The sequence below is a fragment of the Phyllostomus hastatus genome, unplaced genomic scaffold, assembly GCF_019186645.2.
Source record: "Phyllostomus hastatus isolate PE091 unplaced genomic scaffold, TTU_PhHast_1.1 phas_scaffold_443, whole genome shotgun sequence".
NCBI lineage: Eukaryota > Metazoa > Chordata > Mammalia > Chiroptera > Phyllostomidae > Phyllostomus > Phyllostomus hastatus.
The window spans coordinates 1,414,192-1,685,682 of NW_025334031.1; the positions used below are offsets into that span (position 1 = coordinate 1,414,192).

At 68.8% G+C, this 271,491-nt stretch overlaps 3 protein-coding genes across 9 annotated transcripts in view; 2 read left to right on the top strand and 1 right to left on the bottom strand.

Moving 5' to 3' along the window:
- The first annotated feature begins 6,014 nt into the window (after positions 1-6,014).
- Positions 6,015-216,852, top strand: KCNQ1 (potassium voltage-gated channel subfamily Q member 1). 4 transcript variants are annotated; one of them, XM_045821117.1, is made up of 16 exons: positions 6,015-6,439; positions 30,747-30,837; positions 53,328-53,454; positions 53,912-53,990; positions 54,289-54,385; positions 54,645-54,785; positions 60,862-60,972; positions 61,374-61,469; positions 62,027-62,149; positions 62,888-63,032; positions 99,082-99,202; positions 169,611-169,686; positions 170,116-170,210; positions 170,966-171,012; positions 171,820-171,881; positions 215,897-216,852. In XM_045821117.1, the coding sequence occupies exons 1-16, from the start codon at positions 6,105-6,107 to the stop codon at positions 216,122-216,124; spliced, it is 1,974 nt and encodes a 657-aa protein (XP_045677073.1). In that variant the 5' UTR covers positions 6,015-6,104; the 3' UTR covers positions 216,125-216,852. The 4 variants fall into 4 exon arrangements, with proteins under 4 accessions (XP_045677073.1, XP_045677076.1, XP_045677074.1 ...); XM_045821119.1 differs by lacking the exon at positions 6,015-6,439 and adding an exon at positions 7,360-7,391; XM_045821120.1 differs by lacking the exon at positions 99,082-99,202 and having other exon boundaries at positions 215,897-216,029.
- Positions 216,853-242,653: 25,801 nt separating this feature from the next.
- Positions 242,654-245,168, bottom strand: CDKN1C (cyclin dependent kinase inhibitor 1C). 2 transcript variants are annotated; one of them, XM_045821061.1, is made up of 4 exons: positions 244,912-245,168; positions 244,069-244,727; positions 243,455-243,586; positions 242,654-243,352 (listed from the first exon to the last, which is right to left on the bottom strand). In XM_045821061.1, exons 1-3 carry the CDS (start codon positions 245,130-245,132, stop codon positions 243,456-243,458), a joined length of 1,011 nt encoding a protein of 336 aa, XP_045677017.1. In that variant the 5' UTR covers positions 245,133-245,168; the 3' UTR covers positions 242,654-243,352; position 243,455. The 2 variants fall into 2 exon arrangements, with proteins under 2 accessions (XP_045677017.1, XP_045677016.1); XM_045821060.1 differs by having other exon boundaries at positions 243,455-243,604.
- Positions 245,169-256,172: 11,004 nt separating this feature from the next.
- SLC22A18 (solute carrier family 22 member 18) overlaps positions 256,173-271,491 on the top strand; it is a 21,155-nt gene continuing 5,836 nt past the window's right edge. Inside the window, exons 1-8 of one of the 3 annotated variants that reach the window (XM_045821056.1) lie at positions 256,173-256,284; positions 258,095-258,314; positions 261,283-261,380; positions 262,150-262,310; positions 262,545-262,677; positions 269,182-269,300; positions 270,388-270,495; positions 271,307-271,407. In XM_045821056.1, the coding sequence (XP_045677012.1) occupies positions 258,171-258,314; positions 261,283-261,380; positions 262,150-262,310; positions 262,545-262,677; positions 269,182-269,300; positions 270,388-270,495; positions 271,307-271,407 (864 nt within the window). In that variant the 5' untranslated portion in view covers positions 256,173-256,284; positions 258,095-258,170. The remainder of the gene's footprint in view (positions 256,285-258,094; positions 258,315-261,282; positions 261,381-262,149; positions 262,311-262,544; positions 262,678-269,181; positions 269,301-270,387; positions 270,496-271,306; positions 271,408-271,491) is intronic. The other 2 variants (XM_045821057.1, XM_045821059.1) reach the window with 2 other exon arrangements.

A 271,491-nucleotide genomic window follows, 5' to 3' on the forward strand; every position in this document is an offset into this window, starting at 1 on the left:
ACGGGGCCTGGATCCTGCGCCCAGCAGGTGGGGTCTAGGCCGTGACCTCCGGCCCCGGGAGCAGGGGCTGGGAAGGGGAGGGCCACAGGGTGGGTGGCAGCGAGGCCCCTGGCCCCTGGCCCCACGGGCAGTGCCTGCTATTGGCCACCCCTCTGCTCGATGCCCCTCCTTCCATCTACCTGGGAGGCAGCGGCGGCCCCACCACAGACGTGAGGACAGGGCCCGAGAGGCCCAGGGGTGCTGAGCTAGGACTTGAGCTCCCCCCCTCCTCCTCGCCCCCCACTCCAGGCACCTCGTCCCCAGAGCTGCTGGGAGCTCCAGGAAGGAGACCCGAGGGTGCCTGGTGGTCAAAGGGCAGGGTGCAAATAAGAAGCCCCCCTCCCCTGCTGGGCCAACTGGGGAGTCAGAGCAGAGTCAGCTTGGAGGGCGGGGAGGGTGGGGACCCCAGAGACCCCGGGGGCGGGGGGCTCCCCACACCTGCCCACCCACTGCTATGTGGCCCTCCCGGGTGCGCCAGCCGCCACCGCCTGGGTGGGGACCGCGCAGCAGCGACCGCCGTGAGTCTGGTCCCGACGTGACGTGGGGGGGAGGGCAGCACCGCCTCCCGGGCCCGTGGGGCAGGGGTAGTGCCGGCCTGAGCCTGGGGTCCCTGGAGCCCGGGGTGCCGCCGGTGCCCGCAGCTTCCAGTGCGCGGGCCAGCGTGTGTGTGTGTGTGTGTCCGTCCGTGTGTGCGGCACGCAGGCTCTCGCCCTGCAGGTGGGGCGGGAGCTCCCAGGTGTGGGTGTCAGGCCAGGGCCCCCCGCCCTCCCGGCCCTCAGCTGCCCCGCCGGCCCCTCCTCCTGGGCCCCGGGGAGGCGGAGAAGCCCACTCCTTCTCCCCGTGCGGGGACCGCAGCAGCGGAGGGGCGTTTCGGTTCCGACCCCACAGGCCCCGGCCCCGGGCCCGGTTCTCTGAGGCCCACTGCCCGGCCCCCGTGGCTCATCGCCCCTGGACAGGGTCACAGAGCCACCCCTCTGTGCCGGCACGGCGCTGGTGTCAGGCAAGGCGCAGACACCAGACGAAAATACATGCGTGAGAAGGAAAAAGAGGAAAAGGTTATGAAAATGGTGCGGAGAAAAATAAAGCAGGAGAGAACCAGTCACTGGGGGATTTTACTTTTAAGTGGGCTGGCCAAGGAACACCTTGCTGGGTGTCACCTACCTTGCCGGGAAGGTGACACTTGTGCAGATCTCTGGCAGGAGCACAGCCCCTACGTCCACCGTCCGCTCGCCTGCCCACCCTCATCCACGCACCCACCCACCCACCCACCCACCCCTCCGTCCCTTCACTGACCCGCCCTTCCATTCATCTCCCCGCCCAGCACCACCCACCCATCCATCCATCCTTCCATCGGTCCCTCCTTCTGTCTGTCCACCCCCCACCCCCTGCCCACCCCCACGTTCATCCTCCCACCCATCTCCCCATCTGTCCACGTGCCTATTTGTCCGTCCACCTAGTTGTCCACCTAGCCGTCCACTTACCCACCCGTCCCCGGGCACCCTGTCCCCATCCCGGTGGCCCCCCGAGCACCTACCCTGCCCCCCGGGCCTCCGTCCCTCTCTCTCTCTTGTCACCACTCGCCAGTCGCCAGCCTTCCCTGGGCTGCCGGGACCCCGGAGATGGAGGGGCAGCCTCCGCCCTCAGGGTGTCCGCAGGCTGGAGGGAGGGCGGCCGTGGCGCAGGCCCGGCGTGGCCGTGGGAGCGGCGGGCAGGGGCCCCGTGATGCCAGTGGCAGTGCCGCGTGGGTTCCCTCGGCCTGTATGTCTCGCGGACGAGATCACTGTCCCCCCGGGCAGGCCCTGCCCTCCGCTCCCCTGGTCCCCTGGCCCCCCCACGCCGCCACAGCCTGGGGAGCCTGGGAACTCAGTAGGCGCCCAATAAATACCGGCGGCTGGCTGAGTCACCCTGGCTGCCTCCTCCTCCCCCGCTCCTCCCGTTCGGCACCCAGCCTCCCCGCCAGCCTGTGGCCTGACCTGCTCCCCGGCCCCCCCAGATCCGCTCTGCCCGGCCCGGCTTCCAGCTCCAGGACGGGCCCGAGGGCAGCTCCAGAGGGCCGGCCCCGGCAGCCCCGGTGCTCAGATGGCAGCGAGGCCCTGGATGGGGGACTGCCCACTCTGGTCTCCAAAGACTGAGGATGGGCCACCTAGCCCAGGGGACCCATCCGCCACCCTCCCAGGCGTCGGGGACATGGCTCTCCATCAGGGAAAGGCCGCTAGTGTCTGAGAGGCCCGGACAGGCACTGCCTGGGTGTCTAGGGTGCGTGGCAGCCCGCTCCCTGGAAGGGCCAGCTGCAGGCCACCCGTGGAGAGCGGTGGCCGTCTCTCCGGCAGGGCACTCGTGAGGGTAGGGGAGGCCTTGGGTGTTGGTGACCAGGACGGGCACGTTGCCCCCCACCCCAGCGCCCCTCCCCAGCCCGTGCTGGGCAGGCCCGTGCCCCGAGGGCCCCGCCTGGCTCACGGAGCCCCCGACTCCACCGTCTCAGGCCACGCGGGGGGGGGGTTAAGGGTCAGGGAGCGTGTCTCAGGTGTGCCTTGGAGCGGGGGTTTCCCCAGAGAAGACAGCGGCTGCACGTCCCCTAGGCAGCTGGACCGGCCGGCGAGGTGAGTGCGTGTTGTCACCGCGGCCATAGCTGGTGCCCAGCAGAGATGTCACAAGGTGGGAGCTGACCCCGAATCCCACGCCTGACCTTCCGGCCCAGAGGGATGGCTCTTCGGGGCTCCTGAGCCCGGCCAGGCCCCAGGGGACTGTGATTCCCGGGCTGACCCTCCCGATGCCCACTTGGAAGGGGAGGGGACACTCAGTGCCGGTGGGAGGGGGCTGGAGGGGACCACGGGGGCTTGCGGCACCGGCCACAGTGCCCTTCCAGCAGCCCCCGACTTTTGTCCACCTCGGGCTTGATTCGGACAACTGAACTTGACCCCACGGGGCCTCTGGGAAGGGTTTTTCTGTCCGTGGGCGGGGCCCCTCGCCTCTCCAGGGACCTGGGAGGGCGGGAGCGTGAGACCAGCTCCACGCGGGAAGGGCGATGTCAGGTGACCCAACCTCAGACCAAAGAAAACGTGCAGAAGCCCGGCCTGCCGCCCCCCGGCACCGGAGCCCTGGGCTGCAAGGGTGAGTGGGTGCGTGGCCCTCCGGCCCTCCGGGCAGCTGGCCTCTGACCCCACGGAATGGGGGACGTGGTGGGCAGAGGGGAATTGGCAAAGCACCACCGAGGGAGGTGAGAGTAGTGTTCTAGAATGTTCTGAGGCCCAGAGATAGCCCGTGGGCCTGAGATGCCGGTGGGGGGTGGGGCTCAGGGAGATCCATCAGCATCCGTGTCCCAAAACCCGCACTGTGACGGGTGCCCCCAGAGTGATTTTGGGGCCCCTGGGCAGGCCCCAGGGAAGGGGCTCCAGGCTGGTGGGGCTTTTCCGAGTGGAGGGGGCCTGCAGGGCCGCCGGTGAGCCCGTGGGCTGCGGGAGGCCCACCGCCCACCAGTGAACGGGACTGGCCGTGTATCCTGCTCCCGTGGGCTGGCCTGCCGCCCCCCCCCAGCCCTCCCTCTCTCCCTCTCTCTCTATCTGGGACCTTACCTCTCTGAGCCTGGTCCAGCCCAGCCCACGTGACTGCACGTGGCCCCCCCACCTTCTCAGCCTGCCCATGGTCCCCAGGTCCCCCCGGGTCTCCCACCAGCTCCTCTGAGCTTGCAGGACCTTCCAAGCGACCCCCTCCCACCTCCCACCTGCTGCCGTGCCCCCTGAGTGGACGGAGCAGCTCCCACACAGCTCGGGCGGCCCCTCCTGAAGGCCCCCCACCCTGGCGCTGCTCGCTGGGGCGTTCGACTGCGTCCGCCACCAGCCCCCCCTGCAGCGGCCAAGGCAGAGGCGGGCCGGCGTGGTCTGCAGCCCGACTCCCGGCCCGGCCTGCAGACCACCGAGCCCGGTCTCGCAGACGGGGGGCCTCGGGGGGCCCCGTGACGGCGCACTTCCGCCACCGTCGGGGCGGGTGGCCGCGGTGTCCAGTCTGTCACTGACACACACAAACCTCGAGGAGTAAAACGCCTCACGTACAAACCACGGTCCGTTTCCCTCTCTCCTTGGGTCGGCTCCCGCGTGGGGACCAGCGCGCCGGGCCCGGGGGAAGGGAAGTGGCTTTGTTCACGCCGCCGGCCCGCCTCCCGCCCGTGGGGCCTGCGGTCTCGCGCGTCTGGTGAGCGGCGGTCACGGCATCCTTCCCTGGGCGTGTTTCTTGTTACGAGTGACGTCGGACGTTTCGTCGCGAGGACAGAGACCAGGATCCCCTGGCCTGTGAACGGGCCACATTGCTGGCCTTTTGCTTTTCCACAAAAGTACCATTTTTTTCTCGGTTTGAGATGCTCTTTATGTATCAGTGCTATGAATTCTTTAAAAAATATATTTTATTTATTTTTAGACAAAGAGGGAGAGAAACATCAATGTGTGGTTGCCTCTCGTGTGCCCCCTACTGGGGACCTGACCTATAACCCAGGCCTGTGCCCTGACTGGGAATCGAACCTGCCACCCTCTGGTTCACAGCCCGGTGCTCAGTCCACTGAGCCGTGTCAGCCAGGGCCAAGTGCTACGATTCTTTGCGACGGAACTTGGCTGGTTCCAGCCGTTGTCTCCGGATGTCAGAGCTCCGGGGAGGCCGCCCCGCTCCGGTGCCTGCTCGCGTGAGGGTCTGCCTGGCTGCGGGTCGCCATTTGGGTGCAAGTCCCCCCTGCACTTGAACTTGACTCGCGTGCGCGGTTCTCGAGCCGAACCAACCTCGGCGGCGGCCCCGCTCCTGCGCGGGCACGCTCCTCGGAAAGGGCGGCCGGGAGGAAAGCCGCAGTGTGCCCGTGCCCACCCTCACCGACGCACCTCCCGGCAAGCTCTTCTGGCCACGGCGGCCGAGCGTGCCCGGTGCCCGGTGCCCGGCACCGCTGTGGGCCCCTTCCCTCAGTCTCTGCACAAACGGACGGCACCTGCTGTGTCGGGGGCAGGAGGGGGGGCACATGCAGGGTGGGGGGCTGGGCTGCTCTGTCCACCGCCGAGAGCTGCCTGCCGGGTGGGGGTCAGTCAGCCCGGGGCGCGCAGGGAAGACCTGGGGAGTGTCCCCCAAAGTATGGGGCCCTGAAGCATCTGGAGGACACCCACGGGAGGCAGGCGGCTGCCCTGGGCCGGGAGGACAGCGCACCCTCTCCCCGCCCCTGGCCGCCGTGCAGACACCCGCCCAGGCAGCCAGGCCCACCCTACCCCGCGGTCAGTCCCCACCAGGCCCCCTGCGGTCCCCAGCAGGCCCGCATCCTCCACTCCCTCTGGGCCCCCACTGGGCGGTCCCCGAACTTCGATGGCCCCCTTTGTCCGCAGGGTCTGACAGCCCCTGTGGGCACCAGCCCCACCGCCGGCTCCGCCCCGAGGGAGCTCATCCGAGGACTGACGGGCTGTCCTGCCGCTGCCAAGAGGATCAGTCCGCGCGTGCGCCCCTCCTTCCCCCCTCCTCCCACCGCTGCTCCCAGAGACTAGCGGGGAGGTAAGGTGGGTGCCTGGGCCCTAAACTCCGCTCCTGCCCAGAGCTGCGCGGGTTCGCTATCACTGCACCTGGGCGCCCGCGCCCTCCTCCAGGGCTCAGCTGGGCGCCCTGCTGTGGGCAGAGCAGGTGGGCGTGGGGGCGGGCTCGTGACCGCAGGTGGGGCAGAGCGCGTGGGCGTGGGGGCCTGCACATGGGCACGGGCACAGATGGGACTGAACAGGTGGGGCGGAGCACCTGGGCGTGGGGGCGAGCACGAGGGTGGGGGTCGAGCAAGGGGGCGGGGGCGGGGCAAACAGGTGAATACAAAAGGGGCGGGACCCAGCAGACGAGCGCCGTTTGCCACCGGCTGGGGCGCCCCGGGCGCGCCGGTTGGCCGGGGGTGGGGCGTCTGGCTCGGGGCGGGGCGCACTGTCCCTGAGGACTGGCCCGGGGCCACCGCCCCCTCCTGGCCCCGCCCCCACGCCCGGGCTAGGCGGGCAGCGGCCTCCCGCGCTGCGCCCCGACGCCGGCGTTTGCTGCTGCTCCCGGCCAGCCCACGCGGGTCCTGCCTGGCCATGGCCACGGCCTCCTCCGCACCCCAGGCGGAGAGGAAGCGCTGGGGTTGGGGCCGCCTGCCGGGCGCGCGGAGGGGCAGCGCGGGCCTGGCCAAGAAGTCCCCTTTCTCGCTGGAGCTGGCGGAGGACCGCCCGGTTGCCGGCGCGTTCTATGTGCCCGCCGCGCAGCCCAACGCCGCCGACCTCGGCCCGCGGCCGCCCGTGAGCCTCGACCCGCGCGTCTCCATCTACAGCGCGCGCCGCCCGCTGCTCGCGCGCACCCACATCCAGGGTCGGGTCTACAACTTCCTCGAGCGCCCCACGGGCTGGAAGTGCTTCGTCTACCACTTCGCCGTGTGAGTACCGCTGCAGGCAAGGGCACTCTCAGAGGGGCTCCCTCCGCGGGGGCGCGGGGAGGGGCTCGTGCGGGAGCGCTGCGCCCCTGCCACCTGCTGCTGCCGGGACTGTGCCCCCGGCTGCGGGGCCCCTCAGACCAGCCGGCAGGGAAGGAAGGGTTAAGGGAGAAACAGAAACCACGCGGAGACTGTCCCTAGAAGTTCAGGGCCGGTTGGCTCTGACCGTGTGCGGGACACCCCCTGGCTGCGTGGGGCGCTCCCCGCTGGCCCTGTCCAGGCAGGTGTCTGCGTTGGGGGCGGGGGGGCAGCTGGAGAGAGGTGTTCGGCCTAGCGGCTGGCTGCACTCCTCCTGGAGGGACGGTGCAGGTGGTCGTCACCCTGGGCAGGGGTGTGTGCCCTGCGGGCACGCTCTTGGCCGTGGGGAGAGAGCTCCCCAGGGTCCACCGGCACCCTCAGCTCAGGAGTCTCCAGGAGGGGCGGGTCCCTGCATCAGCATCCCAGACTCTCCTGGTCCAGGCAGGCCCCGGGGAGGGGTCTCCCCACCCAGCGGGGGGCAAGCCTGCCCCGCGGGCGGCAGGCCAGGTGGCGGTCCCTGAGGGGCCGGCACGCGGTCGGGAGCACCACACCTGGGTGAGCTCATGGGACCTGGGACCAAGCGGCGGAGACTGGAGGGGCACGTGGAAGGTGGGGCAGGCCCCCGGCTTGCAGCCGTTGATCCGAGGAGGCCGTGCCCCGGGGGACGCGGCGCCCTATCGGCGGCACCTGGCCCCTGCTGTTACCAGGTGGCTCCAATTCCTCCCCGAGCGGCCGGCGTACCTGCGCAGGGCAGGGCGCTGTGCTGCTCGGGGACGGGGGCACAAGGAAGTGGCGTGCCTGCCTCCGCTGCTGTCCGTGGCCCTGTTTCCTGGCCGCCTGGCCAGCTGCCTCCTGGTCCGATGCCAGCCTCTGTCCTGTGAGCCTTCGCGTGGTTGTGCCCATGCTGGTCTCGGGGGCCGGGGGGGAGGGGGTGGGGGCGGCTGCCTCCCGGCTTCCTGCTGCCTCTGCTCCGGCCTGGGGCCGGGACAGACCTTGCTGGGGGGTGTCCAGAGCCCTAGTTTCTCCCACGGGGGTCCGGGGGGGGTGCCACGGGTCCCGGGCCCACCTGCTGAGGTGAGGCAGGGTGGGCACGGCGGCCTCTGTCTCTCACCCTTGGGCCGCTGGGTGTGCGTGCACTGGGGTGGCTGCCTTCTACGCCCAGGGGTGAGGGGGACAGCAAACACCGCCCCAAAGGCACGGACGGGCCTCCGTCTTGAAGCCTCTCCCCGCCCCTGCCCCTGCACTGCAGGGCGCTGCGCCGTGGGCGCTGCGCCGTGGCCGCCGCCGCAGTCTGTGGGAGTGGGTGCTGCCCGAGCTGCAGCCGGGGTGGCTCGGCGGCGGCTGTTCCTGTGCACGGACCTCGAGGGACCCCACTCGAGGCCAGTGCCCCGCCGTGCAGACTCCCAGCCAGGGCCAGGCTTGCGGGCGTGCCTCTGCACGTGGGCTCCCTCCTGGCCCTCGCCTGCTGCACCCCAAGCTCCCCGACAGACCCGGGACTGGGGGGGTCTCTGTCCCACTGCCTGGCCATCCCGTGGCCTGGGTACCAGCCTCCGGCGGAGGCGGGCGGTGTGGGCGGAGGGCTGCCAGTGGGTGCTGCAGTGCACCCCCCTCCGAGCTGGGGACTGCTGGGTGAGGGACCCCCAGATGCCCTGGGCTTGGGAACGCAGGCCAGCGGGCAGGCACGGCCTGCGTGCCGGGCGCAGGAAGAGGCTCGCCGCACCCAGAGGAAGTCTGCACGAGCGCGTGTTTTCTTCCTGGTTGTGATTGTTCGGCGCTCGGAAGCTCGCTGGGCAGACGCTGCCTCTGCCCAGCCTCTGTCCGCGGGGCTGGCGGGCCGGGCGGCTTCCCGGGGGTGGGGGCGGGGGTGGGGGCGGGAAGGGGATGCTCGCCAGGTGGCCGTGTTTCCGCTCCCTGGGCCCCGGGCGTGCTGGCCCCGGGGAGCGCATGCCTGCAGAGGTTCCCCATGTGGGGGTGGGCCCTGGCCCAGCAGGTGTCCCTCACCCGCCCCCTCCCCGACGTCTCCGGGCCGTCAGCCAGGCCTCACACGTGCTTTGGGGAGCAGGGATTGCGGGGTGCCCTGGGGCTGAGCCCCATGACCGGGGGTGGGTGGCAGCCTCAGGGCCTCAGCGTTCCAGGTGTCTTTCCGAGCTTCGCCCGAGACAGTGGCTGGGAAAGGGCTGGCTGTGTCCTTGGTGGGGGTGGGGCCACGTGCCACCTGGGCCCGGCGCAGCTGCCAGGTGGGACGGCCGGGCCTGGCCTTGAGGCCGCAGACGTGTGTGTGCGTGTGCGTGTGTGTGTGGGGGGGCGGGTTGGGGTGGGAGCCGAGGGCTGGGCGCCCTCTCCCCGGTGCAGGGCGTGAAGCCGGCCAGGATATCCTGTCCCCTCCCGCTCACCGGGGAGCCCCTGCCTCCGCCCGCGTGCGCCTGCCCTGCCCACCGGGGTCAGGACGTTGCCCACGGGTTTCCTGCCGCCTCGTGCCCTGTCCAGGCACTTTGTACCCCGATGGGGGGCGGAGGGTGCCGGGGGGGTGGTGCTGGGAGCACCACCACTGGGCCTCGGCCGGGTGAGTCCGGTGGGTCGCACTGGGGCGATGCCCGGACTGGAGTGGGGGCCTGGGTTTCCACGGCACCGCGCCCTGGCTGCTGGGCTGCCCGGGCCCCTCCCCCTCCCCTCACCCCGCTCCCGGGGTGACAGGTGCAGACTCTCCCAGCTGCTTCTCATCCCCGTCTCCAGACGCAGGGCCTGGACGTGCCCCGTCCTCCGTGACCCAGTGTCCTCCTGGGGCTCCCAGCGCCCCTTCCCGGCCAGCGTCCCCGGTGGTTAGGGGACGCTGCGCGACCCCGTGTGGCTGAGAAGAGGGTCCCGGGGTGAGTGGACGGGGCCAGGCTCTCAGGCCCGGTCCGGGAGCCGCCCGGCCCCGCCCTCCCGCCCCTGCCTCTCCCCGGAACCGGGAACCGGCGGGCACGGTGGCGGCAGCGGCACCTTCACAGCGGCGGCGTTAATCATTGACGGCGGGTGCTGGAAGCGGGCCCTGGCCGTTCCTCGGGCGGAGCCTGCCCACCTTTCCGAAAGTGGAGGCCGGGTCATGGCCACGTGCCCCGTGTGGAGGCTCCTGGTGCCCGGCGGGGCCGCCGGCTGCGGTGGGTGGGGTGGGCCCTGCAGACCCTTCGGGGAGCCGGCCGGGGGAGGGCGCGGAGCGCGAGGCAGGTCCGTGGCGGCCGGTAGGGAGGATGGTCAGTCTGTCTCCATCGTCCCCTTGAGACCACCGCCTGTCCCTCAGAGCCCGCTTCCCGGGGACGCTGCGGATTCCGCTCGGAGCTCGCCCCATGCAGCCCCCTGGACCCCGGTCTCGCCGTAGCTGTCCCTGCGGCGGTCCCTCCCGGACACTGCCCAGCCCCAGCCCGATGCTTCGGGACAGACCACCATCTGTGCGTCCAGCGCTGCCGCTTCCTCGCCTGGCTGCCACCGGGGACCGCAGGCGTCCTCTCATCCTGCGTCCTTGTGTCCTGCGTCCCTCGCTGCTGGGTCCCAGGCGAAGACGACCCAGGGTTTCCCAAACCAGGGGCTGAAGGCAGGCTGGCTGGATGGAGACCCCCCCCCACCCTCTGACCACTGCAGACTCCCCGGCCCTGGAGCCCTTCTGTGTGCGGAGACGCCCGGCCGCACGGGGTGGGCGGGGCCTCCTCCACCTCCAGGCTGAGCACAGCCAGCGCAGTGCGGAGCAGGAGCCCTGAGCGGGGGCGGGGGGCGGGTGTCGCTCCCTCCCGGAGGTGCCCCCGCCAACGCCGCTGGCAGAGGGGAGCCTTGGGCACCACGGGCTTTGGACCCCGGGTCCTGACGGATTGGACAGTTTGGTTTCCCGCTCCGCCCTCCTCCAGCTGGTCTCTCGTGGACATCCCCGCCGCCGCCCCCGAGCTCTGGGCTGGGGCATCTCCAAACGGGAGAGAACCTAGAGCCTGGGCCGTGGAAACCGCACGGCGGTCTCGGGACTGGTGGGGGCAAGCCGGAATGGGACAGGCAGCCCGTGTCGGCGGGAGGGTGCAGGACAGCGCGGTCAGAGACACAGGCGGCGTCTCAGGCCGCGGGGAAAAGAGACGGGCCGTGGGATGCGCAGCTGGGCGGCCCGGGGAAGGGGGGCAAGCCAGACCCGCCCCTCGCCTGCACCCCGGGCTGACTTCCAAGGGGGCTGGGAGCCCTCCGGGAAGGGTGGGACGCAGGAGCCAGGGTCCGTGGAGGAGGGGACACCCGTGGGGACCCTCCTGGGCCGAGGCGGGACGGCACCGAGCCCAGGCTGAGGGTGGGGCAGTCCTCATCCTCTCTCCCGGCTGCGCCGTGGTGCCTGGCCCCACTGCACTGCCAAGGAGGGGCCCTGCCCCCCATGGAGGGGAGTTCAGCGTCCATCCAGGTCCCAGCTGGCCGCACCACGGCGGTGCCTGGCCCCCAGAGGCGGGGCTCTGGCTGCTGTGGGGCAGGGGCAGGTGCTGCTAAAGGGCAGGTGGGTGGGTAGAAGGGTGGGCAGACGGACAGGTGGAGAAATGATGGGTGGGTGAGTGGATGGACGGAAGGACGGACGGATGGATGGAGTGACAGATGCCACCCTGTTCCCAGCAGCCACTGGGCTCCCTGCCCAGCTGTCCGCTGGGGGTCTGTCAGCGGTGGTGGCTCTGGACAGCCCTGCCACCTCTGCGGTTGGGGGGTCCGCTGGCCTGTGGTCCGTCCTGGTGACAGGGTCTGTCTGCATGTCCTGGGCCAGTGTAGCCAAAGCAGAGACGTAGGAGGTGGCTCAGCGTCTCGGTCCGGGCCGTCCAGAGAGCGAGGGAAGCCTCGTGGGTTCTGGACACAGGGGGTGTGGGAGGGTCAGTGTGCTGTGCCTGAGGCCACCGTGTCACAGCGCACGAGGCAGACAGGCCTCTGGACCCGAGCGGGGTGGCCGGAGGGGTCAGCATTGGGGCACCAGCAGCCTGCAGCTCCCCACCCCCCCAACCCCTACCACTGTCCTCGCTCTGAGCTTTGCTCCTGCCTGGGGGGCTCCCGGCCGAGGCCTCGGCCTCTGCAGCGTGCTGACCAGTGGCAGCTGTGATCGGGTGCCAGCCGTCTTGGCCCCACGGGCCCCCGGCGGGGCGGGGCGGGGGCGGCACCTGTGTACTCGGTGGTCCTGCGGACGCCTCCCGCTCTCCTGCGCACCTGGGTGTGGGGCGGGGAAGAGGAACGCTTCACTTCACTCTTGTGGGGCTCGTGACCCGGTGGGGTGGCTGCTCCTGGGGACCCCACCTGACCATCCAGCGGCCCGGGGCAGCTGGTGGGGCGGAGGGGAGGGTGGGCGTTGTGGGTGCAGACCAGCAGCCGCAGAGGCCGGCAGTGGGCTGGGCAGGAGGGTGGGCGGATGAGCGATGGACGGAGGGACAGATGGCCGTTTGCAGGCGCCGGAAGGAGACCCACCCTGGCTGGCAGGGGGTACTGGCGGGCTCTGTGGGGGCCGCTCGGCCCGGCCACCAGTCCAGGTTTCTGCAGAGGCTCTAAAGAGCCGTGGAGGGTCTCGGGGGCAGGGGTCCCACCCTGGTGGGAGCCTCTCAAGCTGCTGGGTGGGGCTGGGCGAGGGGCACAGGTGGGGGCAGAGGCAGGGGCCTTTCAGGGAGCTGGGGAGCAGGGTGAGCCCCGGGGGCCCTGGTGTATGTGCTGTCAGCAGGGAATCCCAGTTCCCTGTCTGTGTGCCCGCAGGTGGCCAGCTGACCTCCCCGTGTCCCTGGAGAGGCCCGTCTCTGCCTCACGGCATGGAGACAGAACAGGAGACGGGTGTGGGGGGCTCTGTAAGCCCCCACAGCCTGGGAAGCGGGGGCTGCCCCCTGCCACGGGTCTGCCCCAGGTCTGCCCCCTGAGTCAGAGGCCGGTCGGCTCAAGGTCCCGTGTGGACTTGGAGGAGGAGAGGCACCTCCCAGGCACCTCCCCGGGCAGTGCTGGAATGTTCTGGCTGCCCTTGGCACTGGGGGGATGGGCGGGGCTGGGGGCTGTGTGGCCCAGCTGGCCTGTGCCCCGGGCAGGCCCCTCCCCCTGAGCGCTCTTATCAAGGCCTCGCTGCTGAGCTCCGGCCGCCTCAAAGTCACGCTGCCCCGGGGGCGTCCACGGGCTTCTCCGAGGCTTCCGGGCTGGCCTGGGTGGCAGTTGGTCCCTCGGGGACTCTCTGGGAGCTCCAAGGGGGGCAGAGCAGGATCTGAAGCTGGGTTGGGGGGACTTGGGGCCTCCCCCCTTCCAGAGACCCCCTTCCTGAGACCCCCCCTCCTGAGACCCCCCTTCCTGAGACCCCCCCTTCCTGAGACGCCCCCCCGGCTTCCGTCGGCCTGGCAGGGCCCATCCCGTCTGCACGCCCCAGGGAGCCCGCGGCTGCCCGGGGACTCCCTCTGCTGGGGGTCCCAAAGCCCCCAGTGTCCCGACCCGGTCCGTCTCCGGCCATCTGGTTCCGACGGGGCCCCTACTCCTGGGGCCACTCGGAGTGAACCCAGCTCCATGCTCAGCAAGGGGCCCCTCCCTGGAGTGGGTTCGAGGAGCGGCTGCTGGGAGGCGATGCTGACGGTCTCCGTGGTCACCCCTGGGTGCGGGTTCTGGGTGGTAGTTTTTACACGTCTGCTTAATCTGAATTTTCTACCTTAAAAATATTGGTTGAAAATGATAGATGGGGTTTTTTATTAAATAAGTGATGAGATGACCCCAAGGCCACGTCCCCACTGCCCCCCACAACCCTGGGGTCCTGTGTAGCCACTCCCCATCCTGGGTGGACTGCCCGAGGGGACCAGGAGGGGAGCTTGCCCCCGGCCTGGGCCCTGGGCGGCCTGCGTCCTGTCCTTGGGGAGACTGGGGCTGTGCAGGTGGTCAGGGCCCCGGTGCGGGGCACCCCAGCTCTCCCAGGGGTCAGGCCCCTCCAGCCCACAGCAGGGCCCTGCTCACCGAGGTCTGGGGTCCCTGTGGGTGGGAGGGCAGTCGGGCTGACGCGGACAAGGTGGGGGTCTGGTCCGCCCTGAGGGGAAGAGCCAGCTCTGTGGGTGGAGGGCGGAGGGAGAAAGTTCCTCTCGTGGAACTGTGGGCCCGCTACCTTCCAAGGCCGCGGCCCTGCGGGAGGGGGTGTGTCCCCGGGAACCCCCTCCACCCTGACGCTGGGCTGGCAGCCAGGGCTGTGGCCCGCACCTGCGTGGCCCTCCTGGGAGCCTCCCTGCGGCCGGCAGCTGTTGGGGCAACAGGGCGATGGTGGCTGGGCGCCCAGCACGCGACTGCCGGTCCGGGGTCTGCCTGCAGAGACTCACCCCCGCTCCCCACCCCCCGGGCCGGGCAGCTCACTGAAGGGGGGGGGGCCAGACAGACACTCGCCCCACTGGTCAGGGCTGGCCTCGGACCTGGCACAGGGCGTCAGGGCTCCCTGATTGGCTCTGAGCAGCCCCCGCCCCGTGCCGGCCCCTCCCTCTGGTCCTGCCCTCATGGTGGGAGCTGGACGAGCTGCGTCTGGGGGGGCAGTGGCGGGGGCGGGGGGGCTGCTGGGAGCTGGGGCAGCCGCTCGGGGCAGCTCTGCCTGCAGGCGGCCTGTGCCGACCCCCTCCCAGACCCAGCGAGGGCCTCTGCTTCTGGCCTGACGTGCCCACGGTGGCCAGGCCGAGCCGGGGGTGCTGCCCGGGCACGTCTGAGGCCCGGCCCGCCCAGGTAGAAGAGGCCGGTGGGCGTGGTGCTTCTCGGGGAGCAGCCTGGCCGGGGGCGCCTGAGGAGGCTCTGGAGGGGATGGGCTTGGGCTCCCCACGGTCCCCCGGCAGACCCCGAAGGGTGAGACTGGCGTGCACCTTGGGCAGGCCTGCCCCGCAGCCCGAAGCTCCCTGTGTGGGTGGGGACAGCGTGCCCCGAGCCCCCACAGCCCCCAGGGAGGACGGCCCAGCCCCTCACCGCGGCACCTCCTGGGGGCGGGCAGGTCGCTGCCAGCCCGGCAGGCAGTGGCGGGAGCTGAGCCTTACCGGGCGGTTCTGGATTTGGGTGCTTCCTGGTGGCACCTGCCTGGCTCATAACTCGACCTGCCCTTCCCCAGGGAGCTGGAGGGGTGGCGGGTGGGGGGGCACTCCCTCCTGTCCTGGCCGGGAGCCACTCCCCAGGTCACCCCGGGGGATTCAGGAAAGTCCCTTGACTCTTCCTGAGGCCTCTCTGCCCAGGACGTGTGGCCGAGGATGGAACGATCCCACGGCCATGACACACCCTGCTGTGCCCCCACCCCTGGGGTGATTTCCAGCCATCGCCTGGGTGGACTGCCCGAGGGAGCTGAACACAGTTGGGGACCAGGAGGGGAGCTTGTCCCCAGACTGGGCCCTGGTTGGGCTTGGAGACTGGGGGCGGGGCTCTGCAGGGTGGGCGGGGCCGCTGCTGCACGAGAGGGCTGGACATGACCTTCCTTGTTCAGACTCGGACACGCTCCGGCTTCGCTGCCCTGTCCTACCGCTGGGGAAACTGAGGCCTAGATCAGCGAAAAGGTCTTGAAGAGGACAGGTGACGCCCTGGCCAAGGGGCAGCCTGGACACTCCAGGGCCACAGGCCCCGCCCCTACAGCCCCGCCCCCAGACCAAGCAGGCCCCGCCCCCAGACCAAGCAGGTCCCTGCTGTGCCGGCCCCTCCGCAGGAGGTGGGTTCACAGAGCAGAAGCGGGGAGGAACTGAGGTGCTGGGCGTTGTCCCTCCCGGTCGTGGGGCTGCTGTCCTCAGAGGGGCAAGGGACTGACGTGCCGCTGGCCGTGGGGGCTGCGGCTCCCCGCTCCCTCCACTGTCTTGGAAGAGAGTCGGGGCGGCACCCTCGCTGTCCCCATGCCTGCCAGGCCTCAGGGGCGCCCGCCTCTGCTGTCGGCCTCGCCCAGGGGAACGCACCCTTCCCAGCCCCTGCCACCCGCCGCTGACGACCACCCCCCGCCCCGGAGGCCGGGACACCCTTGGCAGAGTTGGCTGCTGGCAGTGCCCCGGCCCCGGGGTGCTGGCTGGTGTTGTCCGGAGGGGCCCTGCCTGCCCAGTAGAGGGGCGGGGGGCTGCACCCCAGGTGGCAGGCGGGCCTCATGGTGGCTCCACCCTTCAATGCTTCGGCCGTCCTCTCTGGGAACCAGGACCAGGCGGTTTTGGTGCGGAGCGCAGGGTGCCCTTCTGCGTGCGAGGCATCCCATGCCCTGAGCAGCGGGCAGCTCCCCGGCCTCAGCGCCCGCCGGGCACCAGCAGCACCCACTGCGTGTCCCCAGGGGCCGAGTGCGGGGCTCCAGGCCCCTGTTCGGGGAGCACGTGCTGGAGGGTGGAGGGGGACCGGGTGCCACCCAGCCTGTCCCTGCGGGTGGCCCTCCAGCTGCCTCGGGGGCTGCCGTCAGCGGGGGGCTCGGGCACTGAAAGAGGAAGTGGGGCCACCGAGGAGTTCTGGGCCCCGCGGGGGCAGCTGTGCCATCCCAGCACTGCGTCCAGCTCCAGGCCCGGGCCCCTGGGGTGTGCCTGGAGTCCTGGGCCGGCGGCAGTAGGGCCTGTGGGTCCGTGCTGAGGCCCAGGGGGGACCCCAGCCCTCGTTGCTCCTGCTCTGGGCCCACAGTCCTACGTGGACATGGGCCCGGCCCGGGTTAGCCTTGCCTTGCAGGCACGCCAGCCACCCGCCCGGGGGACTGGCCCGCACCCAGGAGTGCCCAGCAGCAAGGGGGGCCCTGCGGCCCTGCGGCCCTGCCGCCCTGCCCCACGACCCCATCTCTCACCCTGGCCCTTTGCACTCACACCAGCCCCGACCCCTCTGCCCTCCTGTGCCTGCTGCCGCCAGTCTGCAGGTCAAGGCCCCCTCCCAGGGAGCCCCCTGAGCTCCAGCAGTGTGGTCAGCAAGGCCCAAGGGTCCGAAGGTCCCCAGCCACCAGCTTGGGGCCGGCAGAGGTGGGGGCCCAGGCCTCCAGTCGCCAGCACCCAGTCCCTGCTCTGCTGCCTGTGATCACGCCCGTGGACCCCCCCACCCTCTCCCAGCACCTGCCCACCTGCAGGCCCCTCAGGGGCGCGGGAGCCCGAGGGGGACTCCCAGAAAGCGCAGGGGTGAGTGGGGCACTCCAGCCAGGCAGGAAGTGACCCGTGGTGGGGGGGGCCTTGCTGGGCGGGGCAGGAGCCTCCGCAGGGGGCAGTGGGTTTATCCCCCTGCGGCACCTTGGGGCCCGGCGGGAGGCGGGGTCTGGAGGAGGTCAGGACCGGCCTTGACCGTCTGCCCCACCCCCTGCCCCGGGTCAGTGGGGTGGGCGGGGGTGGGCTCTTCCCCTGGCCTGACAAGGCTCTTGCGGGGGGCTGGGGTGTGGCCTGGAGGGTCCCCTGATGAGCCACAGGAGGCAGATGAGTGTGACACGGGCGCTGGGGCCCTGCAGACAGCACGGGGGACGGCTGGTCTCGGTGCTGCAGGACGGAGCAGGGGTGCCTGCAGCTGGGCGCCCGCCCCCCAGGCACCAGGGCCCCCCAGGCACCAGGGCCCCCCACTCGCCGCTCAGAGGGAGTCCTGTACCAGCAGCCCCTCCTCTGAGAGGCCGTCCGCTCGCAGGGGCAGCGCCGTGTCCTCGGGTCCCTGTGCCTGCCCCCCCCCCCACCCGCCCGCCTGCCGCCCCCTCCTGCAGGCCACACCCCTCGCTGGCTGAGGGCTGCGGTCTGTCTGTCCGGGCTCTGGTCCTTCCTCATCGCTGCTGCTGCTGCTGCTGCTGCGCAGGGGGCCTCTCGCCGGCCGAGCCTGGTTGGTTGGTTGTGCTCATGCGCCCGGTGCCCCGTGGGTGCAGGGGGACTGTGCCTGCCTTGCCACCCCCCGCTCGTTTGAGGAGTGACTGGGATAGCTCCTGTGAGCATGGCGGCGTCCCGTCCTGTCCCCAGGGCACTGGGAGGACACCCTGACCTTCCTGGGGCCCCCACCGTATGGGGGGCTCGTAGCTGTGGGCCAACACTCAACCCCAGGACCCCCCCACTCACTGGGGCACCCAGGAGGGCAGGAAGAGAAGGGCTCTTGGGGGGGGGGGCGGGCAGCCAGCCAAGGCTTCTGTCTTTTGGGAGAAGAGATTCCTGACCCCCCCCCCCCCCCCCTGACCCCCCTCCAACCCCTCCCCCTGGCTGGGTGCCTGGGGGAGCACCTTCTAGGCAGAGTGAGGCCCAGGGGGTTCCCCACCCCGCTGGTCCCCGGGGGCTCCCACCCACGGGCCTGACTCACTGTGGTCAAACCTCCGGAAGGCTCAGCCTGCAGCCCAGGGCCGGCTGGCGGGGGGCGAGAGGAGCAGGGCGGGCCTGCTCGTCCTTCCTCGTTTGCAGCACTGAGCCGGCCCCTGGGTGGGACGCGCTGGTGGGGGCGGGGGTCCGCCTGGGAGCCTGGTGGGCCCCCCTACCCCCCCCCACACACACACACTGAGAGCTCTCCCGTGACCCTGCCTGTCAGAGACACCCCGCCCTACAGCCAGGCAAACCGGGCTCCAGCACCCGGGCCCCACAGTGGTGGGCAGGCAGTGGACCCTGGACGCTCGGCTGGCGCTCGGTGTGGACTCGCCCACGGGAGCCTCTCCGCCGGCCTGCAGCGGCCTCCTTCACAGACGGGAAACTGAGGCACGGCACAGGGTGCCCAGCTAGTGAGGGGTGGAGCCCAGTGGGTGCCCAGGCATCGGACTCGGACTGCCCCCCGTGTGTGTGTGTGTGTGTGTGTGTGTCTCTGTGCGGGGGTCTGCCTCGCCTCACACTCGGTTTACCGTTGTCAAACACACGCAACACGCAATGTGCCGTGTCACCGTCTCGGAGCGTGCTCGGAGCCCTTCCCGAGCGCCCGCGCCCCCCGGACAGGACGCCCCACACCCGCCCCGGGCGCCCAGGGTCCGCGCTCTGCCTCTGGAGTCTCCGGCCTGGGGTTCATGTCCGTGGGCCCTCCCAGCGTGGGGACCCTGACACAGGCTCCTTCCGGTGGCAGCTGGTGGCCGGTACCGCCTACCTGGCCCTGTTCTGAGGGTCCACTCACGGGTCCTGGGCCCCCGGCCGCTCCCGCGCTCTCGCCAGCTGCGCCGCTGTGAACACTCGGCCGGGCTTTTGTTTGGACACCTGCTTGTCCTCCCTGGTGTCCGCACCCGGGGGTGACTGTGGGCCAGGTGGCTGCCGGCCGGGGCGGCCCGGGCCCTCCCCACCGCGGCAGAGCCGTCACCTGCGGGCCGTCCCCAGCCGGTCCTAGTTTGGGTCACGCCTGCACCCCCGTCTGCCTGCCCCTGCCCCGCACCCACCTCCCTCAGGCCCTGGATGAAGTCCCTTCCGCCGGCCCTCCCGCCCACCCTAACCCTGTCCCGTGGCACCCAGGCTCTCCCAGGGCCCAGTCCTCCCTCCTCCACCTGGAGTGTGCCCCACTCGGTCTGCAATGGCAGCCGGGTCCCAGGCCCCAGTTCCCACCTGCGCTGAGCCACAGCCACCCTGTGGTTCCGTGGCCACAGGCCGCAGACCCACATGACCGGGACAGGGCAGCGAGCGCACACACCCACAGGCGCATCGGTGTGACCACACACGTGATGGAATCCAGGCCCCGTGGGCACCCCGACGGCCGTGTGTCTGGGGTGGACGGGGCTCCCCACCTGCGTGGCCGTGGCGGCAGTCACACGTGGAGAAGGGTGGCTGCCGTGTGTCCCTGCGCACGGTGGCTGCAGCCACATCCTCTCAAAACCTCCCCCCCGTGTGACGGACCGATTGCAAGCCAAGTGTCGCTGCCCAGGGACGAAGCCCACGGACGGACACCTGACCCCACCAGCACGGTCAGCGGTGAGACCCCCGGGGGCAGGGCGTCCCCGTGGTCCTGACGGAGACACAGGCCTGAGTGTCTCATGCAGGAGCAGCAGCGAAGGCCACGGGGAGGGCCACGCAGGCAGGGACCAGCCGAGTGCTTCAGGAGCGGCAAGGTCAGCGCCTGCCGGGGCGGCTCAGCGGGCTGGGGCATCGTCCCGGAACTGAAGGGTCACGCGGGTTCGGTCCCCGGTCCCGGCGGTTAGGGGAGGCAACCGATGGATGTTTCTCTCCCCCAAAAAGCAATGGGGGGAAACTGTCAAGGTCAACCAATGTAAAGGAAGTCTAAGGAGCAGCTCAGGCGGAAGGGACCGAGGCCGGGGAGGAGGGCGCAGGCGGGCTCCCCTCCGGGAAGGGCACGCCGCCGCCGCCGCGGCCGGGTCCGGGCTGTGTGCTGGGGGTTGGGGCGCCCTGTCCCGTCAGCGTGAAGGGTCCCCACTTTGACAGCTGCCCTGTGCTTGCGGAGAGAATGTCCTGGTGCCCGGGGAACTTGCGTGGGCGTGCTTGGCAGGAACAGGCACGCCGTCCCCGAGCTGCTGTGGGTGGGCGGGGGCGAGGGTGGGGGGTCAGGGAGGGTTGGGGGGGTGGGCCGGAGGGCGGTGGGAGTTCCTAGTGCTGCTCCTGCAGCTGTTCGGCTCGGCGGTGGCTGTCCAGCGCGCAACCCCCAGAAGGAGCGACCACAGCCACTTTCGCTTCCTCCCGGCCGCGGGCGTGGGCGCACAGTAGTGGGAGCTCCGGGCTGACGGAGAGCTGCTAAGGGGGGGGGGGCACGTGGCTCTTTGGCGCCGACTCTCTGGCCGGCACCTGTGTCCAGGAGGTTCCTCGTCCCGACCGTGAAACTCAGAAATGTCGGGCTCTGCCCCCGTGGCCCACTCACCCCTGCCCCCAGCCCCCACCATTCTGCTTCCTGTCGCCCAGCACGGCGTCCCCAGGGCTCAGCCCTGTGGCGGCGGTGGGCGGCAGGGCGGTCTCCCTTGCCAAGGCCGAGTGGCGGTCCGCGGTCTGCGTGCTCTCCGGTCACCCCCAGCTCGGCACCGGGGCTGCCGCCGCCTCCGGCTGCCGCGACTCACGCCCACGTGAGCACTGGGTGCGCACGCCTCTGCGGGACCCTGCGTTCGAGGCGGGGGTCTGCCCCCCGAAAGCCGAGTGGCCGGGGCCCGGGATCACGTGCCCCTCCAGCTCTGCCCCTCGGCCTCCGACCTCCTCTGCTGCGCAGGGTCTTCCGAGGCGCCTCCCAGGTCTCAGGGTTAAACCAAGACTTGGCGAGAGGTGCTGTGGACGTCTCCACAGGGTGGCCTTGCATCCGTGGGCTGCTCTGGGCGGCGCGACCCTCTCAGCAGGATCAGTGCTTCCAGAACGTTCCCAGTCACGCGTTGCGCCTTTGAAGTCTTCACCCAGGCGTGCCAGCTCTCAGCAGGTGCGTGCTTCCCCTCCGCGGTCGAGCTTCTGTAAGTGGGACGACTTTCTTCATTCCCTTCTGACGGTTTGTCGTGGGTGCACGGCAGCGATGTCCCACCCCGTGCGCCCTGGGGTGCGCCCACCCCGGTCACTCGCCTTCTGCGGCACCCCGAAAACGCACGTGTCTCTTCCAATCTGACAGAACAGGAGGAGGAGATTCCGGTGCATTCGCGCCGGACGGCCATGGGCTGCCGTCATTCTTCCGAGCCGAGGCTCGGAGGGGCCAGAGGCCAGCGCCCCCGACCGACGAGTCAGGAATTGCGTGTGTTAAAGCTTCTCGTGGCTCATCCGGTGAGAGCCGCTGGGTCAGGGAGGTGCAGCTGAGTTTGTTTGTTTTAACACGATTCTGTGTCCTGCGTCCTCACTGAGTTCATGCATTAACTCCGACAGCAGTTCGTGTTTGGAGGAGTCCGCAGGCCTTTGTACGTATCAGACCGTCTACAGGTGAAACCGTGGAACTTCTTCCCTTTTTACTGGGTGCCTTTCGTGTGTGTTTTCCCCGCCTGGCCGCTCTGGCAGAGCTGCCGGCTCTGCGTCGGGCGGCTGCGGGGAGAGCGGGCGTCCTGGCCTCCTGGCCTCCTTCCCGACCGCAGAGAAGCACCCTGCACCCGCTCCTCACCGTCGAGCGCGGCGGCGGCGGCTGTGGGCCGGCCACCTGTGGCCTCCAGCGGGTCGGCGCGTGTGCCCTCTGCACGCAGTTTGCTGAGCGTCTCTGCCGTGGGACGGCCGGAGTTTCCAGGGGCTCCCCGTGCATCTCTCGAGATCACCCTGGTTTCCACTTTTTATTTTCTTTCTTTCTTTTTTAATGCCTCTATTTAGCCTTCATTTTTTTTAAGGATTTTATTTATGTATTTTTAGAGAGGGAAGGGCGGGAGAAAGAGAGAGAGAGAAAAACATCAGTGTGCGGTTGCCTCCTGAGGACCTGGTCCACAACCCAGGCATGTGCCCTGACTGGGAATCGAACCTGTGACGCTTTGGTTCGCAGCCTGCGCTCCGTCCACTGAGCCACGCCAGCCAGGGCCTCCTTTCTCATTGGTCGCTGTATTCGAGTCCGGTCTCTTGTCGGGGAGTCTGCCCAAAAGCTGACCTGTTTTCTTCGTCTCCCACGACAACGGCCTTCAGTTTCACCGGTCTTTTCCGTTGTCGTTTCAGTCCCTGTCTGGTCGATGTCCGCTCTGATTACGTTTTCTTCTGCCCTTGAGCTCCGTGTGTCCCGCTGACGCGCACAGTCAGGCTGTTCACTCGAGGTGGTTCTTCCTTCTTGCGGGGGGTGTCTGTTCCTGTGAACGGCCCCCCCTCGGGCCCCTCTTGCTCTGTCTCGTAAGCGCCACTGTGTTGCGTTTTCATTTTCATTGGTTCCAAGGTATCTTTTAATTTCCCCTCCGATTTCTCCTCTGCCTGCTGGTGTCCGAGCCCCACGTCCGTGAATCTCTCAGTTTTCTCCTGGTGACCAACGGCCGGTTCTGTGCCCCCCGGGCGGCAAACGCGGCTGACACGGCGGCGTCCACCCTCCCACATCCGGGAAGACCTGTCTGGTGGCCTCACACGTGGTGCGCGCTGACCGCGTGGTGGACAGCTGCCCAATGCTCTCCTTCGGTGGCCGCGGGCGCGGACCAGCTTCTCCACCGCCCCTCCCGCCCCTCCCGCCCCTTCCGCGTGCCTGCCCAGCCACCGCCAGTCGGCCGTGTCCTGGGAGCTCGCTGCGTGTTCTGGACGGGGGGGCGGGGGGGCTGTTGTAAGTGCTCTCTCCCGTGCTGTGGGTCGCCTTTCCGAGTTGCTGATGCTGCACAGAAAGTTTTCATTATCTTCATGACTTCAAGTCCTTCTATTTTTAAATTTGCTGCCCCCGCTTTTGGTGTCTTTTCCCAAGAAATCGTCACCAAACCCAGTGCACGAAGCGCGCCCCATATCTCCTCCGTGAGGTCAGGGGCCAACGCCGCCCTCCTGCGTGGGGAAGCCCCCCCCCGTTCCCCGTGCCGTCGGTGGAAAAGCCCGAAAACGCTCCTTTGTCCTTGTTTTCTCCGCCGGCCGGTGGGCGGCTGGGCGGCCGGGAAGTGACTCCCCAGGGCGCCCGGGGATCACCCGCGTCCCCGCGGCCACCCCGAGCCGCACCGGGTGGCCGTGCCAGTCCGTTTACCGGCACACAGGTCGTTCCCGCGCGGGGGTGACAGTCAACGACGTCCCGGTGAATCACCTTGTGGCACGTTTGTTGTTTTCCTCTCGTGGTCTCCAGGGGGGATGCCTGGAAATGGAAGGGCTGGGCTGACGCGCAAGTGCGTAGGTAGTCTTGTGAGGGGTGACCAGGCTTCCTTCTGGGAAGCTTAACCGTATCCCCACCTCCCCGCCCCCCCCCCACCCAGCGAGGCGTGAGCCTGCCCACATTCCGCAGACCCTGCCCCCGCCCTAGTGGGCTTGGGGGGGAGGCACCTCCAGTCACAGAATTTATACCTCAAGAAAGCAAAGCTCCGTCTGGGGCACAGTTTGCAGAGGGGGGGCACGCAGTCCCGGGCAAGTGTGTGTAGACTTGACTGAGCAACCCAGGAAGGCTCCCTGGAGGGGGTGTCGTTCAGGGTGAAGAAGCAGTTTCCAAACCGGGGAACCACCTAGTCCACATTGGGGTGCTTGTGGGGCGGGGGAGGCTCTGGGGGAGCAGCTGCGTTTGTGAACGGGAGGGGCAGCCCACAGCACAGATTCGGAGACAGCAGCTCTCTGAAGGTCTGCCTCCGCTGCCTCCCGGAACAGTTCCAGTTCTCAGGGTCATAAAGAATACTTCAGGAGGGGCGGGGCCTCGCGGCACGCCCTTCCCCTTGGCGTCAGTCGGGGCTTCCTCTCCGGCTCCCGTCCGGCACCTCTGCTTCCAGGATGCCCTGTCCCCCGTCCAAGACCGGCGGGGGCTCCCTTGGCTGGGATGAGTGGCCGGCGTCTGGAAGGCCGGGCCGGGCCGCGTGGGGGGTGCAGCCCGGCCCGGGCAGGGGTCCATGTCACGGGCAGGGTGGTCCCCCAGGCCAGGGCCCGGGCCGGCCGCTCGGAGGAGGTGCCTGCTATTCTGGGCAGGATGACGCAGCGCCTGCGGGGTCCGAGACGGGGCCGTGCCGCTGCCGGGCGCGGGGTGTCGGTGGTGTTTCCGGCCCCTGCGTTTGCGCCGCGTCCTCGGCCGGTTCCCCTTTCCCTCCGCTTGTTTGTTCCCGCCTGGGCCGCCGCCGCAGGCCCTGGGCCAGGAGACCACGGCCCCGTGATCAGGGAGGGCTGGTGGGGGGGGGGGGTCAGGTGCAACTCGGGGTGGGCCCGCTGCGGACGCCCCTTCCATGTGGACGCCCCTTCCATGTGGACGCATCCCGCGTCCACTCCGGTTTCCTGGTGTTTGAAGTTCCTGGCGTTCTCCTCGGGCCGCTGTGGCTGATGGACGCAGGAGAGGGGTGTGGCTGGCCTCTGCAGGGGGTCTCCGGGGGCCCCGGCCGGGAGCTCGGTTGCGGACCGGCAGATCCCAGCCCGAAGCCCGTGCCGCTGGTCCTGGGAGGCCCGGAGCCCCGAGGTGCCTGCCTTCAGCCCGCAAGGCACCCCTGTGCTGGCCCTCCTGAGGCCTCGTCGCTGCTGACTCCTGGCACCCGGCCTGGCACCCGCTACTCCCCACCCCGCCCCTCTCCGTGACAGCCCCTCTCGGTGTCCCCGGCAGAGAGTGCGTCGGCGTTCTGGTTACTGTCCCCGCCCCCATGCCCGCCCGGTCCCCGGAGCTGAGCGTGGCTCCAGGCACGTGCTGTGGGCGGGGGTGAGCGGCAGGCCCTTGGGCCTGCAGACAGGGCAAGGCTTGTGCACTTTATTCTGAGCATCTGGGGTGCCCCGGGAGGGCTCCCTTGGGGTGCCGCTGGGCACCGACCGGCCCCCGTCTCTGAAACTCCCATGGGGCTAGAGTGACCTCGGCCGGCCCCCGGCGTCCCTCACAGCAGGCCTCTGGCTCGGCCGTGACCCGGCTCCTCCCGGGTCTGGGAACCGTCCCTTGGAGTTGGGCGGCTGGTGGCAGGTGACAGTGGGGTGTGTCCCCGCGTCCTTGCTTGGCCTGCGGCGCCGGGGGCCGGCGCAGAGCCCGGCGGCCACCCGGGAGCACGGAGGATGCAAGACCGAAATAAAGCTGCTGATTGCATCCGGCGTTGAGCAACCCCGAGCCTGGCCGTGACGGGAACCCTGAGGCCCGGCCGGCCAGCCCTCGGCACAATCAGCCACTTCCTCCCTGCGGGCCGGCGGCTCCCGGTTTGGGGAGAAGCCTGGGCTGAGCGTGGCCCTCGGCGGTTTCCGTGGGGAGCGGGGGCCCACAGGCGCCCAGACTGAGGGGCCCGGCGTGCAGGACCGCGGGAGCGCCCGGCCGCGCCGTCAGGGCGGGGCCCCGACCCCTGCGGCAGACCGGGGAGGAAGCGCCCAGGCCCGGCTGTTTGTCCCCCGCCGGCCGGACAGGGAGGAAGCGGCACTTCCTGGACACGCTGAGCCTTCAGAAGTGGTGGCTCGAGGGGGTGAGACAGCGTCTTGTCCCGGGTGACAAGGGACGCCCCGCTGTCGAGCGTCTGCCAGGCTCCTGGCGCCCGTCCCTCCGTCCACGCCGTCAGCACGAACCGGCCAGCCCGGCCTGGGGGCCCACCATGGGGCCACGGCTGTGGGGACCCTGCAGGCGCCTCCCGGGGCGGCGGGGGGCGCTGGAGGGGCCGTGCCGCCCCAGGCTGACTCTGGGGCCTGGTGTACGCATGTCCCTCCCCAGCCTCGGCCACCAGGCGTCGGTGGCACGGCCCCCACGGCTGAGCGGAGGCAGTGGTGGGTGGGAGCAGCAAGCTCGGGTCCCTGGGGTGCAGCGCCCGGGGCGTGGACCCCAACGTCCTGAGGGACTGGGCTGGGGCGCTGGCCTCCGGGGAGATGGGGGGTGGCTCCCAGCAGAGGACGTGTGGTCCCTGGTGGCTGGCCCTGGCCCGGGGTGGGGACAGCTGTGGGTGCAGCCTGGCTGGTCCCTTGAGGGTGTCAGCAGCAGAGGTCGAGTCCCCACAGTGGGGCAGCCAGGGGGTCCATGGCTGTCCCCATTCCCCACCCCCCATCCCTGCCCCTCCCCCTCATTCCATTATCTGGGGGCTTCCAGGGACACCCCGTGGCAGCCTCGGGCCCAGCTCTGCCCAAGGCTCTCTCTCTCACAGCCTTCATGGGGGTGCCGCTCGCCTGGGCCTGGGCCTGGGCCTGGGCCTGGGCCCGGGCCCCGGCCGCCCTGGGCCCCTGGGGCAGCCCCTCCGGCCCGGGGCTCCCGCCGAGTGCAGAGCCGACCACGGTGCCCCGGTGAAGGGCCCCGTGGAGGCAGCCACCTGAGGCCATGGGGGTCGGTGCCCCCACTCCCTGTGGACTGTCCCATTGTGGGGTGTCCTCTTGCCAGCAGAGGGCCTTCCTGCTGTGGCGGGGGCGGTGGAGGGGGGAGGCTCCGGGAAGAGGGGGCGCCCGCCTGCCACATCAAGGCCGGCCCTGCCCCTGGGCCTGCGGGTGTGTGCTTGGCGTCCAGCTGACGCGCGGTCGACCCCGGAGAGGCCCCCTTCCTGGCGGGCTCCTGAGCTGGGCTGGGGGGGGGCACCACCCTGAGCCCCTGTGGCCCTGGGACTGCCCCCTGCTCCCCTGTGGAGCGGCTGGGGCTGGGGCTGGCCCGGGGGAAGGACACAGGCCCATCTGGTGGCTGTCCCGGCCTCGGCGGCCCCGTCACTGACCATGGATGCTGCTGGGCACCCTGGGTGCGTCCTCCCGTCCCGGTGGGGACCCTGAGGCTCCAGGGGTCGCAGGGCAGCTCAGTCTCCAGGTGGGAGGTTTGGGGGGGGGGCGGTTCCTTCCGCGGAGGCTAAAGGACAGCAAGGGAGGCTTGGGCTAGACACGAGGAGGGGCTTTGTGGAGCAGGGTCTTCCCGGCACTGATGGGCTGTGCTGTCCCGGCTGTGGCGGTGCCGGGGTCACCGTCCTGCCTCCTCGTCCATCCCCCTTGCGCCTTCTCGGGCCCTGGGCGGGGTGGCCGGGTGCCCGCCGTGGCGTCCGGTCTTCCACGCCGCCCAGCGTGAGGGAGGGCAGGGCTCTCGGGCCCGGGTGGGGAAGCCCGCAGGGTCCCCCCCGACCCCCGCCTCTTGGGACCCCAGCCCTCGGGCAAGGCTGCCGGCAGCTCCACCTTCTCGCCCCCAGGGGGTGGGGGTGTCTTGGCCGTGCCAGCGCACCGGAGGCCGTGTCCATGTGGCCTGCGGCCCCCCCACCCCATCCCGGGCAGGATCCTCTCTCTGGACGGTGCCCTGTGTGCCCCGTGCGTCCCGAGGCCCCGAGGCCGACCGGGCCCCTGCCTGTGGGGTCACTTCAGCGGGTCCTCTGGCACCTTCTAAATATACCCTCGGAGGGCTCTTATCTCGGGGTGGCCCGCAGCCGGGCTCCGTGCCCACAGCTGCCCTTGAGGGGCGGGGCCGGCCCCGCCAGGAGGCCCTGCCTCTGCTGAGCACCCACCCCGGTGCCTGGGCCCCTCCTGGGCGCCCCGCTGCGCCGGCAGGCCTGCGAGTGCACACAGTGTGGCTGCAGTGACAGCCGAGACCCTGAGGGCTGGGGCTCCCTTGGCCTTCCTGCTTGAGCCTGCTTGGTACCCCCCAGCTGGGGCAGCCCCTGGGCTGCCCCTGGGCCCAAGTCTCCTGCCACCGTGGGAGGGGCCGGACTCGGCCCCCCGCTGACATCCGGTGCCAGGTGGCTCTGTGCGGTCACCCCCCCTCACTGAGCTTCCCTCTTTCTCCCGGACGAGGGCAGACCCACATCTCAGGGTCCTCTCGAGGACCGGAGGGCACAGGGAGCGGGCTCCTGGGCGTTTGTCCCCACCTGCCCGCCACACCGGGGCCTCTGACCTGCCAGGCCCTGGGGGTCCCTGGGGGGGCCGCCACGGGGGCCTGACGGGAGGGAAGATGTGGGTCCCTGCTCCGTGGGCGGGAGCCCTGGCCCTCGGAGGCCTGGGAGGCGCCGGAACCCTTCCCCACAGGCTGAGTGCAGTGCCAGGGACGGCCCCGGCAGGACCTGAGGCCACTCCTCGGGGAGACCAGTGTCACAGGGGTGCCCATGATGGGGGGACACTGAGCTACCGTCCCGGGCGGGGCGGGACTCTTCCAGGGTCACTCGTGTGCAGAGGGAAGCCCCCCCAGGTCTGGTCCGGGATGGAAACTCTCCGGAACCCACTGGGCCTGCGCCTCACCGGCCCTTGGCTCGTCCCCGCCGGCCCCGGCCTGGGCGGGGGGGGCGTCTTCCGGAGCCTGCGTTAAAGCACGCATACGTGTGGCGCTCACTTAGTTTCTTTACATTTTTAAAAAATTGTGGTAAGACACAGGAGACGTACAACTTCCCATCGTAACCACGTTAGGGGCGCGGCGGCGTTAGACACTCTCACGCTGTCGTGCGGTCGCTCCGCCGTCTCCAGAACTCTCCGTCCGTCTCCCCCCTTGATGCTTGCTCCCCACCCTTCGCCGGCCCCGGCCCCGCCGTCCACCGCCCACGGCTTGGCTCGGGCTCCTCCGGGGACTTCCTGTCAGTGGGTCACGCGGGGCGCGCCCCATATGACTGGCTGCTTTCGCTCGGCCGGGCGTCCTGGAGGTTCCTCTTTGGGGGCGTGCCCTCTCTCTCTCTCTGCACCAGCAGGGCGTCCCGTGCGCGCCTCCTTGTGTGCATTCAGTAGACGGGGTGCTGCTGGCGTCCCCTGAGGTGCCCCGGCGTGGCCTCTGAGTGCCCTGGGATTCCGGCTCACAGCGCCCGGGGAGCCCACGGCTGGGCGCTGAGGTCGCCCCGCATGGCCCCCTCGGCTTCGCGTGTGAAGTGCGGGGTTCCCAGCAGCGACGCCGTGTGTCCCTGGGACACGCCCCATGGGTGGGAGCGTCCCCCGCCTTTCCCGGGGGTCCCGCCTGGCCCCTGCCAGTCTGTGACGGGCACCAGTCGGGCCAGCGCCGGGCGGGAGGAGGCCGGTGACCCCGCGCTGCTGTCCCCTCTGAGCGCCGCCCTGGCAGGGCACCCCGGGGCCTTCACGCTCCGGGGCGCCCAGCTGCTGCGGGCGGCGCCCTGATGTCCGATAACCGGTGTCCCCGACGTCCCCGGGGCTGGCGCTCGCGGGCGCGGCTCCGGAGGTGGCTCGGCGGCCGGGCACAAGTGGGGCTTTGTTCTGCGGGCCAGAGCTGCCCTGGCCTTGGGGGGGGCCTGCTCCCGCGGCGCGTGCCTCCAGGAAGTCAGCCGGGCAGCCCGGGGCCCGGGGCGGGGGTCTCCGGGGGTCGGCTGGCCTCTTCTCCACGCCGGCCGGCCGTGTCCAGGAGATGGGTCTGATTCCTGCTTTCCCCCGGCCCCCGTCTCCCAGCTCTGGGGCGTCTGGGACAGCCTCATGCGGGAGCCCCTGGACCCCAGCTGGATGGAGGGCAGAGGCAGGAGGGGGTCAGGCGCCCCCCAGGTGTGAGCCCCCGAGGCAGGGGCCCTGTGTGGGCACCCATGGGGCTCCCGGGGGGCTCCCGGGCCCACCCAGCCCAGGCCGGGGCAGACAGAAGCACGCCTTGTTGTCCGGGCCTGTCTGGAACGGGCACTCGGAGTTTGAGCAGCTGAGCGACCGGGAGGTTCCCTGGCCCGCACCCCAGAGCCTCAAGGTCGCTGGGCCTGGGGGCAGCTCCTCCTCGGGCCTCCTGGGGCAGAGGTGTGCCCACGGGGCCGTCGGGGGCGGACTGCCCCCTGGGGTCTCAGGGGAGAGAGACACGGCCTGGCAGGGCGCGGGGCCACCATGGCGGTGCCCTTGTGCAGAGGCTGCAGCCCGTCCCTCCCCGCCGGCGCCCCGGAGGCCGGGACAGGGGACGGAGAAGCTGCCGCACATGGCCTCCCGGGGTGCACAGGGTTAGCCCGGGCAGCGGCACCCGCAGACCTGTCCCCAGCGAGCCCCTTCCTCGGGCCTCACTGTCCCGGGTGTGGGACGGGAAGGTTGGGGACGGGGCTGTGGGGCGTGGGGCGCGTCCCTGGGGTGGGACCAGCGTGTGGACAAGGTGACAGCCGCACGATGCCCCGGAGGCGGTCCCGTCCGAGAGTCCCCGAACCTGGGACTGGCGACCGTCCACGGCCAAGGGGGCCCCTCAGGGATGGGGTGCGAGGGGCCCGGATCCCAGAGGTCACCCTGGGCCGCCCCGTGGCCCTCGCTGTCGTCACAGGTGTGCTGAGGAGGAGAGTCAGAGTTCAGGGAAGGGACCGGCTGTGGGCCCTCCCTGTCCCCTCCTGCGGCCCGGTCCCCGGGCCCCGCCACAGCCCCGCGCCTGCCTCTGCGACAGGTCCCTTCCCTGGTGTGACCCTGGTGGCCTTGGAAGGGCAGGGCGTCGGCGGGGATGCCGTGGTGGCGGCTGGTCCCAGGGCGCGTCCTGTGACCCCACAAGGGATGGGCTCAGCCCCCAGCCAGGACACAAGGCACGGCTGGTCCCGGGCCTGGGGAGACCCAGGGCTCCCTCCCTCCCGCTGCGTCCGGCTGGCCATCACCCCCCAAGGAAGAGGCCATGGGTCGACCCACAAGTCTGGGTTGAGTCGGGGAAACTGAGGCAGGGGGCTGCTAGCCGACCCTGGCCCTGCTCTGTGTGGACGCCTCCCAGGCCCGCCGGCTCCCTGGAGGGGGGTCCTCAAGACACCCCCAGAGCTGGGCGGTCACTGCCCCCAAAGCTCAGAATTTTTGTCACCCCGGAAGGAGAGCCCCAGTACCCACGGGCCCCAGCGACCGCCACCAGTCTGCCGTGTGTCCCTGTGGCGTTTCCTGCCTGGACACGGCCCGTGGACAGAGCCCCACACCACGTGGCCCTCACACCGTGACTGACGGGCGGTCGGTGTGCTGGCATGGTCAGCCCCCTCCCACCGCGTGGACGGGCCCGGGGCATCAGCTGCTTGCTGGGCGGCAGAGCCAGGTTGGGGGGCCTGTAGGGGAGGGGCCGGCCGGCCACCGGGCTGACTGCATGTCTCCCTGTCTTGCAGCTTCCTCATCGTCCTGGTCTGCCTCATCTTCAGCGTGCTGTCCACCATCGAGCAGTATGTCGCCCTGGCCACGGGGACCCTCTTCTGGATGGTACGTACGAGTCGCCGCCCTGGGGCTCCGGCCTCCCGGGCGTGTGCTGTGGACGGCAGCGTGCTTCTCCCAGCTCCCCCGCCTGCCTGCCTGCCTGCCTGCCTGCCAACCCTGGCCAGCAGCCTCGGTTGTCTTGACCCCGCAGACTGGAGGTGGGAGGACCCCCCCCACGCCCAGCTCTGGGACTCGCCAGCATGTGACCATTGGACTGGGAGGCCTGGGGCAGAAGAGCAGCCTGAGGCTGGTGTTCTGGGAGGGCTGCCTGGAGGAGGAGGCCTCTGAGCTGGGCCAGAAAGGAAGGACAGGAGGATGTGGGCACGAGGAGCTGGGCCGTGGTCGGCAGGGACTTGCCCAAGGCTGCCCTTTGGCCCCAGGTCTGGGCGACCCTTGACCGGGACCGAGGCTGGCACACAGACCCTGCCGTGGTCCCAGCCCCGGGCCGCCCCCCCGACCCTCCACCCCCACCACCTGGGCGGCCCCGTCCGCTGCCCTGTGAGGCTCTCACCCTCATGTCCGGGTCCCCTGGCCCCCGAGGAGGGTGCAGGGGCATTGGCGAGAAATTGCCAGCGCCCGGCCTGGGCCCCTCATCTGGAAGCCCCTCCCTGCCCAGCCAGCTGTGAGCCCCTTGGACAGCGCCTGGGACTGCCCGGGGCCTCGGGCCAGCCTGGCTGAGCCAGGGGCCTGCCGCCAGGGCGGATCACGTCATGGGTCACGCCGAGCCAGGTGCCAGGAACACATGACCTCACGGAGGGGACCCGCCCCCACGTGGCCCTGGCTGCCAGGCCTCCCAGAAGGTGGGGTGTGGGGCTGGCCACACCCCCAGGTGGCCGCCTGAATGGTGGGGGCCAGCTGTGCCCATGTCTGTCTGGGGCGTGTGGCGTGTTCTCGTGTGTGGTTGTGTGGTTGTGCACCCCCCACCCCGACACCCCACCTGCCCACCTCCAGCCGGCTGGTGGCTGGGTGCCGGGCACGTCGGGGCTGCCTGGCCTGGTGGCCCGGTCAGCGGGGCTCTGTGTCCTGTGTGGCCCTGCGGCAGACCTGAGCCCCTCCCACAGGAGAAGGGGAGTCACCTTCATGCCCACCCTCCCGCGCTCCCGGAGCCCAGGTCAGGGCCAGTCTCTCCCTTGGGTGCTCGGAGGGGTTCGGCCGGCGTCTCCTGGCACCTGCACAGGTCCCTCTGGTGACCTCAGATCGCTGGTGGCACTTGGGACAGCCCCTCTTACACGTCCCCTGGTCTCCAGGCCACTCCTGGCCCCTGGCGTGAGGCCACCCTTTCACCATGAACCACGCGTCCAGGAGACAGTGCACCCACTTGGGGTCCCCTGTTCTGGGCCACTGGTCTGAGTGACCTCGTGGCCCAGGGCCGCCGGCTTCAATGATGAATGCGCCAAAACCCTTCTTACCTTCCGCGCGGTTCCGTGCCGCGCCCGGCTCCTCTTCTGGGGACGCCACGTCTCGCTGGCCGGCTCTTCCCGGGGGGGACGTCACACCCAACCGGTCGGGCTCCTGGAGGGGACATGGACAGTGTTGGACAAGTGGACGTGGGGAGGGGGGTGCCTGAGGGGTGGGGGGCCCTGTCCCCGGTTGAAGCACATCCGTCAGGCGGGGCCGGCGGCGGCCGAGGAGCTCACATCTGCCTGCCAGTGGCTGCGCGGTCACTCTCGGCTGCCGTCACACGCGGGGTCTCCTGCCTCTGTGCTCCCTGCCATTTGGTTTTTGGTGGCTGCCGGCTTCGGCCCTGGGCCGGCCTGCTCTCATCGTTGGCGGTTTTCTCTCCGGTCTCCGGGGCCTCCCGGGGCCGTGGAGCACGCAGAGGCGCACGAGGTGCGGTGACAGTACTGGGCGCGGGGCCTCGGCCGTGGCTCCGGCTTCCTCGGGCCTGAGCTCCCGGCCGCCCCTGAAGGCACGTGCCGGCCCCCGGGTGGTGCAGAGGCCCTGGGTCCCACGTGACGGTGGAGTTCTGACGTGCCGGGGCTGACTGGTGTCTTTCCTGCCTCCGTGGGGCGAGGGGGGGTCCCCACGTCGACCCGCTTGCTTTTCTGGGAGGAGCTCCCACCCCCAGGCCCTGGTGTCTGGGTGTCACTGTCCTGTGTTAGGTCGGGTCTCCCGTGTGAGTGGGGGACGGCCACCGTGCCAGTGAGGGGGGCAGCATCACATGGCACTCCTGCGTCCACCCTGTTCCCTGTTCCTGGGGGACCCGCGGGAGCAGCAGCCCCGTCTGTGCGGAGGCCCCAGGGCCGCAGCTCCCTGCGCTCGGGCGCTGGTCCCCGTCCACCCCTGCCGGTGAGCGGCGGGCAGGGGCAAGGTGCCCTCACGGGTCCTGTGCCTGCTTCCGGTGGGGACGGCCCCTGCCCCTGGCTGGCCCCCTGCCCCCGGCCCCCTGCCAGACCGCAGGGGAGGAGCCGGGCGAGGAGAGACGAGAAAGAGCGGTGTCCCTGGTGCTTCAGGTCATCACGGCGACGGGGGCCCCGGCCTGGACCCCACACGGTGTGTCCGCTCTGCGAGCTGCCCCTCAGGTCCTGCCCTCCCAGCCTTGGCCACTGAGTGCCCGATCCAGGTGGGGACTGAGGCCGAAGGGGCCGCAGGGGAGACCTGCCAGGCCCGCTGGGCACCTCCTCTGAGCCTGCCCTCCTCCCGAGGGCCAGCGCTGTGGGCCCCAGGCCCGGGAGGGGACGGGGACCTGTGACCAGCACCAGGCCGGCCTCTCGTCCCCATCTGGGTTTCCTGGGGCGGCCATGGCGAGACCCCAGAGGGCAAGGCGGCCGAGACCACAGACACCTACTGTCCCCGCTGTGCCCTGGCACCCTCACGTGCGACACTCTGCTGGAAATCTCACCGAGGGGCTGGGGGTCACCCCGCGGCAGCCCCCGCCCTGCACTCTGGACGGGGCAGGAGCAGCACCCTCCCCAGCCCGGGCTTCTCCCGTTCAGGCAGAACTCGCTGTCCAATCTCAGGGCGCAGTGTGGCCCGGAGCAGGGGGAGGGGGCTGAGGGCTCTGGTCCGAACCCGGCTGCCCACCCCCATCCCCAAATCCCCTGCCCTTTGCCCCCTGACCGCCTTCCCTCCCTGGTGCTGCCGGCTCACTCCTGACATCTGTGAGGCACGCCTGCCACCTGGTGGCCAGTCTCTGAACTGCGGGTGCACTGCCCCCAGCAGAGGGCGGGGACCCAGCATGGGCTGGGCTGGGCTGGGCCCGCGGAGGGCTGGGCGTCCGGCACCCTCTCTCTCTGGGATGTGGGACACCCTCTGTCACTGGGATGTGGGACGGGTGTGCCCAGAGCACAGAGCCCGTTCCCACCGTGGCCCCCCCTTCCAGTCCGCCCCTCCGAGGGCAGAGACCTGGGGCTGTCCCCCTTGTCCCCCACGGTCCCTTGTCCGCCCCCTCCTGGCCACCCTCGTCCCGCCGGGCAGCCACTCCGTGCAGCGGCCACAGCCCAGGGAGGGGGCTTGCTTTCCAATGCCTGAACATTCCAGAAGCTCCCCGAGGCACTGAGGATGGACTTGGCCTCCCCGGGCCCCCCCCGCGGGCCCCCACGTCCGTCCGCCCTCAGCCCCCCGCCCCCTCCCCTTGGGTGCACTCTCGCTGACCCCGACACTCCCGCTGCCTCGGGCCTTCCCCCCGCGCTCTGGCATGCTACGGGACCGGCTTCCCGGCCAGCTCCCGGCCCAGCCCGCCGGCCCTGCCGCGGCACCCCCCGCACCCCGAGCTGCCCTCCCCTCGCCCCCCATCCTCTCTGCCCGGTGCGTGCCGGGGCTCTGTGGTGGGCTCAGTGCCCAGCTCCACCTCACTCGCCGCGAGGAAGGCCCGGCCGGGCTCACCCGCCGCCTGCCCAGTGGGGGGCTCCCTGGGGCTGGAGCCCCCTCCTTTGAGTCCCCGTGCCCAGAGCTGCCCCCACGGCACACCCCAAGTTGCTGTAGGGTCTCAGGCCTCGGTTTCCCCACCTGTGAAATGGGGGTGGTGGGCAGGATGGCCTCAGACATACCCTCCAAAGGTCTTGCTGGGTGTGCAAGGCCTGCCCAGCTCTCGAGCTGGCTGTGTCTGGCCGGGGGTCATGGCCGAGGAGCTGGGGGACACTGGGGGGGACAGTGGAGACAGGGCAGCCGGGGGACCACCCCCGGGGGCAGATGTGAGTTGGGTCAGGACTGGCTAGGGAAGGTGGGGTGAGGGGAAGGGAGTCGGGGGGTGGGACACGTCTCAGGGGTGCCGAGGGCTTCCTGGAAGAGGGGGCGCCCTGCTAAGGGAAGGGAAGGGGGATGCAAGGAAGTTCTGGGAGGGGGCCCGGACCGGCAGGGTCCCCCCACCCCACAGCTCACCGCACCAGGGCTCTTGGTACAGGGGGAATCTGGGGGCTTTCTGGGGAGGTGTCCGTCTGCGGGGGGTGGGGAGGGTGCGGACCCCGGGCAGAGGCAGCGGACAGGGTGGGTGGGGCGAGAGCCCAGGGAGCAGCCTTTGCAGCCCCCCAGTCCCGGGCGCAGAGCCCGCCGGGCTGCAGGACAGCAGGTGGCGCTGTTGTCAGAGAAATGAGGGCGACGCTGGCGTGGGGCCCGGGGCGCGGGAGCCCGACCACAGCCCCGGAGCCAGGAGGGGCCGCGGGTGGGCTCCGTGCAAGGGCTGCGAGAGCAGCACGAGGTTCCGATGGTGGAAAAAAATGCACTCCAAGCTGTGTTTTCCCAGAGAGCCCATATTTCTTCCTCTTTTTTTTCCTAAGCTCTGCTTTCTGGTGCCAGAAAGCTGTTATCTCGGCCGGGGCGAGGAAGCCCCAGGCGGCCGAGGAGGGATTAAGCGTTCTGCTGAAGCAGGGATATTTGGGGGGCCTGAAAAAGCCATTTTGCTGGAATCTCATCTCTGCTGTGGGGTCTGCCCGGGGCCTGTTAGCAGGCACGTCCTCCGTCCCAGCTTTGTTTGTGGTTTCCCAGGGAAGAGGGCCCCTTCTGGGGCCGCTGGGGGGGCTGCCGGAGGGTCCCCGTGCCCGGAGCGAGCCCCCCCGGCCCATGGGCGTGTGTGTGTGTGTGTGTGTACGTGTGAACCTGCCTGTACACACGCATGTGTGCCTGTGTGTGTCCACACTCTGCGCCCGAGTCTCTGGGTGTGCCTTGTGAAAGGAGTTCTGGGTTTGGGGGCTCTCTTGTGTCCCCCTGAAACGTGCTGGAGCAGAACCGCCCCCCCCCGCATTCGGCACAAAGAGACCCTCCCCGGCCAGGCCACAGGCTGCTTGCTTCTCTGAAACTCGGCCCTCGGTGTTTCCACGTCCCACACAAAGAGACGGGCCCCGAGGCGTGGGCCAGTGCAGGTAACCATGGCTCTGGCGGGCCGTGCCCGTGGCTGCAGCCCCGTGAGCCGAGGCCCGGGGGCCCAGGGGTGACATCACCGCGGTGGCTCCCTCCCTCACTGCCGAGGCTCCCTCCGCCGCCACCATAGTGACCGGCCTTCCCGCCCACCGGGCGCCTCCCTCCCAGCACAGAGGGACCCTCTCCAGGTCTCTGGGCCCCCGCTTCTCAGCTGCAAAATGAGGACTCCGTGGCCCCCTCAACAGGCCCCGCACGGGTCCCCATCTCTGAGGAGCAAGGTCCGGCTCCGTGCTCAGCCCCACCCCGGCTCCTGCTCAGCGGGCCCCTGCAGACCCGGGGGCTCCCACACCCTCGCATGCCAGGAGGGGGCCCCGTGCTGAGCTCAGGGCTGCAGCGGCCCACACCCCTGCCGTGTTCCACGCCGGCTGGAAGGGGTGAGTTGGAGCTCCAGTCTCTCCCCCGCCCCGGGTCCGGGCGCCCACGGTGGCCCTGGTTTTTCCTCAGGAAACCACCCCCCCAGGGTCTTATTTTCTCTGTGGCCTCTTGCTGGGGGGCTCTCCTGGCCTTCCCCTCAGCTCCATGCACTCCTTCGCGTCTGAGGGGCACCGCTCCCACCCGGCTGCCCCTGGGACGCCTTCCTGCGTGCCTCGTGGCACCCCCTGCGGCCACCTCGGCGCCCCAGGGTGTTCTGGGGAGACCCCCTCCCCTGGCACACGGGAGCCACCCCCCAGGCGGCCTCTGACGTCCTGCCTCGGCGCACGCGCTGACCCCCCCACCCCTGGCCAGGGCCCCCCACCCCTGTTCCCCCCACCCCCGCTCCGCCAGCAAGCACGCATGAAGCGCGGACTCTGTGCTGGGGCCCGAGCACCAACAGGAGTGGGCTCTGGGGAGCAGAGACGGGAGCTGGAAGCCGTGGCTCGCTGCATGTACGTGCACACGCGTGTTCCACTAGGCCGCAGCTGGGCTGGCCCTCCACGTGGCAGCCAGCTTCCCACGTGCAAACCGGAGCCTGGCCATTTGGGCAGAAACCCCAAAAGCTGAGGAGCTGCGAGCCCTGGCGGCCCGCCTGCCGCTGCCTGTCGAGGAGGGGGGCAGGTGGGGGACACGCGGGGACTCGGGGGCTCTGCCTGGGGGGCTCCCGGAGCCTCCTGCTCCTCGGCCTGAGGTCCCACCCGGTGCCAATCCGAGGAAAACAGGGTGCAGGGACGCCGGCCTCTGGGCCCGGGAGGGGCGGGGTGGGTGTGCGAGTCTGGTGGGGACGTGCGCCCCGCACTGGGCGGGAGGGGGGACGCAGGCAGCCCCCACAGCCCCGCGTGGGCTGGGTCAGCCCAAGGTCCCTGCGTGTGCCTGCGAACAGAGCTGGGGCGACTACCGGGGTGACTCTGCTGCCTTGTGAGACCCCCCGCCTCCCCCCTCCTGTGCCGGGTGACTCTGTGGACACGGCCCGAGCCACCTCCAGGGCCCCCAGAGCGGGGCCGCTGGTCCCACGCCCCCGCTCCCTGCACTCGGCCCCCAGGCCCGGACACGGAGGGCAATCTACCCCGCCGTTCTGTGCCGTGGCCGCCCTGGTGTCCGCACCGTCTGTGTTTGTCATGTGTGTTTGTCACGTGTGCATGTCTCGGTTTCTGCCACCTCAGCCTCCCAGCCCCGTCTCTCTCCTGGGCCTGGGGGGCCAGTGCCCCGGTCCCCACCGGGGAAAGTGGTCACTTTTCCGGCCGCCGAGGGTGTCTGAGCAGGAGAAGGCCGTGGGCCCGAGGCTCTCGAGGACCTCTGCGGGGTCCCAGGCCGGGGGGCTCGGACGTGCCCCAGCAAGGACGGAGCTGATGCCCCACTGGGGCCCCCCGACCAGTGTGTGTGTGTGTGGGGGGGGGGCGTGCAGGGCTCAGGCTGGCTGCGTTCCCGGCCTGGGGGCAGCTGCTCTGGAGGGGACAGCTGACATTCCTCTGTGCAGGGTCTGCGCCGGGCGGGGAGCGAGCCGTGAAAGCGGGAATCCTCGGCTGTAACCAGAACCTTCCCGGGGCCACCGGGCCCCGGGGGTGGGGGGCCGCGGGGCCACGCCGCTGCAACAAAGACGCCCTCTGTGCAGCCCCGGCCGGCCCCGAGTTATCGCCGCCAGAACTGTCCTATCGATCAAGCCCGCGCGGAGCGAGAACCAGGGGGCTCGGGGGGGGGGGGCAGGAGCGAGAGGGGGCTGTGGAAGATGTCTCAAACTTTCCCGAAAAACATGCAACCCGATCCCGCATGACCGGTGCGTCCGGTGGACGGTCCTGGCCGGCAGGCAGGGTCCTCCGGGCCCATGGGGGGACCGCCGGCCCCACCTGGCACCGCGGAGGGGACTCGGCCCGTGGTGCACGTCCGCCCGGTCCCCACCCGGGAAGTGGGGTGCCCGTCCTCCCGCTCCTCTGCCCCACAGGTGCTCCTGGGGCCTCAGGGTTGCAGCTGGGCCTCCCGGAGAAAGGGGGGGAGTGGCCCTCAGTTTGTGCTTGGTGTTGGGTCTGTGCATCCTGGGGAGACGTTGTCACGAGGGCCCGTGGGGGTCCCGGGGCCCCGAGACCAGCCGGGGCATGGCTGCCAGTGGCTAGGACGGGAGTCCAGGCCCACTGGCTCCCATGGCACTGCCTGTTCCCAAGCCGCGCAGCCGCACGGTGCAAGGTGAGGGCCCGGGGCTCCCTGCCGCCCCGTCCCTGCCAGGCAGGGGCTCTGTCCCGGCTCGCAGGCGTGTGTGCGGATTCCAGGTCTCGCCCCGACGACACGGCCAGGTGTCTGGGTGGTCTCCTCCTCCACCTCTCCCCCAGCACTCCCCCAGCACTCCCCCCCTTTTTGCCCCCATTTTCAGACATTGTGATGGTTCAGCTCCAGGTCAGTAACCAGAGACGGAGCCGCCGGGTTGGGGTGCGGGCGCGGTGGGGGAGCGTGGCTCAGCCCCCGGCCTCGGCCTGCAGGGAGCAGGCACAGGGGGCCCTGCCGCCCTTCTAGAACCTTCTAGAAGGGGACAGCTGTGCAAGCAGGAGGGTTCAGGCTGTCCCCTCTGTGACTCTGTGCTCCCGGACGGGAGGGCACGTGCCTAGGGGGAGGGCCAGGGCGTCAGGCATCCCTGGGCCAGGCCCCAAGAGCCACCTTCCATTCCGCCCTCTCCTGCAGGATGAGAATCGGGCTGGTGGGGCCCCTCCGCTGGGGGTTCCGGGGGGTCAGAGGGACCCTGCCCGGGGGCCGCTGTCTCCTTCACGCCCAGAGGCCGGGAACTGGGCACTAGTGCCATGTTCAGGGTCCCAGGCCAGGGGAGTGGGAGGCCGGGGTCGTCACGGAGTGGGACCCCGGACGGCTGGGACGCCCGGCTTTCAACATGGGGCAGCTGCTGACGTCACACAGCGGGGTGCGGGCGGGGGGCCTGGCACCGTGCACCACGCAGGGCTATCGGCGGGGGTGATGGGATGAGCCGTGGGGCACGGCACGGTCGGCTAGCTGTCTCGGCCCCAACTAGTGAGCCCCTGAGGGGCCAGTCCACCGTGGGGGGGCTGGGACTGTGCAGGTGCCAGGATGACCGCCTGGGACTTCCTTCAGACGGGTCACAGTCCCTGCCTCCCAGGTCACGCAGGATGGGAGCCCGGGGCCCTGGGTGGCCACTGAAGTGTGTCCCCGGTGTGGTTGCACTGGCACCTCGAGGCCCACCCGGCTGCGGTGGGCGCCCGAGGCTGCTCTCCCTGGGGGCCGAGCCGGGTCCGCCCCAGGGGCCCGTCTGTCCAGCCGCTCCCGTGCTGTTCGGCCGTGGTGTCTCCTGGGTGCAGCCCCCGTGAGCACACTCGGGTCCGAGTCTCTGTGAGGGCCGGTGTGGTGTTCCGTCCCCGTGGGTCAGCACCGAGGAGCAGACTGGCCGGGCGGCACAGCAGGCGTGGGCCTGACGGTCTGAGAAACGGACGGAGTGGGACCCGGGGCGGCCGCGCCGGGCGGGGTCCGTCTTCTCATCCGGGCCCACCCAGCAGAGGTCTCGTCGCGCCCTGACCACCATTCCCTCCAGACGAAGCTCACTGAGCCCCTCCCTGCGCTCGGCCACCTCCACACTCCTCGGGGGAACAAAGCGGCTCCTCCGGCCTCCTGCCCGTTCTGAGCTGCTGGTCTCTTCTCCCGTGTTCCGGACACACGGGCGCGTGGCTCTCCTCCCCCCTCCTTTAACGGCGGCTTTTAAAGCCACCATTTCAATGGAGCCAAGTTTATTGCTGTTTCCTTGTTTACTCATTTTGTGCTCGTTATGTTACGTTTCGGAAACCTTTTCCGCATGTGCGCCCGCTGAGGTTTCCTCCCGTGTGTGCTTCCGGGAGCCCCGTTGCAGTGTTTCCCGGGCAGACCCGGCCACAGCCGTGCTTTGCCGTGTGTCCTGCGCACTTCGGGGCCCAGATTTTTGAGGGAAAAGGAAGGATGCACGTTAGACGTGAGCCGTGCCTGAAACACCCCTATCTGTCCTGGGGTTTGGGAATGATCCGTTACATAAAATTTCTTGCACCCTAACATGTTCAAAAAATAAGTGCTAAAAGTCATCATACAAAAACGCACAAGTATCTAAATATAAATAAATAATCGAATTTAAAAATTAAAAGTGGTTTTTTTTCCTGAACGTTTGGGCTAAACACGTGGGGTGCGCCTTTGACACGGCCACACGGGGTGAACGTTCACCGTGCCGGTGCTGACTGAGGTCTGCGGGGTTTTTTGGTGCGTGTCTCCAGCGGCCCCAGTGCCGCGTGTCGGGAAGCACGTCCTTTGCCCGCTGACCACCCCCCCCCCCGCCCCCGACACGTCCCTGACAGCTCGGTCCTTCAGGAACGCATCGGCCTGCTTCCTGCCCCTTCCCCGCACCCGTGGGCCCGTCCGTCCATCTCCCTGCCGACACCACGCTGCCCCGGTCGCTGCAGCTCCGTGAGAATTCTCGAGCTGAGTCGTCCGCCGCCGTTCTCCTCCGCGTCGCTGCGGTGCGTCCGGATCTGCAGCGTCGGTGCGTCGGCCGTAGAAGCCGCGGGCCCGTCCTCACACAGGAGGCGGGCAGCGTCTGCTGGGCATCGCGCTGGACCCCGGGATCGGGTGTGGGGGGGACTCCCCGCTCAGCCACACCTGCGCTCTGACCCTCGGGCGCTGCACCCCTGTTCACGGGGACCTGTGACTCCTGCTGGGGACGTTCTGAGGTTCTCGGTGTGACGGTCTTGCACCGTGTTCGTGCTGGGGTGCCGAGTTCGTGCCTGGATGCCGTGGCCCGTGGTAGTTCTGGGTTAACTTTGATTCCTGGCCCTTCCGTGCTGGATTTAGGACCGAGGTCACTTCAAGGGGCTTCTCTTGTCTCCGGAATCTCTTCAACCCCCTCCGAAGAGCCAGCAGCATTTCCAGTGGACGGACGCGGCGTCTTCCCGGTGACGGTCACGTCTGCGGACACCAGCAGAGTCACCTCTTCGTGCCCGATCCGGCGCCTGCTGTCACTTATTCATTCACTCATTCATTCATTCATTCACTCATTTGAGGTCAGAGGACACGATCGATACCATTGGGTTCCTTTAGGACGCACTGAGACCTTTGTTTACGGCCCGGCCTCTGGCCCGTCCCCACAGACACCCTGCGGGGACCGGAGAGCTGTGGGGGTGCACAGGCGGTCACAGGGACCGTCCCTGACCGCCGGTCCGGCCGCCTGGACCCTCACCGATCGCCCGTCCGGTTGTCCAGTCGGGCGTCAGCCTCCGGCCACAGCTGTGGCTCTGCTTCTCCCCCGAGTCCCGGCGGTGTTCACTCGCTCCGTGCACTTTGAAGCTCTTCTCTCCACTGTGGTGCAGCGCGGGGCTGCGGGGCCGTCTGGTCGACTGGCCCTTCCGTCGTTGCAGAGTGGCCTTTCTCGTACATGCCCCTCTCTCCAGCCAGTCTCTCTGCTCCGAGGTCGGCCTCGCCGGGCATTAGCGCAGACGCCCGGCTCCGTCTTCCCTAGCGTCGGCCGCGGGTCTCGCTCCCTCTGTCACTTCTCGCCCGTCTGTGTCTTCGTGGGCAGAGCGTCCGTCTGGGGGGGGGGGCACAGCGAAGCCTGGCCTCTGGGCCCCGTGGGAGCTCCCCCGCCCCGAAGGGCACGCGGAGCCCGTGGGCGCGCACGCGCCCGTCTGGTGTCCCGGCCCGTCCGGGCGTCCGGAACTCTGTGCATGTCGCCCTCGCCTCGGGCGGGTTTTCTGCCGAGTGGGCGCGCTCTCTCCGGCCACCTGGGTGTTGAGCAAGGCGAGTGCTCTCGTCCTGTGACTGTCACCCCTTTTGGTGTCTCCCGGGTTCTCCGTGTCTCCTCACTCGGCGTCACCGCCCGCCCGCGGGGGCTGCCCACGGACACTGGGCTTTTCCCATCTTCCCCTTCTGCGAGCCCCGGACCCCCACGCCCGGGGTTGCCTGGGAAACTGAGTGACGTGGGGGCGGGCCGTACCCGCCACAGGGGGCTTGTGGTGGCCTCACTGAGCAGATGATTGCGTCTCCGAGTGACAGTGACGGACTGAGTCCTGCAGATATTTTGGGGTGCAGGGGGTTGTTCCTGGCGGGGGTGGGGGCCGCACCTACCGAGACCCTGAGCAGGCGTGTGCTCAGCACATGTGGGAGGAGTCGGAGAGAACCCCAGTGTCGGGAGACCTGGGACCCGGGGGAGGCCAGCGGCCGCCACGGCAGGTCCTGTTCCAGCCCGGGGCCCGTGGTCTGGTCACAGGCCCTGGGGGCTGTGTCCCTGCGCCCCAGCACCCAGCATGGGGCCGGGGGCCGGGGGTCTGTGAACAGCAACCCTGCCAGCCCCACTTTCCCCGCGCGGCCCCCCTCTGTCTGACCCTCGCCAGCTCGCCCCTCCACACCCGTCTGGCGGGGGGCTCGGCTGTCACTTCTCAGGGGACCTCTCCCCCTCTCCCCCGGCTGACCCCTGGCAGCAGGGCCCCACCAGGGACAGAACCCCTGTGGCCACAGGGCTGGGGGGTCTCTGCGGGAGAGGGGCCCATGGTGCATGGTTGGGTTTTCTCCACGTGGGTGCCCTCTCTGTCACCCCACTGCCCCCACCCCTCAGATCACGGGGCGGGGGTGTTAGATGCAGGGGGCTGGGCAGAGGGCGGAAGCAGCCAACATACTTGAGAGGCCCCAGAAGGCTCAGAACTCGGCAAACTCCCTGCTCAGCAGGGGAGGAAACACCTCCCAAGGTCAAGTACAGGGTGGGGACCCAGTCCGAGGGCTGCTGAAGTCAGCTCTCTCTCTGCACGGGGCCGGCCAAGAGCCTTCAGAAGGGGCCTCCGTGGGTCCCTTGGCCGCGTGGCGCCAGGCTCAGCCCAGGACTGGGCTGCCCACCCCAGCGTTGGGTCCCGGCCGGGAGGTCCGGCCCCAGGCTGGCCTTGGGCTCCTCCGGCACCTGTGTCCTGAGCCGCTGCTGTCGTGTGCCCGCCAGTGTGACGGGGAGACACACAGCACACTGGGGGGGCAGCATGCTGCCCTCGGTCCCCCGGGGAGGGCACACGGAGGAGGCTGTGGCCCGCGGGGCAGACAGACCTCCTGTGGGCAGCGGGCGGGGACCAGCAGGCCAGTCCGGACAGCGGGGAGCTTCGCCCCACCCTGGAGACCCGGGCCTGCGGTCAGCAGGGCCTCGGGGGTGGGCAGGGGGCTGGTGTCCACGCGGGGCCACGGGGCTGACTCCCGCTCGGGACGGGGGGCGGGTTGAGGAGCTCGCCCAGACCGGGGCCCGGAGCAGCGTCTGTCCTGTTCCTGCGTCCCCCGGTCTCTCCCGCGGCGGGTTCACCTGCTCCCACGCATCCCTTCGGTTGGTCCCGCCGTCTCCCCGGTTTCTGGGGTTGGGGTTGGGGTTTGTGGAGGCCTCGGTTTTGATCACTGAAATGTTTCCTCTTGAAAAAAATGTTTAACTTGATTGTAGACAGAGTGCAGTGGGGGGCGGGGGGAGAGAAAACCTTCCATTTGTCATCGCCCTGGTTCAGGCCTCCGTCGGCGGGTTCTCGTGCGTGCCCACCCGGGGATCGGACCCCAGCCTTGGCAGGTGGGGGCGACGCCCCGGCCCCCTCCCGGCCGCCCGGCCAGGGCCGAGAACCGTCTGTTCTTCAGGTGTGCCGTCCCCGAGTCCCGGCGCGTGCTGGTGGCCGTGGGCGCCACCACGGCCAAGACCCGGTGCACTAGCGGTGCCCCCCCCCATGCTCCGGCACCTGGGGGCCGCGGGTGTTTCCTGTCCCCGCCCCCCGCCGTTCCCAGGACGTCGTCACGCGGAAGGCACGCCCTGCCGCGGGGCCTGCGTCTGGCTGCCCTCACTTCGCTGGGCGCATGTGAGCCCCCTCGGTGCCGTTGGCTGCGCTCGGGGCGTCCGACTGGCCGGGCTCGCCCCTCGGTCCTGTTCTTCTCCAGACGCGTGTCGGCGAGCCCCGCCCTTGGCGTTTCCGTGCAAATCAGAGCATCAGCTTCTCACTTTCTGCCCGAAGACCCTGCTGGCGCTTGGAGGAGCATATGAGCATCGCGCTGTGGGGTTAGCTGAGGCTCGGCTCGCAGGCCACCGAGCACAACGTGTCCATGTGTCCCGGCGCCTGTTTAGATGTTTCATTGTTTCGTTTCCCCTCCTCAGCCGTGGGGCGGGCGGGCTTCTGCACGGCTCTCAGATGGAACTTGCGAGGTTTGCTACTAAGTATTTTGTGTGTCTGACTCCTAACGTCGCGCCACCCTTTTTCTCCATGCCGTTGCGGGTGGATTGTTGCGAGTGTGTGCCCTTCGGTCCGCTGATTGCTGATTCTTCGCTCCGGAGCTCTGGAAGCAGCCGCTGCCGCTTGCTTCTTGCGGGTTTTCTGTGGAGACGATCACGTTGTCCTGACCAGTCGGTTCTGTCTTCTTTTCGGTGCCTTGGGTTTTTATTTCTTGTTCCTGCCGGGTGCTTTGCCCAGGCCCTCCGCGACAGCCCGCGGTGGCGAGGCGAGAGCAGCCGTCCCCGTCTGCTCTCCGACCTCCGCGTGACGCGCGGGGTTGGCGGCGGGCTTGTGCGGGCACCCCTCCTCGGCCGGGAAGGCCCCCCTCGGCCGGGCCTGCGGGCGTGGTGCGCGGCGGTGGCGGGCTGCTGGGCTCCGTCCGTCCATCTTTCTCCCTCCGGTGGACCCATCGGCGCCAGCGCCTGTTCTTCCTTAGTGTGTTAGCAAGGCGAACTACTCCGGTTGCTGTTCAAAAAGGAAACCAGCTCGGACTTCTTCACCTGAAGCCCGCCTGGTCCCGACGCGCTTTTGAGAAACACGAGGCTGGATTTGGTGGGCTGACCCCCCGTGGACCGATGCTTTGCCTCGGGGCGCACGGGGGGGGGCTCCTGTGCTTGGAGGGGTGCCTCGGCCTGCGCTGTCCGGTGGGGCGGCCGCCCAGCATGCACCGGGAGCCCCGGCTTCCCACTTTGGGGGCGCACGTGGACAAGGGGTGCATGCCTCCCCGCACGTCTGTCGGACAGATGAGGCGACGCCTCCCGGGCCTGGAGTTGCGTTGTGGGGCAGCTTGTCGTTGGAGATTCCGGGTCTTTCCTGCATCCAGGGCCACGCGGGCTCTCCGTCTGCTCGTGAGGAAGTCCTGAGGCCCGTGCCCTCGGAAGCCGGCCACGCGTGGGCTCCTCAAACGGCAGAGTCCACACACAGCGTCCCCTCAGTGCCGTCCCACGGTCCTGGAGGAAAAGCCGCCCGCCCCGAAAACCTGTAGATGTGAGAACGGGAGCGAGCGGACACGGAGGACCAGGCGGTGTGCACACACACACACACACGCCATGCACGCACACGCGTGTGGTCAGCCCTGTCGTGCAGGCCCTCCTCTCCCTGGCCCCCGGCCCCGGTCGCCGGGGTCTCCGGCATCCTCGGCCCCCAGCTCTGGAAACGCCACGAAGCCCGCGGCCGGGTGGGTGCCGCGACCAGATCCTTAGAGAGGCTTTTCATCCCGGGGTCTCCCTCGGTGTGGTAAAAACTCCGCGTTCTGGGTGAATTCTTAAAGAAGACATTTTTAGAAGCCCGGGCTCTCTGCAGATAAAAATACCGCCGGGGCGGCGGCGGTCACAGGGTGGGACTTCTCTGGGGTTAACAGCCCTCCGCAGCGGGGTGCCCGCGCTGAAAACAAACCCCGCTTGGCTGGCCTGTGGACGGAAATAGCCGGGCCCGGGAAGACGGGGGTTTGCTTTAAACACGTGCGGTGCCGGTGCCGGCGTCTGCAGCAGGCACGGCGGTCTGGGGGCCTCCCGCTCGCCCACCGCCAACTGCGGGCCGGCCGACCCTGGCACCCCGCCCCCCTCCGGGCCCCCCTGGCTGGTGGGGCTGGATCTTGGGGGAAAGCAACCCAGTGTCTCTGGGGTCACCCCAAACTCTTGCCTGCCTTCTAACAGGAGGGGTGAGCCCCCAGGCAGCTGCCCATCTGTGCCCCCGCCCCCTCAAGTGGGGGCTTCTGCCTCCTGAGCGTCTGCTAGCGCCGGGGCTCTGGTTGGGGGGGGGGGCGGCCTGCAGGGCTGGGACCCCGAAGCCCCAGTGACATCCAGGAGCCGAGCCCAGACCTGGGTGGGGTCGGGGGTGGGGGCCACCCGCAGGGCAGCAGGGCCCCCCGAGTCTTCCTGGGCCCCCTCAGCTCAGCCCCACCGAGGGGTGGAACATCTTGGTGAGCCCCAGGGTGGGCGCTGTGCTGGGGTCCGAGGTGGGGGAGGCCGACCCAGCCTGGGGAGGCCGCTGGGGAGGTAGAAGGGATCCCCTGGGTGGGGCTGTGCCCTACAGCCAGGGTGGGAGAGAGGCAGGCCATGGGGACACTGCCCGGGCCTTGGGGGGAGGGGGGTGTGTGGGGTTGGGGTGCATACTAGGGGCTCAGATATCAGGTTGAGGGGGGTTCAGTGCTGTGGTGGCACGGGGGCCCCGAGACAGGGCAGGGCAGGGCTCTCCTCCAGACCCCCCTCGGCCCCTTCCTCCAGGGGGTCCCTTCTCGGGGGGCCGTTTACCACCCGTGGGCCCCCGTGGGCAGCAGGGGCACCCCTTCCCACTGCTCCCAGCGCCCAACGCGGGCAGCTGGGGGGCCCCGTGCAGCAGGGGGCGGACTCTGTCACAACTGCCCTGCACGGCCAGGGCCTCGGGCGGGGTCAAGGCCGGGGGCTGCGGGGCCAGGGGGTGGCGGCTGAGCCCAGGGCTCCCTCAGCTGAAGAGGAGGTGGATGTGGAGAGGCAAGCGGGGCCCGCTCCCCTGGGGTCCTTGCCCACAGGACCGGGCCCTGCCCCCCTCCCCCCTGCCCCTCCAGGGGTGCGCTGGGGGGCTGGTGCTCAGTGGGGCGGGCGGTGGGTGTGTGTGGAGGCCCAGCTGTGCCCAGCACATGTCTCCAGGAGGCCTGGGGCCCGCACCGTGGGCGCGCGGCCGGCAGCAGCTGGCCCCAGGCGGGACCCCGAACAAAGGGCGCTTTGAGTGGCCTCCGCGGCTGCTTCGAGCCGCCCGGCCAGCTGACCCTCCGGGAACGCCAGGCCCAGCCCCCTCTGGGGCTCACTGGTCCCGTGCGGAGGGGAACAGCTGGCCCCGGACGGAGCCTGCGGCCGGGCTTTGCGCTGTGGGCACCAAGGGGACGCCTCCTGGCCCGAGACAGCCGGCCCACAGGTCAAGGCTGTGGGAGGGGCCGACCCCTCACCCTGGCCCTCCCGCCCCTGGTGCTGATGGCGGACCTGGCGTCCACCTCTGTGCCCCTCCAGGCCTCCACACCCACTCCCCCACCTTGCCTAGGGGGCCTTCGAGGGGTTGGGGGCTCCTGCAGAGGCCCCCCTGAGTCAGCCACATCTGCCATCCACAGGGCCGCCACGCAGGCCGCCGTGACTTCCGTCCCCACTCCCCCCTCCCGGCCAGCCCCATCCTCACGCCTGGTGCCCCCTCTGTCCCACCGGCCTCAGTGCTGCGGGCCAGGGACTCGGGGCTCCTCTGGCGGAGCTGTCGGAGGGTCCTGGTGTGTGTCTGCCGGACGGCAAGACGGTTATGGAGAGTGGAGTCTCCGGGGCGGCTGATGGAGTCTCAGGGGCCTCTGGGGACCCCACGGCCCCCCGTCCCCACCGCCCCAGCCTGACCCTCTGCTCCGGCTCCCTCGTCACCACCGCGTGGCACTCTGTGGTCACCGCCTGAGTTTGGGTGGTTCCCTTCGGCTGGGCCAACGGTGTCCCTGAAGGTGGGAGCCAGGCCTGGAGGTGGCTGTGAAGGGGGTCTCTGGCCCCAGGTGGCCAGGAAGGGATTCGGGGCAGTTCGCTGCCCCGAGGGGCTGGCCCGGACGGTCCTGTGCAGAGACCTGCCCAGGGGGTGGTGGGGGGCAGGCCGCATGGACACTGGCCAGCAATGCCGGGAAGCACCCACTTGCACCTTTCAGCCGCTCTCCCTCCGCCCGCGTGTGCCCAGGGCGGGACTGCTGGGTCACCGGGCCGTCCTGTGTCAGCGTTCCAGGACCTGCGGCATCCTGTCCCCGCCGCGGCCCACTCCCGGCAGCCGCTGCGCCCAGGCCCACGGGCCCCCTGTCTCGCCAGCACTGGTTTTTGTGGGGGTTCCATCCCGGTGGGGGTGAGGCGGCGTCTGGCTGCGGCTGTGACGTCAGACACGTCTTCACGCGTGTGCTGACCCTTCGTGCGTCGGAGGAGATGCCTGTTCAGGGTTTCGCCCATTTTCTCACGGGGTGTGTGTGTGTGTGTGTGTGTGTGGGGGGGGACTTTGTCTTCAACAGCAGTTCTGAATTATACAAGTGCCACTGCCGAGGGCTTCCGCAACACCCGCCCCTGCTGTCGGGGGAAAGGTGGGTCCCAGCAGGCGGCCGGGACCCAGCACAGCCCTGTCTCTGCCGGCCTCTGGCAGGCCATGAGCGCTCGGGGCTGGACCCCGGACCACTCGGAGGCCCCCCATCCGTGAGGCCAGCCGTGGCCAGGCTGGGTGGGGCAGTCCTTTGTCCTGAACTTGACGCCAGCACAGCTTTCCCCTCACGTCTGTGGGGTCGAGTTCAAGGCCGTGTCCGTCCCTGACCCGGAGCACACCCAGGGTTCCTGGAGAGGGCCCTCCGGACTGGCTGGCTCCCTTGTCAGCGGGAGAGCCCAGGGGGTCCCTGGGCCCCACAGGTGTGGTGGGTGGGGTTCCCCAGGGGGCATGGGGGTGCCTGGGCTGGGCCGAGAGGGCGGTGGGACCCGGTGGGGGTGGGTCTGGAGGGGAGCAGTGGGGTGCACGGATGCCTTGGGCCAGGGGAGCCCCTGGGCTGGGCTGGGCTGGGCTGCAGGGCCGGCCCTACATCCCATGAATCCCCTTGGGGGCTTGCTTGGGGGCCTGCCCCTGCCAGGGGGGTCACCCTTTGGTGGCCGGACCCCTGAGGCTGCAGGTGGGCCTCCCGGAACCCAGAACAGGGAGGGGGAGACCCTGCCTTCCCTCAAGCCTGCCTCGGGCTGGGGGTGTTGTCCCCCGGATGAAGGGTGGCACCGTGAGATGGCCCGGCGGGGGGTCAGCCCTCTTGCAGGCCCTGCCCCTGCCCCTGGTCGAGGCCCCTGCCGCAGTGCCCAGGCCGGGGTGTCCGAGGCCCCGCCCGCGAGCCCGTTCAGCCCTTCCGGCACCCCGGCCACAGAGGGTTGGCTTCCAGAGGCGGCGACGTGCTGGAAAGGCCAGGACATCTGTCCCTGGCGTCCCATCGAGGGCGCCTGGGTTTTAGGTCAAGCCGCGGCCTTGGCCCCGAGTGCCATCCTGCTGGGCACTGGAGGCGGGTGGCAGTCACTTTGTCTCTGAGCAAGCCGGCCCCCCCCAACTCCCCCCGCCCCCACCCACCACGTCGGCAGGCCCCACGCCTGGGGCTGCCTGGACGCGGTGAGCAGAGCCCGGGCGGCTGGCCTGCCTGCTCTGCATTCCAGACTCAAACAGGATTTGGGGATTAGCGTTGTTTAAAATTATTCCTACACCTCACCCTCCAGAGGGGACCCTGCCTTGCAGCGGGCCAGCCCGCAGGGCAGGGGCGGCTGAGCTCCGGCCAGACCCCCCCTGGAGCCAGAGGCCAGGCTCACGGGGTTGGGGGCTGGGGGGCTGGGGGGCTGGGGGGCTGCAGGGGGGGGGACATGCAGCCGTCAGCAGAAATGTCAGCAGAAATGCCGGATGTCTGTTGACTTGAAGGGGCTGCGCCGAGACGCTTACAGCGCTTCGGGTCTGCCGCTTCGGACGCAGCGGAGGGAAGCATGCGGTGATTATTTAAAAATGCAACAAAATGAGGAAAAAGCCTCTAAGGAAAGGGTGGACCCGCCCGCCTGACGGCACGGGGGCCACTCTCCGTTCCTGTCCTGGGAAACGCGTGAGCAAGATGAGGTCCCTGCTGATGGCAGCCCCCGGTCAAGGCCGCTGCCCCGGAGCCGGTGGGGGGGAGGGGGGGACCGGTGCCTCTCGCCCCCTGAGGCCAGAGCCCCTGCCTGCGTGTGTGCCAGCGTGTCCCCCCTGCACCCAACCACACACACCCCCCAGCACCCACCCCTGCAGCCCCCCGACGGACGTGATGTTACAAACCGAGAAACATGCAACAGGGAAGCTGTCGACACTCCCACACGGCCCCCCACCGTTCACTGAGGTCGCCCCAACACACAGCGGGCGGGGAGGGGGGCTATGTTTGATTTCGTCCTGATCAGTGACACGGGAGCTGACCACGGTGGTCAGCTCCCGGGCGGGGAGGGCCCGCCGCGGTCACCCAGCAGGACACAGGCCCCCGGGGACAGTGGGGCAGGGAGCCGGCGGTCAGGGGCCCGGGCCGGCCCCTCGCCCTCGGCAGAACACCCTCGGGTCCGTCCACAGGGCCCGGGCCAGGGTCCCCTTCCTCTTCAGGGCCGGGCGATGTTCCACGGTGCGGACGGGCCGCATTTTGTTGTGCTGTTTGGTGTCCCCGGAGGCGCCCTCCACGTTTGAGGCGGTTTCTCTGTTTCTGCGGCGCACGGCCTTGAGAGCGTTCTTCGCGCTGAATCCGCTGTCCCCCGGGGAGACGCTTGCACAGCTTAGCAGCGGCCCCGTTCCAGCCGCCCCCCCACCCGTGGGTGTCGTGGCTGACCTCCCGGTCCTCTCTCCCGCTGACCCCAATCCTTCACCCCCTCGGCTGATTTATAAGCGTGCTTTTTGACACTAGTGTAAACCGAATTGTCTTGGCGACTTCCTCTTCGGATTGCCCATTGTTCGCCGGAACAATGCCGCTGACACAGAGATGGTGACGGATTTGTAAACTGTCCGTGTGGACTCAGCACCCGACTTCGCCGGGTCCGTTTGCTGGGTCCCACCGACCGCCCCCCCGTGGCGCGGCGAGGGCGGCGGTCCGTCCGCGTGTGGGGCGGCGTCACCTGCAGGCCGAGGCCGAGGGGGCTCTACTCGTGCCTTCCGTCCGGGTGCCCTGCATCTCCCCCCTGCCCCGCGGCTCCGGCCGCACCGTCTGGGGCTGTGCTGAGCGGACACGGCACACGTCCATCATTGGCCGCTGACCTGGTGTTCAATGCCGTGGTTTTATTTTAAATATGACTTTTTATTCCAAAGAGGCAGCTGCCTTCCATGCTTCTCCGGCCGAGTGTCTCTTGTCGGGAAAGGGTGTCGACTCTCAGCGCCATCTCTGAGTCGGGGGGACCGTGTGCTCCCCTCCCCCAACTCCGTTGCTGTGATGTGAGGGCGTGGCCGGCGCGGACGTGCTGAACTGTCCTTGCATTCCAAGAGCGGGTCCCGCGTGGCCACCGCAGAGGATCTGTTCAGTGGGCCGCAGGGTCCCGCCCGCTGGCGTCTCGCGGAGGGCCTTGGTGCTGGCGTCCTCACAGCGCACGCTGCCTGCGTTTCCTTTCCTCGCCGCGCGGCTCCGTCTGGCTTGGGGACCGGGGACGTGCGGGGCTCAGAGAAGGGATCCGGAAGGGCTCTCTCTCCTTGCTTGAATCTCCGGGAGAAGTTTGAGAAGGAGCAGTGCCAGTTCTTTAAATGTTCGGTGGAGTTCGCCAGCAGGGCCCTCGGCTCCAGGGTTTCCCTTTGTTTCGGAGGGTTTTGTCGTTGTTTTGTTCTTAATTTTTAAAATGTGTTTAATTTTAGAGGGAGGGGGAGGGAGGGAGGGAGGGAGAGAAACACCCGTGCGAGAGGGAAGCCTCGACGGGTTGCCTCGTGCAGGCGCCCTCACCGGGGTGGGACCCGCGTGCGGCCCGGGCGCGGCCCGGGCGCCCCGACCGGGAATCAGACTGGCGGCCTTTCGCTCTGTGGGAGGACATTCCGCTGGCCGGGCCATGCCCGGGGTGGGGGCTGTTGGGGGGTTTTGATTCGGGTTTTCTCTTCCTCCGCGACTCAGTCCATCAGGCTTTGTGTGTCCAGACACTGGCCCCTGGCGTGGGGGTTGCACCGTCTGTAGGTGGACCATGGCTCCCTCCTCCCGAGGATGACATCCACACCAGCCGTCTCTGTCCGTCTGTTCGTCTGCCCACCTGTCCCTCCCTCCCTCCCTCCGGCCGGCCACCGCGCACCCACCCACCGTAACCCAAGCCCGAGCCTTGGCCTCCTGGCTTCCCCGTGCGCCCCTCCCAGCCCCTGACCGCAGACGGATGTGTGGGACAGCCCTTCTGGGCCCAGGCCGGGGTCTTCCGGGGGGCACGGTCCCAGCCAACCCCGTTTCCGCCCTCCTCTCAGGACAGGGCCAGGGACGCCCCCTGAGTGCCCCCCCCCCCACGCTCCCCTCCCTGCTGGGGCCCAGCTCCCCGGCCCCTGCCTGCTCTGGCCTCCAACCCTGTTCCCTGGATGCCGTGGCCCGGTGACCTGGCAGCTGTGTGAGGTGGCGGAGTGACAGTCCCGTGAGGGTGGATGCTCTCTGACCCCAAGCTGGGGGTGCAGGGCTCCCCTGGGGCTCTGTGGAGAGCACAGGCCCCCTGGGCCACCCTGCCCCTCCGGGCCAGGCGAGGGCACCGGACCCAGAGCCGACCCTGGGCCCTGGTGCGGGGGTCCCCTTGGGCCCGGGAGGCCCTGGTCTGAAGGGCCGCCAGCCTCACTGGGTGTCCACGGGCAGTGGACCGGGCTGGGGTCTGGCCGGGTGGACCGTGTTAGAAGCCTGTCCCCCCACCTCACGGACCTGGATGCAGGCCGCTGGTGTGGGGTGTCTCTCTGCGGAGGCTCCCGTGTTGGGGGGGGCTGTGCACGGGTGTGGCGGGCCGCAGAGCCCCACCGCAGGACGCACGTGCTCACGCCCCCCCGTTCCTCCCTGTCCCCCCCCAGGAGATCGTCCTGGTGGTGTTCTTCGGCTCGGAGTACGTGGTCCGCCTCTGGTCTGCGGGCTGCCGGAGCAAGTACGTGGGCGTCTGGGGGCGGCTGCGCTTCGCCCGCAAGCCCATCTCCATCATCGGTGAGTCGCGTGGGTCCCCCTGGGGGGGGGGCTTCACCCTGGGGTCTCCAGGCCGGGAATTGGGGGGGACCGCCATCAGGGGCACCCCTGGGACGTCCCTGAGGACACAGAGCCCAGGCCGCTCTACCTGGGACGGGGAGGACCCCAAGGCCAGCAGGGGGGCCCCCGGGTGCTCCGGCACAGGGCCAGCCTCAGCACCCCGCCCCCAGACGCTGCTCGCAGGACGGGGGTTGCAGTGGTGCCGGGCACAACGAGGGCGTCTGCCGCCCCCCCAGGCCGGCGGGGAGGGGGAGGGGACCGGGTGGCTCTGCAGGTGCCCGAGACGGGGCCGGGCCTGCCGTCCGAGGGTCCCAGGTCCCTGCGTGAGGCGCCCCCCCCTGACCCCTCTGCCCAGCCCTTTCCCCTGAGCCGGCTGCCGGGCTGGTGACGGTGGCGACCTGCTGCCCCCCCCCCCCAGACCTCATCGTGGTCGTGGCCTCCATGGTCGTGCTCTGCGTGGGCTCCAAAGGGCAGGTCTTCGCCACCTCGGCCATCAGGTACGCCCCAGTGCCAGGCGCCGCCTCCCATCCCCCAGCTGTGGGCGGGCCCGGGGGCAGCGTGCCGGGAGGGGGTGACTCTGCACAAGTTCTGTCTCCCGCTGCCTGGACGCAGGCTGCGACCGGACCACCCGGGAGCCTCAGTCTGCTCATCCGCAAACTGGGTTGGCGGCGACCCAGGGGCAGGCAGGGCGTGGAGACGCGCCGGAGGGGAGGGGCCGAGGGCACGAGGGCCACTCGCCCTGAGGGCTGTGGGGCGGGGACGCGCCCCGTGGGGACACAGGCTTCTCCCCCGCAGGGGCATCCGCTTCCTGCAGATCCTGCGCATGCTGCACGTGGACCGCCAGGGTGGCACCTGGAGGCTCCTGGGCTCCGTGGTCTTCATCCACCGCCAGGTGGGGCCCCGGTGGGGGCGGGGCCCGGGCAGGGCTGTGCGGTGGGGGGCCCCGGCCCCACAGCGGCCGTGCACAGGAGCTGTGGGACCTGGATCACGGTGACGGACGTGTGCCGGCTGCGTGGGGGACACGGCGCGGTCCGCGTGGAGCCGTCCGGGAGCCGTGGGGCCTGGCCGCCCGCGTCCCTGTGCCGTGTCCCTGCCGCCCCGTGCGCTGACCGGCCTGCCGCCCCCCTGCCCGCCCCCCTGCCCGCCCCCAGGAGCTGATCACCACCCTGTACATCGGCTTCCTGGGCCTCATCTTCTCCTCCTACTTCGTGTACCTGGCCGAGAAGGACGCCGTGAACGAGTCAGGCCGCGTCGAGTTCGGCAGCTACGCCGACGCCCTCTGGTGGGGGGTGGTAAGTCGGGACCCTTGGGGGGCGCTGTCCTGTGGGGGGGGCTGCGCAGCCGCTGTCCCCGGGGCCCGGGCAGAGGAGGGGCTGGGGCGTCGCCCTGTGGGCCTTTGGGCTCTGGCTTCTTGAGATGTTGGGCCTCGTCAGTGGGGACTCCGAGCTCCCACGCCGGACACCCTGCTGGGCAGAGCTGGGCGTGAGAGGGCTGGCCGGGCGCTTGCCGAGGGGAGGACGGGGTGTGGTTGCGGGGCACAGCGCTCTGGGGCACACGGGCCCAGGAGGGTCTGGGACGGGCTGGAGCCTCGGCGAGAGCCCAGCAGGTGCCCGTAGGAGCTGCCGGCAGCAGGAGCGGCCGCGTGGGAGCCCTTCAGGCTGGGGGTCGGGGTGGGGGTGGCCGACGTCCAGGCCTGCTCGGGCCAGGGAGGGGAGCGGGTGGCCGCCTGCACGCAGGAGGTGGGCCGGGCCTGGGGGGCAGCAGCACAGGGTGCAAGGGGCCCCGGCCAGCTGGCCGTGTCTCCCTCCCTCTCCCCGGGGGGAGGCCCACCCCGCTCACCCAGGTGGGGGACCACCCTGTGGCCCTAGGCAGGCTTTTGCCGCTCCCGCGTCCCCACCCCGTGACGCCCGGCGTGCAGAGAGGGCTTCCGACCTCGGCGCGTCAGGGAGTTTTCCGGGAGCTCCCGGTGCACCAGGCCAGGCAGCACGGGCACCGACGGGCTGGCCCGTCTCCCGGGCAGGGAGGGCCGGGTGCTGGCCCCTGTCCGCCATCTGCCTGTCCCTCCCTCCCTCCCTCCCTCCCGGGGCCCACAGGCCCAGGTGGGGCAGCCCCGGCGGGTCTGGGAGGGAGGAGGGCTCGGTCCCCGGTAGAGAGCTTGCCCGTGGTGGACAGAGGGGACGGGCTGCCCGGAGCCGGGAGGACTCCCAGGGGACCGGAGCACGCGGTGCACACCGAGGCTCGGCGGCTAAGTGGTGCCCGGCCTCAGAGCTGCACCCCCGCCCCCCGCCCCCCGCCCCCGCCCCCGCCCCCGCCCCCCAGCCACTCCTGCAGCCGCGGGCAGCGAGCCCCCCCTGTCCCCCCGCCCCCGGCGCAGCGGCGCGCCCACTCCCACACCTGTGCAAACATCCGCCCGCCGGCCAGGAAAACGGCCCCTTTGTGCCCGGCTTGGCACCGGTGCCCCGGCTCTGGCCGTCAGCTGCAGCTCCAGCCTCGGCCACCGCGGGCCCCGGCCCGGCCATTGTTCCCGCCGGGCCCCGGGCTGCCCTGGGCCCCCGACACCCGGGCCCCGGGGCAAACGGCTCCCATTCATAGCGGCCGCTGCCCCTGCAGCTGTCCGGGCGGCCCCCAAGGCTTGAGTTATGGGCTGTGTTCCTGGCGCGGCCCGGACAAACAGAGCTGCAGAAACCGAAGCCGGGCGGCCCGGCCGGCGCTTCCAGCCCGTGCGCGTCTGCGGCTGAGCCGCCGCCTCCTATCAGCTGCCTGTGTCCCGGCTTTGTCCACCCTCCGTGGGCGCGAGCGCCCCAAGACGCCGGGCACTTCTACCCAGTGGACGGTGGGGCCGTCGGCAGGGCCATTTCTGGCCTGTCCACTGGGCCGCCCTGCCGCCAGGCCAGCCTCTCCGAGACGTGGGGGACACGCCGGCAGCGGGGCGGCCAGGCTGTGGGGAGGGGCCGTCCACTGCGCCTCCTCTAGAGCGCCGGGGAGCTGCGTGTGCGGACACTTGTGTGCCCGCTGGGCTGTGGGTGCGCGGGGTGGCCCATGGGTGCGCGGGGTGGCCCTCCGCCTCTCTGCCGCTCCGCCAGGCCAGCTGGTGTCGGTGAACAAAAGAGCCGACGTGCCTACGGCGCGGTGTCCCCGGGGACAGGGGGTACGATCGTCCCCAGGGGCTGCCACGCCCGAGTCCTGCCGCACACAGCACACGTGCGTGCCGTCCCTGATCGGGGGGCCGGAAGTCCGAGGTCCAGGTGTCCCCGGGCCGCGCTCCCTGCGAAGGAAGGCTCCTGGGGAGGGGCGTTCCTCCCGGCGTCCGGGAGCTCCGGGCATCCCTGGGCTTGTGGCCACATCTCCTGCCTCTTCGGGGACACTGCCCACCAGTTAGGGCCGCCCCGGGGCCACCCCAGTTGGTCTGAACTCGTGAGCTTCCCCTCGACCCCCTCGACCCCCTCGACCCCCTCGACCCCCTCGACCCCCTCGACCCGGGCCCTACTTCCATGTGAGCTCCTGTTCCGAGGGTACAGGTGGACCTGCATTTTCAGGGGTGGGGACCCCACTCGGCAGCTCAGGGCGGCAGGTGCCCTGCGTGGGCCTCCTGCAAAGGTCCCTGCCCTGCCCTGCCCTGCCCTGCCCTGCCCTCCCCTCGCCTCGGCGTGCACTCGGCAGCGAAGGTGCCGGCCCAGTGGCCGGGCGTCTCCTCCTGTCCCCCCATTCCAGTGGGGTCACCCACCTCGGGCGTGAGGCCGCCCCGCCCCCCATGTGGCGCCCCGCGCCCGGCCGCTGGGCGTTTGGGGAGGATCTCGGGCTTTTTCCTTCGCCGCTGGAACAAAACGCGTCTGTTTGCGCCGCGGCCGGAGAGGAGGGAGGGGCCGCCTTCCCACACACAGGCCCCTCACTGTCCCGCGCCCGGGGGTCTCTGCAGTCCGAGGCGGCGGCAGCGGGCTCTGTTTACCCCCGCGTCTAAATTTAGAACGTGGAGCGAAAACGCTGGCAGCCTGTCCCCGCGTCTCGGCCACCATCTCGAATAGTCGGACTCCTGTTCCCCCTTCCTCCGCCGGTGGCTCCGGAAGGCCCCCTGGCCGCTCGGGCTGCGCGGCATCCTGGGAGGGTGGGGTCGGGGGGCTCCGGGGGCCAGGTGGCACCTGGGCAAGGACAGGGCCTCCCAGACAGTCACGGTCACATGCAAGATGACTGTCAGGACCTCCTCTGACGCTGGGGAAACTGAGGAGGCCCCGTGGGTCCCGGGTGGCAGCCCCGGCCCGCCCCACTGTGCTCAGAGCCCCCCCCATCCGGGGCTCTTCCGCCACCTGGGCCCCGGCACAGCCTGGGCGGGCGAGGCGGCTGAGGGCTGAGCAGCCCCTGAGGAGTCCTGCACCTGTGGGCCAGCGGGCTCTGGGAGCCTCGCCGGAGCACTCCCTGAGGAAGGGCATTCAGAGCTGGGTTTTGCAGGATGAGTAGGAGTCTGTGGGGGCAGGTCCATCTGCTGCCCAGGAGCTGATGCCTGGGAGCATTTGTCGCTGGGACTTGGCGGGCCCTGTGACGGCGGGCCCTGTGACGGCAGTCACGGGGATGATTTCCTTGGGGGGTGGGGTTCGGTTCTCATCAGCCTCACCCGACAGGGAGGAAGGTGCTTGGTGTAGGGAGCGGCATGGGGACGTGGTGGCCGGGGCCCTGGGGCCGGAGCTGGACGGGAGCGAGAACGTGAGGTCTGGACACCCCCCGTCACGGTGCCATGATGGGGGCCCAGGGCACAGGCCCCTTCTCACAGTCCGGGTGTCCTGTCTCAGCCCGGCCACGCTGGTGCAGGGACACAGGACCTGGGCGGCCCCAGGCCGGGCTAGCCTCCAAGGCCTCTGGCATAGTGGTGGCCCCTGTCCCCAGCCTCCGTTTCCTCCTCCATAAAGACTTGTCAGATGCAGGTGCCACCCTGGGGACCCCCTAAGTGTCCTGGCTGGCAGTGTCCTGCCTCCTGCCGTCGGCCACCCTCCCCTCTGGAAGGAGGGCCGTGACATCTCCCAGATGTGTCCAGCCTGTGGTGGTGGCGGCCGCAGACTGACCGCTTGCTCAGTGGTGTGGCCGTGACTGGGCCAGCGTCCCCTCAGAGGGCAGCCTGCAGGGTGCTGCCGCAGGACGGGGGGAGTCGGGTGGTACCAGCCCCCGCTCCTCAGGGCAGAGAGGGAGGGGCAGGGCCTGGAAGCTTCTCCCCGTCCCGGTCCCCAACGCGGCAGTGGAGGCCTAGAGGCCACTGGGAACACGAGGCCGGCTCCGGGCCCCGTGACGAGCCGGCTGTGTTGGTGGGGCCTTGGGGGAGCTGCCTGGCGCCCAGGCGAGGGCCGCAGTGGCCCAGCCGTGTCTCCCCACATTTGGGGGCCCCTCGGCTGTGCGGATCTGCAATCCTAGATCCCCCTCGTCCAGGGCGAGTTCCGTGAAGGGCAGCTGTAAAACGGCCTGTTCCGGGGCTGCTTGGGGCTGCGAACTCGGGAAAACAAACATCGTCGTGGGGCTGGGCCATCTCCTCGAAGAGCCGAAGGGACGTCGTCAACTTGACGAAGGGGGTCTGGGGCAGGGTCTGAGGGAGGGGCCCAGGCCGTCCTCCTGGCCCTGGGCATGTGCTCTCCAGGTGGGGGACGCCTGGCCAGGGCACCCGGACTGTGCTGGCTGGCTGGTGGGCAGCGGCAGGGCCCAGGCCCGGGCGTTTTCAGCGTCTTCATACCCGCTCGCTCCAAGAGCAGTAGGTGTTTGCTCACACGAGTGGTGCGTGTTTGCATGCGTGAAACCAGCTCACGGAAGAGGAGCCCGCTCCCCAGCGCCCCGCCCGGGCCACCCCGGGTCGGCCTGCAGGCCGCGTGCCAGGCCGCCTGAGAGGCAGCTGTGGCCCAGACGCCGCACGTGGGGTGCAGGCCCTCGGAGAGGACACCCTGGTGACAACGGGGCTCTGGGCTGCCCGGGGCCCCCTTATCTGCCCGTCGGCTGCCAGCCCCGCCGTGGCCCCAGGGTGGCCTGGTGCGCCCTGCAGGTCCCCGGGCCAAGGCCTAGGCATGTGCATGCGTGTGGGGGGTGGGCGTGAGGTGTCGGGCCTGAGTGAGCCTGGGAGTGTCATGCCCGACCTGGCACCAGCCCCTGTGGCCTTGCCATGCCATATGCGTGTGTGCTCATACATACATATGTGCCATGTTGCCTCACACGCCTCCCCATGTGTGCAGTGTCCCCAGTGTGGAAGGCAGGTCTGTGAGTGTGCGCCCAGGGCGGGTCTGTGCAGGGGCTGCTTGGAGCCCACTCAGGCCCCGCCCTCATGTCTCCCACGCCCTGTGCTGTCGTCCTGCCCACAGCCCAGGGTCCTTCCTGGCTCCTGCTTCCCGCCGGCCTCTCGCCTCGCTCTGGGGGCTCTGTGCTGTCCCTTGTGCCACGTGGGGGCCTCGCCTTCAGAGGGACAGAGGCTGCTCGGGGGGGCCTCCTGGGCCCTCCCTCCACATCCCCACTCCCCACAGCAGACTCATGGGGCAGGGGCATAAAGGTGGGGGGGGACTCCCCGTGGACCTTCCGGGCTCTCGGAGGCTGCCCTCACTGGCTTGGTGCCCCCACGGGAGCGAGGCCAGGCCGCCTGGGACAGATGGGCAGGTCCACAGGGCGGGCAGGTCCCTCCAGGATGGCCCCTCTCATGGGCACTCCGGGCCACTGTGCCCGTGGCCCTGGCGTGCAGGTGTGACGGCCCGTGTCGACAGGCCAGTGGTGACACGGACCGTCCTCGGGCCCCTTGCCAGCTCAGAGCCGGCTCCTGCGACACCTGGACTCTGGGGGGCAGCTGTGGGCCAGGGGTGCAGGGCCCGAGCAGCTGGCCCACAGGGTGGGCTCTGGAGTCTCTGAAGGGAGACCTCGGGGGAGAGCCTCAGATGGCAGCCAGAGGCGGCCCCTCCCCACCATCACCCCCAAGCCCCGTGCAGATGGCCCCCCCTCCGAGCAGGAGGGCTGAGCTGCGTCTGCTCCCCTTGGGAAAAGACAAAGACACGGGAAACATGTGTGGTGGTGTCAGGAAGTGGCGTGTCGTCCCCGTCCAGCGCTTGTCGAGAGCAAGCCAGCCTCCCCGGGGGCAGCCGCCTCCAGCGTGGGGCCGGTGGGCGGCCAGGCCTGCTCCTCCCCAGGGGCGGCCCTGGTGCTCGGTGGGTGCTGAGCCCCTGTGCCCACCACCCCCCAACGGGGAGCTGGCGGCTGTGGCGGTGTGCACTTCCGGAGACCCCACCCACCCACCCACCACGTCGCTCTGGGGCCCTGGTGGCCGCGCCGTCTCGTGGAGGGGCCCGCTCGGCCTCTGTGTGCAGGGTGGCTGCAAGTCGGGCCCGACAGAGGCCCACGCTGACCCCGCCCCTCCCCGCCCAGGTCACGGTCACCACCATCGGCTACGGGGACAAGGTGCCCCAGACGTGGGTCGGGAAGACCATCGCCTCCTGCTTCTCCGTCTTCGCCATCTCCTTCTTCGCGCTGCCGGCGGTAGGTGCTGGGGCGGGGGGGGGGCGCCTGCCGGCCCCAGCCGCCTCTGGGTCACCAGGCGTGTGGGGCACGTGTGTGGTGTGTGTACACGTGCGTGTCACAGACGAGTGGCCCGTGTGTGCATTGTGTCCGCTCACACGTTGGACATGCATGTGTGCTGTGCGTGTTCTCAGGGGTGCAGAGCGTGACCCGGTCCATGCTTGTGCGTGTGCATTGCCTGTGCCTGGGTTCTGGGTGTGTGCACACCCTGTAAGTGGGGGGGCTCCCTACCCGATTCCCTGGTTCCTCCCATCCCTACCAGCCGCCCCGGGTGCCACAGGGTCCTCCTCGGGTGGGGCACCTCCCGCCTCGGGCAGGGGAGGCCGCCCCCGAGCACCCACCCCCACCCCCACCCCCCCCAGGGCATCCTCGGCTCCGGCTTCGCACTCAAGGTCCAGCAGAAGCAGAGGCAGAAGCACTTCAACCGGCAGATCCCAGCGGCAGCCTCGCTCATCCAGGTGACGGAGCCCGCCCGGCGGCCTGGCCGTCCCGTCTACCTGTGTTCACGGGGCCCGCCCCTCGAGTGTCCGTCCTGGGCACTGGGAGCTGCTCCCCGCCCTGGCCCTTCCCACGCGGGTCCTCCGGGACGTGGACGCCCTTGCCTCCGGGGCCCTCTGCTCCAGGAAGGGCCGGCCGCGCCGGCCGGGCGGATGGAGTCCCACTCTCGGACGCCCGTGCTCGGGAAGGCCGGGGTTGGGCGTGGGCTCGGGCGTGGGGACCGCCTGCCGCCACGGGAGGCCTGGACTGGGCGCCTGCGGAGGGAGCGTGGGGTGAACACGGCCGGGAGTGCTGGGGGGCTGGGCCTGTCTCATTTGCGGCGGGGCACGCGTGGGCGGCCTGGGACACGGACATGGAGACGGGTGGGCGTGTGGGCATGCACGTGACCCGGGGCCCTTCCATGAACTTTCCGCGGCCCTTCCGTGATGCTGGTGGGCATGAGGGTTTGGGCTGCAGCCTCCGCACGAGGCCCCGCTGGGCAGCTCCGCGGGTGACGGCCTCCCACCTCCGGTTCCAGACGGCCTGGCGGTGCTACGCCGCCGAGAACCCCGACTCCTCCACCTGGAAGATCTACGTGCGAAAGGCGCCCCGGAGCCACCCCCTGGTCTCCCCCAGCCCCAAGCCCAAGAAGTCTGCCATGGTAACAGCCTCCCCGCCCCGGACGGGGGCCCCTCGCTAGCGGGCAGGGAGGCTGCGGGGTCAGCTCCTGGCCGGGGTTTGACCCTGGGGTTTCAGGGCGTCGGCGCCATCCTGGGCCCGGGGGGTGCACACCCCCGTGCTGGACCCAGTGTCCCCCAGACTCAGGCCTGGGGCGGCCCAGAGGAGGTGCCCCAGGGGAGATGCCCCAGGAGTGGGACGGGCTGCAAGCAAGACTCCTGGAAGGCCCTGGCGCCGGGCTCTCCGTGCTGGGCATGGCCTGGCGTCCTGGCTTGGGAGGATGAGGGTCTGGAGGTGGCAGCTGGGAGGGTTCGGGCAGCTTGGACACGAGTCCTGTGGTCTGGCTGCAGTGGCCAATGGAGGGTGGGGTGGGCACTGGCCCGCACCCTCACGGAGGGACCCCCCTCCCAGTCCCCAGCCCCACTGGGGCCCTTCGCCCCGGCTGTTCCCTCAGCCAGAACCTCCCCCCCAGGTTCGCATGTGGTCTTGCCCCTCCCCTCCTGCCAGTCCCCCCTCATGTGCTCCAACCTCTGGGGCACAGCCCTCGTCACCACTGCCCTGGTCCAGGCTTCCTGCCCCCCGCCCTGCCGTGAGCTCGCTGTGGGGGCCCACGGGCAGCCCGCCCTCTGGGTGGGAGGCGGGCCCCTGAGGTGCCCTGGGGTGGCAGGGGGCAAGGTGCAGGACGCACCTGGCTGCCAACTGTCTTTTTTTGTTTCACAAGGTGAAGAAGAAGAAGCTCAAGGTGGACAAGGACAACGGGCTGAGCCCGGGCGAGAAGACGCTCACGGTGCCGTACATCACGTGCGACCCCGCGTGCGAGGAGCGGAAGCCGGACCACTTCCCCGTGGACAGCTACGACAGCGCCGGTGAGGGCCTCCGCGCGGCTGGGCGCTCGGTGCGACCCCGGGGCGCCCGCCCCTCCCCAGACCACCCGCCCTTGCCGGGTGGGTGTCGGGGGTTCCACGGCCTGGGCTGGGCTCCCCCGGCCCAGGGTCTGCCCATCGAGTCCTTCCCCCGCTCCACCTGAGGCTCAAACACTCATCCCTCCGGGAGGCCTGGCCACACCTGCAGGGACCCCCTCCCGTTCTGGCTTGGCCCCGGGCTGCTGGGCTCCAGGCCCCGCCTCGGCCGTGCTGGGCGGCCGGCGCCCTGAGTGTGGCCTGGTGGCGGCGGCCCTGGTTCCGGGTGGAGTGGGCACCACTCCCTGCCGCCCCTCCCCTCGCCGGTCTCCCCTGGCGCCCAGCGGCACGTCCTGGCTGTGACGGGCCACGGTGAGGACAGAGGCTTTGACCCGGCCGTGGGAGAGTGTGACCACCTCCATCCTCTGCAGTCCCGGGTGGCCGGTGCTGGGCCCACCAGGCGGCCAACCCCCGCCGTGTCCTCTGTGTCTGGCGACCGTGCCCCCGCGGCAGGCAGGATGCGTGCTGGGAGGGGCCCTGGCACCCGGGCCCCGGGGGCTGTCGTGGGCACCCTCCCCGGGCCGCGTCACATGCGGTCTGGAGGTGGCTGTGGCCTGGCCACGTTGCTGGTGAGCCCTGGGCCGGGCTCCCCGCCTGCCGCCGTGGCGGGCACAAAGGACAACTGTGCCTGCGGGTGCCCGGTGTCCCCGCAGTCCCGGGGCCAGGGCAGGACCGTTGTCTCGATGCAAATGGGGGCTCTCTGAGGATGCTGATGGGCAGGTTGGGCGTGGGGAGAGAGGCATCCCTGGCGCCTGCTGAGTGCCGGGCACCTGAGGGACGCCCATTCAGCCCCCGGGTGTCACTGAGCCCACAGCGCCGCCCGAGGAATGCTAATGAGGCCCGAGGGCCGAGAAGGTCCAGCACCTTGTGGGGTGCACCCTGCACGGAGTGGGGTCTCCTCCCCGCCCGCCCGGTAGGTCAGCCCAGCGCAGAGCCGCCGAGTCTCTGGAGCCAGAGCGGCCGGTGAGGGGGCCCAGGGCAGCTCCCACCACGCAGAGGTGTGTCTGCCGTGCAGGCACGGGGCACCCACTGGGCCGACGCCATCGCTGGGGAAGGCCGCGGCCCCGGCTCCCCTGCGGCGGGCGCCCACAGCCTCGCTGGGCTCGACCGCCAAGCCGGTCCCAGGCCCGGAGCCGAACCTCCCAGGTGCCCCTGTGGGTGTGCGAGCGGTCGGAGCCGGGGCTCCCGTGAAGGGCCGTGCGCTCTGCTCAGTGTGTGTGTCGGGGAGCGGCGTGCGGCGCCTCTGCTCTTGGACGCTGGTTGGTTTGGGGGCACGTCCCCGGGCGGCTGTGTCTTCTCCGTGCAGCCCAGAGGCACGGCACCCACACCCCCCCCTGCCCCCGCCCGCTGCTGGCACCTCGGGGCTCACTGGCGGGCTCCCGCGGGGGACCCCGTCCTGTCGGGGCGCCAAGTGCCAGGTCCCTGATTTGGTCGATTCTCTGCGGCGCGTCGGGTTGGCCGAGTCTTTGCCGTGTCCTGCCCGCGGGCCGTCTCGATTCCCCGCCTGGAGTTTGTGTCTTTCCTGGGGCGTGGAGAAGAGGTCGCCTCCCCAGGCGCTTGCTCCTGCTAGAAACTTCTAGACCGTCTGGCTCTGCGCTCCACCCCTGCGTCCCTGGCCACCCCAGCCACCCCATCCCGGTTTCCTCGCATCCGAGTCTCAGCGCCCGGTGGCCACCCCGCCGACACTCGCGTTTCAGTGACCACGGGCGTTCCCACGGCTGACCCCTTGTTGAGGGAGCTTCCTGTGCTTGATCTCGGTGCCGTCTCTCCCTCGGACCACACCACGTCTCGGTTCTGGGTCCTTTGAACGTGCTGATGCCTCCGCCACCCCCCAGCTCCCCTGTCTGCGGTTCCGCGGAGCTCTGACCCCGTCCCTGTGGCTTCTCCCGACTCGGGCACACAGAGTCTCGTTTCCTTGTGGCTTTGTCAGCCCAGGCAGTGACCGGGGCGGTGGGGGAAGCTTTGACCCGTGGGGCTTCCCATGTGCCCAGATTGAGGTTTCCATTTTCAGGGTTCCGGGGTACTCAGACTGAGGAGAGGTCGTCCCCCTGCTTGTCCGGGTGGCCCAGCGAGCTGACCCAGCACACGTGAGGGGTGGGGTCCACAGACCAGCCGTGTGAGCGCCTCTGGAGTCTGGGGCGGGCGCCAGCCTGGGCCACATGTGTCGGGGAGAGGCCTTGGCTGGGACCCTGAGACCGGAGGCCAGGGTGGGTGAGCGGCCACGGTTTGCTCTGCTCCTTTGGTTTGTGCTGCCCGTTCCCGACTGGCCCGGCCCCTGTGGGGCCCCAGTACACATGGGGCATCTTGGTCTTCAGGCCCCGCCAGTCCTCCTGGGGGACATTACGTCTGCACGGTGGCTCCTGGGGGGGGCAGGTCCCTGGGACTATCTGGGGGAGCCGGCGTGCGGTCTGAGGGGCTGTGGCACTCGCTCGCCGCCCGGGGTCCCCGCAGCAGCCTGTTGGGGGGAGGGGAGGCTAGCAGAGAGGCACTCCCCGTGGCAGCCTGTGACACAGCTGCCCCCGGGACAGGGCCTGGCGGTGACCCTTCAGGCTAGCACTTTCCTGGAAAAGTCCGAGAGTCACCTGGAGAATTCACCCCTGACTGACTCAGAGGCCGTCCCTCGGGGTCCTGCATCACAGCGCCCGGGGGTCCTCGTCCCAGGGACGCGTGTCTGGAACGAGGCCCCCGGGCGAGGGCCGGCGCCAGGCTGCGGGGAAAGCCCCACCCTCCATGCCACGTCAGCCAGAGCCCCGGAGGCTGACTCCGAAACTCGGGGGGGAGTGCAGGTGGCCTGGGGCGCCGAGACATCTCTGAGAACAGACCACGTCGGAGGACTAACGTGACAGGGTGGTGTCCGCAGACTGCGGGAGTTCCGACGGGTGTGCCGCGAGAGTTGATTTGTAGATTTTACGTGTTTGGGGGGTGGGGAGGGAGGGAGAGAGACATCAACCCGTTGCCTCTCATAGGTGCCCCAACCGGGGATTGAACTCGCAGCCCGGGCGTGTGCCCTGACCGGGCATCAAACCGGCAACCTTTCGATTTGCAGGACAGCGCACAGCCCACTGAGCCACACTGGTCGGGGCAGGGATTTTGAGACACGCCACGCCTGACTGGTCAGTCAGGGGCACGGACTCCTGTCCCCTGAGGTCATCCAGTAAAAGAAACTACTGCCCACATGACAGCTGTCCAGTGTGAGCGCCCCGTCCTGAACCATAAATATGCAGAGCACACGGTTAGTGGCACCTGATTGGTCACGTCGCATAATGAGGTTGTGTCTGATTGGCTGATTCTTGGTACCAGGAACCCTACACATCCAAGTAGAGGCACCTGATTTTTTTTTTTTTTAGTCACTTAGGAGTAAAAAAGGTAGGCACTACTATTTTTTTAAACCAATAAAAATTATACCTTTTTGTCGGAGCAGCAAAAAAAAAACGTTCGGGTGTGCTGCGGAGGTTTACAGCAGCCACCAGTGCGTGGGCGCCACGAGGACGAGCAGGCAGACGGTGGACCGGAGCCCGGCCTGACCACGCCCGCCTGGACAGCCGACTCTCGGCTGAGGCGCGCCGGCAACACAGTGGGGAGAGGGCGGTCTTTCCGACACACCGGGTGGGAGCCGTTGGCCGTCCACGGGCCAGATCTGAACGCCTCGCATCCTACGCACAGATGAGCATGAAACTCATCGTAGACCTAAACCTCACGCCTACCAGCTGTGGAAGAAAGCACGGAACACCTTTGTGACTCTGGGTCAGGGGGGTGTTGGGCCATGACGCCATGGGCACGAGTCATGAGAACAAGAAGTCGGTCGGGCTGAGCGGAACGAGACCTTCTGTCGGAAGGACACTGCAGAGCGGATGAGAGAGACAAGCCAGAGGCTGGGAGGAAAACGTTAGATTCCGCATCTGAGAGAGGCCCTGCGTCCGGGGCCCGTGAGGGGACCCCCGCCACCGAGCAGGACAAGCGGGAAGGGGCAAAGGGTGCCACTGAGCAGACGCCTCATCGGAGACCAAGATGGCTGGTTCCCGCAGCGGCGGGCACCGGGCAGGGCAGACGGAACCCGTGGCGAGTGCGCTGGCCGACACTAGGGAGACGGGCCACACCACGTGCTGGTCAGGAGGCAGAGGGGCCCGGACCCTCGTCCGCTCCCAGTGGGGGTGGGGAAACGGGGCCGCTGCTTTGGGAGAGCCGGCGGCTTCTCCCACTGCGCCCCGCGCCCCCGCCGTGGGAACCAGCCCAGCTCCCTTGGGCGTCCCCGGGAGGAGGGGCACATGCACACACACACACACACACGCGGACAGCTGCCGTCACCACAGCCTCACGGGAACTGGAAGCCACCCCAGCGCCCGCCCGCCAGCTTTCGGGTCACCTTTCCTAAAGTTGTCGTGTGTCCGCACAATGGGGCGGTGCTCAGACACGGGGAGCAGTCAACTAGGCACGTCCCTGGTAGCCTGGGCAAGTCTCAAGATGGTGATGCTCCGTGGGAGACGCCAGACCAGAGAGAGAGCTCGCCCTGTCTTGTTTCTAGAAAACTCTGAACGTGCAGACCAACACAAATGTGGCAGAAGGGTCAGGGGTCCCCAGGCGCAGTGGGACCCCAGGGCCAGCTCGGGGACGCAGCCCACCGGGAAACGTGGGGGTGGCGGGGGTGTCTGTCACCTGGACTGGGGGTCAGAAGTGCCCCACCCATCCTCCCTCAACTCCCTCGGTTCCCTGGGTGTCACGGCTGCCTCCGTGGGAAAGCAGAGAGGGGAAATATTTTGCAGAGCAAAAACACAACCAAAAATAATTGGGGGGAAATAGTTGCCACTCCGATGGAAAACACAGGGCTGGTTTTCACCCGAGTGTTTAAGAAGCTCTTGTAAGCCATGACCAGGGAAGGATTAAAGATACACAAACAGTTCTGAGAAAAGGAAATACCAGCGAGTCTTGGGGATGAAAAGATGCTGATAAGCCCAGAGATGATAACAAAGTCAAGCACTGGAATTTTTTACTTATCTGGCCACTAAGAACCAGAGCCCAGTGACACCCTACGGGTGGGCACCGCTCCTTCATCCCCGTGGGGCCCCTGGTGGGCCCGACCCCCCATGGGGAGGAACAAGAGCCCGTGTCAGTGAGTATCCGAGGTGCCCTGCCACCCTTCCGGAAACGCACCCTGCCCGCCGCCTGCTCGCTGAGCGCCCTGTTACCAGGAAACCAGTGCATGTGACCGTTAAATGGCCCAAAAGCAGCCGCCACCATAGCCCTCGGCAACAGAGGGCTGCTGGGAACACACACCCTGCCTGTTCCAGAGCCGTTAACGCCGCCGCCTGATGAGAGGCGTCACTGTATCTGATCCCAGAAACAGCAGCTCCTGGGGTCCCAGGGAGCAGGGGTCTGGGGCCTTGTGTGCACTGCATGGCGTTTACAGCAGGCCACTCACCCACTGGCCTCTCTGCGGGGCCCAGGACGGACCGGGGCACGCAGACCTGCCTCCTCCCAAGAGGTCGGATGTCAGAGTCAAGCCGTGCCCGTCCCACCCCCCAGCCTGGCACACGGTTTCTAGATCTTTAATCTCTGTAGTCTCCTTCCTGTAGGGCCATTTGTTCCAAATCAATTTACTGCGTCTTTGGGGGTGACTGATGCACGGCCTCTCCGTTCCTGGGGGGGTCCGGCCACGTTGCCCCTTGGCAGCAGCGAGTTCCCTTGCAGTGGGTTTCCGTTCTCTGTGTCTCTCGTCTCGGGCCCTCCTTGAGCTTTGTAGCTTTTTTTTTTTCTTCTTCATCTTTAAACAAACTCATGAGAGATGTTTTATTATGCTTTTATTATCTGAAAACTACTGTTTTGTTTTGGTTTCTCGCTCGTCCTCTATGTCACCCACTTGGGCTTTTACATCTGCTCCTCTCTCCTTCCCGGTGAACTTTATACCTTCCCCCAAGGGCGCGCGGAGGCGTGGGGAGTCCGTTCGCCTCGAGTCTCCCGCCTGACAGGCACCTCGAGGTTATAAATTTCCCTCCGGCTGCAGCGTTAGCTGGGACGGACGGGCCCGCGGTGAAATACGGGCCTCCTCACGGCCGCCGGACAGCTCGTATTTCGTGTGCGGCCGCCTCTTTCATCTGGAGTCTTTTAAGAGAGGTTTGCCTAATGGCTGGGCAGCGCGGTTTTTATCGCCGTTATTTATTTCCAATCGAGCAGGCTTCCGGGGGGGGGGGGCACTGGGGCTCGTCACGGCTCTGCTGCGCGGGAAGGTTTTCCTGGGGGCCGAGCACGGAAGTGAACCCCTTCCTTTTGCCCGTGTTCGTGGGCCTCGGTGCAGAAGACGTGGATATGGTCTGTGTGTAAGACACACTGATTTGCACACACAGGTGACGTGTGTGGACATGGCTTGCACACGTGTGCATGTTGCCCGTCGCAGCCCCCAGGCCTGCCCTGACCTTCCTCATCGCAGCCTCTCCTCACCTGGGACAGCTGCCGTCCAGCTGCGACCCTCACACGGGCGGGGAGGGTGGAGCCTGCCTTTACACCGTCTTCCTCACAGCCCGGTGGCAGGCTCAGCGGTGTGGAGCCTTGCCTGATGAGCCCCCCCCAACCCCAGGGGCAAAGGCTGGCTCCGCCTTCACTCTGGAGAGACTCTGGACAAGCCCCCCCTCACTGTGCCTCAGTTTCTGTGTGTCATGTAGGGACCCTCACAGGGCTCCTCCCGGGTTTGTCCTGTTGACCGAGTGACTTAGGACACATGGGAGGCCACCTGGGGTCTGCACGGAGCCTGCCCCTGGGTACCCCCACCCCCTGCACTGGCCCGCCACACTGCCTGCACCCCACCTGGCTCCCCTGCCTCGAAGCTCAGGGCTGGTCCTTCCCTCCTTCGTGTGTTCCTTTATAACGTTCCCTCCACACACGTATGGCCATGCATGCTCCTTGCAGACCTGTGTTTGCTCAGCCCCCTCGCCCCGTGCTAAGAATCCCATGTCCTCCCTCCTGCTCATCACACGGGACAACCCCCATCTGTGGCATAGGGCGGGCTCTGCAGTGGTTCCCAAACACCTGGAGACACGGGGCACGTGCTTCCCGCACCCCACCTTTCCCGTTCACAAACACGTGTGCGAGTCCCTCCGAGGAGACCGGTGCAGCCCCTCGCAGAAACGGGAGCCTCCCCTTCAGTCCCCACCGTTGCCCGTGGCTCAGGTTTGGGGCAGTTTTCCGAGTCCCTCCCCCGCACCCGCGTCCTGGGTACAGGGCCTTCCGTGTCTACGGGACAATGGCCCAGGGGTGTCGGTTTGCCAGGACCGCCACACCCAGCTTCTCGACTGTTTATGTCACTGTCTTGGAGGCTGGAGGCTGAGACCCGGGTGTCCCGGGGCTGGTCCCTGCCAAGGCCTCTCCTGGGCATGCAGACGGCTCTCGCCTCCCCGTGTCCCCACACGTTCGTCCCTCTGTGCGTGCCTGTGTCCTGATCTTGGCATCCTCGGAGCACCGGCCCCCTGGGTGAGGGCCCGCCGGTGTGCCCCCTCCGACGGCCAGTTTCCCGCCACAGGCCCGTGCTGCGGGGCTGGAGCCCAGGACCTCCGTGTGAGCCTGGGGACACGGCGCAGCCTGGGGTGCAGGCACCCGTGCGGCACTGGCTTCCGAGGGTGTCTCCAGGTCGCTGGCGGGGCTCCCCTCCCCGATGCTGCTACCGCCGCGTGTCCCCATCCTGTCTGTCCTCTGTCTGCCGTGGTCTCTGCTGCAGCATCAGCCGTACCAGGGGCTGCATCACTGTTCGCTGACGGGGCTGCTGGGGCAGTTGCAGGATGTTTAACGAGCAGCCCAGCCACCCTGCTCCGGCCCCCTGGATCCTGGCAACCACAGTGTCTGCAGATACTGTTACTAAATGTCTCTGGGTGTGGGGGGGGGCACAAAGTCACCCCCCGTGGAGAACCTTGGGGCTGAACTCATCCCTGGGGGCGTGGGGGGTTTAGGAGACTATTTGAAAGTGACTGAACCACAGATGAACTTTGAGGAGACAAGCAAACCCCCTACTCATTCACAAAGATTCGGTTCACAGACACTGACGTGTTGCCCCGTGTGTCCCGTGGTTCGCTCCTCTGCTGTTTGCACCCTCGCCCGGCACTTTTTTCTTAGCCGCGTGGGAGGAGATTGCATTTTGCTTTGCCCCTTGACATTTTGCTGATTTAAAAATTAAAAAAATACAGCATGGTTACCAGCCTCTGCGAGCAACGCTGATCCGGCCCAGGGCACCGGTGGGCACCCGCTCCCGGCCGAGGGGGGCCCAGCTGGGGCCACATCCCCTTACCCTCCCTGACTCCCCAGACAGTGTCCAGGCTCTCTCCCCGCTGACGTCTCAGAGGCCCCCGTCCCCCCACCTCGCGGCAGGTGCGCCTGCAACCTCCCGGTGATCACGTCCACCGTGTGACTCAGTGCTCCCCGCAGGGCATCCGTCCGCGGCACACCGTGCCATGTGCCTGTCACGCGGGGCTTCTGGACCTGCCAGCTGCGCCGTCCGGCCGAACAGACACCCCGTTCACCCGGAAACCAGTAAACACCCCGGGGGTGATGATGCTGCAGCACCGGGCAGATGTCCTGTCCCTTATCACAAACGTCTCCCAGATGAAAGGCTTTCTGCAGCCAGACCTCCCCGCGTGCATGTGGCTCCATGACGACGTTCCAGCCCTGGAGCCCCCCGCGCAGCGGCTGTGCGTCAGCGTCACGTTCCACCCCGAGAGCCGCCCCCCTCCCGCGCATCCTGCCTTCTGATCTGTTATCTTTATGCTCGTTCTGTGGGTTTTTTATGGCCCTTCTCTCCCCTGCCCGAGATCGCTTTGATACTGGTCGCGCCCCAGCTTTGGCCGGTGGGGGCCCCATTCGAGCCGGCTGGCTGCTGAGCCCTGGAGACAGGCTCGCTTCTGTCCTTAGACCCTCCTCATGCTCCACTGTCTCGAGCCTGGGGCTCTTTCCGTGCCCACTGCGTCCCAGCGCTGGCACCAGGCGGTTTTCCACGGAGCCCGGCTTCCTTGGGTGGCGTCACTTTCCTTGGTTGAATACGTGGGAGAGGGATTCCGGGCCCCACGGTCACTCTAAGTTTTTGAGAAGCTGACGCCGTTTTCCAAAGCCTGCGTGCACTCCCCTCCACGCCGGCCGTGCGTGCACTGCGGCTGCCCCCCGACACCCTGGCTGGTGCTGCCTCCCACCTGCCCTTCCCCGTTGCTTCTGGTAGCCACCATGGTGTGTGCTCCACGGGACCTCACTGTGGCTTTGGTGCGCCTTTCCCTGTGACCGAGGACATTAAGCTTCTTTTCATTATCTTACCCAAAGGAAGCTTTTTTACAAGAAATGTCTATTCAGCTCCCATCATCGTTCCAACCTGGGCTGTCGGTGGTTTTCTGTCTGGACGGTGGGCGTGCTTCCTGAGCTCCAGCCCGGGGAGAGCTGGGGTTTTCTCACGGCCCCGAGCTGCCCTCCACGCTGCCGGCTCCCTTCTTGGCGGAGCCTGCGATGTGGCGTGGTCCCCCTTGCTGACCTTTGCTTTTGGTGTCAGATTCAAAGACTCGTCCCCAAGATCTGTGTCAGGGAGCTCACTGCTAATGTTTTCTTCCAGGAGTTTCATGGTTGCAGACCTCACGTTTGACCCTGCCGCCCAATCTGAGTTCGTTTTGTCTGGTGTGAGACCACAGTCGAGTGTGCCCTTCCCTTGCACAAGGTTCTCCACACTTTTCCCTACTGTTTTTTTTTTTTCTTAAGAGAACCGACCTTTTTTGGAGGGTGATGTAAAAAGAAAAGCAAGGCAGGGTGCACAAGTCATGTGAGGTGGCAGCAGTTGGGGACGAGCTGTGACGAGCCAGGACACGTATCCATGGGCAGCGTGGCACTCTCCACTGGTGGCCGTGTTCGCAGCCATTCATGGAAGGGGGGCAGCCAGGGGGGGCGGTTGCTGCCAGGGTCTCTCCCATCTCCCACTTACGGAACGTTGGTGACCCCAGGAGCAGTGACTGCCCCACACCTCTGGGCTGCTCAGCTCCACGCCCAGCAGTGGGCACTCCCCCCAAGTACGGGCGTTGTCAGGAGATGGACTGGGTGTGTCGCTGGTGCATGCGGGACAGAATCAGATTCGACCCACAAGGTGCGTCCCCGGCAGCCCGGCCCGGCAGTCAGCAGCCTGTCCCAGGGGCGCGTGGCTGGCAAGGAGTCCGAGCACCACCTGGCTCTGGAAACTGGGGACCAAGATAAGGAACTCAGGTTCTGAGGCAGGGAAAGGGGGGTCGCAGAGGGGCTCCCCACAGGGGAAGGACAGGAGACATGGGGCTTGGAGTAAAGCTCTCAATGTCGCCTTCCTCCATCTTTCCACGTGGCTGAGCTCGGCCACAGCAGGTGGCCTTGGAGAGGGGAGGGCGTTCAAGACACCTTATGGCGAGTTGCTGATGGGCCCCGGGTCCTCATGACCATTCTCCATCTTCAGCTAAGCCTGCTCCTACCAAAGAGGCCAGTGCTCGCTCAGGGGGGCAGCATCTGGGCGGAGAGGCCAAACAGGGGGACAGCAGATTCACGGAAAGACCGCGGCAAGGGGACTGGCCATGTGTCCTTCATTGGTCTGGGCCCAGGGGCACCCTGGCACCCACGGAGGAGTCCTCTGGGGCTGCCCGACATGGTGGGATCTGCGGAGCAGCCCCTCCCACTGATCGCACCTGCGTGGCTGTGATCTGGTGTGTGCCCGCAGCAGCACCGTTTATTGGAGAGACTGTCCCTCCCCCACTGTCAGCTCTTGGCTCCTTCGTCACGAACTGCCCGACCACACACGTGTGCATCTGTTCCCGGGCTCTCCGTCCGGTTTCGCTGACCCGGGTGTCTGTTTCCATGCCGGCACCACAGGTTTCATCGCTATCACTTTGTGACACAGTGTGAAATTAGGGGGCATGGTGCCTTTGAGTGTTTTCAAAGTATTTTCACATCTACATTTACGGGGGTTTATGGCGGTCTAGTTTTCTCTTTCCCTGCTGTCTTTGTCTGCTTTGGTTACCAGGGGAACTCTGGTTTCATGAAAGAACGGGCAAGCCGTCCTTCCGCTCCTGTTTTTCCGGAAGGTGCCGTGTGGCCTTACCATCCGTTCCCATCTAGGAGTCTGAGGGAACGCTCCAGCAAAGCCACGCGGGCCCCAAATGTCCTTGGGACTTCCCACCCCCCACGGAACAGTTCTCGGTGCATCGACCCTCTCACGAGAGCCGGCACCGTCAGCCCCGACACAGCCCCTGCAGCGTCTCACTCCTGGTTGGTGCAGCATGCGCACCGGCCTCCGCGGTCCCCGACGTTCTTCGTCCTGTTCCCGTGCTCCTGTCCCTCTGTCCTCGGGGTCGGCGGCTCCTCCGCCTGGGTCCCCATCTCTGCGTGACCCAAGGGCCCGTAGAGCGAGCCAGGCCCAGCTCCCTCGCCTCCGCCAAGCTGGGTTCCGGTCCAAACACAAACGGGACGTCTGGTGTGGCCAGGGTCCCTCCGGCCTGTATCCCTGCATTTCTGTCTCAGGCGCTGTTGCCCTCCCAGGGGAAGGACGCCAGTGACCATTCGCTGCCGCCAAAGTGGTCTGTTGGCCGTGAACTTGCTGGCCCGGAGAGTTACTGTGTCACTCATGATGGCTGCCGGTCTTCACACAGCCAGGGAGGAAAGGAGCGGCAACTTTTTAACAATAAATATAACCTCCACAATAGTTACAGTGCTGTGAAAACCACCTCTGTCGTACTGAGTGCATTGTCGTGGCGTGTGCCTTTTGACGAACGGGCCCACCTCACCTAGGTTCTCACGCTCGCGTGTGTGCACTGTCGGGGGTGGTCCCTCCCTGCCCTTTGGTCGTCTCGTGTTTTTGAGACACAGTTGTGTGCGGTTTTCGTAGCCGCCGCCCTGGGTCCGTGCTGTCATTACACACTTTGTCACACTCTACTGGCCTCAGGGCCTGCCTTCTCTTCGCCCCCGCCGCGCCTCTGCAGCTGCCCGGGCCCTCGCGGCCCCGCCGCGCTCTGCCGGCGGGCTTGCCGGCAACCCGTCCTGTCCCCCGCCCCCCCACGGGACAATGTCTCGCTCCCACTCCTGAGACGCACGGCAGCTGGTGACAGAAGCCACCGTGGTGATGGTTTCCTTTAAGTTGGGAACGAATGTTAGGCCGCTTCCTGCTGGCCTCCACGGTTCACGGCCATTCGAATTAGAATTCCTGTGAGAGCAACTGCCATTTCTCCTCCTCGGGACCTTCCGTGTCTGGTTTTCTTAAGCCCGGGACCCGGCTCGGCGCGGAGTCGTCTGGGCTTACGCCTTTCACTCACTTAGCTTCTCGAGTCCGCGGAGCGGCGACCTGCCCGCAGCCGGGGCGCGCGGCCACCTGTCCGACGGACACTGGCTTTCCCATGTCAAGGGGCTGCTGTGACAGGGTTGTCTTTCTCCCCCATCCTGTCCGCTTCCGTTCCCAGTTGTTGGCTGCACGGATAATCTTGTTCCAATCTCTGCAGTTCTTGCCTATACTTTTTCTCGCTTCCTGACACATGGACCCTTGAGGCATCACAGATGTCCCTTGTTGTCCCCGGTGACGCAGCTTGTTTCCGAGCCTCTCCTGTCCGGCGCTCGGGGCAGCTGCTGGGGCCCCCCCGCCTCCGTGCCTGCAGGCCGTCCCCCACCCCCGCTCTGCCCCTGCCTGTGTTGGGGTGCATCACGTACGCACTGGGGGGGAGTGGGGCCTCAGCCCCGTTCCAGGCGTCCAGGCCATGCTAATGAGCGTTTAATTCGCTTACGGCTCCCAGTCATCGATAAGGCAAGATTTACATCCGCCATGTGGCTATCCACTTTGGGCTCGGGCCTCGCCCGCCCCCCTTCCCCCTCTGCCACCCCTGTTGTGCCGGACAGGTGTGTTTCAGCGCACCGTTCACGCCGCTGTCAGTGGTCTTGTTTTAAAACTTATTTTCTCAGCAGGAGAGCCTGGGGGTTACCATGCACCTCTCCGCCGAGAACAGTCCGCCTCGGGGCAACTCCGGGCTCTCTCCCCACCCAGTTCTGTCCTTCCTGCTCCTCTGGGGCCTCTCTCTGCACGTCCGTGTGACAGCGGCTGCCGCCCACCAGGCGCCAGGGCTGTCTCCACCTGACTCGTTGTTCCCTCGCCTGGTCTGACGCATGAGTCATCTTTATGGGTGTGGGGTCATGTTCATCGGTTCCTCATTCTGCCAGCGTGCTCTGCCGTTCAGGCCTCTTGTTTTCCATTTGAGCTTTTGTGCTTTTCAAAAAAGCACGAAACTCCGGGACTGCCGCTGGTTATATTCTTACCATGGATGCCTATTGGTATTATTCCCCGTTCTCAGAGTCATTGTCATTACCGTCCGTCCACTCTAAACATTGTTTCTCCTCCTGCTCTGGACACAGTCATAATAAACAGCTGCTTCAGTGTCTTGGCCCACGGGGGCGACCCCTGGGACCCGTACAGATCATTTATGTGGACCGCTCTCTGCTCCTGTTTGGGGCGGTGCTCCCCACCCCTCTGCACGTCTCAGAATGTCTGCTTGGAGACAAACCCTTCCACACAGTGTCGTGGGGAGTCTGGGTTCTGACCCTCCCTCCCAGTGCGGGCTGGCTGTCCGGCGGCTTGGACTGCCCCACTCGTGTGCCCCTTGCCGGCTCCGATTCCGTGGTCGCACCGCCTGTGATGCAGAGCCCCTGCTGTCGCAGCTCAGGTCTAATTGTTGTCTGTCATTTGTTTTGAAGCCTGGTTTCCTTGGTGTCAGTGAGGGGTCAGCACAGCCTCGTGGTCGGACTGCTTGGTTAGAGGTTGTTTCAACATCTCGAGCCTGGGAGGCCTTGGCCACATTTGGAAGTGCCGTGCGTGGCAGCTGAGATGCCCAGCACTCTGGCAGGGGACCAGAGTCTCCTGGTTTCCCTCCTGCTCCTGCGGGGCCTCACTCGCAGCCACAAGTACGGGGCTGAGCCGGGTACTCTGGCCTCTGGACCGTGTGAAGCCCACGGGGCTCAGGAGTCCCTTTGAGGTGGCCTGCTGGCCCAGTCGTCGTCCTCGCCAGGACCACCGCCTCAGCGCCTGCCCCCCAGCTCACTGTGGTGCGTGGGATTTCCACGGAGCCCCAGGTTGGGATGAGCCTTTGGTGGGTGCTGGGATGAAGGGGCTCAAGGCCCCTGGACCAAGGGGGGGAGTTGGTGTGAACACACTTTCCGATCTGTCCTATGCCTTTGGTTCATTTCTGCAGTTCTTAAAGGGCTGTTTTCCACAGTTTGGTCCATTTTTATCACTGTCTTCTGGGGAGTGTTGCCACACCCCTTGGGTCACCACTGCAGAGGCGCCGTTTGTCCTGCAGGTCAGAGTGTACTTTTCACGTGTGGGGGTGTTGCTGTACCTCCAGAGTCAAACCCACACACGGAGGTGCACAGAGGGTTCCCCATCAATCCTGATGTCCAAATTCTCCCCACCCCTCATAAACGGCCTCGGTGTCATCCAGGGCACATTGTGTGTGTGCCTGAGTGTCTTGTTTCACTGAACACGGACCATGCTCTCATCCCCTGCTCATCGCCAGAGACATGGTGGTCCACGTACATCCTTTCATAGCCTCCTCCTTTCACCTAATGAGACCCCCCAGAAATCCCTCAGCGTCCACACTGGACTCTTGTCTCAGTTGCTGGCTGCTCCTGGGGACGGAGGGGGTTTCCTGGCCGCCCAGCCCGCCCCGTGCTCGGAGGTGCGGGGAGGTTCCCAGCACTGGGGCCGGGGCTCTGGTTCTTGTCTCGTATTTTGAGGCTGCACATGACGCTGCACTGAATCACCTCGGGCATTTCTTGCATATTTTGGGGGGTGTATCCTCAAGGTAAATTCCAAGGAGCAGAACTGCTAGGTGGAAATGGAAATGCACATTCAGTTCTGTTAAATATTGCCAAGCCCCCTCCCTGGGGACGGGGCCTCTCTGCAGCCACAGCAGTGGGGGCTGTTTGTACAGACTCGGCACAGGAATGTTATCAAGATCTTGGATTTTTGTTGATCTGATAGGGGGGAGAAAGGTATCTCAAGTTCACATTTGCTCACATTTATCTTTTTTGAGTGAAAATGCCATCTTTTTCCAAAGTTTAGGGGCCTGTGGAGGAGTTACTTCCTGGGCTGTTTCTGAGCTTTGGCCTGTTTCTGCCACCATTCGGTTCTTTGCTTCCTGGTTTGTTTGGGGTTTTTTTACAGTTCGGGGTCCAGCGGAGCCAGCACTGGTGACCCACGTTGCAAAGATTTCCTTCCATTTTTGTCAAATGTCTTTTGATTTTGCTTAAGGTACTTTTCTCTATGCACAAGGCTCATTTCCATGTATGTGTAGTTGAATCTGTTGCTCTCTCATTGTCGAGTTTCAGTCAGAGCTGGGAAGCCTTTGCTTCGCCCAGTTCGTGGAGGAATTCAGCCCTGGTTCCTGCTAGCGTCGGCGTGGTTGCAGCCGGGCCAGAGCTGTCCGCCTTCATTTCCCCGAGAGCGTCTACTCAGTGCAACTGAGGGATTCTTGGGGGTGCTCGTGCCTCCCTTCTTTGGGCTACTGACACGGGGAACTGTGTGGGACGCTGGCACCAGCATTCATAACTAATACTGTTTTCTTTTTTCCTTCTTGTGTTCTGCATTTCTCAGGTTTGTGTGTTGGCTTCCCCTTGCTTGTAACAAGCGTCAGGATGGCCGCATTCGGGGTCTGGGCTCCGAAACCACGCGTGTAAAACGAGCTTGCTCTGGAGTCTCACAGGTCTGGGGAGGGTCCCCGGGGAACTTCCGGGCCTGGCACGGACCTGCAGGGCTGTTCCTTGATGAGTTCTTCTGCTTCTTTTTTCGGAATTAGTGTGTTTAGGCTCATTTCTACTGAGATGAACTTTTGATAAAGTGTATTTGGAAAGGACATTCTCCACGTTAACCGTGTCTTAGACTTTTTGCACTGGAGAGCACCGAGTCCCGATTACGAATTTTAGAAGCATCTTCGCCGTGACAGGCACTTCCTGGTTACTTCTTCTGCAGACGGGGGCTCCCTCCGCTCCTTCAGGGACCAGTGGTTTGTCTGCTCCATTTTTTTTAAAAAAAAAAAAACAGGATTCTGGCTTTTTTGTTAGTCTATTTTATTGTTTTCTGCCTCGTCAATTTCTGCCTTTACCTTTGTCACCACCTTCCTTGTGTTTTCTTTTGACTCAGAGCTTTTTCTGGCTCAGTGTGTCGGTCACCGTGGCCACTCTGCCGCCCGCTGCAGCCAGGCCCGTGAGCACGGGCTCCGGGCCCCAGCAGGAGGCTCTCTGAGCCACGACCCCCCCCCCCATGGGTCATGTTCTCCAGATCTTTCACATCCCTGTTGCCTTCCTGTCCACCCGGCGTGTCCTGTACCGTGGAATGGCGACCCCTCCCGTTGCCTCTGCATTTCCTGCGGACCCAGCTGCATGTTTCCTACAAGCAGTCACTGTGGTCTTCGCTGCAGTTGCTCGGCACTGTGTCCACTCCATTGTGAAACGTGGCCTCTGGCCTCGAAAGGGTCCTTATTTGTCCCCTTTAAAGCTTTTCAGCCTTCGCTGTGCCGTTTCTCACATGGGTATCAGATCTCCGCTTTCTCCCTGTTGCCATGTGCCTGGTAACCCATCACCCACCCGTGCTTCTCAGCCAGTCATCCAGTCACTGAATTTTAGACGTCTGGCTTTTTTTTTTTTCTTTCAACTGCAGTGTTGGGTTTTATTTGATAAGGCAACATGAATGTTTTTCTCTTAAGAGACATGTTTTTGTTCATGTTTATCAATAGCTGACGTGTTTGGTTCCGTGATATGAGCACATGTCAGCTGTCACCTGCATCATGTCGCCCTGGCTGTGTAGCCCAACTCCATGCCCCTGCTGTGTCATGTGTGACGTGGGTGTGTAACGGTGCTCCCCCATCCTCTTCACTCCAGGTCCCCTGCGTACCACGGACTTTGCTGTGGTTTCACCCTGTCGTCACATAATGTTCTGCTACTTGGTTCTGCCACGTGTCATGCTGTGTGTTCGGCACAACCATGCGCAGATGTCACGCTGGCTCTGCACCATGAAGAGTGTGTGCTCCCTCCTCCTCCTCCCTTCCCCCCACCCCGGGTCTGCATCCTGGGTCTGGTCAGGACGGACGATGTTCGTGTGTTGCCCCTCCGCCACAGCCCTGTCCAGATCTGCACCGTTCTACGGTCGGACACACAGACAGGTCCCCGCAGCCCAGCCAGAGCTCCCCAGGCTCCTCCAGCCGGGGTGCAGCCCAGCCTACAGCGAGCTCCTCCGCCAGGACCCATGGCTGCCACACTCGGGACACACGTCCGGCTCTTTCCCTGTCACCTTTGTACCTGGAGGCAGGCTTGACTGGGTGCACGCTCCTCGGTTTCTATTTCCCTATGTTTCCAAGAAACATCCCAAGGTTATCTCCCCTCGTGTGTTGTTTTTGTTAGTTCCGTTGCCAGTAGATTCTGCTGCCTTTCTGGCTGACGTCATCTCGCTTGGGGGCCCGAGCGCCTCTTCACTTTTTCAGTCTCCTGGTTTTACCGGGAACTGCCCCAGAGCCGGCTGTTCCGGACCGGTGTCCTCGGGGCCCTCCGGGTGCTGCCGCCGTAAACTGGCCCTTACCGTGTCGGCAGGGTTCTGGATGTATGGCTTTCCGTATTTCTATCACACTGCCGTTGTTCCCACCAGAGACGGCAGCTCCATGCACGCCAACCGCCTCCGCCTCTCTGCCACGCAGGCCACGGTCCCCCAGGCTCTGCGCGGTCCTATCTCTGGCCCAGTCTCGGGAGCTGAGCTGTGCTCAGGCTTTTCTCGTCTCTCCAGCCTGGGCTCCTCGACCTGTTGCCATTCCCTTCTGTGTTTTACTTTGTGCCCATTTCTGTTTTAACGTGTTTTCACACTGATTCAAGGTGTTCCCCTGTCCAAAGTGTTGAGCACAGGTAATTGGAATATTGCTTCTAGTTGTCTCCAGCAGTATGCTTTTCGTGTTTGGAGGATTTTTTTTTTTAAGGCAGAAAAGGTATATTGTTGCCGACTGGTATGTCCCCAGACAGTACTATTATTGTACGGATGCTGTCTGGGTCCCTAGATTCCTAGGTGCTGGGTGACTAGAGGTCCTAGTTCAAGGACACTCCCTTCTAGGCAGCGCTGTGGGGGGGAGCAGGGAGGGGATGGGCACATCTCCTTGTCCTCTCAGTCCTGCAGGACAGAGCTTGCCCCCCCTCAGCCTCCTTTGTCCCCTTTCCTGCCACCACACCCCCAGGGGCCCAGGCCTCCCCAGGAAGTGACCCCCTCGGGCTATCACCCCCGTCCAGGCTGCCCTAGGGCCTCCGCAACAGCAGGCACGGTGCACAGCCTGCCTTTGGCCACGTTCTCCACGTGGACACTTAGCGTCAGACTTCTTTCTGGAAGCAAGTCTGCCGGTGCGACGTGTACATCCTCTGTGGACTGTCTGAGGGACTGTCTGACAGCCCCCCAAGGGGTTGTCGGAGCAAACTCCACATGACATAAAGTGACTCATTTTAAAGCCATGCGCTCCAGGGGCGTTCAGTGCGCCCCGTGTCTCCGGGGCAGCTCACACATGTAGCCACTTGCTGCCGGATGCCAAGTCACCAAGATGCGCCCTTCTGTCATCTTCCAGAAATGGAGGGCTCAGCTCTTACATCTAGGTTGTGGGTCCACATGGAAGTAACTTCTCTGCCAAGTGTGAACTGCGTGTCTGGTCCCCCCCCCCCCGTCACCTGGGCGTGCCCCACGTCCCCACAGCATCTGTCTAAAAGGCTCTTCTCTCCCCACGGAGTGGTCTGGGCGCCCCTGTGGTGCACCAGTTGACTGTACGCGTCAGGACGTTTCTGGGTCCTCTCTTGACTCCACTGGCCCACGTCTGTCCTTACGCCACGGCCACGCTGTTCCGACTGCTGTAGCTCTGTGTGCGTTTGGACATTGGAGAGTGTGAACACCCTCCAGAGGTGTTCTTGTTCAATGGCTTCTGCCGTTTGGAGCCCCTTTGCAGTTTCATAAACACTTCAGGATCAATGTTTGCACTTCTGCAAAGAAAAAGCCCATCAGATAGGGCTGCCACGCTCTGTGGCACCCAGGCTAATGCCACCACCTGTGCCAGGCGAAGTCTCTCGGCCACAAGCGAGGGTGCCGTGCTGGTCCCCAGGCCTTTGCTTCCTCTCAGTGGTGTTCTGCAGCCCTTAGCTTCGGGGGCCCCGCACCTCCTTGGGTCACTGCACCCCCAGGTCCTTCATCCTTCCCCACATTGTCGTCAGGGGAACTTACCTTTTCCTCTGCGGGCTGTTCCGGCTACGAGATGAAAACATGAACAATCCGTGTGCGCTACCTAACCCTGGGCCCTGCCACTCTGTGGCAGCTCCAGCTGCTTTTGGAGTGGACTCCTTGGGGTTTCCTATGTGTAAGGTATCACCCGCAGATGAAAGTGGTTCAACTTCTCTTCCTATTTGGACGCTTTTATCTGGTTGTCTCATGGCCAGGCCCGAAGCTTCCAACCACTGTCGGAAACCAGGGCAGGCGACAGGCCTCCTCGTCGTGGTCCTGGGTTGAGGGGAAACGCTCTGTTGTTTGAAGTGGTGGGTGTGGTGTTCCACAGATGCTGTCTGCCCCTCGCAGGCTCCCTCCTCTCCCCAGACTGTATCTGTTTTGATGCAGAAAGGCTGTGGGGATGTGGTCAAATGCTTTGTCTTTTGAGATGATCCCATGAATGTGACATGACCCGGGATGGACGTCCTCACGTCGCGCGGCCCTCCCACTCCTGAGACCCCACTGGCTCGGGAAGTCGAACCCTCTGCCCACACAGCTGGGGTCCGTGCACCAGTGTTTCCTGAGGGCTTTGGCATCGACAGGGGCCACCGGTCCCCGGCATTGCTTCCCTGTGGCGTGCCTGTCTGGCACTCCTGTCAGAGTTAGGTGACCTCGTCGAATGTGTCACAGAGTGATGTTGCCTCTGGGTTTTTCTTACGGACTGGCGTGTGTTCTTCCTTGACGGTCAGTACGGCTCACCCGTGCAGCTAAGGCACCAGGCGCGGACCCCTCCTCCGTCGGAGGTTCTCGGTACCTCGATTTCAGTCGTCACTCGAGGTTCACTCACAGCGAGGCTTTCGCTCGTTAGCAGTCTGTTCAGAATTCCTGTTTCTTCTCGAGTCAGTTTTTATGCTTCCTGTTTCTGACCATCGTCCCCCTCACCCGGGTTGTCCGGTTTATCGTAGCTCGTGGTCTTCTCTCGTTCTTTTCCTTCTTAATGTCTGTAAGGTCAGTGGGCATGTCCCCACTTTCTGATTTCGTTCAGTTTCACCTTTTCCTGTTTTTTTCTCCGCCACCCTAGTTGGAGTGTGTTAATATCGCCCACATTTTTAAAAATTAACCAGATTCGTGAACGTGATTCTGCTCTCCTGTGCCACTCCCCTCTCGTGTGCATCGTTTCCTTCCTCCTGTCACGTGGGAGGGGTCTGCTTCCTGGGTACAGTCCTCGGGCTGTGAGTCGGGTTACGGGGTGCCGCTCCTCTGCCTTCTGTGCGGGGGCCTGGAGGTCTCTGCTCACTCTGAGCCCTGCGCCCCTACAGTCTGAGGCTGTTGCGCACTCACTTTCTGTTCTCTCAAAGCGTTTTCTAATTTCTTTTGCGATGTCTTCTTTGACCCATCAGTCTTTACACAGCATGGTGTCCCACTCCCACGTGTTTGTAACCTTGCAGTTTTCCTCCTGTGACTGATTTCTAGCCCCATTCTGTTTGGTTTGGAGATAAGCACCTGGTGTGATTTGAATTTCTCGAACGTGACTGAGACTGCGTCGCAGCCCGACATGTGATCCTCCCGGAGAGCATCCCACGTGCCCTTGGGAAGAACGTGCGTTCTGCGGCTGTTGGCCAGAGCCACACCCCGCCCCGCCCCACACGTCTGTTTGGCCCTGGTGGTTCCTTCAGGGTGCTCACACCTTGTTTCCGCACTGACGTGGCCTGGCCGTTCTGCCCACTATCCAGGGTGGAGGACGGCAGAACCTCTCCCTCCGATGCTGGCGGTATCTGCTTCACATATTTGGGGGCTTTGTTATGTGTATGTTTGTTCCATCCTTTTTTTTTTTAAGGTTTTATTTATGTCTAGAGAGAGAGGAAAGTAGGGAGAAAGAGAGGGAGAGGAACTTCAATGTGTGGCTGCTTCTTGTGCACCCTCAACTGGGGACCTGGCCCACAACCCAGACATGTGCCCTGAGTGGGAATCGAACTGGTGACCCTTTGGTTCACAGGCTGACACTCAGTCCACTGAGCCACACCGGCCAGGGCTCTGCGTCTTCTTCATGAATCGTCTGTGCAATAAATACACAGTTTTCTACTGTACCTCCTGCGGCTGTTTTGGACTCAGTCTGTTTGTCCTGATGTGAGGGTGGCATCTCAGCTCTGTCGGTCACCGTGGGCAGAGAGTATCTTTCGCCTGCCGTCACGCCCATCTGCGTGGTGTCCCTGGGTCTACAGTGAGCAACCTGAGGACGACGTAAGTCGGCTAACTTGTTAAATCTGTTCTGCCGACTTCTGCATTTTGACTGGAGAACTTAATCCACTTTTATTTAAAGTTAATTATTGGGAAGGCAGCACCTCTGCCCCCTGGCTGTCCATTTTCTCTGTGTCTCCTGCCTTTGTTTTCTTCCTCCTTTCCTCTTCGCTGCCTGATCTTATGGCCCAATGGTTGGGGGGGGGGAATGGGTAATAGTAATTCCCAGTTCCTTCTGTGTATGTACTTTAGGTCTTGTCTCAGTGGCCACCGTGGAGATGACATTTACCACCCTAAACTTGTGAAGCGTCTAGCTCCAGGCACACCGGCTGAGCCTCGGCGGCCGCGCAGCCCGCCCCTGGCGGTGGCATGGCCCCACACCCTGTTTGGATGCTCTGTGTTGCCAATAACACAGGTGCGTAATTACTGTTTTCTGCACGTGTCTTTTAAGTTGTGTAGAAAGCAGAGAGGAGTTACAAGTGAAAACACAGTAGTCCCGGCTTCGTGTTTTACCCACACAGTTATCTTCTGCTGGAATTCTTGTTTTGTTTGGGGCGGCCTTGGGCTCCGTCCCACCGTCCCTTCTGAGGACCCCCCCCCGTCAGCACTCCACACGGCCAGCCCGCCAGCAGGGGACTCGCTCAGCCCTTGTTCCTCGGAGAAGGTCTTGATTTCCTCCTTTGCAGTTGAAAGATAATTTTGCTTGACATAGAATTCTTTACATAGTTTCTTCTCCCTTAGCACTCTAAAAATTCTGCCCCACGCCCCTGTGGCCTCCGAGCTGTCTGATGAGGAATCTGATGCTAATCTTGCCGAGAATCCCTGCATAGATGAGTCACTTCTCTGCCCCCTCCACGGTTCTGTCCTTCCGCAGTTGGATGACCCTCTGTCCCTTGGAGGTCACCGAGCTTCTAGGAGGGACAGGTTTGGGGTTTCCATCACACTGGGGAAAACGGTTGCTAGTGTTTTGGTTGTCCTCCCTGCCCCGTGCCTCGCCCGTTTCTGTGGTTCTCCTCTGGACGTGCTGGTGCGCAGTGCGGGGGCTGTTCATTTTTCCGGTCTTCTCCCCCTCTCCTGCTCCTCAGGCTGGATAATGTCAGTTGACCTAGAAGCTTCAAGTTCACCGAGTCTTCTCCCCATTCAAGTCCCCTGATAAGATCCCCCAGTGAGTCTTCCCCTCCAATTACGTTTCAGTTCCACACTTGCTGTTTAATTCCATTCCCTTTTATCATTTCTGTCTTTTTCCCGATACTCTCCATTTGCTCACCCACTGCCCTCCTGCTTTCCCTCAGTTCTTTGTCCATGATTTTCTTAAGTTCCTTGAACATGTCTTTAAAAGCTGATTTGAAGTCTTTGTGTCCTAAGTCCGGTGTCGCACTCCCTCGGGTCTGTCTCTGCTCATTTTCCTGGGAGTGGGTCGCACCTTCTTGCTTCTGCCACGTGCCTTATCGTGTTTTGTCGAAAAGGCTACTTCGGGGGGTAAATGTAGTAACTCTAGGCCTCGGATTCTTTCCCCTTCTCAGTCTTCCTGGTGTGAGCTGTGGCTGTTTGTCCCGTGACTTCCGCTTTCCTGAACTCTGTCGTCTTTGTTTCGCGTGGCCTGGAACACGAGTCCCCCTGGCCTGGACCCAGCTCTCCCGACAGAGAGATCCCCGAGCCAGACAAAGGGAGCGGGCGAGGGTGGAGGGGGGGAGTGTAAATAAAGGCACACTCCGAGCCCCGCAGGGCCGTCCGGTGCCTGGGCGGCCTTTCCTGACTGGGCCGGTCTTCTCGCAAACCTGCCCTTGCCTGCGTGTCCAACAGGCGCAGTGGTGAGCAGCTTCGTGTGGTCTCAGGTCCCTTCCGAGCGGGCGGGCACCCTGCCCTGGGCCTGCTCCTGGCTTTCTCCAAGCTTCGGGGCACACAGGTGCTTCTGAACGGCTGATTTCCCAGAGAACCCCTTTCCCACCTCCCCCTGCCTCGCCTCGGGCACTCTCGTCACCTCTGCCGGCATCTTTCCCCCGGGAGGCTGTGATCTGTCTGGCCCCCAACAGTGTTTTCACGAGACAGTCCGCCCCGGGTGGCCGCTCCGGGAAAGGAGGCAAAGGCGGCCCCCTGTGTCGGTCCTCGGGGGCAGCAGGGGCCAGATGCCATTCTTGGAGATGGCGCGACGCTCCCCCGACCCGGCCACCAGGCCCCGGCCAGGGAGTGCGGCCACCGTCCTCAAGGGTGCCCCTAAGCGGGGCGAGCAGTGTCGCAAGGACAAGCAAAAATGACACATACCTTTACTCTTGGGTGAGCCAAAAAGGTTCATTCAGTTTTTAAGTAAAAGGACACATTTTTGTTTTCATCAGTAACTTTATTGAACAGCATACTCACCTTTTGGTTCCGCTGCCTTCCGCCGTCTCCCGGGCAACTGCAGAATCCCGTCTTCCCCCGACTTGTTCTCTCTTGGGGCAAAGAGCTGTTCCAGGTGCCTCCTGCAGTCCTCCCGGGAGTGGAAGCTTTTCTCCGTGGAGAGAATTTTGGACACACCGAGATGAACGGCCATCTGAAGGCGCAGTGGCCGCCGAGCACGGTGGGTGGACCGGGACTTCCCAGCCCACCGCGAGTTGTCCCCGGGCATCGAGGAGACGTGTGTTCTCGTGTTGTCCTGACGGAGGAGTCTCCGTCTTCTGGTCGCCGATTCTGGACGCTTTGCACCCGCGCGACTTCCCGTCGGTCCAGCCGGGAGCAGTCCTCGTTGGGATGAACCGCTCAGTTTTCCGGACGGAGCCCCCAGCACAGGCCTCCCTCCCGGCCCCGGCAGACGCACCACGTTGCCCTCTTCGGAGGAGGACCGGCCCCCGGTGTGGTCGAGCGTGGCTCCTTCTCCACCCACGACCTCTGCCGTTCATTCCGCGTCCCTGCAAAGGATCCATGTCTCGTTGCCCGTCACAATTTGATTCAAAAACAGCATGTTTCTTTTACATTTCAGTAGAGGATCACATGCAGACATATGGTCAAGGTTTTTTTTCTACTTAGGTGAACTCAAAAATCAAAGCAATTAAACATAACGAAGCTGGTGCAAATTACTTTCAGGGCTGGATCTGGACGTTCTGAGTGTGCCGGCTCTCGCCCACATGGCATCACGTTGTGGGTTCTCCATGAACGTCTCGGTTTGGTTGCTGTCAGCTTCAACTGGTCTGTCCGACCAGGGAGCGTCGTCTGGCGAGAAACGTCCAGCACGGAAGTTCACAAACCGTTTTGGACACGTTCCGTCAGTCATAGCACCTTCTCCATACACTGCACGAGTCTCTTTTTGACTTCCAGTTGCACCTTTACCTTCCTTGAAGTGCTAAAGCATAATACCTGCAAGTGTTTCTGCCGCCTCCCGCTGCCGGCATGAAAATGGCTGCACAGACGCTCGCCAGCTTCGGCAAGCTCTGCAGACGCCCAGGGACGGGGCAGCTGTGCCAACGCAGCGTAACGGCAGCGTCCAGATGAAGCGGAAGACCACCGAGGGCTGCCAGAGCCCCTTACAGGGGAGCGGGCAAACTGGGGCCAACCCAGCACTCCTTCGGTTCTTGTTAATGATTTTTTTACCTAGCGTCTCCCCAATAAATTCAACTTCAAAAACGTCCACGGTCCTGCATCTACTCGCCTTGTCTGGTTTTGTGGCCCGAGGCCCTTTTGGGGGTCGATCAGATGACCCAGGATCGTTTTTTTCATCTCCCTCATTCTCTGGTCGGGGAGGGTGTGGGGGCTAGTGCTGGGAACTCTGGTTGCCTTGTTGCAGGAACCCTGGGCAGTGCATGCACAGACCCCCGGCATGGGGACCTGTCCTGTTTTGTCCGGAGCTGGCAGTTTGTGCCACGAGACCAGTGTGGAGCCCCGTCTGTCAGTGAGTCTGTGGGGCTTCTTGGCTGCGCCCCGAGTCCTGACCGCCACCCCTGTGGCGTGAGAAAAGCCACGGGCCCGGGTCTGGGCGCCCCGGCTCTGGTTGCACGCAGGGGCCTCCACGGACCGTGTTTGATCCCCGGGTTTCTGACAGCTGAGTGGACCCCTCCAACCCCCAGCTCAGTGGTCGTGACAACTCCCCCCTGCACGGCAAGGGGCGGGGTGGCTGTCACCTGCTCGAGTGGTCAGTCCTATCACTACTGCTTTGACGGTGTCTGTTTCTTGGTCTGGTGTTGGCTGGGTCCCCAGAAACCTCTGGCCGCTTTGTCCAGTTTGGGCGGAGTGGATTCTGACACGCTTTGCTTGCTTTTCCAGTCTCTGTGAAACCATGGTCCTCTGAGGTGTACCTGTTCACGTTCATGGCGTTTTATCTTTTTATGTATGTATTTTTACCCAGCATCTCCAGCCTCATCTCTGGGCTGTGTTTCCAGAGGCCGGCAGGGGTGCAGGTGCAGGTGCAGGGGGCAGGCGGCCGCGGTGCTGTTGGGATTCGGCTCGCGCACCCCCTTGCAGGCACCGCGAAGACCACTGCGCTGCCGGTCACTGCTGGGCAAGGTGTGTGTGTGAGTGGCGGGGGGGGGGGTGTTTGCAGGCGCTCGTTGGCTTCACACTTTCGAGGCGGGTGAGGAGGGAGAGCGGAACCCCAAGGGCAGGGGCGCAGCGGGCCGACGCTGTCTGAACGGAACTGGCCGCGAGACTGGCAGCCCCTCGCCGCCTCCTCAGGGCCCCCCCCCGCCCCCGTCACCGGGGGGCAGGTCTCGTCCCCTCTCTGGACTTGGCTCCTTTCTGGCCTTCTCCATCCAGCCCCCGGCCAAGGCCACAGCCACTTCCCGGCTGGCGCTCTTGCCCCGCCCCCTTCTCCCCACCAGCACGCAGGCCAGCCGGGTGAACACACAGGGCACCGCACCGCTCGCCTCGGCAAAAAGGCCCTGGTGCTTTCTCTCCCTGCCTCGGGCCGGGCTCACGGGGGCCAGAGCCCAGCCCGGAGTCCGTGCCGGCTCCTCCGGAGGACGACCCTCGCCCCGGGGGTGACTCAGAGAGCTCACTCAGGACGGCGCCACCAGGCGCGGGGAGCGGGGCCTGGCTCCCCCGCAGGGGCGAGAGGGCCGCACCCCGGAGGACTGGCTGTGCGTCACTCCGTCCGCCCCGTGTGCAGCCGGAGGCCCCGGAGGCAGAGGTGTGCTCGGGGAGGCGTCTGGCACGTCTGTGTCGAGCCGCCCGTGGCACGTATGGAACGTGAGGGCTGCGGGCGCCCGCAGGGGCCCCGTGCTGCTGCCTGTGTCCCCGAGGACAGGGACGGCCCGTGCTCCACCTGGGTCCCCGTGCCTGCGAGGGGCTTCTGCCGGGCGGCCAGGCCCGCCTGGGTCTTGGGGTCTCCCGCAGCCAGCGGACGCACCCTGGACCCCCGACCCCGACCCCCCTCAGCTCTGCGGAGCAGGCCGCTCCCGGAGCCTGGGCCGTCCGCCGGTCTCCGTGCTCCCTCTGACTATCGCCAGGTCCTCACGTCCGACCGGCTTCACTCCCGGGCCCACTGAGAGGCCAACAGGACTGGGGAAGGGCTGCACGGGACGGGCGCCCCCGTGTCTTTACATGAAGGGGTGCCCGTGCACCCCGAGGGGTCAGAGCAGAGAGTCCCCCTGCTTCCCCTTGCCTGGCGGCGCCCCTGCGGCCACAGGGCTGGGCCAGGGGTGCAGGCCGACTCGCCTCCCTCCGCCGTCAGCCGCTAACACGATCCCAGAGCTGAGCCTCCCCCCACCCCAGCTCCGGGGGTCTCTGGGCCCAGGCTCTGGCCTGGGGGGGCGGCTCTGGGCCCCGGACCCGGCCGGGCCTGGGAAGGGACGCAGGTTTCTCAGGCCCGCGCCCTCGGGGCCGGGGGTGGGGCCGCGCAGATGTCCACGTCTGGTGGCCAGGGCCCGAGCCGGATGCCGAGGGGGAGGCCTGCAGCTCATCCCCCGCCGGACGCCCGGGAACATCTGCGCGGCGGCCCGGGGCTCCTCCCGCTCCTGCACCCGCACCCGGGCCGGGGCCGCCGTGCGAGGCCGAGCTGGCGCGGGTCCCCGGGGCCGAGACGGAGGTGAAGGGACCGCTCCTAATTAGATTAAAGACATTTTTCTCTCCCTCTGTAATTTCTCCTTGAAAACCAAGGCCGCTTTTTGTCTTCTGCGTCCAAAGACCTCCAGAAACTCCCCTCCCCACCTCTCCAGAGGCTTCTCGGGAATGTCCTGTGAGCTCAGCTGCTGGAGGAGACGGCGCTCGGCCCAGATTCCATTGTGCGCCTCGCTTCCTGGGGCCGCTCTGGCTGCCGGGAGCCCCCCACCCCCTCCCTCCCGGAGCCGGCGCTGGGAGCCCCGCTCGGGGGCTTCCTGGAGCTCGGACCCCGAGGGCCGTCGGCCGCCCGTGGGGGGCTCTGCAGCTCCCCTCCCGTTTCCTGTGCGTGCCCGGGCGACCCCATCCTGGCGCCGAGGCCGCCGAGGCTTGCCTCCCTGCCCTTGGGCCCACAGATGTCCCCTTCCCTCTCAGACCGGGGGAGGGGGGTGGCACTGGGGTGAGGGTCACGGGTGTCCTTCTCCCTGGGACCGTGGGAGGCCCAGTGTCCTCCATGGGACCGGCCAGGGGGCCGCGGGGGCCTCTGGCTCTGCCGCCTCAGCGGCGCCTGCGCCCTCACGTCAGGTCTGCTGCTCTGCACGCACTGGGCTGGACGTGAGGCCCAGCACGTTCCGCAGCGCGCTCCAAACCCCGTCCAACACCGGGTGTGGAGGGGCCTCACGGGGGTGGGGGTGGGCTCACAGCGGGAAGCTGGCCGCCCGCTCTGGAGGGCCCCTTCCCACGGGCTGGGCTGCAGCAGAGGGAGGGCCTCGCCCCTGCCCCCACCCCCCACCCCGGGTTTGTGCCCCGCCCTGTGCCCCCCAAGCTCGGCCGGGACGTGCGAGCCCCTCAGCTCCGTGCGCCTGGTGCCCCGGCCCCAGCTCCTCCGGCTCAGGCTGCACCCCCGGGCCTGTCACACACATTCCTGAAGGCTCCCGGTGACGAACGATGGGGCCCCGCTCGGTCCGGCGCAGCACAGAGGGGGTGGGTTTTGACTCGCACATCTGGCCCCAGCTGTTCCGGCCGTAGCTGGACCCCGGGGCTGGGATGACCTCGCCCGCCTGTGCTCCCCCCTGATCCCCCCACACAGCACAGCCCCGTCCCCCCTGCTTCCCCTCTGGTCTCCCTCTCCCAACCGGCCCCCGGGGCGACTTGTGTCCCCGGGCAGCCACTGTCCGATGGGGCGCGGTGGCCGCCAGCTCAGCAAAGCCGGCAGGACGAGGCCGCCCCGCTCCCCGACATTTCTGTTGGGAGTCCGGGGCCGGGCTCTCCGTTGGGCCCGTCTCGGGTCTGGGGTTTGCTTTTGGGTCCTGCCGCCCGGCAGCGGGGAATGAGCAGCCCCCTAAGGAAGGTTCGGGAAGCCGTTCCCAGAAGCCAGGCCTGGCCGCTGGACAAGCAAAAACAACAGGTGTCCACGCAGGCAAGGTATTTTCCCGAGCGGAACCGCGTGCCAGCTGCGCACATGCATTTCCACGCCACGCCTCGGCCCGGCTCCTGGCAGCTGCCGTGGGAACAGCCCTCACTCTCTCGGCCCGTGCCCCTTGCTCCTCGCCTGGGGGCGCAGACGCAGGTGGCTCAGGGTCCCGGGCCAGGCCCGGGCTCAGCGATGTCACGCAGGGCCTGGCCGCAGCTGTCCGGATGCCCTGGGGAGGGGGTTCCCGTTCACGGTGCAGAATCCGCCGGGCACTGGCAAATCCGCCAGGACGGGATGGATTTTGGGGGTGGGGGTGGGTGGGGGGCTTTGACTTGGAAAGGACTGGGGCGGCTTCTGCTCATCCCTGTGGAGTGGCCAGGCTCAGGGAGAGTGCCCGTGCCCAGCCCTGCGAGGACATGGGGAGGTGGGGTCCCCGTGCCGAGGAACCAGCGTGGCCCCAGAGGCCAGGCCTGCGGAAGCCCCTGCCTGTCTAGGGAGGGACTGGCTCTGGGGTGTGGGGGGCTCCCGGCACCCAGGCTGTGGGTCACAAATGAGGCAGCCGGGGGACATGGGCATTCTTCTCCTGGGCGTCCAGGGAGCCCAGGGTGACCCTGGGGTGAGGACCAACGGGCCTCGCTGCGAGGGAGGGACTGGAGGGGCAGGGGCTGGACACAAGGGAGGGGAGGGGGGCCAGGTGCCGCGGGGAGGGGCAGCTCAGCGACGTGTATGGCCGGACAGGGCGCCCTGTGGCCGCACGAGCAGCCCCGGACCCGGCAGGCAGGGAGGCAGGGGGGCTGGGACGCGGCACCCTGGTGGCTCCGGGCCAGGCTCTGCGGGGCCCGGCCGGGGGCACGTCCGTGTACCCCCGTTTCCCGACCCACGCGAGCGTCGGCCGAGGTAGGAAACACGAACGGGCGAGAGGAAGGGAGGGGAGGAGGCCGGGCCGCCCTGTCTTCACGCGGAGACACGTGGGGCGTGTTTGACGGCTTCCTCCTAGTCGTTACTCTGTGCCCGTCTCTCCGGGGTTTTTTTAAGAACGTGGAAGTGCCGCTCTCTCTCTCGAGCAGGGCTGCCGGCCAGGAAGGAGGCGGCCGGGCCGTGCGGCCTCCGCTCCCGGGAGAGTGGGTGAGGCTTGGCAGCCCGCGTCCCCAGCTGTGGGAGTCGCCGCGCCAGAGGCCGCGCTCGCCACCCCTGACCTCCCCTTTTCCTAGAAAACACGACTGTTCTGTTCTGCCCTGAACACAGAGGCCCGGATTCTGGCTTTGCCCGGGCAAAGGCAGCCGAGAAATGAAAGCACCGAGACGCGGGGCTGTCTCCTGAGGGGGGCACGTCGCCGTCGCCAGCACACACGGCCCCGCCCGCCTGCAGGTCGCGTCTCTGGCGGGTTCCCAGGCCTCGGCCCCGGCCCCGCCCCAGGTGCCGGGCGGTGGGACAAGCCGCCCCCAGGCAGCCCGGGGCCACGGCTGCCTTCCCCCGTCTCCGCGGAACAGCAACCTGGGGCTCCTGCCAGGTGTGGCGGGGGTGACGCCCTGAGCCTCTCGGGACACGGCAGCGGCCCCCAAGCCCTTGCCGGAAGGGGGCAGCCTGCCAGCGCGTGCACCCGGGGTCGGAACTGTCCCCCCACCCCGGTATCCCTGGCTCCTTTGAGAAGGCTCCCGGCCGGGCGCTGACCACAGGTGGGGAGCAGCGAAGGGGTCCGAGGCCCGGCCTGGCCCCCACGTGCCAGCCGGCAGGGGCAGGGGCAGACCCCACACCGGAGCCGGGCAGGGCGGCGCCTCCCCTGCTGGTCCGGGAGAGGCGCCCGGTCACCTGGCAGGCGACACCCTTCTCTGCGCCCCTCGCCTTGGGGGCCCGCGGGCCGTTCCCAGGGTGGCACCAAACGGCGCACATTCCTGCCTGGCAGGTGCGGGCCGCACCCGCGGCCGGCTGACATGCACCAGGTCGGGCCTCTCTCGGGGGGCGGGGGCCCACCCCAGCCCGCGGGCCCGAGATGGTGCTTGTCACCTCGGATGTCGGAGGCACGGCCTCCTTCCCAGGCGCCCCTGCCCCCCACCGCCGTTCCTTCCTCCTGCGTGCAAGTGATGCAGACGTAAAAATATGTATTTGTGTTCTCTCTCCTCTCTCTTTTTTTTCCTTCCCTGAGAGAACATTTGAATCCTGGACGAAGTTCGAGCTCTGCCGCCTGACAACTGCGTAACACAACCCAGGGCACTTGAACCGCCGCCCCGAGCGGCGCTCCCTCCGCGGCGCCCCCCCCCCGCCCCTGCCCCGGGAGCGTCCAGGACAGGGGGCCTCCCTCGGAGCCCCCGTCACGTCTGCGCAGTTTCCTGCTGGGGGGCCGCCCTCGCCCCCACAGCCTGAGCCCCCTGCGTCTGTGCACGGCGCCGGTGGCGGGTCCGGCCCTGCACCTTCCCCCACGTGCACCGGCCACTGGGGCCCCCTCGGGGACGGGCCTGCCCGCCGCCCACTCTTCACTGCAGCATCTCTCTTCCTCCAGCCGAGTCCTCCATGTTTCGTGGGCACTGGCCGCTTTCCGGTGGCGGTGCGTTCGCCCTTCAGGGCGTCGCTGACGTGTGGACCTGTTTCTGCGCGGCCCCGCCCGGCCGTCTTTCCCTTTGCTGCCTCGTACGCTCCCACGAGCTCTCCCGGGCCCCCGGGTCCCGGAGACCTTCCTCCAGTTCGGTCCCGACGGTGTCGTCGCTCTGCTTCTCACTGCTTTTCTGGGGCCAGGGACGCCAGCAACGCGGGGTGCATAGGGCGAGGGACAGGGCCGTCCTGACGTCGTCTGCACGCAAGCGGGCAGCCGGCTGTCCCTGACCGTCTCTGCCACACGCAGGCTCCAGGAGGAGGGCTGTTTCCGACACTCAGCCCCTGTGCCTCCCCCCGCCCCCCATGGCCTGTTGCTTCCCCAGTCTCACGCCCTCCCGAGTGCCGCTGCGTCAATGGAGCCCGCAGCCTTGCTGTCGGGGCACACCAATGGCGCATCCTCCTGCTCGTCCAGGCCCGATTCAGGCCCTGGGCCGAGGCCCCAGTGCAAACCCTGGGGCTTCCACTGGGTCGGGAGGACCCCGCTCCCTGCGGGGTCTGCTGGTGGGGACGGAGCGCATTCTCCCCCGTCCGCGTTCCCTCTGCTGTCTCCGAAGGTCCCACCACTTCTCCTGAGAGTCCTCCCGGGGCCTCGGACGCGGGGGGTGCTCCCGGCGACACGGAGGCAGAAATGGCGCCGTGTGTCCCCGTCTCCCTCGCCGGCTTCCCCCGGCGGTCGCTTCGCACGCGGCCACGGTCTGGGGGGCAGCGCAGGGAAGCTCACACAGGGATGCCCCGGGACGGCACAGTTCGCTCCCCGTCACTCCGAGTCCCCGAGTCCCCGAGCACGGCCCTCTCCCGTCCCGGCAGCCTCGCTGCGTGGGAGCTGCGGGCCGACGCGGTGTCCTCGTGCCTGCGGCAGCAGCTCGGTCTCCGGGACCCAGACGCTCTGGGCGCCGACCAGGCCGGTGCCGGGCCCCTCAGCGTGGTTTCCTCGTGGGGGGCCGGCAGGAAGGTTTGGAGAGAGAATGCCGTGGACCCGAGCTGCCTGTCTCACGTCTCACGCGTCCCGTCGGGGCAGGTGACGTCAACATGGCGTGTCACCGGCGGCGGCAGCCTTGACGAGCTCAGTCAGAGCGGTGTCGGCCGGGCCTGTGCGCACGGTCCGGCTGTGACGCCGAGTCCCGCGTCCTGCCCACGCTCCAGGGCTGGGGCCAGGCCCCGTCTGCGGCGGGAGGGAGCGTCGGAGGACTGGGGGTCCCAATGTCACAGCCACGGCCGCAGCCAGCACGTCTTCGAGGGACAGGCTTTGCGGCTGCCCCGTCGACCTCCGCCCTCGAACGCCAGCACCTGCCTGCCGCTGTCCGCTCTCCAGCCGGGACCCCCCAACAGACCGGGGGGCTTCTATTTAGGCTGCACGTGGTCAAACCCGCCCTTGGAAAGGCACGGTTCTTGCGTTTCGACCAGTGTCACAAGCCCACCACCACCACGGCGCCGTGCGGAGAGGGCCCGCGGCCCTGGAAGCCCCCTCGGCGGCCCCGTGGGAGGCAGGCACACCCGTCCCCGAGCACCGGCAGCGGCCACTCTGCTTCACGCCCTCCGGCTCCTCCTCTCCCCGAACGTCCGTCACACGAGTGGGGTCGCGACACATGGGCTTCCGCGTCCGGCTCCTTCCCCCGCAGAAGGAGGTGCACGTGAGACCCCTCCCTGCGGCTGCACGGCCACTCGTCCGTCCCCTCTGCCTGCTGAGCGGGGGCCCTGGGACGGAGGTGCCACCGGTCACCCCCTGGGGCACGCTGTGGTTGTCCCGGGCTCTGGTGAAGCTGCTGCGCACATGCGTGTGTCACAAGGCTCCCGTGTGCACAGACCCCAGCTCGTGGGAGCACACGTGTGGGAGAGGGGCCGCTGGCGCGTGTGGGGCGTGTGCGCGCTGACCTGGGAGGGCCCTGCCGCAGGCTCCCACGGCGGCCGGGGGTTCCGGCCGCGCCGCGTCCTCGCGAGCACTGGCTGTCACCGCCCCGGTGTTGTCTCTCCCTTCCGGGAGGCGGGAGGTCAGGCGCTGGGCTCCCCCCCAGGCATCCCCCAGAGCGGCCGTGCGCAGGCCGGCCCTGCTGCCGCGGGCGTCCAGGCGGCCACTGTGCACTCACGGCCTGCGTCTCCTGGCGGCTGCCGGCGCCGGCCGGGCAGGGCCTCGCGCGTGCGTCTGTTTGTAATCCACAGTGTCGGGCCTCGCGCGTCCTGGGGCGTCCCGGACACGCGTCCTTGGCCGGGCGGGGGCGCGGAAACACCGTCTCGGAGCCCGCGGTTTATCTCGGGTGCGTCCCAGTTTGTCACTGTCCCCCTCACAGACCGAGCTGCCCGCGCCCCAGGGGCAGGGGCGCCCACCGGGTTTCTCTGTCGGACCCGAGAGCCGCCTCTTGTGTCTCCGTGTTCTGACAGTCTTCCAGGTGCTGGGTGTCCGAGTTCAGAGGAAAACGTACACACGTTCACACATTTGAATCGCAAGTAGACTTAGGAGACGGGTGCATTTCAAAAAGCAAAAGGCGCACCACTTTAGAAACACAAAACGTTTTCTGCAACTGGAAACCGCCGTCGTGAAGGTGAAACCGCCGAAGACACTGGGGACGGCGTCGATGCCTCACTCTGCGAAAGGATGACACTTCTAACACGTACGTGCTGAGTTGGCCAGACAGCTCTTTTCTTGTCTCCACGGGACAGCTTTCGTTTTCGCCCAGCTGTCCACAACGACGCCCTTCAGGACGGCTTTGTTGGGGGGGCAGCCGCCCCGTCCGTGTGCATTCCTCAAAATCAAAACGGGTGGACTTCTGTGCAGCCGCTTTAACACTGGAGATGGAGGAGAACGGGCCCCGTTTTCGGCGTGTGTGCGTGCTTTGTTGCTCCAAGGAAGGTGAGAACACACCTGGGACACAGAGGACGGCGTGTGCCGTGTGCGGAGGAGGCGCTGCGACGGACCGGACGTGTCGGAGGTGGTCTGCGAAGTCTCCTGCTGGACCTTTCCCGCCGGACGGCGGTGCCCCGTGGCCGGGCAGACCAGGCGGCGCTGGCGGCGATCAACCTGCAGCGCTGACTGAGAGCGGCCAGCCCTCCACCACACGGGGGGGGCCGCGGGGGGGGGCCGGCACACGCGGAGTGTCCAAATCAAAGTTACTGGCGGAATGAAAAATGCGTCTTTCTTTACGGGGGATAAGCGGAACAAACTTTTGGGCCACCCCGAAGTAAAACGTCCCGACCACGTGAGCAAGAACGTGCAAAGGACACAGACGATTCCCCAGGACACCCAAACGGCCTCCAAGCCACTGAAGCCACTCAGGGTGGCAGGACGTTCTGCAGCTGGTCTTCCGCGGCGCCAGGGGGCCTCGCGGAGGCCGGGAGTGGACGGGCGGACGGGCGGACGGGCAGGCGGACACGCACGCAGCTGCCAGCACCGGCGCACATGGAGGGTGAGGTCCAAACCGCTACGACGTCTAGAGGAGACAACCCAGCGACAGGCACTCGAGTGACCGAGTGACCGAGCGAGCACCCTACCCTGCCCCCGGCCCCGGCCCAGTGGGCCTCCCGGACCCCAGCCCAGCACGCTGGCGTCTCACGGCGGTGCCGTCACGCCAACGGAGCCTGTACGTCCATCGGATGTGGGGTGCTGGGGTTCCCGGGGGTAGGGCCGACTCAGGGACCACTACAGGAGACGCCCAGGTCCCCACAGAGAAGCAGGGTGGACGAGCCACAGGAGGACAAGGACGGAGCCACCAGGCGCACAGAAGCCAGTCCCGCCCGGTGCCGGCTGCCCCGATGAGCCAGGCCCGGGCTCAGAGCGGCCGGCGGTCAGTGCTGACGACCTCGGAGGGGGAGGACCCTCCTAAATCTGCTGACTTCTCGCCAGGAGGACTTCGTGGTTTTTCAACAAAAACACTAAAAAACCCAGTGAACCCAGGCAGAACTTCAGGGGGCCGAGAGGTGCTCCCTGCCAGCCCTGAGCCCCGGGGCGGGTCGCTGGGGGCCGGCCCGGGAATCTGAGCACCGCCTGCTCAGGGGGTCCCGGTGCCGTCCTCGGGGTGTGGGGTGGTGGACACGGCGTCTCTGCCTGAGCGCGGCTGGGAGCTGCGTGGCTGGCCCTCCCTCCTGGACGTTCCCATCCCCGTGGGCAGGAGTCCCACTGTCCTGGGTATCCAGTGACACGCCACCAGCCCACGGCCAGCATGAGAATGAGAGCGTTGGGGGGGTGGGGGGGTGCAGGGGCAGTATCTCCCACTGGGCTGCACTTACCTGGGTGTCATTCTTGACCCAAACGTGCGGTCAAGAGGCCCCGCCCATCCCACGGTCTGAGGGGCATCGCTGGCCCTCGCCTGCCCCTGGGCCACGGGAAGCCTCAGGCACGCGGGGGCCACCCTGACCCGCTCCCCATCCTCGGGCCCGAGGCTCGGGGCATGATCCCTGCTCTGCGCCCGGGGTCTCTCGTCCGCCCGTGGGCAGGCTCGGGGTGAAGGTCGGCAGTGCCCGCCCGCCCGCCTGCCCACTGGAGCCTGACGCCCCCACGCCCTCTCCCGCAGTGAGGAGGAGCCCCGCCCTGCTGGACGTGAGCCCCACGCGCTTCGTGAGGACCAGCAGCTTTGCCGAGGACCTGGACCTCGAGGGGGAGACGCTGCTGGCCCCGATCACCCACGTGTCACAGTGAGTGCCGCTGCCCGCCGGGGGCAGCCTGGGGACGGGCGGGCGGGGGGCTCCGAGTCACTGCGCCTGGGTGCCGGGCCGGGGCTCGGGCCGCCTGTCCCTGGGGCCGCTGCTCACCAGGGGCCCCCTGGCGTCCGGCGGGCACCTGGGGACATGCCCCGCCGCACCAGAGAACACGGCCGCGGCTCTGACTCGGGGAAACCAGGCCGGCCGTTCCCACTCTGTTCGTGCGCCGAGCGTCTGGGAAGGTCTTTTGCTCCCCCCACGCCCCTCCTCTGCGCCCCAGAAAGAGACGGCTCCGTGTTCGAGCACTTCCCCCGTGCGGCGCCGGCCAAGCCCCGGGCAGAGGCCCAGAGTACCTGCTAGCTGCCCGCTGTCCCCGGCCCCTTCAGGTGGAGGGAACGGCCGACTCCCTGCCTCTCCCAGCTGCCCTGTCCCCTGGCACGGCTGGCCTGGGGCACAGGCCTGGCCTCCCCGACCACGGTGGGCACGGGCTGATCCCCAGGGGCCGCCGTGGTGCGCAGTCCCACGCCTCCGACAGGGCACCCTGCTGCGACAGCTGGGCTGGGGCTGGGGGGACAGCGAGGCCCGCTCTGGCCTCGCCCACCCGTGGCTCCCTGGGGACGCCCCCCGGGCACGCTCAGCCCTTCCGGGTCACCTGCTGGCACCACCCCCTGCCCTCTGTGGCCCGAGGTTGCCCTGACCCCGGGGCACCTGGCAGGGCGAGGCCCGAGGCCTGTGGCCGTGCCATCGTGGCCACCGGAGCCAGTGTGCACCCGTCCGGTGGCCCGGAGGGCTGTCTATCTTGGTGTCTGTGGGGGGCACGGGGGTGCTGACCCACAGGACCCCCGAGCCACATCCCAGGCCCCAGTGCCCCCCTGGGAGGCTGTGTAGAGCCCGTGCTCACAGGCTGGGGGGCGCCGGGAGGCGGGGTACCAGGAGGCCCCACAGCCCTGGCACTGAAATGGGCTGCGGGGCCGGGCCTGGGGACAGGGCTCTGCCCTCCGGGCAAGTGCCCAGCTTGGTAACTGGGCTCTGGGTGGGATGACTGGCGGGAGCCGAAGTGTGGCCGCGGTACAGCAGCCGGCAGCGCTGCGCCGTACGGCCCCCAGCCGTCTCCCGTCCCTTCTCCCAGAGAGAGGCCGTCCGACAACCGGCTGGGGCAGCACTCCGCCCGCCACAGGCGTCCGCAGCCCGAGTCCTGCGGTGTGGCCCATGGGCTGGGGGGTCGCCTGCCTCGCCCCGGCTGGACCCCCCCCCCCGCCCCCGACAACCGGAGAAGGCTTTCGTAGCGCGGGCGTGTCCCGAGGCAGCGGGAGAGGTGGGGGATGGTGCCCGGGAGTGGCACTGAAGGGGGAGGGGTGCTGCAGCGACAGTGGTGAGCATGGGTGGGGCCGAGGCGTGCGAGGAGCGGCCACCGGGAGGCGCTGCACAGTCCAGTTGAGGCCAAGTCCAGGCTGACAGGGCAGGGGTCTGCGTGCCAGGCCCCTGGAAGTCGGGGCTCCCCCCGTCGAGCGTGGGAGGTGCTGGGGCCCCAGAGCCTCTGTGCCCCCGAGGCCTGCCAGCCACGCACAGGCAGTGGAGGCGGTGGCGGTGGTGGCGGCAGAGGTGGCAGCAAACACGGCGTTTACTCGGGGCTGGCACTGCAGGGCGGGGAGCGGGGGCCGGGCCTTCGGGCCCGCACCGGTGCTGCGTCCCTTCCCCTCCCGCACGGCCGGCCTGGGGGTCTCACCCCTCACGAGATTTGGCTCCGGCCGCCCAGCGACGGTCAGGTCCCACCGACGGCCCAGCCCTGTGACCCGCCCCCCAGCCTGGAGAGGGGCACGTGCATCCCGCGTGCGAGGGACGGGGGCGCACAAGGGGCAGAGGGGGCGGGCGGGAGGGGGGTTGCTGAGAAACAGATCTATTTTTCTCCAGCACGTTCCTGATGTTCAATGTATCACCACGCTGGGCTAGTTCCAGAATTCAAATTAAAAGCATAAAGAAAGACATTTTGTTTCCATCTCGAGCTCTCCCCACCCGAAGGGCCCCAGGGAGGTGAGGTCACCGCAGCCGTGATTACGGGAAGGCCCCTGGGGCTGGGAGAAGCCCCCCTTTCCAGGGCCTGTTGGCCTTCCGTCGAGCGAGGGGTGGGGGCCCGGAGATCTGCGACCCAGCCCGGCGCAGAGCAGGGGCCGCCGGCGAGTGGGGGCTGGGGTGCAGCGGGATGAGGGGACAGGGTGGCTGTAACCCCCCGCGTGCCACAGGCAAGCTCTGCACCCACCTTCCCGGCAGGTCCCCCCCCACCCACCCACTCTCAGCCTGGCTGCAGGGCCATCACGGCGCCAGCACAGCAGGGATGGGGCAGGAGGTCGCAGGGTGGGGCCGGGGGGTCCCCACCTACCACACGGGAGGGGGCCCCTCCCCACACGGGGCAGCTGCCCACCTCGAGGGCTGCGCGCAGGGCGGTGGGAGGGGGACAGCCACCCCGTGGGTATCCCCACACCTTGCCCCGGGGCGCCCTGTCTGAAACCCCCTGTCCCCCCATCGTCCCCCCACCTCGGTGGCTCAGGCAGCACATGCTCCACCAGCGCTCTAGGCCACCGGCACCCCGAGCCGTCAGAACGGGTCTGGGGACCCCCAGCTCAGCCTGGCCCACCCCGGCACCCCAAAGCCTCGGCCAGGAGCCGCTCAGGAGTGTGCTGCCCCCGACCCCACCCTGATGCAGAAGCAGCCCCAGGCAGGGCTGGCCGGGACGAGAGGGAGGTGAGGCCTTCGTGCCGTGGAGCTGGCAGGCAGGGCCAGGAGCGTGGGGACCTGGGCTCCGAGGTCAGGGGCCGCGTGTGGCCATGGTCCAGGCATCCTCCTCCCAGCAGCCTGGGGAGCCCCTCCCCCAGCCACCCAGTCGTCCAGGCACCCGCTCGCACCCCATCCAGTGCACGCGGATCCCCCAGGTGGACGGCGCGGGAGGCCCGGCCCGCCACGGGCGCCGTGGCACGTGGCTTCCCTGAGGGGTCCTTCCAGGAGACTCGGCCCCTGGGCTCCCCCAGCTCGGCCGGTGCTCCCCGGCCACCCCGTCCTGCTCTGCAGGGGACACCGCGCGGCTACCCGCCGCGTGCCGAGGGGGGCCCTCGGACGGCTGGGGGCTGCCTGGGCTGCGAGCACGGCCGGCAGGGGTGTGCTCAAGGGCCCCCCCCGCGACACGACAGCATGCAGATCCCCAAGCAAAACCGGCCCCGCGTGTGTTAACCGGAGTTTCCACGTCCCCGCTCTCTCCTGGCCCCGCCGAGCCTCACGCCAGAATGTTCCAGCCCCCCCCCCCCGCCCCTTCAGCGGGGCCGCTGCGGCCTGGCCTCCCGCCACACCGCTGCTCACGTCTCCGAATTCTGCGTCCGTCAGCGGGGCCGGGGCCAGCCCGCCCGTGCCTCCTAGAAACGGGGGCAGACGTCCCCCGAGCGACCCTGCACCCCGCTCCACGGCCCTGGGCCTCGCCCCCCAGATGGGACGGGCCCGCCTGGGGCAGCTCGGTGACACGGGGGTCCGGGGGGCACACACGCTGCCCCTCTGCGGGCTGCCGCCGAGAAGCGGGGTGGGGCAGCACGGCAGCATGGAGAGGCTGTCCCGGGGCCGGCGTCCGGGGGGACGGGAGGGGGTTTTGGGGAACAGACGAGACCAGCTTGTCCCGTTCCAGGCCGGTGGGTGTCCCGCGCCCCTCAGACCCCTCTGTCTGCGCGCGGTGCCCAGGCAGCCCCATGGGGGACTGTGCAGGGCTGCACGAGTCCCAGGCTCCCCGTCAGGGCCTCACAGCCCCGGCCGGGCCCAGACCCCGAGTCTCGGGTGCGTGGGGGGACGGCGGGACGGGGGACGGGAAGGGATTCCACGTTCTAATTGCATTAAGAGCGAGGAAGAATGGTTCGGTGGGAATGAGACGGGACTGGGAACGGGTTGCCCTCGAGCTGGCCCCCCGCCGGCACCGGCCCGGCTGCGGGGGGGCCCCCAGCCTCTGGAAGCGCCCCTCGGCCCCCCTGAGCACGTGAGGGGGATGCCTGGGCGGCCTGGCGCCGCCGTCCAGAGAGCGGGGAGGCCTCTCCTGTCCTCGGCCCCGTCACCGCAGCCCCCGGCCCCAGCCGATGTGTCTGCTCCCCTGGAGGCCACGTGACCAGCACCCACTCAAGGTGGCAGGGCCTCCCAGGTCCCGTCCCTGACGCCCGGGGGTGACCCCTGTCTGGCTTAGAGCAGCAGGATGCAGCTTCCCCTCCCCCCCCAGCTGGCACGCCACTGTGAGAACGCCCACACTTGGCCCGTCCCCTCCCCGGTGGCTGACCGCCAGGGCGCGTCCCCACGGTGGGGTTGTCACCGTGTGTGCTAAGAGTCTCCTGTGCGGGCTCCTGGCAAACATCGGGCTGTGTTTCCAGGGAGCAGGTGCCCCAGTGCGGAGCCGCCGGGGCGTCCCGTGGGCGCGGTCACGCCCGGCCGACACTGCCGGACCGTGTCCCGGGGCGGCGCCGGGGCTCCGGCTGCTCCCCGTCCGTCCTCACCGACACCCGGCCGTTCCGGGAGTTTGCTTTCTAGCCACGTCGGTGGGTACCCAAAAGCAGCTGATTGCAGCTCTAATGTGCGGCGACCCGACCCGACCCGACAGCCAACGCAGCCGGACCCCTCCCCACGTTGTCATTGTTGAGTCCCGCGGTGGCCTCCGCACGGCGCCCACGTCTCCGCCTGGTGTACTCCGCGCTGTCTCTCCCCGTCGTCCGCAGTTCTTCCCGAAGACAGGAGTCTCGTGTCGGAAGCCCCCCCACCCTGCACGCCCTGCAGACCACCGGCCCTCCCCGCCGCGGGCTGCCCTTCTCCCCCCTCCGGGGAGCCTTCCCGCGGGCTCCCACCGACCGAACGTCTCCCGGTCAGACGTCTCCTGGCGGGCCCGTGCCGCCTGCGCCCCGTCTGCACCGCGTGGGCAGCTCCGAGGTCATAGAGACGTGGTCGCCCACGGCAGCTGCCAGCTGGCCTGTCGCGTGCGGGTCTGCTGCCGTCTGGAACCCGTCGTTGCGCCCCAAGGAGGCCCGGGCCGAGGTCAAGGTCAAGCTCATGCTCCCCATGAGCCCATGCTCAAGGTCATGCTCCCCACCCCTGGACGCCCAGTGCGGCTCGGCGCCCTCCACCAAAGGGGCTGGGGCTCGCCACCACCACCCGCGTGACCAGCCCCGGGCGGCGTGAGGCCCTTCCTGGGCCCGGCGCGGCTCCGCCGGTCAGGCTCCGGTGCTTCTGTCTCTCTCGCCAGGGTCCGCGGCGTCGTCCCTGTGCTTCGGTGCTCGGCCCCGACGGCTGGTCGGTCGGTCGGTCACACGGGCTCTGGGCAGCTCTGCCGCCTCGCAGCCGGCTCCGTGCTCTCGGTGCGGCCGGCTGTGTGTCCCTGCGTCCACGGGGAGAACAGACGTCCTGACGACACTGCGTCTGTGGCCCAAGGCCTCCGGCGCCTGTCGGCCCCCTTTCACAGCTCCTCCAGGGTCTGCGTCTGCGTCTCCCGTGCCATGGGCCACCCACGCCTCGTCCGGGGGCCGTCCCTTGTCAGCTGCTGTGAGGAGCTCACGCAGCCGGGACACCGTCGGCCAGGGAACACGGGCCGCCCGGGCTGCTCCCGCAGCCCGCGGCACGCTGGGCCGGCCGCCGCACCTCGCTGAGCCTCTGCACGCACTCGAGGACCCTGGGACGTGCGTCTCTTGGGCCGGGCGTCCGGCTGGGAGCCTGGTTCAGCCCAGGGCCTGACCCACGTTCCCCGGCGTGAAGTGGCACCTCGTGATGGGGGCCCCGTGAGGACACCCCTTACTGGGCCCGAGATCTTCTGAAACTGCCGGACCACAAGTTCCCGAGGACTATAGATGGGGTCACCGTGCGTGGCCACGAGGTGTTGTCCTTGATGAGGTGGACCCAGAGGCCCGAGGGCCCCGGGTCTCAGGACAGACTGGAGGCAGGGGTGGCTGCAGGTCTGCTGCCCAAGCGGCTCGAGGCTGGGACGGTGACCTGTGCAGGTGCAGGGGGAGCCCAGCGCCCCCCGCGCTCTGCTCCCGGGGGCAGCAGCAGCCAGGGGACCGTGTCCGCAGGTGGTCGGGGGGCCCCGGGGGAGCCTGCTGTCTGCCCCCGTCTCCGTGGGCGCCCCTGCTGGGGAGGGCCCTGGTCTCCCAGCAGAGCACGGGGCGGAGTGGGCCACGTGCCCCGTCTTCTCTCGGCCCTCGGGGGGGCAGAGGGGCAGAGGCAGCGGCGCAGCTGCCCCGCAGGGGGCTGGCCTCTTGGAGCGCCCACTCGGCCCCCACCGCAGGCGCGTCTGCGCCAGGCTCAGGCGGGCCGTCTGCCGGCTGAGACGCGCGGCCCCTGCCCCCGGGAGGGCCCACGAGAGCACCCACCGGTGGCTCCCCGCACTCACAGGAGGGCGGGGACTGGCCGGTGTCACCCACGTGGCGGGGCCAAGGCTCGTCCCCAGATGCAGCCTCCCAGTGACCAGCCTGTCCACTGTGTGTGGCTGGTCACGGACTTGTCTCGCTGACCAGGCCTGTGATCGTTTAAACCTCGGCAACGTGGGGCCTCGGGGCTGGGGGGCAGTCCTTCCCGCTAGTGTGTGGGCACCCACAAGTGGGGGCGGGGGGTGCACGGGCTCTGCAGCAGCAAGGAGCGCACAGGGCGGGTGAGGAGGGGGACTTCCTGCCGCGGGCTCAGGCCCGGGCCTGCTCCGCGGGGAGCAGGAGGCTCCGTCCTTCCGCAGGTGAGAGAGGCCCCGAGCGGGGGCCTGGGCCTGAAGGCGGTTCCAGCCGCTCCGGGCCGGGGGCGCGGCCCCTCCCCGCACAGGCCGGCAGCCCCGCGAGGGCCCAGCCTGCGTCTCCCTGCTGCCGGGGCGGGAGGTGTGGGAGCCGGCGCGCGGGGCCACCCAGCGTGGGCTCAGGAAGGGCAGGAATGTGCTGAGGCGGGTGTGGCCGCGGGGCACGCGGCTCCTTGTGGGTTTTTCTGGGGGCCGGAGAGCCGGGCGCACAGACGGAGGAGGCCCCTCTCGCCCGGCCCCCGGCACACACACTAGGACCTTTCTTCGGCGCGCGGCTGCCGAGCCAGAGGCCAAGGGCGCCTCCCGGAGACCTGAATTCCATTCGCTCTTGGCACAGGGCGGCTTCCTGCCCGGGGAAGGTGTGCGCGCCCGTGTGCACACGCGTGCCCGCGGCCTCGGGGGGGAGGGGTCCGGTGGGACGCGTGAGGCGGCCCCAGGGCTCCCCGGCGGGCACCCAGCATGAGCGCGTCGGAACCGTGCGGGGCCTCAGAAACGGGCTCCGACTTCAGGCAGTCACGGCCAAACAGGCCTTCGCGTTGGAAAGCCAAGACTTTTTGCAAAATAATTCAAAAAGTTTCTTGAACCTGAAACTTTTCCTGATGATTCCCCCTTCTGAAGCTAATAACGCGTTACAAGCGGCTCCAAGCCCAGCCCGGTGCCAGGCCAGCTTCCCGGAAGCCCTCGCCAGCTGCTGGCCTTGGGAAGGGCTCGTCACCCTGACGGCTGTGCAAGAAGAAAAAAAAAAAAAAGAGCTCGCCGGGCACCGTGGCCGTGGGCTCTGAACAGCCCTTTGTGCCGGCCCAGCTGCGGCGTTTTTCCAGGCCTCGCCCCGGGGGCCGCCCGGTGCAGCTTCTCCTGGCTTCCTCTCGCGGCGGCGGGCACGCCGGCCGCTGCTTCCCGCCCCATCTCTCAGCCAGTGCCCGTCCGGGCCGCCCCGTCGTGCGTGCCCCGGGGGCGGGAGGGGGGGGAGCGGGGCGGGAGTGCCCAGGGCACAGCCCCCGGAGAGGCTGGGTGTGGGCCTGTCCCCAGTGGGTCACGAGCCCCATCCTCCCTTCCACTCCCCCCGCTTCCCGTGGCGGCGGGGCCCCTCCCGGGTCAGCGCCGTGTCGCTTCCCCCAGAAAACGCAGGGGCCCCCAGCCCCGGAGCAGCAGCGCGGGCCGCAGAGGGGCGGGGAGCCCCCTCCTCCCCCGAGCAGGGTTTTGGCAGGAGGGAGCGCGGGCGCGGAGCGGGGTCTGAGTTACAGCTGGAACACACACGAGAGCTGGAAGCGTGCTCTGTGTGAGGGAGGGTTCCCACCCACACAGGGCGGCGGGCGGGTCAGCGGAGGCACACCCTGCGCCGTCGCCATCGCCGCCGCGTCCGAGTCACAGACCACCTGGACACGGGAAAGGCTCCGAGACGGCGCGTGCCCGTGACGACACGGAGCGCCCACGTGCGCTCCCTGAGAAACAGCCCTCGGCCCCTCCGCGAGGACAAAGCTTGTGCAGCGCACCCCCACTTCCTGGGAGAACCCCGCTGCCCAGCGGACGGGCGGAGGGTACCCCCCCCGCGGCGGGGGGCGCGGGGGGCTCCCCGGGAGCCCGTCCAGGGCCTGCTCTCACTCCACTCGGCCCCTCGCTGTCAGAAAGCTCTCGGTGCCGGCCCGGCCCCGGCTCCTGGGAGTGACACGAACCAGAGCCCGCCGTGGAGGCCCCCCCCACCCCGGCCCCACCACGGTGCAGGGTGTGGCTGCTCTGCAGCACCCTGGACAGTAACACAGCGGGCTCGGCGCACGCACGATCGAGCACGCGCAGGGCACAAAAGGGGTACGGGGCGGGGGGGGGGGCACGCTGTCCCCAGCCCGGCCCTAGGTCCTCGGTCTCCTTCCCTGAAGGCTACCGCGCCACAGTTCCCTCCGGCAGGTGCCTGCAGTCTTCCCTGTGAACACGTGTGCCCGTGTGTGTGTGCACGGAGACGTGCCTCCTGGGCGGGGGCACACTCAGTGTGCCCTCGTGGATGTGGTGCGGGGGGAGGGGTGCCAGGCTGCTCTCTGAGCTGTCCAGGCAGGAGCCCTCGGGGGGGGGGCGGGGGGGACATCCGAGGGACACTTCTCAGACGGGCGAGAGCTGGGCTTCCTCGTGGCCCCTGCCCGGTGGACCGGGCCGGGACAGGGCTCCCGCCAGCTCTAGTCTTTCTGGCCTTGCGGCTGCGTCTGGGGACAATGGGGACACGGGCCACCTGGGGGTGGGGCGGGGAGACTGTAGGAAGGCCGAGGGGCGTCACGCTGGGCGCTCACCAGCCAGCTTCCCAGCAGGGCTCGGAGAAGGGCAGACGTGAAGGCCCGGCCAAGGCCGTGAGCGCATGCCGGGGCCTCCCAAGGGGAGGGGGGCCGGACTCCACAGGCTCCCTGTCCTCGGCCCCGGGGCACCGTCCCTGGGAAGGGGCCCCAGTGCTCTGCGCAGGCCTCTGGGGCACCTCCTCCTCCTCGTGAGCGCCCGCAGAGCACCCCCGCGCCGTGACGCAGGGACAAGTCCCCGGCGTCAGCAGCCCCCCCCATCCACGCTGGTGGTCACCCAGGGGGCAGCCCGCCGAGGAAGTCAGCCCTGGGCGCCGCCCCCCGCTGCTCCTGGCTGTCTCCCCGACCCACCCCCAAATTGTCTGCCCCGCTCTGTCTCCGCCGGGTCTGTCTCCGGGCTGTCCCCCCCCCCCCCGTCAGGCAAGGGCGGCGCAAAGTGAGGCACTTGGGAACAGCAGCGCCAGCCTCGCTGTGGTGGGTGGGTTTCACGGAGTGGGGTGGGACACAGATCAGGAGATTAGGCCGGGTTAAACCTGTTATCGGGTTAAACCTGTTATCGGCTGGGGGTGAATCCACAGCCGCTGCCCAGATACGCATTTCAAAGCGAATAAAGTCAAAGATAAGGGGCTCCCGGCCAATCCTCTCTGAGGGTCTGCAGGCCAAGACCCCCAAACCCCCAAGTCCCCGAGGGAGGGGAGGACGCCCCGCTGGGGCTGGGCCGTCCCCTGCACTCCCCACACCTCCCCGGGAACCTCTCCTGTAATCTCCTCCAAACGCGTCCCTTCCTGCGGCTGAGACCACTGCTCCTCTGTCGCTGCCCCCTACTCTCCCAGCCAGAACCGTTTCCCAGGGTGACTTCCAATCACGCCTCTTTCTCGTGGTATTTTGGCCTCCACTCTCAATGGAGTCCCTGGTAGAGACACAGTTTCCCCCGTTTCCAGCAGGGTCACAGGCCTGCCCGCCTCTGGTCCGCCGGCACGGACGGCCACGTGAGGGCGGCCGCGCCCACTCTCGGCGCCAGACCCCGGCACGAGGCTGCCGGCGCCCGCATGGGCCCGCATGGGCCCGCATGGGCCGCGAGGCCCCGGGGCCGCCGCCCGCAGTCCTCAGGTACGCGAGGAATGACCGAGGAATGACCGGCTGGGGGCGTTATCTGTGCCCGGCTGCGGGTGCGCGATGTCTATCTCGCCCAGGAATGGGAAGCATGTGCTTTTCTCCTGCCGGTGGGTCGTTTCTCCATACCCGCGATTTTTCCCATACCTCTTCTGACTGACCTGGAGGCACCCGGTGACATGCCGGGAACATCTTATCTCGGTTTGTCCTTGGTTCCCAGCTCCTGCAGTGTTTTCCTGCGGGCGGGGTTTAACATTTTTGACATAGTCAACTCGGGCCGTCTTCCGGGGCCGGAGGTCCTCGTCTTGCATCTTGAAGAAACGACCTTCTGAGAGTGTCTGAGTCACCCCCCGCGTCCTCTCCCGTCCTTCTTGTGTCCCTTCCACGCTCCAGCAGGGCCCCACGTTGGCCCGGGTGGGTCTGCAGGGGCACGAGACCCACCCGTCCCGACACCCCCACTCAAGCGCACCCTCTCCCCTGCCTTAAACCGCCGCCGTCGTCACATGTCCAGCTCGCGCTCGGCGTGTCCGTTCCCGGGGGCCTTGCGCAGGGCGGATGGGCCTGGCGCCGGCCAGACTTGGTTCCTGGATGGGGGGGGACTCTGCTCGGACTCCTCTCGTCTGTTCCCGGAGAGCCCGAGGGGGACGCCGCACGTTGGACGCCACGGGCACCCCCCGCCCCCCCCCCCACCGGGCCTGGCCTCAGACCCCAGCCCGCCGCAGACGCGGGCTTCTGAGCCCAACGGGGGTGTGGCGGGTGTGGGGCCGAGCCCCTGTGGCAGTCCTCCCGCGGCAGCTCGGTGAGCCCGGCTGCGCCCCGGCCCCACGAGCACCGCATGCCGCCGCCGCCGCGCCCTTCCGGCCCGCGCACACGGACGATGGCCCGAGGGACGCTCTCCGCGGGGTTCTTCCTCGTCAGACAAAACCCGATCGACCACCGTCTTTTGTTTCTTTCCATTTGGGAGCGTTTCCCCGGCAACCCGGCCTCCCCGCGGCCAGCCCCGGTGACCTCCATCCGCCCCTCTATCCAGACCGCGTTCCTCCGGACACACACGGCCCCTCGGCTGCTCCGGGGCCGGGGGCCCACGTGCACTGGGCCCAGCGAGGGCAGGGCCCGGGGGGCCTGGCGGGGACACGGGTAGCCGTCTGTCCGTCTGTCCGTCCTTCCGGGACTGCACTCAGAACCCCCTGGGCCTGGAGCGGCCAACCTCACGCGTCACAGTGGCCAGAGTGAGCTGCCCCGTTTCTGTCCCTGTGGCCTCCGCACACCCTCCCCCAGTGGCCCCACCACACGCTCCAGGGGGCCACAGGGGGGCCCCGTCCCACCGATCCTCAGCAGCATTCTCTGTCGTTTGTAAACGTGCTCTGTCGGCTCATGGGAACATGTTGTAGAACCGTGGCTGTGTTCTAGAACGTTCTATCAGACCTCTCTCCTCTTCCTTCTGTACCGTGAGGTGCGTGACCGCTGTTCTCCATGTCCCTGAAGCACGTCTGTGTCGGGGACGAATGTCCCTTGCAGACGGCCCCCGAGTGCAGGCGAGACTTCCCCAGGGAAGGGGCCGGACCGTCCTGCCGGGAGTGGGTGGCCGGGGGAGGGACCCGCCCACCCGAGGAGGCTCCATCTCCCGCCCGCTCTCGCAGAGGCCGGGGTGTCCCCTGCCGCGCCAGCCCCTCGCGAGGCCGAGTCCACGGCAGAGAGGGGTCTTCCCCCGCCCTCGCCCCCCACGTCTGGGTTTCCCGCGCCTTCCCGAGAACACAGCTGTGCCGGCTCATCCTGCCCCCTGCCCCCGCCCGGCTATGGGGTCCGCAGGCCCGGGACTGGGGCGCACAGAGCAACCGCCTCCACCCCAGCGGGGCCGCAGGCCTGGGTGGGCCGGACCGCACCCCCGGGCCTGGCCAGGGCCCACGCTCAATCGCTCACGCGGGCTTATCAGCAGGGTGCGGACGCCTCAGCCCCGACCCAGAGCCCCGGACCCCCAAGCCCAGAGCCCCGGCAGCCAAGTTTCCGTGACGGCGTTGAAACGGTTCCACCAACACACACCCTGCCCCCCGCCCCCACAGGGGAGAGCCTCATTCGCAGCTAGAACAGCAGCTCCCAGCCCCGGGCAGCGCCTTCGTGGGAGGGGACGCCGGAGTAACGGGGGGGGGGGGGGTCGGGGTCTGGCCCGAGGTGGGGACAGAGCCCGTCAGCCAGGACGGGGGGCCCCCGGTGGTAAAGCAGCGCCCCTCAGAACCAGCCCTCCACCCCTGCTGCCCCGGAGGCACGGAGGGCACTCGGGCACGGCTCCCTGTCCCCGGCCAGAGGGCCCTGGTGTGGGAGCCCGCCCAGGGCACGCCGGGCCCACCGTCCTGGGGAGCGGAGGTGAGGGCGGAGCCAGGCCCAGCGGTCCCGGCCCTGGGAGGACAGGCCCTCGGGGAACACACGGTCCCTGAGCGGGGACACCAGTAGGCCGTGGCCCACACACCGGCTGGGAGGGCGTGTCCTGCACTCGCAGCGCACACCCCTGCGGCCCGGCTGTGCAGGGGCGGCCCCGCCAGCACTGCGGCTGCGGCTGCGGCGGCACACTCAGGAGGTGCGTCCTGGGAACCACAACCCGGGACCGCTCTCTGCACGGTCCTCTCCCCCTGCGCACCCCCGCGGCCCTGGGCCCCCATCGCTGTCGAGGTGGGGCCGGTGGGGCCGGGGCAGGCTCCCGCCCCCCATCTCTCGGGCCCTCTGCAGAGCCCCGCGGCCTTTCCGCCCCAGCCGGGCCGCGGAGCCCGAGGTGGTGGCGTTCTGCCGCGCCTGGGCCACGCGCCAGCCGGGCACGGGGAGCCTGAGGGTGGGCACCCTGGCCACACGACCGGGCCGCCCGGCCTGGCCCCCGGCCCGGCAGGCCCCAGCCCGAGCCCTGGTTCCTGAGGAGCCGCGAAGGCCGGGGCCGGGGTGTCCTGCGGAAATCCTGGGGGGATGGAAAATCCCCAGCAGCCGGCCCCAGGCACAGCCGGGGCCCCGCACTCTCCCGCCCGCTGGGGGTCAGCGGGGCCCGAGGCTTCCTGCTTCCCTTTGATGTCTCCCGTGCGAGGGAGGGGGCGGCACCCCCCGGGTCTCGGGCAGGCACGCACTCGGCTGCGCTTGGCTGCGGCGAGCCCGCGCGCCGGGGGCCTGGGTACGCCGGGGTCAGGCAGGGGCCCCGGGGGGCGGGGTGGGAAGGAGGCCGGTGGAAAAACCCCAGCCTCAGCAGAGCTCTGAGGGCGGGAAGGGGGGGGGTCTGCCCTGAGCCCACCGAGGGCGGGGGCGCCGACTCACGCGGGGGCCTCCTGCCTGCACTGCCCCATCGCGACGGGGGCGCCGCGGTGAGACGCTGTCTGGAGAGGAAACTGAGGCCTCTGGGCAAGCCAAGCCGGCCCCTACACGGCGCCTGGCGCGGGGGGGCCTTCCTCTTGAGTCTGGGGAGCTTCTCGGGGGTCCCGCAGGGGCTGGCACCCGCCGCTGTCCGTGCGGGGCCTCGCCGGCCCACAGGGCCCGGGCTGTCCCTTTACCCAGCCCCGTGGCCCCAGCAGGCACCCGCTGGTTTCCGTGTCACGGTTCTCAAGCGAGGCCGGTGGCCTTCCCAGTGGCACCGAGCACCTCATCTGCGCAGGAGCTGGGCACGGGCGGGGCGGCCCAGGGTTGCTGCCCGGCACTGCGGAGCGGTCCGGCCACGCCGCGCCACAGCACGCCGCGCCACAGCACGCCAACCGCGCCACAGCACGCCAGCCGCGCCACAGCACGCCAACCGCGCCACACCCACACACGCCACCACCCGAGCGGGGCCTGGACAGGGAGGCAGGCCAGCGGCGCAGTGGGTGCGAGCTGGGGAGCCGAGCGGGGTGGGGGCGCCGACCTCCGCAGAGGGGCCGAGCAGAGGGCCGGGGGCGACCAGCGGCGCCGGGCCCAGCGCAGGACCCTGGGGGCCTGAGGCGCAGGGCACCTTCTGCAGGTTTCGGGGGACGACCACCCCTCCCCAACCAGGGGCTCCCCCACCTGCCCGCGCGGGAAGGCCTTTGAGACCCTGAGGAGAGCCGGCGGAGGCGCGGGAGGCTGGGGAGGCCGCCCCTCCCCTTCTGATGTTCAAAAGGCTCCGCTGGGCCCGCGGGGAGTCAGGCAGCCCCGCTTTGAAGTCGGCCGGGGACGTTCCCCGGCGCAGATAATCTCCACCCCACCCTGGGACTCCGTGCCACTCCGGGGGTGCACCCCCTCTTTGAACTTGAGGCCTCCTTGGTGGCCTTGGGAAGAGGGCCTCCCTCCCCGCCCTCGTGGCGAGGAGGTGGGGGAGGGGCCGCCCCGCCGGCTCTCTGGGTGGGAGGCCAGGCCTCCCCCCAGGCACAGCCCCGTCCCCAACCCAGAGCCCCTGGAGCAGAAGGAGTTTTGAGAACCCTCCTCCCTTCCTGGCCCAGTGGGAGCCTTGCCCCAGCCAGCTCGTGCGTCCCCCAAACCCCCTGTCTCACGGCCCCACTCCCGTCTTGCCCACCAGCCAGGAGCTCCCGGGGGCACCCCATTGGATGGCCCGCGTCCAAGCCCAGGGGCCGCCCGGGGGGATGGAATGAAGGACGAGGTGACGGACGAAGGGGTGTCCTCCCGGTTCTCAAACCCGCAGACGTGTCGGGAACAGAGCGAGCCAGCCGGTGGCCCGTGGCCCTGGCAGCGCAAGGAAGAGGGGTGCTGGGGTGCAGGGCCTAGGGAGGGCTGCGGGGCGGCCGGCCTCCCACCCAGACCTGGCGCACACGGCCCCTCGCGGCCTCGAGGGGCTGTGGGGGGCCCCCGGCCGTGGAGCGGCCCGCCCAGGACGGGGAGTGACGCCGGGTCTCGGTGGCCCTGGGCTCTGCTGGGGCAGCCTCCCCTGGCGGCGACAGGCCTCTGCTGCGGCTGGGCCCGGGCGTGGGGTGTGAGGTGCAAGGGCACGTGAGCCTGGGCGCCCGGCCCGGCCCGTCGTCCTCCAGCACGACCAACAGAGCCGCTCTCCCCCCCGCAAGGGCAGGACGGGGCCTGGCAGGCCGCAGCGGAGGGGAGGACAGGGCAGGGGAGGACCCGGAGGACTGGTCTCCGCAGAGACGGCGAGGCCGGGCCTCTCTCGGCCGCGTGTGCTCGTGTGGGCAGCGAGGGCGAAGCGAAGGCTGACGTGACTCGGTTGAGGCGCGAGCAGGCCAGGGGCGCAGTGCCACTGGCGTCACTGCCCCCCGGTGACAGGGCCTGCACTGCAAGGGCCCCCCCACCGCCCCTGAAGGCGGGGGTCCCAGGGGCCAGCACGGGCTGGTGTGCGGACGGCGGCCAGGTCCTGGGCCTGGTGGGCCTCAGCTTCCTTCACGAAGAAGGGGCCGCGGGGGCTGTGGGGTGCGTGAGGAGTGACACGAAGCGGGGACAGGACCCCCAGCCTCACTGGGGAGCGTGTGTTTCCGTGACGGCGCCGGCGGAGCGTGGCGAGGGGTGCAGGGGTCGGGGGCTGTCAGACTGCAAGGGGTTTCACCCGGCCACGGCGGTTAGGGGTGCGGTGTGTGCCTGGGACCCCCGGGTGGCTGTGTCAGGGTGGGGGCGAGCACGGGGAGACCGTGGACCCCGGGCTGCGGAACGCCCCCCGTTTTGTCCTGCCCTCCCGCCGCTGCCGAGAGCCGGTCTTCGGGGCGGTTCTGAAGCTTCCTGGGGGAGCGTGGCCATGCGCCGGAGCCCCCCCCCCCCCACCCCCGGGCGCAGGCGGAGACACAAGGCAAAGCCCTGGCTTAGGGACCGGGACGGGGAAGGAGGGAGGGCGGGAGGAGTCTTTGTTCCAGACGCACGTGGGCTCCTGGCGGGTGGGGGTGGGGGCCTGCAGAGGCCCTCTCGGGGCCTGCTGGGAGGGGCCCGAGCTCAGCTGCGTTTAAAAATTAGCGAGCCGAGGAGCTGGAGGCTGTGCAGTTAACCCCTTTGGAGCCTCGCAGCCCGTCGGAGCCAGCCACCACCGGGAAGGCTGGGCTGCAGCCGCCGCCGCCGCCCCCCCCCCCCCCCCCCCCCCCCCCCCCGCCCCCCGCCCCCCGGCCCCCCCACAAGGCCTGGCCGGCCCTCCCCCGCAGGCAGGCGCCCACCACCCGGCCCGGGCCTGGGCACTGCGAGGGAGGAAGGGCGTGCGGGCCCCTCCGGCGCCCCCTGCCCCCTGCGGGACCCCAGGGGCGGCTGCCTCTTTGTTTTCCCATCTCAGCCCAGTCAAGGCCATGTTTCAGCTTGCTGACTCCACGTCAACTTGGGGAGGGGGGGTCCCACCTTCCCGAGGTTACGAAATCACTCCGCAGGGACGAGGCCGCCCCCGCCCCGCGTTGGCGGGGCTTCCTCCCCCACGAGCTGCAGGGAGAGAGGCTCCGCTGTCAGGCCCGGGGGCCCAGGGGGGAGGGAGGGAGGGGCCGGCCCTGCTCCGTCCTGGGGAGAGTGGTCAGCAGACAGCCGCGCCCCCTGGACACACACCCCAGCCCGGCCATCGTCCACTGGCCGTGGTCAGAGGGTCAGGGACACCGGCTCCAGGGGCCCCAGCAGGCCCCTGACCCCCCGCAGGTGCCTCCCTCCCGCCCGCCTCTGTCCCCTTTGCAGGCCGCCCTCCTGGGCCGGCCTCACTCCTCTCATTCCCCCAAGTGGCTCCCCTGGAGCCCGCGGCTTCTGGCACCATCCGTGTGTCCTCCCAGGCGTCTGTCCAGCCTGGGCCTCACCCTTCAGACCCATGTTCGGGCCCCCTACCTGCAGCTGCCCCACAGCCCCGGCCACTGCCCACCCTGCCCTGCCAAGCACACCCCCCACGTTCCTTCCACGCCAGGGGGGCCCGGAGCCCTGCCCCATGCCGCCCCCTCCCCGCCCCCCACGCCAGCCTCCCGCCGCGGCGGGCAGATGTCCCCCTCAAGGTCTCCGGAAGTGTCCTGCTTCCTCCGCCCCCTCCACCTCGCAGCCGCCGTCTCCGCGGCCTCTGTCCCCGGCCAGGGCGCCTTCTCACAGGAGGAGGGGGGGCCTTTCAGGATGAGGAGCCCACTGAGTCCCCTTTCGGGGAGACCTCCCGGTGGCCCTGGGGGCAGCGTGGCCTGTCCGGCCTGGCCTCTGCCTCCCATGATCCTCCTCTTCCAGGCCCAACACCCGGCTTCCCCGCCCCTCCTGCCCGCGGCCCCTCCGCCCCGGGCCCGTCCCCGCCCCGCCGTCCCCGAGGAGCGCCCCGGGTCCAGGGCTAGTTCCTGGGGCAGGCCGCTGGCGCCCTGCCCCTCAGACACGGTCCGCGGCCTGGCAGGGGCCGCGTGGGTCGCAGGGCGCTGCCTTTGGGGCAGCACACCCCTGCCTGCGGCGCCTGGACAGGGCGCCTGGACAGGTGGGCCCGCCGCGGCCTCCCAGAGCGGCGCCGCCGCCGCCGCGGGGTGGGGGGCTCCGTCCACCTGCGGGGAAGGACCAGGAGCCCTCGGCCACGCTGGGAAATGGCTCCCGCACCATCAAGTATTGTTCTCCAAGGCTGCTTTTTCTGTACGAAGGTTACCTTTATTTTTTAGGGGGAGGGAGGGAGGACAGGTGAGAGAGAGGACTGTTGGTCCACCACCTCCTCGCACACGTCCTGACGGGGGATCGAGCCGGCAGCCGCTCGCTTTGGGGACGACCCCCGACCCACTGCGCATGCCGGCCAGGGCTCCGAGACCACTTCCTGTCACGCCAGCGGGTGTCCCCCCGCCCACCCGAGCCTGGTCTGGCGCTTGGTCCCAGTCGGTCCCTCTTCTCGGCGGGTCACGTCCCACAGCCCGGGGTCACCCGGGGGGCCGTCGGGCTGACCTAGTCAGGCGCACACTTGCCACAGCCCCCAGAGCACCCGCTGGGCCTGCTGCCCACCCCCACCCGACCCCCACCCCACAGCCCCGCCGGGACGGAGGTGGAGGCCAGTCTGTCTCCGTGGGGGCAGAAGCCCGAGGAGCCGGGCCGGGGCTCGGGCCGGGACAGGCTGTGTGTCAGGCGCTGGCCCCCCAGGGAGTCCCCGTTCTATGACGCTAATTGCTACAATTAGCGGGAGAAAGGCCTATTAGATCAGTTTCTTCTGGCCCAGGCCCCAGCCCAGGGCTTTTCGGCAGAGCAAGGGTCCCTCGCCCCACGAGGCCGCCTTTGAATTGCAAACGAGGACCTCGCCCAGCCAGGGGCGGCGCCCAGAGACAGGCCGCAGCTTCCGGGTGGAGCTGCGGGGCAGGGGGGTGCCCGCCGGGCGGGGGCGCCTGCCTGGAGCCCACACTCCCGCGGGTCGCCCAGCCCCGCTGCGCCCGCCAGCCGTGGGGAACTGGCTAAGGCTGAAAGGGACACAGGGGGAGCGAGGACGGCGGCAGAGGCCCCCCTGCTCCCCGCCGCGGCTGGCTGTGAGGGCCCCTCGACGCCCCCTCCCCCTGGAGTGCAGATGCAACCCCCCTGGCGCCACGGCCCTCGGACAGGCACTGGCCCGTCAGCCCACACTCAGCGAAGTGGACAGGGCCCACCCAGACTCTGTCCGGGCCGCCTCCGGTCCGGAGCAGCCGCGGTCACCCGTGCCAGAAGCGGCTGGGGAGGGGGTCCAGATGAGGCCCTGAGTGGCAGCCCCCGGGGCCCTGGAAGTGGAGACTCCTGCCAACCCCTTCCCGCCGGCCTCGGCCTCGGCCTCGGCCTCGGGAGGCCAGGGTCCCTCTCACGGGGAGGCGCAGGCCGGGGCTGGCTTCCCTTAAAGGGCCAGCACAGAGACCGCCCCAGTCCCTGGATCTGGCCCTGGGCAGCGGCCCTCCCCGAGTGCTGTCCAGGGCTCGGGGTGGCACTGTTGGTTGTCGCAGCCGTGGGGGTGCCCCAGGCACCTACTGCTCAGAGGCTGCTAAATACCGTACACGGCCAATGCAGGGGACCCGTGAGGTCCGAGGGGCTGGGGCACGCTGCAGGCTGCTGAGCAGACCCCGGCCCGGCCCCCGCAGGCGGCGAATCAGCGACACCAGAGATGCAGGACGCCCGCCGCGGGCAGACCCTGCGAAGGGGGTGGGCGTGCGCCCAGGGGGCCTCCCTCCCAGCGGAGGACACAGGCAGGCCACCCGTGAGGAGATGATGCCCGAGGAAACCAGCCACTCTGTGGCATAGCCTGAGCATGTCCGGGCTCGGGGGCTCGGGGGCAGTGCTGACTGACCCCACAAGCCGCCGCAGGAGCCACCCGAAATGGTGGGTCAGGGAAGGCCCCTCCCTCCTCCGCCCCAGCGGCACCCGGAGGCGGTGAGGAACTGTCTTCGGGAAATCTCCGGGGAGGGCGGGCCAGGCAGGTGTGGCGGGTGCAAAGGCCCGGAGTTACGAGGCTGGTCTGAGAAACAGGCAGGAGGCCGGCGTGACAGGGGCTCGGTGAGGGCGGACAGGGGGCCGGGCAGGCCTCGTAAAACTTGGTGGAATCAGAGTTTTACTTCTCAGAAACAGAAGCTGCTGGAGGGTGCCTGCCGGGGGGTGTGGGGTGGCCACCCACTGCTTCCTCCTGGGCTCCCACTGACCAGGGCCCAGGGCTCGCCGCAGCCCAGAGCTCCGGAACACTGTCACCCTGGGAGGGCCCCCTGGGGGGGCATCGCTGTCCCTGCCTGGCCATCCAGTCCCCGCTCCCCAGCCCTGCGGCTGCCTCCCGCGCCCGGAGAAAATTAACTGATCCCCCATGGGCACATGCGTGCAGCGTCCTCCGCAGGCCGGGGGGCGTGTGTGGCCACAACCGCAGCACAGCGCCGTGCTCTGAGGGCCCCCGCACCCCCGCCGGGCATCTGTGCCCCCCCGGGCATCTGTACCCCCCCCCAGCGCTGCGTCTGCACACGGCTCCCTGTCGGGAGCGTGCCCCTAGTCCCTACCCCTGACCACAGTGCGAGGCCCCAGCTCCCGCCCCCCCACACCGAGTGTGCCCACACAGCCCCTCGTTGTTCTGGTCGGAGCGGCGCACGCTGTTTACCCGGGAGGGAGACCGCGGGGCTGCAGGTATTAAATGTTTCACTTGAGGAAGACGTGCTGGACGGCTCTCCGGGACGTCTGCGGGCCGCCCCCCTCCGCCCCGCTGCCCCCGCAGCACACAGGGCGGCTTGTTTCCTGCGCCGCTGCGAGCGCCCGCTCCGCCTTGTGGCCCTCCTCCTCCTCCTCCTCCCCCCCCACTCGTGAAAGGGGCTGGCGCTTCGCACGTGCGTTTCCTGCCGGCGGACGAGCCCCGGCGTCCTCTCCCATGTTTGTCAGCCTGCCCTGCCCCCGCCCCTCCCGCACACTGCCGATTAGTGTCATCGGGGCTTCCTAGTACATCTCAGCTATTGTTCCTTATCACTCTCGATTGTTTCGAGTATCTCTTTAATTTGTCATCTGTGACCTGGACAGAGTAACGCGAGCGAGGCCGGGCCGGGCCGGGCCTCAGCGGGAGCACGAGAACGGTCTTGGCTCCTGTCGTGCTGGATCCGTGTAGCAGGAGAAAATCTGCATGGTGTCACGCTCCCGAGGGTTAGAGCGGCCGGCCATCACGAAGGCTGCATTTCGGGTTCCTGCCCTGCGGCTCCGCCCCGGGCCTCGTCACGGTCCTCCGTGGTCTTCTTCCGCCTTTGCATCTCGGTTCGCTCGGCGCCCACTCTCTCCCGTGGGTCAGGCAGGGGTCCCCACACACCGCTCCTGGTGGGCAGCGTTCCCCCGCTGCCTTCCGAAGGGTCCCCACGGGCGTGCGGGGGCCCCCTGCCACTGGACTTGGGGCTGCCTGGGGAGCCCCCCGCCTCCCCGCCTCCCGAGGCTCCGAGGGTGCCCCCGGCCCTGCTGGGCCCAGGCCCTCTCTCTGCGCTCCTCTCGCCAGGGCCACTCGGTGTTTACAGACGCTCTCCTCCCTCCCACGTCCACGTGGGAACACGCCCGTCACGTCCCTCAGCAGCTCCCACCGGAGGCGTGAGGGGCGCTGGGCCGAGCGTGCGAACTGGGAAAACCCTGCCCTGCTGCCGACGCTCGGCCGCCCCACGCAGGAGGACAGGCTTGCGCGCGCTCCGTGGCCCGAGGCCCCTCTGTCCCCGCTCCAGCAGCACGCGAACTTCTTCTCCGTCAGAACCTGCTTCGTTGCCGTTCCTGGACCCGACGTTCGCTGCGCTGTCCGTCTGCCGGGCACCTGAACTCCGACCGTTCCTTCCACAGTCACGGCTGGCCCCCAGAAATGCTGTGGGGCGCGGTGGGGGGGTGCTCTGTGGAGGCGCGGCCGGCCCTTCCTCCCCCTCCGCCCCCCACGGTCGCTTGGTCACATCGGTGAGCTGCCGCAGGGACGTAACCCTTGTTTATCCCCATCAGCCCGTGGCGAACTCCAGTTCGTTCTGCGCGCTGCCGCAGGGACGTAACCCTTGTTTATCCCCATCAGCCCGTGGCGAACTCCAGTTCGTTCTGCGCGCTCCCCTGGAGGGTGTAGGTGCTATCGACATTAAGACTCAGTGAGGATTTACTATGCATTAATCTCACGTGCAAAAATGGCAAAGTCTCTCTTTAGTTCTAAAACCTTCATTTTTTTTCCGTGTAGCTCGGCAGCGCTAAGTGTGGCCCCCGGCCCCAGGGCCTGAGACCGTCGGCACCGGGTCAGAGCCGCTCGCTGGAGTTGCCCAGGCATGGTCCGCCCTGGCCACCGGCGCGCTCCCCAGTTAACGGAGGCATGACCCCCGGGGCGTGGGCTCGGCCGGCTCTGCGTTTTAAGTGTTTCTCAGTTTTAACCTCGAAGATGGTCAGCGCACACGACCCACGGGGGCAGACGGGGTCCTGGGACCAGAGCGTCTGAGAGCTCTCTCTGCCGGGGTGGGTCCGGCCCTCTGGCGCCCTGGGCCTGCTCCTCATCTTAAAGGCACAGACACGTCTTTGGTTTCTTTGTTAAGTTGGCTGCGAAGTCCAGCTTCGGATACATAACGTGTACAAGCTGGGGGCGCTCCCTTCCAGTCCCGGCTTGGCAGAGGGGGTGTCCCCGGGCCCCGAAATCCTATGCGGGCATTCCACTTTATCGTTAACTTTCCTGCCTCCACGGAGAGAACCATATGGTTTTCCTCTCCCGGTCCCCTGATGTGGTGAATCGCGCGGGTCGGGTTTCTGACATTGGATCATCTCCGCATTCCTGGGAGAAATCCCACTCGACTCAGACACTGTGGAGGGACACGCTGTTGGCCCGCGCTGGCCGAAGCTGGGCACGGGGCCTCTGCGCCCCTGGCCGCGAGGGAACCGGCTCACACTTCTCTTCCCTTGGGCTCTCCTTATTCGAATGTGGACCTGCCCATCTGTGATTTCAAAAGATCTCCCTAGCTGGAGCGTAAATCCTGAAACAGCCCGCTTTTCTCTTCCGTGTGTTGGGAAACATTAAAACAGCCCCGTAATCAAGCAACCCAATCCTTAAATTTTTCTGCTAGTGAGTTTCTGGAAAACAGGTGCAGAAACGGATCATTTGAGACACCGTAGAAATCTGGTTAATCCCGCCTGCCTGCTTTCCTTCGAGAACGGCCTGGGCCGGGTGGGGAGCCGGCTCTCGTGGGTGAGGGCGGTGCGGGGGCGCGTGGAAAAGCCGCCGCGGTCTTCCCGCGGCCTCCCTGCGGGGCGCCGATCGAGGGCAGGCGCTGTGCGCAGGCACCCAGGCCGCGGAGCCTCCCTTCCAGGCGGAACAGCGCCAGCGGAGGCCCTCCCCCCTTCACAGCCAGGGTCCCTGACCCGCCCGGGACCTCCCGGCTCTCGCCGGCTCTGCCCGGACAAGACCGACCCGATCTCCCAACTCCCCGTGGGGCCCAGCCTAGACCCGCGCTAATGGCCTCCCACGCAGAATCCCACCCCGACGAAAAACCTCGGCGGCCGCTCGGGACTCGGATCCCCGGCCCGGGTCCTCCCACGGCCCACGGGGAGTCCGGCCGAGGTTCCACACGCCCCGCTCCGACGTCCACGCCGTCCTAACTCGGACTCTGGACGGCCGCCAGCGCCCCGACCCTCGACGCGGAGCCGCAACAGGGGCTCCCTTCGGCGACCAGGGACTCGGAGCCCCCGATACCCACCCGGACGCAGAAGCACGAACTCCCGATGCCGAACCCAGATCCTAAATCGAACGATGGACCCCGACTCGGACGCCAGGCTCCGACCCGCGACCACGGACTCGGAACCCCGACCCCCAACCCCCAACCGGACCGCGATGCTCAGATCTCCGACTCGGACGCGCGAGCTCCCGACGCCGAACCCCGGTCCTAACTCAGAGTCCGGACCCCGACTCGGACCCCAGGCTCCGACCTGCGACAGCGAACTTGGTACCCCGGCCCGACCCCCACCGGGACCACGACCCTCGGACGTCTGGCTCAGAGGCACAAAGTCCCGACGCCAGCCCCCGATCCTACTTCGGACTCCGGACCCCGACTCGGACCCCGACTCGGACTCCAGGCTCCGATCTGAGACTGGTTACTCGGAATCCCGAGCCCCGCCCGGACCGCGCGACCTTTGGATCTCCGATTCGGAACCACACACTCCAGATACCGAACCCGATCCTCACTCGGACCCTGACTGAGAACCGAACTCGGGACCACGATGGGCCCCCGGTCCCCGCCCCAGCTCTCCGCGAGACACGGAGTGCGCCAGGCCGCGCCGAGAGCGGACCGCGGCGATCCGCGCCCGCCAGCCCGCCAGCCCGCCAGCCCGCCAGCCCGCCAGCCGCGGAGCTCACCTCTAAGGCGGCGATCACCCGTCCCATGCCCGATCGGATGCTCCCGAAGCGCTGCGGAGCGGCGAGCGGAGGCAGCCGCGCGGCGCCCGGATTCCGGAGCACAGTGCGTGGCGGTTGCGGCCGTGAGGAGCGTGGACCGCGGAGCGTGGACCAAGCTGCTGGCCGCGTGGCGGGCGGTGGCCGTCTGCGGAGCGGGCGTGGCGGCGCTCCGACCCAGGTCGACGTGGCGGCCGCCCCGCCGATGATTGGGTGAGCCCACGGGGCGGGCTTGCCGCCTTACGCTGCGAGGATTGGCCGGCCGCGGCAAGCGAAGTGCCGCGCTCTGCTATTGGCCGAGAGGGGCGGCCACCAATGCCACCCAGGCGTGCATTGGCCGGGCGGTCCCAGCGCCACGTGCCGCGCCCCGCCCCGTCTGCTCCGAAGTAGCACCGCCCTCACCCCGCCGCCCCAGGATCGGGGTCCTTACCGCGCAACCGCAACCGGAGAGCCGGGGGGCCAACTGCAGACCCGACCGCTCCTCCCTGTGCCACCTCCGGCCCTGGAGTGACTGACCCCACGGGCCATTTGCGGCACTTGGTTGCCCCATGCAAACCCTTATCCCAGGGTCCACGAGGGCGGACGCGTGTGGGGCAGGGTGCGGGGATTGGCGGGTGGCTCGTGTTCCCAGAAAGACCCGTGGCAGGGTCTCTGCTAAAGACATCGTGTTCAGTCTTTGGGTGATCCTCGGAGGAAGGAAGGTGCCGGGACCTTCCCAGGTCACCCTTTGGGAGATGGCAGGGCCCAGGTGACCCAGGAGGTTGGCTTCCAGCTTTGACCTCCACAGCCCTGCGTGTGCTTTCCACGTTCTGATTTCCCCGTGGCCAGATGCGAAGCCTGCGTCTTGACCATCAGCTCTACCACCCACCCACCCACCCACTTCCCGGTCTTGCAAGGCTGCTGAACCCGTCCTGGGCTCCAGGAACTGCCCTCCAACTCCAGAGCTCTGCAGCAAGCAGCAGTTAGGAAGCCTGACCCCTCGGGGCGTTCCGTCCCCTGAGGCTTTACCGGCAAGTCCGGGCGGTTTGGGCCTTCCGTGCAAACTGCAGACTGACTTTGGCATGTGGAACTTCCAGTATGTTCTCAGAAGTTGCACGCGCTGCCATCTCCACTTGGGGCTGACTCCCGGCCTGCGGGAGGGGGACGCTGGAACCAGCCGAGCGAGTGGTTGTCCCCCCACCCAGAGCACGCCAGGAGGCCATTCATCTCAGCTGCCTCTGCTGCTGGGTCCCAGGCTCGGAGGGGCCCCGGGCTCGGGGCGGAACGCTCTGCTGACACCATCTTGAAGTTTTTAATAATTGTATCTTTGAACTTGAGTTTTGTACGTGAAGTCTGACGGGATAATGGGGTGTGCTCCGGGGGCTTGGAGCCCAGGCTCCCCCCTGTGCCCCCACCACCTCCCTGCCTCCTCGGGACAAGTTCTCAGCTGCCCCTCCTCCCTCTCCCCGTTCACACCGGGTGACCGCGGTTGCTCTGCCTGTGGCCGAGAACGGTGGGGAGGGCCTGGAGTCTGACCCACACTGGGCCGTGCCGGGTCCCCGAGGAAGGTGGAGGTAACACTGCCAGCCCGAAGGGGCTGTGGAGACAAGAATGAGAGCACCCACATTCGAAGGAAGGCAGTGCCAGAACATCAGGGTAAACGTGGCCACAGGCAGCACCCCGGTCCCTGCTGCCGTGGGGAGTGGAATTCAGCCCAGCTTTCCGCCTCGGGTGGCCTCCCGCGTCCTCCCGAGGAAGGCCAGGAGACCCCCCCCACACACACACACACGCGTCCACTCTTACTGCCCTGGGGAGGTGTTTAGATTGACCTCAGCAAAGCGGAAATCCGCGCAGATTGGGGGTTTACAGTCCAGCCAGAAAGGCCTGAGCTCTGGGAGGGGGGGTCCCTGTGCCACGTTGGTCCGCCGCCTCCCTTGGGAGTGCCCCACCATGGTTGACTGCCCCGGTCCCCGCCAGAGGACATGAGCTTCTCCCCAGCCTTTTGTTCTGGGTTTCGTCTTGAATCCAAGGGTGCTGAGCATGGGACGGAAAGCCACCTATAAAAGCCCCAGTTGGTGTGGCTCAGTGGACTGAGCAGTGGCCTGCAACCCAAAGGGTTGCCGGTTCGACTCCCAGTCAGGGCACATGCCTGGGTTTCGGGCCAGGTCCCCAGTGGGTGATGCACAAGAGGCCACCACACGTTGATGTTTCTCTCCCACTTTTTCTCCCTCCCTTCTCTTTTGTCTAAAAACAAAATCTTTTTTTAAAAAGCCACCTAAAAAAGTCCACTCACTATGGGGATCACCCTCCTAGTAAAGGGTGACAAAAGGGTGTCGATTGGGATTTCATGAAAACTGATCTTTAAAACTGTGACGTGGCGTCGACGTGCTGTCACACTCCACAACACTGGGGCTCCGACGGCGGACCCGACCGGGGGCGCTCCTTGCAGGTGGCCAGAGGCCTTCCTGAGCGTTTTTGCGTCATGGAGCCTGCGCCACCGCCGCCGCTGAGCCTCGGACCCTCGGACCCTCAGAGCCCGGAGACTGGGGTTTTCTCCCGGGGGGCGGGGGGGGTGGCCGCCGTGGGGTGCGCTCTGAGCCAGACGGAGGGTCCTGCTGTTGGCCTCGACGCAGTTGTCGGGGAGGACAGCTCCGAGTCACATGCGGCCTGCGCCCTCCCCCTCCCCCTCCCCACACACGGGGTGCTGTCAATCAGCCAGTGCCGACCGCCGGCCCGGGCGCACCTGTTGTGTGCCCCCCCACGCCCACCCCCTCTCCGGTCCTTTGGGGGAGACTGAGAGGAGACAAGAGACACGTGGGAATGGGCTGGGGAGGCATGTGGGGCTGGGCGGAGTCCAGGCCGGCCAGGGCCCGCGGGGGGCTGCTGGGCAGGCTGGGAGGGGGGGAGCCCGGAGCTGGCCTTGGGCACACCGGCAGAATTTGGGGAGGGGTGGCAGGCCCAGCCAGCTCCTCTCGGTTGTGCTGGGTCCCTCCCAAGCCCAGACCAGCCCGGGGGCATTCTGGGCATTCTGGGTCCTGGGAGCCCTGGGGGGTGGCTCCTTGTCACCTCCTCGGGTGCAGGACTTCTGGATGGGTGCAGGGCAGAGCACCCCGGCACCTGGAGGCCTCTAGCCCGCCCCCCCGAGTGACAGAGGACTTCTGCTTTGTCTCGGCTGTGCGTGGCAGGGGCAGCCCTAACGTCCCCCGCACTCCCCCCAGCGCCAGCGTTTGGGGTTCAGAGGTCCCCCCGCAGGCCCCCGCACCCGAGTGCACGCAGGCACACACGCACACACAGCTGAAGAGAATTAGGCCCGAACCGTCCCCTCGGCTTTCCTCTTGATTCCGAGGTATTTAGGGTGGGGGTGGGGGATTAGGGGAGGAAGTGGCTGAGCTAATTCTCCTGCGTTTGCCAGCACAGAAGTGCAGATGGGGCCCAGAGCCCCTCGGTGTCCTGGGGGAAAACAGCGGCCCTCCTCCGCCCTGGGCAAGGGATGAGACGTGGCAGGCCCTGGCTGAGGCCCTCTCTGGGCCGCAGTTCATCCCCCACCCCCCACCCCACCCCCGGAGTCGAGGGTGGAGCCAGCTCCAGGCCCAGCCAGGTTCCCACAGAGCCGCTTCCCCCCACCCCGAGCAGAGAGGCCCGGCGCCACGTGGCCGCCTCGGCACCATCTTCCCGGGAAGGGCTCCGGCCCCATGCTGCTCCCAGCAGTGGATGGGGACCCGGGGAGCCTGGGGTCCGCCCGAGTGGCCGGCGCAGTTGCCACCCCCATCTCCACGTGGCCAGCACCAGCAGCCCCTCCTCCGTGGCCCTCAGTGTGGCTCCGGGCACACACACACTTGCACACATACACACACTCGCACGCACACGCACGTACCACTGCTGCAGTCTTGGGTGAGGGCTCCATGACCCCGTGACCCTCTGCCCAGGGGCTCCTCCACTGACCCTGAAGCAAAGCCTCTGCTGACCCTGCTTCCCATGTCCATGTTCTGGAATCTTCCTCCTCCTCGGCCCCTTGTGTCTCCTGTGCCTGCATGTCCCTTGGCCTCCCCTCCCGCCCGCCTGACGGCTCTGCCCAGATGGTGACTCCTTGCTCTCCTTCCGTACATGTGTACCCACCTCCCCAGCCCCCGATTCCCCGGCACCCGCAGGGGGCATGCCTTCATGTCCCCCCGGGCTCCCTCCCTGTGATCCCCACTTGAGAGCCCAGCAGCCCTGATGCAGACAGGCAGGCGCCCGGCCGTTCGGGGCCCGACAGGCCACGGTGGGGTGAAGCGCCGTGGGGTGGGGCGTCTCCCGGGGTTTGGGGGGAGAGCAGTGGAGAGGACCAGGTCTCCCTTCCGGGGGCTGAGCGGAGAGGGAGAGCTAGAGGGCCCAGGAAGACTGTGTGGGGACCCGTCGTCACCCAGCGCCCAGGCGTGGAGGTGGTGGCCGCTAAGGGCGTGTGAGAGGCGGTCACAGGGGAAGGCGGCCTCGGTGGGACTCTGCTGCTGGGGCGAGGAGACGCTTCCCGTGGCCCCTGGGACGGGCCAGGCGTCAGGGCGAGGGCCGGGAGTCGGGTGGACGAGCCAGGCCTGAAGATACCTGTGCGCGTGGGCCCGCCCCCAACCCCCCACCCCCCCCACCCCCCCCCCACCCCCCCCCCACCCAGCTGCGTGGCCCCTTCCACATTGTCTCAGGCTGCCCCGGGCCTGGGGCGGGTCACACGGCCCGGGGTGACCAGGTGTGATAGGTATGGGTCCCGGCCCCCTTGGGGTGGTCCAGTCCCGGCACAACCTGGGCCCCAGGGCACGGCGTCTCCAAGAGCATCATGGGAACGGAGCGACGGGGAGTGTGGGAGCAGGCATGCCGCCACCCCGGGCCCGGCCCTAGCCTCCCCTCGGGAGCTGATCTGCTGTCCTGAGTCGGGGAGTCGGGGTCCGCAGTTCCTCGGGGAGCCCGGCAGGCTGAGGGGGGTCCCGATGAGTGGCAGCACGGGGTGCGGGCCGCTCCCACCCGGAGAGCAGCTGTGCTGTGTGTGTGTGTGTGTGCGCGCGCGCACACTGGGGCACCGCGCAGCCAAGCCCTGATTAGCCAACCCTGCCGCTCCCAGAGCCCCCGCTCCGAGGCGGCGAGCGCGGCAGCTGTCTCCCGACCACCTGCTTGGGGCCTGGTGGGGTGCCAGGTGCGGGGATGGGAAAGCACAGGGCGCCGGGCGCGCCGGCCCTGCACTCAGAAGGGCCCTCTCCCGCCTCTGCTTTCCACGGTGGCCCCCCCCACCCGCCCCGGGCCCCACCCACCTCCACGGCCCTCGCTGCACCCGCCACCCCGGCCGTCCGCGCGGGGTGTGTCCGGGCCTCGGAGGGCCGCCCAGAACGTGTTGCCCATGAGCTTCCACGCCTGAGCAGGGGTGTCCATGGGAAGCCCCATCCCGCTGCTCCGGCGCTTCCAGATTCTTTCTCGTCACGGAGGGGCCCTCGCGCGGTATTTGCAGTGCAGACAGACAGACAGACACGTGCAGACACCCCGCCGTGGTCCTCAGCTCTGTGCTCCAGAGGGTGGGAGACACCGCCATGAAGCCCCCCCCACCGAGCCGCTGGCAACGGTGGGTGCTCAGGGGGTGGCGGCGAGGGGCCTCGGAGACGCCGTGAGAACGTCCTGACCGGGCCCGGCAGGCCCGGAGGGCGGCGGAGGTAACCCGGACGGAAGAGCCGGGCACGAGAGAAGGGCGGTGGACGGAGGGGGGGCACCAAGCAGCGGGGCGGGGCTGAGCACCATCTGTCCGCCAGGCCTTGAGCCCCCTGCCCTTGACCGTGGTCTGGGTGTAGTGACCTGCTTCTGACCAGCGGGGCACGGTGGGAGTAACACAGAGTGACTTCCAGGGGCAGGTCATAAAGGGCATCCAGCGCCCTGCTCGCGCTCTCGCCGGGCTTGCCCCCTTTGGGGGAAGCCGGCCGCCATGCTGTGAGGACACCCAAGCGTCCCTGCGGAGAGGGCCGCTCGGGGAAGCCCTGGGGCCTCCCCGCCGAGGCCTCCCCGCCGCCCGCAGCCTCGTGAGTGAGGCGTCTTGGAAAGGGCCCTCCAGGCCCCGTCCGACCGTCGAGTGCCCCCAACCCTGGCCCCCCTCCGGGCGCCCCGGGACTCCTGACCCCCGGGACCCGTGAGGTTCTGGACGGCGTGGCCGTGCAGTCGTAGGGCAGCCTGGTGCTCGGCCACACCGTGGCGGCCTCCCTCGCCAGGCTCCGTCGGACCCCGGACCGGGGGCAGCAGAGAGGGCTCTGCCGGCCTGTCCACTTCTGCCAGCGGGTGACGCCTCCCAGGGAGGCGGCGGCATGTGGCCACTGGGGGAAGCATCCGGAACCAACAGCAGCCTCTGTCCAGGCGTGTCCACCATCGTGCCGCTCCCTCCACGTATGAGCTCTGCCCTCCAGGCCGCTGGCTCCTCACGGGAGGTCCCCATGCGGGGCCCCCTCCCCAGGGGCGAGCAGACTCAACCAGCAGGCAGCCTTGGGGCCGCCGAACACTGTTGGGCTGGAGCTAGGGGTGACTCTGTGGCCACGGGCTCACAGCTGGGGAAGGTGACCGCTGGAGAGCTGCCACCCACGGGTGGCTTTCCCCTCTGAGAGCTCCAGGCCCAGTTCTCTGGGACACAGGTGGGGCAGAGGGCAGCACCTATCTCTGCTGGGCCTGGGGACCCCACCCCACCCCACCCCACCAGCCGCCTCCAGGGCCCCCGGGCAGCAGGGGTTACCTTGCCTTCTCATCTGAGCGGGCCCCACTTGTCGGTCCCCAGCCCGCCTTGGAGGGCACAACCCAGGTGGGAGCCCCACGGCGCAGTAGGGACCCCCTTCTCTGCTCCTTTCCCAGGGCCCTGCCTGCGGGGGCCGGCAGTTCAACCTGTACACCCTGTGGCTCCCCAGGGGGGCAGCTTCCTGTCCCCAGCTGGGGCCCGTGGCCCTGAGGACTGCCCGAGCTCCTGACAGTCCTCACATGGTCCGGGCCCCGGAGACCCGGCCCGACAGCCAGCTTTGTTCTGACTTTGTGTCCCGCACCTGGGAACATCACCGAGGCCCGTGGCTGGTCAGGGCAGTGCAGGGGGCTCCGTGCTCTGCCCTCCCCGGGTCTTCGGGAAAGGCCTGCGCTTTCTTTCCGGCAGGCAAGGCTGTTTCTGCGCCTCGGGCATCCCGCAGAACAAAGGGCGGAAGTGGCGCTCATGGAGGGGCCTTGCTCGGCTCCCCTCCCCCCACGGCTGGTATGTGCCTGTCGGGGCCCGGCCCCGCCCCCCGCAGCCCCTGCCTCGAGGGCCAGCTCACCCTCTGGGCTCCGGGCCGCCTGCCTGTCTGGCCCCCTCGCACCCCCTCGGAGGCTCTCAGGGCAGCCTGGACACAGGGGAGCAGTAAGTGGGTGTGGCCACGGCCCCCCAACGTGGGGGGGCTGGGTCCTCCACACCTACCCAGCAGCGACATGGAGTGGTCACCACATCGGACGCGGTTCTAAGGGCTTCGAGACGGGAACTGGCTCAGCCCTCTCACAACCCGCTGTGGCGACGGGGAAACTGAGACACAGCCAGGTCAAAGGACTGGCCAGGCGTCATACAGGCAGCTGGTGCTGCAGCTGGACTTTGTCCTTCCCGCCCCACCATGCGGCCTCTGTGTGAGGGACACGGTCCCCGCTTGGGCGGCCCCATGACGGGCTCAGTGGGCGGGGGGGCGGCTGCGCCTTGGCCCCCATTGGCTTCTCGGACGCTGAGTGTGAGCGTGCCCCCTCTGCCCGCGTGTGCCCCGCAGGGGAGGTGGAGTGGGCAGCCGCCCCCCCAGAGTACCAGGCCCCTCAGAGCGGTGCCCCGCTCCATAAGATTCCCGCAACAGATAGGTGACCAAGATCGGGGACCCCAGGAGCACCCTGCCCCCTAATCGTCCTCTTGGACGTGACATTCTGTTTCAGATCGTTGGGAGGGGAGCCCCCGGCCCAGCGTGCTTCAGCAGCAGCCCCCCAGCAGCCCCCCAGCACACCTGCCGCTCCCCTCAGTGGGTTCCTTCCTCCCCGGGGTGGGGTGTGCAGCCCCCACCGACCGCCGGCCACTGGCCCGACCCAGCAAGGCGCTGGTCCTCGCCCACCAGCGGTTCCCTCTTGCTCTGCACCCTTCCTGCTGCTAACGTCCCTTCGGATCCCCAGCACGGGCGGCACCGAGGCCTCTGGGAGTGCACGGGGCGGGTGGGCGCGGGCGGCAGTCTCAGCCTGGGGCCTCCGGTGCTGCCCCTTGGCCTCCCTTGAAACGCAGGAGGCGGAGACTTTGTGCAGCCTCAGCTCCAGGAGGAGGGGGTCCCCTCCGAGTTGGGGACTTTGTTTCCTCCCCCCTCCCCGAGACCCCCCGGCCAGGGACAAAGCCCTCCTCGGGCCTCGGCGATGGCAGCGAGCAGGGCACACGGAGGGGACGGGCCCTGAGCCGGGCGGCAGGGGCGGCTCCCGCCACGGAGAGCGGCGGAGCACCCAGCCACCTCTCTCCCTGCTTGGAGTGCAATCTTTTTTTGGAAGCCTTGCTGGAAAATCTGAATCTTGTGAGCCATCAGCTGTTTATAATCAGAGCAGCATATGTTTAAAAAGAGCTGAGGGGCCTTATAAACTCCGTGTGCAAATTACCTTTGGGGCTGCCCGCCCCACCGCCCCTCCCCGCCGCCGCCGCCATCGCTGGCCGGGGGCTCCGCGCGCTGCGAGGAACGAGCCGTAACCCCGTTGTGGCACGGGGTCTGTTTAGCTTTAGTCACGTCAGCTTGGCCCCGGAGCGTGGGAGCCTCCATCTCTGCTGCACGGCTTCCAGGCCCCCCGCCCCCCGCCCCCCGCCCCCCGCCCCAGTCCAGCTGCAGCTCGCTTCTGGCTCCCTGTCCCCGGGCCTTCAGCCTGAGAAACATCCAGCCTGGGGGGCTGGGCGGCAGCCCGTGGGCAGGGGCTGGGCCCCGGGGCCTGTGGGGGCTTCCCGGGTCTCCACATTGCAGGCGCAGCCCAGAGGGGGGTGGGGGTGGGGTGGGGGGGAGGCGGGGGCGCTCCCAGGGCCTGCTGGCGTCCCGTGGGGTGGGAGTTTTGTGTCTCCGGGTTTGGGTTTTTGCTTTTGTAACAGCCTTCTTCGGCTACCACTCACGTTGCAAACAGCTCACCCACCTGAAGTGCATGGTTCACGGGCGTTTGTTTGGAGCCGCGCATGGCCACCACCGTCCAGTGCATGGCCACCACCGTCCAGTGCCGCACACAGCCACAGCCCTCGGTGCTCGGTGGCCTCAGGCCCGCCAGACCCCGTACTCGTCCCGTTCCGACGAGAAAACAAATGTGTCGATGTTTGTGCCCCTCTGTCCTGATGCCACAGAGGTGGCGGTGTCCGTCTCGGCACTTGGCACGAGTTCCGGCCCGAGTCGAGGCGAGGAGCCCGGGGTAGCCCTGTCCGCCCAGTGTCCCTAAGAGAAGGCAGCCATCGCCCCCCACCCCCCACCCCCGCCCCCCACCCCTTCCACCCCCTGGGACTGGCCTCTCCTGGGCACTTCATGGGAGGGGTGGTCTTTGCTCTCTGGCTGCTCTCACGCAGCACGGTTCTGCCGTGCATCCACGTGGCAGCACGTGGCAGGGTGTCATCCGTGTTGAAAGCCACACCCAGCGTGCGTCTGGCCCGAGTCTCACTGTCCCTCCATCCGCTGTGGACGTTTGGGCTGCCTCCACACGTCAGCAATTACGAATAATGTCGCCGAGATCACTCGGGCACATGCTTATTTCCTTTTTTACGTTTTTTTTAAAGATTTTATTTATTTTTAGAGAGGGAAGGGAGGGAGAAAGAGAGAGAGAAACATCAATGTGCAGTTGCTGGGGGCCGTGGCCTGCAACCCAGGCATGTACCCTGGCTGGAAATCGAACCTGCGACACTTTGGTTTGCAGCCCGCGCTCCATCCACTGAGCTACACCAGCCAGGGCTTATTTTTTTTTAGAGATGCAGACTGGCATTGACTTTGGGCCCGCACCCAGGGGTGGGACTGCCGGGCCCCATGGCAGCCATGGGTGTGACCTGGGGAGGAACTGCTAGGCCGTCGCACAGCCCGGCCAGCGCCGGCCGAGGGCTGGGGTCTCCCCGCGTCCGCGCCTGCACTTGTCGCTGTCCGTCCAGCACTCTGTGGCTGCCCCGGCGGGCGCGCGAGGCAGCGTCTCCAGGTTTGGTGTGCCTTTCCCCGGCGGCTGACGACGCTGAGCGTCTTTTCGTGTGTTTGTCGCGCACGTGCGTCTCTTCTTTTACGAAATGCCAAGTCGTGTGGGGGGCCAAAATGTTCGTTCGGTTGTAAAGCCACAATAAGACATGTTCACCCATCATGTCGTTGACCCGCCTGTTCCCCGTGCTCTTCCGCCGCCTCCCGCCGTCTCCCGGGCAACCCGGGGACTCCGTCTTCCCCCGACTTGTTCTCTCTTGGGGCAAAGAGCTGTCCCAGGTGCCTCCCGCAGTCCTCCAGGGAGTGGAAGCTTTTCTCCGTGGAGAGAATTTCGGACACACCGAGATGAACGGCCATCTGAAGGCGCAGTGGCCGCCGAGCACAGTGGGTGGACCGGGACTTCCCAGCCCGCCGGGAGTTGTCCCCGGGCATCGAGGAGACGTGTGGCCTCGTGTTGTCCTGACGGAGGAGTCTCCGTCTTCTGGTCGCCGATTCTGGACGCTTTGCACCCGCGCGGCTTCCCGTCGGTCCAGCCGGGGGCGGTCCTCATTGGGATGAACCGCTTGGTTTTCCGGACGGAGCCCCCAGCACAGGCCTCCCTCCCAGCCCCGGCAGACGCACCGCGTCGCCCTCTTCGGAGGAGGACTGGCCCCCGGTGTGGTCGGCCGTGGCTCCTTCTCCACCCACGACCTCTGCCGTTCATTCCGCGTCCCTGCAAAGGATCCACGTCTCGTTGCCCGTCCCAACTGGTTTCAGCAACGGGACGTCTCTCTCACGTTTGGGTAGAAAACCGCATGTGGAAATACGGCCCAGAAGGTTTTGTTTCCCTTCGCTTCTGGGGAGCCCGAACATCAAAGCGATCAACATACCCTAGCCGGCTCGAGCGACTCTCGGGACCGGGGTCGGACATCTGAGCCTGTCGGCTCCCTCCCGCGTGGCCCCGCGTGGGTGGCTCTCCATCAATGTCTCGATTCCATCGCTGTCCACTCCGACTGGTCTGCCCGACCGGGGAGCGTCGTCCAGCGAGAAACGTCCAGCACGGAACTTCGCAAACCGCTTCGGACACGTCCCGTCAGTCCCAGCGCCTTCTCCACCCAGAGCACAGGTCTCTGTCTGTGTCTCGGTGGCGTTTGTGCCTTTTTTTTTTTAAGATTTTATTTATTTATTTTTAGAGAGGGAAGAAAGGAAGAGGGAGAGGGGGAGGAGGGGAGAGAGAGAGAGAGAGAGAGAGAGAAACGTCAATGTGCGGTTGCTGGGGGCTGTGGCCTGCAACCCAGGCATGTGCCCTGACTGGGAATCGAACCTGCGACACTTTGGTTCTCAGCCCGCGCTCCATCCACTGAGGCACGCCAGCCAGGGCTGCCTTTCTTGAAATAACGAAGCGTCATATGCCCAAAGCGTTACCTGCTGTCTTCTGTCTCCCGTGTTACAATGGCTGCACAGAACGTCACCGACGTGGGTGACGTTCTGTAGATGCACAATGATGGGATGGCGGTCCCCAGGCCACCTGACGATGCCGTTTCGAAGGACGCCAAAGACCAGCCAGCACAGCTGGAGCCATCGTTTGGGGACAACCGGGCGTCCTGGCAGCGACACGCCCCTTGTCCATGCGTCTCCTCCCGCTGCGGGGGGGGTCATCTTTCCCCTTCCTCGGGGTCGTGCGTGCACGCCAGCAACACGAACGGCATTCTGTCGTCGTCGCCGCCACCGTGGGCAAAGCCACGGCCACAGCCAGCCACTCCTGCGTTTTCTTCTCCGAGCTTTAGAGTGTCGGCTGTTCCGTCTCGTCCAGGCGACTGCGGAGGCTCGGCCAGTTTCTGTGCGTGCGTGGTTCGGAGCGGGAGTCCGGGCCCGCCCCCTCGCACGCGGGCGTCTGGTGGTGCCGGCACTGTTCCTTGAAGCATCCGTCCTCTCCCCCGTGGAGGGGTCTCGGCTCCTGTGTGAAAACTCACCGACCGTGAACGTGAGGCCTCCGTTCCGGACCCTCCGCTCCGGCCCAGGGGCTGGGCGTCAGCGTCCAGGCCAGCCCCACGCCGCCCGCGTCCCCGTAGCCTCGCGGTGGCCTCCCGGGTCACGGAGCCCTGGTCCCACCGCTCCGTCCTTTACGAGATCGTCGGGCTGTCCTGGGTCCCTTGCCTGTCCGTGCACGTCGTAGGGTCGGCTGGTCCGTGTCTGCTAAGCAGCTGCTGAGGTTCTGACTGGGACCCGTGGCATCGACGCTGTAGATCCCTGGGCGGGGGGACTGTGGCCGCTCACCAGCGCTGTGTCTTCCGGTCCACAACCACGGGACGTCTTTCCGTTTCACTGAGATGTCACACTTCCTTCCAGAGCGTCTCGGAGTTTTCCGAGTGTCGCTTCGCACCTCTTTGGTGGAACCTCTGGGGCCGTCCGCTCCTGCCCGGGGGTGCGGCCCGGCCCGCCCACCGCTGCGGGCGCCGAGGGCCCTCTCTGGGCTCTGCCCACGCGGCATCTCCGCCTGGAGCACGCCAGTCCCCTCACGTCCAGGGACTCTCGTGCCCCGTGAGGAGTTCTCCGTGAGCCTTGGTGAGTGCCCGCAGAGTGTGAGTACTGCCCCCCCCACCCCCCTGCCGCAGACTGTGGCTCCCTCAGGGCCGGGTGGCTCCGCCATCGCATGCCCCTGCACCCCGAGGCTGGGCACAGCCAGCGTGGGAAAGGCCCGGGGAGGTCTGCAGGGACACGCGAACTGTTGTCAGCGGCAGGTCCCTGGCACGGGTGAACGGCCCTCAGATGCGGAGGGAGGCTCTGGGGGGCCCCGCCGCCGGGGCGACGGGACTCGGGCAGCTCACAAAAGGAATCTGGGTTTTCGCATTCCCTTTCAACCCAAGGGTCCCGGATCCAGCCTGCAGCCCTCGGGTGAGGGGGGGGGCTGGCACTGCTTCCGAGCAGGTGCCTCTGAGGGGGGTGCAGAGCCAGACCACAGCGAGTGTGCCTGGGACCTGTGTCCCCTTCCGTGGGGCTGGGCCAAGCCATTTGGACCAAACTGGGTCACTGCAGGCTGGTGCGCCCTGGCCTGGCTGGGCCTCGCACCCCATCCGTAAGAGGGGGAAACGGTACCTCCTTTCCCTGCCCCCAACAAAGCCGGGGGATTCAGGTTCAGGGAGGTAATGGCTTATGAGCCCTTTGGAAAGCTGGGCACAGGCTTTGTGCGTGCGTCTTATCTAAGCCATGAAAAGCCACCCTTTCCCCTCCGGTCTACACATTCTGCACTCAGGGCGCGCCTTCCGGGCGCCTGGCCCTCTGCTGCGCACGGGGAGTGTGGAGTCCAGCCGGAGTGGACCCGGGGCGCCTGCCCACAGGGAGTGTGGAGTCCAGCCGGGCCGCCTGGCTTCGGGGCGAGCGGAGCAGGCGCTCTGGGTCCAGGCCCAGAACAGGGGTCCTGGGCCGACCGACAGCCCCCAGGCCCTGCAGAGGCTCCAAGCTGGGCTCCCAGGAATCAGGGCCGAGTGCTGAAGCGCGGAGATTGGGGGTCCTCCCCCACTGCTTCCCCCCACCCCCACCGGGCACCAGGCTAGAGCAACCCCCAGCCCTGGGGCCTGCAGGCCTGGGTGCCCGGCCCCGAGCCTCACCCCCACCTCAGAAGACAGGGGAGTCTGAAAGGGGACATTCTCTCACAATGCACAGTCGGAGTCACGGGGGCCTGTGGCGGGGGGCCTGTAGCGGAGCCCCCCGATTCCCCGGGAGCCCCCCAGCCTCCGGCCCTGCTCCCTCCCCAGCAGCCACACCCCGTGGCCTGGAAGCCGGAGGAGCGCTGGGCTCCCGCGCCCCCCCCCCCCGGCACGTGACTTTCTCGCAGCCTCTGGCAGGGGCTGTGCACGCTGTCCCCTGGCGAGGCTTCAGCTGCACGCGGGGAGGAGGCCGTGGGGGAAGCGGTGGGGTGGGGGCCCTCGCCTCCCCCTCCTCCCCCTCCCCCTCCCCCTCCCCGCAGGCCTCCCTGGCAGCCCCTCGGCGGGGAATGGGGTGCGGGTGGGGAGCAGAGTTCCTCAGCCCTCTGGGTGGGGTGCCTGGGTGGGTGGGTGGGGGGACCCCCGCAGGCGGAGGACCCCCGTGATGGGAAGGGCTGGGGGAAGCGCTGGCATGCGGGGCTGCCAGGCCGGGGGCGGGGGGGGGGGCGGGGGTCCACGGGCCCCTGAGACGAGACCCCAGGAAGCAGCGGCCCCCGCGCCCCCGCGCCCCCGCGCCCCCGCGCCGGGCTCCCTTTGTCCGCCGCACTCCCTCCGTCGGGCCTTCTGGGCTCTTCCGCGGCTGCTCGCCATCAAACACGCCCCAGTCATCTTTTCCGCTGTGGTTTTTATTGTTTTATTTTATTATCCCGGCTCCATTGAGCTGGGAAGAGCTACAGAAATGGTTTCTCCCCCCCCCACCCCCCAGATCCCAGATCCCAGAACAACACGTAACCATTGTAGGTTTTAATTAATGACCCCCTCCCCCTCCCCCCCAACACACGCTTCTGACTTCCCCCAACTTCACTTTGCAGAAACGGGGGGCTCAAGGCCAGGCGCTCCGGTCGCTGCCGGAGCCAGGCCCCCTCCCCCCACTCCCACCTCACGAGAGCAGGGGGCCCCACTCCCGCTCGGGCCGTTTCTGGAGGCCGTGGCCGCAAGGCGCTGCGGGCCCCTGGCCGGGCTGGGCGGCAGAGGCAGCCAAGCGCAGGGCGAAGGCCTGGGGAGGAATCTGGGTTCTCTTGGCTGCGGGCGAGAGTATCCATTAAATCCATACTCCTCGCCGGGGAGTTCACGTATCCAGAGACGGTCCCGTCCTCTGGCCGGCTTACATTACTGCAATATTGCTTCCAGATGGGCAGGCACCCACCCCGAGCCCGGCCCCGCGGATGCGGCGCCCGGCAGGCCGCTCACCACCGCGCCTTTGTTCTCCGGGTCCCCATCTGTCCCCACACACTTGGGGAGCCCCAACGCGATGCGTCTGCCCTCGGGGGGCGGGGGGTGCCAGGCCCGCGGCCCCCCGCCCACGGGCGTCTCCGCAGACAGAAAGCAGAGCGGGTGCCAGGGCGTCTCTGGGCCCGAGCTGGGGGCTGAGGTCTCCTGCCTGAGCTTTTCCCGTCGTTGCGGCCCCTTGCAGGCGAGGCCCCGCCGGCCCCCCGGGCTGGAGAAGTCCTGCCCGTCCACCCCCACCCCAGGGATGCACCGGTCTGGGCTCCACAAAGATGGGTTCTCCCAGGAGGAGCCGGCCGGCCAGGCAGAGGGCACGGCGTGGACGCAGGCGGGAGGGCCGCCGGCCAGCAGGCCCAGGCTCTGGCAGGGTCAGGCGGGCCCGCCCCCCTCCCGCGCACGACACCGTTCCCTCCTCGAGTGGGGAGACCACGCGGACAGACGCGCCTCCCCCAGATCCCGGCCCCTGGCGCCCCACGCCATGTGGCCAGCCACTCCTCAGTGTCTCCCCCAGACACGGACCGTGACGGAGCCCGGGGTCGAGGAGGGGGGTGCTGGGCGGGGGTGGGTGCCACGCGGGCCCATCGTCGGTGTGGGGGAGGAGGAGGAGGAGCCGGGTGGGTGGGCCGGCAGTAATGGTGCCGAGTGACGCTGGGCAAGTGGTGACAGCCGGTCCGCTGGGCCCAGGACTCACGCGCCTCCGGGAAGCTCTCCGCACCACACCCGGAGCAGCAGCCCGGCGCTGCAGCCCGGGACCCGCAGGCTGGGGGGGCCCCCGCACCTCTCCCGGGGTTCTCTGCCCTCCGGGGAGCTCCAGAGAGTCCCCAGCTTCAAGGCCTTGTTCTGGGGGCCCGGGGAGGCGGGCCAGGGTGGGCTGAGGGCTCCCGGGGCCGAGTGGGCGGGCGGCCATGTAGAGACCCACGGAACCGCCCCGGAGTCTCCCCCCAGCCCCTCTGGCCGGCCCTGGGGCAGGCGGGACGGCGGGCGGAGCTGCCCTCCAGCTGGGGGACAACGTGGGGCCTGACGGAGGAGAAGCCGGGCTGCGCTGCCAGCCCCAGGCCTGGGGCTTCGGGGCGGGGGTGGGGGGCTGCCTCCACCGCGGAGAACTTCAGGGGGCTGAAGCCACCCCGGGCCCCGCCCCGCCTCTGTCCCCTCCTGCTCTGGGAGTGACCCGCACGCTCCGTCGTTCAAGTGCGGACTCCCCCGGCCCCGAGGAGGTTGGACCCCCGTCGCCCGCCCGCCCGCCTCGGTGGCTAGACCCGCGTTCGTTGCCATTTGCACCCTCCATGATTTCTCGCATTCGGGGTGCTTGTCACCAGCCTCACGCTCCCCACAGCCCCTCAGGGCCCCGCGCAGGTGGTTCCCGCTCTGGGGAAAGAAGCCAGAGAGTAAGCCCGAAGCTGAGGACCTCGCCCCAGCTCCCTCGGACCTGCGGGGGCCCATCGGCGGGCGCTCCCCCAGGCCGGTGATTTCAGGGGCTGGGGCTGCGTGGCCCGTCATGCAAACCGCAGGCAAGGGCAGCCCTGGGTGGGACCCGTGGCCCCGGCAGTGCCACTGCATGAGGGCCATCCGGGGGTCGCTGGGCGTCCCCCTCTGTTAGCAGCCTCCCAGGGTGGGGGGGCCCGCTGAGCAGGGTCAGCACAGACAGGCCTGGTTCTGCAGGCCCAGCAGGCGAATGTCCACTCCCGGCCCCGCGGGACGCCGCATCTCTGCAGCGTCGGAGATGGCCAGGCCTGGGCCGGCCCCTGACACAGGGCTCCCGCTGGGAAAGGGGGCCGGGAGGGCCCGGGGCGTGCGGCGCACCCGGAACAGGGCCGGGGACTGGTGTCCTGGCTCCCAGGTGGCCGTCCTGTCCCCCCCCCACACCCTGGCAGGGGGGCACCCAAGCAGCGCGAGGGGCTCCCGGCGCGAGGGGCTCCCGGCGCCCGCGGTGGGGCACGCAGTCGGAGTGCAGTGACAGCTGCTCTCCGAGTTCAGGGGCTCCAGTGTCGGGGGCAGAACACTCAGTGGGCCCTGACCTCGTCAGGACGTTCAAGGTCCTGAGTGACTGGCAGCCTGTGGGCCGGCCTCCCTCCGGTCAGCGGCTCAGACCCGGGCGGGCTGGGGGTCTGCCCGGACGCGAGCCCCCGGGGCCGCCGTGCCAGCAGGCAGGAGGCACAGGAGGAGGCGAGGAGCGAGGGGTCTCTCCTGTGTGGGAGGAGGGCGGCCCACAGGGTCCCTTCACCACGGCCCCCGTCCGGCCTCGGCCAGCTTTCTCCAAGGCCACTGGCCTGGGCTGGGGCCGGCGTGTCGTCCCCGTGTCCCTGCCAGCCACGCGGCCCCCCGCACGGCCCCCCACGAAGAGCCGGGCGGCGTCCACATCCTGCTCCGTCGCCTCCGGGGCACATGTTCTGGGCCTGACGTTTCGTTTTCCAGGGGGTCAGCTGTGGGCCACAAGACCCCCCCACCCCCACCCCGTCCCGGGAGGGCTGTGTGGGAGCCGCGGGGAGATCCGTGCCGACGGAGTTCCCAGCGCGCAGCCAGCACACAGCCCACAGCCCTCGGGGGGCTGCACGTTATGGACGTGCGAGCTGGGGCTGTGGGGGGGGGAGGGGGCTTCCGTACCCCGCAGGCCCGCAGACTCCAGCACCTGGGCCCCGAGAGTTAATGATCAGCCAGGGCGGCAGGAAGCGTCCGGGGAGCTGGGGACAGGGCCCTCCTGGAAACCCCACCGCCCACCCGGGGTCCAGGAGGACGCGGGAGGATGGGGGAGGGTGCCGGTCAGGCTGCCCCCAGCCCTCCTGGAGCTCGAACAGCAATGCCACCGCCCCTGCAGGGGTGGGGTGGCGGGCTCTCCCCAGCACCCCTTGTCTCTTGGACTCTGGGCCGAGGGTCGAGGGTCGGTCCCCTCAGCAGCAATTCAAGGCTGTGCGGGAGGAGGAGGGGGAGGGGCCGTCGGGAGGCAGCTGGGCCCACCAGGCCCGTTGCGTAGCGGGCTGTCTTTCCATTTGCAGAACACTCCAGAAAGCTCCATTTTAGAAATTAGAGTTTCTCCGGAGAGCTCCCTGCTAGGAAGGCCGAGGGGCCCCAGCGGAGCGCTCCCCTCCCTCCCAGCTCTCTGCCCTTTCCCCGGCCCTCCCCCAGAGCGAGGAGGTGGGGGGCGGGGGGCGGCAGGCCCCGGCAGGCCCCAGGCTAGGAGGAGCCCCGGCGGTGGGGGAGGGTAGCTCCAGGAAGTCGCAGCCCCTGCCCCCGCCCCCTCCCCCACTCAGGAAAGTCTCTGGGACTGGCTTCTTGCTTTGCTCTAAACACAGGCTCTCTGCGCTGGAGGGACTCGAGCAGGGGGGGCCCTCAGGAAGGCTGGGGGTGGGGGCGACAGGAAAACAGCTCTTAGGGGAGAGGGAGCAGGACCCCCTCCCAGCTCCCCAGGCCTCCCGGGGCCCTCCCGCCACTCAGCTCGCTTGCCCATGGACCCAGAGGCCCAGTGCCCCGGGCAGAGGGTGTCCTCCTGGGTAGAACTTCCAAACCCGGGCGCCTCTGGGTGGGGGTGGGGGCGAGGGGAGGACGCAGCTTCGCCCGAGGCTGGAAGGGCACCTCTCTGGAGAAGGGTCCTTCTTTCCTTTGGTTGGCCGGGCATTGCCTCCCCGCCCCGGGCAGCTCCTCGTCCCTGGGGTGGTCCATCCTCAAGGTGACCTCTCGGTGGCCAGGCTGCACGCCCGGCCCTGCGTTGGAACCCTGAGGCCGGCCCCAGCCCTCGGTGGAGAGAGCCCCGAACACCCCTTCAGCCCCCGGCCTCTCCTGAGTGCGGCCTCTCTCTCCCTTCCCTCACTCCCCGTCAGCCTCGCGCCCCCGCCGGCGCCTGGGGGCCCCCCCAGAGCTCACACAGACCCCGCGCTCAGGCCCCCAGCAGGGCCCAGCCCCCTCCTCACCTTTCCACTTCCACATCGTGGTTTCCCTCTCGGAGGCGCCCCCAGCCCCGAGCCCCCTTTGTAAAGGGGCCCAGCTCCCAGGAGGCAGTGAGCAGAGGAGCCGGGATCGCCCACCTCAGGGTGCAGGCTTCCAGTGGCTGCCAGGGTGGCGTAGAAGTTGCCACACGGAGCTGGGACAGCCTCAGGCGCGGCCCCCCAGGCCATCTGCACGGGCCCAGGCTGCCCGAAGCCCCCCCCCCACACACAAGGCTGTGCGTGGCCAGGGGAGCCCCAGGGAGGGTAGACACCAAGGAGCTGCTGTCCACCCCGGTAGGGGCAGGCCGCCGCCCCTGGGCCGGTGTGGCCCTGTCCCCCGCCCTGAGTGCCCCCTGCGGGCGCCACCTCCGAGCTGCGGACTCATGGGCAGAGCCGACCTCCTGGGCCCCCACGTCCGCACCTCCCATGGGGGTGAGAGCGCCCCTGCGCTCCCCCGTCGTGAACTCAGGGTCGTGAATTCACGTGTTTGGGCGTCACGGGGAATGACCGTGTTTCGTGCCGTTGTCACACGGGGCACTCGGGTCCCCGGAGCTCGGAGAATGCAGAGCAGGCCGGGTCGGGGGAAGGGCCTCGGCCTGCACACGGCCACAGCAGCCTTGTCACCGCCTCGGCCAGCAGGCTGCCTGCCTGCCGGGTGGCCAGCCTTGTCGGGCTGTTGGTGACAGCCCCCGCGGGGCCAGGGACGGCCCTCGGCTGCAGTGGGCTGTGCACTTCCGGGAAGGCAGACAGCCCCCGGCGGCTGTGACCTCCGGAGGCGGACCCCCCAACGGATCACGTAGGCGAGGGTCAAAGACTCCGGCGAGCCAGGCGTCCCTGCCGCCTGTCGTGTGTTCTCTTTGGGGAGTGTCCCCTCACGGGGGCATTGGCACACACAGCACACGCTCCCCGGCTCGGCCGCCCCCGCAGCCAGCCCGAGGCCGGGCCTGCTCCGGGCCGAGCACACGCTGGCCTTGTGGGGAGACAGCCGAAGGCCAGGAGGAGGCCGCTGGCCTTGGGCGAGGCTCCCCAAGCAGAGGCGGCCCCCCGGAGGTCGCCGGGCGGTCACCTGGCGGGTATCTCCAGGGGGAGTGAGACCGGGCTGGCCAGCCGCGGCCCTGCGGGTTAACCCCCACCTGCCCGGGGCTACGAGCGCCTGCGGGGGCCTTCCCAGAGCATCCTGCGTGGGGGACCCCTCCCTGGGGGCCGAGGGCTCAAAAAAGGCTTCTCCGTGGCCGCTGGAAGCAGGAGCTGAAGCCGAGGCGGCCATGGCCACCGTCCCCCGTGGCAGGCCCAGCCTCCGGAGCCGTAGGGCCCAGGCCTTCCAGACGGGTCCTCGGTGTCTCTCCCACAGCCGGCGGGAAGGCGCGCCCTGGGAGTTTTGGGGGTGATTGCGCTTTGTTGGGGAGGGAGCCTCATTCGGAAGGGAGACTGGCATGGGGCGTGGTCCTGCAGGAGGCGGGGCAGTTCCCCTGGGTCCCCCAACCTGGAGGCCAGGCTTGGGGGGCCCTGCCCCACCCCCTGCAGTTTGGAGCCACAGGGGCCAGAAAGGGGGCTCATCTTTTGAAGCTTATAAGCATTAAAAAGGCAGGGAGGGGCCGAGGGGGTTGTTTTGGGGTACTCCTCCTGAAGGTCAAGGGGACGCACCGAGGGGCCGGCCCCACGCCAGGGAGACAATGTGAGGCAGGCAGCCGCGGCCACAGCTGGCGTCTCCCTCCGCGGGTCCTGCCTCGGGGGCAGAGTCAAAAGGCAGTGCTTTGGGGGTTGAGAGGTTCCCTGCCGAGAGAGGGGGGGCTGCACACAAGGGGACCCCCAGCCTTGCGGCCTTTGTTCAAGGCCACAAGTAAAGCGACTCCCGCCGGGCGCTTTGAGGGAGAGACACGATGACACCGCTGGCCGAGCCCGGCGTCCCTGCCCACAGAGGCTGACTGGACGCCCACTGCCCCGGGGCGCTGGCGCTGGCCATGCTGCCCCGCCTACTGCAGGGGTCCCAGAGACTCAGTGGCCTCCCAAGGGACCCCAGGCATGCAGGCCTCTTGGGGAGCGGCCCTGGGGATGTGTGAACCCACCCAGACCAGGCCCAGTTCTGGCTCCAGCCCACGAGACCCCCAGCAACCCTGCCTCCCTGAGCCCTGAGGTCCTCTCTGTCACACAGAATGTGGCAATGCCCTCCTTGCTAAGTCTAAGGGGGGGGGGGTGGGTGAGGCGCAGTGGCACTCCACGTGCCCGGCACATCAGGGGCCCCCTGCAGACAGTCCTGGGCCTGGTGCAGGTCCCGGACTGCCCTGGTGGGACGGTGGCGCCTGGAGGTGGGGGCGGCAGGCAGCTTTGCTGCGAAGCACACCGTCCCCAACCCTAGCCACGCCGAAGAGCGGCTGTCTCTTCCCGCTCGTGTGCCTCTCCGGGTCGGCTCCGCGGGGCGCGCGGTCTGTCCCGGCCTCGCTCAGCTCAGGCCGCTGGCCGCTGGCCGGGGCTCGCTCCCACGGTGGCGGCCGCAGGGCCCTCCTCGGCAACAGAGGACAGCCCAGGGCCCGGCGCTGCCAGCTGCCGCTGTGCTCGTGACCCAGTGACCAGAGCCCGTCACACGGCCAAGCCCAGATTCTCGGGGGCGGGGCGGGCGGGGAAGTCAATGCCACGGGCGCGGGAGGGAGGGAGGGAGGGAGGGAGGGAGGGGGGGAGCAGCCGCCCGCCTGCTGCAGGTGTGCTGGAATTCCTTCTCCCGGGCGGAGCCCTCGTGTCAGCGGCCGCTCTCTGGCTCTGGCACGGAGCCCCGCCCTCCAGCACCGCCACCCCCAACCTCCCGGAATGGCATGTGGGTCCTGCCCAGTCACCCCGCCGTCCTGAGGAAAGCCAGATCAGGATGGGGATGTCCCCGTGACGTCCCCGCGGAGCCAGGGCCCAGCGGCCCAGGAAGACAGGACAGAGAAGAACAGGAGTGGGGGTTCAGATAGCCCACGGCCTCCCCCCACCCCGGCGCCGGATCCCTCCCCCGATGGGGCTGCCCTCCAGCTCGTCTCACTCTGTCAGGGCGGGAGCCTCAGGTGCGCTTGGCCCTCAGCCCACGTGCCCTGTTCCTGCCACAGCCCCCAGGAGCCCGCGCCGGGGCTGTCCTGGGCTCCCAAGGGGAGGTGCCGTGGGACACGGAGGGTCCGCCAGAGCCAGGAGTCGGGATGGGGCAGGGGCTGCACTCACACAGCAGGGCCCCAAGGACGACACCCGGCAGGCTCCGCCTCCCCTGCCTCGCGCCAGCCGTGTGGCCGTGAACGGGGCGCTACAGGCCCAGGCCTCGGGGCCCTCAGCTCTGAAGGGGGGACACGGCGGCGCCAGCCCCAGGGAGCCGACCACGGGCCCAGTGGCTGGCACCAGGTTCTGTGGGCGGCAGCCGGTGCTCAGAGGTGGTCAGGACCGCCGCCCTGGACGCGGCTGTCGCTGCAACGATTCACACACAGACAAAGGGCCCGAGGGTCAGGCGTGCGGCTCGCTGGAAACCGCCGGACGCTCTCCTGTCCGGGTCTCTCGAACTATGGCCAGCCTGTCGGCTGCCCCGCGTCAGCCGCGGGCAGCGGTGGGGCAGGCGGGTACGAGTCTGAGACGTGGACGCAGGAGCCGAGTGTGACGACGCAGGGGCGAGGTGCAGAGAGGCTCCGAGTCAGTCCCCCCCACCCCTTCCCAGATGTGTGGTGTGCTGTGCGCCGTCCCCGGGGCAGGGGGCGGGGGTGGGGGGAACGCAGCTGCAGGGCCGGGCGGCGAGGAAGGACTGCAACGTGGCCGTCCCGCTGCTGGGGCTGGGGCGGGGGGCTGGGAGCTGGGAGCTGCAGCTCAGCCCGCCTCTTGCATCAGAAGAATGGCTTTTGCAGGGGAGACGCCCTGCTGCGTACGTGTCTGGGGGTCCCCGGCCTCCTTTCTGAGTCACTGACGCGGAGGCCCCAGGTTGCCCTGTGCTCCGGGGTCCCAAGTGCGCCCCCAAACCTGCTTCCCAGACACGCCCTCCACTCAAGGCCCAGTGTCCAGACCCCCAGGCTCCGGACCCCAGTCGAGGGGGACCCGGGGAAGGCGGGAAGCAGAGGGGCTGGGTTTTCTGAAACCCACAGATGCCGTCTCCCCTGCTCAGCCAGCCACCCTGGGCCCCCGAGCTCCCCGGGGCCCTGCAGGTCAAGGGGAGGCGGGAGGCAGACTCCCTGCTTCTCGGATTCTGCTGAACCGACTGAAACCCTAGCCCTCGGGCTTCCCCGCTCACGTGCGAGGAGGCCGCGCCAAGAAAAACAGCAGGAGAGAGACCCCTGATTTCTTCACGAATTCCAGAGTGCCTGGTTCATTCCGGCAGGGAGGGGGGCCCGGGGGGTGGGGGGGCGTGCGTGCAGAGCCAGCCCCACGTGGGTGCGGGGCTGGGGCCGGCCAAGGAGGACCACCTGCCCGCGAGGGAGATGGCTTCCAGCTGGCCAGGGCCGCGCGGCCCGGGGCCGGCTCTGGGCGGCGGCTCGGCCGCCATTGCTCTCGTGGGGCGTGTGTGGACGTGGCCAGTCTGGGCGGCGGTGCACGTAGAGGCCTGCGCACCCAGGATCCTGACCCGAGGACCCCCAGGGCCCCCGGGTGGGTGGGAGGGGGGCCATGTAGTGAAACAAGAACCACAACAGGCTTTCAAATGACCCAGACACGGCCGAGTGCCGCCTTCTCGGGGCTGGGGAAACTGAGGCCCGAGGCAGGGAACAGCCCCTCGGGTCCCAGCGCTCCCCAACCCCGACCCACCGAGGCCCAGGTGACAGCAGGGGCTAGGTGCCCAGAGGGGCTCTGGGTGGGACAGTGGTGACAGGCCGGAGGCTGGGGGGACGGGTGAGGCCACCCCCCGGGGAGGAACACTAAGTGGTGTTTCTTCCCCGAGTCGCGTTCCCCCGTGCTGGTCCGAGCGCCGACTTCAGGAGGGAGGCCCGGCCCGCCCGCCTCTGCCTGGAACGTGCCTGTCCCCGCGCTCGGCCAGTGGTGTGCTCGCGCCGGGAAGAGGGGCACAGGGGCCCCGTCCGCCCTCCCAGAAGACCCCCGGGTCCCCCCCCTCCGCAGCAGCCTCCAGCAGACACCCGTGCCCCTTAAACAGAGGTGGTGCGGGCTCACCCCCTACCCTGGAGGTGGCCCTAGGCACGGCGTTCAGCAGAGACAGAGGACCCTTGAGCCACTCGGTGGGGGACTTGGGCTTGCCACCCCCTGGCCACCCACCCCCCAGGGAGGTCCCGGCCATGGCCCACGTGACCTTTAAGCATTTCTGCGTGAAAGCCTGCTTCTGAGGCCACGTAGCACGTTCACCCACGTCAGCGCGGGCAGAGAGCGCCAGGCCCAGGATGGTGCGGCCCCGGGGGCGGGGGTGGCAGAAGCCCGGCCCCTGTGGGTGTTTGGGGCGAGGAGGCAGCTGGGAGGGTGCTTGGGCTCCGGGGCAGAAGCACCGGGTGTGGACTCGGCCCCCCAGAGCCTGGGGGCTTTGTGTGGACCCCCTGAGCGCCGTGTCCTGGCCCCACCCGTGAAGTGGGGCGGACAAAGGGAGCTTTGAAGGGGCAGCGTCCCCTCGGACGCCGCCGTGCCAAGGGTCACCCACACGTGCAGGGGTGTGCCAGGGACCCATGCACCCGCCTCCCACAGGGGTCTGGGGCTGCTGTCCCTGCAGAGGGTCCCCTGGGGTCCCGGGGGTGCAGGGGACAGGGTCCTGGGCACCAGAGCCCCGGAGACTGACAGCCACATGAGCAGTTCGCCTCGAGATGAGGGGCGGGGTTCTGAGACGGGGGTCGCAGCCGGCCCACGGCGGCTCCCCAGCGGGGAGACCCAGCACCGCCCCGGAAGCCCCGGGCCAGGAGCCTGCACCCGGCCCGCAGACCACCTCCCACAGAGCCAGCATGGGGGGCGGGGGCGTGTGATCGGGAAGAGGCGTCCAGGACTCAGGGACAACATCGGTGGGGGGTGTGCTTGGCTCACATTGGGAGGGTGGGGCCTTAGGCCGGCGTTCCGTCCTGTTGGGGTCCCGTGGGGGGCCCCCAGGACCCATGCCCTCGTCACGGCTCATGGCAGAGAACCCGGGCCTGCTGCCCAGGGCCAGGCTCGCATGGCCAATCCCCACTCAAGGCCGGCCGCCCCACCCCACCCCTCCCCCACCCCCCCGACCGCCGGGCACCCTGTCCTCCCCGTCCCTCCACCCTCCCAGCTCGCTCCCGCCCAGGCCCCCCCCCACACACACACGGTTGGTCATCTCCAGGGTCTCCGCTGGCCCCGCCCTGCGTCCCACGTGGGTGTCCCCCCTCTGCCCCCTCCGCTCCACCCTCCGCTGTGTGGCTCCTGCCCTCCCCGCTCCCCAGGGCGTGGCTTCGGCTCCACCCCCGACAGGAGGGCTCTGAGGCCAGGGCGGGCACACCTGTCCCCAACGCCAGGGTCGGGACCACTCCCTGCCAGAGACTCTAAACCACCCCGAGGTGGCCCCGGGGAGGACGAGCACGAGGGCAGGGCCAGCCAGGCCCAGTGCCCCACAGCCGCCCAGGGGAGGTGGCCCGAGTGGTCCCCGAGGGCACCCTCCCCCGGGCAGGTGGCAGGCCCTGGCAGCCCCCCACCCCACCAATATTCCCCAGACCCACCTCCCCAGAGGGCCGGCCGCCGTGGATGCTGTTGAACCGCCAGAAACCTAATCTATTATTACACAGAAACTCCTGTGAAGTCAGGGGTTTGAACTCCCCAGAAGTGTTTGCCCGATCGGGGGCCGATAGCGGGGTGATTAATGCCGGCGATAAGGTGTTGACGGGTCTCTGGGAGCCACCGCAGACACAGGGGCCGTTGTGTGCGCCGGGCTGGCAGCCGTGCCGCCCGGAACAATGGCCCATTGATCCTCCGCCCCCTGCCGCCGCCCACCCCGGGCCGGCACAAAGGGCGCCCGGCCGAGCACCCTGCGCGAACCCCGCGCTCCTCCTGGGGGACAGGGGACAGGGGACGGGGGACGGGGCCCAGGGCGAGCGCGGTCCTGCCGGACGGGAGTCGCGGCGGGAGGAAGGCGCCGCGTCGGCCCCGGCGGCCCCCTCCCTCCAGGTCCCACACCTGTCCCCGCGGAGAGAGCCACCCTGCAGGTGACGCACCCCCGTGCCTCGGTCGCCGGCCCCATAAAGTGGGGTGACAGGGTCCCCGCTGCGCAGGGCTGCCCGCCCAGCGCAGCAGAGCTCATGGAAAAGCCCTTAAAGAGACACGCGTGTGTTTCTCTGGCGCGGGCTGCAGGCGGGCGCAGCAGCGAGGCCTCGGACACACGTCCACACGCATGGACACACGGCATGGACACACGTCGATGCAGAACTGGCCCTTCCTAGAGGGGTCGTGGGTGATGGGGGCACCTCGGACGGTCCCTGGTGCCTGAGGAAGGGCCCGAGCTCTTCCTGTGTGTGGACCAGGACGGGGATCGGGGTGGCGGGGGCGGGGACGTGGGCCGGGCGGGGCCGGTGCGGGGGGTGGGGGGGCCCTCTCCTCAGCTGGGCCAGGGCACGCGTCACGTGTCACGAAGGGAGTGATTGGAGCAGGGCCCGGGAGGGGACTTCCGTGGCTGTGGGTGGAGAACGTGGTCTGGGTGGAGGCTGAAGCTGGCGGGCCCCTGGGAGTCCCGTGAGGAGTCAGTGTGGGACGAGGGCCAGCCCAGGCAACGACAGTGTCCCCCGGGGCTGCAGAGCCGAGGCCAGCCCGCAGAGGGGCCGGGGCTGACCCTGGGGGCCACGGCCACGACGATGCCCCCCCCACCAGACCAGGCGGCAGGGGACAAGGATGGGACGGTGGACGGGGGGCAGTGCAAGCGGTCCGTGGCGGCCGTAGCGACGCCCCGCAAACTCTGCCGCTTCAGGCCGCCCCAATCTGTTGCCGAGCCGTTCCGGAGGACTCGAGACCAGGACGGGTCTCACGGCGCCAGCCCATTCCCCTGGGAGACCCCGCCTCCGGCCTCTCCGGCCTAAGCTCGCACCCCTTGGCTCGCGGCCCCTTCCTCTCGGGGCCCTGGGCTGGGCATCCGTGGGCCACCCCCGCCTCGGACTCTCCCTGCCCAACCCCACTCCCCTCGTTCTGCTACAAGGAGCACAGGCGCGCCGGGCGTTCTGGAAGGGGGTCCGGTCGACCTCTCGGGACCTGGAGGCCCCAGGAGGGAGGAGACGCTGTCCCCATGCAGCAAGTCCTGGCATCGGGCTTGGGTGGCCACAGAGCGTCCCCACTCCTGCCCTGGTCCCCAGTGCGGAGGGGAGGGGGGCCACCAACTGTGCCGTGCCACCGCGGTGGCTTCCGTCGGTGGAGGGAGAGCGGGGAAGGGGTTGGAGCTCGGGGCCCCACGGGAGTGGGGGCCCTGGTGAGTCTGGCATGTTCCAGCTGGGTGTTCCGTGGGGAATCCCAGCACAGGAAGCCAGGGCCGTGGCCGCCCACCGCCACGCCTACTTCAGCGCCGGGCGCAGGGATGGAGGACGGGCTCACGCAGTGGGGAACAGCCTTCTCCCGTCCCCTGTCCCCTCCTCAGCTCCAGGCAGGACCCTCTGGTCCTCAGTGACCTGCCACAGAGGAGGCCTCCGTGTGGCCCCGTGCAGCCTGTCTGCCCAGCGACCCTGCGTCCCAGGGGTCAGGGCCCTGGGGTCACACCCCAGCCTGCACGCAGGGGAGGGACGGAGCCGGCCCCTCTCCCATCCGGCCACCCCTACACTCAGCTCTGCCAGGGCCCCCAGTGGCCCCGCCCATTCAGAAGCTGCCAGAAGCTCTTCCTCCAGCCCCCTTTGTCTAGGGCTGGGCCCGGGGTCCCCTGGTTGGAAGGCGGCCTCGGGGGAGAGTGTGTGCCGCCACACTGAGTCAGCGGGTCACCGTGCCAGCCTCTCAGGGGAGCCACCATCAGTAGGACAGTGGGCAGGGGGGTGGACACCAGGCTCAGGCCCCGGGGGACGGCCTCCGTGTGCAGTGCGTCCACTCTGAGGATGTCTGGGGAGTGCCCACGGCGGCACCGGGCGCCCCCCGGAAGCTGGGCTGCGGCCGGGAGTGGGCAGGGCCCTCGGGTCCCTCTGCTCCTGGGGTGGGCGGGGGCGAGGACCTGGTGTGGCATCAAGGGGCTGGGCGGCCGGACCCACTGCGGGGTCTCCGAACCCCGTGGTCGGTGCCGCCTGACCCACCAGGGAGCGAACCACCCCCCCACCATGAAGCCCCCTCCTGCTAGAGGGGCCTGCCGGCTCTGGCCGGCTCCCCACCCCCGGGCGCTGGGGCCGCGGGCTCGCTCTTCCCTGACGGCCGGCCGCCCGCCCGACGCCGGCCCTGGCTCCCCCCACTCCTGCCTTCGCCGGGCAGCCGGCACCGTCCCTCCCCGAGCCGAGCCGAGGCCCAGAGGTGATGCGGACGCAGGAGCCTCGCAGCTGGGAGAGGGCGCAGGGGCCCGAGGCACCGGCTGCTTCCGACGGGGCCCGAGGGGCGTCTGACCTTTCCGGCCACGGGGCAGCAGTTGCGTGAGCAGGAACAATCGCCCCAGTGTGCGAGGCACAAGCAGCCTTTTCTTCCGCGCCAGGCCGGCGCGCACAGCTCCCAGCCTGGCTTCCCTTGAACAAACATATTTATTGTGGCCGCCACCGAGGGCCTCGCCTTGCAGCCGGGGCCCGGGGGCCTCTGTCCCACCCACCCACCCACCCGAGCCTGGGGAGCGGACCCCTGCCCTGGCGGTCTCCCCCGCCAGGGCCCCTGCCCTGCAGGCCCCAGCTCTGCCGTGCCCGAGGCGGGGCGGCTCCGGTCTCCCCCTCGGATGGCCGCCGGAGCGCCCACGGGGAGCCGGTGACCACCCACAGGCCGCAGGCCAGCTGCTGAGCCGCAGGCACGTGGGAGGCGGGGCCTCCGAGGCAGCCCCACCTGAGCACCCCCCACCCCAGACTTGGTGCCCACCTCGGTGAGGAACCCTCCCGGAGGCCTTGCTTGGAGGTCAGGGTGGCAGCCCCATCCCCGCCGCCCCCCCACGGCCTCTTGTCCTGGGGCTGCTGTGTGCGTCGCCCCTCCCTGGGGACACCCTGAGTGGTGGGGTCAGGCTTTTTGGCCTCCATCAGCACAGGGGCCCCCTGAAACACCATGCCTTCCCCACACCCGCCCCAGCCCTCCTGTCCGCTGGGGCCCACGCCACCCCTGCCCCCACGGTGTTCTGTCCAGCAGGGGTGCAGGCCGTGGCTCTCCGAGCCGCCTGGAGCAGCGGGCCGGAGCCCACGCGGAGTCCCGCCCTGAGCGGCCGGCCCCGTCCCCGTCCCGGAGGCTGGAGGCCGTGGCTGCCGGCGTGGCAGGGCCGGTGCCCCCCGAGGCCTCTGTCCCGAGCGTGCAGACGGCCGTCCCTCTGTGTGTGTCTGTGCCCCGGTCGCCACTCACGCCCCCCAGGTGCACTGGGTGATGAGGCCCGCCCTGGTGGCCACGTCTCTCCTCCATCGGCCTGTGGAAGGCCCCGTCTCCAACTTCTGCGGCCGGACGGAGCCTCGGCCGGTTTCCTCGGCGTCCGCAGGAGGGTCAGAGGCAAGGGTCATCCCCGCCCCCGGGGCAAGCGAGGGTCTCGGGATGTCGGTCCAACAAGCTCCCTGGAGCCGGAGGGGGAGGGGTGGCCCTTTGGGTGCTGGAGGTGCCGAAGGGTGCCCTGCCCCCACCCAGTGCTCCAAGCTCCCGCAGTGTCTGCGCCCAAAGGGGCCCTTCCTGGGCCCACTCCCCCCGCAGCGCCAGCCCTGGTACCAGTCCAGCCCCTATCCCGGGGCTCAGGGCCACGTGGGGTTGAGGGTGATGGGGCCCGGGGGTGCCGGGGCCTGGAGAGCCCGGACGGACCCGGGCCTGTCAGTGGGGCATCCTGAGGACCTTCCCGGGTCCTTGGTGTCCCCGGGGCCTGTGAGTGTGAGGGGCCTCGGGCTTGGAGCAGGGCTGGGTGAGCTCCGTGGCCAGGGGAAGGCCCCTGGCTTGAACCCTTGGCAGGGCAGCCTTGCTCAGGCTGTACAGACGGTGGGCCCCCCCCAGCCCCTCCGGGTATCCCTTTGTAATCTCCCTCCGGGACAAACCCGGTGAGTGGGGCGGGGGCCGCCGACCCGCACGGTGAGACCCGGGGCACAGGGCGCAGTCCCACACTCACGGGTCTGCGTCTGCCACCGGCCGCGGCCACCCGAGTGGGCTCCCAGGGTCGGGGCCCTGTGCTGGGTGGGAGGGGTGGGGGGGAGGGGCGGGTTGGGCGCTCGGTCAGCACGAGGTGCCTGAGGCGTGGGGACCCCGGGGTGCAGGTGGGGACCCCGGGGTGCAGGTGGGGAGCCGGGGCGGAGTCCGGGTCAGACCTGAGCCGCCTCGGAAGGGGCCGGCCAAGAATGGGGGGGCGGCTCTGACGCGCCTGCCTTTCCTGGGGACCCTGAGGAGCCCTGGACAGATGGCCACCCGCTGGGGCCCCCGATGCCCCGGAGCAACGGCTAGGGCACCACCTCCCCTCATGGGGTCCAGAAGGGGTCCGGGCGCAGAGGCATCGGGGCAGAGCTCTTGCTTAGAGGGGCTGAGCCTAGGAGGGCGAGTCCCAAGGGGAAGGCAGGGTGGGGGGGGGCGGGTGACCCCGCCAGGAGCCCTGTGGGTGGCGGCGGGGAAGGAGCTGCCCGCGTGGCCGCAGGGCACCTCGGCCGGTGGGCGGGCGAGCAGGCCCTGAGACCGGAAAGGGTTAACTCCTGGCCTCTTGGGCCAGCAAACCGGCTCACAGAGCCATAAAACGCTTGTGTTTTAAAAAATCAGTATATTAGCTTAATTTTATAGATTTCAGAAGTGCTACTTGAAAATAAAAATCTCCTAATTATATTTATGATCCCAACGTGAATCCCGTGGCCGTGCTCTCGGCAAGGGCCTTTGTGTGAGACGCGGGCCGGGCCGGGCCCGCCTCCGCCCGGCAGGCCATAAAACGCAGCTGGTGGGTCGGGCGGGGGATGGGGGGCGAGGGTCCCTGGTGAGTCTCTCCGTCTGTGGCCCCCCTCGCCGCCCCAGGGTGGGAGGCCGGGTCTCGGGGAGAGCCCGTGGCACCGGGTTCAAGGACCATCTGAGCCCCAACACAGGCCTTCAGAGGCGGGGCCTCCCGGTGCCCTCATGACCCCCCCAGGGGTGGCGGGGGCTGCACGGGGGTGGGGGGCAGAGGTGCTGGTGCCCACCGGCCCCAGGAGGGACATTCTGGGGCCCAGAGCCGACGCCGTGCTCCCTCGGGGTCGGGCACAGCCAGGTCGCCTCGCTCCAAAGGCAGGGGAAAGGGTGCTGGCCTTGACCGTGGGCTGTGCTCAGTACGGGCAGCAGAACCGGAAATGAGGAAGGTGAGCGCGGGTGGCTTTAAACAGTGGGGAGGGGAGGAGATGCAGGAAGGTGGGCCGGGGGAACCCCCCCATGAGGGGGGTGCTGGGGTTCCGGGGGGTGGCAGCCGCAGCAGCAGCAGCATCCTGACCCCGGGCAGCCAGGGAGGGCTCCCTGAGGAGGTGACGTGGGCACTGGGCGTGCAGAGACAGGCAGGGAGTCCCCCTGCCCGGCGAAGGGCCAGACCCAGAACACGCAGGTGCTGGGGCTGCCGACACCCAGCGCGCCTGCCCAGAACACAGTCCTGGGGGCAGGGACCCTGGCCCGGCAGTGGGACAGGCCGGAGCATGGAGCCTGGAGCCTGGGGTTCCTGGGCACTGGGAGGGCACCTGGCTTTTCTGGGCCCCTGGCCGGCATTCCGCAGACCACGTGCTGGGCGCCTCCCACACGACGTGGGGGCCCAGTCCTGCCCCGGCCCCCGCCTTGGCGCACCAGCCAAGCATCTGGCGGTCGGCGCGGGCCCGGCGGCACCTGAGGTTCCGTGGCGACACCAGGGTGTAAACCCAGGGGTTCCGGCTCTTTCTGCCCCATCGGTGGTTCTTGTCTCTCTGGGTTCCCAGGCCCCGTGCCTGAAACAAGTAGGGGAAGGGCTCTCGTTAGCTGTGCTGAAAGGGCGTCTCTGACGACAGCAGCGGTCCAACCGACGAGCCCCACCTCCTTCTGGGGGGTCTGAGGGCGTCACCTCGGGCCAGGGGCCGGGGTCCCGGGCGTCCCGGCCGCGCCTGCAGGCCCTGTGCAGCCAGGAGGGCAGCCCCACGGGGCCAGCGGGACCCCCTCTCCTTCCGCGTGTGCGTCCTTCTCTCTGGGGAAGGTGCCCGGGGGACCCCACAGACGGTGAGAGCGAGGCCGGGGCCCGGCCCGGGGGTGGGGGCGGGGGCGGGGGCCGGAAACGAGCGTGCTCAGCGCCTCGCGGCCGCCGCGTGTTTGGACAGCCCCGTCTGCTCAGACACACTCACGCGGGCTTTCAGGCGTGCGGAGATAAGGGAGCGGAGTCCACTTGGGGAAATGCGCTGGGCAAACAGCGCTACAGGTGTTCCGAGATAGGGCCGCAGTGACGCCCAGGGGACCGCGCTCGCTGGCTTTGAAGTCCTCTTCAGAGCGTGGGTGGGCGGCGCGGGGCCTGGGGAGACCCTCGTGACTACACTGGGCCCACCCGGACCCTCCGGGGTGGCCTCGCACCCCAAGGTCGCCTGCTCGGCCACTTTCACCCCTTCACAGCCCGCTTTCCTCTGCTCTGGGGCTGCATGTGTGTTCCCGGGGCCGGGGGCCGGGGTGTGGACGTTTGGGGGGGCGTCGTTTTGCCCAGCACGGGGCCCTGCGTCTCCCCGCGCCCCCTCACATGTCACCTCCACGTTGCCCCAGGTGGGGGCCACAGGGACCCTCGTGCAGCCGCAGGCCAGGGCATGGAGGGAGTGTGGGGGTCGCCTGCCCCCCCGCCCACTGCCAGACCCCAGCCCTCTCTGCCTGCCCCCGTCCAGGCTCAGCCTTGACCTTCTGGGTCTCTGTCCTTCTCCCTGAAGCCACTCTGTTACGGATGGAACATTCCAGAACTTCCTGCCGCCACTTCTCTGGAATGTTCACTTCGTTCTGTCGTCGTGAGTGGGGAGAGACACCGGGCTGCAGGACACTCTGGCTTTCTCGCAGGGACAGCTGCGGCCGGGGGCCTCCTGGGAGGACCCCTCTCCTCCCGTCCCCTCCCCTCCTCTCCCCGCCCCTCCCCCGGCTGGGGCCCTCTCTCTGCCTTCCCCTGCAGCAGCGCCCCTCCCCAAGGCCGCCAGCTGCCCCCCACCTTCTGCTGACACCCCGGCCAACTACCCCTGGCCATCCTATAACCTCCCAGAACTCTCCGGCCCCGGTCGTTCTGTTGGTGTTGACCGTGGAGGGTCACTCTGCTGGGCACCAAGACACCACTAGCTGCTTCTGCATTAAACGGTGAAAGACAGAAAAGTTTTCTGACCACACGGCAGACTTTCCCTCCCTGGCCCGGCCTCGGGGCTCCCTGAGGTTTCCCGAGGAGCAGCGGCCCCTCACGCCCTCCCGGCCTTGGGTGGCTCGGACCCCTGGCCGCGCTGGCTGGAGTCAGGGGACACGAGGTGGGCGGAACCACCAGAGCAGGGACCGCGGGGCCTGGCCTGCCTGTTTGCAGCCTGGCCTGAGGCCCTCGGCCACCTGGCCGGCCCCCGCTGCACAGGCCCCCCTCTCCGGGGTCGGGGGGTGGCGTTCGAACACTGGTCCGGGGACCCAGCGCCCCCCGCCCCCCACCACCCTTTCCTGGTGCAGTTGGCCCTTTGCAGCTGAATGGGTCTGAAGCAGGCACACTGGGGTAGGGGGTGGGGGCTGAACTGGCTTTTCTGGGGCCGAGGATGCTCCGTGTTCGCCCAGCCCCGTCCCGCTGGCCCTGGGAGCTTTGCAAACAAGAGCCAGGGAGGGAGAGAGGGAGGCCTCCCCTCCCTGCCGTCCCCTCCCCCAGACTCCGGGCTCCTCGGCGGCTGCGGCTGCGAGGGGCCGCGGGGCCTCCCGGCTGCGGAGGAAATGCAGGCCAAGCAAAGCAGACCCGGGCCCGGGGCCCAGCGCACAAGCGCGGGAAGCCCAGCGCGGGGCCTCTGGGTCGGGGTGGGGGCGGGGGTGGGGGCGGCGGCGAGGCCGGACAGAGGCCCCGGGAAGGGCGGGGCCCCAGGCTGCCTCGTCAGGAATCCAGTGCGGTGGGTCCTCTCCTCAGCCTGGGGCCCTGCTCTTTGCCCGGACCCCGAGGTGCTGGTTGCTCTGGAATTCCCAGCAAATTCTTTGTCAGACCACCGGCCCGCAGGGCCCTCAGGAGCAGGGAGATGGAGGGGGACAGGGAGGGGGACAGCGGGGGTGACCTGGGACACCCCCGCAGAGCGCGGTGTATGAGTGCCCTAGCAATAGCTTCGACTGCTGCTACAGCCGAGTCCCCAGGCCGCCTGCGTCACGAGGGCCTGAGCGTGTCTCCGGGGTCTCCCGGGAGGTCTGGGGTGCCAAGGGGCATCCTTCCCTCCCTCCCAAGCATCATTCAATCCCCTTTCCCTCTAGGCCCCCCACCCCTCCCTCACAGCTGACCCCAGGGCTGGGAGTAGCCTGGTTTCGTGGCCGCCGGGTCCGGGCTGGGCCTGCCGTCCTCCTGCCCCCGCCGCCCCCTCCGCTCCCACAGACACGTGTGAGCAGGGCCGAGGGAGAGAACCCCCGTGGCCCTGCCCTGGCAGTGTCCCCCGGAGGACGGCAGCCCCGCCCGGCCTGCCCTGGCCCAGAGGGTGCCCAGCAGGGCCTCGGGGCCCTGCATCGGAGTCCCCCCAAGGCCCGCTCCCTCACGGCCCCCTGGGAATGGCGGGCGCACTGACCGCAGCCCAGAGGCAAGGCCCCCCCCCCGCCGACGTCCAGGGCTGCCCAGGCGCGCACTCACGCACGCGCAGCCCCCCGTGGGGTGGGTGGTCTCCGTTCTGACTCCGTCCCGCTGTGAACAGCTTTATTACCGTAGTGGTGATCATTAAGTGGGCTTTGTGCAACAATGTGTGATCAATGTATAGAAAACCTATGAAAAATGTCACCTAAGGAACTACTCAAAGCGGTGACGGCGCCCTGGGGTTCGGACAGCCGGCTGAGCCCCCCTGAGCCCCAGGCGGGCAGGGGGCCGTGAGTGGTCCGTGGCCGTCCGTGCGCCCGGGCGAGCGTGGGTTTCAGACGTGGGTTTGGGGGGGGGGGGGGGGCCGTGAACGGAGCCGGCAGCTCCGAAGGGCAGGGCTCAGGTCCGCGCGAGGCCGGCAGCCGCGAGCCTGGGGAGCGTGTTGCAGGGGATTTGTGGGAGCTTTGCTCCCGTCTGCACTGTGAGGGCTCCTGCGTTCCCTTTCTGTCTGAGATGGAAACGCCTAGAAATCCTCGGTGCTCTCGGGGCGGGGGCGGGGGCGGGGGCGGGGGTGCAGCCGGGACCTCGGCCGGCTCCGTGGGCGCACACGGGGCCGCGTGCCGGCACTTCGCAAGCCCACGTGGTGTCGGATCCATGAACCCCGCCGGCCCGCCGCCCTTTCGGAAGCCCACCGGCTGTGGTGGCCCAGGTCGCGGCATGCCAGGCCGGCTGCAGACCCGCCCGGCCCCCCACCGCCCGCCCAGGAAAGGAATGCCGCCCGGCTGCTGCGGGTCAGGCCTCGGGGGCGGAACGTTCCGGGCGGGTGACTCAGGTGTCTTCACAGGACGTCAGCCTCCCGTCCCGTGGTCCCCGTGGCCCGGGGCTGGGGCCTGCTGCTGCAGTTCCTACGACCCCACCCAGCCTCCCCGGATCCGGGCCCGGGCTCTGAGCCTGCCCTCTCCCCAGGGTTTGGGAGGGGGGCTCGGGACCCCAGCCTGCCCCTCGCTGGCTCCTGTGCCGTCTCGGAAACCCACTGTTTACTCCGCCCTGGGATGCACCCCATGCCCCCAAACCATGAGCCCCAGGGGCCCGAGCAGGGTCCCAGGCAGCGTGTGGTCTGCATGTGGTGGGAGCTCGGCGGCCCTGTGGGGCCCTCCCCTTCCCCGGGCCTCCCCCCCACCGCCTGCAGGGGGGCTGTGGCTGTTGAGTGGACCCGTCTCCTCTCCTCTCACCCCAGTCCCCAAAAGCCTTCTCTGCAGGGCCGGGGGCACAGGGAGGACACCGGGAGTGGGACCCTGCGGGACCCAAGGCGCAGGGCCTTTGCTGGGGGCAATGTAGGGGAGGGTCCCTCGCCTGCACTGCCACTGGGACCCAGCCCCGAGCTACAGCTGTGGTCCCGCCCACGTGGAGCCCCCGCGCCACGCCGGTGTTTCCTGCGGCGACAGGAGGTGACGCCCCGTGGCGAACACAGGCACAGCGGGGCTCTGAGGAGGGCCGGCTCTGGACCGGGCTGGCACCGTGTGAGCCGGTCACCCGGGGGGAGCAGGGGGCTCTTGAGACATTGCGTTCCCTTAGGTTCCTCCGGGCCCTCGGGAGCAGGGGGCGCCTGTCTCGCCCCCTCCTGTCCCCTGAGCACAGACACCGGCGGCGTCTGAGATGGGCCCGTTCCTGGGCGCCCCCCCGACCCACCCCACTCCAGCCGGGTGCTGCTGAGGCCGCTGGGAGGGGCTCCTGGCTGCAGACCCGGCGTGGGCATGCGTGTGCGAACATGCGTGCGTGTGCGTGTGCGCACGTGCGTGTGTGTGCGTGTGCGTGTGTAATCCTTCTTCCCTTGCTTCGTTCACTCACCATGGCTTCCTGACCCCCCGCCCCCGTGTCCCAGGCACCGTCCTGGGCACTGAAGATGCAGAAGTCAACAAAAAGGATGAACCCCCCTGCCCGCCCCGAGTCTGGGATTTCGCAGGGCAGACACGGGGAAAGGAACTTCCGCAACGTGAAGCGAGGCTCCAGCCGGGGCAGCTGGGGTGGGGGAGGGCCGGGCAGGACAGGAGCGGCCTGGCCAGGCCGTTGGTCGGGGGTCCCCCCTTGGTGGGAACTCAGAACTGGGAGGTGCCAGACGCCCTGGGCAGTATCGGGTGGGAGCCCCCGTGAGGAGGTGTTTCCTGTGTCTCCCGGGTCAGCCATCTAACTCGCCATTTGTCACTGTGTCCGTCACCCCGGCAGGGGACACCTTTGTGTTCCTGTGTTCTCGCCTGCCCCCAGCCCGGCCCAGGGGCTGGGGTTGTGCTCTGAGGGGCGGTCTGTGTTCCCAAGTGGGCAGGGGGTGCTGTGGGCTCCCGCCTGCGCCAGCGGAGCCCCCAACCCCACGTGCTGGGGCGGGGTGGGGGGGACCCCTCTGTAAGCCACACTCACCCCCACCATGTCAACTCTGTTCCTTGATGGCCACTTCAGAGCAAGTTCACTGAGCCCCGAGTTCCAGCGGCGAGCTTGCCTGGCCCGGCCTTGGTCTCTGGCGTGTCGCACCGTGTCGCCCCGGAGCAAGGGGGCCTGTGCGCGGGGACCGCCGCGGGCCGGGCGTCCTGGCCCTCCCCCGGGGTCCAGAGGCGCCCTCGGCTCAGAGGGCTCCCCACGGGTCACTCCTTTGCTCCCCGATCACACACCCCCTCCAGGGCCGCTTGCTTTTCTGTGGGGACTCTGCTCTCCCAGGACTTTGCTGCTGGGACAAAGACACACCCGGTGACCGGAGCAGGTCGCCCACGTGGCAACCGCGCTGGAGTTTCTGAAGCCAGCACCCAGGATGGACCCGGGGCCCTCGCTGGCTTTCTGAGCACGTGGTCTGGTTGACTGCCAACAATGGCAGCTTTACCTGGCCCCCCTCGGTCCTCGCCTCGTCCCTTCGTGTCGGGTGGGGGCGGCTCAGGGACAAGGCACACTCCCCAGCGTGGGGTCGGGGCCCCCGCCCTGCCCCGGGTGTCAGTGGAAATGCCCGATTAGTTGGGTGGCTCACGGTGGGTTTTGGCCTGTGACCTGCGGAGCTAAGGAAGTTCCTGTGTGTTCCTGCTGCATTTTCACTGTGCGAGCTTCTGACCCATACCAGGGGCTCCCGGCCCTGACAGGGATGATGCCCGGTGGGGTGCCGCCTGTCCTTTGCGGCAGGGACACCTCGCCGGGTCCCGGGGGTCGGGCCGTCTCTGCATTCCCGGCTGGGGCCTGGGCGGGCACCTCCCCTCGGACACACGGTGGGGTCTGGTGAGCGGGTGTTCGGTGCTCAGTAGGGAGACGGGCCTGTGCTTCTGTGTCCTCGCGTTCCGGTGCCCGGACCCAGAACCGGCCCCGCCCTGTTCACTCGGACCGGGCAGTGCCCTCCTCCCGAGTCCGCCGGCCGCCTCATCAGGGGTCGGCAGGCCTGTCTCGGGCGGGCTGCAGGGCCCCGGGGGGCGGGGGGGGGCCTCACCTACGTTCGTGTGTTGCTACATTGTTCGCTCACTGTCCAGGCATGAATTTTTGGAGGAGGCCTCAGGTTGTTTCTCACATAAATATTTACTCAAATATTTTGTGTCTTCAAACACCAAATATTTTGACATTTTATCTGGTTCTAGGAATTCATTTGATCTGGCCTTTCAAGTTTACTGCCCCGAGCTGGCCATAACACCACTATCTTTACGATTGTTGCCGTTGCTCTGGGCCTTTCATCACCGGATCAGCACGCAGGCCGGCCCGGCCCCGGCCCCAGCCCCGCACCCGCATCTTGGGCGTCCACAAGGCAGACTGGCCGGGGCCTGTCCGCCCCAGGAATCCTCGCCGCAGGGCACACACCGCGCCGGCCCCGTCCGGGCGAGACCCAGGAGCTGGGGATGGTCTGTCACTGTGCACGCGGCAGGGAAAGACCCCAACGCCGAGGCCAGGCGGCGCGTTTCACCGGCACTCGGCGACCTGTGTCCCATCGCCCACCCCCCAAGGCCGCTCTCGGACCCCAACGGCGGGGCTGCTGATGCCACACGCTCCTCCCTACTCCACGTTCCAAACAACCCGGCCCGGCCTCGTCCCGGGCACTTCTGGGCCCCTCGCCCACTGCTTCTCGGTCCTGCCGCCCCAGGCAGCGCCTCACTGGGGGCCGGCCCGGCGGACTCGCCCCGGGCCACCGCACTCCACACCCCAAGCTCACACACGGCGCCTGTCCCTCTCCTGGACTGCGGCCCCGCCGTCTCTCTGGGCGCTCACGCCTGCCAGCCTGCCTGGCCCTGGTGCCGCCCGAGCTCACGGTGGCCCTGCGGTGGCAGGCGGGCCCTCAGGGTGGCACCGTCACACGGAGCGTGGGTGGGGTGGGGGGCGGGGAGGTCTTAGACAGCTTCAGAATCACAGAACCGTCCCGGAGGTCACCCAGAGGGCTCACGTGAGGGTGGCGCATCTGTCACAGTGCACGTACCGACGCTGTTACGTTTTTATGAACCGAGGCCCAGCCTCGATCCCGATTCCCAGGACCCATCCAGGCCCCCGAGTCACGCTCAGCCCCCGCCCCCCTGAGGCCGCTCTGGGCGGGGACGGCTTCTCAGACCCTCCTCATTGCAGGGACTGGGACGGTGTGGGGGAGGGCTGGCCGTGCTTACAGGCTCTACTGGGGTCTGTGTCCCGGTAGCCTGGGGGCGTGGGAGCGCCCTAGCCCTAACCCTAACCCTAACCCTAACCCTAACCTCAGGCCACGTGCTCTCTGCGTGGCCTGCCCCTAGGAGGCCGGCCGCCGTCGCTTGTCGGGGTCCTCACCGCGGGACCGCTCTTCTCCCCTTCCCATAGCATCCTCCGGGACCCACTGGGGCTTGGCCCCCGGGAGCCACACGGTGGGCAGATCCAGGAGGGCCCCCCACCCCTCGTCCCCCGGAGGACCAGGCTCGGGCCCCGCCCCTCAGGCTGCGCCCCTCTGGCTGCGGGGGGCGGGAAGCTGGGCGGCAGACAGACAGACGGCGTCGGGCCAGACGTGGGAATCCGCACATGGCCCCTTCTCAAAGGCGGGTGCTGTCCCCAGGGCCCCGGCAGGGTCCCCGGGCCCCTTTCACGGGGCACATCCGCGCCGGGCCGGGCCCACGGTGGAAATGCAAATCTAATTAGTCTGGCATGGAGCCCGTCTTAAAAGTATTAACAGAGCCTTAAACTGTGCCGTTGGACGGGGATGAAGAAACGCCTCACAAAGAAATTACCGGATGGTGACAAAGCCCCAATTTATTAGCCCTCTCCAGCGGGGGCTGCGCGCGCACGTTAATTACTTTAATGGGACTTATTTTGCTTCGTTGCCCAAAGTAATTGGTTTATTAACCTCTCCTTTCCTTCGGGGGGGAGGGCACGCCGAGGGCGGGCGGTGGGCCCGCGGAGCCTTGCCCGGCCTGCGGCGGCCCAGCCCCCGCCCCGGGGCCGCCGGCACCCGGCCCTACCGGCCTGGCCCGGAGCCGCCTGGCACCCGCGGGTGTGTTCCTGTCTGCCGGGCGCTCGAGGCGTGTCGGGCGCGGGGAGAGCGGCCGTGAGAAACGCAGGGCCCTCGAGAAACGCGCGCGTGCACGCTCCCGCAGAAGGGAGTGCGCGGCTCCGGCGGCGGCGTGGGCCCGGCCCAGCCAGCTTCCTGCTGGGGCCCAGGCCAGGGAGGGTGGGCGTGGGCTGGGGGACGCCTGGGGAAGGGCGGAAAAGGGGAAAGGGTGCAGGGTCTCCAGGGCCGGGGGGTAGGGGTCCTGGGCACTGGGAATAGGGTGTGCGGGGTGGGCTGGGCTGAAGGCGGGTGGGCCAGCGGGGCCTGGGCCGGCACTCCAGCCGATCAGGGAGAGAGAACTCTGCCACTGGCTGCTTCCCCCACCTACGAACAGCCCCTCCGGGAGCCCTGCGGGGCCCAGGGTGCCGTGGGCAGCATCTGACCCACACCCGCCGGAGGCCCGGGGCTGGGTACGTGGCCAGCTCTCCCTCACGGGCACCCGGGGAGGCCCAGAACTGGACAGGAAGGAACCCCCACGGACCGCACCAGGCCTGGCCTGGTCTCGGAGCACAGGGCCTGGCTGGCGCCTGCCCCTGCCCCTGCGTCCCTGGGGGCCCAGGCCATCGCCCCTCCCTCCCAGTGCGTCAGGGGCACTTGTCCCCCGAGAGGGAGACACTGGGCCTCTGCTCACCGTCACCGCACACCTCGGGGCTGGGTCCCAGCCAGGTGAGCGGCGCCTGAGGGCCAAGGCCCTCGCCTCCCATCTGACGGCCGGGGGTACGGGGACAACCCCCAGGGGTGCCCGCTTCCCCTCTCTGCAGCTGCTGCCTGGCCCTCGGGTTTCGCCGTGGACCCGGGGCCAGCTCGGTGCTTGGTGCCGTGTCGGATGCGGGTCGCCGCAGAGGACAGGGGGCAAGGCCTCTGGGCAAGGGGGCTGTGCCCCGAGAGCCCCTGCTGCCCCAGGGTGTCCCGGGCAGCCCGAGGGGCCGGTCCTCCCTCTGTCCCTGGCCTGGGGGCCTGTGCCCCCAGCAGCCCCACAGGCAGGATCGGAGGCCGCCACGGTCTCCAGGGGGGCCGGGCTCTGCGAGGACAGAATGGCCGCAGGGACTGTAAGTCTCGGAGACCAGGAGTGCGGCCGCGGGGAGGCCCCAGCAGGGGACGGGCGAAGGGGAGGACAGGAAGCACCTGAGACGGAGCCTCCTCGGGAGTCAGCTCCGCGTCTAGCTGGGGACGGGCCCTGGGCAGGGGCTTTGGGGGGTGGAGGGGGGACTCGGGCTCCCCTGCGAGAGCCCTGTGCGCTGGGCACGCTGCCCCGCCCCCACCCCCACCGACTTCAGTGTCTCAGCCGCCACCTGGGAGAACAGGGCAGTTCAGACACGCTTGGAAGGGCACGGGGCTGGACTGGAGATGGGAGGGCAGGAGAGAAAAGGGGACAGAGGACAGGCCAGCCCGCCCCCCGAGGACGGGGGGACTCAGAGTCCAGGTGGGTGGGCGCCCAGAATAGGCAGAGGTGGGGTCTCGGCCTGGGGCCGTGGTCACCGGTTTGGGGCGCACCCGGCCCGTGAGTGGCCCAGCGAGTCAGGGAATCTGGCCGGGGGGGGGCGGGGGTGGGGACGGGCCGAGGGGCGCTGAGCAGAGAGTCTCATGAAGGGCTGTGCCCCAGACCCGGGTGCAGAGGTCCCACCATCCCCGCCCCTCAGGTCTCCATCTCGCCGAAGACAGTCTAGCAAGGGCCCCTGGGGGTTTTGCAGCCCCACAGGCCCCCCTCGGCTCCAAGGAGCAGGAAGGAAGGGGCCCCAGCAGGGAGAGGTCAAGGCCTGCTCAGCACCCCCAGGCGCCCAGGAGCCTGGCAGAGCCTTCTGGCTTCTGACCCCCAGCCCTTGGACCCCACGCCCCTCCCTCACTCGCCCAGGACCCCGAGTGGCCGCGGAGGCCCCCGCAGGGCCCAGCCGGTTTGTGATTCACAGGCTTTTGGAAGGAAATGCGCACAAATCACTTTTGTGGACGGAAATCAGTAAGAAGCCCACGTCATTCTTCTTAGACGTGAAGGGTCTTCTCTCCTCTGTTTTAGTCCGCAAGTTCCCAATAAGTCACCTCAGGGAGGGGGGCTCTGGGGGCTCCCACCCCCGAGGCTGGGAAAGGGGACCCCCGGCTCCGTCTCGGAACCGCTTCCCCCGTTTCTCTCCCCGGCGCTGGAAGCTCGCCAGCCCGCCAGCTCCCTGGGCCTAATGAGGGCGGACAGCCTGCAACCCGCGTCCGCATGATCTCCCCGGGGCTTCGGCAGGGGGGCCCCCCCGCCCCTCTCCCAGCCCCTCCCCCAGCCCCTCCCAGGGGACGGAGCCAGGACAAAGGTGTTTCTTCGCCCGCTCCTTCCAGGCAACTGTGAGGTGGCCGACTTACACGGTCGGGCTGCCCACCCGGGTTCGGGGCACGAGGACCCCTGTCCCCACACCCCAAGGGGGGCCGCAGCCTGGCCCCAGGGGTTTCGTTGTAACAAGGCCATGTCCTCAGGCCTCACTGTCCTCTGTGCACCCTCGGCTCCCCAGGCGTCCCAAGCTCAAGGGGTTCCCTGGGGGCGGCCGAGGCCCAGCCTGGGATTCAGGTTTGCGTTCCCTCACGCCCTCCTCCAGGCCCCCATCTCCCACCCCGCCTCTCGGAGCAGTGGGTGCAGCCTCGGAGAGAGGAACCGGGTCCCAGGGTGGGTGTGTCCATGGGTAGGGCCCGCGTGGACATCACGACCCCACACCCAGCAGCCCCCGGCCGCCGCGTCCCCAGCTCCGGGCAGACGCGGCCCACTTCCTGTCTCTCTGTGCAGCACGCGTGGGTAGGGGGGGCCCTGCGTGTGTGCGGCCTTGGCGACCGACCACCTGCTTCACCGGCCAAGAGGTCCGTGCCTTCTCCCGCCTCAGCACCCTCCTGCCAACACGGTGTGCCGCAGCGCGTCCCCCCGCCCGCCGGCCACCGGGAGCCTGACGCTGCTGGCTCACGCTGTCCCCCAAAAACGTGCGCCTCCGCCCGGTGCTGTCTCTGCCTCCGACGCTTAGAACCACCCCGGGGACCTCGTCGAGACTCAAAGGGCTCATTGTGCAGGGGGAGAGACCATTAAAATTCCAGATTTAATTTATTTCATTAGTATCAGGCCATTTGAATTTTTAAAATTTCTCCTCGTGTCTCCTTTTATACATTGTGTTTTTAGGACACTAATCTAATTTGTTTAAACTATAAAAATTCCTTTCGTGCCCGCTGGCCCCCGAAGAGATTGCGCGAAAACGTCTCCGGGTCCACACGGCGCTGGGTTCCGACGGCGGCGCCCCGGGTCGGCTCCCCGCAAGGCGGTCGGCGGCGTCACCGGTGCGTTCGGGGAAGGCCGTTCTGGCTTTGCTGGCGTTCCTCCACGCAGCGCGCACTTTTTATTTCACCGAGCTACGTCCCTGTCTTCATCATCTCTCGTCTGCGTCGTCGGAGTTGAACGTGCTACTTTTTTCGCTCCTCGGGGCAGACGCCAGCCTCCGCACGCACGCACGCACGCACGCACACACACACGCGCGCGCATGAACGCGCACGCACGCACGCACGCACTGACTGGCGGCCATGAACGTCTCTCTAAGCTCTCACTTCCCGGGACCCCGAGTCCTTCCTCCGCCGTCGGTCTCCCTAGGGGACCGTGTCATTGTCATTCAAACAAAACTGCTGTCCAGCCCCCGTGAGATGCCATCTTCGGTCCTGGAGTCACTCAGATTAGTCCGTAGAACAGGAGGGGTGTCTCGGTCACCTCTGTCTCCCCGGTTTCCGGCCTCACGGCGCTGGGCTCGGAGGGAGGGGCCGACAGGCGGCACGTGCTCGAGGGCCTCGCGGAGGCCTCCCCCGGGGGGCATGGGGGGGGGTCCCCGTGCGCGCTCGGAGAGCCGCGTGCCCTTCTCCGGGGACTGGGAGCCGTGGTCCCGAGACCTCGGTGAGGCCGCCTGGCCGCTCAGGCCGCGGGCGTGGTCTCTGCGCCGACGAGTCGTGTGTTTGCGTCTGCGTCCGCGTCTCTGCCCAGGCTGTGGCGGCGCCCCCCCCACCCTGGGCCACCCGCCGTGACCTCGGAGCCCCTTCCGCCTTGCCTCCTGCCGGGGTCGGCTGCGTGGGTGTTCAGGGTCTCTCCGTGGGTGCCTGCGGATTTGGGATTGTTACCTTCCCACCCGACATGCAGCCCCTTTTAAGTTACGGAAGCTCCCTCTTTGTCTCCAAACACTTAACACTTACAGTCCAGCGTGAGCTCGCCTACCCCGGCGTCCTCCGGCCACGCCAGGGGAGGTCTGTCCCTGCCCTTTTCCCGCCCACCTCTCGGTCTCTCTGTTTTCAAGGGGACGCGCGGGCGGCATCGGGTTCCTCGGCCTTGCCCGGCAACCTTGGCCTCTTCGCTGGAACATCCGGCCCCTTCGGGACGCGCCCAACCCCCTCTCCTCCTGCTTCTCGCCGGTTCCACCGCTTCCTCGCCCTCCCCCTCCTGCTCCTTTCGGATTAACCAAACATCGTCATCGTTTCATTGCCCTCCCCCGTGAACTTGTCGACTCCACATCATTTCAGGATCTGTTATTCCTTCAGGGGGTCGCCTAGAGATTGTAAAATGCGTCCCGGACCCGTCGGCACTGACCTCGGGCGGGCGCTGTGGCCGCCGCCCCGACAACAGACGGGGTGTCCGGCCGCACAAGGCCGCCGCCGCCCTGCGTGCGCCCTGATGCGGTTTTCACCGTGCGTGGCAGCTCACGCATACGGGCGTGTGTGTGTGCGCGCGTGTGCTTCCAGGCGCATCCAGAGTTACCACGGCACCTTCCCCACGGATCAACCACTTTTTAAATTATGAAATGTCCCTCCCTCCCTCTCTCTAGTGACACTTAAACCCCGTGGCACGCCTTTGCTCTGGCGCGCACTAACGGAGACGGTGTCACAGACGTGACCTCCTCTGCTCCCGCCCCCTCCTCCTGTGTCCCAGCTTCCCTCAGGACCGCCCCCTGTGACCTGGGGTGGGGGGGACCCCGAGTCACCCTCCCAGGCAGCTCCCCGCAGCGAGGCCTCCCGGTGTGGGTCTCCCCTTCCTGTCTCTCTCTCTGTCTCTCTGTCTGTCTGCCGCAGCGCAGTGCACACACAACTTCCCTCTCAGCCATCCGAAGCGCACGGCATGGCGGCACTGAGCGCACCCACGCCGTGGTGCTGCCAGCACCGCCATCTTCTCCAGAACTTTCCATCTTCCCCACACCGACGCCCTGCCCCCATCACACGCTCACTCGCCCTCCTCCACCCCCACCCCAGCCCCGGGCACCCACCGTCCTGCATTCTGTGCAGAGCCTGTGGCTCTGGCTGCTCCGGGACCTCACCGAGCGGCATCACTCCGGGCTCACCCCTGGCGTCCGGCTTCCTTCTCTCCCGCCGCCCTCGGTGAGGGGTGGCTGACGGGTGTAGACCGCCAGGTCGGCGGTTCTCCTCCAGCACTTTGAAGATGGCGTCTGGCGTTTGTCCCTTCGATGGACGAGCCGGTCCTCAGGACACTGTGTCCTCGGCCGCCTCCTCCCTGCCCCGCTCCTGGGACGCCCCCGGGGCCTCTGGGACGTCCCAAGCGTGACTCAGACGGGCCTGGGTCCGACGAACCCGTTGTCTCCCCCACGAGGGTCCGCAGAGCCGCTGGAATCCGTGGCCTGATGTCTTCCAGCGTCTTTGGAAAACCACCGGCCGCCACGTCTTCAGAACCACCTGTTCTCCGTGGCGTCCTCTCCCTCGGGGGTGTGGCTGGCAGGTCCGGGCGTCCAGGGTGCTTTCAGCGGCAGGCCCCGTGCCCCCTGTCCTCGCGAGCGCCCCAACCGAAGCCAAACCCCCACCGTGGCCACGGGCGCGTGTTTCCTTCCGGTCTTCCTTCTACGCGAACACGTACATCGCTGGCTGTGTTTTCTTTGTTGGCCGTGTTTCTAGAAGACCTTCTTGGTCTCCAGAAGGACCCGTAGAAACTTCAAGTGGCTCGGGAAGTAACCAACCGTCCTTGGCTGAGGGGCCTACAAATGTCCCAGGCTGTGCCTCTCTGTGGGGTTCTAGAGCGCTCCAGCTGACGGGGCGCCTCGGGCAGCCTGTGTCAGAGCCCCTTCCACCTCACTGGCGAGGGGCCCGAAGGCCTGAGGGAGAAAGGAGCTTCCGGGGCTCCTCTGCGAGCCAGGGCACCCCGACACGCACCCCACCTCTGAGCGACAAGCAAGGCCAGGGTCCCTCTGGGGCCGTCCTCCCCATAAAAGCCTCCTGCCCCCCTCGCCGCCCCCCAACCCCCAGGTCGTGGCCATGAAGACCCCCATCCTGGGGGCGGGGGGCCATCCTCCTGGTTTCCAGAAGGGCCCGGCCCACATGCGCAGGGCGCGCCGGGGAGGGCGCGAGCCCCCACCTCTCAGGGCGGCCCCGGACACGCTTCTCTCCGTCCCCCACGCAGGCTGCGGGAGCACCACCGGGCCACCATCAAGGTCATCCGGCGCATGCAGTACTTCGTGGCCAAGAAGAAATTCCAGGTGAGTCCCGCGCTGAGCCCTCCGGCCCTCGCCCGCCCTGAGAGCCCCTCTCCTAGCCGCCGCCATGACCGCCACCGCGAGTGGGTTGGGGGTCAGCTTGAGGCCCAGGCCGGAGGCGGCCGCCGCCCACCACTGTGCCCTCCTAGCTGGCACGCGGTGGTCTCGCTGCCCCCCGGACTCTGGGCTGGGCCCGCTCTCCCAGCTGGGCGAGAAGGGGAAGCAGCAGCCTGGAAGGGGCGGACGCGTGGGCAGGCCAGCTGCCGGCCCAGGGCCGCCCAGCCCTCGGCAGCCGGGCCGCGCATCGCAGCCCCTGGGGAGGACACGCGCAGGCACCGCCGTCCCGCCACACGGGGCGCCCACCCCGCGGCGCCGGGCCGAGCCGGTGGGCCGCAGCTCGGGGAGGGGAGTGACGCGTGTCTCCCGCCGCAGCAAGCGCGGAAGCCCTACGACGTGCGGGACGTCATCGAGCAGTACTCGCAGGGCCACCTCAACCTCATGGTGCGCATCAAGGAGCTGCAGCGAAGGTGGGCGCGGCCCCAGGGGCCAGGGGGAGGGGCTGGGCAAGGGGCACTGGGGGACTGAGGGGACGGGACCTCCACTCCCCGCTCCCCTCCCCTGGGCTCACAGCTGTAGGACGCTTCACGGCCAGCCCTCCCCCTTGGAGCAAGGCACAGGGCCCACCCTGGGGCCTCCCCCCCCCCGGGGTCTCCCCACCCTGGCCGTCGTGAGCCACCCCGCTCTGGCTTCCGACCTGGAGCCTAGAGACGTACGTGTTCACGGGGAGGTGGCGAGGCCCTTGGGGCCAGCGCAGGCTCAGACCAGCAGTGCCTCCACGGTGGGCTAGCCCGGGCCCGAACTCCGTGGGTCGTGGGTGCAGCCGAGAGAAGGCGCTGGTCCTGACCCCACGCTGGGGGCGAGGGCCGCCCTGCCACGCCTCCCACTGGGACACGAAGGCCACCCAGCTCAGGGACCTGGCCTCACCCTGGAAGGCCCCCTGCCCCCCACCTCAGGCCCACCTTCCAGAGTGGGTCCGAGGGGCCTGGCCTGGGGCCATCCGGGGACCCGCCCTGCCCAGGGGGGAAGTCGCACACAGGGAGCTGCCCGACCACGGAGCCCCCCAGCCCCACGGGAAACACAGGCTCTGGGGCCTGGGAGGCAGCGGGCAGGTTGGCGGGTGGCAGCGGAGGGGGGGCAGCCCCGGAGGTGGCTGTCCGGCCCCCCTCCCGGCCGGGCGCCCAGGCCAAGCACAAGCTGACGCCCGTCTCCCCCCCCCTCCCAGGCTGGACCAGTCCATCGGGAAGCCCTCCCTCTTCGTCTCCGTCTCAGGTGGGTGTCCGCCGTGCGGTGCCCTGGGCGTGGCGGCCCTGCAGACCCCCGTCCGGCCTCGCCCCGGAGTCAGAGCGGGCCCCGGGGTCTCCAGAGTGCGGGACAGGCAGCGGAGGCCAGAGACAGGGTCGGGGCCCCCCACCCTGATCGGGCGGCTTCCCACCCCCCTCGCAGATGGATTTTCAGTGGGGGTGAGGACCACGCGGGCCCTCCCGGTGGCCGCCTCTGGGCCACGGAGGGTCTGGAGACGTGACTGGGACCCTGGGAGGGAGACCTGGGGAGGGCGTCTCCCTGTGGGGTGCGCGGCCAGCCGGATCCCCAGGGCCGTCGGCGGCAGGGAGCTGGGTGTCAACTCCATGTGTCCCCTGGACCGGGCTCTGTGTCACACCCAGGAGGACAGGGCGAGGCGGGGTTGCCTCTGCCTCAGCTCGCACAGGGGCCGGGGCAGCGGGGATGGCCGGCACTGGGGGCCCGAGCCAGGCCTGTGCGCCCTGGGGGGCGGGCCGTCCTGGTGGGCACAGAGGGTGTGTGTGGGGGCGGGTTAAGGGTCACAAGCTAGGCAGAGTGCAGCAGGGCCGGAGCTTCTGCGGGCGCCCCTGCCACACCCCACCCCGCTTTGCTGCACCCCCACCGTCCGCACCCCGGTGCTCCCCGCCCGAAGTGCTTGCCACAGAAGCACTTTCGTGAGTTGGTGGGATCCGGGCGGTCTGCCCTCAGCTACCTCAGCCCCACGTCAGCCTCGTCCCCTAGCCCGGCCTCCCCCTCGGCCGACGCGCACTCCTGACCGGGTGGGTCTCTGCCCCGCAGAGAAGAGCAAGGACCGCGGCAGCAACACCATCGGCGCCCGCCTGAACCGCGTGGAGGACAAGGTAGGCGGGGGAGCCCGGGCCGAGCGGGCTGCTCCTGGCGGTCGTCGTCCGGGGGCCCGCACGCCGTGCCCACGGCAGCCGGCCCAGGGCGGGGCGCGCCCCTGTCTGGCAGGACGGGAAGCCCACCCCGGCCGCCTCGCCCGGCCCTGGAGCAGCCCTGGGTTCGGCCTCGCCCCCATCGTCCAGAGACGCCTGTGCCCCTGTACTGCCACCGCCGCTCCGTCCGGGGCTCCGTGCGGCTCTGCCCGCCCACGGCTTCTCGGGACAGACGGGAGCCTGGTGTCCCTGGAGGGGGCCTGGGGGGGGCTGCCGTGCCCCTCCGCAGGTGGGAGCAGCAGCCAGCCGGGGCTCAGAGAACCCGGGCGCAGCCCGCAGGGGCCCGAGGTCCCTGCGGTGAGGCCAGCACTGGCCTCGGGTGCGGGCCCCCTGCCCGCCTCTCTGCGGACTGGAACCACAGAGGCGAGCCCCTCCCGGGGTCCCCGGGCCCTGGGAACTGGGTTTGGGAGCGAAGGCCCCCAGGCTGCAGCCTGCCAGGCCCTGCTCCCGGGACAGTCTGCGGGGTGGACGCTGGGGAGACCGGCCCGCACCGACCACGTCCTCCTGCGCCACCCGCAGAAAGGGGGCCATGCGCCCCGGTCTCAGGGCGGCCAGCAGGGCCCCGCTGTCTGTCCAGCGGCCGATGGGGAGCTGCTGGGCCCAGGGCGGAGGTCACAGTGGGCGGCGGCCAGCTCAGCCGGCCCAGCCCCTCCCCCGAGCTCACTGGTGGCCCCTTTGAGGACAGACCCTGGGAAAGGGCCTCGCCAGGCCCAGAGGGCAGAGTGGCACGTCCCGGGCCCCGTCATCCCACTTATCGCTGCCGCCATCGGGACCATAAACAACCTCTCCGCGACCCTGCTGACTGCGGGAGTCGGGGCAGGAAATCCAGCAGCCGCCCGGCTGCCCACCCCGGCCAGAGCCCCCGTGCCTGCCCACCCCCGCCCGGCGGGCCGGGGGCCGGAAGGGAGCCAGGCCCGGGCGGTGGGAGCGGAGGCTCGGCCCCCGGCTGCTTCCTCACTCAGGGCAGCGAGGCCCTGGGCCCCAACGGAGCCCCAGCCCAGCCGGCTCTCTGGGCCACGGGGCGAGGGGCTGGGACAGGGCCCTGGGGGCGCACGGCCGCTGGTCCCCACTCTCGGGAGCAGGTCATTCTTCGGGTCAGGGGTTACCGGGGAAGACCAAGTTGGCTTGCTCGGGGGCACCTCAGTCTCCCCGCAAGGAGCCCCTTCTCTTGACGTGCGGGCCGGGAGTCCCGTGGGAGAGAAGGGCCCCCTGCGCTGCCTCCTCATCGGGACCCTGCCGGGCAGTGGGGGGGCTCTGCTCCAACTCAGGGTCCCCACCCCCTTCAGGATGCCCCTCTTCCTGGGGCTGCTTGCCCTCCGCCCCCAGCCTGGCCTCTGTCCAGGCTCGCCTCACTCCGGGGGTGGGGGAAGCAGGAATGGCACCCCCCCCAGCCAGACCCCCCTCCCCCGACCTCCCTGCAGACGCCCCCGCCCGTGGCGGTGACGGGAGGGCTGTGACCCACTCTTTGCTCCTGCTTCTAAAGCACCGGTCGCCCCCGTGCTCTTCCCATCACCTCCTCTACGCTGGAAAGGACTCTTGTTTGCCCCGGTAAATCCTCCTTTACAGGAGGAGAAGCCGAGGCTCAGAAAGGTTGGGCCGTGGTCTAAGGTCCCACACAGCTGGTTCGGTGTGAGCGGGTCCCTTGGGGCCGGAGACAGGGGCAGAGCAGAAACCAGAAACACGGGGGTCTGTTGGAAAAGAGGCGGGGGCTGGGCGAGGACACAGGGGTGTCTGCGGGCTCTGGCAGCCCCGGGACCCCGAGATTCCAACCGTTGGCGGGCCCCTGGCCGGGCCCTCCGGCCCCTCCCTGGCCGGGCTGCTCGCGGGGAGGCAGGCGTCCCAGGCCCCCAGAAGGCCGCGCGGGCCTCCCTCCCCACCCCCCGCACATTCTTAGCCGGCCCCCAGGACCTGCCGCGTGTTTACGCTGAGCCCTGTTTATTTTGCAAGCTCAGCTCTGGGGCTGCTCTGGCTGGTATGAGCGGCTCCGTGGGCGGGGCCGGCTTCTTTCTTCTCCGTTTCTGCCGGAAATGTTCTGGCTCAGAGCCGGACACAGGGAAGTCCTGCGTTTCCAGGCCCCGGTTTGGGGGCGGGCGGGCAGGGGCCCCCACCTCCTGGCCCTCCTTCCACCGTCTTCTGGCCAGGAATGTTCTCCAGACCGGGACCACCGCCCCCCACCCCCGAGTGGTGCTGGGCCGCACCCCTTGGACCAGGCAGGCCCCCTGACCCACGACTCCATCCCTCCTTCCATCCACCAGACCCCGGGCCAGACCCCAAGCCACGTAATCTCAACAATTTCCCTGCCTGCCCCCGCCCCCGCCCCCACCCCGGCTCATCCCGCGGGCAGCCCCCAGCCCCCCCCACGCTGGGCTCAGGCCTTATCAGCCCCCTGCTCGGGTAATTTCTCCAGACATCTCCGTGGTGTGCGGCCCCGCCCCGCCCCCCGAATCCTTCACATCGTATATTATTTCTTAAACACCAGTGAAACCCCCTTGCTAATGTTGTCTTTGAAATTTTTGTGTCAATATTTACACGAGATACTGTGCACACACAACAGAATGTTTCTTACACGCGCCTCCTCGGGGTACCAACGGTATGGGAGCCTGGCGGGTTGAGCCGGGAAGGGTCTCCTACCTTTCTGTGTTCTGGAGTATTCCGGACTCCCCCCCCCCACCCCCCATTGTGTGCGGGGCGAAACGGGGCGGTTAAAGCACCGGGGCCGGTGTTTTCTGTGCGGGAAGATCTTCCGTGCTGGGGCCGGGCCCGGGCGCCGGCGGGGTGGCTCCGCGCAGCTCACTGGCGCTGTGACCAGCCAGCCGTGTGTCCCCGGAGTTCGCACACCGCATCTTGCTGTTCACACGTGTTGGCGTTTCAACGTGCGCCTGGTCAGTAGGTGGGCCCCTTCCTCGTGGCCAGGGCGGTTTATTTGGGCCATTACTTGTTTTTCTGTCGGTCAGACTCACCAGGTATTTGCCCAGTTTATTAATATTTTCTTTCTCAAAAGAAACCCTTATCAAGAACATGTTTACTGATTTCAGAGGGAGAGACAGAGAGAGAGAGACAGGGAGGGACATCAGTGCGAGAGACATTGACCAGTTGCCTCCCACACAAGCCCTGATCGGGGTCAAACCGGCAACCCAGGCGTGTGCCCTGACTGGGAATCGAACCCACAACCGTTTGGCGCACAGGACGACACTCCAACCAACTGAGCCACCCAGCCCGCGCCGTTTTATTAATATTTTCAGTGACCCCTGTTGCTTCTATGGAAGGTTTCGTCCCTTCCCTTTGTCTTGTCCCTGCTGTGTATCCGGCCTTGGGATACTGTCGTCCTTTCTCTAACTGCTCAGGTGGGACGACCACTGCTCTGCGGCCTTCCCAGGTGTCGAAGGCGCACACGTGGGGCGCGTCCCCCCGAGCACCACTCAGACCACGCCCCCTCCCGTCTCGATCCCGGGGCATTCGCTTTCCGTGTTTCTAACGCCCATTCTGAGCCCCCGTCTTTGCCGGGAGCTGGTTACCAGGCTGATCTGCGTGGATGAGACGCAGCCGAGGGCTCGCTGGCGTCCCCCGTGCGGTGGGAGGGAGGGGTCCTTGGAGACCACGGCGGTGTGTTTCCCGGCACAGTGCGCGGGCAGTCCGGCTGAAGGCCTCTCCTGTGCTGGGAGGCCGCGCGCGCGCGCCGGCGCGTCCAGAGAAGCAGGCGGACAGTTGGGTGGAACGGGGTCCTCACTGGAACGCTCTGGCCTGCTTGCTCTGTCAAACCCCCAGCTCTCTGGAAAATTCATCTGGTGTCCCTCACATTTCTGTCCGGTTTTGCTGGGCGTGTTTTCGGAGCTGACGGCAACGTGCACGTCGTGTTCGAATTCTGCGTGTTCGCAGCGGGGACCGGTGTCGAGGGTGCGCGGCGCTGCTTCCTCTCCAGTCGCCTCTCCCCCTGGACAATCATCTATTATCGCTGCTATCGCAAATGATTTCCAGGCTTTACTGGGGTGTGACTCACGCCATAAAATTTATGTAATTTACGCCATGAAACTCGCCCAATGTAAGCGGACAACAAATTTCAGTAAAGGGATAGTTTGCAACCTCCGTCAAAACTAAGAGAACATTTTCAGCCCCGCCTGCGCGCAAGGTGCCCCGACCCCCTCCGCAGTCCCGGCCGGCTCCCACCCCCACCCCCACCCCCACCCCCGGCCCGTCGGGGGTCTGGTGGCTCTGCCTTGGCATCCTCGCATTTCTCTGACGCTGGAAATTCGCCTTTTCTGGATGTTTTTCCTGTAAATGGCATCCAACGAGGGGCCGTGTTTGTGTTCGGCTTTTCTCACCCGGGCCGGCGGTCGTGGCGCCCCCACGCGCGTTGCCCTTGCCCGGCTCGCAGAGCCGAATGGCGCTCCGCGGTGCGGGGCCGCGCCGCGCGCCCTGCGGCCCGCTGATGGACGTGCGGCTCGTTCCCAGCTGCGGCCCATTGTGCGCGCCGCCGCCACGAGCCTTTGTCCGCGAGCGTCCGTGCGGACGTCCGTTTTCGTGTCTCCGGGTTCCGTGCCTGCGCATGGGGAGGACGGCCGAGGTGGGGTGTGTGTGTGCGTAACTCGCTAAAAAAAAAAAAACGTCTCCACTGTTCTCCAAGGGCCTGCACCGCCTTGAGTCCCCGCCAGCCGCGCCGCCGACCGGGGGGCCGCTCCCTCCGCCTCCGCGCCAGGGCGGGGGGGCGGCGGCAGCCTGCCTGGTGCCTGGTGTTCCCCTCTCCCGAGTGTGTAAGGGTATCTCATTGTGGGCTCGATTTGCATTTCCCTAATCACTAATGATGTTGAGCAACTTTTCATGTGCTTATTAGCCATTCATAGCCTTCTTTAGTGAAATGTTGATTCAACTCGCTGGCTGATTCTCTAATTAAGCAGTTGGTTCTGTTGTCCCGTTGGAGGGGTTGTTGATGGGCCTGGAGGGAGCCCTTTATCAGATCCATGACTTGCAAATATTCCCTCCCATTCTGGGGCTGTCTTTTCATTTACTTAAATCATGTCTGCCGAGGCACAAAAGTTTTCAGTGTTAATGAAGTCCAATTTATCTTTCCTTGTACGGCTCTGCCTTCCGCGCTGTGTCGAAGGCCCCTGCCTCGCCCGAGGTCACGAATGTTTTCTTCTAGAAGGTTTACGGCTTTAACTCTTACGTTTACTGGGATTGACTTGGAGTTCATTTTGGGGGAGAGTGTGAGGTAAAAATCTAAGTTCTTTTTTTTGTTTGTTTGTTTCTGGCTGATGCGTACCCACAGCCTCCACACCCTCCGTTGCAAAGGCTGTGTGCTCCCCTCCAACATCGTGGCCCCCTTGTCAAAAATTAACCGAGCATAAATATGAGGGTTTATCTCTGAATCCTCAGTGGCGTTTCGTAAGCCTGTCCTTAAGCTCACACCACGCCGGCCTCACCGCTCGCTGCAGGTCCACAGGCAGGGTGCGAGGTGCGGGGGGGCGGTCTCCCCGGTTTCGCTCGTTCCCAGGTGGGCGTGCCCATCCTTCTACAGCCTGTGAATTCTCGTGTGGATTTTAGAATCGCCTTGTCAGTTTCTAAAAACATGGCCTGCAGGGACCTCCGGGAGGATTGGGTTGGATCTGTAGATCCGTTGGGAAGAAATTGAGTTCACCCACACCGAGTCTCCGCACTCACGACCACGGTGCACCCCACTCTGCACGGGCTCCGCCTCGGGTGGGGGGGGGGTCCGACGATGGTGTGTAGTTTTCAAGGTGAAAGTCTTACACATCTTTCACTGGTTGTACTCTTTGGTATTTTATTATCTTTGATGCTATGGTTCGTGGAATTTTTCGTTTTTGAATTGTTTATTACTAGCATATAAAAATACAATTACTTTTTTTAATATCCAGCCTCCAAACTGTGACTTCGCTGTTATCTGTGCTGGTAAATGTCATTGTTATCCATGCCTTAAAATCGTTTACATGGAAGATCTCAGATGTGAGTGAAGACAGTTTTCATGTTGGCCTTCCAACCTGGGTGCCTTTCATTTCTTTCTTTTTTTCCCCCCTAATTCCACTGGCTTGAACTTCCAGTAAAATGTCGACTAGAAGTGGCCGGGGAAACTCTTACAGCGACGAGCACTCACCCGTTCACCAGTGAGCGTGCTGTCAGCTGGAGGGGTTCTAGGGGTTCTCGGTAGTGGGCAGAAAACATCTTCCCCGACTGCAGGCTCTCCTCAGAGTGGACGGCGGGCTTCCTCGACGCCCACCTGCATCTCTGGAGGTGCTCTCGTTTGTGGTCTTGACTCCTCATTCCATGAACCCGGTACAACACGTTAGCACACTGGGCTGAGGTGCATGAGCTCTCCGTGTGCTGCTGAAGAATGCTTGTGTGTCTGCTCGTAAAGGGGGTTGACCTGCAGTTTCCCTGTGGGGGTTTTTCTTTCCAACTTGGGTGTCAGGTTTTTAAAAATTATTTGTAGCCCTATGCCCATCTTAGGTGACTTTTGTAAACACTGTATGGTTGGGTTTTTAATTATTTAATACACTTGCACTCAATGTAATTTCTAACAAATTTGGATTGATTTCTGGCAGCGGCGTGACCCTCCCGCAGGGTCCGTGTCCCATCGTCCTTGCTGTGCTCAGGGCAGTGCTGCCCTCTGGACCTGCGGGGCTCAGGGGGCGGCGGCGTCCTGCCCCCCACCAAGGGTGTGCGCGGGGGCCTCCAGCCAGACGGGGGCCCGCTCGCGGACGCCACCCCTCAGGACAGGCGCGGTGCCGCTCCTTTCCGTCCAGACTCCGCAGGGCCAGGCGCCCCCTCGTCGTCCCTCGCACAGTGAGCGAAGCCCCAGCGCTCCGCAGAGCCCGGCCGGGAGACCCGCCGTCCGAGCAGGCCTGGGCCGGGAGACCTGGCCGCCCCTCGCCCAGGAGGTGATGACAACCAAGCTCAAGTTCACGCAGTTCGCCAACTGCCCTCGGGGCCCCCCTCTGCTCTGTGGGGTTGTCCCGTTCGCGCTGCGTGCCCAGCCTCTGACCCCCACCCCTTGTTCCCTGGCTAGCTCGTCACTGCAGGGGACAGACAGAGGGCTCTGCAGGTGGGACTCGGGGGGCGGCCTGGGTTTCACGGAGGCCGGGCCCCAGGCCCCCGGACTGGTCTGGGACCCTCTGTGTTCCATCTCCCCGGGGACCGGCAGCTGCTGGGCCGCAGAAGCGTCTCGTTCACGGTGGGCCCGTGGGGCTCAGTCATCAGTGGGTATCATGCCTGGACTCCAGGGCTCCGGCTGGGCCGCCGGCCCTCAGCGGGCTGGGCTGCGGAGGACGCCCGTCCACGGGTCCTCTTCCCCTTGGGGGGGAAGGGACCCCCTGCACTAACTAGTGCTGAAACCAGCCGGCCTGCTTCTGCGAGGATCCTCTGGACCGGGGGCCCGCAAACGGTGGCCCATGGACAGACCGTGCCCAACCTGTTGTCACATTTACAATTAAACACACACACACACACACACACACACACACACACAGAAGAACGTGCCGCAGAGGCTGCACGTGGCCCTCCAGCCCCGGGATGCGCACTATCTGGCCCTTTGAGAACGTCCGCTGGCCCCTGGCCTCGGCCAGGGTGTCCCACAGACACGTCACGGCAGCCACAGGTGTGGTTTAAAGTTCTGTAAGAGCCACGTTTCCTAAAAGGGTTAAACGTGCTGTGTGATGATACAGTTGATCTAACCCGGTAGATCGAAACTGCGATCGTTGCGGTATGTAATCCGTACTTTAAAATTCGCTGGGACGCTCGGCACTGGCGACCAGAGCCCGCGGGCTGCACGGCCCGGGGCCGCGGTTCTGGGGAGAGCGGCCGGGTCGGCCGCGGGACGCTGCTACGACCTTTAGTTTACTAAGGAGATGCTCATACCTTACTCGTCCCGAAAACAAAGTTTTCCGACGGCTGAAAGGGGGGCAGGGGCGGGTCTGTATTTGAACGTGAGTTCGTTAGAATCAAATCAAATTACAATCGACGTCTTCGGTCTCCCGAGCCGCATCTCACGTGCTCGGGAGACTCTCGGCTCCTGGACACGGGGCAGCTTCCGCCGGCCACGACCTGGCCAGCAGGGGTGCGTGCGGCCCGGATGAGGCACGGGAGTGCCCGACGCAGGGTGCACAAGGGAAGCTGGGCGGGGGGCGGGGGGCAGCGTCTTATAAACTGACACCCCCCCACACCCCCAGCAGGACTGGTCCTCACCCTCCGGCACCCCCACGCCCCAGAACCTCCCCTGAATTCCCTTCCTTGAGCCCCCCGAGCCCTCGGCCCACGCCTCCCGAGGCCCGTCCCCGTGGAATTCTCATTCTTATACCCACATCTGTCTCCCACCGCCCTCGGTTTCCCCCGAGGGGGCGCTCGGGGGGCCGTGGGAGCAGCAGCAGCAGTGGTGCCGGCGGCATGAGGCTGCATCCCTGGCCCCCCACCCCGCCCCCCGCGCCAGGCCACCGTGACTTGACGGAGCACCCGGCCCGCAGCTCGGGCGGCCGGCAGGAGAAAGTCGGGGGGCCTCGATCGGGCACCTCGGGCCCGCACCCCAGCGTCCCGCCCCTCTGCCCAGCCCCCCACTTTCCCCTGCCCCCCCCAACGCTTCTCTCCCCGCTGGTGAGCTGCTCTTGAGTGACACGCCCGTAAATAGGCGAAGGCGTGGGGCTCTGCCCGATCAAAGGGCTCCCTTCAGAAGCCGTCATTAGCTGCTATTCTGGGAACTGGTTATTTTCAGGTTCGTGTATTTTTTCTTTCCTGAGGAGCCGGCTCAGTGGATGGCGGGGTCCCGAGGTGCTGGCTCTTCAGTCGAACCGCACAAGCCCTGTTTTGTCTAGGGTTTCGAAGATAAACCTATAATGAAAGCGTCGCTTGACGGGAGCGCCGCCTCCCCGTGCCCGGGCGGAGGCGGGCGGGCCTGCCGGGGAGCCCCCGCACCCTGCGAGCGCCCAGGGGGCTGTGGGGGGCCCCCTTGACGGGCTGCCGCCCTGCCGGAGGAGCCTGCGGTCAAGCCCTGAGGGTCTGGGCGGCTCGGGGGCCCCTGGGCCGCTGTGCCTGACGTGGTCGCGGCCACAGTAGCCCCCAAAGGCCCAGCCCGGAGCCCGGCTCAGGGGGCGTCCTCCCGCCGCCGGCCCAGCTCTGGCCAGCAGCACCGTGGGAAGACGCCCGCCCTCGCTGGCGACCGGGGGGATGCACACTGATGCCCGAGTGTGAGAAAGCTGTCCCACCCCGTGCCGGCGCAGATACGGGGACACGGCCACTCATACACGTCGCTGGTGGGAACGTGCGTGGCTGCGGCCACAGAGCTTCCGGAGAGGAGTCCGGCCACATCCGTGTGTTACCATTAACAACACGCGTGCCTGGACGCGCGCTCCCTCTCGGGAGCACCCCCGAGACTTCAGAGCCCCTCTCCTGCCCCTGGCCGAGTGACCTTGTGACCTTCACCTCTCTCCCCAGCTCCAAGGGCCCTTCTTCCGCCCGTCACTCGTCTCCTGAGCCCACGCGGCCCAGCTGGCTCACACCCGCCACCTCCGCAACTTTCTAAATACACTTTCTAAGTTGGGGGAGAAAAAGATACTTGTACCCTTTGACCTAGCCTCTCCACCTCCAGGAAGCGGAGCTGGGGGTCAGGGCCTTACACGGGAGGACGGGAGGGTGTCCGTCTGTCCGTCCCCCTCTGGCCGGGAAGGGCCTCAGAAGGGAGCATGGGTGCACCCCACCCCGGTGTGGGGCCTCGGGCAGCCGGAGGGTGGTCGCTGCTCTGGGGGCAACTCTGCTGAGCTGCTCAGCAACAAACCTGAGATGCGGAGGGCCCCAGGTTTCCGAAAACCACACCCGCACCCCCTGCCCAGGTCCCGGGCCCTGCCTGCGTCAGCTGGGGTCCCAGCAGGACCCGGCCTCTGTCTCGCCAGCTTCCCTCTGAGGTCCCTCCCCGGGCTGTGGGCTCCCCCAGCACCCAACGCCCCCCCAGGTCTTGGTCACTGGTCTGAGCCTCCTTCCCCCGAGGCCCTCTCTGGGCCGAGACGGGGGCACTGGCGTTTGGAAGGAGGCCCACTCCTAGCCTTCTAGACCAGCCAGGCTCTGAACTTCTGCAGCCCAGAAACAATGCGCACATCCCTCCTGCCCACCCCATTGGTGAGAACGAGTCACGTGGCCCCACCCAGAGGAGTCTGGGGGATGTAGTCCCGGCAGGACCGCCATTTTCCAGCAACCTGATGGGGAGGTGTGATAGGATGTCTGTCTGTCCACCCACGTGCTTCCAGAGGCCGAGGCCTGGCCACCTGACTGTGAGGTGGCCTCCGCTGCCACCCTGTTCTTGCCCACCCGTAACTCGCCTCTGTGGCCCTTTCCAAGATCCCACGTCAGTGGCCGGCCACTGGGGGGCTGAGCGTGGCCCCGCAGGCGCCCTAGAACAGCAGCCCAGCACCCAAGGGACCCATGTGCTTATGGTTCTGAGAGTCAGGGACGCGGGGGCTCCCAGGGGGAGAGGCCTGGGAGGACACCCATGTCTGGCCGTCTGGCCCAGCTCGGGCTGGCACCCCGTGGTCCGGCCAGAGGGGGAGCGGGGTTCTCCGTCTGCGGGGCTGGGCCGCCTCCGCAGGGCGCCGCTCACCGAGGTCAGAGACGTGGGCGACCGGCCACAGCGGGGGGGTGGGGGAGGGGTCTCAGGGCGGCCCAAAGGCAGGCACGTCCCAGTCACCTCTGCGCGTCTCAGTTCTGCGAGGGACTGTGAAACCACGTTCCCGCCTGCTTCGGGGACTCGGCTTCCCCATCCCTGAACGGAGGGCATCGGTCAGGTGGCCTCGGAGGGACCTGCAGGCAGTCTGGACCCTTCCATCCACCGAGGGGACACCCTCGGGCCCCTGTGCTGTCTGGAGGTTTCGCTGCCAAGAGGCCACGGTTGTGGGAGGCAGGTCGGAGCTGAGGCTGGCCGGAGCCGAAACCCGGAGCTGGCCTGGGGACAGCGTGCCCGGCGGGGCCTCCTGATGTGCCTGCTGGAGGCAGGGAGGCTGGTCTCAGAGCTCACCCCTTCCTGGCGCCCGGCCAGCCGCCCGTGGACCACCCCCCAACCCCCAGTGGCGGCAGCACCCAACTCGGGCCTCCCGGCAAAAAATGCCGGTGCCGAAGCTCTGCCCCGGCCCGGCCAGGCCTCCCGCATCCAGCCTCAGTTTCCCCAGATGCGCCCCGGCCTCCTGCGTTTCACGTCCTCGCCAGCCACGCCCCACCCGCCCCACCCCCGCCCTCCTGGGAGGGTTTTCTTTCCCTCTGCACCCCCGCCCCCTCTCCTGGGCGTTCCTCTCCCAGTCGGTCTGGGTGACGGTCCCCACAACGAGGCCTCTCCTGAATGACTCTATTTATAGGCCAGAAAGGAAGCTTACATTTTTTAAAATTGAGCTCAAAGTCCGTGTCCGCGTCTGTGGGAGGACCGCGAGCGCGGCTGGCCGGGCGGGCACTGGCGGCGTGCGTCCTGGCGCGGGTGCGCGCACGCGGCGCCCCTCGGGGACGCGCGGCCTCGGGGGCGGGGGGCGGGCGCGTCCGGGGGCCTGCCCAGCGCGGCCCCGGCCTGGTTCTTGCGGCAAAGCCTGCCCGGCTGCCTTGGCCAACCTCAGAAAAACATGTATTTTGATCAAAATGCGCCCTTTTTTAAACTTGTCACCCTGCGGGTCAGGGCACAGCCTGCCCCTGGCCAGCGCTGCTGCATATTAAGCAGTGGCTTGATCGCCACCAAAAATAGACGTCCCGGCCCGGAGGCAGGGCCGAGGGAGGGGACCCGCTGGAAGGGGCAGCCGGCCCGGGCCCGGCCGTGGGACTCGGAGCACTGCAGGCCCTGCAGGAGGCAGCGGGGACCCTGGGCCACCTCCCCCGCCCAGGGTCCGCAGGGCTGGGCTGGGGGCACCCAGGGGCGGGCACCGGGCGGCAGCCAGGGTGGCCTTGGGGGATGGGGCGGGAGTGCAGCCCTCGCCCGCCGGTGCGGGGCCGCAGGTGGACGCCAGCAGGTCCGCGGCCGCAAAGCCGCACCGGGCGAGGCGGGCGGCCTGCTCCCCGCAAGGGGCCGGTCCGCAGCCCCGGCCTTGGCCCCGGGGCGCCGCGTCCCCAAGATGGCCGCCGCCGGGAGCTGGACGCGACCCACCGGCCGCGCGGCTGCTGTTTATTCTGCCGAGCGGCCGGCCCGTCGTTGCCCAGGTTCCGAGCGCTCCAGAGGCAGATGGAAATTTTTGTGGATTAAACCCGGGGCCGAGGCGCGCTGGGCTGTTTGGGTTGGCAGCGTGTTCCCTCCCCACCCCGTTCCTCATCCGCTGCTCCCCGCCCAGTCACCACCGGGGGCCCCCATTCATGCCTCCGCGCGGGTCCCCTCCTCCACCGCGGCGCTCGGCCTGCAGGAGGCGGCTCGAACCCCTCCCCAGGGCTGGAAGAGGCTGCAGGAGGAGGGGGGGCTGACTGGCAAGGCCTGTGCCACAAACGGGGGCCCCCTCTGATCCCCAGATCCTCGTCTGTGAGGGGGGGCCGGCAGGAGGACCAGGCCAGCAGCGTGCGGGGGTGTGCCCGTGGGCCTGACCCCCAGGGAAATGGCCGGAGTGGAGGCTCCATCACAGGCACCCCCCACCCCCCCCCACCCTGCAGGAAGGCGAGAAGGGCCCAGGGCAGAATGAGGGGCAAGGCCTCCCACCACGCTCCCTCTGCATCCAGGCAGGATGGGGGGCCCCAGAAAGGAGGCTGGGGGGTGTGCCGGCCTGCAGAAAGGATTTCGGGGAGCAAGGGGGCGAGGCAGGTGGGTGTCCGGGAGCAGGTTCTGGGCAGAGACACAGCAAGTGCGAAGGCGCTGGGGTAGGACCCCCCGATTGTCTGGGCAGCCGCCGGGCAGTGGCGTGGCCAGAGGCCCGGATGAAGGGGGAGCCCGGGGGGTAGGAGTGGCCAGGCCCCTGGCCCTGGGAGACACCGGAGGGACTGAGAGGTCACTGGGAGCAGGGTGGGGCTGAGGAGGGCCAAGCCCCGCCCCCGTCTGTGGTAGCTGCCTCGATCAGGCACGTGGAGAATAGACCCAAGAGTGATGAGCAGGGCTTCGGTGGGCCCCGCCCCCGCCCCGCCCCACCCACCCTTCCTTCCCCGCTCCCTGTCCAGCGCTGCCCTGTCCGGGGTGCAGGCTGGGCGCCCACGCAGCCCCCTCTGCTCCCTGCAGGCCAGGAGCTGCAGACCAGAGCTCTCATATAAAGAGCCATCTGTATGGGCAGTGAGGTGGCCGGCCGGCCTGCCACCACACAGGGCCCCACCCAGGTCCCCCTGCAGCCATGCAGGACACGCCCACCCCCTCCCAGTCCGACCACCAGTGGGGGCGCCTCAGGGTGATGTAAGGCCTTGCGCCCAAGGCGCCACCGTCCGGAAGCCCCCTGTTACCCGGTCACTCCTGTCCCCCCAGAACGGGAGCCACACTCAAAGCTGGGATGTGACGAGACCGGGGCAGGGCCACACCGCAGCACAGGGGACCTGCCTCGCAGGCGCCCTTGGCAAACTCACCGGGTCTCGGTTCCGAGGGTTCCTGACTCAGCCTTTGACAAGAAGGGCCGCATCCCGTGACCAGGGTGGCATTACGCACCTAGGGTGCCGTGAGGGTGTCCCCTCACCCTGTGCCTTCCCGGACTCATGGGTGTCCTGCACAATGGGGCCCTTCTGGCCAGGACAGAGGGAGCAGGAGTTTGACAGCGCAGGGCTGGTGGCAGCTGCTGGCAGACCATCCCCACGGGGCCACCATGGGGTGCTGCTCCCGTGTCCTCTGGGCTGTCTCCAGCCCCCTGGGATTCTCGAGGACTCCTCCCACTGCTCTGACGGCCTGGCATGGGGAGGGCCAGCGGCTTGTCGGCCCCAGCCCCTGCTGCCCCCAAGCCAGCCAGCCAGGGACAGGCCACAACGGGCCGGCAGGTCACACTGGCTTCGAATGAGCCCCCTCCTCCTGTGTCCCCCACTGGGCAGGCGGGCATCCGGGAGTGCTGGCGGGAAGGAGGCCGGGCCCGTGCCGGGGACCACTTCCCCTGGCTTTCCTTAGACCCCGGCCCAGGTGCCACCAGGCTCCCGCCTCCGGGTCCCCAAAGGCACCCAACAGCACCCCTGGCCGTGTCCTCCCCACATGTGCTGCCCCCTCCCCGGGGCCCGAGGGTGCTGTCCCCATGAGCCTCCAACCGCCCTGTATGTGTTGAAGGTGCTTTCTCTGGGTGGCAGGGCCCACGTGGCCGTCACAGCGTGGCCCAGCGCCCCATCGGGCACGTGGCACTTCCCACGCCCCGAGCCCCTGCCCGCGCTGCGCCCTCCCGGGAGCCTCTGAACACACAGCGTGTGCCAGGGGGCAGGCGGGGGCTCCGGGCGCCCGAGGGGGCTGGAGAGTCTGTCCCGACTGTGTCCGTCTTTCTGTCGCCATCAGCGGGGGTCTCGGAGAAGGTTCCTCCGTCCCACCTACAGGCCCGGCTGACCGCCCACACCGTGGGGACAGCCCAGGCCCCAGCTCACCCGCCCGGTCACCCGGCCCGGCCCCACCACAGCCTGCTCAGCACACCCGCCGCTCCCCGGGGCCCCCTCGCCAGCCAGGGTCACCCTAAAAATAGCCGTGGAGAGTTCGCCGCCGCAGCGGGACCTCGTGCACGAACTCATTAGAAACAGCCAACGGTGCTGGGTTCCCCGGGAAAAAAAATGCGCCCACTCCACTTCCTCATTAACATAATTGCAAACAGGACGAATCTTTCCTGATTTCGTGTAAACAACAGCTTGAAATCGTTTATAATCCTTGCAGGTATCAAATTAAGTTCTTACTTATGGTCTGGAAATTAATTACCCTTACAGCGAGACAAATGTGAAAACTGTGTATTTTTGACAAGAAAATTAAGCAGCTATTGGGGAAAATGTAACTTAATCGTCACAGAGAACATTGTTTATAAATTGGTCGCGTTGTTTGAACTCCCGCCTCCGCGGCCCGGGGCCCAGTTGGTCCATGTGAACGTTTGCCTGACTCGGGGCTGGTTCGGGTTGGTTATTGGGGTAACATCAGGGGAAGGGGCCAGCGGGGCCGAGAACAGGGCTGGGAGGAGGGGCGGAGGGGCGCCCCCATGCAGGATGGTGACGGAGCAGGGGCACGAGACCTGGACCTCAGATCTGGGCCGCTCCTCCCTGACCCATGACCCCGAATTGGGACCTGGGCAGAGGGAGGACCCAGCGGGAGAGCCCCGGGCGGAGGGGACAGCCAGCCCCAAGGCCCTGGGGCAGGAAGGGGTCTGCAGCGCAAGGAGGCCGGTGGGCCTGCAGTGCGGCGAGCGAGAGACCCGTGGGGACCGGTGGGGACTGGGCCGCCAGGGCGGTGGTTCTGGGTGGCGGTCCACGGTGGGCGCGGAGGTCACTCCCAGGCGCGTGCGGGCGAGCCCACGTGTGAACGTGGCGGGGCGTGCTCTCACGGGTAGGGCACCCGTAGGTATCCGGGCTGAGCTGGAGCCCTGTGGCGTTCTCACCGCCGTCCGGCCCTGGCAGAGCCTCCCGCTCCGGCTCCCGCTCCCCCGGTGCTGGGCCTCAGGCTCCAGGAGCCGAATCTCCGGGTCCGTGGCAAGAACATTTGCTTCCGAGACGTTCTCCGTGGTCAGACCTGTACAGAGCGGACGGGTCACAGGAGATGGTCAAGCAGAGGCCAGCTGACCCCTTCCTTGGCAGGCTGCGCGGAGGGCTCCAGGGGCCGCCGGTCACCTCTACACCTGCCATTCGGAGCTGTAGGCGCCCCTGCGCCCCTGCTTCTGGCAGCACCTGGACACGCCCAGTAGTGGCCCCTGGGGAGGCGGTTTCCAGTGCGGAAAGACCCCGCATCTAAGACAGAAGCACGGCGGGGGAGGGCGGGGGGCAAGCCCCCGGAGGACGGTTCACAGGAGAAAAACCACCAAGTCGGAAAAGGATCCTCGCTCCTTCCGTCCTCAGAGCCCCGTCGGTCTAATCCGGCCCTCGGCCTGTTTGTGTAAATAAAGCTTTATCAGAACACAGTCACGTCCACTCGGTTGCAGTCTGTCTCTTGCTGCGCTCACCCTGCAAAGGCCGAGGCCCACGGTGGCCCCAGAGACCGCATGGCCCTCGGTGCCAGAAGTACGGACCGCGTGGCCCTTCACGGAAACGTCTGCAGACCCTCACTCTGAGAGTGTAAGCGGAGAGACGCACCACCAGCTGGCACCCGGGGGCGTGGCGGCGGCCCTGGCTGGCGGCGCCCAGGCGGAGCGGGTCCCTGCGCCGGCCAGCCTGCCCGCCCTTCCGGAAAGTGCCCCACTGAGCTGTGTAGAGAGAATTAGAAACCGTCCCTCCTCCTGTGACCCCACGACCCCCCTTCCAGGAACCGGTCTCTGAAGACAACTCGGACGTGCCCGGAGAGCGGTTCACGGGCACGTTAATCACAGCACTGTTTACGGCAGCGGGGGACCGGGAACAGAGCGCACGGCCAGCGTGGGCGGGGCGCAGGGCGCTGGTCCTCCCCGGAGTGATACCCGCCGTGCAAGGGGACTCCCTGGGCGCTGCGGGGTCCGGCAGTGAGTGCACCGCGGCGTCACCGCCGTCCGGCTCGCTCTGCGGTGGACTTAGAGGTGCATCTTGGAAGAGGTTTCCCTGTGTTTTCCAAAACTGTCTGTCGTGAGTGGATCTTGATTTCAGAACTGGGGGAGTAAATAATGAGTGGGGAGGGAGGGGGACTTTGAGGCCCCCCCCCACTCCAGAAGGACGCTGACACATCTGGCCTCGTCCCCACGTGGACCGCCCACTGCTCTGTCCAAGCCGTCCGCAGCCACGTGGGGCCACGGCGCGTGGCCAGGCCTGGCCGCCTCATCCCGGAGGGGCACGTGGCCCACCCTGGGCTGTGAGGACCGGGACCCCCCTGTCCCTCGCCCAGGCTCTGCTGAGTGGCCCCACGCCGGGCAGCCTGCCCCCTCTGCCCGCTGAGCAGTGAGCAGTGCCTGGTTTCATGAGCCCTTAGGGTCCCCGGGCTTTCTGGGGGGACCGCAGCCCGCTGGCTGGGACGGGCGGGACCCTCCGATCCCACGGTGCCCCCAGGCCCAGCCTGCACTGACAGCCTCCTCCCTGGCCACCCAGCACCCCCGCTGTTCCTCTGCGGGCACCATCAGACTGCGGCCCCGGGTACATCCGGGCTCGAGGGCACCCTCCGAGGGGTCCCCCTAGGTCAGGTCAGGGTCTGTCTGCAGGCAGGACCTTCCTCCACACCCCTCTCCTGTGCCTGAGAGGCCGAGGCCACCCCCTGCCCCGAAACAGGGTCGGAGCCCGAGCGGCCCCTCTGGGCAGTGCACCAGCCTGCCTTTCGGAGACAAGCAGCCGGCCCCAGAGCGGAGGGGCCGTGCCCTCGGCGGCGGTGGCCGGGTGGGGGTGGCGTGGCTGAGCCCGGGGGAGGCCCTCCCTGCAGCCCCCAGGCGCCGCCCCGCCCCGCAGCCCCCTGGGGGGGAGGGCCCGGGGAGTCTCGGCTCTCTCCAAAGGCGCCAACATTTCCTCGTCGCGGAGCGGAGTCAGCAGGACAATTGAGGGGCCAGTTTTCAAATTGCTGCTTTAACCCGTTTGGAAGTCTGCTAATTACTCTCTCGAGGGAAGAAATGCAGGTTCATTATTATAATGAGCTTTGGGCAAAATGTCTCATCGAGCCTGACAAGCCACAGTGGCTCCTCGAGAGCCGCCTCGCTCTCAAGGCCCCCCCCCGCCCGCCCGCCCGCCGCAGAGCTCATTGGCGGGGTCTTCGCGTCCCTGCGCCGTGTGTGTGTGCCCCAGCCATCCCTCCGTGCAGAGCCCCCCTTTGATGTGCAGGACCAGATAAGGAGGCGCGGGGACGAGGGAGCGGGCGGAGAGGGGGCTGAGCCGTGCCGCACGGCCCCCCGCCGGCCCGCCCGCCCGCCCGGGCCCCCGGCCAAGGCGCTGTGTCATGAGGTAACCGCACAAACAGTCCTGCCTGAAAAAATATGCTTTTGTTTCACTAATAAATCTCTCGTTGGAACGCTCCCCGCGGGCTCTCGGCTCTCCTCCGCCACGCCGCCCGGCCGGGCCTCCCGCCCGAAGCGCGCTGGGACCCGCCAGAGACGTGCGGCGGGCCGGGGGGCGCGGCGCGGAGGACAAGGGCACGGCAGGCAGAGGGGCCGCCCGGCCGGGGGCCTCCCCCTCCGGCGCCACTTCCACCCCCGGCCTCCCCCCCCCCCACATGCGCTCTCCAGCTCCCCTCCCTCACTTCCTCCCCACGCTGGCCTCGGCGACCTCTCTCTGCCCCCATCCCGCCATCCCGGTCTCAGCCCGGGGTGGGGGGCGCCCAGCTTGGGGTGGGGGGCAGACCAGGATGGTCTTCTGTGCCCCCCTGGCAGCCTCCCCTCATGGCCTCACTGGGCTCCAGCCTTGGGCAGCCCCTTGCTGTCCAAGGCCAGGGGTGGGGGGGACAGTGGCCCTGGAGTTTGGCGCATAGGAGGTAACTCAGCCTGGCCCGCCCAGGGCCCTGCTCTGTGGGGATGGGGCCAGCCCGGCTCCTGAGCTGTCTCAGCCAGGATTGGGGGTCACGAAAGACACCCTGTCCGCCCCAGGCAATGCTGGGGGCCAATGCTGAGAGGGGTACAGGGCCCGGTGGGCCCCTCATGGTGGTGGGTAGCTGGTGCAGCACCCCTGGGCCTGGCTCCCACCCCCGCTAGTCCCCCTCCTTGACCCTCAGCTGCAGCCTCTCTGACGGGCCGCCTGGCTGCCACCCACTGTCCCCCTCCGCGCCCACGAGTCTTCCCGTCCCCCACTGGCACCCGTGCTGCGGGCCATGTGGCCCCTGGAGCCCTCCCCCCATCACCTGGCAGCAGCCCCCTCCTGGCTGGCCCCCCACCCCTGCAGCCCCTAGGGTCTGGCAGCGGTGGGGGGTGAGAGCAGAGAGCTGAGTCTGGGCCCTCGCCTGCCCACCTCCCAGCTGTGCGGCCCCGGGCATCCCGCTGGCCTCTCTGAGCCCCGGCGAGGGAGACAGGGCCGCCTGCTCCTGCCCACGGCCCGGCCTACCTGGAGCCCTGGCTGCCGAGCGCCTGGCCGGGCGCCCGGCACGTGGCAAGGTGGAAGTTCCTGCTTCCCACCCCCCCCCACGGGCACCGCCGCGGGCACCGATGGGGGTTCGCCTTCCCCGCCCCCGGCCGAGCGCCAGACCGAGGCCGGACGCCGTCCGCCTGGGCCGTCGGGAGGGAGCCCTGTGGGCTGCAGCTGAAAGCGCGGCCCCCGGGCTGACCCGGCACCCGCCCCCACGGCACCCGCCCGCAGCGCCCCTGCCGTGTCCCAGACCATGGACCAGGCTGGAGGTGCCGCCGGACGGGACGGCACTCCTGGCGTTAAGGAGCTGCCCCCAGTCAAAAATAGACCCCGTAATTACAGACCTGGGTAATTACCGTGCAGGAACAGAGCAGGGCCCTGTGACGGAGGGAGCGGGGGTCCGGGGAGAGCTCCGGGGGAGGGGCGTCTGAAAATAGCGCGGGGAGCTGCTATTAATAGGCCCGGGGCAGAGCTCCCCGGGGAGAGGGCGGAAAGAGGCCCCGAGTCTCTCCCCAGACAACTGCCGTTCACGATTTTCCACGGAAGTGTTTGGGTAGCTTCTCAGACAATGTAGTTCCCGTGGAACTTCTAGAAAATTCAAACAGTTACAGAAAGGCCAGAAAAGAGGAAACCTCCAGAACGTCCCTTTTCCTCCCTGAGGTTATCCCTTGTTTGGCGTCCCAGAAACACCCGTCATTCCGGGCACGGCCGTGCCCAAGGCCTCGGGAAGCGCGGGTGGGCGGGCGGGTGTCTGTGGGGCGGTGCGTGGGGCAGTGCGTCGGGCTGTGGGAGGGTCCGTCAGTCAGTCGACAGATGATGATGGGTAGGTCGGTGGGCGGGTGGGCAGATGACGGACAGGTGGGTGGACGGACAGAGAGACACAGCCCCGGACACTAGCGTGCATCTGGTGCCACGACTTTCGCTTTATTCATTTTTCTTCACAAAGGGAAAAAGAAACAAGCGTTGAATTCGGATAACACTTTTTTTGCCCGAGGCGGGGCGTGTTTCTCCTGTGACTCGGGTTACGGGGCACCCGTGGGAGGCCGGGGTCCTCGTGGGCTTGCGGTCCTCCTCCTGCAGGGTGACGTGGTCTCGGACCCGACTGCCAGCTCGCCGCCCCCTCCCTGTCCCCAGCACGCGTCAGGCGTGAGGCTGTGGCTGTCACGACCTCGGTCCCGCTCACGCCCCTTTGGGTGCTGCTCCGAGGCCCCGCCTCCCGTGGGCGGTGCATCTTGGTCCCGGACGCAGGCGGAGTTGGGGGCACACACGGCCCCTTCACGCCCATGCCCCTTCCTCGGTCCTCTGTTCCGATCTTGACTTACCTCCTCATTGGTTGGGCTTCCTCCTCAAGCAAACGATTCTACAAGGCCCCTCCATTCCTGCCTGCTTCCCCGTATGCGTTCACGGTCCCCTGCAGGTGCCCGGGGCAGGGCTGCTGCCCCCACCTCCCGGGCGGCCCCGTGTCCCGGCCACACTCCCCCGCCGGCCTCCCTGTGCCCGCTCCCCGCTCCCCGCTCCCATCGGGATTTCCCCCCAAGGCCTCCTCGTTCCGGGACTTCCCGCGGTGACTGCCCAAGGTGGGTTCCCCCGCGCTCGGGGCCTGCGTGTCCTTCGTCGTTTCTTTCGCTCCAGCACTCAGGGGACGTCGCAACAAGAAACGTGGGGAGGGCGAGTGTTCTGAGTCCTCACGCGTGTTCGACCATCGTGCCCTCCTGACAGTTCAGCTGGGTATAGAACCTCAGGCTGACGATGACTTTCCTTCAGAACCTCCAAGACGTTGCCCCTGGCCTCCTCCTCCCAGCGCCGGCCTCGTCCGCAAGCCTTCCCGGCCGGTCTTCCCTTCTTTTCTTTTCGTGGAAGATTCCAGCGTGTGCATCCCGCCCCGGGGGGGGGGTGCGATTTCTCGGGGACGTCCCTTTGTGGGTGACGGTCCGTCGATTGTGCCGGGCGCGTGGTGGGCCCCCCGCGGAGCCTGCAGACCCTGAGCTCCGGCGCGTTCTCCGGGTTGTCCCTGGCCATACCCTTCCGGCCGTTTCCTCTTTCGTGTCTCCCCCTGGGGTTCCTTCGGAGCAGGTGGAAGGCGTTTTGTCACGAAACGTCAAGGTCTCTTCGCTTTCCTCTTTCAGTTTGGAGGGCTCTGTCCTCAGCTTGCCTCTCCAGGGTTCCGGAAGGTTCACAAGTGACCCCGCCGGGAGCATCCTGCAGCGTCTTCCCGTGCCCTGAGACCGCCCTGGCTCTGGGCCCTTCCTGCGTCTGGTGGCACCCCGGGGCGGGGGGGGCCCTGCTCACCCAGCAACACGTCTGTCTGTCTGTCTGTCTGCGGCCCTGCCCGGCTCCTCCCCTCCCCCTTCCCATTGGTCGGTCGGCTGGGCCTCTCCCTCCGGTTCCGAGCGTTTTCAAGCGTTTTCCACGTTTTCCGCGGTCGTTCCCTCAGGTGGCTGCAGGTCTGCCGGGGTCGGGTGGGGTCAGACGAGCTAGGTGCCGTCAGTCAGGGTCTCTCGTCCCTCTGGGCCAGTGGGCAGGCCGGGGTGCAGTGACCTGGCCTCCGTCCCCCGGGGCCCAGAGTCGCCCCACTCGCTCTGGGGCTGTTGAGGCGAGACTTGCGCCCACGGGCCCCAACTTCGTGCTTCCTGGCCCTTCCAGCCTGAGTCCTGCTGGCTGGCTCGCTCCGCCGGGTGTGGGGGGCAGGCCTGTTCGGGGCGGGGCGGGGGGGGAGCCCGCTTCTGTCTGGGCGGTGAGTGACTTCCAGGACCGGAGGTGGAGGGGCCGGTGCCCCCGAGGGCGGTGAGAATTCTTCTCTGGGGTTCACCGGCCAGAGGGGGTAGGAGGCCCACCGGGGGACCCAGGGGATGACCCGGTCGGGACCAGCTTCCCCGGGATGGCAGCCTGAGGCTGGGGGACCCCCACCAGCCGGGACACGGACCCCACCGCAGAAGCAGCCTCGTGTCCTGGGGGCAGCGTGGGGGCTCCCGAGCCGGGAAGCCAGCCCCAAGCCGCAGGGCCACCTAAAACGTGTGACGGCTTTAGTGGGAGTATATCCCAAATAGTCCGTGTGACTTATATATACGGTGCAGACGTCACCGTTTACCTGAAATCCACACTCGCTGGCTCTCCACAGGCCGCCGGGCACTCCCGCCCGGGAGGCCCCAAACCGCCCCGAGCTGGTCCCCACTCCCGGGTGTAGGCCCCGCCGCCTGGGACGAGTCCCTCGAGAGTGTGAACCCCCTCCGGTGACCTGGGACTGGGGGAGCGTCCCTGCACCCAGCCCCCCACCCCAGCCGCCCTCACTGCTTGCACCGCTGGGTGCCCCCATGTGACCAGTGCCACCACCCAATCAGCAGGGACAGGCCCTGCTTGCTCCTGGGGTCGGGCCTGGGCGAGCCGAGACCCCCACCCACGCAGGGGGTCCCGGGTCCCTGAGCACAGAGGCCGGGGGGTGGCACTGGGCGGCCGTATCCCGGGCCGCAGCGATGGACCCGCTGCCATCTGCGTCACCCGGTGCTGCTTGCGGCGTCCGGCCCATGGCTCGGCTGCGGCCGGGGCGGGAGGCGAGGCACAGTGCCCCCCCTGCCCCCCGGCAGGGAGCTCCTTGTCTGGTGGGCAGCCTGGCTCAGGGCAGGGGCCTGGTGGTGTCCCAAGGGCGGAGCGACTCCTGGCGGGAGGAAGCCACTTGCGTGGTGGGTGCCCGGGAAGGCCCACCTGGAGGAGGCAGCCCTGGGGCCAGCCAGGTGAGCGAGGCGCCCCTGGGCATGGCGGGGGGACAAGTGATGGGGAGATGGGTCTGACTCCCAGCCTCGCCCTCCGCAGGCCCTGCCAGGGCGAAGGGCATTTCCGGCCGACGGGGACAGCCCGTGCGCCTCGGCCCCCCTTCCCGCGGAGCGGGCCGGCCCCGTCCCCGGGGGCGCCGGCCCCCTCTCCCCCACATTCCTGTCTCCACGCAGCGGCCAGAGGACGTCTCAAACATAAACCAGAGCCGGTGCTCCCCGCTCCAGCCCCCGGCCGCCTCCCTTCCCCCGGAATGCAGCCCGGGCTCCCCTCCCCGGGCCTCGGCAGCCCCGGGCGCCCACCTCCCCGCCTCACCTGCCTGAAGCTCCTGCCCCGGCCGTCCAGCTTCCTGGGGGTCCCTCCGCGGGGCCTCGGGGCCTGCCACACCTGAGGACACTGCCCACACTTGCCCTCCCCTGTCCCCTCCCAACCCCGAACCGGGGCCGGGGGCTGTGGCCCACCCCATGGGAGTGGTCGCTCCGCCAGGGCAGGGTGGCCTGGCGCCGCCCGCCCGGCGGCCCTGGGCCTGGCCCTGGCCCGTAGCACGCGGTGGCCTTGCTGCCCGAGTGCATGAACCGGAGCACAGGCCAGGCTGTGCCCGCGTCTCCCTCTCGGCGGGCACCGCGGTCACGCGTCAGCACGAGGGAGCAGGCGGCAGTCGGAGGGCCTCCCCCCGGCCCCCCAGTGCTGGGGCGGCTCCGGGGGCTCCGACAGCCCGTGAGTGAGTGCCCAGGGCCCGTTTCAAGGCCGTGTGGTCCCAGGACCCTGACCCTGACCCTCACCCAGACACGCCCACGTGTCCTCGTGCGTTTCCACACGGGAGCCCCTGGCTCCCCACACTCGCTGTGGCCAGGAGACGGGGTGCCCCTCGTCCTCCTCTAAAACTGCCTCTCCGCCGGTGGGCCCTGGCCACGGTGCCGGCCCAAACCCCGGCGTCACCCCCGCCCCCAGCCCGGGGCCCGCGCACCACGTCCTGACCACAGCCCCCGGGGCCCGTTCCCGTGACCCCCTCTCTGGTCTGGAACATTCGGCCACACGAGCGTGCCCCCTGCGGAGAAGGCAGGGACTCGAGGAGTGGGAGGGGACCGGCATCTGGACCCCGGTCTATTTTCGGTCAGGGGCAGGCTGTCACTCCAGAGGCCAGCGGCTGCGTCATCGGTGCCTTTTGATCTTCCTGTCACTGCCACAGACGCACACGAGGCAGCTGCTGGCCGCCGTGGAAAGAATGAGGGCCAGCCCGGGCCTGCGCGGGGAGCGGGGTGCGGGCGGGCGGGGACAGGGACGGGGACAGGGCAGCGGCAGACCCGGCGGGTGGGTGGGCAGGCGGGCGGGTGGCGGGCGTCTCCCCCAGCCCGCCGCCCTCCAGCTGTTGAGCGGCCCCCCTGGCCGCAGGTTCCCAAGCCATCTCCCTGCTCGTGAGAGGTGCCCCCTGCTCCCTGGCCGCCCACCACCCAGCCCCTCCCCGGGGGCTCGGCGGGGCCTGGAGGGCACCCACTCGGGGCTGCTGGACCCGGCTCAGCTTGGAGGCTCGGGGGTCTCCCTGGGTTCTGAAGAGACACCATGCTGGCCCCATGGGGACACAGAGGGCCTGGAGTCCCTCTCTCTGCAGACCCCAGCACCGTGCACCGGCTCAGGACCCCCACCCGGTGTCCCTTCCAGAGCTGTGGGGCATGGAGACAGGGTGCCTCCTCCAGGTGCCACCCCCAGATAGAGGCCCGGGCTTGAAGGTGCGTACACGGCCTGGCACCGCCAGCCCAAGCCAACAGGAGGCCCAAGCCCCGCCCCCCCCCCAGGCAAACAGCAAGCGGGGTAGAAGATGCTGGAGCCCCCCTCCCAGGCGAGGGTAGAGAAAAGAGGGGGCCCCACGGCACTGGGCTGGGCCACCCACCCCCCCAGCCCTAGACAAGCCACTCAGGGGTCCCCAGGCGTCTCCAACAGCTGCCTGCCCCAAAAATTCGAGGCACTGAGTCACCACACACCTGTCGGGAGTGGGGACAGGGGCCAGGGGCCCAGCCGGCTGGACAGGGTCCCTGGCAGGCAGGCAGGCGGGCGGGCAGGCGCTGGTGCTGGGGGCCCGGGCGTGCACGCGGCCCTGGGGACAGGGGCGTCCTGGTGGGATGGATGCAGACAGCTGAGGGCCTGGGCCGGGGACAGCGGCCCACCCCCAGAGAGGAGGGTGACCTGCGAAGGCCTTCAGCGTAACCTTCCCTCCCCCTTTCTGCAAACAAGGCTAAGGCGCCCTGTTCCGGAGAAGCTGGCGGGCGCACGCCGGGCAGTGTGGAGGGGCCGACAGCCGGTGTGGCCGGAGGCCGTGGGGGTCAGGGCCCAAGGGGCCGGCGGCAGAAGAGGCTCGGAAGGCCAGGCGGTGAGAGGGACAGAGGAGAGTAGCGCTCAGCACTGGGACAGGCGGGTGCCGGGGGTCTCTGTCCCCTCCGCATGCGGAACGGCAGGGCTCTCCGAGCCCCGGCCACTGCACGCTGCCGGTGGTGCCGGAAACACCAGCCCTGCCGGCCCCGGGAGGCCGGCGCCCTGGGCCCGGCGGAGCTGTGCTGCGGGGCAGGCGCCAGCGTGCTGGCCGCAGGGACAGGGGTCTGAGGGCATGGGCTTGGCCTGAGCTGAGCGCGGCTGTGCGGCCGTGTGGGGGAGCAGCGCCCGCTGGTTCCGGACGGTTCCTGGGGTGCCACGCCCCCAAAGTCACGTGTCCTGGGAACGTCCCGGCTCACGGAGGCCTCCCAGACGCCCCCGTGGACAGTCCCAGTGGTCTCCCCCTGCCTTCCTTGGTTCGGCCCATCCCTCCGCAGGTCCGAGACAGCGCCTGGGTGGACACTGCGGGGTTTTCTCCGCCTGCTGTGTGCAACGGATGACCCGGGGTCTGTGGGGCACAGCCCCCCGCGGGGGGTGGCCACCCCTCTGCCTCTGCCTCTGCCTCTGCAGGTCCCCCCCAGTCCCTACCTCCTACCCCCCTCGGACGCCAAGGCCCGAGGCTGCGGCGGGAGGGGGCCGGCAGTGCTCCCAGTCACCCTGGGCCTGCCTGCTGGGAGCCAGCCCCCCGCCCCCCGCCCGGGGGAGCCCGTGGTGCGGCAGCCCCGCTCGGCCGCTCCCCTCCAAGGGTTAACGCACGAGCTCCCCGGGCCCCGGCGAGCGAGCGCGCGTCTGCCTTGCGCAGGAAACCGTCCCTGCAGCGGCCCCGAGGCCAGCATTCTTGTGGTCGCAGTCGGGTGGTTTTCACCGCGTTGGACAGGACTCGCGACGGCTCTTTCCGTGGCCGCGGCCAGTTTCTGAGCGCTACCTTGAACCCCGCCGTGCCCCAGGGAGAGGGCCCCCCGGCTCTATGCGGGGCGAAGCCCACCCGGCGGTGGTGGCTGCCCCCCCCCACACTCGGGCTCGGCCCCTCCCGGCACGCAGAGGCCCGAGGCGGCCATTCGGCCCCGCGTGGAGCCCACCGCCCGCCGCGTGGGGGAAGAGGTTCCCCAGTTTCAGTTCCCGGGGCCTGCAGAAGGCTCAGCCAGGGCCCACGGCCAAAAAGGCTCAGGGGCCGGGCGCTGGGCAGAGCTGCCCCAGCTGCACGGAGCGGGTGGGGGGCAGAGGGCACAGGCGCGGTCTGCGCCGCCCCTCTCCGGACAAAGGCAGACCCCAGGACTCAAGGAGCCTCGGACCCCGAGGTGCCACGTGGTCAGAGCAGCTGCAGAAGGCCCCCCCCCCCTTCCCAAGGCAGCCACCGCCCACCCCAGCTCCGTGCGAACGCCGTGCCCGCGTGCACCAGGGGCCCTGGGGCCGCAGGAAAAGAGCCTGGCTTCGCCTAACGCAGTGGTTCCCCTGCTGGCGCGCTCCGCGGAGCCGCCGCCTTCCCTGCCCTGCGGCAGAGCAGCCGTGGGCACCTGAACCCGTGGTCTTGGCAGGGCTCACCCTCCGCCAGACCGTGCAGGGAGGCGAGCCCTCTCCACACCCCCCCCCCACCGTGTCCCACACTGAAGGAACCAGCCTCCTCTGGCCCCCGGGCTGGGCGAGCCCGTCCCAGACTCTCTCCCCCGCAGCCCCCCCGGCTGCACGTGCGCTCCCCAGGCCCCAGAGGCCCTCTGAAACGCCTGCCGCAGCCGGAGCCAGGTGCCGGGGCCTGGCACAGGGCAAGGCCGCTCTGGGTGGGGGGCTGCATCGCCCCGCACTGCCCCTTCTCCCACACCAGACCTCCACAGCCCCCGCCACACACAGACCCACACCGCCCAGGGACAGATCTGCCCCCCGGCGGGGGCCCACCCGGCCACCAGTTGTCGCCGGCCCAGCTGCTGAGCCCCCGGCCCCGGCCCACCTGTCGGGCCCGCGGGTCGTCAGCAGCAGCTGCCCAGAGCCCCCAGCCTCAGCCCGATGACCCGGCCAGGCCCGCCGTCAGCTGCCGGCACGGCCCCCGGCACGCCGTCCTTGACAGGTGTCCCCACAACTGCTGGGGACAGAGGGTGGCTTTGCTGCTCTTCCACCCCCCGGCCCCCCGCAGCACGGCATCAGTGGTGGTGGGGAGAGGACCACTGCCACTCCGGAAGGCAGGTGGCCTGCGGGGGCTGGCCCAGCCTCCAGCAGCCGCCCGGCCCCCGCCCCGGCCCCACGGGCTCCCACCTCCAGCCTGGATGGGGCCCAGCTTCTGCCGCTCCTCCCAAAGACCCCCCAGGACGCCCCCACCCCGGGGCAGGCGCCCTCACTTGTTCACGAGCACGCGTGCACCCCACTGCTCCGGGGGGGCTGGGGTCTGCTGGGAAGACGGACAGGGTCAGGGACACGAAACCTGAGCAAGGTCACGGCACAGCGACCGCACCGGGGCCTCATCTCGTCCACAGTTTCCCTTTCCTCGATTTCAGTCACCCGCGGTCAGCTGCAGTCTGAAACAGTACACGGAAAATTCCAGAAATAAGCAAGTCACAGGTTTTAAATTGTGCGCCGCTCTGAGGAGCAGGGTGACCTCTGGGGCCATCCCACTCGCCCCACTGCGCCCAGGGTCTCCGCGCCGGGGCCCCTCTGCACACGGTGGTCTCTCGGTGCCCAGAGCCACTGCCGAGGTATCGGGGGGCTTCACGTCCCCCTGGTTCTACGTGATACGGGCCCCAGCGCACCCGAGTGCCGGAGTGCTGGCGGCTCGGGCACTCCCAGCGAGGCGGAAGGCGCTTCCGTTCAGGCGGGGGTGTCCGACCCTGTGGAATCTCTGGGCCACGCATTAAAGACGGTGCCATGTGTAACCGCACACAAAAAATCTCAACAGGTTTCAGTAGACTCACGACGTTGAGTCGGGCCACACATGTGGCCGTCCTGAGCCGCGGTCGGACACCCCGGGAAGGGGGAGGGAGCGTTCTCGACTTGGTGAGGAAGAGAGGCGGGTGCCGAGGCTGCCCCGGTCCCACGTGAGGGTGAGCCTTCTGCCCACGGAACGGGGAGGAGGGGAACCGAGGCGGGATCCGGTCCTCCGGCTGCGCCGCCGACAGGGCAGCCAGTGTGAGCGGGGCTCCGTCAGGAAGGGAAAGCCCCTCCTTTGCGGGTGAAAGGTGGACAGAAACATGTCCCCGTGGACGGCGGCGACGGCTGCTCCAGAGCACAGGGACCTCCAGGAAGGCGGGGCAGGGGGCCCCTGGCGTGGGAGACCCCGGCCGGCCAGCCCACTCCTGCGAACGGGGTCAGGGTGGTCCCAACGCGGCCCGGAAAACGGAGACGCGACTGGGGCGGAGGGAGACCGCCCGCACTCCCACGACGCGTACTGCAGGGCCTCGTCGTGATTGTTCCGTTTCATTGCGGAGATTGTTCATCTCTCACTGTCCCTCGTTTATAAATCAAACCTGGCCCTCAGGACGCACACGCAGGACAGCCACAGTGGGTGGGACTCGGCCCTCGCCGTGGATCCAGGCGTCCGCCGGGGGCCGTGGAAGGTGCCCCCTCGGATAAAGGGGGGGCCGCTGCAAGCCCCACGAGAGGGAGAGCACGGGTCTGCGACAGAAGGGCCCGGGAGGCCTCTGAGCACCTGAGGCCCGAATGGCGGGAAGGAGCCGGCCGGGCAGAGACCGGGGGGCGGGGGGCGGGGGCAGGTGGGAGGCCGGCAGGTTGAGTGAACCTGCCTTCCCGGGATGCGCACGGCCGTGACGCCCTTGGGCTGCAGGATTCCAGCTGCTCCCGTGCCGTGCAGGGCCAGGGCGCCTGCATTTCACACCGAGTTTGGCCTGGGATCCTCCAGGGTTTCCTGGCCCAGCTCGGGGTCCTGGCTTTGTCCCGCAAGACAAGCTACGCGACACCCCATCTTCGCCCGTGCGCTGGAACGGTGCGGGGAGGGGTCAGTGCCGCCGGCTTCCTGAGCGTATCAGAAACCACCCAAAACGCCGGCTCGGAATCTTCCGGAGGAACACAGGGGGCCATCACTTGCGTTCCTCCAGGGGCTTCTGTCCATGGAGACTTTCTGCTTCGTAAGTCGCCGGGGGCAATTTTTTTTTTCTTGAAAATCATCCCTTGTGGCGAGTTTTGACTATCATGGACTTAAAATTAAAAATCATAACATTCACTCTGGATGTGTTCTTACTACTCTCTCTGGGATCCTGATCTTTAGCTGTGACTTTGCTTACTTCACACTTATCCACTGCATTTATTCTTGGAACAGCCAGCATCGGGTCTCCCTGACCGATTCTATTTCCACAAAAACGTTTGCGTGTTCGGGTAAGGCCCTCTCCTCCCCTCTCCCACCCACGGTTTGTGGGTGTTTGGGGGTCCCCTCTGTAGGTTCTCGGGGCGAAGGCTCACGCATGGCCTGCTTGCCCGGTTTTCCGACACTGCCACGGCCCCCCCCCCCGCCCAGAGCTCGCTCTCGGCTGCGTCCCACGGGCGCTGCTGCCTGGTCCTCTGGGAGGGCGTCTGTGCTCAGTCCGCGCGATGTTGGCTTTATTTTCTTTGTGCTCCAAGGACTGTTTAGGGCCCTGCATGTGTAACTTCCGGGGGTTTCCACGTTGTCACTCTCTTTCGCTATTCATTTCCCGCTTTGGGGGGTACAGACTCTTTGACACATGGGGACTCTTCCTCCCGGGGCTCTTCCACCCCCGCACCATGCGGGCGCCGCCCTGGGCGCGAGTAACAGCCCCTCATGTGCCCCCCAGACTAGCCCCCAGCTCCTGCGACCTGCCGCGGCGAAGGGGGCTTTGCGGGTGCGATGTGGGATCTCGAGATGGGAGGTCACCCTGGACTGTCCGGTGGGCCCCATGTTGTCACCACAGGGTCCCTAGGAGGGGGGCCAGGGGCAGAGGCAGGCGGGGATGACAGAAGCGGAGGTCGGGGCAGAGGCAGTGCCACGCTGCGGCTGAGACGCCGCAGGAGGGGCCCCGAGCCGATGCATGCAGGCCTACCTCAAGGAGCCAGGACACACAGACCACCCTGGGGCCCCCGAGGACTCCTGACCTCAGCCCGTGAGACCCCCGGGCCCCCGGACCTCGCGATAGTGAAGGCGGTGGTGCTGAGTGAGCTCGGTGCCGCGCTGGGGCGCAGCAGTGGGCAGCACGGGCCGCACCCGCCCCTGTGGGGTCACGGGGTGGCTCTCGAGCAGGTGGGGACAGGTACGCAGCCGGTCGCGTGTGGGAGGCTGTAAGGAGAGCTCAGGGGGGCACGCAGCAGGGTCGCGACCCCGTCTAGGAAGTGGGCAAAGACGTCGTCCTCAGGAAGCAGCTGGGACCCAGTGCGAAGCCCTAGTGGAAACCAGCTAGACCGAGGGGGGTGACGGCACAGCGGCCCCGGGGCAGGAGGGAGCGCGCCCGGCCTGGGGACCGGGGAGGAAGTAGAGGGCAGAGCCAGGGGGGTGGGGGGCCAAGGGGAGGGAGCAGGGGAGGGAGGGCGAGGTGCCGGGCAGGGCTGGGCCTGGGGAGCGCGGCCGGGGGACGGCCCCCCCCCCGGAAGGGCGCCGGGCGACAGGGCCACGTGAGGAACGCCTGCCCGAGAGACGACTCAGACCCAGAGAGAGAGCGCGGCCGCGGGCCCAGGACAGGGTGCTGTGAGAAAGAAACGATCAGAGAACCAGAAAGAGCTCTTGGAAATGTGAAGTATGCTGCTGAATTGAAAAAAAAAAAAAAAAAAAAGCTCGGTGAAAGATTGGAGTAAATCTCCCAGAAAGTGGAATAAAGACGGAGAGATGGAAAATTTGCGAGAACAGCCAAGAAGCACAGAGACTCCGTCCAAGGAGACCCGCCATCCAACTCCCGGCCGCTCCAGGAGGGGGGTGGGGAGGCCGGGAGGCGGCCGAGGGGAGGAAACCGGAGGGAGGCAGGGCCCACCGAGCCTGGGAGCCCGCGCCAGCCGTGCCCCCGTGTCCCTCCAGAGCACCCCGGGCTCTTCTTAAAGAACCAGGGGAGGGCCCCCCCCGCCCCCCTCCCCCCTCCCCCCCCCCGCCCCCGGGTGTGGGCCTGCACGTGGGGGGGCTGCGGCCGAAAAGGTGGGCGGCGCCGCCTCCAGCCGAGGGACCCGCAGTTCTATACCCAGCCGGAGGGGCCGCCCAGGGCGAGGGGCCGCCCAGGCGCCTTCGGACGCTCGGGTGTCCGTGAAACGTCCCCTCCGCGCCTGGTCTTCGAAAGTCACAGCGAGCACGCGGCAGCCAGGCTGGGCGGAGGACGGCAGGCGGCGTGGGGCCGGTGTGGGGAGGATCCGGGCAGCCCCGTTCTCCGCGGGAGCCGCAGCGAGCACCGGCCTAGGGGTGTGCACGCCCACCATGGTCACCAGCGAGCTCGCGCACGCACTGGCGTTCACACACGCGTTCACACACGCATCACTGATTCTCCCCCAAGTGCCACTTCCCCGGCTGGACGTGAGATGCTCTCGGGGGACCAGGGGAGACGGGGAGGCAGGGCGGGGCCGCGGGGGAGTGCTGAGGGGGCGGTCCTCGGGGAGCGCAGGGCAGCGGGCGCCCACTGGGGCAGCGGTGGGCTAAGGGGGTGCGGGAGGGGTGTCCTCCGGAAAGGCCCCCCAGGCCCTGGGTGACCACGCAGTGGGGTTGGGGACGCTTTGGTCCTTCCCTCCGGGACCTTGGCGGGGGAGGACGTGTCTCTGTGGTGTTTGCGGGCGGGCGCCCGTTTGCGGTTGGGGTGAGAGGTCAGCAGGGCAGGCTGGAGCCGAAACGGGACATGGGAGACTGGTCAGCACGGAGAGGGCACCTGAAGCCGGGGTGTGGCCCGGCCGCCGGGCGGGAGGGCGGACAGGAAGCCGTCCAGGGGACGGACACTGGCGCGAGGGCCCGCCGGGCACGGCCTCGCAGGGGCCCGGAGTTCCGCTCTCGGTCGGACTCGGCCCTGCCAGAGCGTCCACCCCGCCCCCACCGGACTCCGCACCTACCGGGGGCGGGAATCCCACCCCCAGGCCCCCGTGCGGTGCACAGTAAGCGCCCCATGAACTCTCGTGGCCCGAGTGAGGACGAAGAGGTGGGCACTGGGGCGGGGACAGCGGGGTGTTGACAGCAGCCAGAAGGTCCCGGTGCGGGGAGCCAGGGGCCAGCGCCACCAGCCGCGTGTCGGTCTTGCATGGGGACAGTGCGGGAGCAGTGGCCTGCTTGACCGCATCCTGGGGCCCAGGCCAAGGCCACTGGCATGCAGAGCCGGTCACCGGGGGAAAAGGGACCCAGCGAGTGTGGGGGCCGACGTCGGGACCCATTTCTGCCCATCCCTGTCAGCGTGGGTCTGGGCCGGGGTGGACTCACACTCCCAGGGGCGGTGGCGGGGGGGAAAGTGGGGGTCAGCGCGGAGAGGGAGCAGGACTCGCTCTTCCCACACATGCTTCCTCGGCCCCCACGTTCCCAGGCTGCATCCCCGGGGCCCCCGGGAGGCCCTCGCTCGCACCCCCCCGCCCGGCCTGCTCTCGGCCCCTCCTGGCCCTGGACCCTCTCCCCGGGGCCTCGCCCTGCCCGCCGTCCTGGAAACGGTTTTGCCGTCTGCGGGGATCATGTGAGCTGCCTGTGAGTTATAGCTCTCCCGGGCGAGCGGCCTGTTACCTAACCAGGCCTGGCTCGTGCCCATGTCTTGAGTAATTATTGGGGGGCGGGGGGCCGCCCCGCCGCTGCAGAGCCCCTCCGGGGGACGGCTATTGTTTCTCGTGTCAGCTGCATCCCGAGGCCACGTCTCACGGCAGCTGTGACTTGGAAGGAAACGGCGCCCGGGCTCTGGAAAAAGGAAGACGTGGGGGCCGGGATGGTGGAGGGGCTGCTTAACCCTTGGGGCCCCCCGCGCCCCCCGGCTTCCCAGGGCTGCCTGACGGAGAGCGGGCCCGTCGGGGATCAGAACCCACGGCCAGGCCCAGCCGCCGCCACTTGGCAGCGCCGGTGGAAACCGCCACGCGGTTGCACACAGACAGTCACGGAAACCGGGGAGGCCCGCGGTGCGGGGGCCCCGCCAGGCCGGCCCCGAGCCCTCCCCCCCAGCCCCCTACCCGCCCCCCCCCAGTTCCCACCCCGGGGATGTGTGGCCCAGCACCCACAGCATGGAGGTGGCTCGGGCCCAGCACCCCTCAACACACCTCCCACGACGCTGGAGGGAAGAAATGGGGTGTAGGGTCACGGGGGCTCCCCTGGGCACCCCTCCTCTCTGGGTCCCACCCCTGCCTCAACCGGGGACCCACAAACTCGGTGACTCAAGCACCTACTGTGTGCCTGGAGGGGCGCCAGGTGCCGGAGGCCGCAGGGTCCCCTTCCTCAGGAAGCGCAGCCCCGGCAGAGCTGGCAGGGCGCCAGCAGGCCGCGGGGGGTGGGGCGCGCGTCCCCCAGCCGCAGGGACCGGGAGGAAGAGGGCGGGCGGGTGGGGGCGAGCAGGGGCAGACGGGGGCCTCCCAGGAGGTTCTGGGGGAGCAGGAGCGGAGTGGGTCGGGGCCGCACCGGGCAGATGTCGGGGAGCAGAGGAAGGGCTGCCCACACCAGCCTCGCCCTCCTGCGGCCGGGGCCCCCGTCTGGGCCTGGGAAGGTCCCCGCACCTTCTGGAGTGGAGAAACACACGGACTTGCTGACTCCCCGTTCCCTAAGTCGCTCACGGTCTTTACAAAGCTTCCTGGGCAGGGAGGGTTCCTCCAGCCTGAGGTCCTGGGGCGAGAGAGCCTGCAGGGTTTGGGGGGCGGGAGCACGCAGGCCGGGGTACTCCGGTGAGCGGGGTGCCGTGAGGGTGGGGGGCCCGCAGGGCAGGACCAGGCATTTGGACGTGTGTCCGGTCGGTCAGGAGCCGTGGGAGGGTCCAAACGCCAGGCCCGTGATGGCCTGCGCTGAGTGACGTGCTCCGGAGCTGTGGGAGGCCGGGTGGGGGTCCCGGGGCGAGGCCCGTGGCAGAGAGAGGACGGACTAGACTCAGGACGGGGGGCCGGTCCCAGCCGTGTCTGAGATGGCGACACCAGTGGTAGCCTAGTCAAGAGAGAATTTTGCGCCCTGGCCAGTGTGGCTCAGTGGGTTGGAGCGTTGTCTCGTAAACGGAAAGGTTGTGGGTTCAATTCCCAGTCAGGGCACGTGCCTGGGCTGCGTGTCTGGTCCCTGTCTGGGGCGTGTGCAAGAGGCAACTGATCGATCTTTCTCTCTCCCGTCGATGTTTCTCTCCCTCTCGTCCTCCCTTCCTCCTCCTCCTCTCTCTAAAATCAGTGAGCATGCCTTCAGGTGAGGATAGCGGTGAAAACGAGAATTTTACCACCCAAGGGGCTCCGCCGAGCGGAACACCCAGGACTGAAGTGTGAAGACTCTGAGTCCCTTCCCACACGCCTCACTGTCCACAACACTGGGCTTCAGTCCCGTGGCCCCTGGTGGCTGCTCCTGCGGTTGCCATCACATCTACCATCCTGCAGCGGGAAGCGGTGAAAAGACCCCATTGCCTCTATTGGCCAGAATGTGATGCCCCCCAAGTCACTACAAGGCCCCTGGGAAACCGAATCTCCACTCCAGGGAGCCAAACACCTGGTCTGGTTTCAGGTTCTGTTGATTAAAAAGGCAAAAATGGCCCCGAGGACAGTCCGCCGCCTTTGCCACAGGGCGAGGGGCACGCATGGTTTGGAGGGTGGGGAGACAGCACGCAGGTGGGAACTGAAGGAAAGAGGAGGCACTGCCTCTTGGGAGGAAAGGGTGTGGGGGCGCAGACCATGTGGCTCCCGAGCCGCCACGGGGCAAGGTGTGGGCCCAGGTTCCGTGGCCTGTCCAGCCCGGAGGGCCCGCCCACCAGGAAGCAGGAGCGTGCGGAACCGGTGAGCTCAGCGACGGAGGGGCCGCCACCCGCAGGGACCAGAGCGGAGGCCACCAGCATGCAGCGGCCCCAGAGACGGGCGTGGGGGCCACAGAGGGGAGAGCCCCTGCCTGGCGTGGGTCATGGACCTGGGGGGCTCCCGCAGGGAGGGGCCTGCCCCCCGGAGGAAAGTGCTGAGAAGTCAGGACAGAAGACACCGTGAAGCGCCCGCTGGGACATCACCGGGCACAGAGGCCCCGGGGAGCCGGGGACAGAGGTTCGGGTGAAAGAGGCTGGAAAGTTCTCTGGACAAATACGGCAAACTAGCTCTACTTCCACTCGCTCTGAACCCTGCCGGAGGGGCGGGGAAGGTGTTCGACAACGCCCAGGCATAAATCAGTGAAGCGACGGTGGTCGGACAGCAGATGAGAGAGACACCAAGGATGCTGGCAAAGTTCGGAGGTCGGGAAGCAGAGGCCCAGGGGAGACCAGGCAACGAGGGTAGGGGGCTTCAGGAGCGGGAGGGAGGACCACCTGGACCGTGGCCCCTCCCGGCACAAACCCCGGACAGGCTGGGGGGCGGGACCCCCGGTGTCCTCAGCACTGGGGCTGCGCAGGGCTGCGCACAAGAAGACACTTTCCGAAGATCCGTGCGGGCATCAGACGCACCCGGTGCTCCCAGCCCACGGGGCCAGGTACTGTCCGGCCCAGACCGGAGCCTCAGTCCCCAGAAACACTGACCGCAGAGGTTCCGGATCTGGGGGTCCCGGGAGCAGCGGTGGGTGGAAGACAAGCTTTCACGATACAAACTAGGGGGGCTCGGTGAATGTTTCTGTGCTGAAAAGTAAGACCCCTGCCCTCTCTGCGGCTGCTCGGTGCCCCGAACCCCCCTCATCGGACTCGCCGTGGTGACTTCAGGACTCCAGCCTTGAAGGCGGCCCTCGGGGCGTCCAGGCAGAAGGAGTGGGTCACACTCGGGGGCATCAGACTTCTCAACAGCGTCAGAGGAGGCCGGCGCATCGTGGGGGAGTGCCTCTGAACTTCTGCAGGGGAAAAAAATCACCTCCAATCTAGAATCCCGTCCCCAGTCACGCTGGCCGGTGGGAGGGGAGACTGCAGGCGTTTTCGCGCATGCACCGCGGAGAGTGTCCCCTACCGCGCGTTTTTTTCTGACAGTTACTTGGGACTCCGAGAAGACACTTCCGGGAGAAAAACAAGGAGGCTGACAGGTCACTGGTGTTACCCGGAGGATGGAGGGACATGTCACCATTCGGGCAGAGAGTTCAAGAACGAGCGAGCGACAAGTGCACGGGAAACTAAGCAAAACACAAAGGCAATGCTTAACCCCGGGGAACACAGAAAGCCGTCGTCTCAGAAGATCTCGCGTGACCCCTCTGGAAACAGCACCCACCCCGTGATGGGCAGTCGCCCCCGGGTTCGCAGAGAGCGCAGACGGGGGACAGCCAGCCCGGAGGTGCTGCCCCGGGAGGTGGGGGTGGCGGGACAGCGCTGTGGAAAGGAAACCTGGACCTCGTCTCCCGTGTCCGGCAGGCACTGCCGCAGTGAGGGGCTGCAGCCGTGGGCGGGGGGCGGGGGGGGTTAGGGCGCCAAGCTAAAGCCAAGGGGCAGCTGCGAGGTGGGCAGGGTGCCTCCGGGGCTAGGAGTTGGGGATGGAGAACACACACGGTGGGGGCAGGGGGCTCTCCCAGCCACTCTGCTTGCAGGGGGAAGGAAAACGCCAGAGCAGTGGGAGAGAGACGGGCGGGGGTCATCAGGACAGGGAGGTCCGGGTGCCCCGCCGAGGAGGGGGAGCCGGGGCTCTGTGGGCAGCTGAGGGCCTCTGGGAAGAGTGAGCGGGGGGTGGGGAGCAGGGCACCAGCCCCCATGCTGTGTGGCAGACCCAGCCGGCAGGCGCCCCCAGGCAGCTGGGGGCTGCAGCTGTGCGGGATGGGGTGGGGGGCTTGCCGGAGTGCCCCACCCCCACCTTTCACCTGGGAGGAGAGGTCCCCGGGCCTGTCCCCCAGGGCTGTGACCCGGGTGGTGCCGAGGATGGTCTCCAAGGCCCCCAGTCAGGCCCTGCTAGGGACACTCCAGGCTGTGACCAGGGGCCACCCAGGCCTCCCTGGACGCCTGCGGCCCGCACCCAGCCTGGACCGAAGGGGCCCTCCGCCCAGGCCCCGTGTCCCAAGAAGCTCTTCCTCTGGGCCCAGGAGCAGGAAGGGCAGGCTGGGGGCGCAGGATGGGCCTGCGTCTCTCGTCAGCCCGGGCCGGGCCGGCCCAGGGCCTCCTGCCCGGTGGCGGCCTCCCCGACCTCCCGCTCACCTTGGGAGCCTTCCTGGGAGCACCCCCACCCCTGCTGGGTCGCTCTCAGGCCTCCCGAGGACACCCCACCCACATCTGTCCCCTCCAGCACCCTGGCCACATGGCCACACACCCAGGGTCAGGGCCCGGGCACACGTAAGGCCGGTGACTTCGGTGTGGGGGCTGGACTGAGGTGGGTCCAGACGCCCAGACCTGCAGGGGTGCTGGCTGGGGGTCCGCCCTCGCAGGCTGCGCCCAGGTGGGGGACAGACGCCCACTGGAGAGCATCCCTCCATGTTTCCCCCTCCCCACCTGGCCCCCTCCCCCAGTGTCCCCACGCATCCGCCTCCCGCTGCTGGCGGGCAGCGGCCCCCGGGCGGCATGGGCCGCTGCCCCCTGCCCCTGCCCCAGGCCGGGGAGCTGCTCAGGGAGGGCCTGTCCACCAGGCAGGGAGGAGAGACCCTCCTCGACCACCTTGGGGTCAGAAAGCACATGCCGAGGCAGCCAGGCCTGCGTGGCCCACGCAGCGGGATGGAGGACAGGCCTCTCGCTTCTCCGGGTGCTGGGACGGCCCGTGGGCTTTCGGAGGAACCAGCGGGTGGGAGGCCCACGGCCACAGGGTCCTGCGGCAGCCACAGCTCAGCGCTGGGACCCGGAGCCCCAGAGCACGGGGCCGAGGGAGGCCGCTATGTCCAGAGACTGTCCCTCGGTCCAGGTGGCCCCCACCCAGGCTGGTGGTAGAGGGGAAGCAGCCGTCTAGGCCCCACCTGCCCGCAGGCCCCAGCCCCCTGGGGTTCCTGAGCCCCGACCAGGAACCTGGCACCCTCGGGGCCCGTGCCCTGCCTGTCCTGGGCCTCTCTGCAGGCCACCGAGGTCAGCGGGTCCTCGGAGCCCAGGCCAGCCCTCGGGTGGGGGCAGCAGAGGCCTCGGGCTCCCCCCACGTGGCACGGAGCCCCCGCCAGACGGGTAGTGGGGAGGTGCCGACGCCCCGTGGTGGGGGTCCCCCACAGCTGAGAGGAGGACAGTGAGGGACTCCGCGGGTGTGGGGCCGGCCCAGGGGAGGGGGCCCTGAGGGAGAGCGCCATGGGCGGGGGCTGTGGGGGCACAAGGAACAGCACCCGGCGGGCCCCCCACTGTGCTCGATAGATAGATGGGGGCCAGCAAGGGACTTGCCGGGTCTTGCCCGCCCTCCTGCCGTCAAGGCCTCAAATGGTGCTTGTCCCCCTCCTGCCCCGGCTCTCGCCGCTGGGGCCTGTCCCCCAGGTCTGCTGGAGCTGCCGCTCCATGGTGGGCTGCTCGGGGGGGCCCCCAGCTCGGCACTGAGTTCCCCGGCCGTGCAGGGCCTGCGTGAGCAGAGGCGGGGTGGGAGCCAGCCGTGGGGGCGGAGGGACGGGTGTGGAGGCCTCCGGCTCGGGGGTTCTGGGCCTCAGGGGCTGGGAGGGGGCTGTTGCGGCCACGCAGTGCAGGAGGCACGCCCAAGCCCCTGGCTGGGCCTCTTCACCAGGAAGGGGGGTCCCGGGAGGGGGCTGCGACCTCTGTCCTGGGCCCGCCCGGCACCTCCCCCCCTCCCTCCCTCCCTCCCTCCCTCCCTCCCTCCCTCCCAGGTGCCAAGAACGGGGCTGGAAGTTGGATTCCAGGCCGGGCCACCCAGCCCCCGACTGGACCGCAGCCCAGAGCCCCTGGGCCCCAACCTCCAACGCACTTCCAGCCGCAGGGAGGCGAGCTCAGGGGTCCTATCCTGGGAGGGGGAGGGGAGGGGGCCTGGGGCCCCCCACACGTCTCCTGCGGCGTAGCCGGAGCCCGGCCCCAGCTGGCTGAGCGGGGGCCGCCATCTCCGGGCCAGGGCCGTGGTGGGGAAGCGGAAGGGGTGGGCGCCCCGGCACCTGGAGGGCAGGCAGGGCGCCCCCCACCCCGTCAGGCCCAGCACGGCTCCGGTGGAAGTGTGCACACCCACGGGCACACGCGTGTGCCCACACTCCCAGGCCCGGCCCCTCCCCCGGTCGCCGGCCTGGGCCGTCCTGGCCTCGGTGGCAGCTCCCCACTCAGGGCACCTGCGCTTCCCGGGCCCCCGCCGTGCGCCCGCACGGGGCCCGCAGCTGTGGCACCGCAAAGTGGCCTCGCTGCACAGAGACAGGAAACGTGTGCCTAAGCCCGGGAGGGGCACCCCTGCGGCACGCCGGGCGGCCTCGACCCGGGACGTCGAGGGCAACACTTACAGGGCAGAAGCAGCCCAACGCTCGCGGAGAAGGAGCCTGCCTCCCAGAGCTGGGCCCGAGGGGAGGAGGGGTCCCAGCACCGCCGTGATGGCCCTGCCCTTGGCTCTGAGGGTGTGGGGAGCCCCCACCTGAACGCTCCTCCCCGGGACATCGGAGTGGCCCTTCAGACCCGATGCAAGGCCACCATGGCCCCTGGGGCATGTGGTGGGCAGGGACCCCCGATTCTGGGGGGTTTGCTGGCCCAGAGGCCCGCGGCTTTGACAGGCCGGGTGCCTCTGCAGCTGGGTCAGGTGAGAGGCGTGAGAGCCGTGGCCTGGGCAGCACCCCGGTCCCTGGCCTGACCTCTGCTGGGCAGGACCCGCAAGGGGGCCTGCTGGAGAGGGACAGGCGACCCCAGAAGGCAAGCCGCCCTCCAGGTCCCAGCGGCGGGCGGGTGTCTTTCTGGGATCCAGGCTGCAGCTGCCCGGCGGGGTCCCTGGGGTGCGGTGGGCACTGCCCAGCCTGGGCCCAGAGAGCGGCAGACACCTCCCAACGGAGCCGGTGGCGGCCGGAGATGGCCAGGCCGGGGTTCTGTGTGTTCCGTTGTCAGGGGATGGGAGGGCGGACCAGAGCTCGGTGGGGGGAGCTGGGCCAGCTACCTGGGGGGCGGGGGACCCGAGCAGGGCGACCGGGTCAATGGGGATGTTTCTCTGAAATGGCTTTACTTCTTAGAATGTTCTCCAGGAGTACTTCAATTTCATGCGAAACCGTGTAAACTGGCTGATTTAGGGAGGAGGGTTCCAGCCGGGCAGAGCGGGGTGACCAGGCAGGGCCGCCGAGGGTGCTCCTCCAGGGGTGGGCCGCAGGTGGGGGGCAGGCGGGGTGGGGGCTGGCCGTCCCCGGCCGTCAGCGAAAGGGCACACCCCCTGCAGGGCGCGCATCAGGGACAGCCTGGGGCGCCGTCATGAGTGCCCAGAGAGAGGATGTGGTCCAGGACCCGCGGGCACAACCGGGGTGGCCTGAGAGGGGCGTGGGGACAGCCAGCGTTGGGGGCGGGGCAGCGGTCAGAGGCAGCCGGGCGGTGCCGGGGACTGGGGGTGCCCCGGGCCTCCCCGCCCCCAGCCCCGTGCTGGGCTGAGGAGCCGCCTGCAGGGCTGGGCCGCGGGTAGTGCACAGGCCACCGTTCCCAGGCGCAGCCCCCGTACTGCCCTGGCTGGGGGACAGGCTCACCCGGTGCTGGGGGGTGACACGCCAGAGGTGCCCAGCCCTGCGGTGTCCCTGCTTCCAGAAAGGAACCACGCAGGTGGCCTGGGCCGCACGGGGAGGTGGTGGCAGGCAAACCAGCAGTCGGGGCAGAGGGTCTGATGGCTCCGGATGGAGCCGGCCCTTCAGGGCAGCGGGACAGGCGGGGTGTGGTGTGTCCGAGGAGCTGGGAGAAGCACCTCAGGGTTTGAGGGGCCGTGGCCGAGGGGGGACACGGGGCCCAGGCCTGGAGTGAGGGCCTCCGGCCAGGGCAGGGCCGCCACACCCGGGAGTGGCCGGGGACCGGCAGGGGTGCGCTTGGGGCGGGGCCCCGGGAGGTCGGCTGGCGTCGAGGGGCACTGCCAGGCAGCCTGGGCCCAGGGGCTCAGGGTCCCGAGCTGCCCCCGCCCTGGGCCGGGGTGGGTGGTGGGGAGGCTGGGCCCGGCGGAGGCAGCCAGGGGCCGGCGGAACGGCCCTCCCACTCTCTCTGGGCAGCGCGTGGCCCACCCACCCGGCCTGGGGCTTGTCCGGGTCCACCGAGCGCTCACCGGCTCCAATGCCAAGTGTCCCGTGGGCGTCCCTCCCCCAGCCTCCGGGATGTGGCGCTCCGAGGAGGGGCGGCAAAGGAGGGGCCCGGGGGGGCTCCCGCCGCCAACACAAACACGGCCTCTCGGCTTCCAGAGCCTTTTTCCAGCCCGCCCTGCATTCCCCAGCACCGGGCCCAGCCGGGGCTGCCCGAGGTGGGCAGGGCACTCAGCTGCCCCGCCGGCCCCCGCCGCAGGACCCCGGAGCCCAGGCAGCCTGCCAGGGGGGCCCGTCCCGGGCCAGGGTCTCCCCGCATCCCAGCCCCGCGGCCCAGGGCGCCTTCCAGGGGGCGGTGAGCCCGGGACCCCAGACCGTGTCCTCACGCTCCGTCCCTCGAGCCAGCGCCTTCCTGAAGTCCACGTGGAGGTCCCCACGGAGCAGCCTCGGGGAGGCCATGGACGTGACTCCACACACCTGGGCCTCACAGGGACACGGAGCGGGGCAGGACGCAGCTGGTGTCCGGGCGGGCGGGGGGAGCACTCCGGTGACCGGGCTTTCGTCCTCGGGGGCTGGGGGACACCTGGCAATAAGCCAGCAATGAGGGGCGAGTTCTGGCTGAAGGACAGGTGAGGGGCCAGGTGAGCCCGGAGCCCAGGCAGGCGGTGAGGGGAGCGAGACTGGTGCGGACGTGTGGACGAGGTGAGGGCGGGGGCCACGGGGCCCAGGAAGGTGTTCCCAAGGGTGGGCAGGAGCGGGGGCGGGGCTGGAGGCCCTGTGGTGGGAGCCGACTGGCTGGGGAGACGAGGCCCAGCTCACAGAGCCCCCCCCACCCCCCGCCCTGCCACCATGGTGAGGATTTCATCTCCCGATCACAGCTCAGAGGGGGTCTTCGCCGAGTTCTCCCCGACTCGGAGCTGGGCGTGCCGTGGGGCGAGACGGCTCAGGCCCTCTGCTGCCTGGAGCCAATGCGGGGGAGCGGGGGGACGGTGGAGGGAGTCCGGGGCTGGGTGACGAGGGGCGGACCCAGAGCTGGCCCAGGACCCAGCCCCTTCTCCGGCCACGCCAAGCAGCTCCCCCTCACCCTCCCTGCACCCCGACCACGGGGCCGCGCCCTCTTTCCCAGGAACACCCTAGAAAGCCCCCGCACCCACTCACACGTCTGGGGACACGGACAGGTGCTCTAGGGCCGTGCTGGGAAAACCGATGGGACCACGGACTCCCCTCTGTGATACGTGCGTGTGGCGCGTTCACTGGTGCCGCCCCGACCGCAGCTCTGGGCCGAGGCCCACGCAGCTGAGCGACGGTAACCCCGCCGGGACCGGCCTCGGTCCAGGCCTCGGTCCAGGCGGCTGGCGTGCGGGGCCCAGGGAGCCCAAAGCCCAAGCCACCCCTCCCCGCGGGGCTCTCCGGGCACGAGCAGGCGGTGGGGCCGAGGGGCCATCCGGCTGCAGGGGACGTCCCCAGGGTGTGGAGCCAGGGAGAGGGGTGGGGCTCCGGTGTGAACCTGTGGCCCCCCACATGACCCCTCTCACTTGCTCACCTTCTGAGCCCAGCCTAGACCCCCGCCTTTGCGCCCTCCCGGCCTAGTCCTGCGTCTCCCCAGGATGGAACTTAGGGGTAGGGGCCTGCAGGGGTCCCAGCTGGTGACCCTGAGCAAGGCCCTTCTCCTTCTGGGGGGCCGGGGTCTAGGCCCTGGTTGGTGGCCCCCACACAGCTCTGCAGCGATCCAGGGGTGGGCGTCCAGCTGTGGGGGGCTGAGTGCATGGCCCCAGGCCCCCTGAGAAGCCCTGCCCACCTCCCTCCACAGCCTGGGCTGCGGCCTCAGCACGGTCTTGGGGAGCTGGACATTGGGCCCCTCCGGCCTGGGTGATGGGGCCTCAGATGGGCCACAGTCCTCGGGCCTGGGACAGCTGGGGCTCAGACCCGGTGCCCACCCTCCTGCTGCAAGCTGGGGAGGGGGCCACTGGGGCCTCAGCCTCCGGGGACGGGCACAGTCCCCCTCGTGGAGGCGGCAGGGCTGCGGCCCCGCCCCACTCTACCCCGCCTGCCACAGAGTCCCCAACGAAGGGATGGCCGGGGCTCCCTCCTCTCGTCTCCTCCCTGCCCGGCCACCCCCGCTCCGGCTCAGTGTCCACAGAGGGTGGAGGGCTGTCCCTGTCATGCCCACTGCGGAGGGTGGGTCTGCCTGGGGACCTTCCCCCGATAGCATCTTCCCGGGGTCACCCTCTGGCCAGCGCCTCGCTCCCCCTGGCCCTGGTGTGTGTCCAGGGGGCGGAGGACCCGCGCTGTCCTCGGCCACAGCCGCTCACCACTGGCGGAGCCGCCTCCCCACGCACACCCGCCCCGAGGCAGCTCTGCGTCCCTGCCGCTGGGCCCACACCAGTGGGCAATGTGTCCTTTGCCCGCCGTGGACGGAGCACCCAGAGGGAGAGCCACCCCCCGGGGCACGCAGGCCCCATCCAGCTGTGCCGCCCCGCAGGCCCTGGCTCACACCAGGCCACCGTCCCCGGCTACAGAGGGGCCCCTCCCCCCATGTGCACAGACACTCGGGAGGGGTCCCGTGTGCCCACAGGCACGCACACGCCCCACGCACAGATGTGGCCAAGGCCCGCGCACCACCACCCCCTTCCCCCCGTTCGCAGGGATGCATGGGCACCCGAGGGCTGTCCGCGCCCCTGCCTGGCTCACCCCACTCTCGTCCCCACAGGTGACGCAGCTGGACCAGCGGCTGGCGCTCATCACGGACATGCTCCACCAGCTTCTGTCCTTGCACCAGGGCGGCCCCCCAGGCGGCCGGCCCCCCAGCGGAGGCGGGGGGCCCGGGGTGCAGCCCTGCCGAGGCCCCGTCCACCCTGAGCTCTTCCTGCCCAGCAACGCCCTGCCCACGTACGAGCAGCTGACCGTGTCGCACAGGGACCCCGACGAGGAGCCCTGAGGACCGCACCGGCCTGCCCCACCTCCCACTCCGCAGGGGCACCCGCGGGCCCAGACGCCCTGAGGACCGCGCTGGGCTGGGGTGTGCTGAGCCTGCCTCTTCCCGGCCGGGGGCACGGGCACCTGGCTGGGCAGGGAGCCCCTCTCAGTTTGCGTGGCGTCGGGGCCCTGTGGCAGGGGGCAGGCTGGCCCTCGGTCCGTCCCCCGCGTGGCAGGAAGCGGGCCCGGCGTGTCCCGAGCGGACGGCGAGGAACAACGCAGACGGGCCCGTGGGCCTGGAGGCCGGGACCCAGGGGCACCCGGAGCGGACCGGCAGGGCAGGGCAGGCCCAGCCCCTGCCAGACTAAGGGTGCCCACACGTCCGGCCCGGAGGGCCACGGGCCCACGCCCTGACCCCCTGTCTCCAGAGATGCTGGCGCGGTGGCCGGGGCCACGAGGGGGCGGCCCTGAGGCCACGGCTTCGAGCGGGAGGGACCTGCCGCCGCTGCCCCTGGGGAGCTTCCCTGGGGCAGCGTGTCCCCCGGTGGACCGGGGGTGGACGGGCCCCCGACTCGGGGCTGGACACACGCACTCGGGGAGACGGCGGCTCCCCCGCCCCGGGCGCCGCTTCTCACGGAAATCGGAGCAATCGCGGTGATTTGGAATCTGCGTCTCAATGAGTTGCACGGTGTGATCGTGGTTCTTTCCTGTGCCGGCTTTTCCCAATAAACCTGGAGTCACGGGCTGGTCTCCACGCCTCTCGTGTCTGGATTCCGGGGCGGGACCCGCCTCTGGGACGGCCCCCGGCCGACTCGCCCGAGCTCCCCGGCTCCATCCGCGCCTGCCCAGCTTGGGGGAGGCGGGCCAGGAGCCCCCAGCTTGCCGCCCCAGGGTTCTGGGACCAGGTCTCCCAGCGGCCCAGGAGCACCCCGAGGCCAGGCCATTCCCGTCCCTGTCCCCAGGACTGGGTCAGCTCTGCCCACATGAGCGAAGTGGAGAGACAGGGTGGACAGAAACAGGGCCCACCCTCTGGGCCTCTGCTCTTGCTGGAATGTTCTCCCCACCCCCTCTCCGTCTGTGGAAATCGTGCCCACAGTCCACAGCGCAGCTCAAAGCCCCCTCCTGCAGCAGCCCGGCCCGAGAGCCCCTCCTGGGTGGCCCCTCCAGGCCCGGTGACCCTTCCAGGGGACAGGGGTGAGCAGGTGAGGTCACTGCCCCAGACAACTGATGGGGCGGAGCTAGGGGGACCCTGCTCTCTCTGCCCACACCCCCACGCCAGCTCCACCCTCACTTCTGGGGTCAGGGGACGTGGTGTGGCCAGGACAGCACCCTGTCCTCCCCTGTGCCACCCCCCACTGCTCCCACGGGCACCCGGGCCATGCCTCCCCTGGGCCAGCCTGCTGCCCCAGGCCTGCCTCGTGGACAGGATCCTGCAGTCCCCTTGGAGGTTGATGCCCAGGCCGCTGCTGAACAGGCTCAGGAGCTCAGAGAGGCCGCAAGCCCCAGCTGAACACGGTGGGGCAGCTCAGCGGCCCTCCCGACTGAGGCCCTGGTGGCCTTGGGGTGGCCCCCTGGGGTGGCCCTGGGGTGGTGGGCACCTCTTCAGGGCCTCGCGCTGGGTCCAGGGCCTGGCCTGCTTGGGCTGTGGGTGCTGGGCCTCCAGTCCACACCCCGGGCAGCAGCCACCTTAGGGGACACACCAAGGGCTCTCCGTCTGCGCCCCCCAGGCCGGGCTGGCCCCGTGTGAGGACCCACGAGCCCCCCCCCCCCCCCCGTGAGAGTGGGGCCCGTCCAGGCCCTGCAGGAGCTCGAGGTGCACAGGCCGAACCATCATGGCAGTGGGCTCCCGGGGCAGCCCGAACTCCAGGGCCCCTCTAGGCCTCAGTTTCCCCTCAGTAACAGCACGTTCCCTCAAGCCCGTCCAGCTCCCAGCAGGCTGGACACGTGCCAGGTGGGCCCCGCCCCGCCCCCGCCGTGCCCCGTGGGCGTCCCAGCGCACTCCGGGGTGCCCCTCCCCGCAGGCTGCACTTCGGCTCGCAGGTGCGCACCCTCAGCCAGGGCGGCGGGGGGAGGGGCCAGTGGGCCCCTCCCCTGACTGTACCCCACCCTCTCCTCCCGCTCCTGGAGCCCACCCCAGTTCCCAGGCCCCAGGTCGCAAGGGGGCCTCTGGGCGATCGAGAAGGGGCTGTCGCAGGCACACGGGGCATGGGTGGGGGTCCAGATTTCCGTGTGGAGCGGCAGCTTAGCCCCCGTGGGAGGGAAGGGCCTGGGTCCCACGCTGCTGAGCCCTCCAGGGGCTCCCCCGAGCCCAGCCCTGCGCCCGCCTTGGGGTCTGGCCAGTGCCAGGCCGGGGCGGGGAGGGGGAGTGGGCGAGGCAGGCCGGGGGCCTCCGCAGCCCGCACCAGCACGGGGGAGGGGCGGGAGCAACAATTACTGGAAAGGCCAAAGCTGTTGTTTCCTTGTTGGGTAAATATTTGCAGAAACCCCAGGAAGCGGCTGGCTGGGGAGCGGGGCCCCTCGCGGAGCCCCAGGCCCGGCCCCAGCGGCGGCACAGGAACCCGGCGCGGCCCCGGCGAGCGGCGGCGAGCCCCACCGCACCCGGCCCCACTCCGTCGCCCGCCCGTGCCATCGACTGCGCCCCGAGTGCCGAGTGCCTCCCTCCGGGCCGGGCCATGGCGGCCCTCTCGGGTGTGAAATGCAATTTACCTGAAATAAAGCCCAACTATAGAATTAGCTAATTAAAGCCCGCCGTGGAGGCTGGGCCCGGCGGCCGGGCGCTCCGTGCCCGCCTGGTGCCCGCCCAGTGCCCGCGGCCTGAGGAGCAGATGGCTCCCCGGGCCGCCGCCGCGCCGGCCGCATTCCTTCACTCTGCCCCCCGATAGCTGACTTCGACAGCACATGGCCATCTGCTGTGTGACACGTCCTGTGTGCCCCGGACAATGGCCCGGCAGACCTCTCCGGGAGAGGGCCGTCGCCCGGGCAACGGAGGCATGTGCAGGCCGGCCCGCTCGCGGCCCCTCCCCCGCCCCTTTGTGGGCCCGCCCGGCTGCTCGCGCGGACAATGTCCCCGAGGATCCGTCCGAAGCGCCCGGCCTTTGTCTCCAAATCGGGCTCCCTTAGTGAGGTCCTCGGGGCCCGATGGGTGCTGGGAGCACCTGCTGAGGGACAGGGCGGGGGCGGCCGGGAGGCTGCCCGCTCCCCGGGGCCTCCACTGCTCCCCCAGGCCCACACCCCTGTCCAGGAGCCTGCCCCCCGGGCCCCAGGCAGGCGGGTAGCACCTCTCGGACACCGGGCTTGGCCCGGGGCCGGCCTCTGAGGCTGGTGCCCGCCCGACCCAGGCTGGCCCCGGGCCTTTGGGCCTGTGCCCGGGAGAGGACGGGCCGGGCGGGCCCACACGTCCCGCCTCTGCCCTGTCCGTGAACACGGAGCAGCCACAGTGACCGTTGAAGGCGGGTGGGGCGAGAAGCTGATCGCCCGGGTCGGTACACAGCAGGTGCTTACTAAAGGCAGCCGGCTGGGATAGGCCTGGGTCCTGGGCTCTCCCTCCTCTGCACACCCCTGCTGGGCCCGCAGGGCCCCCTAGGGCAACCCCCGGCCCCTCCGCACCCAGCCTCACCCCCAGGGGCCCTCTCAGAGCCGGGGGGAGTCTCCACACCCAGAGCAGGCCGCTCCCGCGCCTGCGCCAGCTCGGCCCACCCCCTGTGTCCCGGCCGGGCAGACCCCCAGGGCTTCTCCCGGCACCCTGGGTCAGCCCCACACTGCCAGCAGGCACGTCCCCTCCCGGCTCAGGCCCGTTGGGCAGGCAGCCCTCCCGCCCCAAGGCTGGGGTCGGAAGCCATGCTACTAAGCCACCGCCGGGGGAGGGATGGAGCCGGGACTTTGAGGCCCCGGGCGAAGCCAGATCCTAGGAGCGCTGGGCACAGGGCCTGGCCCCACGGGGTGCTCAGGGAGTCCAGTTGAATTGAGGGACAAAATGAGAGTTCAGGAGGAGGCTACTGGGCCCGGGCAGGGCACCATGAGGCGATGCCCTCTGGGCCGGTCCACCCGGTGCCCTCTGGGGGGTGTTCACCTGGGGCAGAGGTGGGGGTGGCACAGGCAGGTGTGGGCAGGTCCCCGAGACAGCCAGCCCCCCACACAGCCGGAGCCACTGTCCCTCCGCTGGGGGGTCCCCGTGTCGCTGCGGGCCCTGCCGGCTGTCCTGGTGTGGGGTCCCTTCCCAGCTCGCCAGCCTAGTCCAGGCTGTGCCCCTGCGCCCCGGCCCCCTGGGAGCAGCGAGCTGTGGGGACTGGGCCGGGCTCAGCCAGGCCGCTGGGCAGCCGGGGCCCAAAGCAGGCTTGGGTGGCTGGAGCTGGACGGAGCTCCGGCCCTGAGGACCTCTGAGTGTGGGGAGCCCCCCACACAGGCCCCTCCCCGCCCCAGGGCGCATTGGAGGCTCAGCGGACAGGCCAAAGGGGCCCCACGGCTGGCCGGGCAGCAGACGAGCCCTGGGCAGTGACCCCCGACCTCGCCAGCCAGCTGCTGCCTCTTCACCTGCCGCGGGGTCGGGGCAGCTGCCAGCCTCACAGAGCAGGCCTGGGCAGAGCCGGGCGGGGCTCTGGGCCCTCGCCGGGGACACTGGCCTGAGGGGGTCCTCTCCAAAGGTGGGCTCCTGACCAGCTGTGGGGCGGGGGCCACCAGCCTGCCCAGGGCCCAAGCCTCTGGTCCCCAGCCCCGGCCCGCCCAGGGCCCGGGCACCCGCTGTGCGGCAGCAGTGAGGGCCCAGGCGGGGCCAGCCCGCTCTGTCTCAGCGGGTCTCTCCGAGACCTCCGGCCTGGTCTGTCATCTGACCCCCCACCCCACCCCCGGGAGGCACCACCTGTGCCGGGGGGCTGCCTGGGGCCTCCCTGCCCTTCCCATGGCACTCCCCCAAGCCAGGAGGAAGGTGGGGGAGGGGGAGCTCGGCCTGGGCAGGCCTCCCGGACACCCGAGGGTGACCAGACTGTGTCCCAGTGCCCACCCCATGGCATCCGGAGGGGTATCTCTGTGTGTCAACCCCTGAACCGCGCCCCCATCCCCCACCATTTCCCAGCTCAGGTTTCTGTCTTCTGGGCAGCGGGACCCCTCACTCGGCCCAAGCAGGCATGCCTGTGGGCGCCCAGGTGGCTGAGGGGGGGGGTTCGTCCCGGTGGCCCTCGCAGGCCCAGTGCACCCGCTGCTGCTTCCTGGGGGCAGGGGCAGGTTTGCAGGAGGGGTGCGGCTGAGGCCGAGTGGAAATCCTGTCCCTTGAATACCACGGGGACCTCCACCTGCCCGGGCGCCCCCTTCCCCCAGCCCCGCCCCCCCCCACACACACACCGAGTTCAGTGAAAGCCTCTGTTTCTGAGTAACTTCAAAGCGGGAGACACGGGCCACCTGGACGGATGCCACCGCAGCCTCACCTTCCTGCGGCCGAGGCCCCGGGAAGCAGGCGGCCTTGGCAAGCACAGGGCAGGGGGGTACTGGGGCCTCGGGGTGGTGGGGGGGCCCAGATTGTCCTGAGGGGAGTGCGGTGCTCACAGCAGAGAGGCCTCGGGCACAGGGGTCCTCTCCGCCTGGGGTGAATGGGGAAACCGAGGCCCAGGGCAGGGCCGGCCCGACACAGCCCCTGTTTGTGGGAATTCAAAGGGGAAACATCTCCGAGAAGAAACGGGACTCCCGAGGGCGGAGGAGCCTGGAGGAGACCGGGGGCCCCGGCGGGGGTGGGGGGTGCAGGGAAGGGAGGGCTGGCTGAAACAAAGTTCTGACCCTCTGGGCCTGGGCCCTGCGGCCAGAGAGGCCCCGCCGGAGGAGAGGTCACCGCAGATTCCCAGGCGGCGCGAACGCAGCCACTCTGCCGGGCCACGCGGCCACGCAGACCCGGAAACCAGGACGTCTCCCCGCTGCAGCGAGGGCTGGGGGGGCCCACCGGTTCAGGCCAGGCCCAGCCACGCAGAAAACTCCGGGGTCCGACCGCCGATCCGACCCACCGAACCCGCCGACCTGGGTGGTTTCCTAGCTTGGTCCCTCCGCACACGAACCAGAGCCAGGAGCCCGGGCGCCTCTCGTTCCAGCCCTGACGCCGCAGTGGCGTGGCCTCACCGCCCCTCCCCCGCCCCCGAGCCTCCGTTGGTCTTTGCACCCCAACTTGAGAAGCTGTGGCCAGGGCCCTGAGCGCAGGAGAAGAGCAGACCGATGAGGCACCACAGCCCCGCGGCCGGAGCGCTGGGGACAGCGCGTGCACGCAGGGAAGGGCGTGTGTGTGTGTGCATGTGCGTGTGTGCATGTGCGTGTGTGTGTGTGTGTGCGCGTGCGTGTCAGCTGCTCACTACTGAGACCAGCCACACGTCTTCACGGAGAGCAGCGACGCAGGCCAGGCCCCGGGGCAAATCACCGTCGAACGGGGAGCGGCCAGCGCCCGGCCCGGCACGAGTGGCCGGATGGGATGGGGGCCCCTCTATGCCCCTCGAGTGCTCCAGGGGCCTCCCCGGAAACCGGCCCTGGCCCAGGGTCCGTGGGGAAGAGCCTGCAGTCAGGCCAAGGCACCCTGGTGTCAGAGCCGCCACTCACCGGACACCCCGTGGCAGCCCCGCCCCCTCTCCGTGCACCCCCCCCCACACACACGCACACACCCCGGGGCCAGAGGATCTGCCGGAGAGCTCTCAGGAGGGCGCACGGGAGCCCGCACCCCCGGCTGTGCCCGCAGCCCCTCCCGAGAAGCCCCAGCCTCGGCCCCTCGGCCCAAGCAGACAATGGGAGTGACAGTCGGAGACGGATCGGCCCGGCCGGGGCAGGGGAGGCCCGTGCTGGGAGGGGCCGCGGCCCGGGTGCGGGTGCGGACGGAGGAGCGGAGGCCCCGGCTGTGGGCTGTGGACGGGCTGGGGCCTGGGCGGGCCCCGGGGACCCGGGCTTCTCCTGGGACCAGAGGGGCTTTCGACAGAGGGGCTCTCCAGAGAAGGGGCTGTCGGGAGGGGGCGTCCTGCCCCCAAGTCATTTCAAAGGGTCTCCATCGAATCCCCGCCCGTCGTCCCCGGGAGGGGCCGCGTCAAAAGGGCTTTGGAGAGGAGAGAGGGCTCGGACAATCGGCTGGGGCCTTCCACTTGACTGGCGGCCCCGGGAGTGGCGGGGGGACAGGAAGGGGGGCCCTGCAGGGCCCAGTCCCACTCCCGCTCTTCCACCCCTAAGCCGGGCAGATCTCCTCTCCAGGCCTCGGGGGACCCCTGCCTCGTCCCCTGAGGCCCCAGGGTGACCAGCACCGCCCGGTTCCGGGGACAGGTCATGGGGAGAGGAGGTTCCCTCCCACTTCTCCTGAAAGAAGTCTGAGGGACGTCCCCCCAAGCCTCCACAGCGCAGCCCCTGAGAACCCCATGTACGGGGGTGGACTCGAAGGCCTAGGGAGCCGTGCCGTGGGGGGCGGGGAGGCGGGGTTCGGAGCCTCTGAAGCCAGGGAGCCCACGTGCCTCTGTGCCGGCCTGCCCACCCACCCAAAGCGGACGGGCCCTCGTCCGCCCCCCACGTGGGGGGGAGGGGCTGCGAGTGCAGCAGGGCAGCGCAGCAGGGGGACCTTCCTGAGGGCCCCACGGGGGCCGACCCCGCAGGCCCACGCTCCCAGGGGTCCCCGCGCGTCAGAGCCCCAGTTGGGCCCGCTGATCCGCCCCCGGCGACTGGTCTTTTTCTTTTTTTATATATTTTCTTTCTTTGTTTTTAGAGAGAGGGGGAGGGAGAAAGAGAGGAAGAGAAACATCAGTCTGTGGTTGCCTGTCCAGTGGCCCGCACTGGGGACATGGCCTGCAACCCTGGCATGTGCCCTGACTGGGAATCGAACCAGCGACCCTTTGGTTCGCAGCCCGCGCTCAATCCACTGAGCCACACCAGCCAGGGTGTCCACTGGTCTTTTTCAAGGCACAGATTTAAAAACACCCTCGTGGTCTATTGCCCGACAACCCACTCCAGGGGCTGGAGGAGGGCAGGCCCCTCCCACGTCCCCCACACCCACCCGGGGTCTCAGCAGCCCCAGCAAGCAGCACCCCAGGGTCCAGTCCCGTGTGCAGGGCAGGGGCTGTGACACACCGCGGCCGCCAGCCCTCGGAGCTGGGCTTCCCCTCCCCGGGCCAGAGGACCCTGCCCAAGGGGGCTTCCTGTCCTCGCCATCTCCGGGGAGCCCCTCCGTGCACCTGTGGGACCGTGACCAGCCCCCCCCCAAAGGGACGTTCACTCGTGTCCAGGGTGCGGTCGCTAAGGGCCAAATGGGGACGCCCACACCCGCCCGCAGAGCCGAACCACTCTCCTGCAGCCGCGGGCGCCTGGAAGCGCCCACTGTGCCCCTGGTTGCCCTCGGAGCAGGCTGGCCCCGGCGCCCCAGGAAGACCTGCAGACTCTCGGGGGCAGCAGGGTGGGGGGGCAGCCACAGCCCAGAGGACACCTCCTCTCGGGCTCCAAGGCCCAGCCACCCCCTCCAACCCGGCCCACCGCACCCTGGGCCACCAGGTGGATGCACCTAGGTGGGCAGGACGAACGGGCAAGTGAGTGAGTCAGCTGGAAACACTGCCAAGGACAGACACGAGGACCCCACCGCTCTGGCTCTGACTCCCCGCCCCCTCCCCCCCAGAGCTCCTCCGCCCTTCCCAGTGAGCGGCGGGGGCGGGCGGCCGAGCTGCCGAGGGCGGCACGAGGCCAGCGGGCGGTCGGTGCAGTTCCCTGGCACCCGACCACACACTCCTCCCTCCCTGCCCGCCCCCGACCCCCGCCACCAGCCTCCAGGTGAAGCCGGCAGAGCCGTGCCCCGAAAATTCTCCACAAAACCCTGCGTGTGTCCAAGCGGCTTCGGTTACCGGCGCCCGGCTGGCCGGCCTCCCGAGAGTCCTGCCAAGGCCTGGCACCGGGGCCCCAGCCGCCCCGCTCCCTGCCAGCGGGCCGAGGCCCGAGGGTGCGGGCAGACCGCGTCCTCACTGCCAGCTCAGCCCTGTCCCCCCACCCCCCCGGGAAAAGGCCTCATTGTCTCCCCCCACCCCCCCGGCCCCTGCCTGGCTTGGAGACACCGGGGCTCCGGGCTCCGGGGTCACCCGGCCTCGCGGAATCCACCTGCAGCCGCACCGGCTTCCAGGAAACCAAATCCCGGCGGCAGATGACAGCCACGGGCACGAGGACAGAGCGCCCATTCAGCCCCCGCCGGAGCTGCCCGGCCCGGCCCGGCGGCCGCCTGCCCACCTGGGCCCCCGCCCCCCGCCGTGCCGCCCCCACGCCTGGGCACTGGCCTCGCAGAGCCAGGGCTGCCCAGGGGCGTGCCCGGGGGCCACAGCCCGGAACGGAGGGCTGGGATGGGCCCCACGCTGGGGGCACGGGACAGGAGTGTTGGTGGGTGGGGACGGTGGGGACGGGGCCCCACAGACAGCAGGCAGCCCGGGGTGGGCTCCGGGGGCCTGTCTGAGCCAAGCGTCGGGTAAACGGTCCCCCCACCCAGGCCCAGCACACCTCGGGCCTTGCCCACGTCTCGGGGGGCAGCCCCCTGGTGTGTCTGCCACCCGGGCTGTCCTCGCCCACCCGTGGTCCCCCTCTGAGTGAGCGGCCGGAAGCGGAGGCCGGGGCCGTGCTGCAGCCTGTGGGGAGGCAGGTGGGCCAGGGAGCCTGGGGGGCAGAGGGCAGGGGGCAGAGGGCACCCTCCAGCCCCGGACCCACTTCCTGGGGGCCCGCGGAGGGGACAGTCCCGGGGGCCAGGTGAGGCGTGAGTTGCATTGAGGACAGAAGGCGCCCACCCCTCCCCTTGTCGGCACCTTGCCGGGGTGAGGGGTGAGTTGGGGTCCCAGAGAGAGTTGGGGTCCTGAGGCCACCAGCAGCCCAGATGGTCCTTCTGGGCTATCTGTCCCTTGTCACGCACCCCCCCGCCCAGCCCCAGCCCTGGCCTCTGCGCGTGAGCACCGCCGCAGTGTTCTGGACCCCACGGCAGCAGCGGGGGCAGGCCCCGGGCCGGCCGGGCTGGACCCCCAGGCCAGAGGAGGCCGCCTCCCCGCCAGCAGGTCTGCAGCTCTGTCCCCTGCCGGGGGTCCTGCGCGTGGGCCAGGCAAGAGGACGACGGGACAGGCAGGGGACAGGAGGCGGCCTCCGGGCCGTGCCGACCCACACGGCAGCGCGGGGCACGGCCGGGCTCCCCAGCCAGGCCCCGGGGCCCAGGCTGCTCCTGGGGCGGCCCAAGCACACTCTGGAGCATAAGGCTCCAGCCGGCACTCGGCCCGGCCCCAGGGCTCGCCGAAGGCCGGCCCGTGCTGCCCGTCACTCAGCTCTTCTGCCCGGCTGGTCGGGCTGAAAGGAGCATCCTGGGGCTGGGAGGCACGGCGACCAGCCCCAGGCCAGCGTGGGAAGCAGGGATGGAAACCCGGGAGGAGCAGCGATCCCGCCGAGGACCGTGGAGGACAGAGGGGGCGCCCCGCCACCGGCGCCCTGGCCCCACGGACCAGCTGCAGCGCAGCCCCGCGGGGGCCCCCGAGGTCCACCCCAGGTGCGTGCCCGCCCCGCCCCATCGAGCACACCTGTCCCAGGGGTTCGGTGTCAAACGCTGGCCCCCGGGCCCCCAATTTCCCAGAAAATCGGGTGGCAGACCACTCTTCCCTAGAGCGTGTTGGCCGCTCGGCCAGCTGGGGGTCTCTGAGAGCGCATTAGGGCCCCAGAGAAACCGCCCAGAGCAGCCCGCCGCGTGCCGGGGCATCATCGCCTTCTGGGCGGCCTTAGCACTCCGGCCCCTGCCGCGGGGATGACATCTGAGGGCCCCACAAATCCCCGCTCCGCCCAGCACAGCCTTGGGACCCAGGGCCCGCCCCCCCCCCCCCCCGTCTCCAGCAGCCCTCGGCGGAATCCCAGCCCCCAACCCGGCCAACCCCTCGACCCCCTCACCTCCCTCCGCCCCATTCCGGACTTAGCCCCGTCCGCCTCCCCCAGGAAGCCTGACCGGCTCTGTCCGGCCGGGTCAGGGTCCCCTCGTGCCACACACGGCCCCTTCGGGTGCGCCAGGACCTGGTGATGAAGGGGGAGGAGGGACAGCGACCAGGAGGGACGTCAAGCTGAACAGGATCGCCGAGACCCCTGTTGGTCCACCTGGGGAAACTGAGGCCCGGAGGCGGCCATATGAGCCCTCCACACCTCGCGCTGTGCCCCCGGGCCTTTGGGGGTGTCCGAGGTCGGAGCAACGCTGCTGAAGTGGCCCAGGCGTCGGTCTCGGGGGCCCCCAGTCCCCCTCCCACCGCCAGGGACCTCGGCCCTGGGTCCACCCCCTGAGGAGCCCTGGAGGGCCTCGAATGCCGCCCTCACCCACTCGGACCTTGGGGAGGGCCTGGTCCTAAGCGAGGGGCCGAAGAGCCCCCAGGTCAAGGGCCGGCTGGTCACCACGTGCACAAGCAGCCCAGGGGGCAAGTGTCGGCAGCCTTGCCCCGGAGGTGCGTAGGGCAGTAAAAGGCCCGGGGTGGGGGGGCCCACGCCCAGGGGCTCGAAGGCCAGCCCCAGGGGAAGGACCAGCGGCCTGGGTAGAGGGCTCGGTAGCCCCCAGCCTCGGAGGCCCTGCCGGCCAGCCCGCATCCTGCACAGCAGAGCGGAGCCCAGGCCTCCGGGCGCCCCGGCGGCCAGCCTGGGCCGCAGGGGCCGAGGGTCGCGCGCTGGCGAGGGCGGACCGGGTCGGGGGTCCGGCCAGCTTTAATGCGCTGACAAAGCCTCATTTGCAGGTCAATGCGGCGGCACACTCGCCTCTCCCCGCGCCCGGCGCCCTTTGTCCGGCCGCGCCTGCTCCTCGCGCCAGATGGCCGCGGAAATGCTAATTTCAGAAGCCCCCTCCGCCCCCCCACCCCCGAGTTTAATTGCGCCTTTGCAGATGGGCCTCGAGTGTGCGCTTCATGCAGATGAGCTGGGCCCGGACGCCGCCGGCCGCCGCGCCTGCCTGCAGGCTGCCCTGGGACCCCGGGCCGCGGCCCTGGTGGGGGCGGGGAGGGCTGAGGGGAGGGGCGCCGGCCGGCACCGGCCCCCCCAGCGCCGCTGGGCACGAGCGGGCACCCAGCGGGCCCGGCTCGGGAAGCGCACTTTTCTCTTTTCATTTCTCCAAAATGGGATCTTAAGTGATTCTGAATGAAAACAAATTGGTCGCTTTCTTCTCCAAACAGACGTGTGTGCGGTGTGGTGGGGGCTGCCAGAGAGGGGACAGAGGGACCAAGCAGGGAGGGGTGGCCCCGGGGCCCCTGCCCAGGCCAGGACCCCAGCCCTGGCGGCTCTGGGGGGTGACCCGGTGAGGCCCGGTGGACATGGGGCCGCCGGGAACAGCCAGAATGCCAGTTCCGAGCCAGACACAGACGCCCAGGCGGCCGGCGGGGCAGTGGGCCGGTCCCGGCCTCCAGCGCTATCTGTCTGCAGCGGCCGAGGCCCCCAGCACCCAGCCTCTGGCCCCAAGGAGGGGGCATTCTCCGCCTGCCAGGGTGCCCCTGCGATCCGCACCCCCCGCTGCTCAGGCCTGACCACACAGGGTGCAGGAGGAGGCAGGGCCGGCGGCAGGACTGGCCTCGGGGTCTGGTAGGCACGAGTGAATGGGGGGTGGGGGAACCATGGGGAAGGTCTCCCTGGGACCTTCAGTGTTCCAGCAAACTTGAAAGCCCTGTGCCTTGGGGGGTGGGGGACGGACCGGCTCCCCCAGCCCCAGGCCCGCAAACTGTGCAGACACAGAACTCGGGCTGAGGGGCTGTCACAAAGAAAAGGGACCCGCTTGTCCTCGGACGGTGCGGTGTCTTTGAGAGCTGCTCAGACGGAGGACAGCCTTCAGCCGGGTCTGAGGTCGGCCCGCCGGGTGCAGCGGTCCAGCCGCCAGCAGCCCAGGCCGGGCACTGGGATGCAGCCCCCTGCCTGGAGCACCCTCCCCTCCCCCTGCCGGCTCCTCCCCCGAGACGCCTGCGGACCCATCGATCGCTGGGTGGTGGCCTGATGGGCCGGAGCCCTGGTGCCCTGGCTCCCAGGCTGGTGGGCACCCCGCTGGCCTCAGTGCCCGTCCCGGGGGCCCCACGGGGCTTGCACTGCGGCAGACGACCCCGACGCCCGGCCTTGCTGGCCCTGGATCTGCGCCGACCCGGTGGCCGACCACGGGCAGGGGACGGCGGCTGGGGGACGCACAGCCAGGAAGCACCGTGGGAGTTTCCATGGTCACGGGATGGAGGCCGCTTCCCCTCGGTGTGGAAATGAATAAGAGGGGCCCCCCCACCGGCCGCCCCTCGCCTTTCCTTCCAGGAAACAGTTCAAACGGCATCCACACAGCCCGAGTGACAAAAACAGGGTTCGGCCCGATCCCGCCGCGGTCACTGCAGAGACCTCCCCCCTCCCCCCGGGCCCCCCAGGCAGCTAGCCGGCGCCCCCCCCCGCCCCTCGCACGGCCCCTTCCAACAGCAGCGGCCCCTGCCCCCGACTCCGGGAGGGCACGGCCGTTCCTCACGGGCGAGCGGCGCTGCAGGGGCGGCCGGTGCACCTCTCCTCCCGGTCGAGCCGTTTGAAGCTAGAACAACACACGGACACGTGCACACGCGTGTGTGTGTGTGTGTGTGTGTGTGTGTCCGTTCTAATGCTTTCACATATGCACTGAGTGTGCCCTTCAGACCCGAAACGTAACACGGGCCGCACCGTTGTGCTGGACCCCAGACTGCCACCCCACTCGTCTCCGGAGCAGAGACTCCAGCTGTCGGAACTTTTCCGTTCTTTTCATTCGTTTGTTTCGTTTTTCGTTTTGTTTTTTTTTCCATCCTCACCTGAGGACACGTTTCGCCGAGTTCGGAGAGCGAGGGACGGAGAGGGAACCTCGGACGAGGACCCGCTGTCGCCGCCACGCGCCCTGACCGGGGGTGGGACCCGGAACCTTCCGGCGTACGGGGCTCCAACCCACTGAGGACCCCGGCCAGAACGAACGTTCTTTCTTTATCCATTTCTGTATTGCTTGCTTTTTTTAATTTTTTTTTTTTGCAATGAGTGGATGGTAGTTCTACACTCGGGAGGAACGACAAGGCTATTTTCACCTGGGGACGACAGTGTACAAGAAGCACCGTTGGTCGGCCAACCACGTGACCTGAGGGAACAGGGAGGCTGCCGCCACTGGCCGCCCTGCGGGGTCCGCGCCGGGGTCCGCACCGGGGTCCAGGGGGCTCCTCGGTCACAGCCCCCCGGGCTGCATTCCGCTCCGGCCTCCTCTCCGCTCCAGCAAAATTCCAAAGTATATTGTTGTTATTGTTATTATTTTGCAATTATGTGACATTTTTAAAATGCCTGGAGCGTTTTTTCGGCCATGTGTGTTAGCTCCTTCTCACTCTGTCCGCCGGGCCGGTCCGCGCTGACCGGAAAAGCAGAAACGTGACAGAGACAGAGAAAGGAGAGGAAGGCTGGTCAGGCCCCAGAGACAGCAGAAAACAGACAACTCCGGGGGCACAGGGCCTGGCAGAGTGGCCCCGTGGGGGCCTTGGCACGGGACTCGAGCCCTCGGAGTGGCCCTGGCCGCCCTTCCCCCTCTGCACCCCAGGTTCTCGGGGGCCTGCGCCTCCATTCCCAGGGTGCATGGGGGGCTGGGCACGAGAGGGCACCCGGCTCCAGACTCCCGTTCTCCCAGACCATCCCAGACTGTCGGGGGTGGGCAGGGGTCCCGAGGCGCCGCTGGGGGCCTCCCTGAAGCGTGGGAGGCCCTGGGGCCTGATTCAGTCACCAGCCTCTGTCCCCAAGCCGACCCCCAGCCTCGGAAGCAGGCCCCGCGGCCCTGCCTGCACCCTCACTCCCAGCCAGGCCCAGGGAGGGACCCGGGGGGGGGGGCCTGCAGCCGACCCCACCCGGAAGCCCGGCGTGGTGAAGGGTGGGACTGGGTCTCCCTGAAGCCCGCCCGTGTGGGAATCCTCAAGCCCAGTGCTTCAGAACTCGGCCTCGCTTGGACCGAGGGTCTTTGCAGAGGTGATGGGGTTCAAATGAAGTCGTACGGGTGGGCGTGTTCTTGTAAGAGGCGGTCAGGACGCAGACGCACACGCAGGGACAACGGTGGGGGGACACGGAGGGGACGGACGTCGGCACGCCCAGGAGAGAGGCCGCGGGAGGAGCAGCCCCGTGACACCCGGCCTCCGAGACGGAGACGGGGGGTTGTGGTTTGCGCTCCCGTGGGCGGCCCTCGATGAGAGCGGCCCCCGCAAACCGGACGCCAGCGTCCCACCCGCCCCAGCGTGATGGAGGGGAGCGTGCCTGTCCTGTCCGGCGGCCTAACCCGTCCACGGTGGTGCCCAGGCCTCTCTGCCCCAGCGCCTTGAGCCCCCTCCTGGTGCCATCATGAAGCAGCGTGGTCCCCACACCTAGGGGCCCACTGTGAGCAGGGGGAGCCCCCCAGAATGCCGTCTTCCGGAGCCAAGAGAGAGAGAGCCACGGGCAGGTCAGGTGGCTTGTGCCCTCGTGCAAAGTGGAGACAGAGGGCGTTTGGGGGCGGCTGGCGAGGCCGGGCGCCCTGCAGAGCAGGGACCGCGGGGACCGGGGCCTGGCTCCGACTCTGGGGCCTCGAGAAGGGCCCCGTCCAGACCCGCGGGAGTCAGCTGAGTCGCCCATGCTGGCGGCACCGGGAGCCCCCCCGAGTCTGCGTCTCACCAGCACATGTCCCCCTGGGCTCTGCCTCGGTGCCAGGGAGGCCTCGGAGGGTGCGTTTGGGGGCGTTGTTCCATGTCCCTTCGCGTCCTCGAGACCAAAGGCCGTCAGCACGCTCCCGAGGACGCCCTCCTGGCTTGGAGAGGGGGGGAGGGAAGAAGACGGCAGCACCCAGCAAAGCAGAGGCGACGACTGGGAGACCCCCAGTGCCTTTGTGCGGCGCCCACCCTCCCTCCCGCCCGCACGGGGACGACTCACCCCGCGTGCACCGGCCCCACTGTGGGCGCCGGGACCGGCTCCGCGCCGGGCAGAGATGCAGATCCCCTGCCCGCTTTGATTCCGATATTTAAATCGTCGAATATATACGCTGCGGCCGTTGAATGGCAGCTGACCTCACTTCTTTTCCTAGAAGGGACGCAGAAGCCACGGGCAGCGGCTAATCTGGCTGGCCGTGGCCCCCACGGGCCGGGGTGGGGGGCGGGGAATAATCCTTTTATTCAGACATTTGGCTTAAAAGAATAACAAGGAGAAAAAGCTGGAACATAATTGCATGGCCTGGAAAACAGAGAGATTTTCTCTCTCTCTCCCCCTCGCTCTCTAACGAGCTCTCTTTCTCTTTCCTCAAAGAGCCGCGGCTCCGGGCCAGACGGTTTCTGCCGGTGCAGAAATCGGGGGAGCCCTCCTGCCCCGTCGGCCCCCCCCTCCAGGCCTCCCCCACCCCACCCCCCCCAGGGATCTTCTGAGTGGGTCGGCTCCCACCAGCTCATTCATTCATTCATTCATTCCTTCATTCGTTCTGTAAACTCCAACTCGGGAGACCCGCTGCGGCCCCACTTAGCCAGGCTCAGGCCCGGCCTGTGCGGCCAGACACCCCAACGGCTGCTTCCAGAGCCTTCCATCAGGGCAGAGTGGCGTCTCCATGGCCCTGGCAGGCACCAGAAGATGCAACGCAACACCCGAGCCTGTGTGGGTTCCCTCTGCGCCTCCTGCCCCGGCACCCAGGAAGCGGGTGGGGGAGGGGTGACTTCTCCCTGGGCCAGCAGGGCCGGCTGGGCCGCGTCTGCCACACGCCCCGGTGCTGCCGAGTCCCCCTCCTGGACCGGAGCTGGGGGCGGGGCGGCGGGGGGGGGGGGCTCCCCAAGGGCCCTGGCCCAGCCCATCCGCCGCGCCGGGTCTTTAATATTTAAAGAGCTCCCCGGACATTTCAAGAACTGCCCGACACGATGTCCTGTGATGCGAGGGCTGTCGGGACATCTGTCCTCTTTGCCGGTAATAAAGTCGCCGGGTTCAGAATGAACTGCCCGGCGCGGCTTTGAATCGGGGCTCACATATGGTTGGTAATTAGCTGGCTATCTCTCGGAGTGAAATGATTTTTCCCCTCCCCCGTCCGCATCCACAATAGAGGCGAACAGAGTTGTTATTGTGTGCCTGTTGCGGGACACTCTGCGCCTGAGCGAGCGGGGGGCTGCTGGGTCGCCGCGGATTTGCCATATGGTTGCGCGGAGCCGGGGAAGAATGGGCCCCTGTGTGTTCGCCCCGGACGCCGCGGCGCGGGCCGGGCCAGCCGGGCAGAGCCGGGCGCCCGACAGCGCAGGAGGAGCGCGCGCCACGGCCGCCCGCGGGCGCACCGCCGCGGGGCGGGAAACCGGCGGGCCGGGGGGGGCGGGTCGCGCGCAGGGACGGACCCCAAACGTGCTGCCGGGTCTGCTCCCCGCGGAGGGCGCGCGGAGAACGCGGGGCGCACGCGCCGACGGGCGCACGGCGGACGCAGGCCCCGCGCCGCCTCGGGCCCTCGCGCCCGTGCGGGCCGCGGCGGGGGCCGGCACTGCGGCTGCAGCGGCCCATTGTGCGGCCGGCGAGACAATGGGCGGCCCGAGGAGGCACCTGCTCCCCTGAAAGGCCCATAAATCGCCGCCGCGTCCAGCTGCCTCCCCGCCCCTCCCCGCGGACCGGCGAGCCCAGCGCGGCCGCGGCCGGCGGGGGAGGCTTCTGCCCTGGGCCGCTGCCCGTCGCCGTCAGTCCCGCAGGGCAGCCTGGCACCGCGGCGCGGTCCCTGCAGCCCCCGCGCAGCGCCCTGCTCCGGGCCGGCCTCCTCGGTCTTGCGCCCTCGGCGCTGTCCCCTCGGAAGGCCGGCACCCTCCCGCCGTCTGTCCTGGGGGACGCCCAGGCACCCACGCACCCAGCGGTGCTCTCTCTGGCTTAGCCTTTGACCCAGATTCTTGGGCTTTTGTTGTTAGCGTTGGGGCTGTTTGTAACGTTGGGTATCAGGGAAGCAGCCTCCTGGGAGCGCCGAGCCCCTCGCGGCTCCCCCAGGGCCCAGAAAAACAACCCGGCCGCCGCCCCCCCGGGGCTGCTGCTGCTGCTGCGCGGGCCCATGTTGCTAAACTGAAGTCCTGGCCCAGTTGGGGACCTGCTAGCCCTTGAAAGCAGGGGCCCACGCCCTCCCCCGCCAGTCCTGGTTGCCAGGCCTGGGGGTCCTGCACTTCCCAGCCCCCACCCCCCCCAAGAAGTTTGAGCTGAGGCCTCCGGCCGGGACACTCTCTGCCTCTCCCCAGACGCCGTCCCAAACACCTTTGGGGCCACAGACCTTCCTCCTGGGCGGGAGGAGGCCGTGGCCGAGGCGAGCAGGAAGTGGTCAGGGCCACTGCGGCGGCTGTGGTGCCACCTGGGATGTGCCCAGCAGCCGCCTGGGTGTGCCCAGGCACAGGGAAGGCTGGCCTTGGGGCACAGGCCTGCTCCCGACCGCCAGCTGGAGGCGGGCACTGGAGCCGGGCCACCCCCCGGGGAGAAGGCCGGCGTGGCCCCCGGCCTTGGACGAGGGTGCCGAGGCCAGCTTCTTCCGCTGAGGGCGGCGCCCCCTCCCTCCGCTGGCCGGACATCCTGGCTGTCTCTGCAGGCAGGGAGCGGAGCTCCGACTCCTGGGTGTGTCCTTGGCACCGCACGGCTCTCGGGAACCTCCAGGTGCTGGCACTTGGGTTGGGCGGGGGTTTCCTTCCAGGAAAAGGCCTGCATCCAGTTCCCAGGTCCTCGGCGAGGCCAGCCTGTGCCGGCGGCCGGCACCATGCGCCCCGACCCACGCAGAGTCCCTGGTCCCGGGGGGCTGGCGGAGGGGGCCAGGCCGCTACACGCTGCCCCCGGGGCCCGCAGAGGGGCGCACCTGGCCAGCCCCAGGCCTGCCCCCGGGGCCTCCCACCCCCACCCCCGCCCCCGCTCTCCCGGGCTCTGGATTTTAATCATCTTGAAGTAGCTGGCGCTCTCTCTCATCGCCCCCCGTCCCCTAATGAAGGGCCAGCATTTCCTGCTCCCTCTCCTCTCCTGACATGGGAGAATAATGCTTTTTCCACTTCCTTTGATGTCTCTTGCAAGTTCATCTCATTTCCTGCCTGGGCATTTCTGACCTCCAGAGACTCCCACCAGCCAGGCTGCGCGGGCTGTCCCCTCCCGGGTGCCCCGCCCGGACGGTCCCTGTCTGTGCAGTGGCCCAGCCAACTCAATTTCCTCCCACCTGCCCCACCGTCTTCCCAGGCCCCCGAGGGGGCAGCCCCGGCCGGCCCTGCTCGAGTTTCCCAAGAAAGGCTTCTTTCTCACTAAGGGGTCCGTCTCCCCGAGGCAACTCGCACAGACCCCCTTCCCCAGGACCCCGTGCTCCCCTGCCCCCACCTCCCCGCCCCTCTGGGCAGGCCGGTTCTGCCCGGTTCTGTGCCTTCCGCCCCCCGCCCCGTGGGGCGAGCCGGGTGCAGCGTGAGGGGGCCACGGGCCACAGGGCCTCTGGCACCCCAAGCACGCAGAAGCCTCCCCAGCGAGCGTGGGAGCCCGGCAGAGCAGGGGGGTGGGGCTGCCCCCAAACCTGGCTCCAGGAGCCCCCCACCCCCACTATGTCAGGTACAGAAGGAGAGCGAACCCCCAAGATGAGGCGCTGGAAGGGAAACAGCGGTAGGGGGGGCTGGGGGACAAACAAGTCCTCTCAATGCTCCCCCTCTCGCGCTCCCTCTCCCCCCCATCGCCCCCCCACCGCAGGCGCAGGGCCCTGGGCGCCCGCAGAAGCTGAGACAGCACCCAGACCCAGCCGCTGCCCCCGGGGCGTGCGGCAGGTCGCCGAGGGGCCTCCCCATGCAGGAGCACGGCAGCCAGCGGGGGACGGTCTGCACGGGGCACAGAGGAGACACACCCTGGCCGTTGTCCGGGCCGCTCCCTCCGACCTGCCGGTTCAGGCCGTCCAAGCCCCCGCGCAGGACGGTCTTGGGGGCCGGCCAGGCCCGGAGCAGAGCGGCTGTGGGGGGCAGGTTGTAAGCCACGGGCGGCTCCCTGGGCTTGAAAGAACATGGGAGCTAGACAGGCCCTCAGAGGTTCTGGTGGACCACTCTCCGAGAGGGGAAACTGAGGCTCGGAGAGGGGAGGGGACTCACGCTTTGCTTCCCTCCCCATGGACGGACCTCGGGGGCAGCGGGTGCCGGGCCCCAGCACAGAGGGAAGTCTTGAATGGGAGACAGCCAGGAGGACACCCCCCGTCCCTGCTCCAAATGGCACCCCAAGAGGTGGAGCTGGCACCCCTCCCCCCGTGTGGGCCACATCAGCACGAGTCAGCCAGCCCGGCCCGAGGCCCTGCCCACAGGCCCCCAGTAGCCCCGAGGACAGCCTCGCCCCCAGCCGAGGGGGATTCTGGGTGAGGCCCCTGACCATCGCACCCAGGAAGCAGCTGGGGGCGGGTGGCAGTTCCCAGAAACAGGGGGTGCTGTGTGTTCACAGACAGACCGCAGGGGAGACCCCGCGTGCCCCCGGGGCGGTCAGTCCCCCGCTGACGCGCCTCCCGCCACCTGCGTGTGACGGTCTGCCTGGGGGACAGCAGCCTTCTTATCACCGCTGCCCCCGCCACTAAGGGGACCGATGGCTCGAGAGAGGTTCAGAGAAGCAGTGACATGTGGACCAGACTAGACTCCGGGGTGCATGTGGGTGTCCTCTCCCTGCGGGGACTGTCCATCAGGCAGGGCGTGTCCCCCGCGCTGCCAGAAGGAAGCGAGGCCCCCAGGGGGTGGGCGCGCAATGGGAGCGGGGCGGCGTCTCCTGTGAAACTCAGCGTGGAGGTGGCAGTGGCGGGCGGGCGGGCGGGCGGCCACGGTTTCCTGCGGTTTCACACAAAGCACAGGGCCTGGCCTGGAGGCGAGCGGCGGTCTCCTGGAGTAACGGGGGGTGGGGGCTCCCCGGACCTGCCGCCCCGGAGGTGGGGCCCCGGGGGCACCTTCCAGAGTGACGCCCACGCTGGTGGCGAGGGTGGGCCTGCCCGTGGGGGGAGCAGGGGCCTGAGATCACTTTAAAAACAATAAATGCAGTAAGTAAACATAAGTAATAACCGTGGGGAGAGGGGGACAGATGGACCGGCTCAGAAGACACCGTGGGCGCCTGGGGCCGCCGTGGCTCTGCTCCTCTCGCTTTGGGACTTTTTTAAAGGAGATACAAGTGATACTATTGCTATTGCCGAGAAAAACATAAAAACAGCTACAAAGTTAACAGAAACAGAAACTATGTATCTGTCCATGCGCTGCATGTTGTGTATTACAGTATACACAGAGGAAGGCAGAGCGGGCTGGGGCCCTTATTGGGCGTTGCCATGGCGCCAGCTCTGTGGCCGGGGGAGGAGGGGTCCCCAAGCCCCGAGCACACGCCCACCACTCTGCCTCTCCCCGGACCCCGCTCTGCTGTCAGAGCAAGAGACCGCTCCTGGCCCTCGGTCCGGTCCGTTCAAACACCAGGAGCGCTCCGTGGCCTCTCTTTCTGTGTGTTCCTGGAAATGCACGCTAAGGGAAAACAGGCTGGGTTTTCACTCGGGGAGCAGTTGCTCGGTGGGGCCTGCAGGCGAGCCCCCGGGACGTGCTGGGTCAGCCCCGGGCACCGCCCGGGAGGCTGCGTGGCCGGAGGGCCCCAAGCTCTCTGGGGAAGCCGGACCGGACCCGCTGCCTTGGACGCGGGCGGGCTCGGCAGAGCGCCTGCTTAGAGGGAGGGGGCTGCGGCTGCTGGCGCCTTCCCTCCCCGGGCTGGGCGGTTAGAGACCCTGCAGCCCGCTGGGAACGCAGCGGCCATGCCGGGAGGGAGCCCAAGCAGCCGTGGAGAAACCCCAGGGAAGGGGCCGAGGCCCCAGCTGGCGCTGGTTGGTTCCGCCGGGCATGGGCCTGGGCCAGCTGGGAAGGCCGCCCCCGCCCGCACCCAACCGCCCTGACCGCCCCTGGCAGGTGGGGCCGAGCCCCCCCCACCACCACCACCAACGTTCCTGACTCCCAGTGTCGCCACACAGGCAGGGCCGGGGAGCAGCTGGGGGGCGGTGCAGACGGGACACAGGCCTCAGCCCATCCCCCGGGGCTCCTGGAACAGAGGGGGGGGCCTCAGAGCTGCTGTGTGCTCAAGGCCAGGGCCCAGGCTTTGTCCCCGAGCCCCCCATGGTCCCCGGAGGCAGGGTGCCGATGGGAGGGTGTGGCTCTGCTCACCGGGGAGCAGGGCCCGGAGAAACCCCGGCTGAGCCTCGGCCGCCGCCGGCAGCCCTGCCTCGCCCTGCGGCTCGCTCGGCCCTGCCGGGCCGCGCCTGGTGCCCAAATCTCCGCTGCCACAGCCCCGGCCCCCGACAGCCGGCCCGTCGGCGCGGTGACAGGCGAAGGAGAGGGGCAGGGGACTCGTGGCACTTCAGTCGCCGGCCTCTAGTCACGCTGCTCTTGCTTCGGGGATGACTCACCCCGGGGCGGGAGGGACAAATGGCCACCACGCCCAGCGGTGTGTCCGAGGTCGGGGTCACAGCACACCAGCCCCTCGGGAAACACTCGCTGCCCCACACGCTCCCCGGCCCCTGCGCTCCGGCCGCAGCCCCCGGTCCGGGCGCTCCCCACCCTGCCCACTGGGCACCTTGGAGAGCCCGTGTGACGACGACAGCAGACAGGAGGCCACCGGCACCCCGCAGGACCAGGTCCCCAGCCCCTCAGCGGGCCCCCGGGTTCAGCGCCTGGGGGTTGCTGGTGCCGCATCACAGAGGAGTCCCCCTGACCCGGACGTGTGCCCCAGTTTGCAGGACGCCCGCCCGCCCGCCCCCCCGCGCTGAGCTGGGGTCTTCAGAGGAAGCGTCTGTGTCAGCGTCCCGGACTCCATGCTGCGTGACAAACACCCCCCCACCCCCTGACTCACAGCGACACGCAGAGCTCCCTGGGCGCCTGCCCCACCCCAGGGGACAGCCCCACCCTGCCCCCGAGCCTGGGCCCCGCCACCCACTCGCTGGGGTCCCAGTGAAGGGACACCACGCCCCAGCGTGTGCGGCTTCTGCCCGGCAGGGGCCTGCGTCACGCCGACCGCACATCCGCGGCCCCAGCGAGCCCCGAGGCCAAGTCCGACGGCCTCGGGCAGGAGCTGTGGCCGCCTCCGCGGGGCCGGCAGCAGACCCGTGGGCACCGGGGCCACCGGCTCGGAGCCCACTGGACGGGCCCCAACCGTTCAGAGGCGGCCACCCCGGCCAGGTCACAGCTGGGCCCTGAGGGGAAGCCGCCCCCGCCCCCGCTCACTGCTCAGGGCGCTTGTCCTCCTGGCGTCTGAATCCTCTCCCCTTAAATTCACCGAAAACTGGTGGTCGGTGTGGCGTGCCCAGGGGAAAAGTTTGCACACCAGGGCCTTGGACCAGACCTCTCCCTCCCGCCAGTGGGGCGCCAGGGTGCGGCCACCGTGGCGGGTCACCACAGAGGTCAGCGCACTCCGCCGTCCGACCCAGCTCCCCCGTCCGACCCAGCTCCCCCGCCCCCGCCCACGGAACACACAGTGCCACGAGGGAATCCTGCAGACTTGAGTTAATCGTGGATCTGATTTTATTTTCGTGTTTTTTTTTAAGAAACAGTCCCCTCCAGACAGCACCGGGGAGGGCGGCTGGGGCGTGGGGCTGGTACTTTGCCTGTGAGTGACCCCCGGCCACCCGCCCTGCACTTCTGAGCCGCCGTCCCCGCCCGGCGCCCTAGCGGGCAGCGCTCCTGCGGACACTGAGCGTGTGTCCTGGGGCCCGCGGGGCCTGGCTCAGCGGGGAGGTCCGGGAGGGGCGGCCAAAAGAGGGGCTTTGACCCTCTGCTCTCCGGTTCCCTGGGCAGGACCTCGCTGCTCCGGCTCGGAGAACGGCCCCCATTCGTACTGACAGGAAAACAGACTCTTCAAGGGCACTCCGACCCCGCACCCCACCCCCGGGCCGTCAGAGAACCCTGCCAGGTCGTCCCCCAGCGCACCTCCGGCCCCCGCCCCAGCCCCGCCCGCTGGAATGTCCCAGGCCTCAGGGCCTTTGCACCCGCTGCTCCCGCGGCCTGAGCCGATCTCCCATTTCAGCCTCACACGCCCCAGCCCCACCTCAGCCAAGCTCGGCTGAGCCCGGGGGGGCCGGTGCGGGGGCTTCCAGGCCTGGCCTGCGCTCACGCCCGCCCCCGGCCCTCGCTGAGTGGGCCTTGTTCTGTCATCTGCCGCGGCAGGGGCGGCTCCCGTGGGCCGGGAGCTGTGTCCCTCTGGTTCCCGGCTGGGTCTCTGGTGCCCGAAGCAGTGGCCGGCGCGCCGGACGCAGCCGGGTGTTTGCCACACTGGTGTCCTGCCTGCGTGGCCGCAGGAGCCCATCACCAGCCCCCACGTCCCCGCCACCCGGCAGCCTCGGCCCCCGCGGCCCCCCACTGCCTGCAGATAAAACCCGCCCTTTGGCCCCAGCCCGGCAGACCCGGCAGGTCCGGGAGGCCGGCAGCAGAGGGTGGGGGCGGGGAGCCCGACAGGCTCACCGACCAGGCACCCTGTCGGTGACGATTGTCCAGGCCACGTGCAGGCCCCACACCCAGCCCAGGCCAGGCCAGACGGGGGTCCGGAGGACCCGACCCTCGGGGAGATGCCCAGCAGCACCCCCGCCCCACAGGGGCGCCCCCGCGGCCTTTGCCCTCACTCGGTGCCGGGCCCTGTCCCGCCCGTGCGCACCTGGGCCCAGCGCCTGGCCCGCCGCTGCCCGGGGCAGCCCCTCCTTGGCCTCTGCCCGGCCGTCCCTGCTTCGCTGGCCCACAGGTCACAGGTGCCACAGTTTGCCTTTCCGGCCGGGTCCCCAGGAAGCGGCCTCTCCCTGCAGCCCACCCGTGTGCTGGGCCTGCCCACTGGGCTCCGCTCCCGGGGGCCTGGCTCTGCTCCCCACCTCGGGCCCACCCTGCAAGGGGCTTCAGGCAGCAGAGCCCGGCAGCTCCAGGCCAGCGTCCCTCGGCCCCCCCCCCGGGGCAGCCGCTTAGCCTTGTGCAGGCCACTCCCTGCCTCAGTTTCCTCCTTAGACAAGCGGGGACCGAGATGGGGATCCCATGTCCGGCAGGACCTCACTGAAGATGGACTGTGCTCAGCTCTCGCCTGGCACAGAGCAAGGGCCCAGCGCTGGGCGCCCTCCCTCACGGCTCCTTGTCATGGCTGTCACGGTCACTGTCATTATTCTCCTCACCACGGGTCCCCGGTGCAGGGGGGCTCCGACATGACAGGCGGCGGACCCCCGCTGTGTGTGCCCATGGAGGGAGAGGAGGGCTTGCCCGGGCCACCTGTGCCCAGAGTCGCACGGGAGACCCACCACCCAGTGCTTTGTCCCTGCGGGGCGACCTCTGGGTCCCCCATGTCAGCTCGAGCCCCAGGAAGAAAACTGCCCGTGACAGGACATGGTGGTTGCCTTCAGCCACGCAGCCCTCGCTCACGGCGCTGCAGAGCAAACCCCCCTTTGAGGCACGCCACCCCCGGGGCCCGGCCTGGGGGCCAGAGCCGGGAGCCACAGAGAGGACAGGATCCGGCGGAAGGCTCTGCGGCCATTGTGCTTGGGGACTGCAGGGCGCACACCCCTCCGGGTTCTGTCACCGGGAACACTTTGTAACTGGGGGGTGGGGTGTGCCCTGGGGGGCAGGGCAGGCCCGCTCCCCCAGCAGAGGCTCGGGCCTGAGTCAGGTCTGCGCCCTCCGATTCCGCATTCCGGGGCGACCGGGCTGATGCGGAGCTGAAGGGGGCGGGGGCCCCGCTCTCATGGGGGTGGGGGGGAAGGGGCGAGCCGCCTCAGCATCTGGCCCCAGCTGGGCCTCTCGGCCACACCATCTTAGGCGGTTGGGGTGGGTTAACTGCAAGGCCACGTGTGTCCCCCAAAGCGACGGTGGAGCCCGGCCTTTGTCCCTGACCGTGGGGGGACATCGGCCCCCAAACTGGTCACCAGGAGGACACGAGTCCTCCGCTTCTCCCGGCACCGGCAGAAAGGCCGCTGGCCCTGGGTGTTCTGCTATTTTACCTCACCCTTTCCATTGTGAGCCGTAATTTTCAGAGGTTTATAGGTCAGCTATTTTTTTTTAAAGTGCCTCTCCTTTGTGACCGAGAACTTTGAAACGAGACGCCCAAGTGGGTGCCCGAGGTCCCCAAGTCCGAGGGTGGACGCAGCCTGGAGTTCTTCCGCCGAAGCCCCGAGAGAGCCCACCGCCTCCCCCGTGTGCTCCCCACCCCCCACCCAGCAGGCCTGTGGGCCGCCCCTCCCCCAGCGCAGGGCCAACAGGCCCGGAACCCTCCAGGGGTCTCTGCAAACCCGGGAGCAGCTGGGGCTCCACTTTGGGTGGGTGGGTCCCCGGGGGTGACCGCAGTCAGGAGGGGGCTCTGCAACGGACCAGCCCCTGCGGGCGCCCATCTGAGGCCCACGCGGGCTCAGGACAGGGCAGCTGGGTGTGGCGGTTGCCTTGGAGGGAGGGGGCGCACCCCGCACCTGTGTGTGTGTGTGTGAGTGTGTGTGTTTGTGCACAACGACCGCAGAGCCGGGCGGGGCCGCTCATCCCTAAATTAGGAGCCTGCAGCAGGCGGGCGCCAGCCAGCCTGCCTGGAGACCGTCCCCCTCTCTGGGGCTGCCCCTGGGTGGGAATCTATCTCCCTAGCCTGGGGGGGTCGCGGGGGAGCCCGAGTCAGCACAAGCACACACGGGGCCGAGTTGCAGCATTCGTTGGCCTCTTTATTTCGAACCCGGCGGACGAGGGGCCGGGGCAGTGGTGCGGTCGGCTCAGGAACCATTTTTAACAGAGTCGTCTTCAAGTTTAAAGTAACCCTAATAATAAAAGACAGAGCGAAAGCGCAAAGAGACTGCAAAAGCTAGGTGGGCTGGTGCGGCAGGCAGGCAGCTACGGCTTGTGAGCGACCCCCCCAGAGTCCGCTACAAAAATAAATTTACATTTTGTGGGTAACCAGGTGCGGGCGAGAACGCCTTTGGCAGAACCAATAACCGAGCTATCGCGTGGCAGAGCGGCCCACGCCTCGACATAAATAGAAAATATAAGTTAGTATACTTTTTTTTTTAAACTTTTTGTACAAATATACATGCTTTTATCCTTTTTTTTTCTTTTTTTCATTTTTTTTTTGCACTGAGTTTCAGCAGAGATTAAACATTTTATATAAATGACTCTTAAAGCTTTACACCTTGGGACCAGTGTACTCTCCGTGCAGAATACATTTAGATATAAAAGAGATATTAATACATTGCACAGTTTTCAAACTTTAAACACAAAACCGAACGCTGCCGGTGACAGCTGCCGCCGGTTGCTGCTACATGGACGGTCCCGGCCGAGGCCCAGCGCTCTTCTCCTGTCCGCTGCCCAGCGGGTTCCCTCGGGGCTCTTTGGGTTTGAGGCTGCGGGAGACGGGGAGACAGGCACGGTGAGGAGGGCGGGAGGCGCCAGCGACCGAGAGGACCCCGCGGGCCCCTCCCCGCGCCCCCAGCCGCCGCACTCACCTCATCGCAGACGCTTGCGTGGGGTTTGCTCCGGGGAGCCCACGGCGGGGGCGCCGCCAGGAGCGTTGCATCCCGCGGGCACCTCGTTGGGCTTGGCCTCCGGAGCAGATCTCTTGCGCTTGGCAAAGAAATCTGCGGCGACAGCGCGCGCTGTGGGTCAGGGCGGGGAGGGCCGGGGAGCCTAAGAGGGGGCCGGAGTGGGGGCGCCGTCCCCGCCCGCCCCAAGGTCCGCCGCGGGTCAGCTTTGTTTACGCCGCCGCGCGATGTGCTGTGTAAGCATTTCCCCTCGTCCCGCGGCCAAGCCCCCCGGGGCCGCCGCGCGCACTTAACCCCCTCCTCGCCGCGATCGCCACGCCCGGGGAGGGACTCCCGTGGCCGGGGAGGGGACCGCGCGCTCCGAGAGGGCCAGAGCTCGCCCTAGCGAGCGGCCGGGGAGCACAAGAACAGGGCGGGGACCGCGGGCGGGCGCAGCCGCGCCCTTCGCGCAGCCGGCCCTTGAACGCCACGGGAGGAGGCGGGAACCCACCGAGGCCCCCAAGGGCCGGCGAGCACGGCCAGCTGGACAAAGCAAGGCCGGACCGGGCTGGGGCGGGGCGGGGCCGAGCGGGACTCACCGGAGATCAGAGGCCCCGGCAGCTTCTTGATCCCAGCACCTCCGGCGCCGGCGGCCGCGGCGGCGGCAGCGGCAGTGGTGGCAGCGGCCGCTGCGGTGGCTGCGGCGGCGGCGGTGGCCGCAGCGCCCGCCGCGGGGCGCCCCGAGATCCCTGAGTGCAGCGGCTCGGCCAGGGGCTCCTGGTTGCGCGGCGGCGGTCCCGCCTCCTGCTCAGCGCTCTCTGGCGGCGCCGCGGCGGGGGCCGGGGCCGGAGCCACGGCCGCGCCGCTGGCGGGCGACGCCGGCGCCTCCTCCAGGCCGTCGAGGGGCTCGTCAGCCGGCGGCCCGGGGGGCGGGTTAGCACCCGCGCCTTCCGGGCGGGGACGGGGCGGCAGGAACAGGCGGCAGCGCCCCACCTGCACCGTCTCGCGGTAGAAGGCGGGCACAGACTCGCTGTCCACCTCCGTCCACTGCAGGCGCCCGGGGCCCCGCAGCGGCATGTCCTGCTGGAAGTTGTAGTCCCAGCGGCGCTGGTCCTCGGCATTCAGCTCCGCGAGGCGCATCTGCAGCTCGCGGCTCAGCTCCTCGTGGTCCACCGGCCCGAAGAGGCTACGGCAGGCGCTGCTGCGCGCTATCTGGGGATAGGCGCGGCGGGAGACAAGGCGCTCCATTGCCAATTCGCTGCAGAGATACACGTCGGACATGGCCAGGGGCCTCACGGGCCCGGGGCGCGGGAGAGGAGAGAGGAGAGGAGGAGGAGGAGGAGAAGGAGAAGGAGAAGAGGAGGGCGAAGGCCGGGCGCAAGGGAGACCCCGCGCAGTCGGAGTCTGCATTTGCAAAGGGTCGCGGCGGGCGCGGCGGCTACCTGGCTGTCGGGCCGTGGACGGCTCCTGAGTCTCGCTCGCTCTCTGGTCCGACCGGCGGCCGCGCCCCCTCGACGCCTGTCCTCGCTCGCTCGGGTGGCTTTGGCCTGCTTGGCACCCACCGAGCGCAGAGCACTTGGCTGTGGAACGCCCAGACCTCGCGCGCCCCTTTATACTCGAGGGTCCCACGCCCACAGCTCGCGGGCCCCGCCGCGATTAGCATAAAGTAGTATTTTCAGTTTCAACAACACGGCCTCGATTGGCCCGCGCCGCTCCCCCCACCCGGCCCGCGGCCCGGCCCCCGCGCGCCGCCCATTGGCCGCGAGCACACACCCACCCGGGGTGGGCGGGGCGAGCGGGCGGATTGGCGGGGCGCGGGAGCGGGGAGCGGGCTCGAGGGGCGGGGCCGGAGTTAAAGGGCGCTGCGGGCGGTAACGTGACACCGCGGCGCCCCGCCCCCTCGCCCCATTTCCCCCCGCCCCCCGTTGGCTCCTTTGTCTGCCCGCGGGGGCTGCGCGGCAGCAGGGACTCGAGCGCCCCCCCTCGGCCGGCGCGCCCTCCCTGGCGCGGCGAGCGGCGGTCCCCGGCCCGGCCCCGCGTCCGGCCAGGACCGGCTCGACCCTCGAGGGTCCCCAGCCCGCCGCCAGCTCTCGCCACTGGGCTTCCCGCGCCAGCTGACGGGGCTTTACCCCGCCGCAGCCAACTCGCCCCTGGCTGGAGCGGGCTGGGGTCTCCGGCTGCCCCCCGCGCGGCCCCCTGCGCCCAGGGTCTGCGTCTCCGATGGGGCTCCGCGCACCTGGAGACCTAACACACCTGCTGGCCCTGAAGCTCTGGAGCGGGAAGACGGGGGCCAGAGGGAGGGGGGTCAGCTCCCCTCTTTCACCGCAGCGGCGGCCAAGTGTGGGACACCTTGAGCTCTGGACCTCCTCCCCCTGGGGCCCCAGTCTGAAGCCTTGAGCGCTTGGGGCCCCCCCAGCCCTGCCCAGCCCGTCCCGGGCTGTGCCTGTGTCGTGTCACTGTCCACCCGCACCCTCAGGCCTGGCCCGAGCCACTCCCGGCCTCGCGGGACCACGGCGCGGGCTGGCGGCTGGGTGGGGTGCTGCAGGAGGCCCTGGAGGCTCCTCCGTGGGGGTGGGCCTTGACTGGCTTTGCTAATCCTCTGTGCCAGCCTGGTCCCCTGTCACCTGGAGACCCCTGCGCCCCCGGTGGGACCCTGCTCTGCTACATGAGCTACACCTCTCCACTTTCATACTGGGGGGGCGGCACCCCCTCAGGCGCGCCCAGAAAATATTGTTGGTTGTTGGGGAAAGACGCCCCTAAGAATGAAGGGGTGAGCCACCCAAAGGGGTGGGGGAGGCTGACCCAGAGAGCGGGGGTGCCTGCCGGGGCCCACGGCCCTCTCCTCGGTCCAGCCCCTGGCCCTCCCCGGCGACTGTGCCCACCACGCTGGGCCACGGAGGCCCTTGACTTCCTGCTGCCGTCCCCCTGGCCCAGCCTGTCCTGGGGCCGAGAGCCAAGGACCCGAGGAGCCCCGAGCTCTCAGCCCCTGTCTGCCGGGGGCCAGCCCAGCCCCAACCAGCCTGCCGCTGCGGGGGCGGCAGGCGGCGTCCAGCACGCCTGGATAGGACGCCGGCAACGCGTGTGGCTGTGTGCTGTGCGGCGGGGGGGCTGGGGGAGGCGAGGCTTGAAGCGAGGGGGGCAAACAGGAGAGGGCACCGACCCGGGGGAGGGACAGGCGGGGTGCCCCCAGGGGCTCTCGAAAGCAGAAACAACGGGAGACTTGGGGTGTTGATTTCTTTATTTTCTGTGCACTGTGTTTACAAGCACGGGCGCTGCTGTTTTTCTGTCTTCGGGAAAACAGGAGAAACTGACCACAGCTTGACCACGGCCGGCTCCCTGGGCCCATGGGCCTCTGACGTCACCTGGCCTGGGGACAGGAGGAGGCAGGGCCTTCCCAGCCCATGCTCAGGGCCACGGCCGGCGGCGACCACAACGCACGGAAGCACGCAGCCCCCAGCATGGCCCGAGAGGTCAGGGTGCCCTGGCCGGCCACCAGCCCAGGCCCGTCCTCCAGGTCCTCTCCCTTCCTGGAGAAAGCAAGCCCACGCGTGCTGGTGGGCTGGGGACCACCGACCGCCCCCCCTCAAACCCTCCTCCACGATTGCCAGCTGCTTCCGGCAGGTGGGCCCCAGGACCACCCCCCACCCCCCCCCCGGCGAAAAGCCCAGCAGCGTGTGACACCGAGCCCTGCCCCCAAGGACTGGGAGTGACACATTCCCACATGCCTCACGTACGAAGTGCGGCCGTGGCCGGGCCTCACCTGTTTTACCGGAAAGTAGCTGCGGGGCCCCACGGCCGGGAAGGAGCAAGGCTCAGGCCGGACCCTCCCCCAGCTTCCCGGCTTCGTCCTCTGTGTCTGCGGGGGCCACGGGACCACCTCCTTTCTGAGCAGAGAGGTGGCCTTCTCTGAGTCTGTGACCCTGAATGTGGTCGGGAAGGGTACCCACTGGCTCACTGAGCTCCGGGTCCCCGGACCGGGGCTGGGCCCCGCCCTCCCCCACCAGGGACAGAGCTGGCTGAGGACAGCGGTGGGGGGCTGGGGGCTGGGAGCCAGAGGCCCCTTCTCCCCCCCAAGGGGCCGAGCAGGCCAACATCTGTGTTGTGTGTGGATGCAACAACCGAGCTCCACGTTTGCATTAAAAATGTTTCCGAAGGAAGCAAGGAAGCACAAGAAACAATGTTTGTACGTGTTGCTGTGAACAGCTGGTCCCCAGGACCAGCCAGGAATGCCCCTGGCTGCCTGCCGCAGCACCCCAACTCCTGCGTGCCCAGGCGTGGGGGAGCCCTCGTGGGGGCGTCAGAAGCACCCACCGCCCTGCTGGCCTCTTGCACGCATGTTTGGGCTTCTGACCCCGTCCAGCCGAGTGGTCACGCATCCATTCCCCCAGCTGCCCTTTTCCTCCAAGCACATGGGCAGGCCTCCGGTCTCGGCCGCAGATGCGAGCAGAGGGGCCGGCACTCACACCAGCCACGCAGCCCTCTCTGCTCCGGGCAGCCGGCCAGTGGGGAGACGGGGAAGGACGCCTGGGACAGCGGAGCCCCAGGGCGGGGGAGCCCCGTGGGACCACACAGAGCAGGGCCACCGGCCAGCGCCCTCCACGGCGACGGGGTGCAAAGGAAACGCCGGTTTTGTGTGTGCCCTGGCGCTGGAGGTGCACTCCTGAGCCGGGCGTGGGCAGTTCTGAGATGGGGAAACGGAGGTTCAGGAAGACCAGTAATCTGCGGCTTACAGTGGTCAAGACGGTGAGCCCACACCCAGCCCCTGGTGGGGTTTGGCTCTGCCCGCGCGGGCTGGATATCCGGACTCCTTTCACAGCTCCGGAGGCTGAGGCCCCGTTTCGCCGATTCTGGCCAGAGTCAGGCCACCCGTCTCCGGCCCCATGCTGCCCCCTGGTGCCCGACGGCTGCAGCAGCGCCTCGCGGCCGCCCAGCCCTCCCTCCTCCCCCCGAGCCCCGCGGAGCCGCTCTGGAAACCCACTGGGGCAGCCTGCGTGGCGGGGCGGACCCCTCCAGTGCTCCCCGCACCCTGCGGGGGCGTCCGTGTCTGCGCCCCTCAGGCGGCCGCGCTGGCCAGGGCGGCGCCCACCGAGGGGCCGGAGGGGTAACGCAAACGGAGGCGACGTCAGCCACCCCACGCCTGCCCCGCGTGGCCGTGCTCCCGGCCTCGCGAGTCCTCCCAAGGGCCCGCGGAGGGGGGCGCGTCGATGCCCGTTTTGCGGGGCAGGAACTGGAGGCTCGGAGAGGATGTGCCCCAGCCCACCCAGCACTCCGTGGGGGCGGACCCGTGCCTGCCCCCAGCCCTGAGCCCCCCGCCGGGCTTCCGCGGGGGCCTCGTGGGCGGGCACGGCGGCAGGGCGAAGGGAGTCTGGGGTCCCAGGGTTAACCTCCCGACAGCCCCCCAAGTCCCGGAGCCAGGGCTGGGCATCGGGGCCCGCACAGCCCTGCCCCCGGCGGCTGACCCCTCTGGCACGCCCCCCTCCAGGGGTGGCCGCGCTCCCGCCAGGCCCATCTGCCTGCCCCTGTGCAGGGCTCGGCCTGTCCCCCTGCACCCCACCAGGGAAGAGCCCTCGCTGCGTCGACCAACACGGCCCCCCCCAGCACTCGAGGGGTGCCCGCATGACCCTGGAGGGGGGGGGGGCAGTGGTCCTTCCTGAGGGCCCTGGACAGACGTGGTGAGACTCCCTGGAAGGCCCCGGCCCTGGGCCTCCCCTCTCCTCCTACGAGGGGCCCTGGAGGCCCCGAGGGTGTGGGGAGTTACAGATTAACCAGCCAGCCCCCAGCGACAGGCGGAGGCCGGCTCTGCGCCCGAGCAGGGGGGGGCTTTCCGGCGCCTTGGCGGGGGCCCAGCGCCTGCGCCAGAACCTTCCTCCCGCACCGAGTTCCCGCGCTCCGCTCGCTCGCCCCGCCCCGGCCCCCCCAGGACGGGCTGTTCTCGCGGCGGCTGCCAGGCACGTCCTCCGCAGGTGCCGGCCTCCCTCCCGGGACGCGTCCGCAGGCCGCGCGGCGCGATTCGACAGCTCTGGTTACAGGGCCGCCTTGTGCGCGGGGTCCCGGCCGGGTCCTCAGGCCCGGGGGATCGGCGGGCCTGGGGGAGGGGCGGCGGGAACAGGGAGCGACCCCCCCAAACCCCACCCTGCCCGGGGCGCTGGCCCTCGGGTCTCAAGCAGGGGGCCCCTCCGAACTGGTTCGGGAACTTTTCTGGTTTCAACACTGCACGTCCCAGGAGACCCCGTACCATTACTGGTCCTCTCCGCTCCAGCCAGACCGTCCCAGGGCCGGAGGGGGGCGCGGGCGCGGGCGCGGGGGAGGGCCTCCGGGTGAGCAGGGGCCGGCCTCGACCGCTCTCTGTGGCCGCGTCTGAGCCCCCTGGGGCCCCTGCTCAGGCCCACGCACAGCACACAGACCAGCCGGCGGAGGGACACGGCTCGGAAAACAAACCCTGGAGGAGCAGACCCCTCCCCCCGACCTCGTGCCCGCTGTGCGCGCCCCACCCCCGACTCTCTGTCCCCTCGTCTTGGGCTACGGGGACCCCTGTGAGTCAACATCTTCTGCCCGTGGAGTACACCAGCCCCCCCCGCCACGTGGTGTTCAGAGCAGCCAGAAGTGTTAGGAAGGAGCGGTGAGGGTCCCCCCCCCAGCACCCCGTTCCTCCCCCCACAGCTGGGACTGGCCCTGCGGCTGCGGAGGAAGAGGAGGCACAGCTCCCCGGCCTCGGGCTGCCTAGACCTTGGCGGAGACCTCGCTGTGGACATCAGCTGAGCGCCTGCGAGGGGGCAGCCCCGGGGGCAAGGCCCCTGCCCGCACAGCGGGTGCCCGTGGTGAGGAGCGGGCCCCAGGCCTGTGCCTCTCCGGGGCCCGGGAGGAGGAGAGCCTCCCTCCCTGCGCTCGCTCCCCGTGCATTCACCCCTCACGCCTTCCCACGTCCTCCCAGCCGGGTCTGGGAGGTGATCGGCAGTTTATCAGGACAAGGACAGGAGGGAAGAGCGGCCAGACCCTGGCCTGTCCTCCTGGAGGCCAGGGCTGCACGGAAATGGGGGCTCAGACGAAGGGGTGCCGTCCCCTCCCTCCCCGGACAGCCCGGGCACGGAGGGGTGGGGGCTGAGGCAGGGGCGGCAGGCCCTGGGCCGCCTGCCAGACCAGTCCGGCCACCTCCCCGCCCGCCAGCCCGCCAGCCCGCCCCAGGCCCTGGGGCCCAAAGCTGGGCGCTTGCTGCCCCCTGGTGTCCACAGACGGCATTGCCGCCAGCAGCCTGTGGGCCCACGGCGAGGGGACTGGGGAACAGAACCCCAGCCCCACGGTGCCCCGCTGCCCACCTCACTCATCCGCACCACGTGGGTGACTTGGGCAAGGGCCTCGGTCTCTGTGGCCCCCAGTCTCCTCAAGTCTAAGATGGAGGCGTCTGCCCAATGCGGCCAGTCTCGGCTGTGTGGGGAGGGAGGGGACCCCAACCCCCTCGGTGTTGGGTGGGGGGCTGTCACTCACACCTTAGTGGGAAATAGCATCAGAGTGCCCGCGGGCCAGGGGGCCAAGGAGCAGGGAGGGGAGAAGGGGGAGATGGAGGCTAAAGAGAAGGCCGGCCCCTCCCCCTCCTTTTCCCTCCCTTCCCCCTTCTTTTCCCCTCCCCTCCCCCCTCTTCCTCTCTCTTTCCCTCCCCCTCCCCTCCCGCCTTCCCCTCTGCGGCCCTCCAGCCCTCCGCCCCTTCCTCCTTCCCTCCCTCCTCCCCCAGCTCCTCCTCTTCCCCTTCCTGCCCTGCGCCCCTGCCGCTGCCGGCCTCCCAGCGCCCTCTGGTGTCGCTCGCCTGCTAGTGCAGCCGGTTGAAGCCCCCGGCCTGCAGCGCTGGGGCTGACCTGGCCCCCATTCGGCCGGCACCGCCCACCCCTGCTGGCCCCAGTCCTGGGACCTGGGCGGCTGCAAGGGGCACCCACTGGGACCCTGGGCTCCAGTCCCTTCGAACCCCAAGACAGCTCCCCTGTCCAGGCAGGAGTGTGGCCTGGGGAGCAGCAGTGAGCAAGCAGGCCTGGGGGGGGGGGGTGCGCCCCGGGGTCCCTCTGCAAGCCACCCACAGCGAGGCACAAACTCTGAACCTTCACAGCTCCTGGGGTGACCCGTGCTAGGATGGCCCAAAGTGGGGAACAGCAGGAGCCCCCATCAGGGCCCACTCCAGGATGGGAAGCAGGAGGAGGGGCCTGAGAAGGGAGAACCCAGGCACGGGTGGGGGCCCACCACAGCCGGAGGCGCTGGAGTGCAAGTCGGAGCTGGAGAGGCCTCGTGGCCAGGGCCGCAGGGCCCAGGAGCTGGCTGCCTCCGGAAGCGCCCAAGGGCTCCAGCTCGGGCCCAGGGTCCTTTGACTGAGTCGTGCCACCAGCAGAGTTTGGGAGGGAGGTGCGGTGGGCCTGGTCCCAGGGCTCTGGGACCCTGGGGTGCGGGGCTAGGATGGAGGGCAGGGGGAGGAGCCAGGGAGGACGGTGTGGAGGGAGGGGGTGCTGCTGGGAGAGGACAGGCCGCGGTCCAGGGAGGCAGGCGGGTGCAGCCCACCCTGGCAGGGCACTGGGCCTGGATTCTGGCTGGTGGCATCTGGCCTGTCCCTGCTGGCCGCTCCGTGCCAGCAGCATTCACTGGGGGAATGGGCAGGGGGCGGGGCAGGGCTGCCACCTGGCGACCTGTGGGCTTAGGAACCAGGCAGAGTGACTCCTTCTTCCCAGCTGTGTGACCTTGGGCAAGTGGCTTCCCCTCTCTGTGTCTCTGCTTCTTCATCTGTAGGGCTCCTGATGGGCTCGGGGGCCACGTCCTGTGGGTCCGGCCCAGGAGCACCACACTGCCCTGGGTCTCTCCCTGCAGACCAGAGGGGTGGGCAGGGCTCGGCCCAGCACTGGAGACCACCCAGCTGCCCTGGTAATGAAAACTGGACTGTTGCACCTGGCCGTGTATCTCAGTGGGTTAGAGCATCATCCTGATACACTGAGGGTTGCAGGTTCAATCCCTAGTCAGGGCACGCACAAGGAGTTGACATTACTCTCTCCTCTCTCTCTAAAATCAACAAATGAAAAACATTTTTAAAAACTGGACAGTTGCTGAGCCCCGGGTTATGTACGAGCTGGTGGGGAGACTCCAGCGCCAACAAGGCACTGACCCCCCCCACCCCCATGACGGGCAGCCCCTAACAATGGCCTGACCCGGTGAAACATTATTTGCATAATAAGCAACCTGGACAATGCCCGCAACAGCCACCGCCCCCAGGGGTCAGAGGAGTCTGTGACACAGACTTCGAGGGCTGAGGTGAGTCTGTCCCCACTGAACAGCCACCTCCCCCAGTTGTACACATACCAGGCGCCCAGGGCCCAGCAGCTGCTGGCGGCCCCATGCCCTGCCCTTCATGTGGGAATCATCTCGTGTGGTCCTCCCAGGCACCCTGTGGGGCAGGGTTCCTCTGGTCCCCATTTCACAGATGGGGAAGGGGAGACTGAGGCTTGAGAGGATGGGACCCTTGTCCGGGTGAGTCTCGGAGAGGCCAGCCCAGCGGGGCTGCCTGCAGGGCTGGTCCAGTCCTGGCTCAGCCCCCGCTGGCAGCAAGTTGCTGGCCGCCCCTCACTGCCGGTCAGGTCAGGGCCCCGCCTGGGGGTGTCCATTCGGTGTCCTCGTCCGTGTCCACCCGTCCAGCCGGCAAACGGCCATCTCGCCAGGACCTCGGGCGCCCTCCCCTCCAGGGGGTTCCAGGCCGGTGGGCAGAGGCAGACATGGACAAACCAGGTTTCCCGGGCTGCAGGCCAGCGGCCCCACGAGACGGGTCTGGGGTATGGCCAGGGCTGTGACTTACGCCAAGCCTCGTGGGGCAGCTCCCGCTTCCTCGGTCTGCAGCGCAAGCGAGACCTGGCCGGCCAGGAGCCGGACAGCAAACCACAGGCCCTGGGCTGGAGCCCCTGGCTCTCCGAGGTCGGCCCCGGCGCCCAGAGCAGAGCAGTAGGGAGGCTGGGCCGAACCTTCTGGAGATGCCCGTGTGGCTGTCCCCAGCAGCAGAAACCGAATGACTAGGATCCCTGAAACTGCCACCCAGGCGGGTGGGTGGGGGGTGACCAGGGGGACAGTGGGGCGCTCTAGGATGCGGAGGGTGCACGGGTCCTCTGGCTTCCGGAAGCCCCGCCTGCTTCTTTCTGGACTCCGCTGGGTTCCCAGGGGCTGCAGGTTCTGCAAGACGCTGGATGTGAGACGGAAGCTCAGAGCACCAGGCAGTCCCCTCCAGTGCCGCCTCGCCTGCCTCGGTTTCCCCCAGCCCAGCCTGGTGAACAGGTGTGTGCTGCTCTGAGCCCAGCCTTCCTGCGACGTTCAAAGGCCCGCCCCCGCCTGCCTGCAGGCCGCCTGTCCCTCGGGGCCCTTGCCCCTCCGGCCCCCTGGACGGACGGCCCTCCCTTGGAACTGTGGTTCCTACCCCCGTCCAGAAGCCGGGGGAAGGCATCCCTGGAGGGCCCGGGAAGTGGGGCCCCATGACCTCACGGTGCCCCCCAAGCCTCTTCCCTTTCTTCCTCCAAGTCCAGAGGGACCCCTGGGGAGCCCCACATCCGGGAATGCCTGGGCCCGGGCGAGCCAGGAGGGGGGTGCCTGGGTGAGGGCCGTGCTCCCCTCTCTCCTAGCTGCAGGAGGAGGGGGATGTGGCCACCCCGCAGTGTACCCAGCCGTCCCCCGAGGGCCAGAGCTCTGTCCGCAGGACACAGCCCAGCCGCTGCCCCACCGAGGCCTCATGGGTCTCAGCTGTGGCCGTCGGCGGGCATGAGCCCTCTGGTGCCCCCACCCCCGTGTGGAACCCTGTGTCCCGGCACTCGGAGGGTCAGAGGTGGGCCCTTGCCCACCCCGGGACCCAGGCCTCTGCTCTCCCTCCTCCTGGACACGGGTGCCTGGACCGCCGGAGGCAGGTGGCAACCCCCCGCTGGCTGGCAGAGCCTCCTCCTGGGGTGCAGCTGTGCGTGGTGAAGGTGTCGGTCCCACAGACCCACCTGCAGGGAGAAAGGAAGTGACATGGTGGGGAAGGTCCGGCCCCAGCACCCTCCTCCAGGAAGCCCCTGCCCAGGAGTCCTCACAGACCCCAGTTCCGGAAGGTTCCTCGGCACCTGCCAGCCCCGCCCCTGAACCCCACCACCTCCGAGATGGAGCTGCACGGGTTGGGGTGTGCCGTGTAGCTGTGACCCCAGGGACACCACGCCGGAGTCCGATCGCCCAGGACGGAGTCACCTGAGATTGGGAAGCAGCAACATCCTGCAGCGGCTGCTGGGGCCGAACGCCCCCTGCTGGCGAAGGCCTGAAACTGCACCTCGCCGCGGCTGAGAAGGGGAGGGGCCTGCGGGGGACCCACATCCTGCCCAGCCGCCCGTCCTGCCCCGGCCCCAGCCCAAACCTTGCTGGCATCCCTGAAGCGGTGATTTTTGAGGTGGTCCCCTGGGGAATATAAGAGTAACCAGCGCTGTTCAAAGTACTTTCCTCGGGCCCCCTCCTCAGCCCATGCAAGGGATCTCCTGCAGTCAGGGCCCTGAGAACTTACTCCCCAGCCCCTCGGGCACGGAGCCTCAGTAGCTCCTCCCCGAGAGCCGTCCCCCCAGCCCCGCTCAGCGGACGGCAGCTGCCCGGCACAGGCCCACGCCCAACCCTCAGGACACCTGTCAGCCCGTCCTGCCGCGATGTGCAGAATCCCACCCCTCACACCCTGCGCCGCCCCCCCCCCGTCCTGGCCCCCATCACCCCCGTTGGGACTGCGGAGGCACCCCGCACGGCCCCCCACCCCGATGAGCGCGTGGCCCACAGGCTCCTTCCAGAACACAGGGCAAGCTCAGAGCCCGGCGACCGCTGCCCTGTGCACAGAGCACGGCCGCAGTACTCAGACGGCGAATGATCTCCTTCCGCGCCACACACACTGGACACCATCGGCCCTCTCCCACACGCACACGCACACACACACACACACGTGTGCACCCACACAGGCGCTCCTGCTCACTCATGCCAGCCACACGAGGGCAGTCCAGGCTGTGGGTAGACTCGCCCAAGCACCCAGCCCAGAGCCGAGAGCACAGTAGGTGCTCAGTAAATCCATGTGGGTCTCCGCAAGGCTGCCTGTGTGACAACCCGCCACCTGCTCAGACGTCCTCCGGCCCCGTGGGTCCCGCGGCTCGGGGACGCCCACAGGGGTCTCTGGCACTCTTCCTCCTGGCCCTCCCACTCCCGGGACGCCCCAGGGCCTTGCTGTGACCGCAAGGCACCCTGAGTCCTGGGCTGCACCCAGACTCGACACCCCCGAGCCCACCACTGTCCCCACCCCATCAACGGTGCTCCCTTTCTAAACACCCCAAGCTTGGGCCCTGTCCACGCCGTTCCCTCCCCCTGGCATGCCCTCCCTCACTGGGGATCCACAGTCGTAGGCTCCATGGAGGCGTCACCTGCTCCAAGAAGCCCGCCCCCTCCATCCCACCTCAGGTTCCTCCGGTCAGTCTCGAGTGTCCTTGTCTAGCCGATTTTCTCCCAGGGACCCCGAGTCTGGGATGGCGCAGGACCGGCTGGGGCAGGGGTCCTGGGGGATGCAGGACCCCCTTTTGTTGAGTAGCCCAGTGAGCAGGTCGCCCACGTGGGCCCGCAGCCGTGGCTGCCCGCTCTGGCGGAGGAGCACCTGTGCAACCTGGGACTGGGTGCTCCTCCTCGCTGGAGGCTGCCTTCCCAGACTTCCCCAGGGCAAGGAAGCTCCCGCCCTCCCTGAGCTGGCCCACAGCACTTGGGCGGGTCGGATCCCTCTGCTTCGGTTTCACACCACCCATGGGCCCCGCGTGACACAGGAGGAAGAGGTGAGTAGCTGGTCCCTTCCTGCCCACCCCGCCGGGGCCCCGGCCTCCACTGCCCGTCCCTGGGCCGGCGGCAGACTCCCGCCCCCACCTCTGCCCCGGAAACCAGGAGGAGCCCGAGGGAGGCCCAACCTCCTGGCCGGGGCCTGGAGCTTGACAGCCTGGAGGCTGTGCAACCTCCTGGGGACAGTCCCTGGTCCCTGCCCCCTGCCCCCTGCCCCGTGGAGCATGGAGCCACAGGCTCCGGCCCCCTTGCCCCCCACCCTCGCCAGGAGTCCTCAATCTGAGACGCCCGAGTCTGCTGTCTCCACCCCACTCCCCTAGGCCAGCGCTCCGTGTGCCCTGCCGGCACCCCTGCCTGGCTCACCCACCCCACCCCGGGCTCCCTGGCTCTCGGCACCTCTGACAGCGGCAGGGAACGGGACACCCTGTCCTCAGTGCAAACACACACCCCCACCGGCCCTGCTGGGCCTGAAAACTTCCTCGAACACGGTCCACTACAGAGAGGGGCGGGGCAGGAGGCAACCCCGCTCTGGACTTCGGCCAGGCCTCCCGCCTGTCCTGGACGCTGCAGGTGACATGGGGGATGCTGGCATCCCTGTCACCCCAGCAGCCTCCTGGTTTGTCCGGAGGGGGGTTCTCAGAAGTGACTGTCTCCCTGCCCCTCCTCTGGGTCTCTGTGGCCCCTCCCTGCCCCCTCTCTTCCCTCCACCCTGTCCCCACCCCATGCCCGGACTAGACACCTCGTGCTGCTCAGAGACCAAGTTCCTGCCTCCCACTCAGACCTGGGGGAAATGGGAATGCGGGCCAGTCCGGGGAGGGAGGGGCATGTGCAGGGGGTGGGGCCGAGGGCGGGGCCACCAGGGGCACGTGGGGCTCTCCGAAGGACAGGTTCAGGGAGGGGGTGTCTCCCATGCATCCCCCCCAAGAAGAGGGTGTCCCCAGCCCCTCTGGGAGGACGCAAGTCTCAGGCCGCCCTGAGAGGGTGAGGCCCAGGGCTGAGCCCCCGCCGAAGCAGGGACCCCGGGCCGCTGGGGTGAGGGCGGCCCCCGCCCAGCCAGGCACCCCCACCCTGCCCTCAGCTCCCTGCAACCCAAGACGGCTGGGCACGGGCCAGGGTCCCGTCCTCGCGGTCACCCTCCACCCTGCCTCGGGGACCCATCTCTGTAGGCCCCCTGGGGCCCTGCTGTACAGTCCACCATGCACTGGACAGGACTCTGCAGAGGGCCCCGTGATGCTGCACCTCGGGGCCAGCGATGGGGCGGGGGGCGGACAGGGCCCCACAGCCAGAGCGACCCTGCCTGGGGCACCACAAAGGCTGCGAGTGTGGCCCATGCCACCCCGCCCCGGGCCACACGAGAAGCTCGCCCCTCAGGCTCTGCCTGGAGGGGCCAGGAAGGCAGGCCTTCCACCAGAAGCGGCTCCGGGGTGGTGGGGGTGCCCTGTGGGCCTCGGAGCCCCCCCGCCCCCAGCACGGGAACCCAAGTTGGCCCCGTGCCATCAGGGACACCGACCTGAGCTGCAGTCAGCACCCACTCCAGCCCCATCTGGCCCTGCAAGTGGGGTGCTGGGGCCTTCCTGGGGGGCCCTGCCTCCAGTTCCACGGGGGCTGTGCCCAGACATCTGAGCAATGGGTTGTGGAGAGAGAGGGCCCCCTGTCGCACTCCCCAGGAGCAAGATGGGCCCACGGTCGCAGGCGGGGGGCTGGAGAGCCCAGGCGGGGGTCCCGCAGCCCTGCACTCTCCCTGGGCCACCCCGCCAGGCCGGGCGCCAGCTGCTCCTGCTGGTGACTCAGCGCCCTCGCCTGTCACAGCAGGACTTTTACCCCGGGCAGGCCCGCCAGCCTCCTACTTGGATCCCGGCAAGGTCTCCGGCAGCAGCTCCCCAGGATGCAGGGCGCTGGGGCTCCCAGGGGCCAGGGCCCGTCTGCCGCTCAGGGGGGCGCCCTGGGCCGGCCCCGGGTGCTCCTGCTCACCTACGTGCTGGCCTCCGTGGAGTTCAGCTGCCTGTTCATGCAGTTCTCCGTCCTGCCGGTGAGTGCCTCGCGGGTGGCCTGCCCTGTGGCCCCTTCAGCCCTCTCAGTGTCCACCCGTTGGGGGCGGGGGCGGGGCCTGATGCTGCCGGCCCTTCCTGCTGGGGAGCCCTTGCCACACTGCAGCTGAGTGAGGGACCCAGGGACTGTGCCTCCTGACCCCTGACCCCATCCACACGCTCTGGACACTGGCAGCCGGGCCAGCCCGGGGCAGGGGCTGTGGAAGTCACCTGCGCTCACCGCCCGCTGGCTTCCGGCCGCTAGCTCGGCCCGTCGCAGCCCCCCACACCCGCTCAGCTCCCTTGTCCGGCTGCTCTCAGGTCCCTGCTGACACCTGCCGCCCACCTGCCGCCACGTCCCCCCACCCCCGGTCCCACGCAGGGGGGCATCAGGCGGAGCCTGCCCCCCGCCAGGGCAGTGCCGTGCATCTCCTTCCTCTGCTGCCCCCCCCGGGTCTGGGGGGGCTGTGGCACCAGCCCCTGGGCACTTCCGGAAGTTCCCCCGGGACTAGGGGTCTACTGGGGAAGGGGTGCCACCCCTGTCACCATTCCAGTAGTGTTGGCTGGGGCTCCGGACCAGCCGGTGGGCCCAGCCGCCCGCCCCAAGGCCCAGGGCACCTCCACTGAATGGCCTGGTCCGAGCCGCCTGCCCCCGCAGCAGCCGGGCGGCCTGGGCCGGCACCTCCATGTCCGCACCGTGACAAGGGCCCCTCAGACGGGGGTGTGGGGTGGGGAGTGATGGGCGGACAGTTAAAAGAGCTGGGCACCCCAAGAGGCAGCTCCCTAGGGTGGGGGCACCTGCGTTCATTTGTCCCGAGACGCCCCCTGGGCACCTGCTGGGTGCGCCCTGTTCCCGGAACTCGGACCACAGGTCCCGGCAGGGACTGGCCGGGCCGCTGCTCCGCGGCGCTGTGTCTGTGTGTGGCAGGGGCAGGGGCCCGGGACGCCCGCTCACACCCAACAGCACCAGTGAGGTAGTGCTGTGGGGAAGGCACGGGGGCCGGGGGCTGGGGGCCCAGGGACTCGGGGGGGGGGGCTTCGGGGGAGGAGGGCCGCGTGGAGCAAAGGCCTAAAGGGGACAAGGCGGGACCCTGGCCGGTGCAAAGGCCCCGGGGCAGCCATGAGGCCGGCGGGGAGGGGGGCGGGGTCCCCGGAGGGACCGTGGAGGGTGAGGGGGCGCAGCTGGAGTCGGGCCAGTGGCCGGGACTGAGCCCGGACGTTGCCGAGGGACTGGACAGGGGCCTGCGAGGAAGGGGGGCACCGGGTGGCCCTGGGGACCAGGACCTGCCCCCGTGGGAGGGAGACCGGAGCCCATTCTGGAGGACGCCGTGTGGACAGCCGGCGGCGGTGGTTCGGGACAGAGCGGCTGGGACCGGGGACACTGTCTTCCCAGCCTCGGCGCACAGCCAGCGGCTCCTGCGGAGCACGGTGTTTCCCAGAGTGGGCTGCCCCGGGGGAGCGGAGGTGGGGGTCGGCGGTCAGGCTCGCAGGCAAAGCCAGGAAGGCCCAGAGCAGAGGGGAGAAGGGGGGTACGCTCAGGTGGCGGGGGAGGAGCAGGCGCCCCCAGGAGGATGGGGTGAGGGGGGCCACGGTGAGCCTGGGCAGCCTTCCCAGAGGCCCTGCGGCCAAAGGGAGAGAGCGGAGGGGTGAAGGGTGAGCAGGGTCCCTCCTCTGACAGGAGAGGGAAGCAGGGAGGGGGACCTTCCAGAACCAGCCCTTGAGGGGGCCAGAGGCTGGGGAGGGCTAAGGGAGGAGGTGGGCGCAGTGGGACTCAGGACGGAGAATGGACTGGCCAGGGTCAGGCCCCACTGTCCGACGGCACCGAGGACAGACAGACAGACAGCCCGGCCCAGCTGCCCGGTTTGGGCAGGAGCAGACAGGCAGGGGGGTGGGATGGCCCCGGGCTGTGGGGCAGATGAAGCTGGCAGCGGGGGCTGGGGGGGACTGGGGGGAGGGGGCGGTGCGCATCCGAGACGGAAAGCGGAGGTGGCTGTCCCAGATGGAGCTTCGGGAGGGCACAGGCAAACTCAGGCACGCCGTGTCCTCATTCCCTGGGGCTAACCTCGTGCCTGAGAGAGTCGAAATTCTACCGTCTCACAGTCACGGGGGCCCAAAGTCCACACCCAGGTGCTGCCGGGCCTCCCGGAGTGAAGCGCCCCCCCCAGGGGAGGTTCTCCCCACTGCTTCCAGCGTCCGGTGGCGGCAGACGGTCCCCGGCTGTGGCCTGTGGCCGTGTGTGTCCAACCCCCCCCCCCACACACACACAGGACACAGTCTCGCTGGATGGGGGCCGGCCCGACGACCTCGCTGCAGCCGGGTCACCTCCAGGAAGACTCCCCCGCCAGAGGGGGCTCCGTTCTGTCCGAAGTGCTCAGGGTGGAAACAGCAGAGCTGTGGGAGGCTCGCCCCAGCCCATTCCAAGGGGGTCCCTGCAGGGAGGGTCTGGAACTCCGAGGTCGGGTGGGGGAAGGAGCGGCGGCAGGACTGCTGAAGTCACAGAGACCTGGTCCCCAGCCCGCAGGCCCCCTGGGGGGACGCTGGTGGTGCCCTTCACTCCAGGGAAGGCTTCCTGCAGGAGCAGGCCCGGGGCCTGCTGGGAAATGGGCTGCCCCCTGGAGACCGTTGGGGCACTTGGGGACCATGTCCCGCTGGCCTGGAGCCACCACGGTTGTCACCATGCAGTGCTGAGTGAATGGAGCCCAAAGGGTGGGAGCTGGGTGCCCCCCTCACCCCACGGAGGCGAAGGGGGACCGGCTGCCACCCTCACCAAACCCCCACCCAGCCCTCCCCAGATCAGGGGTGGGAGCCCCTACCGGCTCCCTGCTGTGAGATGAGCCCCCGAGTCCCCCCACCCCCAGGCCTCCTGCCAGGCACCCAGAGACAGACCCAGCCCCTGACCGCCGAGGACCCCCAATGCCAGGCCCCGGGGCCCTTCCCAGCCCCTGACCGGGGCCCACGCCTGTGTTTCAGTACCTGTCCCGGAGCCTGGGTCTGGACTCCGTCACCTTCGGCTACCTGCAGACCTCCTTCGGCTTGCTGCAGCTGCTGGGGGGGCCCGTGTTCGGCAGGTACCCGGGGCAGGGTCCCCCCAGGGGCCCCCCGCAGCTCCCACTCACAGAGGGACACGCCGAGGCGCTGGAGTCCCCTCCAGGCTGGGTGGGGGTCCCCGCCCGGGACTTGCACTGATGCTGGTCGGTAAGAGAGGGCTCCCTGGGCCAGACGCCCCGGCTGTTAGCGCCCCCGGCCCGCTGACAAAAGCTCGGCGGACAAACAACTTTCCTGGAAAAGGCAACTCTGGGGACTAGGCCTCTGACACCCTGCCTCCCCGAGCCACACACTCTGAAGTGTCCTCAGCTCCGAAGCGGACAGACCAGCGTGGCGGGGGTCAGACCCTCAGAGTAACCACAGGGGCGGGGGCGGGGGCGGGGGCGGGGCTCCTGCCGGCCTAGGGCAGCACTCAGGTCCCGCAGGGAGGGCCTCTGAGAGCGCAGAGGGGGAACGGCTTTCCCCAAAACGCACACACCCTGCTCCTTCCCATTCTGCAAGTCCCCTCACAGGGCGGGGGTGGGGGGGGGGTTGCCCGTGTGGGGCGGACACCCGGAGGTCACTGACAGCTGCCCCTTTGGAAGGGCGGGGGATCCGAAGCCCCGGACAGGAGGGCGGCCCAGCAGCCCAGCAGCGGCGGGTGCCCAGGCCTTCCCCTGCCCACCCTCACTCACAGCGCGAGGGTCTCCCACACTAACCTTGCGGGAGACCAGCAGTCCCAGGGCTGGGCCTGGGCACCGAGAGGGGGACCCGCGTGACATCCGTGAGGGTCACAGGTGTGGCGCCCTCCAGGTTTGCTGACCAGCGCGGCGCGCGGGCCGCGTTCACCGTCTCCTTCCTGGGGGCCTCCGTGCTCTACCTGCTGCTGACCGCCGCCTGCAGCCCGGCCCTGCCGGGCGTGGCCTTGCTCTTCGCCTCGCGCCTGCCGGCCCTGTTCATGCACACACTACCAGGTCGGCCGGGCGGGGGGCACCGGTCAGAGGGCGAGAGTGATATGGGGGTGTGGCCTGGAGGGTGGGGGGCTGGTCTGGGGTGATTGGGGGCGTGGTCAGTGTGGGGCAGGTCTGAGGTGCACGTGGAGGTTGGGGGCGTGGCCCGGTCGGTGGAAGGGCCATGTGGGGGCGTGGCCTAGGCCGCCCCGGGGGCCTCCAGGGGGCCGAGCCGTTCAGCCCCTGCTTCTCCCGCAGCGGCCCAGATGGTCGTGGCCGACCTGTCTGCGCCCGAGGAGCGGCCCGCGGCTCTGGGCCGGCTCGGCCTCTGCTTTGGCGTTGGCATCATCTTGGGCTCCCTGCTCGGCGGGACCCTGAGCGCCGCGTACGGGTGAGTAGCGAGGCGGGGACCGGCCGCGGGCGGTGGGGGCGCGGGTCCAGACGCCGAGGCTGGGCGGGCTCCGCGGCGCAGCGCTCCGGGCCCTGGCCGAGCCCCGCCCCCGCCCGGGCCTCGGCTCCCCCACCTGCACGCCCGGCGGACCGCGGCGGGCGGAGGGCGCCTCGCGCGGCGGAGGCGTCGGCAGGAGCGCACGTGGCCGGCAGGGGGCGCCGCCGCCCCGCGCGGCCGCCCGGCCAGGTGCGGCGGGCGCAGGTGCCTTCGGGTCGCTGATCCCTGGGCGGTCCCAGGTTATTAGGAGGCCTAATTTCCTAAAGGAAACCGGAAGGCGGGCCCTGGGGCAACGTCCTGGAGTGACGGGCCCGGGCCCTGGGGCCCTGCGGCCCTGCGATGGGGACGCCGGACCCCGAGCCTCTAGAGGGGGCGACAGCAGCTTGTGGGCGGCTTAATAACTGTGTGTGAATTGAAGGCCTCCATCGCCCTACACACACACACACACACACACACACACACACACACACAGGCCTTTGGTCTTCCCCTTCCCCGCCGGAAGCTCCCACACGGAGTTTCCAGCCCTCCCAGCGCTCCGAGCCCGGGCGCACCTGCCAGAAGGGCCTACCCTCGGCCCGGGGATTCCTGGCCCTGGAGAGGCCCGGCCTGGTTAGGACTGGGGCCTCCCTCCCGCTGCTGGAGACCAGCACCCCTGGGTGGTAGCCCCACCCCCATTTCCCCCTTTCCCAGAAGCACCCCGGCACCCACTCCAAATCAACTTCTTCGTAAGAGCGATCTCGCCCCTCGCCTGCCTTCAGGCCCAGGTCTGTGGTTTTGGTCTGAGGGGTGGCTGCCCGGCCCGGCTGTGGGCGCGGGTGCAGGGCCCCACCTGCTCCCTGGCCGGAGGCCCGGTGCCAGCCGGTCACCCCAACTCCCACCCCCACCCCCCGCCCTGCGGGCTCAGGCCTGAGTGAGCCGAGCTGGGACGGCGCTCGGGAGAGGAGCCCACCTGGTGTGGGACCTCACAGACCCAGCGCACACCTGCCGCACGGCGGCGCGGCCGGCCGGCACCTCTGGTGGCCCCGGTGCCCCCACCTTGGACTCCATGCCAGCTGCTAGGCCTCTAGGGGGCGCAGTTTCCACAGGCTTGAGTGCCCCAGACGGGTGGTGGAGGCAGCTGGCTGACGGCCGAACCTCAGGGACTGGGAGACAGACAGGCACGGTGGCCTTGTGACATGGTACCTCCCTGGAGGGGGGTCTCTGTGCCCACCCCCGGTCCCCCACCCCGGCATTTAAATCGGAGCCTGGGTCTCAGGACTCCTCGATGAACCCCTCGGGCGGGAGGGCAGGACTCTTCCACACATGCTTCCTCGCTGATGCTTACTGAACCCCTACTAAGCGCCCCTGGGACCCCAGGTTCTGGGGTACAGTGACGAAGGAGACAGGACAAGGTGAAAGGCATCAGTCACGTCGCCCCTTAGCGTCAGGCTGAACTGCGTGGTGTAAGAAGTAACACAGCATCGGGGCAGCGGGGGCGACAGGCGGCCATCCGACCTCGATGGAGTGAGGGCGGAGGCAGGGGGGTCCCTGTGGCCGGAGTGGAGGAGCAGGGAGGGGACAGAGGGGCAGGCGGGCTGTCAAGCCCCGGGCAGCACGAGCCAGCCAGTGTCACCCAGGTGCCACATGCTGCAAATGTGGGGGCTGGGGCCAGTGCGGGGGAGGGGGGGGGCCCATCGAGGTCCCTGGGGCGCTGGGCCAGGCTGGGCCAGCGGGGAGGGAGCCTGGGAGTGGGGGGCGGAACAGGGCTCCGTCCTCCTGGGAGGGCCCTGAGCCTGGGAGCTGGTTCAGACGGGGGTGGGAGAGGAGGCCTCCCAGAGGAGACACAGGGAGGACCAGAAGGGAAGGAGATCATGAGAACTTTCTGGAAGGCTAGGGGCATGTGGGCGAAGGAGGGGTGGGCCCTTCACGCCTGCGAGGCCGAGAGCGCGCTGCCTGCCTTCTCGCTGGGCGGGGGCGGGGCCGAGGCCGGCTGCAAAGCCCGGTGGGTCGTGGCTGGGGGGAGGGGTCTGCGTCTGCCCAGGGGGAGGAGAGAGGGGGACGGGCTGCGAAGGGGGAAGAGGCCTCAGGGGGGTGGAGAGGGTGCAGGGGCGGGAGAGGCCGCTCACCCCTCCTCCCCACTGCCCCACCCACGGGGACTTTCCCAGCCTCCCTGACCGGCACTCTCCTCACCTGGCCAGGTGCGCTCACCTGGGAAACAGGCCGTCAGACCTGGCTCGCTCCCGGGTGCCTCGGCCTCCACTCGCCGGCCCTGCCCCGGTCCCCTGCCATCACCACCTCCTCCTTCTGCAGCCCAGCTGCTGACCCGGGGGATACCACTTCTCTCTCCCTCCCAGCCGCTACCAACATAGCCACCACCCCTGCCCTCTCCTTCCAGAACATTCCACTAGCTCCCCTCTTTCATCCCAAGATCTAAGGAGTCTTGGAAGTTGAGATCTTGGAATGTCCTTTGATGGGGGAGCACACTGAGGCCCCCCGGGGGGGGTGCCCATGGAGCTGCCTGTCTGCCCGAGGCCCCCTCTCCCCAACCTGCCTCCCTGATACCCCAGCCGTCCAGAAGGACCCCAGCCACAGCCCCTCCGGCACCGAGAGCAGGAGAGGGAGGAAGTGGCCTTGGCAGCCACAGGCAGAGGCGCTGGTGTAACTGGTTTGGGCCCCACCTGGGGCCGGGGCCGGGAACCCTGGCTGGCTGTGGCGCGGGGGCGGCTCCGCGACCCAAGGCCCGAGCCCCGCCCTTACAGCCCGGTGGCTCTGCCACACTCTCCCACCGGGAGGGGGGTGTGGGGTATCTCGGGGGTGGGCGGCGACAGCCTGTGAGCCCAGCTGTGTCCTGGGGGGCGGGTTCCAGGTATTCGAGGAAGTGGGGAGCCTCTTGTCAGGGCTGCTGGTGGCAGCCTGATTGTTGGGGGTCATTGGCTGCACCCCCTGCTCCTCTGAGCGCTGAGGGGCTGCCCGGCTCCTCCTCAGGGCCCGGCCCTCCAGCCCTCCAGCCCTCCAGCCCCTGCCCTTCCGCTCTGGGCGGGCGGGGCAGGCCCTGGGCTTCCAGGGTCTCAGGTGCGGACTGGGAGCCTGGGCCGGGTCGGGGCTGAGGCTGTGCGGCTCCTGGGCCCGGAGCTGGCGGGAAGGAGGGCCCGGTCAGGGCCCGGAGGGTTCTTGCGCTCAGAGCCAGCAGGGGTGGCAGCGTCTGCAGGTCCCCAGTGTCAGGGCTGGGGGAGGCCACCCCGCTCTGGACCAGCCTAGCACAGCCCCACGGAAAGTCACGGGGACCATCGGCAGAGGCCTGGGACAGTGTGAGCGCTGGGCGGGACGAGGGTCCCACTAGACCACCCTGCGGTCAGGCAGAGCCGGTCTCGGCGTGGGCTCGGGGCGGCCCCGGGGCACTCACTGGCTGCCGAGTCAGCCGTTCTGACCCCCAGGTGTGGGCCCTCCAGATTGGGCAGGTATTTACCGCCTCCTTATCAGGAGGCGAACCGGGGCCTCCCGGGCGGAGTCCCGGCCTGAGCTGGTCAGGGAGGTCAGGGACCGAGAACCCTTATCAGCCAGCGCGGGGCTGATTGATAGAAGGTTTCCGGCGGTGACGGAAACCTGCTTCTGGGGCTGTGCTGAGCGGCGCTGGGGCAGGAGTGACTCAGCGGCCGGTCAGGCCGGCTGCCTGCCCCGCCCGCAGCCCGGGCGGCTCCCCGAGGTGGCATTGCCCGGGGTCACGGGCCCTCCGGGTGACTGGGGTCCAGGTGCTAGGAAGCAGGTGTCTGGCGAGGCGGGGACGTCGGCCTCCACCTGAGAGGGGAGTCAGCGGCTGCCCGAGGGTCCCAGGCAGAGGGGAAGTCGGAGCAAAGGTCTGGGGACAGGCAGGGGCTGGGGGCTGGCAGGAGGCCTGCGTGGTCAGGGGACCGGTCAGGTGCGTGGGGCACACAGGGGGCTGCCAAGAGCGAGGCCGGACACGGCTCTGGGGCCTTTTTCTGGCCTGGAAGCCAGAGCGGGGCTGCACCTGGCCGGCCCCGTCAGAATTCCGCCCCCGTGGGTGGGGCTCCCTTCCGGGGTCCTAGCCACGGTGCTCCAGGGTCCGCTGTGCCACGGGGCCCGTCGCCCGGGGCGAGGTGGCTTCTCCACTCCAAGCCCCACGTGGACGTCCGGCGACACACTACAGCCCCTCACGTCCAGGTGTCCCATGAAGCTGGGTCCCGGCGGCCCCCAGCTGTCCGGCAGGAGAGGGGTGCTGGGAGGCCCTGGCCAGGCCAGGGGACCCTGCCTGCTTCCTGTCGCCTCTCGGAGCCTCAGGGCAGGTGTGGGGAGGGGCAGCCTCAGCTCCAGGAGAAATGTCACCTGGAGCCGGACAGGGTCCGGCGGAGAGGACACAGGCACAGGGTGCTCGCTGGGTGGGCACACCCTGGGCCTCCAGGTCAGGGTGAACAGGGCGCCACAAGGGACCTCGGGACTGGTGCAGCCTCGGGGGTGTCCCGGGAGGGTGGCCCTCATCTGCATCTGAGGGGAGGAGGTCCCCCATCCAGGTGACCACAGGGAAGGACTCGGGTGTCCTTCCATGGTGCCCCTGAGGCTGGCCGGGGGCCAGCCTCCTGGCCACCCTTCCACCCCAGAGTGAGAGGCCGGGAAGACCAAGGTGCCCGGCGCGGAGCCTGCCCTTGTGGTTGGAGCTCCGTTTCTGCAAAGGGCCCGGTGAGCCCCCAGCTCCTGCTCCCGGTGACCCCGCTCCATGAGGGTCCCCAGGGCAGGAGGCACCTGAGCTGCGGACAGGGGGCTGGCAGGTGCTCCAGCCAGGAGCCCCTCCGTGTGGGTGCCTGGGCTGGTGCCACCTCCCCCTCCTGTCTCCCCCCCCACCACCCTGCCTCCATCCTGCTGTCCTTGGCACCCTGTCCTGGGAGAGTCGGGGGCTCTGAAAGGGGACAGCCGTCCCCACTCCCTCCCAGGTCACCGGCCACCGTGCAAGGTCCAGTCAGGATTCCCCGGAGAAGCAGCCCGGCTCCCTGCCACCGCCTCTCGCTTGTCACCAGCCTCCCAAAATAGCCATCCAAGTGGCCGCCTCTGCTCCCCCCATTTCCGGGGCATCGGGCAGAGAAAGCAGCTTCTGTCCCTGCCGGCCCCGGGCCGTGACGTCTGGGCCTCAGAGGCCAGAGTCCTGAAGAAAGACCCCTTCTCTCCGGGGCCAGCTGCTCAGCCCCGCTCACGTCACAGACCCGGGGCTGCCAGCCAGAGGAGGGGGCTGTGGGGCCACTCTGGGGTCCGGTGCCCACTGACCCTCCCGTCCGCCAGTCCACCACCTGCCGGTCCGCAGACGGGCCCAACTGTTTGGGGCCCTGGCAGTGAGAAAGCCTTAACAAACGGCCTCTCAGGCAGTGGGTGTTGGGGGTGGGGAGACAGACAGGCCTGTGGGGTGGGGGAGGGGTCCGTGGCACACACAGGCTGGACAGGTGCCAGCGCCACCACTGCATGAGCCCGGGCAGGTCCCGGCCCGGGAAATGGGTGGCCAAGGCGCTGGTGCCACTGACTTCCCTGGTCCCGTGTGCATGGAACAGAGCCCCGCCCACCCGTGGTTCCCCTGGGGGCTCTGCGAGGATGTGCGTGTGTGTGCTGCACGGTTTGCATGTGTGTGTGTGTGAGCTGCACAGTTTGTGTGTGTGTGAGCTGCACGGTTTGCATATGCGTGTGTGTGAGCTGCACAGTTTGTGTGTGAGCTGCACAGTTTGCATGTGCGTGTGTGTGAGCTGCACGGTTTGTGTGTACGTGTGTGTGAGCTGCATGGTTTGTGTGTGAGCTGCACGGTTTGTGTGCGCCTGTCCTCGGGGGGTCAAGGGCTGCGTTTCTGAGTGGAGACTCGGGGCAGAGATGCTGCCCCGGAGGTGAGGGCGGTGGGCCGGGCAGGAGGAGAGGGTCCGGTGGGTGGTGGCGGAGAGAGACGTGACTCGGGGTGGTGCACACACAACCCAGCACGCAGAGGATGCTGTGTAACGTTGCACGATGGAAACTGACACAGTTGTATTGCCCGTGTCACCCAACACACTCGATTAAAAGTGACTCTAATGTAAACACAGGACTGAGGGTGGGGGGTACAGGCTGGGCCGCAGCCCTGGGCGGTGTGGGCAGGCAGCAAGTGGCCTGAGGGTGGTGTCCTGTTTGTTTGTTTTTTTAAGATTTTATTTATTTATTTATAGAGAGGGAAGGGAGAGAGACAGAGAGAGAGAGAGAAACATCAATGTGCAGTTGCTGGGGGTCATGGCCTGCAACCCAGGCATGTGCCCTGACTGGGAATCGAACCTGCGATGCTTTGGTTCGCAGCCCGTGCTCAATCCACTGAGCTACGCCAGCCAGGGCCATGTCCTGGGTTTTGCCGGGCCGACCCCTCCCGAGGTCCAGCGTACCTGTCCCTCTGGGAAGGGGCCTCCTCGGCCCGGCCGAGGCCCTGTGGGCCCTGTGTGACCACACCTGTCGCCCCAGGATTCAGTGTCCACCCTTCGTGGCTTTTGTGGCCAACCTCCTGGGAGCAGTCCTCAGCTTCACCTGCATCCCCGCCAGCACCAAAGGGGCCGGCACCCACGGCCAGGCCGCCCCGGCAGGTGAGTCCCCCCGGGCATGGCGCTCCTGCAGCTCGGCCAACGTGGCACGAGGCTCTGGCCCTGCAGCTCTGGGCCTCCGGCTGGGGCAGGGCTCCCTGGGGTGGGAGCTGCTCGGACCCTGGCCTGCCTGCGCGGGGGCTTCCTGTCCGGGGCCTGGGACCGTGTGCCCCTCAGGGTGCTGACACCATCAGCGCTAAGCCGGGTGTGGCCACAGAGGGGACCCTTGTCTGGGCAGCGTGGAGACCGAGGCCCAAGGCAGTGGAAGGGTTACGAGGGGGCCCAGGGGGGTGCCAGGGGTGAGCAGGTGGGGCAGGTGCCGAGGTGGCCGCAGGGCAGAGCCAGGCCAGGCACCTCCCCTGGGGCAGAGGTGAGGGGCACTGCTGTGGGGTGGGGACCCCCGGGGCATCCCCAGCCCAACCCCTGCATGGCCACACAGAGACGGACCGGTGCCTCTCTCCCGTAACTGAGAGCGCGTCTGGAACACAGAGCGCTCCCCACCACCCACCGTGGGAGCCGCCCCGAGACCCAAGGCCCCGGGCAGCGGCTGGGACAGAGGGGTGCGGTGTGGGGGCGGGGCTGGGGGCCCGGCCTGCGAAGTGCAGAGCGGGAAGTGACAGGAAGGCCAAGCCAGGTGCCTCCACGCTCCGCCGGGAGGCCAGTGACCCAGCGGCGCTCAGGAGTGTCCCCTGGGTGGCACCGAGGGGTGGCCCTACTCCCCAGGGACTGCCCCACCGGGTTGTCTCACCCTCGCCCGGGCCTGGGCGAGGTCCCCCAGTGCCCAGGCCCGAGCCGGCCCGTCAGGGCGGAGGGGCTGTGCTCTCTGAGCGCCTCCCGGAACCCAGGGGTCCCCGGTCAGTGGGGGCTGAGGGGCCCAGCCTGCGGGCGGGGTGGGCCGCCCAGGCTCCTGTTCCCACGCGCAGGCGTGAGAGGCCGCAGGGCAGGACCTGGGAGAGCTCGTGCCCTTGACAGGCGTCGGGGGAGAGGGCAGGGCCCACCCCCACCTCGTGGGCCTGGCCCCCGGCGTTCAGGCCGAGGGGGAGAAGACCTGCGGCGGCGTGGGCCTGACGGGTCTCCCCGGGCGTCCTAGGCGGCCCCCGGGCCGGCGTGTTCGACCTGAAGGCCATCAGCCGCCTGCTGCTGCAGCCCGGCGTCCTGCCCGTGTTCCTGGTCAAAGTGGTCTCCGGCTTCCCCTCCGGTGAGTCCCTGCCAGGGGCCCTGGGGACAGAGGTCCATGCCCGGGACTCCGCCCTGCCCCTCGGCCCTGCGCTGCCCGCTCCGGCTCGCTCCCTTCACGGCCCCCGGGGCGTGTCTGGCCACATCTGCCCCAGAGGGGACACAGTCCCGAGGCGGGGAGATGCGGCGGCCCCGTGTCCTCCCCGTCCTGCAGCCGCGCATGCCCCCTCGAAGCCCCCGGCACTCTGTCCCGGCCGGCTGGCCTGTGACCTCCCGGTCCTCTGGGACAGTCTGAGAGGCGGAGCCAGAGCACGCACACGGCCCACGGGGAGGGGTGGACCCTGAGGCGTCCCTGGTGGCCATCGCGCCTCTAGCCCCTGCCCACCCCCCTGGCCCCTGCTCCGTGCCGCCACGCGCAACGTCCTGCCTCCTGGCCACGCTGTGCCGAAGCTCCCAGGCCTGTGGTGCGAGCCGGGCTCCGTCTGGGACCCAAGTCGGCCCGCGGGGGCTCAGGGACTGGACCACGTCTCCGGTCCGGTGAAAGGGGCCTTCGGGGGGCCCCTGGTGGGCCTGGGCCATTCCTCTCACGTGGTCAGCCCTGGGATCGGCTGCCCTCGCCGGGGCGCCCCCCGTCTGGGGGAGCACCCAGCCCCTTCCTGCAGACCGTGAGGCAGCCCCGGCGGCGGCAGCGTGTCCCAGCCAAGCTCGGGGAAGGCTCCCGGGTCTGGCGGGTGCCTCGGGCCCGCCCTGAGCCGGTCACCGAGGTCAGGCCCCCGCACCCTGGTTGGCCAGCCCGGGCTGCCGGGTGGCCCTGACCCCACCGCCTCGCCCAGGGCTCTTCATGGTCATGTTCTCCATCATCTCCATGGACTTCTTCCGGCTGGAGGCCGCCCAGGCCGGCTACCTCACGTCCTTCTTCGGGGTCCTCCAGATGGTGAGTGCGGGGCGCGACTCAGTTTCCCTCAGTGCCCAGCTCTGCGCCGTCACCCTCCGCCCCTGCCTCTCCACGCCCCCAGCG

What these genes read in the sequence shown, in the direction of transcription:
- CDKN1C (XM_045821060.1), bottom strand. Translation starts at nt 245,132, where the DNA reads ATGCTAATCGCGGCGGGGCCCGCGAGCTGTGGGCGTGGGACCCTCGAG. An exon ending in GTCCACGGCCCGACAGCCAG is followed by an intron (nt 244,728 to 244,911) that starts GTAGCCGCCGCG and finishes GTATCTCTGCAG; the next exon opens with CGAATTGGCAATGGAGCGCC. An exon ending in GCCGGGGCCTCTGATCTCCG is followed by an intron (nt 243,605 to 244,068) that starts GTGAGTCCCGCT and finishes CCTGACCCACAG; the next exon opens with CGCGCGCTGTCGCCGCAGAT.
- KCNQ1 (XM_045821117.1), top strand. Translation starts at nt 6,105, where the DNA reads ATGGCCACGGCCTCCTCCGCACCCCAGGCGGAGAGGAAGCGCTGGGGT. An exon ending in TTCGCCACCTCGGCCATCAG is followed by an intron (nt 53,991 to 54,288) that starts GTACGCCCCAGT and finishes TCTCCCCCGCAG; the next exon opens with GGGCATCCGCTTCCTGCAGA. An exon ending in TGGCCAAGAAGAAATTCCAG is followed by an intron (nt 169,687 to 170,115) that starts GTGAGTCCCGCG and finishes CTCCCGCCGCAG; the next exon opens with CAAGCGCGGAAGCCCTACGA.